We start from the raw sequence: 244,541 nt of genomic DNA on the forward strand, positions 1-244,541 counted from the left end.
TTGATGTCTGATTTGTGTCCATTTATTCTTTTACGTAGAGACTCTCCAGTTTGACCAATGTACATGGCAGAGGGGCATTGCTGGCACATGATGGCATATATCACATTGGTAGATGTGCAGGTGAACGAGCCTCTGATAGTGTGGCTGATGTGATTAGGCCCTATGATGGTGTCCCCTGAATAGATATGTGGACACGGTTGGCAATGGGCTTTGTCGCAAGGATAGGTTCCTGGGTTAGTGGTTCTGTTGTGCGGTGTGTGGTTGCTGGTGAGTATTTGCTTCAGGTTGGGGGGCTGTCTGTAAACAAGGACTGGCCTGTCTCCCAAGATCTGTGAGAGTGATGGGTCATCCTTCAAGATAGGTTATAGATCCTTGATGATGCGTTGGAGAGGTTTTAGTTGGGGGCTGAAGGTGACGGCTAGTGGCGTTCTGTTATTTTCTTTGTTGGGCCTGTCCTGTAGTAGGTAACTTCTGGGTACTCTTCTGGCTCTGTCAATCTGTTTCTTCACTTCAGCAGGTTGGTATTGTAGTTGTAAGAATGCTTGATAGAGATCTTGTAAGTGTTTGTCTCTGTCTGAGGGGTTGGAGCAAATGCAGTTGTATCTTAGAGCTTGGCTGTAGACAATGGATCGTGTGGTGTGGTGTGGTCTGGATGAAAGCTGGAGGCATATAGGTAGGAATAGTGGTCAGTAGGTTTCCGGTATAGGGTGGTGTTTATGTGACCATCGCTTATTAGCACTGTAGTGTCCAGGAAGTGGATCTCTTGTGTGGACTGGTCCAGGCTGAGGTTGATGGTGGGATGGAAATTGTTGAAATCATGGTGGAATTCCTCAAGGGCTTCTTTTCCATGGGTCCAGATGATGAAGTTGTCAACAATGTAGTGCGAGTAGGGGCGTTAGGGGACGAGAGCTGAGGAAGTGTTGTTCTAAGTTAGCCATAAAAATGTTGGCATACTGTGGGGCCATGCGGGTACCCACAGCAGTGCCGCTGACTTGAAGGTATACATTGTCCCCAAATGTAAAATAGTTATGGGTGAAGACAAAGTCACAAAGTTCAGCCACCAGGTTAGCCGTGACATTATCGGGGATAGTGTTCTTGACGGCTTGTAGTCCATCTTTGTGTGGAATGTTGGTGTAGAGGGCTTCTACATCCATAGTGACCAGGATGGTGTTTTTTGGAAGATCACCGATGGATTGTAGTTCCCTCAGGAAGTCAGTGGTGTCTCGAAGATAGCTGGGAGTGCTTGTAGCGTAGGGCCTGAGGAGGGAGTCTACATAGCCAGACAATCCTGCTGTCAGGGTGCCAATGCCTCAGATGATGGGGCATCCAGGATTTCCAGGTTTATGAATCTTGGGTACCAGATAGAATATCCCTGATTGGGGTTCTAGGGGTGTCTGTGCAGATTTGTTCTTGTGCTTTTTCAGGAAGTTTCTTGAGCAGATGTTGTAGGTTTTTTTGGTAACCCTCAGTGGGATGAGGATCGCCTCTGATCTCTTTAAAAAAAAAAATCATCATACATTAGCTATCCTCCAGTCATCAATACAGAGGTTGATTTAAGCAATAGGTTACATACCAGAGTTAGTAGATCTGTAATTTCATATTTGAGTTCCTTCAGAACTCTTGGGTGAATACCATCTGGTCCTGGTGACATATTACTGTTTAATTTAGTGATTTGTTCCAAAACCTCCTCTACTGACACCTCAATCTGGGACAGTTCCTCAGATCTGTCACCTAAAGTGAAAGGCTCAGGTGTGTGAATCTCCCTCACATCCTCTGCAGTGAAGACTGATGCAAATAATTCATTTAGCTTCTCTGCAATGGCCTTGTCTTCCTTGAGTGCTCTTTTAGCACGTTGATGTCCAGTGGTCCCACTGATTGTTTGGCAGGCTTCCTGCTTCTGATGTCCTTTAAAAAATGCTGTTACTTTTTGTGTCTTTTGCTAGCTGCTCTTCAAATTCTTTTTTGGCCTGGCTAATTATACTTTTACACGTGACTTGCCAGAGTTTATGTTCCTTTATGATTCTATTTTCCTCAGTAACATATAAACCTCTCTAAAGTATTGTCAGCAAAAGATGTACTGTTGGTGAGACAAAGTAATCGCTTGCTCATTTACATGTTTGGTAAGGCTGACTTGGAAATATAAACTGTTTGAACTGGCTGACTCTCAACTTGCACGATAGAAGTTTAACTTGCTTGATAGCCTATTGAATTTGCAATTTTCCTTTCCTCTAAATCAAAAGTGGACTGAGGGTGTATAATGGAGCCACAAAAACTTAGGAGGACACAGCTGCTGATTTGATCTTTTTCAGGACTTTAGAGTTCTAAATGCCTGAAACAAGACTAGATAATTATGCTTGATGTAGTATTAGAAACGGATAATTTGCTTCAAGCTGTTCAAAGCTAGACCTGATCTTTCAGTTTAGTTGTGTCTTGCCACCAGATGAATTGTATGAATAGGAGGGCCAATTACTGTACAAATTATTGCCCTATACATCTAATTTGTTTAGACCAATGCATGAAATGCTCAGTACAGTTAGTGCATTATTTACAAAAGAATTATGTTATTCCCTGAAAGGGAGACTGCAACATAAGAGATAATCTATTCACTACTCTTGTTACAAAAAAAGAGTAAATCACTCTAAAAACACCTCTATATTTCATACATATCTATTAGAACATAGAGAAAATAATTAATTAAAAGAATAAGCTGCCATCTTGAATCTGGATGACACTGGAAAATGATGCGTGAGACACAGGAAATTCTGCTCAGCATCTGAACGCATGGGAGAGAAGCCAGCGAATTTCTGGGCTAAATGTTCCCAAGTGCCAAACTGTACGTGCCTGCAAGGTGCAGCGATGGCAAGGAATGCAGGGACACAGAGAAGGGCTATCACCTGTCAAAAGGAAAAGTGCAGGAACAAAAGTGTTGAAAATCAGAAGTTGTGGGAGCCAGAATGTGTGACGTACGTGCTGGGGTGGGTGTGAAAGGAATGGTGCAGCTGCTTTTCTGTCCTGTGCAACTGCTGGCATCAGTCCACTTTCACTATACAAATTAGGCACTGATGTCCATTTCTATTGTCTTAAGAGAATCATGTTTGTTCAATGTGCCTCCTTCTCTCTTTCAAATGCATAATACAAAACACAAAACACCGTATTGCACGTATATCAAAGATTATGTAACTCCTCTGCTAAATTATACTGCAAGTCATGCTTAATGATGGTTGGGATCCTAAAGAAAGTGGTCTGGACTGCAGTACTGGCATGCGCCAAGTTGCATTACGTCAACACTCTTGCTTTATAGCTCTTTCATTTCTACACTACAATGCAATGTGCCACAGTCCTCTCTGACATTGCGTGTGCATTTTCTATTTTGTTTTTTTCATGCACAAGGAGTATTCGGCATCTGTTACTACAGTGCACATTTTGCTCATCCCTTATGTCTAACAGGGCCAAAACTATGGACTAATTCCTGAATTCTTCTGATGTGGCTCAGATTTGCTTCTGCTAGGCGGTGTTTTTTGTCTTTGAAGATTTATTAGCCTCACTCATGCTGGTATAGCATGACACTTGGCAGTGCTGGTATAAAAGTAGCATATGTTCCTCTTCATAAACCAGATTAATAAAGGATTCAATTCTGCCCCCTGCCATATACAGGAGTAAGTAGGGTGTGGCCCTCATACTCCCACAAAGCAGGACATCGTACTGATCTTACTGGTCCTCCAGTCTTCAAACAGGTGCAGGAGGGGTTCAGAGCAACTTCTCTGCAGTCAGAATGGAGAGAGTTAAATTACTTACTCAAGGCCACAGATGGAAACAGTATCAGTGCCAGGACTAGAAATCACCACTTTCGGAAGCTCCACCATCTGAGCTGTGGTATATGTACAGATCAGGAACTAAGTGTGTTTGGCCGTGTCACCATTTCAGGGTAACTGCACCTCCATGGTCCAGTCCAGGAATGCCCAGTCAGGTCTCAGGTCTTTAGCCATCACCTGTCTCAGCAGGGACCATTTTCCCACTCCTTTCTGACTGGGGTTTTAAGGCTTCACAGTTCCCAGAGTTACACTGTGATATCCCCCCTGTGATAGGGTGCACTCCCCAACCAGTTCTGAGAGAATTGAATTAGGCCAGGTGAGCCCAATCAGCCAATTAAGCTGCAGACAGGGGAGATTTAGGCTGTGTGGAGTGCACTGATAAGAAGGAGGCTTACGTGTGAGAGAACATAAAGTCTGGAGGTTGGCAAAAGTATAGGGGAGGCTACAGGAAGGAAGCTAGCAGAGTGGCTCCCTGAGGTAAGGAAAAAGTAAGGAAGTGGTGGAAATTACCCCCTAAGAAAGAGTTTACCAAGCAGGCCTAAGAGGGGTCTGATTACAAATACTAGAGAATGAAAAGCTTGGGGAAGCATGGTAGGAAGTAGTCCAGGGAAGAGAGCAGTAAGGTACATATAGCCACATACCTTAACTGCTCATTGTAGGGCCCTGGATTAGAACCAGGAGTAGAGGGTGAACCTGGGTACCCCTACCATCCACTTCTGTGTGGCATTGCTAAGGGCAGCGAATAGGAAGCCAGCTGGAATGACATGTTCAGGGCAGCAGGCATGAGGACTGCCTGATGCTGCTGGTGCAGTAGGACTTTGAAAGACTGCCCCAGCAGGGAAAATTACAGTGTGAGCTGCCTTGAGGGTTGAGTCACAAAGTAGCCATACTGTGGCTCCATGAGAGGGAGAAGAACTGCATGTCAGAAGACCAGAAAGGAGGCACTGAACTGGACAGAGCTAATCACCAAAAGGAGGCACCACTCAGCGGTGAGCAGCGCAGTATCGTGACACCCTCCCTGAAGCCAGTCTGCCTAAAGCCAGTGGCGGTACTTTGCTTTCCCTCCAAGGGCTCTGAACGGTGTAGCACCAGCAGTTACGAATGCCCATGCAACGCTCTCTAAGCAAGCACACTTATTCTTCAGGTAAAAGCATTCAAAAGAAAATACATAAAACACTACACAGATATAAACCTACACTAAACATACCAGGACTCTCCCATCGGTCTTATAGGGCCCTAGCAGGCTAAGTCTTTCCAACCCTTCCGCAAGGGTTGGGAGTGGACTGTCCTGGACAGAACATCCTGTCCATTTGCTGGAGCAGAAAGAAGACCCCTGTTAGAATATAGATATTCAAGCCTGCCTGTAAAGGCCTATACTTTAAGAACTTAGGTGTATTTTTATCATTTAGCTAGTTACAGAGGTATAAAACAAAGAATCAAAATCACAAGTCTGCCTGTGTATGGGCCTTTTCTGACTAAAATAGTCTGAGGCCTTGTTCTTAGGCTAAGGCCTTTGGCTAAGCAGAAGGGGCAGCCATAAGCTGGGAAGTGTATGGTCACATCCTCACATCCCAAACCAGTTACATTGAAATAAAGTGGTATTGGGCTGTTAGGAAGACGGTCCTGTCCTGGTAGTGCCCATCACCACCAGATAAAGAAACAGATCTTAAGATGGTTAAAGAAAACTTAGTTTGATAGCATCCTGTCTGGCAAGAAATCACTTATCAGTGGTTGCGGTTGTGAAACCATCATTTTGGTACTGTTTTATCTTTATGGCCCCACTTCTCTACTGTTAATCTGTCTGGTTCTCTAATTGTTTCTGTCTGTTGTATAATTAATTTTTCTAGGTGTAAGTTAATTAGGGTAGCGGGACATAATTGGTTAGAGAATTATGTTACAATATGTTAAGATTGGTTAGTTAAATTTCAGTAAAATGATTGGTTAAGGTATAGTTGAGAATATTACTATATAAACTGGGGTCAAGCAGGAAGTGTGTGTGAGAGGGGAAACTGGAATCATTTTTGTTAAGCGGGGGGATGGGAACAGGGACACAGGCAAGGCTCTGCTGCGTCAGAGCTGGGAACGGAACCCTGGGAAACTGACTCTCTTGACATATAGAGATAAGCCCGACTGGTGTGAAGGGCTTTGAATATGCTTGCTTGGAAATTAACCCCAATAAACATTGCGTTGTTTGCACTTTGGACTTCTGGTCTTCTGCTTTCTGTCTACATGACAAGAACCAGAGAAGAGGGTGAAGGGAAAGCCCTCTAATAACCCCGAGTCACTTTAAATACAGCTTTTTATGCAAAAGCCATTTCTTTGTCTGTTGGTCTCTGGAAAACCCAGTTTGAACCAGTATATGCAAGCCTCCCAAGGGATGGTATTTCTCTGGAGGTGTTTACAAACTGAGTGAATCACCTTAATCACTCCCTACTGTTCTTAGTTCCTGGGGGAAGTGTGGAGGAGTTGCATACAAGCTCAGACCCACAGTGATACATAGACTATTCATATACTGAACACAATATGGTCCCCAGAGATATTACATGAGGTTGCTATATCTATCACAGGCAGCATCGGAGAATCTAACAGGAAAAACACTTGCACGTATAGCCCCAAAACAGACCTCACTTAAGTTTCTCTTCAGAGAGAACATGACAATAGAAATTTGCCCTAAAAATAAGACTTTTGGCGGGAGAGGTACTTGGGAGGGGAATAATAAAAAGGGAATGTTTATGCTGAATATCTGGGAAAACAGCCCAGAAAGGGAGATCTATCGAGCTGTGCAATAGTCTCCTAAAGGGATGTGTTCAAACTCCCATCGCCAGGAAATTCTAAAACCAGACTAGACTGAGCACTAGGCAATATTCCTTAGGAATGATCCTGCACCACCAGGAAGATGGACTGGATAATTTGATAGGTCTCTTCAACCTCTCCAGCTTATCTGGAGGTATATTTCACAGGACAATACAACTTTCTTATTTGACTGCATGGGGAGTTTTATGGTCTGTATGTTAAACTATTCATTTAATTTCTAGGACATGTTTAGGTATTGACATTACTCTGTTATGTCAATGATTGACTTTTGTGTATGAAAGTTGTACTTTTGTATAGGGTCCCCTGACTCATCACTTAATTTTTACCCAGTAAGTAAAGGATGAGTCTCAGACTTTTCCCAACCAATTAAAGAAATATTCCAAGAGAGACACTAAGCAGCTGGGGGAGAAGTGGAATAATAAACAATAAAGTGACAGTGCATTTATGGGAAATTCTAGCACTTTTCTAGCTCTGTAAGGCCCCAGGCCAAAGTTTAAATGATTTTAACCACACAAGTGATGCACTGATTGCATAGAAACTCCTGTCTGGAGCATCTGGCGTGACAGCACAGAATGGAATTCTATATAACAATAAGGCAGGCAGTGAGATCTCAGCATTTACTGGACAATAGCGACTGAGATGGAATAGAAGGCGCAGCCAGTCAGAAAGCTACTTCTGGGTCACCTGTACCGTATGTTTTCAGACGTTTAGCATGAGTGTAGCTCACAACGAACGAAGGAAGGAACAGTTTCTCTCGCTGTGAAGCGGATCAGCTCATTCAGCAACAAAAGACAAGCCCTTCTACCAAGCATGGGGTTTTCCTCCAGGCTTTTATTCTGGCCTCCATGTCCATAGGTTGCAACCATCAAAAACCTCAAATATAATGATCACATCAATGAGAAATAAACCCATGCCCCTACCAACTCATTCACAGAGGCAGCCACCACACTCTGTCTGATCACCTTCCAGCTGTTATAGCATATTGTATTCTTTCTGAGAGCCAAACTGGACTTTCTGCCCTCAGAGTTACCTTGTGGTCTCACCCTGTATACCTGTATGAGTAAATCTCTTGCTTTGTTCCTGGGTGAGGATGGTCTGTACCCTAGAGTGCCTGCCCATGTTTCAAGGAAATAAAGGACAAATAAATGTATGAAAAACACGGGACCAAAGCTTACTTGTAAGGGATGACACACACAATGTTTTATAAATGGCACAGAGTCATGCATCTTCACATGGTTATCATCAGTGCTTAAAAGGTCAGAGTTATATAAAAACCAAAGATAGATATTTGGGAAACAGACATTTTTAAATCTGACCAGATTGTATTAGTAGCTCCTTACTGAATATGGGATGGACACTATCAACCAAGCAAAAGATATCCCTTAAAACCCAAGACAGATGGTCACCCGGAGCATTGCCAATACATGCGATATTGGCTGTTTAAAATTTTTTTTTGAAACCCCAGGTTATGTGATCATGCAAGAACCTCAGCTTTCATTTTAAAATACAGTGATATTTCTAGCCCTTCTGGTTGCAGGAAAAAGCTGGAAAGCATGAACTCTAATGGCTCAGAAAACGGAAGAGAAATAGAAAGAACCCAACAACTATTACATGATTTTGGGGGCCTGCCCCGTGATTTTTGAACACTTGGAACTGGCAACATTGCTACTGCTGAGCCCAGCCTTCACCTATGGTACATGTGACCTATCCTTGGTGAAGGCAGATATTTTTCATTCAAGACTTAAAATAAATGTTCGTTTTGTATTTGCAGTATTGTGGGGCTTTCAGCAAATGGCTGCAATGTTATGAAACTCACTGGATTCCAGCAATGCTTGTCTATATGCTGTCTTGTGTGCTGAGACTATCTCTGGGAAGAGGAGGAAAACAAGCTTATCATTTATAACGCTATTGCTGGTTTTGTGGTTGTGAGGCTTTCTGCAAAGTACAAGAATAACTCATTTGTGACATAACACTTCTGCATCCAGAATATATTATCCTCATGCTTGGATACTTTAAGGAACAATACTAGGTTTTATGTTAAGGTCTGTCTCATGTCCTTTGAGAAACATGTGGTTAGAGCACAGGACTTGGTGTCAGGATACTGGAGTTCTGTTCCTGCATCTGCCACAAACCTGGGGCCAGATCCTGGCCTCCATTCCAGATACTTTGTTCCAATTTAACCAGACATCTTACACTTTCATAAGGGTAATCCCAAGGTGGAATAGAGACAGCATAGTGGCTCTGCTTATTCTATTCCCAGCACAAGGGGCATTCGCAGGGAATAGAAGATGTGAGCAAAGTACCTCTGCTCTCCGACTATTTCTGGCAGCTTGATTGGCCACTTGTGCAACTGAGCATAAGTCAAAGAAGCCTTCACCCAGCCCCAGAAGCAGGGATCATAAAGCCACCTTTTCTTAGCAGAACCAATGAGTTGGGTCCTTGATGTATAATTTGACATGTCACAACTTCTGTCATTTAATCGCTGCTTTCAGCATGAGCAGGATTAGGTTCTCCAAGCCTCATTTTCCTCATCTGTGAAATGTGGTAAATAATACTTGCCAAGTTCAAAACTAAATCTACTAACATTTGTTAAAAGAAAAGGAGGACTTGTGGCACATTAGAGACTATCAAATTTATTTGCGCACAAGCTTTCGTGAGCTACAGCTCATTTCATCGGAAGCTTATGCTCAAATAAATTTGTTAGTCTCTAAGGTGCCACAAGTTCTCCTTTTCTATTTGCGGATACAGACTAACACGGCTGCTACTCTGAAACCTAACATTTGTTAAGCACTTTGAAATCTTCAGACAGAAGGTGCAAACAAGCAATATATTAGTTTGTACCTGTACCTCTTGCTCACTTTCTACCCTTCCAGTTCCTAATCGTTTAATACCATCTTTCTCCAAGTGTCACAAGATGTTTTAAAAATAAATCTACTGGCAACTTCTGAAAACAATCACCAGTAACCACCCATACATCACCACAACCCTAAGGATCAGCATTCTTAGAAGAATGCCAAGTTGGCATTTGGCTAGCTGAGAAAATGGATTTAGCACATTGCGAGATCCCAGATCTCAATCAGTAAAATGCTCTCATGTAACAAATCGAGGTGACCTATTCTATTTGACATTGGTGAGGCCTCATCTGGAGTACTGTGTCCAGTTTTGGGCCCCACACTTCAAGAAGGATGTGGATAAATTGGAGAGAGTCCAGCGAAGGGCAACAAAAATGATTAGGGGTCTGGAACACATGAGTTATGAGCAGAGGCTGAGGGAGCTGGGATTGTTTAGCCTGCAGAAGAGAAGAATGAGGGGGGATTTGATAGCTGCTTTCAACTACCTGAAAGGGGGTTCCAAAGAGGATGGCTCTAGACTGTTCTCAATGGTAGCAGATGACAGAACGAAGAGTAATGGTCTCAAGTTGCAGTGGGGGAGGTTTAGATTGGATATTAGGAAAAACTTTTTCACTAAGAGGGTGGTGAAACACTGGAATGCGTTACCTAGGGAGGTGGTAGAATCTCCTTCCTTAGAGGCTTTTAAGGTCAGGCTTGACAAAGCCCTGGCTGGGATGATTTAACTGGGAATTGGTCCTGCTTCAAGCAGGGGGTTGGACTAGATGACCTTCTGGGGTCCCTTCCAACCCTGATATTCTATGATTCTATGACCATTGTTTCATATCATCGAGGAAAAACACTGGCAAGAAAAACATTTTGGAAAGTAAAAAGAAAAGGAGTACTTGTGGCACCTTAGAGACTAACCAATTTATTTGAGCATAAGCTTTCGTGAGCTACAGCTCACTTCATCGGATGCATCCGATGAAGTGACCAGTAGGTCACAAAAGCTTATGCTCAAATAAATTGGTTAGTCTCTAAGGTGCCACAAGTACTCCTTTTCTTTTTGCGAATACAGACTAACACGGCTGCTACTCTGAAACCTGTCATTTTGGAAAGTAACTCCCTACATGACTGAGATGAGGTTTAGTTGCTGAAAATACCAATACTTAGATAATGCTGGACTCCAAACAACCATCTGCAATGAACAAGCAGCTAGAAAGACCTAGCCAAGGAATTCAAGTTAATGCTGCCTTGTATCTAATTAAATTTCCTGTCACTTTAAGGCTCTTTTTCGCTAGCACAGAAATATTCATTGCTCCAGCATGGCAGAATTTTCATTCATAATTGACATCTTGGAAAAACTGAGCTATACTTTACAATTTAATATTTACATAGTATAAGGATCTGATTACAAAGATATTCTAGTTAATTCTAACTGGGTGTTGCTTACTGAAAGTTGGATTCTTCGTACAGGTTTCACTGTAACCCCAAAAATGCATTAGATATAGCAGCGAAGGATTATCCCATGGGCCAACTGCACAGCATCCAAGTCAGCAGAGGGAAACATGACCAAGTGAAATCAAAACCAGAAAGAAAACTTATTATAGAAAAAATTATTTTCCTCATTCTCTTTTGATCACTGAACAGTGCCATTGTTTATAATTTCCACAAGCCTTTGTCCATAGCTAATATACATCACTATGAAAAATGTCAGCAGAATCTGCTGTTTCTTACTACATCTATAAGGATCACTAATACCAGCTGAGATTGTGGTTAGCAGGTTTACAAATGTTAACTGTTCCTACACGTGAGCTTTAAATTACTGAAGTTAAGGACAGGGTGGACAGGCCATACAAACAATATCATTAGCAAAATCTAAAATTACAGTACATCTTGGAATTTAATTAGTACTTGAATACCATATACATGCAGAGCCAGGAAGCTGAAATTGCATCTACTGACTTGTGTGTTAGCACATATACTTCTAAGTGCTCTTCAATGAAAGTTGCTAATAAATGGTAAAGAATTCTCCAAAACACAGACAGAACAGAAAAGACCACCCGGTCGGCCTCCAAGAAGATGGGAAGATGACATTGTTAAAGGTTTCGGACGAACGTGGAGAAGAAAGGTAAGCGTGCGAGAAGAATGGCGGACGTGTTGTGATCGGGTCAGTCTTAACGACAGCTGAAGACCATTCGATCCAGGTGATTCAGGTGGCAGACAGGCCCTGCATGTATCTGAGTGATGAGAGGAATACTGGCAAATCTGGTTTTGCCGCATTTGTGCTTTTAGCATTTAGACGTACCCCAGCCTTTGATTACATTTTAAACAGTGGCACCACTCATACTACAAGCTCTAGGACATCAGATTAAAACTTTGATCAGAATTTGAAATCCTGGAAAAACCACTACTGGGCACTATCTGTTGATATTTTCAAACAAGTATAGAGTGAACTTGATGTCAGTGAAAGGGGCTGGTTTAATGGCCCTGGAGAAGGAAATCCTGCTCTTGCAAGGTACTGAATACCCTCACCTCATGTTGTTGTCAGTAGGAGTTGCAGAAGCTGAGCACATCTCAGGATTGGGCAGTGGTAATATAGACTTCTCTACATTGCCCTACCAAAGACCATCAGTGCTGACAGGGAGAAACCAGCTGGGCTGTCAAGTTCAAGTTCTCTGGCTCATTTAGTTTCTCAGGCTGACAACGAGGGGACAATTCAGGATAACCACGGTAGGTAGCTTCTGTACTGTACAGCCCTGTCCCTTAGAAATTGGGCAGAGGCTTACCACCTCCTTTCATGTAGATGTCATTAAGCAAGCTGCCAAGTGATAACTTCTTATAGCCTCCAACCTAGGCTGGGCTGAAACTAGAGATCTAAAGGCAAAGGGCTTTCTATCCCCTCCAGTCCCCGAGTGTTTTTCCAGAACATCCTAGAAACATGTCGAATGGGAAAGGTTGCCATCTGGCCAGTTTTTAACCCATCTGGCCAGATGTTGTGGTGCCTGGTTGGTTCCTGATTAAAAGATTTAGTATGCTGAGTTTGTTTTCACTTGGGACCAACATTCCCTGTAAAATGCAAACGCACACAGCTCTGCATCAAAATCTTTAACTGCCATATGCATCACACAGCGGGAGGCAGGGCCAATACCTGGTCCCACTCTCCATGCTGGGTTTTCAGCCTGCCAAAACTACAACAGACCCAAGGGTCATGGGGGGTGCACGGCCGGCTCCTGGTGGGATCCGTCAAGGGCTGAGGTGGGTGGGTGGCTTTTCTGTTCTCAAACAAGAAAAACCCTTTCCAGAGTCCAGAGTAGGTGGAAGCCAGGTAGGGAGACTCAAAACCAGCGCAGGTCAGATTCCACAGCTATGGGCGTGCTCCCTCCGAACCAGGCTGCTCAACACGCCCAAGTGAGGGCCACATGCCAGCAGCCTGGGGGCAAGGCTTCATTTGCAATAAAGCGGGGCAGACTGAGGCGGCATTCATTATGGAGGTGCAGCATGCTGGGCTTGCCTCTCACCTCCACCAGCAACCCCACAGACCGTGCCCCCTGCATACGACAGGCCCCAGGGCAGCACGAGGCTTCCCCATATGCCGTAGAACCACCAAGGCACCACAGTGCCCAGCATGCAGCGGGCTACCCGCCGGACTACAATTCCCAGCATGCAGTGGGCCACCACTGGCCTACAATTCCCAGCATGCGGTGCCCCCCCCCAAGAGACCAGGCTTCTCATTATGCAACGATGACAGAGCCGCGCACGGTGGGAGCTCTCGTTCTTTCGGGGCCACTGCGCTTGCGTTGATACCGCCAGCAAGACGGTGGATGTGCAGTGCGCATGCGTTTCAGCGCCGTGCGCCCGGGGTGAGGAGACGGCGGCGGGACCGTGAATTACGAGGTGACGAGAGGACGCTGCCTACGCGGGAGGCGTCCCGTCCTGACGCGCTGCCGCACGGGTCCGGGCAGGTTGAAGGCGGCCCGCTCAGGCCCTGGCAACGCGGGGGCGGGTCAGCCTCCGCCGGCAGCTTCTCTGGGGCCCGCCTCAGCGCCGCGCAGGCAGCCGCCCGCCGCCGCCGCCATGCCTGAGGGCAAGTCCGTCTTCCGGGAGGTGCTGCCCAAGCAAGGTAACCGCTGCGCCCCGCAGCGCTCCCTCCGCCGGGCCCGCCCAGCCGCTCTCGGGCCGCCTCCCCCATCACCCGCTTCTGTGCCCCGGCGCTCCCCGCCCACAACGAGCCGCCCCCGCCTCGTGCCCGGGCAGCGCGCCGCCCTACTCCTCCCCCCCCTCCCCACCCCCAACCGCCGCCTCCGCCTCCCCCCCTTCCGGGGGGCGTCACGCCGCCGGCCAGCTGGAGGAAAGCGAGGCTGCCTGCCTCTGACCACAGCCGCGAGGGGTAAGGGGCGCGTGCCTGGGGCAGCTAGCCCAGGGTTGCCCACGCGAGCTCGATGAGGTTAGCAGAGGCGTGCCTGCCCGCACAGCTGCCCGACCTTCCTCTCTGGGGTGGACGGACACCCCCTCCCGTTGGTAAGATCTTCGGAGTAGAGACCTTGCCTTGGTTTTCTCTTCAGCACCGTGCACAGGTATGGTGTTGTATGTAAATGAGATTTATCTAGGCGGGGGTAGTCCCTCCGTCGCTTAGGCAGGGGTTCTCAAACTGGGGGTTGTGACCCCCTCGGGGCACAAGGTTACTATATGGGGGGGGATTGTAAAGGGTCAGCCTCCCAAAAAAACCCCACTTCGCCTCCAGCATTTATAATAGTGTGAAATATTTTTAAGTGTTTTTAATTTTCAAGGGGGGTTGCTCTCAGAGGCTTGGTGTGTGAAAGGGGTCACCCATACAAAAGTTTGAGAACCACTGCCTTACAGCAACTAGAACATCCAGCAAACCAAACGCCAGCTACGCCTGAACCTTCCTGATCTAGGCAAGACCAATTAAGTGTGTGTAGGCATATTCTCAATAAAAGCAGGAATCCTGTTTTTACTTTGATTACTCTTCCCCTTACTGGTCAGGGTATTTGAAAGCGCATACAGTAGTTTATAAACACTAAGGGGTAAGCCATGACAGAAAACAATAGAAAGGAAGTTCATATTATGATTACCATTTTACTTACCTTCCCCATAACCCACCCCCATCTTAATCATTAAATGGGTTTGACAGCTTCATTCAAATCCTTAGTTCTAGCAATATAGTTTGAAAGTTGGGATTGCAGGGCTGCTTTCATATGGTGTAAAGCACTGAGTTCTAGCAGCTGTGCTGGTAAAAATGTAAGAACTGAAAGGCAAGAAAGCTGTCACATGAGGAAATAAGGCATATTACATAAGCACTCTGCTTGGCTACTGTTGGAAAGCTGAGAATCCTAGTCATTAACTTGATTTTTAGGAGCTAGTCTAAATGTCTTTTTTGCACAGATCTGAATAAAGATCCCAACTCTCAGCTATGTGACTTCAGTTCCTGAAAAAATATTTTTTTTTCCTGTGGTTCAAAAATCAGACAAAAGATCTACTTCTGAAAAGCAAGCCAGTTTCTTTATCAGTTGAGGTTAATGACTTGTGCTTTTGCAAACCTTTTTCTCCAAAGAACAGTATATTCTTTCTGAAAACTAATGCTGTCTTGTCCAAAATTCTTGTATTTATACACTAGGTTTTTCACGAACATTTGGTGCTATTTGAGATTTATACTTTGTTGTAAAATTCATGCCAATTATATGAAATTTACATATTCTTATTTTTCCTTCTACACTTCAGGGCAGTTGTCAGTGGAGGATGTGGCTACCATGGTGTTATGTAAGCCAAAACTATTGCCTTTAAAATCTGTTACCCTAGAAAAGCTAGAGAAAATGCAGCGAGCAGCACAGGAGACAATTCGCCAGCAAGAAGTGGCACAGAAGGAGCAGCAGCAACAAAGTGAACAATAGTGTGCATGATGGCTCACCCCCTTTAAGAAATATTTCACCTAAATATTGTACTTTAGTTTGTGTATATTAATCTAGTGATGTTTGCTGTACAGTTATTAAAAAGGAGTTCAGGAATAGTAGAAGTCCATACTAAACTTTCTTAGCTCATGTCTTCTTATATTGTACATATTATAAAAGTCTGTAGATTTTGCTTAAGAGGAGTCTTTTGTTAGTATGCTTATTACCTTCTCTGTAGCTGGGGCTTTCAGCTTCGTAGCTTGATTTCTTTTTTAAAAAGCTTCATAATTGTGCTGGCTTAAAAAAAATAAGCCCCATGAAGAGTTTGTCCCCCTCAACTTACTTTTTTTTCCTCTGTAAACTATTTACTTTAGTTCGTTACTTGAGGCTGGAGATGTATAGTTAACATTTCTGAAATGTTACAAATCTTGCCTGGCCGTTCTGGTCTAGGTATTATATTAGAGCAGCAGCTCTGCTAGAGGTTAAGCATTGTTTACTGTTTAAAGCATTACATAAGTGCTTTACAATCCACATGCTTATGGGAATTGTCTTGAAATTTACTGTGCCCAATGAGTATTGAATGAGGTGGATGATCCAGATTTGGGGGATGACTGGGGATCTCACCCTCCAACTGATCTCACTCTTTCAGGATTTATTTTAGCTAAGTCATTGCCCCCTTTTAGTGGGTAAAATTTGCTCCTACACAATGGGTTGATTCAAATCGCTGGACCAAAGAGTGAAATGTGCATGTGCAGTAAGACTGCTGCTCTGGTGCAAACCAGAGTGTTTATAGGCTGTCTGCCATAGTAACTGGGTGCCACAAGCGGACATGCTGCAACTGTTGAACTGAATTCAAGCTCTATCCACAGCAGTTTTCTGAGAATGTGTTGTGCAGATGTTGCTTTGCCCCCCCTTGGGCAGGAGGCACCTTTTAGAACTCTTGCCCTAAAACCACAATTTCTAATTTTATTTTAGTTTTACTTCTAATTTGTCAAAGTTCTTAGTATTAATTTAATAGGGGGAAGATGACAGACTAATAAGCAGCTACCATAATGTAATCATGCTTCATACTCTAACCTTGTTCTGAACAATGGGAGTAAGATGCTGGGTCATTTGGTCAAATGGCTAACTGATGTACCCATTTTCAGGGAAGTCTGGGGTAAAATGTCCCTTTCAGTTTAGTTATTCATTAATTCTCTACAAAGTGCTATGCGAAAGGGTACTTTTTAGATATGTATTTTATTGGCACCTGGTTCAAAGATTATCTGCAGAGGACTTAAAAGAGCTTTCCAAAACTGCTTATATAAAAACAAAGGAAAAGGATAGCTTTACAAAAATTTATTTTGTAATACATTCTATCAGAACTGTTCATTTTTTCCAGTTTTGTAGAGAAATAGATGTTCCAGCCACCTTTTACTGCACTGGTCTTTAAGACTAATCAGTGTGTTCCCCTGGAAAAGACGAATACATCTTATGACCAATCCATTTTTTAGATTCTTTAAAGAAATAACCATTTTTCCTCCCGAAGCACAGCATTTCGACAGCAGCAGCCAAAATGAGGTTACAGCAGCTTAACTTGACCCCTCTATAATAAAGCTTTGTTTAAACCAGTGATTTTACTACAAAAACACTGTCCTTGAAGGAAAGGAGTGGCAGTCAGACATCAATGCAGAACATGGAATGATTAGGTCATAAACATATGGCACTTACAGAAGGGTAGCTTATTTGAAGGCACCACCACTGAAATGTGGTTACTTGTTCTGTTCTACTATATGCCCAGAGAAAGAAATTTCCTTCCTGAATATAAATTTACAAAACTATTTCAGAATGATTTGTACCCCAAACAAGTGCTTTTAAAAAAATATGAACTGTGCTAAGCAACTCTTACAATTTAGAGAAAGAATATATTTTTTCCCTTTAAACATCTAAGGCTGCAAGAGTTGGTTCCTGTACTCAGTAGCTCTCTAGTTTAAGACGACCGCCATCTCCTTCACTTACAAAGCGCTTCCTTCCCCTGTAAGGAAAAACAAAATACAAAATTATAATTTTACATTGTCAATAGTCCTTCCTTATTTACCATAGTTTAGAGTGATCCCTGCACCACTTCACAGGTCCTGGGAGTAACATGGAGGTGGCTGGTGATCAGCAATATTACCTGTCAAATTCTTGATCATCTGAAAAGGCCACATAATCAATCTGAATATTCTACACAGAACACCATTTGTGTATTTATACTAGGCTTTTCAAAACTTGACACTCAAGTTTCTTAGCAGGCAGGAATTCTCCCCTTCTTAGAATTCCATGTAGTGTTAGAACCTGAGAAAGGTGCTAGTTTGACAGCCAAGATACTGCACCTCTATTTAGCCAAAGAGCAGGAGAAGTACAAAGTCATGCAAAGCATCCTTCCCTATGCTGCCCTGTCATTGGGCCTCAAACCCAAGTGGGAGGAATAATCTCTAGGACAGAAAGTTATATTCCTTTGCACATTTTATAGGGCCTTCCAATTACAAAGCTCAAAGTGTTTTGCAAACATTAAATCGGGGGAGGAGAGAGGTTTAATTAAAGGTTACAAAAAGTTATTTTGATAGTGCTTCTACATATAGTCACTAGAACTGAAGTATAATGCAGCTTTAATTTTAAATGATGATGATTTAAAAAAACTATACCAGGGAATATGTCAGTATAAAACCTAATGGATTTAATTCCTCAAAGAACAGAACAAGGAACAATTTTTAAGTCCCTCGTTTATGTTGGCTCTCTCTGGGATGAGAATAAACTCATTAAAATTTTACAAACTCACTTTGCCATCAGGAAGATAATTTCTGTATAAGAAACCTAATTTTTTGCAGATCAAATAAAAAAGGACCTTTAAAAATACAGTATATAACCTAACCCACAGTAACAATGACTTGTGAATAGGTAGCAATTTGCAAAACTCACTTTTAAAAAAGTGAAAAATGAGTACAGTGTTAAGAGCTCAATGCCCCAGAGTGCAGGAAATAAGACATGGGGCCACCTACTGAACAATGAGCATAAAACAAAATATTGAATAGTTGCTCATTACATGAGCATTATCTATCTTGTGCACTAACTGAGGCAGGGGTCCTGTGGAAAAAACAGTAAACAAGACCATGTAATAAAGACTGCATCATAATGCATATGTTCAAGGGGCCAAATTAAGGTTGCACATTTCCTGGCATTTCTTAACTTTTGTGTGCTTGACTTCACATCCTTAATAATGTTCTTTTAATGTAGTTGTGTGTAAATTCCTAGGTTTTAAAAAAGAACACTTAAAACAGATTCCATCATGTGGCATCATAACACCTTTATGGTTAATCAGCAGGGTGAAACCTTTAGATGCACCACAGAGCTTGGCCCCTTGAGATAACAGAGTAACTGATAGCACTAGTAGATTGTTATCTGCATAACAAAGCTATTGGACACTTTGTCACTGGGTTTCCCGAATACTTTCTGACAGCACAGAAAGGGCGAGACTCAGGAATTCTCAAGTTTCCATTCCAGTTTCTGGAAGGGAGTCTGATCAAGTGGGCAGAGGCTCTTCTACCTCTGTTTCCCACTCCCTTCCCCCACCTCCCATGTTTGACCCTTCTATCCATCTCCTCCAACCTCTCCCTATCCCAGTCCTGTCTCTTCCCCACAGCTTCACAACCCAGTCCTCTTGCCTAGCAGGTCCTACGCTTACCCCTCCGGACTCCCAGTCTTAATCTCCTTGCCCAGCCAGTTCCAGTTCCTCCAACTCCCAGCTTCTCATCCAATCTGTCTCTCCCTGTAACCCTGGCCTCCAGTTGCTGCCCCTCCCCCATATTACTCATCCCTAACCTCCCTCCCCAATTCATCACCCAATCTCAGTGTCATCATTCCCCACCCCCAATTCCTTGTCCAAATCTCTTCACACAGCTATTTCCAGTTCTCCTTCTAACGCTGCTGTCCCATCTGCATTCAAATCAGGCAACTTCATGCTACCAAAAAGGGGGTCTCCTTGAGAACACAGATGAGACTGTCTCCCTGCTCTCAGTTCAGGCATGGCCAGCAGCAGGCTGGAACTGCAATTACAGGGAAAGTCCTGGAGCGGCATATGCCAAGTGCAGATGGAATCTTTGGGGAATGTAGCGGTTAAAATCTAAGACGTATAAGAGCATGTGTGAACTGAGTTTTCAAAGGCTTATAAATTGACCAAATTTGCCATCCCTATGAAAATTTGCCCAAAAGACACATCCCTGACAACGGCCACCTCCTGCCAAATTTCAAATTCCTGGTCCAAAGCATGGGAGCTCTAGAGCTTTCCAAAGAAAAAGGTGGCACGATTTTTTAAACAGTGACCAAACAATGTATTATTTCCTAGGTTCATTCTCAGCAACTGCTCTACCCTTTTGGCCGATATTTTCCAAAAGAAGTCAGCCTCAGGCAGGTACCCAGCATGGAAAGTTTCAGTCTAAATGCTTAAAGTTTGGCAAAGTTCTAAGCAACTGAAGACAGGGTCTTAGAATGGGAAAATGTCAAGCAAACTTAATATAACAGCTCTGTTTATAATTAAATGAAAAAGTACCTTGAAGGACAGAGGTCTCTCAGTGGTTTGGAAATGATTCCAGCCTGAAAGCATTCCTCTACAAACCGCTCAAGCATAGAGTATGAATGTGGCACATCCAGGTTAATATCTGGGATTTCACGGTAAACTCGTTCATAACCCTGCAATATCGGACTTAGTGTAATGAAGTCACATTTTGCTACAAGAAAGATTACCCCTTTTATACTCTGAAGGGATAATAATCCAAGTAATTTATTTATCTTTAAAAAGTATTAAAAATAATTTCAAGGAATCTATACCATCTCAGGTGCAAGTTAACACCACACTATAGAATACAGTATTACCTAGACGTATCTACTTACCTAGGTAGATGAACTGAATTTTAAGAGTCCCAAAAATCAGAGGACCTGACTGTCACCAGCCTAACTTGCCTGTACATTACAGTCGCATGGGTAGTGACATCAGAGAGGGAGCAGTTTCTGGAGTTTTTACTATTCCTCTGATCATTAAGCAAAGAATGGGCCATCTCCCTAACACACCAGCTCGGACAGCTGAAAAATCCGTGCCTGACACAAATCACTTCCCCCAGAGCAAGGGAAGCGGCGCAGACGGTATGGCGGAGATGGAAACTAAATTGTGAATGTGTCACAGAGTGGTTTCCAGTGTATGGGACAACACAGCTATATGCGGTCACTTGTTCAGGACTTATGGCAGAACCACAATTTAATTCAGATATAGCTAAATGATTTTGTTTTTATACGCTAAGTAATTTTTTTTAAAAAATCAAGTAAATCCAAATAAGGTACTTCAGTAAGTATGGCTGGTCAAACTCCATAAAAACATCCCTATTTTATATTGCAACATTATGAAAGATTTAAATTTTTAGTAATTAAAGCACATAATTCAGTAAGACACCTCAAAGTTTCCTTGTTATTAGAACATATTTTAAATTATTCTCAACTCTGAAGCGCCACAAGACAACACTGTTAAAATGCATTTTTACCGCCTTGATTCCAAAATAAAGCAATAAATGTGTAACATCAGCTAAAGCCTATTTGTACAAGTCACCGGAGGGCAAACAGAACCATAGCAGTACCATTGATAACAATGGATCACCATCTACAGTTTAAGGAAAGATGTAAAACAGGAATGACATTTGAAAACACACAATTTTTTGTGAATTACTATTCCAATTCTATTTTGGAAAAATACACTTACTCTTTTCATTTGGTCCAGAGTAATGACAGTAGACGTCCAGAGGGATTTCAACAAATCAAGCATCATTTTAAAGGTTGTTTCTCCAGTTGATTCTAAAACCATCACAATTGCCTAAAATAAAGCAAGACTAAGTGTTTAACTAAAAGACCGTGCAAAAGTACATCTTACAAGAAATGAAAAGTGAATGCTGCAAACAGAGTTGTAAAATTTCCACATGGAGAAATGTATATTTATCACGTGCATACAATGCTAGTATACTACAATATAACAAAAAAGTATGTGGTGGAAAAATTATTTGAGTAAGGATAGGAAGCATAAAAACAAGGAAGATATTACCATAGGAATACAAACCACCAGTGAAGAGGAGAGAAAAAACAAAAGCTTTCTGGACTATTTCTAGAGGTACTCTAAATCACATGACCCTGTACTTGGGCATCAGTTAGCAGCAGTGTGGATGGCTCTACTTTCTGATTTCATGTGTTTGCATCAAACAGACACCACAACGGAGAATTAAAATTTACACACATTTGAAGGGTGTAAACACCACGACAGAAAGAGCTTCTTGAGAACAAAGAAGCAAATTTATAAAAAAGGAAAAATTTAGGTTCAGTATCAGCAAAAATGTACTGACAGAAGGCAGTATTAGACTGTGGAATAGTCTCTCCTCCCTCTCTCAGGGCATTTAAAATAGATTAGACAGTATACCACAGGGAGCAATCCTCCACTGGTGAAGGATTGACTGTATAACTTAACAGAAGTGGTAAAAGACCTATTAAAAAGAGCAATCCATCTGCTTGAAACCTGCTGTAATAAATAGCTCACAGCACTACCAACAAGATGATCTCGGTTTAACAAAACAAGCATGGGTTTTTTCTCGCCATTATTCCACAGCAGACAACTGTGAAATGGCTCTTTCAGTACAACATATCCAGTAACTGTCCTGTTCAGGTAATAAATACAGTTTAATTTTACACCTTCCTGAAGGCACCAACAGTTTACCCAAGCACAAGTAGCATGCACTATACTTAGAGAATTTAGATATATCTGATAACGTTAATAGTTGGGAGCAGAACTTCAGATTCCACTAACATTACTTGCACATCCACCCTGAAATTAAACCTAGAGTCTGCTCATTTATCCACAATTTAAAAAAGTTATAAAAAGGAGTCCGATTTCTGTCTTACTTCATATACAAGTTCATGGTGAAAATGAGGCACTTCTAGTTCCTGAAGGCAACGCTCAGCTTCTGATACATCTCCAGAAAGTAGGTACTCCTTCAGCAACATATCAATCTATTTGGTTTGTTAAAAAACAAACAAAAAAAACACACTAGGTATAATTTACAATCTGACAATCTGACAAATCCACTGCTCAGCTGAGCAACAAGCTAGTGACATGCATTTTAAAAAAAACTTGTATCCCAAACCGCAACTAGTGTTTTAATAAACACACATCTTAAATTGAGAAGTTATGTCTAACTATACAGATAGTATGAAGCTGAACACTTATCTAGACACCATTTCAAAAGATGCAGCGTCTGCATACACATGTTTAACATGCAGCCCATAATTAGAAATAATGCTTGATAAAATGCACATGGGACAATCAAGCTTAATATGGCTAAGATCAAACTCATTCTCTTTTCTCCAAATCTTCTCCCATTTTTTGTTACTTATGGTGGCATGATCATTCTCCAACTAAGCCAGATTTGCAACCTCAAAGTCACAGACTCCTTCCTTTAAATTTTCTACTAGTATCTGGAATGTATCCCAAGCTTGCTGCTGCTTCTTCCCTATCCTAATTGGAGTCTCTGAAAAAGCTACCCTCCAGCCATGAGGCCAAAAGGGAGACTAATTAAATACAATCATCCCCACATCTGGATTTCTCAGGCTTCTTATCTTTTTTAAGATCATAAACTCTTAATTGCAGGTATTATCTTTAGGGTGTTCATTGTACAAAACAAAGTACTACACAAGCCTACAGAGGACAAACATCCTTTTCAGTCAATGTAACGGTCAACATCTTTAATTCATGATAAATACACATTTCAAAACAGCAGAATACGATTTAGGTGCAGGGGTAATACATCTCTTTCCTCCCTCCTAGTCAATCTGCATGAGCGTTGATACACACACACACCCACCCCCACAAGACAGGTATTGTAAAAATTAGCTACCTCTTTAACAAGATGTTTTACAGATTGCTGTCCACCGCCTGATCCCCATACACTGTCTATACGCTTTCCACCTTTTTTCATACTCAACAGCACAGTAGCTCGGTCCAATGCAGCTCTATAAAGCAAAGGTTGTATTACAAAATTATTTACATAAATTCACTACAGAGGAGGGAAGAAAGAAAACAAGGAGTTTCCCTTATGTCAAGACTTGGTTCTGTGAGACAGGATATGTTCCAAATTTCATCATCATCATCAACTATCCTTCCCTCATTTGACACAAGATGACAGAACACCTACTTGCTTCTACTCAACTAGTAATAACTTCCCACAATAAGAGACTAGGGAGATCCAACTCCAAGAAAGTTTACCCCTTATTTCAAGGCAACCCAACAAATATACATCACAAATGCCATCCTCTTCACATGATGTGCTCACACTTCATCACAGATAGTTCAGAAGACACGGTCTGTTCAGCAATGCAAGGTCCACACTGACAACCTGGAACTGACAGCCATCAGGTGAGCTTCCTGAAGATCTCTTCCCCACCAACTTTTCCCTTCAGCTACATTTTGATAGGGACATAGTAGTAGTAGCCTACCTGAACTGTCAAGGCAGGACCTCAGACATTCCTCTACCCAGTGGAAAAGCGTATTGGATTCCCTCTAGAGTAAAATCTGGGGTCTCTCAAGGCCCTGCATTTGCTTAGTAATCTAAGTCTCCAAACACGGGGCTAAACCTAAAGTGCCTTTACCTTGGAGAATGGTTAGTCCCTTTGGGTTCAAAGAGTTCTGGGACGCCCGAGGTCTGGAGACAAAACGGTGCTTCAGCAGAGGAACACCATACACAGAGTTTCTAAAGAGGCAGGGGAACTAGGGAAGCTTGCCACCTCACTGGGAAGAGGAACTGGGTGTGAAAAATCTTAGATCCAGATTGTCTACCATATACCTGAACAGGGAGGAATACTCAGCCATTTATTCAGGCTGATCGTAGCCATATTATGGAGAACTGTACTCACTATTTGGGAGTGGCTAGGTGAGGTGAGAAGTAACTGTCTCAAAAGTGGAGGTGGCCATGCTAAATGTATGAATATACTTAATTCCTGGGACCAAAAATCCTTCGACCACAGTAAAATGATTTTCATAATTGAATGACAAAGTTTTCACACTTGGGTGCCCAAAGATAGGTAACCTAAACAGTAGCCTAGTTTTCAGAGGTCTGAAGTACCAACAGCACTAACTTATGTCAATGGAAGTTATGAGTGCTCAACACCTCCAAAAACCAAGCCTGAAAAATCAATACTACACACAAAAACTGATGTTTCCAAAATCTGAAGGTATTTTTCAAAAGTCTCTTTTCCTCCCCACCCCTTGCACATAGGCTGCTCCTTCAAACAGTTTTGACTCTGAAACTGAGTCCTCATATACATATAGGACAACAGAAAGTTTGAGAAAGTGCTGCACAGAATGTCAAACCTTCACAAGACAAGAAACAAAAAGGGTTTAATTGGTTATTTCACAAAATCCTTATGTTGCTTCTCCTGACGCTGTATTTACCTACTGGTCATATGAAGTCTTTTTCTAAAGCAAAACGCTCCCTAATAGTTTCTGATTTGATCAGAATTTTTCTTAAATATAAGTTAGTAAACTCTTTTTAAGTGGCTGAGGAAAGGTTAAACTGTAAGAATTCAGTTTGCAAAAATGCTAGTCAAATTTAGTTTACTGCCGAGTTAAATAGATTCAACTAGATACTAAGATCGAGTTTGCCAGAAACGTTTAGTATCTCTTGGTTTAAAAGTCTGGGGCGGTTGTGTGTGTGACAGGCTTCCTTTGAGGGTTTTTGTTGTTGTTCTTGACTTGTTTTTATAATAGAAGCGAGTGGCCACACCTACTTTATTTTAAAATACCAAATTACTGGTTTGCTTGCTCAGAATTAAAAAAAAAACAAAAAAAAACTGAACTATAAACGCTAACTACAAAGAGCAATCACTTACCGAGCCTGGACACAATCCACGGTGCCTTTGTAGCTGTCTATGTAAGTACTACATAAAATCCCATCTCCAACTGCTCTAGCAATAAATTGGCCCACTAACTGCAACAGAAGAGAAATATTTTTGAGACACTGAATTCCACAGGATTTCCGAACAGACATTTTAAACTTGCATAGTTATTTAGGTTTGGTTTTTAAAATGTGGAGGTTATTCACCTTGAGTAGTAGCTGGAATTACTCAAGACGTATGTCCCTATGGGTGCTCCACTTTGGGTGCACACAGACCCCATGCATCTTTGATTGGAGATTTTCAATAGCAGTGCCCATTTGATCTAGTCATGAGCTTGTCATCCTCATGCCCCATACCAAGGATATACACAGATGTACAGGCATGCCACCCTCAGCTCATTCTCTACCATGAAGTCACACAAGATAAAACTTTGAAGCACAGGGGAAGGAAGGCAGGTAGTGGAGTACCCATAGGGGCACACATCTAGAAGAACTCCAGTGACTGCACAAGATGGGTAACTTCTCTTTCTTTTAATATTGGCCTGTGGGGGCTTCACTTCAGGTGACTCCTGAGTGGTATCCCTTGAAGAAAGACAGGTCTTTGGAGCTGAATCCAATACTGAAGAAAGGACTGCCGTGACAACCACCACCAATCTAGAAGCATGTATCAACGTGTACTGCACGGAGAAAGTGTGCACTGATGCCCAGGTTGCTGCTTAGCAAATTGAACCATTGGTACATTTAACAGTGCCAGAGTTAGAGGATGGAGAGACAGACCAGTATCCTGAGACAGCAGACAGGAAATGGTCAGAAGCTGAAAAGATGGAAAAGAAGCAAGGCACATCAGGTAAGCGTACCAAACCAGCCTCAGTCAAGTTGGTGCAACTAGAGTAACTCTGGCTTTGTCTTGATTGATCTTGTGCAATACCTTCGGAATCAATGGTGTTGGAGGATATGCAGAGAAGGCCCCTCATTTCAACAAATGAGAGAGACATCTCCCAAAGACTGATGGCCCAGACTCTCGCACTTCGTTGGTGGCAGCTGCAAAGATGTCCACTTGCAGAAACCTCCAGGTCAGAAAAATCTGAGGGTTCAAGGGTCCAGCTCCCACTCAATCCTGGGAGAATTCAGAGCATCAGTCATGGTGTGCTGAGAGAATGTGATTGGCGATACACCAATTCCATAGCTTTATTGCTTCAGCACAAAAAAGGGGATCTCATCCCTTTCTGATGATTTAGGTAGAATGTTCAGGCTACATTGTCTCATGACTGACAGACTGGCTTCTGATTAAGGAAGGAAAGTGGATACAGGCATTTCTGATTGCCCATAATTCTCGGAGGTTGATGTGTAGGAGAGACTCGAGACAACCATTTGTTCTGGATAGTGTGTTCCCCCACCAAAGCAGAGCTCCCCATCCCACAACTGGTGCATCCAAAATTATGGTAGATGATAGGCAGAGGGTGGGTAAAGGAACTCCTGCACAGCCTTTGGATAGGTCGTTCTACCAAGTGAATCTAGCACCCAACCAGGGATAGACACCAACTTGCCTAGACCATGTTTGTTGGGGATATAAACAATTCTGGAGCAACCTGGACACAGCAAAGATGTAGCTGGCATGTTGTGTGACAAAAGTATAACCTGCCAAACAACCCAGCAGTTGGAGGCAATTTGTTGCCATTGGTATGGGGGTTTATTTTGAATTTTGGCAGTAAGTCTTGTCAGTGTCCTAAGTCTGTCCATAAGGAGGCACACTCTGAATGTTACAGCATCCAAAGAAGCTTCTATGAAATCTGCTGAAGTATAGTTAGAATGGATTTTTCTGTATCATTTTGAGGTTCTAGGTTGCAGAATAGGATCATGGCTGTCTGTATTGCAGAGAGAACTTCAAGTTCTGGTCATGCATCATACAGCCAATCGTCAAGGTAGGGGAAGAGTCTTCTTCTTCACTGATAAAGGTGAAGAGCTATTACTGTTAGGACTTTGGAAATACCCTGGCAGGCAGATGAAAGGCTGAAGCGGAGCACTCTATACTAGATACTTTTCACGTTGCCATTCACTCCTCTTACAAAAAGGTATGTGCTCTGGAGGTCGAGGCTGCAAAACAATCTCCGGAATTAATGACAGAAGTATATTTGCAAGAGTTACCATTCTGAATTTCTGTAATTTCATGAAGGTGTCTGGAAGTCAAGATCTAATATTGATCTCCATCCCCCCTTCTTTTTTGGGGACCAGAAATTACTTGGAGTAAAACCTCTTCCTTCTGTGGCAGACTAGAACAAGTTCCATGGCTCCTATGCATAGAAGGGAGGTGGTCTCCTGTCTCAGCAAATGTTCGTGAAAAAGAGAGTCCCTAAGGAGGGACAGGGAAATGGATTGAGTAACTTGAGGTTATAACCTCCAAAACCCATTTGTCAGATGTAATTTGCTCCTATACAGGTTGAAAACTGGAGAAACTATCTCCAAAGGAAGGGAAGCAGGTAGTATGTTGTAACTGAAGAATCCCAAGATAGAGTTGTTCTGAACCCTCAACTACACCACCAAATTTGAGGTTTAAATGACGACACAAGGCTGGCTGATATTAGTGGTCATAGCGGGAGGCCTCTTCTTTTGATATCCTGGTCTCCAAGGCAGTTTGGCTGGTCTATGAAAGCTGAAGAATTGGACCAGATGGGATTTCTCTGTCGTTTGGGCTCTGCTAAATTTTCTTTTATCTGCAGTTGCATATAAACACCGAAACCTGTGTGTGGCCCTTGAATCCAGTAAAGGTGTGCAAGGATTAGTTGGTGGACTCACTCAAGCATCAGTCCACCAAAGGGAAGGTCTTCTTCAGTAATCTAAACCTCCTTAGGCAATCCAACAGCTGCAGCCAAGATGCTTGACATGACAATAGCAGTTGAGATGGAACAAGCTGCAGTGTCAACTGCATGTAGGGAAGCTTGCAAGACGGTCCGTGCTGACAGATGACCCTTAGTTATGGTAGCCTAGAACTGTTCCCAGTGTTCTGAAGGAAAGATGATCATTTAAAAAAAGTATTGAGTTTGCAATATTTGGTGTGATCATAGTTTGCCATCAAAGTCTGATAATTCTCTTTTCTAAACTGGAGCGTTGCACAGGAGAAGTTTTTACACCCAAAGAGGTTGAGGTGCTTTTGGTCTTTACTGACCCAGTGTAGACTTAGTAGGATGTTGTCTACCATGCTCCATAACAACCCTCACAACTCTTTTAGTTGTGAGGAGGGTACGAGAATAAAAAAGTCCCAAATGGTCGATCTTGATGGTGACTGAAGCTCTTTTGACGTAGGCTCTATCTTAGGAGATCCAGAATGCTTGTTCTTGGAAGATCTAAGATTATGAAGACCTAGGTGGGGGTTGGGTAGTCAACACATCACCCTGATCACTCGGAGACGGATGTCCAGGGCAGTGGGGGTGGTATCTAGGCCTGGATTCAAGGCTGGTCAGAGGCAGTATTCCATCACGAGGAGCCAAAGTTTAATCTATTTTTTTCCCTAGATCTACTTTTAGAAACTGAGGTCTTGCACTTGGCTGAGATGTGGGTATCTCCCACACACCAGATATGGGATACACTTGAAACCCAGGGATACTGGAATACCTGGTCGACAATAACCCCTCAGGCAAACCCCTCAGAATTTGGGGGGCAGGGTATTAAATACAAACCCCCCAAATAAACTTAAAAGGTATTTGTGATGGTTCTCTGGGTACCCAGGATTGAGAGTCACCTTGTTACCCACCTGCCTGCAACACAATGAAGTCTTGCTTGTGGTAACTGGGTGTTTGCTTGAATGGCTAACAGGCTGGTGGTGTTAGGGAGCTCTCTCCTCTTGGCTGTTCAAGCCCTGTTTTTCCCTTGCAGATGAACAGGTGTACCCCAGCCCCAGAGTCCCTTTGAATCAACCCCTTGTGATATCCAGCCCCTGTCTCTGGCTAATCAAAGAAATCCCAGATCCTCTGCCCCCAAAGGAGCAGTGTACCCCAGTTCACTAGTTTTACCTTAAACTACTGTTCCTGTAAATAAATAAATAAATAATTTTTTTTTTTTTAAAATACACACATCACATGTGAGCACTTACAACAAAACAAAAGTAGGTTTACTTAAAAAAGAATACAGAGTTAACTAAGAACCGGAGAGTGGTGGAAATCAAAACCTACAAACCTGTCTACGCTTATTAACAGTTACCTTTCCTATTTAATAAAGTAGGTTTTCCCTGCCAAGTTCAGTCTGTTAAAGAGCTGGCCAGCTTCACAGGAACCAATTTTTCCATGAGAACATCCCTGCTCCCAAGATGTCTCCTCACTGAAAGGAGGAAGAGTGTCTTCCTCCTTTCTCTCCGATATTGAATCAGTCTTTTGTCTTTATTCAGACAGGCTGAGCCTTTGTAAGGTTTTGTCTGTTGTAATGTTCCTTTTTTACCCCCATTGACAGTTTTAGGATAGAGCAAGGCTAAACAACCTAGTCTTGCTTTACATCATAACAAACTAGGCTGATATGACAACTCCCTCCTGCTTGAATGGGACACCACAGAAACATATTGTCCCTGACTAACTTTTATATCAAGTCTATAAAGCATATTTTCTATATAAATATATTCTTTATATATTACATGTACGTACAGCTTGCAACAATTATGAACCTTGACAAGTTAAGAGCTTTCCGTAGATACCTTACCATGCTACTCTTGATGAATAATAAATACCCTGCAAGACATGCGTTTGTCAGGCTGAGATAAGAGTTGTTTGCAAAGAACAGGAGACCCTCTGTGCTACAGTACGATTATCAAAAGAACTAAAACTGAACTAAAGACTTGAGGCCAAGCTAGAGCAAAGCTGAAGTGTGCACAGTAGAAGCTCTGTCTCAAGCCATTAGGCAGCTGAGAAGGAACTGAGGGCAGTTTGCCTTCACAGCTTTATGTATCCTTGCAATGGGGCACAAGAATATCTGGAGTGCCAGCAAGGGCTAAAAACGAGCACTACTACAAACAAAAAAATCTCTGCTCAGAGGTAAGTGGGGCACCTCTAGGGAGACTACTTGAATAAGGGTTAGTTTTGCTACACAAATTTAAAAAAACAAAACGGGAAACTTCTCAAATTAAAACAACAATCTGGGAGTTAGGAAGGGGCGTGGTGAGACTGAAGGGAGCTATAGCATATAAGTGATAATGCCACTAAAATACATAAACTGCTTCATGAAATAAGGTGTAAATTGAACAACACTAGCCATGGAGGCCAAAAGTCAAAGATCTGGTGCAAAGGGCTGTCTGTAGGCATACCTGTGGCGCTCTGGGAGAATCCAACATCAATTCAGGTAGTTCTTTAAGTAGCCTATCAAACGATTTTTCCACATCACTTGTGCTCACTACTGTCCCACAAAGGTCAGAGAGGAGCTTAGATGTCATTTCTCTGTGACTAGCCTTCCCCTCTAATGACAATGATACGGCCAACACTGGCACACTGTATTTCATTTCACCAAGATTTAAATCCCTCAGCATCTCCTAAATAAGATTTGAAGAAAATATATTAACATTTTCATAAAAAAAAATATTAATAAAACAGTTTAAAGATTTAGTTTAAAAAAATTCAAATGATCACTACAAGGGCAGAGAGAAGGTTGTTTGGATGCTTTAACTGTGCATTTCCATATCAGCACCTCAATAATCTCGTTTGTAACTGGATGTGACTTCCCATGTTAAGTGTGATGTATTTTTAAAAATACAACTTATCAGACATACCGCAACTTCATTAGTATCTCCATGTTCAAAGTATTCCTGTAACATTGGTGTTAAAGTTTTATCAAATGCTCTTTCATCCAAAGGTGGAACTACAGTTTCATAGACACAATTCTCCTGTTTAAAAATAAATAAATAAAAGAAATCAGATACTGAATCTAAACAGCAACAGCATCTCCCTTGCTCTCTTTATTGCAGAGCTTAAATGCTTTTAAATCATCTTTGGTACTAGCAGCCAAGATTTCTATCAGCAATGACTGCATCATGCCTTTGTAATCAGTTTGTGGAAGCTGATCAGTTCTGGAACAAAGATTACATTTCCCTAAAATATAAAAGCTGTATTTACAAGTAAGTAACATTGTAACTTCCAACATTGTAAGCACCTAGGATTCTTCTGGCACCATACTGTTAGAAACAAAGTTGTCATGTACTATATATGGAAGGGAAGGAGACAAACTCATATCCAGCCCTGGAGGAAGGCAAAAGCTTAACCAGACACCTTGTATCTTTCCCCACAAGCTACTCTACCCTTCCCAATCAAGAAGCAGCCTGTTTTTCATAACAGCTACACGGCCGACAGCCAATAACATGTAAACAGTGTGAAGGAGGGAAAGGACTGGGCATTTAATTTTCAGGGTGTTTGGTAAAGTCAGTTAGAGGCACTCACAAGGGGGAAGAGTTCATGCAGCAATTGGCCACTGGGAAGCCTGACCTTGCAGGGCAATATAAGCCTAAGAACCAGAACTCCAGCACAGCCAATCTTGCTCCATATCCCTCACTTCCCCACTCCTCCTGGACTGACCTGCTAATATTCAGAGGTAAGCAGGCAGATAGGGATGTGTGTGTGTGGAAGGAATGGAATGGAAGGACAATTTGGTAACAGATTATGTCGAGTTGGGGGGGGACAGAAATAGATATATTACTGTCCTGGACCACCATGACAGAGTCTGTGCTGCACACTGCATATGGTATTAAGTTGTAGTTCAGAGGGGAACTGCAGTCTCCATGTACAAGAGAGCCATCACAGGGAAGAGTACAGCTTGGACAAAAGGTGTAACATGGTGCTGCCTAATGGGGAAGCTAAATAGGAAATCAATACTTAACATGGTCTGAACATAGCAGTTCGGCTTGATTTTTAAATTTTGAGAGTTTGTTTGTTTTTTTTAACTGGGTCTATAACTCCCTGTGATCCACTCAACTGTAAGCACTGGAAGGGAAAGCCACACTTGAGGGTGGACATTGACACACTTATCCTAGGCCCCAAATCCCCAAACTTTTCACACAGTCATGCCCCCTGCTTACCCCGTCTGCATCCCTGCCAGGAGCACACCTTCCCCACCCCCCCGGCCCCCAGGGTGGGCACAGACAGGAGCAAGGAGGCAAGGCTGGGGCCACAGCTGGGGGCAGGGCTAGGGCCAGGAACAAACCCACAGTTGGAGTAGGGCTAGGTGGTGCCTCCCGCCCCACCCACCGTGGGGGCTGGCCCAGGCCCCGCCATGCCCCCCCGAACATTCCTCAGCACCCCCTCTAGGGGATGCACCTCAGAGTTTGGGGACCTCTGTCCAAGGCTCTTTAAATATTGGCTGTAGCCTTAGATTCAGACTATCTATTCTCAGCCCTCAACAAGCTACTATACACTATTTGAGAGGGCCAAAATACAAGTGACTACTTTATGCATCTCTCTACTTAGCTGTCAAGATACACCCCCTTAAGCTGTGACACAGTGTGGGCAGCGGTGCCAACACCACCGTTAAAGAACCTTTTGACTTCAGCCATTAGATCTATATTTTACCTTCAAAGCAGAGCATCAAGCTGATTTCCTAGATTTGATGTGCACCATGGTATTAAAAAGCCACAGTATTCCACCTTGAAATTGATTTTATCTTGGTTCATACCCAAATACTGAAGATAAGGAACATATAAGCAGTTTTTCCCCCTCTACCAACTGCACAGAGTCTGTACAATGAGCGACTGCAGAAAGTTAAAAACAAAGCTGTCCTGGCTTTGAACTCCTTCAGAGACCTGAAGTATTTAGTGTTCATGTCTAATAATTTAAAACAAAGAAGAGAAAAAGCTACCACGCATACTTGCAGTTATACCTCTGTGTCTCTAGCATAAAGTAGATGCCAAGAACCTGATTTGTCTACTACTCTTTTTCTCCATATGCAATAGGCGCCTAAAAAATCAGTACCAACACTAGCAGTAATGAAATACTGAAAATGGAATTTGTTTTCACTTCTGTTGATACCAACTTAACATTGCAAAATATTATTATAGTAAGAGATCCTGATGGTTTACTACAAAACTAGCATTCACAAAACCAATACAAGAATGTAGGCATTTTTATAAAAAGATTAAATTGTAATTAAAATGTTTATTAATTTGGTAGTTTTTTCTTAGAGGACCGAGAAAAACATTTTTTCTTGAATTTTTAAATTTAAATACAGAATTAGAGCTTAATCCTGCAAGGTGCTAAGTACCATGGCCCTGATCCAGCAAAGCACTTTAAGCAAAATGTTTAATTTAAGCATGAGTAGTCCCACTAGACAAACCAAGACCACCTTAGTAGGCTACTCCAACCTCTTTGTAAGTGAATGGGCCTACTCATGCGCTTAAAAAGTTAAAGCATCCACTTTATCAGGGTCAGAGTGTTTAACATCTTTAGGATCAAGCCTTTACAAATGTCACATCAATTACAGTGAATAAAAAGGCTATTTCCATCTCAAACTTGCACTGTATATAATAAAACATTTGCTCACCTGGTCATCATCGTAGTTGGGATCTTTAATATCCACTTCCTCCACGTCATATACTTGCCCTGGTGTACCCCAAACACCTTTGCCGCCTGCACCACCTGGCAAAACATGCAAAAGTGAAAAAAGACAGCCAGCTTATGGTAAATGCTGGGTTGAGCTCAAAGTATCTCCATACTATCATGCCTCATTCGGGCACATGTGTGTAAGTCTCAGATTTTCCAGACTATGCAGAAATATTTGCAGAATATCTTTCCACTCCCAGCCATTTGGGCTTTGCACCACTTGAGTCAGGAAACTGTAAGCAACATGAGGCAGCATGAAGAGTGCTGAAGGTTGAAATAATTGTGCTTTAAGTTATTAAAGGGAGTATCCCTGATATAAATTCCATCGTAAGCCTCAAGATCTGTAGATTGTTATATCATAATGTACAATACAATGTAGTATCCTAAAGAAGTTGATTGTGCTTTATATAATGAATAATGCATGTGTGCATGCACACCACATCCATTATTGAAGATCGCTATCTGCTGTGGCCATCCCCATACAACCATTAAAAAAAGAACTACTGAATGGGAGGATAGACAGAAAATGTTGTTTCGGGAGAAGAGAATCCTAATGGAAAAACATGCCTTTAGACAAGAGCCCATAAGCAGAGACACTTCTTAGTAGGCTACACCAACCTTTCTTTGGTAGTCCCCTTCCTTTTCCAGACCGGGATCGTCTGTCCAGAAATTTTCCCTTTGGACTTGTTGGTGCAGTGACTCCACTTTTCAGTGCCTCTCCATTATCACTAACAGAGTCTCCTCTCCCAGAATCACGAGAAGAATTTTTCCTTAACCGCCTCTTTGCTCTAGCATTAATTTTAGCTTCATTAATGGAAGATGCAGCTATCCAATTTCCATTGATTTCTGTCTTTATTTCCTCACTTCCACCATTTTCTTCCTCACCAGAAAATGGAGTGTCACTTAGATGATCAAGTTCTCAAAAGAGAAAAGACACAAAGAAAAATCTAGTTACTGCTTTAAGCATATACAAAATATTCATCATGATTTTAAAAAATTACATGTTTAAAATGGAAACCTGTAATATAAAAGAAACATTAGATGTAAGGTTGCTGAACCAAAGTACCTGACCACATTCCAATTACTTTTATTTAAGGCAAATTTGTTGCTTTTCCATTGCCGGTGCAGTGGCATAATGGGAAATAAAGCTCTCCCTTTCTCCTCTGCCTAGGCTATATGCCAAAGAACATGTATGTGGGTGGGTGAAGAGCAACTGAATGAACAATTTACAAATAGATAAACCAAGTAAAGAGGTTCTGTAAACAAGCATGGAGCTACTTTGGTTTGTAATGTCCCTCGAACTCAGTAAAACATCCATTTTCCTTAAGTAAAATTCACAGAGTACCACTGGCTGCAATAGAAATAAGAGATAATAAAGTGCAAAAGTAAAAACTTGGAAGTTTCTCAGCATGCCACCAATTAAAAACTGGCTTATTGGTTGATAAGCAGTAAAACAACTTTTTTAAAAAATTGGAATCTTTACCTAGGTGCGACGGCATACAAATAGAAAGTGTTTCACTAAACTTTATTGGGCTGGTTCTGCAAACACTCCCGGACACAATGCTTACACCTGGGGTTTACTTACCCTCTTATCTCCCACAATGCCCTTCCCCAGCCCAGGTTTACAACTCAGCCACCAAAAAACTACTCTTCCTAGCGATCCCTGCTCTCTTGCTTCTCAGGAAGAGACTGGGTGAGAATTACCCTGAGCCAGCTTTGCCCTTACTACTGAAGAGAGAGTTGTGACTATATAAAAAAAAAAAAAAAAGACCCTCTATTATTGCGGCAACCACCATTATACAATGGCAATAAATCTTGCGCAAAGTATGCCTTGTTAGGTATCACTGGAAAAGTTGTGATCTGTTGAACAATGTTATCCTGTTTATATTCATGTATTATCACTGTATATGAAGTTATGAATCTTTGCTATGTGTTTGTATCTCAAACATGTGTTCCTGGGTAACATGCCCAAGACAAATTTAAATCAAAGCCAGCCAGTTATGGTTGATAGGCCATTAAAGAGAATCAACTCTTCCTGAGGATGCCTCAGAGCATGTAGACAACGAATGCCTCACGACTCAGCAAGGCACATAGAACATATGATCCCGGACTCCATGTCTGAGACAGTAACTTTCCATGCACATGGACTGAGGGATATAAATTGGAGAGTGTGACATTTCTTTGCCTCTTTCCTGTTCTACATTTCTGGACTGTGATTTCTAACAAAAAAAGTTTTGAACAATGGACTGAGGACCCCAATATTTGAGAGGCACCAGAGAAACTTTTTACAAACTGGCAGATTTAACATCAACCCTATTATCCTGATATACATTACAGCTAACTTCAGAATTTGTAGATGATTCACGTTAACCATTTAATACCTTCTTTTTTATTACTAAATCTTTAGTTAGGTTACTAAAGATTGGCTGCAGCGTGGTATTTGGTGAGATCCTGTAAGTACATGTTGATCTGGGGTGTGTGTGTCTGGCTCCTTGGAGTTGGAAGAACCTAATATATGCTATTTCTGGTTTTAATGGTCATTTATCACAGAAGTCTGGGTGGTGCAGGAGGGGCTAGAGTGCCTGAAGGGGACTGTCTCTGGCTTCATAATAACTAGTATAGTACTCTGAAAGCACACATTGTTTATTGGCTTGGTGATAGAATATACCACCAGTCTGCGATACATGCCCTGTATTTTGGCAATATGACCTGAGATTGGCACTCTTAGTTGTATACCAGGCAGCGTGACAAGAGTGAAGCTACAGTTAACCCTTGTCATTCAATTCTGGTCTCAGTCTCTAGATCAGTAATGTGGAAATCTTCCCAGAAGTACTCCTCAACCTGGAAGGGCCAACACATTGTTACAATGCTGAAACATTACATTCTTACAATTAACCCTAACATGACTATTTTAAAAAAAAAGAAATTTGAACAAAGGCTATTGAGAAGATACTTTTTCCCTTTCGTGCACAAACAGCTTACCTTTATAATTCTGTAAGCAACTAGACCACAGTGAGAATTAGTCACTTCATTAGACTAAGAATATGTTAAACAATTAAGCATTAGTTTTGGCACTGGGCCATACACAATTACCGGTATGTTTTAAGCTCTATAGTCTTGCCATCCACTACACAGCTGGGTAAATGCATTAAGTGCAGTTTGAGAAGAGTAACTAGAAGTTTCTCTCTAAAAAGTTTCAGAGTAGCAGCCGTCTGTATCCGCAAAAAGAAAAGGAGGACTTGTGGCACCTTAGAGACTAACAAATTTATTTGAGCATAAGCTTTCATGAAGTGATCTGTAGCTCACGAAAGCTTATGCTCAAATAGTCTCTAAAGTGCCACAACAAATTTAACAAATTTATTTGAGCATAAGCTTTCGTGAGCTACAGATCACTTCATGAAAGCTTATGCTCAAATAAATTTGTTAGTCTCTAAGGTGCCACAAGTCCTCCTTCTCTAAAAAGTGTTTAAAATTTAAATAAATAGTTTAAGTACAAATAGAAAAAAATATTTCCTTTTGAAGTTTCACTGCAATAAAAAGCATTCTACATCAGTAAGTCTTTACCCATAATGAAAAAGTGAACCAGTTTAGCGAAATGGATCTAGTTAAACTGATACAACCACTAATGTAGACACACTTAAAACCTTTAATCTTTGCTTATTATAAATTTATCTTAAAACTGATCATCTAAAGCAATTTAAACAAAAATTAATCTGCTTACAGTGCACCTACATTAGGTTTATCGCCAATAATTTAGTTAAGTCAGTCCAGTTTTCTAGTATAAAGAAAGCCTGAGACTCATTGTATTTACTGAGCAAGTACAACCAGTTCATCTTCTATTAACTTTATGATCAGGATGAGTTTAGCAATACAAAGGCTTTTGTAAAAGGAAATCATGCCTCTCCAGTCTAATAGAATTCTTTGAGAGGGTCAACAAGCATGTAGAGGACGAGGGTTATCCAGTGGATATAGTGTACTTGGACTTTCAGAAAGCCTTTGACAAAGTCCCTCACCAATGGCTCTTAAGCAAAGTAAGCAGTCATGGGATAAGAGGGAAGGTCCTCTCGTGGATCAGTAACTGTTTAAAAGATAGGAAACAAAGGGTAGGAATAAATGGTCATTTTTACAGTGGAAAGGCGTAAATAGCAAGGTCTCCTGAGGATTTGTACTGGGATCAGTGCTGTTCAATGTATTCATAAGTTATGTCGAAAACGGGGAGAACAGTTAGGTGGCAAAGTTTGCAGATGGTAGAAAATTACTCAAGATCGCAGTCAGCTTTGGGCTTAGCTAAGAGTTACCAAAGAATCTCACAAAACTAGGTCACCAGGCAACAAAATGGCAGATGAAATTCAATGTTGATAATGCAAAGTGCCGCACATTGGAAAACATACTCCCAACTATACATACAAAGTGATAGAATCTAAATCTGCTGTTACCACTCAAAGATCTTGGAATGATCGTGTATAATTCTCTGAAGACATCTGCTCAGTGGTAGTCAAAAAAGCTAATAGAATGCTAGGAACTATTAGGGAAGGGATAGATAATATGACAAAAAATACTGTTGCCACAATATAAATCCATGGTATGCCCACACCTTGAATACTGAGAACAGTTCTGGTAGCCCCATCTCAAATAAAGATATATTAGAAATGGAAAGGGTGCAGAGAAGGGCAACAATTAGAGGTATGGAACTGCTTCCATATGATACTCTTGGGGGAATTCTGCGCCACTGTACACATGCAGAATTCATGTCCCCTGCAGATTCCCTTCCCTCCCCCAACCCCCGCAGAAAATACATTTTGCCAGAGAGAGTCACTGCAATTACATCTTTCGCACACCAGGGGCTGCTGTGGCACCACAAGAGTGAAGCCAGCTCACAAGCCAAGCTAGCCAGCCACAGAGAGGGAGGAGGCAGAGGTCAGGTGGAGGTGGCACAGGACACGGGGGAGGGACAGACAGAGCAGGGCGCAAAGGGCTTCTGGGGGGTGAAGGGGAGTCATGCAATGGCATTCAGGAGGGCTAATGGGGGGGACAGACTGAGGTGGGGACACAGGAGCTAATGGGGTGACAGCACTGAGCCAGGGGGCTGAATGGGAGGGGGGTGCAAGGCCACATGGGGACAGAGGCACATGTGCCTGACTCAAATTTCTTTACTAATATGATTAGTAAGGAATCTATTTGTCAAAAAACATTTCCTGAATCTTTTTTGTTGTCTGTATTGTTACAGACATACTTACTGACATGTATTTTGAAATAAATTACCGAAATAACTGAAATTAGCGCAATTATATTGCGTTTCTTTGACAAAGAAAATATGCAGAATTTTAAAATATTGTGTGCAGAATTTAATTTTTTGGTGCAAAATTCCCTCAGGAATAATATGAGGAGAAATTAAAAAGACTGAGACTGTTCAGCTTGGGAAAGAGATGATTGAGGGGATATATGACAGAAGATTATAAAATCATGAATGATGTGGTGGAAGTGTTAGTTACCCCTTCACATAACACAAGACCGAGTGCTCACCCAAAGAAATTAATAAACAGCAGATTTTAAACAAACAAAAAGGAAGTATTTCTTCACACCAAACGGTCAACCTGTGGAACTCATTGCCAGGAGATGTTGTGAAGGCCAAAAGTATAATTGGGTTCACAAAAGACAGGCCCACCAATACTTATAAACCAATATGATCAGGAACGCAACCTCATGCTCTAGAGGTCCCTAAATCTCTGAATGCCAGAAGCCAGGACTGGATGACAGGGGATGGATTACTCAATAACTTGCTGTGTTCTGTTAATTCCCTCTGCAGCATCTGGCACTGGCCACTGTCAGAAGACAGGATACTGGACTAGCTGGACTACTGGTCTGACCCAGTACGGCCATTCTTATGCTATGTTCCTATTATGTTTCGTCTGCTTTTAATCCTAGGAACAGTTACGTGAGAGCAAAAAATATCTGCTTCAAAGGAGTTTATCTGCTCTTGTTTAATCTTGACCTGAAGTCATTCCTGTGTTTGTGACATCACAACTAGTTGCTGTGACAGTAATTATAAACATCAGATTATTATGACTTCAAAGTCCCTATCATCTACTATTCTAGTTAAGCAACCACTTGGGATGTTGCAAACAAAAAACAAACAGGAGGAAAAGAGGAAATCCTAAGGAACAGTCATTTTATTTGCATGCAATTATTCCAACTTTAAACGAAATACATCAGGCAGAAAATGCAATATAGTTAGAAGTGTTTCTAAATAGATTTCTCCAAGTTTGTCATGAAGATCTTTAAAGAAATATGTTGATTAAAAAAAGCCACCACACTGCAATTTACAAATAAAAGGAATTCCAGCGTCAATTAAACAGTACTTTCAATACAAAAACTAAGGTTATATACCTGTTGGGTTAACATTATATATCTGCTCATTTTCTACTTCCATAGTTGTTTAATTGCACTTCAACTGAACTGACTGTAAACAGAAATCTTAATGCTTTCCTTTCAGGCCTAACAAAAGAAAGAAAAAAGGAAAAAACAAACAAACAGTAAATGCAATTACATTGAATACAGAAATATATTTGATTTTTCTAGTGGACTAAAGTCTAACTAAATTAGAATATTAGGAGTCTTTCACCTAGTCAACATTCATTTTCACTCAAATTCAAGTATTAAGACTCATTTTTATTTTTTAATTAGCATTAACTTACTGGTACTGTAAAAATATTCATGGGATGATGAAAATGTAACAGAGAGAGCACTATTTATAAACAGCACAGATAAAGTACAGAACTGTAACACCAAAACTAAGGTCAAGTCTACACTTAAGTTTTACCAATATACGTTGGTTAACAAATAAAAAAAAAAAAACAAGAACAAAAACAATCCCCCCGCCACCCTAAAAAAAAAAACCCAACCCCTAACTGACCTATGAGGTTGGTGTACTGGTAAAAACCCTAGTGCAGGCACAGTTACACCAACGAAAAGGTGACTCATACCAGTATAGTTATTCCCCTTCCCACACATGACTATCTATATGGGTTTAAAGCATCCTTTGACACCAACTCCCCTACTGTGGATGCATATATGTACTGCTTCCACTATACCACTATAGTTAAAGCATAACAACTTTCTAGTCTAAACAAGCCCTTACCATGCATCCTAATTCATTGCCTGTCCTACACCCAAACATAGATCTGTAGGCCATATAAATTTATTCTACACAAGTACACACACCTGAGAAGCTCTCACCTCTGTATTCTCTCATGAATACTCTGCTCTCTCCTTCTCCTGTGTACATGTACTCTGTTAGCTGGGGGCCAAGGTGAACGAATTCTCTCTTTCTAAAGAGATTACTGTTATTTTCCTCTCCTCCCTTCCCATTCATCTCTATGAACAGCTGAATAATGAGATTTTGAAAGAGATGGCATCACCCATCTCCCCTTTTCTTAAAGAAGATTTCAGCCAATAAGACTACAATATGCAAGTGAATCAGATAGGCAGTACACAAAGACATACTGGCTATATCATTTATCAAAAACTTTTACCTGCAAAATTTTCATGAATCACTTTGTAGTATTGTGAATGTTACTGGTATGTGTAGTTCTCCCATAAGATTTCAGTGGCTCTTCTCTTCCCTTCCCACCTGTTGCAGTCCTGCAAACACTTTATTATTCAGTGGCGACCTTGTGACATTAGGTGACATCAACCCTCCCCATTTTCTCCTCTAGTTCACTTGCCTAGAACAGACTTATTGACTACAGTGATGAATAACCAGTGGTTAAAAGGTATAAAACTTGCCTTTTTACAGTAATTTCTGGGTATAATCCAATTTTCTCACATCACACCCCAATTTCAAACAATTAACCTTGAGTAAGGCAGTGTCCTCTCCCCCTTGCCATCCAATACTTCATTTAAAATAGCTTTCTTTCAGCATTACCTCAACCATCCAGTTCTGAAGCACTCTTATTATGCTAAAAGTGTTCTCTTGTACTGCTCACTCAGGAAGGGGAATCAAGATCGTCTATCTTAAAAGGTTAATTTTCTTCTTCCGAGTCGAATGTTCCATTACAGATGTGTTTCTCCTTTAAAACAAAAGGAAAATACAATTATATAGTAATAAAGAGACTTACAGAATACTAGAGCTAGGAAAAGTAATTTTAACATTTATTATAATAGCAACTACCAGCGAGGAGGACTTTTCTCCCCCCATTCAGGACCTCCCACAAATCTACTTGAGACAACCTTCAAATTTTCTAAACGGAAAGGACATCTGTCTGTAATATTCCTTGGGGGGTCATGACCCTCAGGTTCAGAACCCCATCTTAGACTACAAACACTTATAACATGGGTGCCAGCACACCTCAGCTTTACAGCCCACATGTTCACACTAATCGAGAGACTGCACTGTCAGTCTAGAGATGGATAAAATGTACACCTCCAGACTAAATATTAACTTTAATTCTTAGGTTCCAAGGCCAGAAGGGACCACTGTGACCATCTAATCTGACTTCCTGTAAAACACAGGCCACAGAACTTCTCCAAAACCATTCCTAGAACAGTATGTTTTAGTAAAACCTGCAGTCTTCATTTAAAAATTACCAGTGATGGAAATCCACCAGGACTCTTGGTAAACTACTCCAGTGGTTAATTACCCTCACTGCTGAATATTTAAACCTTATTTCCAGTCTGAGGACTTGTCTCCACTTACAGCACTACAGAAGCGAATGTAGACACAGTTAATCCACCTCCCCAAGAGGCGATAGCTATGTTGACACGAGAAGCCGTCCCATCGACATAGCGCTGTCTAGACAGGGAGTTATGTTGATAGAATTACATTGCTCAGCGGATTTTTCCACACCCCTGAGCAACAGCCATTATACTGATATAGGTCTATAGTGTAGTCCTGGCCTAAATTCCTTAACTTTCATTTCCAACCTCTGGATTGTGTTACACTTTTTTCTGTTATATTGAAGAATGCATCATCAAATATTTGTTCTACAAAGGTACTTACAGACTAATCAAGTCACCCATTAATTTCCTCTTCGTTAAACTGAACAGATTGAGCTCCTTCTATCTATCACTATAAGGCATATTTTCTAATCCTTTAGTCATTCTTTTGGTTCTTCTCTGCAGCCTCTCCAGTTTATCAACATCCCTCTCAATTGTGGGCACCATCCCTGGCCAGTAACGGTCACATCGGTGTCAAGTATAGAGGTAAAATAACCTCTTAAGTCCCCTGTTTATGTATCCCAGGATCACATTAGCTCTTTTGGCCACTGAGTCACACTGGGAGCTTACTTTCGGGTAATTATCCACCATATCTTTTTTACAATCACTACTTCCCAGGATAGAGTCCACCATCCCTGTAAATATGACCTGCATTCTTTGTTCCTAGATGTATACATTCACCAGTATTAAATTGCATATTGTTTGCTTGCACCAAGTTTAGCAAGAAATCCAGATCAATCAGAATCAGTGACCTGTCCTCTTCATTATTTAATGCTCTCCAAGTTTTGCAGACAGCTGCAAACTTTATCAGTGATGATTTTGTTTTCTTCCAGGTCACTGATATGTTAAATAGCATTGGGCCAAAAACTGATGCCAGCAGGGCCCCACTGGAAAAACCTGCTCAACGATGATCCCCCATTTACAATTACATTGAGACCTATCAGCCATTTTTTTAATCCAGTTAAGGTGTCCCATGTTAATTTTATACTGTTCTAGTTTTTTTAATCAAAATGTCACATGGCACCAAATCAAACACCTTATAGAAATCTAAATATGTCAACACTTATCTTTAATCAAACTTGTAATCTCATTAAAAAGATGATATCCACTTAAATCCTGTCAAACTATCTTCCATAAACCCATGTTGGTTTCTATTACCCTCCTTCAATTCTTGATTAATTGAATCCCTATCAACTGCTCTGTATCTTGCCGGAGACTGATGTCAGCTGACAGACTGGTAAGTTACCAGGGTTATCTGTTTACCATTTTTAAAAACTAGCACATTAGCTTTCTTAGAGTCTTCTGGAACTCCCCAGTGCTCCAAGACTTATTGAAAATTTACTAAATTACTAGTTTCCCCCTATTGTTACTCACACCTTCTTGTCAACTGTCTGAAATGGGTCACTCTCATTACCACTTCAAAAGTTTTTTTTCCCTCCCTTGGTATTCTGCTGTTAAGTGAATGGTCTCACTAGACTGACCTCACACTTGGTCAAGCAACTCCCATCCTTTCATGTATTTATACCTGCGCCTGTATTTTCCACTCCATGCATCTGACGAAGCGGGTTCTAGCCCATGAAAGCTTATGCCCAAATACATTTGTTAGTCTTCAAGGTGCCGCAAGGGCTCCTCGTTGTTTTTGATGAAAAATCTACATTAATGGTCCAGCAAGCTCCTCAGCCAGCTGTTAAAACTCTGGGATGCAAGTTATTTTATTTGGACCTGCTGATTTGAAAATGTCTAACTTTAGTAGCGTCTGTTTAATATCGTCCAGACATACTAGCGGAATGGAAAGAGTTATCATCACCATATGATGAGACTGCATCATCTGTTTTCTCCCCAATACAGAATACATATTTATTGAACACTTCTGCCTTTTCTGCATTGTTATTGCTAATTATAGCATTTCCACCTAGTAAAGGACCAATAAAATTGTCAGGATTCTTTTTGTTCTTAATAAAATCTAAATACTCTCTATAATTATTGTGCTTAACACTGCTAGCCATAGATTCTTCCTTGTGTCCCTTTGCATCTCTTATGAATTTTCTACAATTCCAGTCCAATTGCTATCAACTTCTCCTTTTCTTCCATTTGTTATATATTTCTATTTTTAATAGCTACCTTCACTACCCCCCTAAATTAGGTTGTTTTTTAAATCAGCATGATTAAAGGGGCTTGCTTAAACTTGGTAATGCTAGTATTCAACATCAGTTTTACGACTACCTCACATTTCCTAACTAAAACCCCTTATTATTCATCTACTACAGTATAAAATCTGAAAATCTGTACAAAGAGCATATTGGTATCATCGTGTCATAAATACAGGCAAGTCTAGACACAAGATGATGTGCTCCTATTTTGCTTAAACCAATTTTCTAAAGCTTCATATAGTGAAGAATAATTTGTCATGTACAAAAATTTTTCCAAGTTACACACACACATTCACAAGATAAGAGCTTTTGTGCCTCACAGCAAATCCAAAGCTTAAGTATATATCCTGTAGATATATACACTCAAACTTGGTGTTAATTTTTTTTTTAAGCAAATCTCAAAGGGCTTTGCAAAGGAGGTCAGTATCATTATCTTCATTTTACAGAGTGGGTGACTAAGGCACAGAGATGAAGTGACTTGCCCAAAGTCACCCAGCAGACCACTGGCAGAACCTGTATCTCCTGAATCCCAGTCCAGAGTTCTACCAACTAGACCAGTGGTTCTCAACCTGTTCTCTGCGTATCCTTGGGGTCCGCAGACTATGCTTAAGATTTCCAAAAGGGTCTGCACCTCCATTTGAAAATTTTTAGGGGCCTGCAAATGAATAAAGATCAAGAACCACTGAACTAGACTACACTGCCTCAGCAGAATACACAAGACAAACACATGGTAAAAGTTAGTATTATTTTCTCTATTTTAGAGATGGAGAATTGAGGCAGAGAGAGATTAAATTACTTGCCATAGAAGTCTGTGGCAGAGCTGGAAACTGAACCCACATCTTTCATATCTTAGTCCAATTACTTAATTGAAATACCCCCTCTGAGCTGACTCTGTATTTGCACTTTTACATGCAAGCTGTGCGAACATGCTTTGGAAAGTTACCAGCCCCCACTGATCAATGATAAAAATAACTTACTTGTTCTACCACTTCCCTCCACCATGCAAGCAGATACTTACTTTCTTTTTTAGTGAGGTTACAGCCACAAAATTGATTTTTTGGGGGTGACAGAAGGGAACCACATGGATCATACATCTGGGTAAGCCACAGTAATTGAAGAAGAATGTATACCATCATTGACTGTTGATGTGTTTAACAAAAACTTAAATATTTTTAGTATTATTGGCATTCAAACTCAGATACTTAAAGCTTGTTTCTCCCCCCCCCCTCCTTTTGTGTAATTCCCAATAACAAAAACTACTCTAGGATAAAAATAAGTAATTTTATTGATGTGAAATAAAATCCAGGTCCCAACTTTCACAGCTCTCTGTTCCATAGCAACGATACTTGGTTTTGATCAGTAGACTAAGCAGATATGTCTATTAAAGACAAAGATAGAGCAAACAGCAAGAGGTTATTTTTCCAGTGTCACTTTAATTACTGTAAACACACTTAAGAAAACAAAACAGATTGAACTTTAAATTGTTACACTCACGGACACTCCATAGGTTCATGGAGCCTTTAGAGACAAGATCTGTAGTGCAGAGTTGTTAATATGAACAAAGTAATGCATATCAACATTATGTAAGTTAATGACAGATTACTCAAAACTACTATGACAGGTTTCAGAGTAACAGCCATGTTAGTCTGTATTCGCAAAAAGAAAAGGAGTACTTGTGGCACCTTAGAGACTAACCAATTTATTTGAGCATGAGCTTTCGTGAGCTACAGCTCACTTCATCGGATGCATACCGTGGAAACTAGCTCACGAAAGCTCATGCTCAAATAAATTGGTTAGTCTCTAAGGTGCCACAAGTACTCCTTTTCTTTTTTCAAAACTACTATGTGGTTCAAGAGGTTTATTTCTGCATATTCATACTCCTGAGACTGATGCCACCTTAGCCCCGCAGAGTAAACTCTAAAATTCCAACATTTTAATTTATGTTTGAGGGCAGCCCCAAAACATTCTCAAAATGGAGATTTGCTCAAGGCTTAGGAGACTGCTGAAGACAGCCTTACAGCTTCTTACTGTGGTACTGACTTCCTTAGAGCCAAGAGTCATGCACTGAGAAAGTACCTACATTGGCTTGTTCCAGCAGAACAGAGGAGTATCCAACACCAATACATCAGCGAATTCCTGCTCGGTACCTTGTTTCTTGTTATATGGGTAACTTCCAATATTAACAAAGATAAGTTCCTTAAAAGGCCAAATCATCCTCAGCAAGAGTAACACTCCAACAATGGAAGAGATGAGGCCTCAGCACCCAGAGAAGATTTAGGTACTACAATCATGGACCTTGGATCCAAATGACACAAATTTGCTCACTGCCAGGGTCGTTCCTGATTGATGTATCTGAAGTCAAACTGGCTTATTCTGTGTCCCTTCCTCGGGCCAGATAGACAATTGTGTCAGTTGCCTTTCCAAGGAGGTTTTACAAGCCCAATCCTTGGGTCCACTAACATACTGGCTAGTTTTTTTATTATTATTATTATTAATATTATTTATATTATGGTAGCACCAATGAACTTCCATCAAGGACCAAGTATTCATTGTGCTTGGACTATGAAATAAAAAACAAAACAGTCTCTGCCACAGAGAGCTCGCAATCTACAGGTAGACAAGACAACAGGGGGACTTAAATTAAAAAAAAAAAAGTATCGAACTTAAGAATTTGAAGAACATTGCAGACTGCTGTAAAGACTCTAAAAACCATCAGATCCTGGGGGGCTTTGTTTTGGAGGGAGGTGGTGTCTTGGTTTTTTCTCAAGTCTATTTCTCTGGTCTCTGATGGACAAGGAGCTTTTCTGGATCATTCAGTTGTGAATATTTCAATAAGGCATTTCTATTTGTGTAGGTACTTAAACCGCACTCATCAGTCGGGTACATAACTCATGATCACCTGCATCCAAGCAGTCCCACTAGTAGGTTAACATAAGCAAATGTACACCAATGTGTCCCTGGCCAAGAATTTACAGTGAGGTTAGATAAGGAAAAAGGCTTCAGAAAACTCTAAAAATCTCTAGATTGAAAGTCATTTTTGAGTATGCTTGATATGGCAATCACTTCTAAAACTAGGTTTCAGAGTAACAGCCGTGTTAGTCTGTATTCGCAAAAAGAAAAGGAGTACTTGTGGCACCTTAGAGACTAACCAATTTATTTGAGCATAAGCTTTTGTGAGCTACAGCTCACTTCATCGGATGCACACTGTATGCATACAGTATGCATCCGATGAAGTGAGCTGTAGCTCACGAAAGCTTATGCTCAAATAAATTGGTTAGTCTCTTAAGGTGCCACAAGTACTCCTTTTCTTTTTACTTCTAAAACTGTATTTCCTCCTTCCCCAACATCAAGCAAAAGGTACTGATAATTAATGCTAGATCGTGTTTTTAAAACTTCAGCCATTTTGCTGCAGTCACATTTAAAAACAAACCAAAGAAGTGTTGCTTAAACTTCATAACATATTTTCCTCCCTTTGAGCAGAGACCAAGCATGAAAACCTCCAGCCTGAACTGTGAACATTTCAAGGTTGTGGACTTGTGAAAACATAGTGTTATAGCAAAAAAAATTTGTGGCCATGTGCTCATTGCTGTACTGTAAGAAGATCAGTTTCCATCTGATATTTACACATACATACACTTTTATAGCACAGAATACTCTATATAAACACTAGGTGCTAATTGTATAGGAAGGGGTGTTTAAACAGCCTAAAATATTACTTATTCAAAAAAGACCTCACACGTACAGTTAAACATACACCAATCCACCTCCAACACAAGTCTTAAAGCGCACATTTTAAAGTAGCAGGAATAACAGGGGAAGTGGTTTTCATACAGATGTGGCTAGTTAGTTTAGTTTCTAAAGGTGCCGCAGCCAGCTCAGCCTTTACAAGAAAAGAAAGTGACTTTACAGCGTGGCAGGCTCAAAATATAGATCCTTGCCAAGTTATCAACACTCTAAAGAGCTAAACCAGGCTCCCTCCTCCCCAGTAACCAATTCAATCCTAGTGCTGTTTTGGGGGGCAGCATGCCTGACACCGCATCCTTGCCCAGCCAGACTGGGCAGAGGGGCTGGGGGATGACCCCTTCCCCACAGATGCCAACGACTGTATCTTTGCGATGAAGACCACTGGCTCCATTCAGGGCACTGCTTCTTAGGAGGTGTTTTTAAGGGGGTGGGGGGGTTGAACCCTGGAATAAACAGGGTAGCAGAGGTGCCCCCTCACCACCATCATCGCCCCTGCTGACGACCCACTACCCCCTCCTTGCTGGGGGGACCCCACACCACCCCCACTATCCCTCCCTCCCGGGGGACAGAGCGGGGAAGGGGCGTGAAGACCCCACACCACCCTCTCCCTGCGGGGGGAGCAAGGCCCCCCCCCTCTCCCGCCTGGGGGGGGGGCGTGTCCTGAGCCGAAGCGGCGGGGAGGGTCTGTGAACAAGTCTGAGGAGAGCGGGGAAGGACCCCGCACGCCCACCCGGCCAGGAGGGGCGTGGAGCCCAGAACACGCCCCCGCCCCTCGCCTCAGAGACTTCCGGGGAAGGATCCCGAATTTCCCCGCCTGAGGAGGCTTCCGGAGAGGCGCGAGGACCCCCCAATCCCCGCCCCATCTGAGGGGGCTTCCCAATAGGAAGAGACCCCGCGTCCCCCCTCCCGGAGGGGGCGCTCCCTGGAGCCGCGAGCGGGAGGGCGGGGTTCCCATTACCGTAGGCGGCGGCGGCGGCGGTCCCCGGGGCTGCCCCGTCCCCGCCGCTCCCCACAGCCGCTGCCTGCCTCGCTCTGCAGCCCCGTGCGCTGCCCGGTTTGTTTTTGTTTTGTTCTGCCCAGCGACACGGCAGCGAGCGGCCGCCGCGGATTGGTCGGCGGGTTCCACCCGCCGCAGCCAATCAGAGGGCGAGGGGTTGGGAAAGGGGCGGAAGAGAAGGCGGGTACTCAACCGGCAAAGAGGGAGGGCGACACCATCTGCTCGGAAGGGGCGGGGGTGGGTGTGTCCAGCGGGGAACAGGAAGGAACCATTGTGTGTTGGGGTGGGGAGGGCAGGGGCGGTCCAGCCTAGTGGGAAGGGAGGGTGGGTCACACATCATTCTGTTGCCCCCAGGACATTGTCTGGGAAGGGGGAGGAGTGATCAAACTCCCCAGGCCTGTTAAGAGGAGACATATACAAGGCAGAAGGGGTCTTTGCCACCCCATAGGGTCCTATGCAGTTGTGGGGTGGGCTCCTCAGGTGCTAGAATGAGGAGGTTTTGGGACTCAAATTGCCTCCGCCAGTTCTATCGCCCGGCACCTTGTATGGGTCTGATCTAAATAAGCATAGGGTGGCAGGAACTTATGTTGCCAATGGCCAAAAGCCCACCAATCTACCACCCTCCTTTTGGAAGCGCATGCATCACCCCAATCAGCCAGCAATTGCTGGTTTATTCACCCATCCACTGCAAAACTAATGGGGGCCAGTGTACTCACCAGGGGTAGAGAGCAGGGCAGTTGCCTTCCCAAAGAACCTTATTAATAGCAGTTAAATACAGGGATCTCAAGCGGAGGAATAATTGTTATTGTTCAGTCCCATAAACGTTTATGGCCCATGGCACAGAGGCACTGCCATCTAATACACATAAGGATGCCACCTCTAAGGTACAAAAAAACAGGACATTTGGGATGATGCTGAGCCCAAAAACCTGGACAGCAGGCAGTGTTTATTGAGCACCCTCACAGATTTCACAGGACAGTTACCTCAAAAAAGGGACAATCCTGGGAAAACCTAGTTCGGTAACAATCCAAAATACATGCAAGAAAAAACATAAGTCAAGAGGGCAAAGAGAAGGTATTGGGGTCAATGGAGGTCATCAAATGCACGATTTCTCAGTATAAACTAGAGTATACATCTGATGAAGTGAGCTGTAGCTCACGAAAGCTCATGCTCAAATAAATTGGTTAGTCTCTAAGGTGCCACAAGTACTCCTTTTCTTTTTTAGAAAATGTAATGTAACACTTAGTGAAGAAGACTTAGGGAAAGGCCCCTGCTGTTAAGAAAGGAGCCAAAAAACAAAACAAAAACCCCAGCATGGCACTATGAATTTATATAATAAAATAACACATTGTCATAATGCATCCTATGCTCTTTTGCCCCATCCTCAGTTTAGCCCTGCAGAACACCAGACAGATCTGCTTGGTACAGGACGTTCTTACGCCGTAACTAAAATAAAGGTGGCTTTAAGGCAGTCTATGTGATCTATGCAGCTGCATAGTGCACTGCACTTCCAGTGGCTCTCTGTCACATACGCATACTCAACCCACTAGCCATAGCATGGGTTCCATGCGGGTTAAATCACTGATACCCATCCATCATCCCATTGAGGGCTGTGTGGCAGATACTCAGTTCGCTTGCTGCCCTCACCCACTTGTAATGTTGTGCTTTAGCATTATCTCCTGATTTCCCAGCCCATTTAAGAGGATTATTAAAGCCAACCTGATACTTTCAAGAAAGGCACATAGACCTCAAACAGGCAGACCAATTTAGATTAGGTTAGAGGTTGCTGAGTCCAAAGTGTGAGACAGGGTGAACACACCTCGAGCAGACAGGCAGGAAGTGGCTGGTGGAGGGAGAATGTTATATGTAAACAGGGTGTATAGGAACCCAGAAGTGGGGAGAGAGATGAATTGGTCCCATGCAGGTTAAATCATAAAACCTACCAAGTAAGGCTAGCCCTACAACAGCAGTACATTCCTGCTGTATTTGCCTACAGTGAGGAAATTGAAAAGCTTGAGCTTTTCTGGCTACCACGCAACACCCGACCGTCAAATTTTCTCTTTGGCAAATAACCAAAAATAATTTGAAATAAATGAAATACTTTTGGTTTTTTTAAATCAGGAAAATAATATATTTCTTATCTTTAAGTGACTCCAGATTAGACTAGGGCAAGAACTGTTCTTTTTGCAGTCTGCCTTTGTGGGATACATCTTCCTCATCCTCCCTTTTTTTGTTTTTGGTTGTTGTTTTTGTTGTTGTTTTCTCCTAGGGTGACCAGACAGCAAATGTGAAAAATCGGGACGGCGTTGGGGGATAATAGGAGCCTATATAAGAAAAAGACCCAAAAATAGGAACTGTCCCTATAAAATCGGGACATTTGGTCACCCTATTTTCTCCAGAGTTGCAGCGCTGAACATTTTGAGATTCTGGCACCAGGTCTGAGATATCACACCAAAGCCTGAGGCGAGACAGATATAACTCCTCTACTTGAGGGGAAGAAGGGACGCTGTGGAGTGGAAAGAAAAGGAGTACTTGTGGCACCTTAGAGACTAACCAATTTATTTGAGCATGAGCTTTCGTGAGCTACAGCTCACTTCATCCGATGAAGTGAGCTGTAGCTCACGAAAGCTCATGCTCAAATAAATTGGTTAGTCTCTAAGGTGCCACAAGTACTCCTTTTCTTTTTGCGAATACAGACTAACACGGCTGTTACTCTGAAACCTGTGGAGTGGAAGATAACCCAGCAGACTGATCCCGTCTAGTCCTGAAATGATGAATCTAGTACATACAACACATATTCAGGGTAGACAGCGAAAATGAAACCACTTTGTGCATTGGAATGCTATGAGACATCTCTAGCCAATTCAGATCTCTCTTGTGTTAGACATTTGCTACAAAGTCGATTTATTCAGTTACTGGCAGTTGTGTGCGCCTCAGTGAATACCATACAACTTTATTGTGTATAGCATTCCTTCTGGAGTCAATGGGAGTTTGGCTGAACTTAGGTGAGGAGGTTTGGACTCTAATAATAAGGAACTGCAGAGGAGGAGGATTTTGCCAAAGACACCCCAATAAACCTTTGCACCAATTCCCACTGCACCCTTTGAAGTGCTGTGTAAAATTGCAGAAGGGATTCTAAGAGGCTATTTAGGACTGGAGCACTTGCTAAAGGTAGGGTCGCTTGTCACAAGAGGATGAGAACTCTGATGTTGTCCTGGGTATTTCCATGAGATAAAAAGCATTTTTTCTTGTTGAATATCCCTACTCAGAGCATTTATATCAACCATCATAAATCTCAACTCAACTGGAGCACATACACTTACAGACACATAGATGCTGCAAATATATCCAAGATTTAGTAAACGCTGAATGCCTGCACAAATACTTAGTTTGCAACCAATTAGATATATTTCTCCCCATTTCTGTAACTACCAGGACTAATATTGCACAGGAAATATTCTAACAAATCAAAGGTAAAATAAACAGAATTTTCCTTTGCACCCAGTTTTTAATTCAGATGGAATTAAGTTATCCAAAGTCACTTGGAAATAATCCTTTCTAAATGGTTTCTGCTGGATCCTTGTTTCAGGTGCAAAGTGTCTGAGTTGAGTTGTCCTGTCCTGGAGTCTTTAAACTCTGGTGATTGCTGCCTGCTTTATTAACCTGGATTCTTGATAATGATGATGCCTCCAAGCATGGAACTGCGAGTTGGTACTCAAAGCAATTACTAGTCCCCACCCTTGCTTCTGCCCAGAATCTTGCTGATAATTCTGGTGCCAGATTCCCTTTGGAGCTTAAGCTCTGGCAAACAAGTCCCTTTCTAGTCTTTGCTTTTCACTACATTCTCATTCTCTCTCTCTGGTTGTTTTCAAAGAATCCACTACTTTTCTGGCATGTTCAACTTACTTGCTGGGCCCGCCCATAAACAGAAGAAAGAAACCTATTGGCCAGAATTCCTCCAAACAATTAGAAAAGCCCTTTCTCCAGCACTGGGAATGCCCTGTTATTCTGCCAGGGATCTGTAAGCAGTTTGTATAGATATAGTCCACTTTTAAAACTTATCTACAGATGCCAGTTTGAGGTTACCCTGATACAAGTGTGTTTCATCAAGTTGTCTTTTGAATGTTCTTGAACCCTATGTGCATCGTAGCTATTGTGATTCACCCACTTCCAGCAAGCTTCTAACACAGGGGTGGCCAATCTGTGACTCCGGAGCCACATGTGGCTCTTCAGAGGTTAATACGCTGCTCCTTGTCTAGGCACCGACTCCGGTGCTGGAGCTACAGGTGCCAACTTTCCAATGTGCCGGGGGGTGCTCACTGCTCAACCCCTGGCTCTGCCACAGCCCATCCCCCCCACTCCACCCCTTCCCAGCACCTCCCCTGAGCCTGCCCTGCCCTCCCTCCTCCCCCCCGGCCCCCAGAGCCTCCTGCACACCAGGAAACTGCTGAAGGGGAGAAAAGGAGAAGTGCTGATTGGCGGGGCTGCTGGTGGGTGGGAGGTGCTGGGAGTAGGGTGGGAGCTGATGCGGGGCTGCTGACGTATTACTGTGGCTCGTTGGCAATGTTCATTGGTAAATTCTGGCTCCTTCTCAGGCTCAGGTTGGCCACCCCTGATCGAACACAAGAGAGATCGATAAAAACAAAATTGAATTGGATAGAGATGTCCTATAACATTCCAATGCACACAGTGGTTTCATCTTCTCAACAATTTTTTTATTCATTAAACCATTTCAAAAAGCAGCATGTGTGATCCAGACACCTCAGTGGTTCTGTTTGACCATAATATAGCCTGTGGAGACTGGAGTCTATGTTAGAGTATCAATTAATCAATCGAGGCAGCAAAAAAACAGGATCTGCCAAACACAATCCCATTTATCTTGTGGTTTTATTTTCTTATATACATATTTATTCTGCCTCCTTTGTGTTGGCATTTGGGTGCCGTAATAAAATCAGATGCAAACATAGCAATGCTACTTGGGTAACAAACAATCTAATCCCACTTTGGCCAGTGATGGCTACAGGTTGAAAGGTTTAGTTGAGGTGCTAAGATGCCTGAGCTTTGTTTGTGCTAATTAATTACGGTCATGTTTAAAATTTCCCCATGGTCCTTTGTAATGGCTGCCAAACAGGAAACGCTGTTGCTGCTTGTTTGAAGCTTTACTAGAATGTGCACATTAGTAGAGTGCATCTGAGCTAGATTGTAAATTACGGGTTCCGATGGTGAGGAGCTGTGGATATTATTCTCAGCTCTGTCACTGACTGTCTGTGTGACTTTGGAGGAATGATTTAACCTTTCCATACCTCAGTTTCCCCATCTATAAAATGGTTTCTCTGTTTTCTCATCTACCTACTTCTTATGGCTTAGAACAGCCTTCCATGTCCCATATTCTAGATTGCACCTCTATGGCATACTACACTCTTAAAACTGGTGTTTCGTTGTTGTTTGTTTTTTTATTTTCCCAGAATTTTCCTACTTTGATTTACTCGAAAAGAATTTCAACACTGTGTCTTGTATCTGAACAAAAGAAGAGTCTGACTCAAAACCCCAGACACAGGACAAATTTGAGATCTTTGAAATACAGACCCAGATCAAAGTTTTTCATTTCAGGCCCATCTCTAATTAGAGCTTTCTTCCTGTGTACGGTGTTTGTTTAAATTAGCTCATAAGCTCTTTGCAGCAAAGACCCAGCCTCTGTGTTTTGTACAGTATGAGAAACAAATAATATACAGGGCTACATAAATACAATAATCATAATACATCCAATGTTCAGCCAACTGGATTTGTAGGTTGGTGGCACCACATTTCAGAGTATCTGGTGAAATGGAAACACTTATACTGTTCCACTGCTGGCGGAGAGGAGTTTATTTAAAATATAAGTAAATTTTTTAATTGAAAAGAAATCTTAGCTAAAGCTCTGGGCATGCTTTGTAATACAGTAATAACAATTCCAGACATGTCTCTTTTGTATTATAGTTGTCACCTTATCTGTTCCTTCTTGCCCTAACAGCAGCAGCACTCATCTGAAAAGGCCTTCTTTGCAGAGGGCTCCACACATTATAGGCTATATAGGAAAAATCAAAAAGAAAAGGAGTACTTGTGGCACCTTAGAGACTAACCAATTTATTTGAGCATGAGCTTTCGTGAGCTACAGCTCACTTCATCAGATGTATACCGTGGAAACTGCAGCAGACTTTATATACACACAGAGAATATGAAACAATACCTCCTCCCACCCCACTGTCCTGCTGGTAATAGCTTATCTAAAGTGATCATCAGGTGGGCCATTTCCAGCACAAATCCAGGTTTTCTCACCCTCCACCCCCCCACACAAATTCACTCTCCTGCTGGTGCTAGCTCATCCAAAGTGACAACTCTTTACATAATCAAGTCGGGCTATTTCCTGCATAAATCCAGGTTTTCTCACATCCCCCCACCCCCATACACACACAAACTCACTCTCCTGCTGGTAATAGCTCATCTAAACTGACCACTCTCCCAAGTTTAAATCCAAGTTAAACCAGAACATCTGGGGGGAGGGGGGGTAGGAAAAAACAAGAGGAAACAGGCTACCTTGCATAATGACTTAGCCACTCCCAGTCTCTATTTAAGCCTAAATTAATAGTATCCAATTTGCAAATGAATTCCAATTCAGCAGTTTCTCGCTGGAGTCTGGATTTGAAGTTTTTTTGTTTTAAGATAGCGACCTTCATGTCTGTGATTGCGTGACCAGAGAGATTGAAGTGTTCTCCGACTGGTTTATGAATGTTATAATTCTTGACATCTGATTTGTGTCCATTTATTCTTTTACGTAGAGACTGTCCAGTTTGACCAATGTACATGGCAGAGGGGCATTGCTGGCACATGATGGCATATATCACATTGGTGGATGTGCAGGTGAACGAGCCTCTGATAGTGTGGCTGATGTTATTAGGCCCTGTGATGGTGTCCCCTGAATAGATATGTGGGCACAATTGGCAACGGGCTTTGTTGCAAGGATAAGTTCCTGGGTTAGTGGTTCTGTTGTGTGGTATGTGGTTGTTGGTGAGTATTTGCTTCAGGTTGCGGGGCTGTCTGTAGGCAAGGACTGGCCTGTCTCCCAAGACTTGTGAGAGTGTTGGGTCATCCTTTAGGATAGGTTGTAGATCCTTAATAATGCGTTGGAGGGGTTTTAGTTGGGGGCTGAAGGTGACCGCTAGTGGCGTTCTGTTATTTTCTTTGTTAGGCCTGTCCTGTAGTAGGTAACTTCTGGGAACTCTTCTGGCTCTATCAATCTGTTTCTTTACTGAGAGTTACCAAAATCATAAACATTCTCAGTGATAGCCTGGCAATGGGGAAACATTCTTTAAAACAATATTTATAGCAGAAATCCTAGGCGTGCCAAACAACCCTAAGAGCTTGTGACTGTTATCTGGAACACCCAGATCAGGAACTAAAAAGCTTTTGGTAGTCAAGACAGCAGCATTACCCACTCCAGGATTCAAGAAATCATGAGGCCAGCTCATTTTAAAAAATCATAATATATTTCAGGGTTTTTTATTTACCACCTGGATTATTAATCTTTAGGATGCACTCTGTTCATGATTTCAAGCTTTTCTCCGCAACCACAGGATCTAGAAACTTACTTTTTTTTTTTTAATGAAAGCTGAGATTCCTCTGCCATTACTTGATTCCAGAAGCTGAGGTTTTAAGAATAACACCAAGTATTGTGAGACTTGCATTAAACTCATGAAAGTTGCTAACACTGAGATTTATTGTCAATGCCGATATCTCAAAACAAATGTCTCAGTGAATTTTCCAGGTGAATTCCTGGAGACATAACAGAGATTGTGTTCTGGGATTCTTATAACATTCTCACTCACCATAGAACCAACAATCATCATCTTACACAGATAATTTTTTTTTAATACACTTGATTTTCCCCTGGCCTTGAATCCCCGTGCTCTCTGAGTAATGATTCTTGCTGATTGGCAAGGCAGCACTTTGAACTTTTAGGATGGAGATCAGAATATATGACCCTTTCAAACCAAGCATTCATTTTTTCCACAAGGCTGTGACCTTGATTTCTTTTCTATGATTGTAGGTATATATAACACAGTATTATACTAAAAAAAAAGGGGAGAGAGAGATGAAGGGGTAGGTTTTCCTTTTTGCTTTTTGCATTACTTTAGAAATTTAGACTTTGTTTACATTGGAAGACTCTGTGGTGAACTAGTGAAATCATGACATAACCCGCTGATGAGTGTCAGTTACATGCCCCACTGTGTGCCTGATCTACAAAGGCAATGGGTCTTTTACAGCTCTCAACTTGAAAGCTTGGCGCTTTATCTCAGTTGTTTTATGATGCATCTGATGAAGTGAGCTGTAGCTCACAAAAGCTTATGCTCAAATATATTGGTTAGTCTCTAAGGTGCCACAAGTACTCCTTTTCTTTTTGCATATTTGAATTGATGCTTTCAGGTCTGGAAGTCACCAATTTATTTCCCAAGATGGCAGCCATCACAATGACAGGAGATGGGAGCCTGGAAGTTGAACAACTAAGATGGAGAGGGATTTTGGAGACAAAATGTTTAAAATGTGAGTGTGTTTGATTTTAACAGGTATCTCACCCCAATATCTAATGAACATATGGCAGAAAGAAGGCCAGTGGTAAAATTCAGCACACACATACACAACTTAATTTAAGCAGAAAGAAAACGCCTATTATGCATCTGAGACCTCCCGAGTCCTCCTGCAAAGCTGGGCAGGCCAAAACTTGACATTCCTGATATGTCTAAAGCAAAACCAAACAGACAAACACAGCTTTAATGTGGGAAAAATAAATTTCTATCCCTTTTAGAATACATCGTTATATTTTCAAAATATCTTTGCAGGTCACCTTTAAAGTTGCTTCATAGTTCACCCATAAGATCATTTTATACCAGCATGGTCCACTGACATTCTGAGACCTGTAGACCGTAGAAGAGCCTGGTCTATCTTATAGCTATTTGCATGTCTTCCTGTCTCTCTTTTTTCCCCTTCTCTCTCTTTTGCTCTCCCCCATCTCTTCCTCGTCAATCTCTCCTTACATCGCTCCTCCTTCCCCCAACCTTATCTCTCTCTGTTCAGCATCCCAAACTTGTATTGACAATTTGCAGGTGAGACAATGTAATGAAAGGCACTGAATTTATCAGCTTATGCATGGTTGAATTCTCAAACTTAGTGTCGCAACCACTTGGGTTTTGGCAGCTAACACAGCCCCCTACAGCCCAGCTGGCTCAGACAGCAACCTCGTTTAACATTTAGAATTGCATTTCTAAGCTCCTGGCAAGCCCAGACTAGTGTGCCTGTCACCCCAGCGACAGCAATTCCAGAAAAGCAGCACTTTGAAGCGTACTGTAAGGGGATGGAGGAGACAGTGAAGGAGGAGTGGGAAATGAGTGAAACAGGATTTTTTGTCTACAAAAGCTACTTTTGAGGTTGTTCTTCCAGCTAGGCCAACATCATTCCATCCGTTTTAAAGCAGAAAGCCGCACTGAAACCCAGTAGTTCTACCAGGGGTAGAGAAAACTGGTAGAGGATAAAGGTATCCAGGTGACACCTTTGCCCAGGAAACTGGACAAAGACTGGAGGAGGAGTTGGGGGGAGGCTGGTTGGGATGCTGGAGGGTTTTTCTTTCAGTTTGGAGTGGGCTAGAGAAAAGGGGAGAGCCCCAGAGCGGGGGGGGGTCTAAGCTCTCTACCCCCCTGAAGGACCTGACTAAGGGGTCCTGTTCATGCCTACAAGCTCTGGGTTGGATTGTGTTCCTGTCATCGCTAATAAACCTGCTGTTCTACTGGTTGGCTGAGAGTCACAGTGAATGTGAATCGCAGGAAACAAGGGTACAGGACCCTGACTCCTGCACGCTTCGTAACAACTGGATACCGACAGCCAGATGCATCTTGAGCACGCTGTTACAATATTTCTGTGGACACATTTGGGCCAGATTCTGGCACCAGCTGTGGCCCCTTTATACCACTTCAGTGGCATAGGGAGGTTGTAAAGGAACTGGCCTGGCTCGCCGGAGAATTTCCCAGCCTACAACACCTGTCGTTCCCCCTCCCAGCAGCCTCCGGATGAGGAGTATAGCCAAGGTTTGGAGTGGGGTGTGTGCTCTGCTCTCCAGTCATTCTGAGCTGAGCGGCCCATAGACAATGCAAGGCTGCTGCTGGAAGTGAGAGCAATTCTTGGGGCTGTGCTGACCCTCAGAATAGAATCTGCACTGTCTGTGCTGCACTGCTAAAAAGGCAGAGTACCTAATCTGGCCCTGCACTCCAGTCACACAGCACAAATACAAAAAATAAACCAGCTGTATTATTTTAAGGGGTGTGGTCTAGGATTCAGGGTTTGGGACTTGGAGTCAGCAGTTCTGGGCTTTGTTCAAACATCTCCCAGGGACTGTGTGACCTCAGGCAAGTCACTTCGCCTCTTTCCTCTCCTTGCCCCATGCTGCTAAATGGGGATGATGATAATACACCTTGTATGATGTCATGGGGCTAAATTAGCTGATGCTTGCAACATGCTTTGAAATCCGTGGATGAAAAGATGCTAGATAATTGCAACATAGTATTAATAATGCCAATAGTGTACTCCATTATACATTGCTTTTCATCCCCAAAGATCCTGGAGTGCTGCAGAAGCTACATACATACAACACCACTAATCCTTGCTGGGTTTTCATTCTTCCCAAGTCCAGGTTAGGAATCTTAAGCTGTGCTTGAGACATGGCAAAAGGCAGCATATAGGCAAACACAGAGTAGTCTGGTCAGTGCAGTGGAGTTTTTTTTTTTGGGGGGGGGGGGCGTGTTTCTGAGGGACTGTTCTTGCAGCACTAGGAATATGCTTCTCTCACAAGGGGCTGCGTGAAAGGCAGCATGAAGCTGATAATGGGAGGAGGGAATAAAAGCAGCAGTTAGGGGCTAGGGGGACAGTGCATAAGGAGGGGGTGTAATGTACTAGGTTTGCAATCAGACCCAGGCGCAAGAGGCACCGCACCTGAATCCACCCAGCTGCACAGCATGGGGTGGGCTACCAGTAGGACCATTAAAGGTACCGTCCACTAGCTGGGGTGTAAGGTGGAACTGAGAGCAGAATGTTTGCTGGGTCAAAGATGAGCACCTTGAGGTTATGTAGAAGGCAGGCAGGGAGGAGTTGGTCTCCTTATTTAGGCCCCAAGCCCTCGTACTGAACAACTATATTATTTGTATTTAAACATTATGAGCTGGTCTACTCTAGGAACTTACATTGGTATAGCTATGTGTCTCGGGGATGTGAAAAATCCACACCCTCTGAGAGAAGTAGCTACACAGACCTAACTCCTCGTGTAGACAGTGCCAGGTTGATGGAAGAATTCTTCTGTCAACCTAGCTGCCACCTCTCGAGTAGCTGGATTACCGATGCCAACGGGAGAACATATCGGGTCAGGCTGGGGTTTCGAAGGCTAGGAAACAAAGAAAAGGCTTTTGTATACAAGGATGAGTTGGAACTGACCCATGGCCTTCAACTGGCTTGCTGGGGATACTACAGTACATGTTGGGGGCTCTGCAGACTTAAACCCCCTGGTCTGAAGGGAATGGGAGACAGGTCCCGACCCAGAGACAGGTGACAACTGGAGATCTGAGACCTGACTGGGCACGGGAGAGAGAATACAGGTGCAGTTACCCCTGAAGCTGCGACAGACAGCAGCCTGAAGCTCCCTGCAGTCCAGAGCTCCCACCTTCCAAAATAGAAGACGATCTTTGTAGTGTTGACAACTCTCGTGATTTTTAGTGTATTTCTTAAACTCCAGCTTCTTGAATCAAGAGAGTGCAAGAGAACCTCGGCTTTCATTTAAAAGCAAAGTAAATTCCGAGCCCTCAAGGTTGTGGATGAAAACATGCAAACATGCATGCTGAGGGCTCCAAAATTGGAAGGCCAGTAAAAAGAACCCCACATTTGTTAATTTTTAAAAAATCTCATGATTTTTAAGCCAATCTTATGATTTGGGGGGGCCTGACTCATTTTTAAATGCTTGAGGGTGGCCTTTGATCTTTGCAGCTGTACTCACATCCTTACATAACAATGGCAGCTGCTCTATACAGGGCATTCTAGACAGGAGTGACATGCTGAAAGCTATGGGAGGAGATTATATTAGAAGCCTATTATGGCCTCACATTTCAGTGCTAATCTTTAAAGTATAAAGGCCTGGAGTCTTAACATCCCACACACCCTGCTGGGAGGGACTGTCTTTTGGTTACAGTAACTCAATGTTCTTCAGGGGCACTCATCCTAAATAGTAGGAAATCTCCCGTAGGAAGGAAGGGATTCAAAAGTTCCAAGAGCTCTTATAAGGTTATTGAATGAGTCTGACTACATGGCAAATCTGACTACACTGCCCTGTCTTTTGTATTTGAGATTCGTTTTTGTTTCAAGGTAGCCTCTGTTGAAGATATACAGGCCCAAAATCAGCGCTGGTGTAAGCTTGAAAGAGCTGCGTCTGCTTGCATCATTTCGCCCTTAGGTTATGTCTACACCGCAGGCTTGCTGCATGCTGTGCTAAGCTTTTGTTCCCAACCTCCCCCATCAGCCATCCTCAAAGCCCTTAGATACATGTATTGAACCTAAGCAGGTGTGCTCATCTGGGGCACGTGGCAGAGTGTAGGTTGAGCTGTGACCCCCTCTCCCCCCCCACCCGCTGGCCCACAGTGTAGAGCAGTAAGGGCCTGGGGGCCGGGTTTAGGGTCTAGATAGTCCTCCACTGCCATTCCCACAATTGCCTGTACCTGGATCTTCTGCTTTCATGAGCTATGGCAGGAGAAGATAGGCAAAGACCCCCAAAATAACACGATACACCAACACCCCTTGATAACACTGTTATTAGCAGGGAATAATGTCCCTGGCTTGTCTCACCAGGAAAACACAAGCTCTCCTCAACATCCTGGTGTCATGCACCTCTCCTGTAAATCTGACATTAAATATTCATTAACAAGCCTCTGTGGTTGACCACGGCCTGCAGAGCAAGGAAGTAAGTAACCTTTGCTTGAGCTAAATGTGTTGGTGGGCTAAAACCACTTCCACCCAAGTGTTTGGGGAGGAGAGACAAGTTCTCCCAGCATACACCAGGATGGAACCAATTCCTGGAGTGGCTCCAGTTGGTCAGGCACTAAGAGCCCTGGGGTGCGCCCCAGAAATCCTAGCTGCGGCTTTACAGGAGATGGTGTGTGTGGAACAATGTGGATTCTTGGAAATGGGCTTGGGCTAGCATATACCCACATACACGCAAGCCAGGGTGTAGATACATATCCAACGTAGACATAGCCTTAGAGTAAGGTGAAGTAGTAGCTATGGTGGACTATTATCTGGATGATGTTTTCATATGTTCACTGCTTTTTTCTGTCACTTTTTTTTTTCTTTGCTCAGTGTGCAAAGTTCTTCTATTCCCACTTCATTCATCATGTCCTGGCAAAGCTCAGGACTCTCCTTTCCAACAGATGTTGGTAAGATTTGGTGACATTTTGAACAGGAGCTTAAATTTTTTTGGGGGGGTGTGGTGTGGGGGGGAGAGGGCAGGTTATAAGGGCCTGATCCAAAGCCCATTGAATTTAACATGAGTCTTTCCATGGATTTCCTTGGGCTTTGGATCAGGCCCTGAATAGGTTTTGCCGCTATAGGCTTCAACAGCTGAAATTCAGATGTTTGAGCAGAAGCAGCTCACAAATCAGAGGCCCTTCAGCACTGGAAGGAAGAGGATGCAGCATGAACAGTGTAAGTATAGACAGCAGCGGAAACATCAGATGTGTCTGCTCATGTATGGAAAATGGCCCTTAATAAGTGCCCTGCAGATCACTTTCAGACTTCTTGTGCTCCCAGAATGCACTTTTCTGTGCTGATCACAGCAGCAGCTCTTCTCAAGGCACTCAGATTAGACTTTAACTCTTTGCCTGGCAAATCTGGATTGTGCTGTCAACGGGCCAAATAAAGCCACGGAGACAAAGTACAGCTTCACCTCCTCACTTGTTTCAGTGCAAGTCACTTGCAGGCTTCTCAATCCACCACTGCTGCTTTCCTCAGTTAGGTGAGTGCAACCAGGTGCAAGTGGTGGGGAAAGTTGGAAGATTCCTACTGAAAGCAGGAGCATGTGGTGAAGGGCTGGAGATGAGGTACTGCACATGAATGGGTGTGCCCACTAGCTCTTCTGAAAATCAGAAACACCAAAGTAAAAGTCAGGACTAAATAAAGTCTTTAAACACCTTATTTTGGGGAGCAAAGGGACAGGAAAGAAGGACAGGCCTCTGTGGCCCTTGGCTTCATCACTGATCTGTGGCCAGCTTAATATCCAGTATATCCTCTCCCAGGGGCCCAAACCATGAACTGGATAATTAGTTAATATTTCCCATCTCTACTTCTCTGACTGATGTGAGTAGCTGGAAATAGACATTGGAATTGCCTGTTCAAGACAGTGCCGATCTCCTTAAACTGGAAGATAGGCCTGCGTTTTGTTTGCTGTTTTTCATCCTATGTTCCATGTACTTTCTCTTATACATGTCTAATTCCCTCTCTACCTCCAGCCATGCCTGCTTTGGGATGAGGTTTCCTTCTGGTTACCCCACTCCTTCTGCGGTCAGAAAGCACAGACACCAGTTCCTGGTGCCCTCTCCTTGTGCAGCCAGACAACAGCAGCCACAGTCCAGTCCAATGAGTTTGGCACTATGCTTGGGTTACCATATTTGAACATTTAAAAAAAGAGGACACTCCACGGGGGGGTGGGGGAGGGAGGATTTGCTCATGCCCCCCCGCCCCTGGCCCCATCCCCATTCCAGTCTCTTCCCCGACGTCCCCACCCCAACTCTGCCCCCTCTCTGCCCCATTGGACCCCTTCCCCAAATCCCTGCCCTGGCCCCGCCTCCTCCCGTGAGCACGCCGCGTTCCCCCTCCTCCCCCTCCCTCCCAGCCGTGCGAAACAGCTGTTTCATGGTGCAAGCACTGGGAGCCAGGGGGAAAAAGTGGCACTCTCTCGCGTGATCAACATTCATTTTCTTTCTCAAATGATCAACATTCACTCTCTTTCTTGAACGATCAACTCTTCTTTGGGGAAAAATAATAATGGCAAAATCCCGGACATTTTTAGATATTTAAAAATTCCTCCTGGATGGCGATTTAAGAACCAAAAAGCCGGACATGTCTGGGAAAATACGGACGTATGGTAACCCTACACTATGCAGTGTATCTATGGGTACAGAACTGGGGGCCAGAGGGAGACCAGGCAGATTCAGAGGTTAGAAACTCAGCCAGTGCACGTTTCTTTCTTTTCCAACAGAGAGAGTGAATTGAGTCCTGGTGAGAGGCAGTAGACTGGCAAGCCCTCGAAGACTAAACGCCCTCTCCTTATCCACAAGGCAGTGCGTGTTTTCCACCCACCCACGCTGACCTGCCAACATGCCCAGAGGGGCTGGTTCCTGGGGCTGAGAGTATCTAGTGAATATTCCATCTACAGCTTGGGGGAGGCTGATTTGAACGTTTCAGCAATTATCTGGTTTCCTTATTTCCCGTCACAGGTGTGCAGAGCACCGTTTTGCAACACCCCATGGTTCAAGGTGAAAGTTTGCTGCCATCAGGGTGTTGCTATCTGCCAAAGATAAACTGGAGCAGTCCAAACACCACCCAGCCAAGAAGAAAGCTGTAAACAAAGCATGCTTCCTGTGCCCTCTAAAGACACACAGGCACTGTTTGCAGATGGTGGAACAAAAGAGAGATGTGTTAAAACAAGTCGGAGGAAAGAAGGGGAGAGCTCTTCTAATTAGGAATCAAGGTCTCCAAGGCTTTGGGAGTAAATCAGTTAGATAAGCACCTTACCAATTAAAGGTCATGCTGTTGTTACTACAATCCCATCTAAAGGAAAACTGGCCCCGGAATGCTCCTGGCAATTATTTAAAGGTTTAATGAGATGAGCTTTGTAGAGATCCCGCATGCATGAAAAGCTTCTGAATGTGCTCACTACAGCCATGTCTACATACAAGTTTGCAGAAGTTTAGTTAAACCAATTTAGTTAAATGGGTGTAAACAGGTGGGTAAAAACTAGCCATGAATAAATTTAGGCTGGAATTTAGAGGAAGGTTGCTAGCCATCAGAGGAATGAGAGTCTGGAACAGCCTCTGGATAGGAGTAGTGGAGGCAAGACTCCTAACTGGTTTTAACACAGACCTTGATAAATTTATGAATGGGAATATATGTCGGGGTTGCCTGTGACAGCAGTGGACTGGACTCAGTGACCCAGGAGGTCCTTTCCAGTCCTATATCCCTATCATGAAACTCTTATTTCAGTTAAAAGTCGCTTATTTCAGGTTGGCTAAAACTTGTTCCTAATGGATTTAAGGACAACCAAAATAAACCTGGTTTAAGCTGCAATAATAGTGTCCATACAGCTTTTTGCATCAGTGTAATTCACTACAAATCACACCCTACATTAAACTAGAGCACTTCTGTGTGCAGACAAGCTCGAACATGAGCCTCTTTATACTGTGTACAGGGCCTTGTTTGTCCAGTTCAGCTCAGCTCCTTTCCCCTCCTAATCACCCACATACTCTGATAATGCAATTCCACTCCTTAGTGAGCCATTTATAGGGGAGAAAGCAGAGGAGGAGGAGGAAGACAGACAGGGAGAATGGTGGGGGAAGCTACCTCTCTTGGGTTAAGTTTCATAACCTATGAGTATTTTAGGGTGCCAGCTAATGTAAAATGTTTCATAATGGCTAGGAGTCAGATCCCTACTGGTGTGAATCAGCATAGCACCACTGAAGTCATGCAGCTTATGCCATGCCCAGTGGATAAGATCACCCATTTAAAGAAGAGGGGGCAAATCCTGGCCCGACAGACGTGAATGGATGCTTTGCCGTTCACTTCTATAGGGCTAGGATTTCGTCTGAGATTTTTTTTCACCTCTTAGGGCTGCACTACACTATTGCAGCTCCACCACTCCCAGCAATAGTGGCCAACTATTAGTTGTGGGCAAGTGGTCAGACATTTTCTGACCACTATGTCATCTAGTTCCACTGAGAGCAGCTGTAGACAGCACGAGAATGCCTGCACCCTGCCGACTTTATGGCTCCCGCCATTCTTATCACTGATGGGAATTTTCCTAAACAAATACTAATATACACAAGGTTTAAACTAAGACTTTATCAGTATGTGACTCGTGGCATTGCAGACTGCTCTGGTTCCTGGGGCTGATTGAAGTACTTGGAAATATGCCACACCTATGCCGTGCATTTTGTATAAGAGGATCCCAAAGGATAATACACTGGGCCAGGGCATTTGAGCATGCCCCCCTCTTGTAGCATGCCCCAATGACTGTAACACCTACTAGCTCTGAGCTAAAGAAAATGTATTTTAGCTCAGTTGGTAGAGGCCTGTGATTTTGGTCTTGAAGAACCTTGGGTCAATCCATAATGACGACTGTAGGTTTTGCATCCGATGAAGTGAGCTGTAGCTCACGAAAGCTTATGCTCAAATAAATTGGTTAGTCTCTAAGGTGCCACAAGTACTCCTTTTCTTTTTGCGAATACAGACTAACACGGCTGCTACTCTGAAACCTGTAGCTTTTGTGTGAATGCAGCCATGGTTTACAAGCAGCTATAAAACTTATGCATATACTTATACATACACAGAGAGAAATACTTAACCCACAAAGCCACACCCGGCTGATTTCTCAGCCTGAACCTCCATACTCCTGAATGACACAATGAAGAGCATCCTTGAGGTACTGTGTCTATTCAGTAATATTGGTATTATACACGTTTATGATGTCATGATATATAGTTCCAAAGGATTTACACAGCATGCCTTTTAAGGTGTACTTATGTTCTACAAAGCTACTCCGGAACCAAGACAATGGGGTATTCCGGACATATCCACAAGAAATCTGGCTGCTACACAAAGTGAGTTTGTATTTCAAAAAGGCAAGCTGTATGCTCTGTACGTCGTCAACTTTTGCCACCATCACCCCAATCATACAGAATCTGCAATCACAACTTTGTGTAATAATTTACTGTACAGCAGGGGGCAAACCTGTCTCATCTTAGCTTCCCTCTTTTTGTCTTCTTCCTAGCCCACCCCTTTGTCCTGTTTTTTCCAAGTCAATTCTTTCAACAGCACAGAAAGTCTTATAGATTTCCCCACTGCTTTTGTCCTTACAGCTTTCTTTAACTATTTATAGTGATAATAGTAAAGAATGGTTACTTACCCTTAAACTAACTATGAGTCTTCATTGAGCATTTTTCCATGTGGATCCCATTTCTGGTGGGTGAGGTTACTCAGAGAGCGGGTTTCGTGAGAGAAGAGGGTGGGACCATGGGATTTAGGATAGAGCCTTGTGGAACCAATAGGGAAAATGGGAGAGGGGAGTATGATCAACCAAAGAGACACAGCAGGAGAGCCAGGGAGAAGACCATGTCATGAAAGCTGAGGAAGGAGATATCAAGCAGGCAAGTGTAATCAACACAGCAGATGGGACAAGAAGGATGTAGGTGGAGTAGATGCCTTGCAAGTTGGCTAGAAAGAGATCAGAACAGTTTCAAAAAGTGTGGAAGAGAATCCAGGATGGAGGTGGAAGAGGGGCATTCAAAAGGCAACAGCTGTAGATAGCTCACTCAGTAAGGGTGGAGGTGAAGTGTAGGAAGAGAGATGGAGGGGCAGTAGATGGGTAAGGAACGGCTTCAATCATAATTACAAAGAACCAAATTCTGAGAGGCGCCAATCTCCCTACAAGTTATTGTGAAAACATTGGCACAACTACTAACCATTATTTATGCTCTAAAATTCTCTTTATTAAAATCCTTTTTAAGAAACACAATCTGAAACACTTTGCAATCAGTTGCACAGATCAGTTAATACTGGTGACACCACCTACATAACTCAACAAGTTCTAACAAATTCCCATTGTTTACAAGGCAAAACTTAAATTAACAAGATTCTATAAGCTCAATAAATAGTATGTCTGGTCCAGTTCAAGTATAATTAAACAAATCACAGCCTTAATAGAGAATAGAAAAACCCTGAATATAACCAGCCTGACACTAAGTTAGTGTTCAAGCCAATATTAAAATGTGTTAAGTCTTATGGGGCTAATGTTTAGATTTTTTTTTTTTTAATTTTTACCTTGAAGAAAGCAAGTTGCACTGTGACATTAAAGACTATTTGAGATCAGCAGATATAAAACATGTTCACTGTTCAGAAAGGCTGCAGCCTTTGTGAAATCTTTGGTTGAGACATGTTGAAATGATTCATAAATATCATGGAAGCTCTTCTTTAAATAATAATAAATAATTTTTGGCTCGACTTGAGACTGTCTGGCGCTATCCATATATTAATCAGAAATGTAAATTGTTGAAGAACTATGCTGACTAGAAAAATACTACAACTTAGATTTTAAATATAGCAAGTCAAAAGAGAAACAACACATTTTACAGCAGCTGAAAGAGGCAAATAGCTACTTGTACAGGTGTGTTGCCTCTCAGCAGAATAGGTATTAGAGTGATGTCTTGGAGTTAAATGCCTGCCAGCACTGCTGCTATGGGCTGTTTTGATGGAAAGACATTATATAGCCCAAATGTGTTGGGCTGAAAGTTGATTGCACAGACTGTTAGACTGAATGCTAAGACTTGGAGGTTCTTTTCAACTGCTTTTGAATGTAGGGATTTTGCAGAATAAAATAAAATTCTCAGGACTACAGCTCTCTTTTTGGCCACATTCATGTGCTCTTTTGTCAGTAGTTAGTCCTTAGGGGCCTGATTTTCAAATCCCCTCTGAAAATGCCTGAATTTGATGTGCAAGCATCGTGAATGCCTTTCTGGAGGCTCTAAACATTTGGCCCTGCACCCCAAATACAGTAATTAGGCCAGAATAACCCCTTGGGTTCTGCCAGTGGAACCCAGATTTGCAGGCTATCAGAGGAGGAAACTCCACATGGAAAGGGTGCCCCCCATTTTTCAGGGGGGATTAGGACCAGCCAGCACAGGCAAGGAGATCCTGGCTGAGAGTTGTGCTGACTCAGCATGGCTCTTGGGCTGCCCGTCAAGCCCCCAGCCTTTGGAGCCCTGGCTGGAAACTGAAGCACTCTTCCTCAGGCAAGATCTCTGGGGTGGTGGCTGCAGGATACCACTACCAACCCACGACTCAGACGGATCCTGCACTGCTGATGCAACTAGCCCTGGAAGTACAAGGTGAAATATATATGGGGTGCAACACAGGAGTGAATCTGGGCCTTAGCGTTTAATATTTGGGGGGTAATAAGCTGAATCGCTCATATAAGTCTGACAATGAGCCCATGGGCAAACACAGAAGCTAGTTTTAGTAGTTCTACTTCTTCTGACCAGAATGGTTTCGCTGTCACCTTCTACTTCCCCCATTTGTTTGCATCCACCTTTGTTTCTCACCTTGAACTTTGATTGTAAGCTCTTTGGGGTTTGGGAAAGTTTTTGTTACAGTGCTTTGAACAATGGGGCTGGAGCCTGTCGGTGATACTGCAATACAAATGAATAATAAATAATAATACTCCTCTTTATACTGGAGTTTGGCTGGAGGTAAGTTGCTAGAGGCGTGGGGATTTGGGGCACTATCAATCCTACCTCCCATCCACTTTTAGCGGAACTATGTGATCTAAAAATCTACCACCACTCTGGTGAGTGCACCAGGTCAGGAAGAGTCTGGGATATAAAAATCAGTTGCTTGCATCTGGGGTGATTTCTGCCCACCCCCCACATCGTATAAGGCAACGAGAGTAATTCTTCACATTCAGTCTATGCATCACTGCCCTAACCACTATGCCTTGGACAGTAACTACAGAATATTTACTTCCTTTTTCATGATTTTACACCTTGCAATAATATTTTTGCCCAACAAATCTCATCAAAATGTAATAAGAAATCTTGTAGCAAGAAGAATTTGCTTTTCAAGATTTTTTTGTTTCAATTAAGTGAGGAATAAAAGCCAGGTTTTAAATAAAAGATGGGCCCAAGTCCTGTCACACCTGAAATCTGGTGAAGCTTAGATTTATGCCTAAATATTGTCTCTTCCTTTCTTTCTCTCTGATGCACCAAGCCCAAACCTGGAATCCACAGAATCCCTGAACTTTGGAGAAAAATGAATCCAAGATTTGCAGCTTGCACTCAACTCTGATTGACATAAATGGAATGCCTGCACCATCTAATTGAAAGGGAACTTGCCAAACAACAAAATGCAGCCAGGAGATATAGGATACTGAGCAGAAACAATTTTCAGAGAAAGAAGAATATGGCTGCTGCTGCAGGTGATATGGAACAGCTTTTTTGGAGGGAGCAGTTTTGGCAGATTGGCCATTTTGCATTATTTTGCTATTAATGTTATTAATATTAATGTTGCTCTCTGTGATGGATAAGCCATTCTGGGGGGAAATTATTTACTGTACACAAAGTCCTATTGCATTACGTAAAACATCTAATGCCAGAGGTTTCAGTGGCCCTTAATATGGTCAACATCAGAGCTGGGCAAAGTATGGTGGTGGGGGGGGGAAATCTGCAAATTCTCCCATTCTCCATTTTTCATCTGAATTTCAAAAATTTTCCTACCACTTGCCTGGAGACATGGTTTGCGGTGCATTTTGTAAAAGCATAATCCCAGGATCAAATCTGGCAGCAGTTTTAGTACATATTCACTTTTGCTACACAAAGCCCATTGAAATTAACCAGAAATCTAAATAGTGCATTTCAATGGGACCTTGCATTACATTAAGCAACAACTCTGAGTATAAACAATGCCATATAATAATATTTATAGTGGCTGGTGCATCCTGTGTTCTCACTGCAGCATTCTGTGAACAGTTGTTACACTAGCCATAAAAATTCAGGGGAATGAATACAAAACCTGTTAAAACAACATTAAGAGTCTGGCTTATTTCCATAAAGACCAGGAAATTCAAGATTGCCAAGATTAGAAAAACATGTTTTAACCCCCCCCCCCATGAGAATGGATAAAGAATTCTACAAGTTACATAAACTAAACGTGTAGCAGTTATAAAGCTTGTTGTGTGAATTTAATCTAAGACACAAAGTGGACACACTTTTAGAATTTTCCCAAGGAATATTTCCAAACACAGAAACGACCAAAGAGAATCCAGCTCACAGGATATAAAGCACTGAAGAATGGAAGCAATTAACTTTTAGCCTGAACTGTTCTGCCTGTATTGGATTTCAATTGTATGCTCCTAGAGATAGGGACTGTGACTTCTTCTATCTTTGTACAACATCGAGTACACGGACAACCCTCGAAAATTAAAAAACGATGATGATCATCATCACCAAGCTCTCGGTGCACATAGCCTGTTGCCACTGGGGTTTACCTTATGCCATTTAACAGTTAGTAGTAGCACAATGGCTTTAGGTCTCTTAAACAAGGCCTATTGTTCACTATACTAATGAGTGAAGTGACTTAAAATATATTAATGTTAAAAGCTTAATTCTGGACATCTCCTTTCAGATCATTTCCACTGGAGGATGCTAAATTCTTCTAAATAGTCAGCCCGACCTACTGTGTGGCATCTGCGAACCCCTGAGAATTCTGAGTTAGTATAGGAAGCCGCTCCCAACACACAGAGTCTGAGAAAGAATAGCTGCAGATACGCCAGCACGGCTTCCCCATGGGAAACTATTCAGGCATTATGGTTTTTAATGACCCCTGGGTATAGATGCATGGAACATGCTGTTTATTGTGCTTTCCTTCCTCCTGCACAGTGCAAACTGATCACCACATCATGTAGATCAACAATGAAATGTCAGCATTCACTCATTTACAACTCTTCTAGTTCAGTGACATCATAGCTTTTTCTTCTCAAAGTGGGGAACAATCCCGGCATCGTCCTGTGGCAGAGTGCTGTCTTCTTTGTTCATTTTCAGACTCTCTTCTGCAAGTTGGGATAGATACTTCTGTGACCAAAGGAAAACCAGAGTTGGCATTAGCAAGGTTGATAATACTCAGCACAGAGTGCTTTATAGCTTCAAAGCAGTCACTAGCCCTCAACAACCCTGGGAGGTAGAACCCACAGACAGTCTGTCTACACTAAGGAAATGTAAACTGGTGTATCTGTATTAATGTAGATCCCCTACAGCAAATTCCCTTAATGCTGACAAGGCCAGGGAGGTTAAGTGACTTGCTCAATGCCACCCAGGAAGTCAGTGGCAGACCCAGGAGGACTACAGTTCAGGATATCCTGGCTTCCAGTCCCATGCTCAATCTACTAGATCTTTTCTCCTGGCAAATAGAAGCTGATTGCTCGATTCTGATCTCACATTGGGGTAAATCAGCAGTAATGCCACAGAAGTGAACAGAATTACACCGGTATCGAAGTGGTGTGATTGAGAGCAGACGCCGTTCCTGAGATATGATTTAAAACATACATTACATTTGCAAAGCATCTGACTTAGATACATACCTTTTGATGTATATAAATCTATGTATTTTAAGTGGAAGGAAAAGTGAAGCCAACAATCATCACTGATAGAATTTAACAATCTGGCTGGAGTATTTGCCTGTACGGAGTTGTTTTATTATGATGGTGTTCAAGTGCCCTAAATATCAACTGTATAGTGCGATCCCAAAATCTATTAGCAGCCAGTAAAGCTGCTGGCAATACCTTTGGGTGGCAGAGGTGCACACAAAATGGAAGGTGGAATGACATGGGCATGAGAGTGGCATGCACAAATTTTATACTCAGATTCAACCAAGGTGAATGGCATGAGGGGCAGAAGGGAACAAAAATTCCTCATCACAAGTAAATTTGGTCAGAATCATGGGAGATATCTCTATAATCACACAGATGGAGTCTTATTAAAGATTTATGTCTATATATAAAATCACACTTGTGTGCATGAGTAACTGATCTGAGTGTTATTAGAGACCATAAATCCAACAAATGGAAAAATGTTCCGCTCTGTGAAGCCTGGCCACGCAAATGCCAATTACTCAAACTTTTGAAACATAGTCTGACGGTGCTAATGAATATGTACAGCTGTGATGAGAAATCACATACATCTCTAGCTACGAACAACTGCTCTGGTCCAGGACTGGTCATTTAAAAACACAGCTCCAGGGGGGGAAACAGAATCCTCATGGCATCTCTGCAGCACGCACATTATCATCAGCTCTGTGTCTCTCCTTTCGGTGGTGCTTGTGTGTTGCACTATCTATACCAGGGGTAGGCGAACTTTTTGGGCCGAGGGCCACATCTGGGTGGGGAAATTGTATGCAGGGCCGGGGCAGGGGGTTGGGGTGCGGTGTGCGGGAATGGGCTCAGGGCAAGGGATTGGGGCAGAGGAGGGGTTCGGGGTGTATGAGGGGGCTCAGGGAATAGGGTTGGGGTGCAGGAGGGGTGCGGAGTGTAGAAGGGAGCTCAGGGCAGGGGTGCAGACTGCGGGAGGAAGCTCAGGGCAGGGAATGGGGTGCAGGAGGGGTGCAGGGTGCAACAGGGGGCTCAGGGCAGGGAGTTGGGGGGTGGGATGCAGGAGGGGTTCGGGCTCCCATGCAGTGCCGCTCCGGGAAGCGGCCGGCACCACTTCCCTGCGCGGCCCCTGGGGGAGTGGGGGCACAGGGCTTCGTGCGCTACCCTTGCCATGCCTCCAGGTACCTCCCCCGAAGCTCCCATTGGCCATGATTCCCCGTTCCCGGCCAATGGGAGCTGCAGGGGGCGGTGCCTGGAGGCAAGGGCAACATGCAGAGCCCTCTGCACCCCGCGGGGCCCCAGGGACGTGGTGCCGGCTGCTTCTGAGAGCAGCGCAGGGCCTGCAGCACCATGGGGGGCAATCCTGCGGGTCGGATCCAAAGCCCTGAGGGGCCGAATCCGGCTCACGGGCTGTAGTTTGCCCAACCCTGATCTATACAGTACACCGCACAAACTCACAATGTGCAGGGCCGGATTAACTTTTTGTGGGCCCTGGCGCCCGCCCCTGCACTCCACCCATGCTCTGCTCCGAGGTCCCACCCCTGCTTGGCCTCTTCCCTGCCTGCCGCTCACATGGGGGTGTGTGGAGAGGGGTGAGGCATGGAGAAGGTGGAGAGGAGCGAGCGGGGGAGGGGGAAGGGGAGCAGAGGAGTGATTGGGGGTGGAGATTCAGGGCGAAGAGGCCAAGTGGGGGCGGGGCCTTGTGGAGTGCCCACAGTCCAGGCGACGGGGCCTCTTCTGAGCATGGGCCCGGCCCTATTGTAAACCCAGTACTGACCATGTGGCCTTCATTTTCTAGAGAAAGGGCAAAAAAAACTCTTTATGTTTCATGTGTGCAGCTTAGCAGGAGGTGACTCAAAACTATTCTTCAGCTTCCAGAGGCAACCTTCCCCCTACTTTTTTTTTTTTTTGAGGGGAAGGGGCAGTGGCTGGTCCATTTTTAAACCCCAAACTTGGCCTGCCAAGATCGTTCGAGCTGCTCTTAGATTGTATACCATGATGATTGCCACTGCTGTAATTTTGAATAGAGAGGTGTGGCCTGGGGAAACGCCGCACACAACACTCTGTCTTGATCTAACTGGACAAAATTCCACATGGCTGCAGGCAAGAGTAAATACTACAACAGCCTTTGGACGGACATGGAATTCATTAAGGTCGGTTTAATTTATCTTTAAAACCATAAACTACATTTAATTACTAGCACACATAGATGGAACATATAACCCAATGCTGATTTTTTTAAACTAATGCCTACCCAACGATGGTTGAAATTTTCAAAGCTGACTCTGGGTTTTGCCACACCCCCTTGCTGATTTCAATACCGCCTCATACACATAAAGCCCTTCTCAGCTTTGAAAATCTCAATCTAAAACCCCAGCTGCTATTTATCACAGAACTGCAGCAAGAGGGAGAAGATACTTTTTTGGTTTAAATAGAAATTCACTACAAAACCTGTACAGAAGGCAGTCAGGCATTACAATGGATTCCATAAAACCTCTCGACATTTATATGTAAACCAGAATGAAAGTGGCTTCGAAAACTGTGTGGCATTAATCTAATTCAGCGGTTTTCAAACTTCATCGCATGTGGACCCCCTTCTGACCACAGAAATTACTACACGACCCCAGGAGAGGGGACCGAAGCCTGAGCCCTCCTGAGCCTGGCAGAGGGACCCAAGAGAAGCCCAAGGACGGGGAGGCCTGTCATCTGAGCCCCACCACCCAGGACTGAAGCTGAAGCGTGAGCCCTGCTGCCCAACGCCGAAGCCCTCGGGCTTCGGCTTTGGCCCCAGGTGGTGGGGCTTGGGCTTCATCCCTGGCCCCCAGCAAGTCTCATGCTGGCCCTGGTGACCCCATTAAAACAGGCTCGCAACCCACTTTGCGGTCCTGACCCACAGTTTGAGAACAACTAATCTAATCTAAAGTACAATCTATCTGCTTTATTTACTTATTCAGCCCCCATCACTGTAATCTTTAATGTGTTTAATGTGAGGGGGAGCAGTGTACACACTATGCTATTATCTTCAGTTGGGGAACTGAGACACAGAAAGGCTAAGTGACTTGCCCAAGGTCACACAGGAAGTTGGTACCAAAGCAGGTATGCTAGTGCCCTAGACCATCCTTCTTCTTCTATATCCACTTACCTCAATCCTTAATCACTAACCCCTGGACCGTCCTGTCCTCCCTCTCTAATCACAGTTTAACAAGCAGACTGGGCCTTTTCTGTGAGTGATCTTCAAAACTGGAACTTGATTACCCCCCTTGGTGGGCCTGAATATGTTCCAGACAAGCCTCACCGCCCCATCTTTTCTTCCAGGTACTTGGGGTGGGGGTGCACCAAGCGGGGGGGGGGGGGGTGAAGAATGCACAAAGGTATGGTTAATATTGATGCTGTTATGAACAGGGATTGCTGATATTCTCAGGTTGATATCTAAAAAGTGACCAAGGTAGGGTTGGGTTTAGTTTATTTTTGGATATGCCAATGATCTAAGTGTGATATTGTCTACTGTATGCTTTTATATTTGGAAAAATACCCAGAGCAATGGGTTGGGATTTAAAAGTAAATCTAAATAAATACATAGGACATGGCATTCTTCTTCATTGCCTTCTAGCAATTGTTATGTAGCATTGCACAGCACTGTTGGACAGCTGCCATGTTCCACAGCAGAGATGGCTGCATTTCAGTGGCATATGAAGCCATCCTCAGATCATTTCTGTATCATACACATAATGCTTTGAAATTCCACAAGTTGAAACTTACCATGGAAACTTAAGTTGGCACAGAAATAAAATTATACACATTCTGAAAGAGTAACAAATTTAGCTGCCATGAAATTAAGAAATCAGTAATGGTGGCAGGCTCTGTGCTATCTGTTCCAGAAAGAACTGCCAATGTACTTCAGTCCTGACCTGAAAACACCCCTACTGTTCCCTAATTTTGGGACTCTTAGAGGAGAGACTCAACTGGGCCAAATTGTGTGCTAATATTTTTGTGATGTGGACTTCTCACCTCATTTCATTTGTGAGCCATGATTTGAGCACAGGGATCCAGAGGTGATAGGCTAGTGTGTTGGCCAGCAGCACCGCACAAACCATTTCATTTCTATACATTTGTCAGCTTAAAAGATTTTAAACTGTCCATTTCCATGCCACTGAATTCTGTGCGCACCATGGATGTCCGTTTTATAGCACCAGAAAGTTTTACTCAGTCTGATCCATTAATTAGTAGAAGCAGGACTAACACTAATTACACATGTTTTACCTGAAGATTTTTGTAGTGAACAGTACTTCTGCAGTGGCTCGTCTTAGCTGTCTCTTCATTCGTGTAGAAGAGTCCACAAAGCTTGCAGTAAAACCCAGTTCTGGGCACCACAAATTCCACACCTACCAAACGATTTTGAATCACGTTAACATGACAAATGTTGCCTGATAAAAACAGGTTTACTTTCAAAGAGAAAAAAATATAATTTAGCTAAATGATAAAGATACAAAGGCTAATCCCAGATCTACTACTTTCAAGTTCTCATGAAAGGACATCAAATTCTGTAACACTGACGAATGACGGCGAAAAATGACAATTTAAAACGTGTACTGCAAATACACACTGTATACATTCTCTTAGGTATTATATGTATTTATACATTCTCAGATAATATATGCATGTATATTTATTGAGAATACATGATCGTATAGCACAAAGGGTTGGGATAGCCACAGAACTTACTTAGGGTAAAAGTCACAACTGAGTTATATAGGTCATTCCTAGCAAGTGCCAATAATATCCTTATATTAGATCACACCACAGTGTATTCTGTATGGTTTCAGAGTAACAGCCGTGTTAGTCTGTATTCGCAAAAAGAAAAGTAGTACTTGTGGCACCTTAGAGACTAACCAATTTATTTGAGCATAAGCTTTCGATGAAGTGAGCTGTAGCTCACGAAAGCTTATGCTCAAATAAATTGGTTAGTCTCTAAGGTGCCACGAGTACACCTTTTCTTTTTGTGTATTCTGTATGTTCATGATCTATGGTTGTGAAGTGTAATCAATCCATTCAGGGGCTAAATCACTCTAATATTTCACGTCACATGCTTGGAAGCTCCTTACTATACAGAGAACTCACTTGAGACATCTCTCTGCCCTCAGGATTTCCTTGGCACTGAGCAATGCTGCTACCAAAACCCAGATAATTTGTTTATGAATGTGTCAGTCCCCCTATGTTTTAGATCTTGGAATCCAATGGCAGATATTTCAGCTATTCAGTGTCATTAACGAATGCATAGTCAATTTATCTGGAATAATAATAAATAATCTGGAATAAAAATCTCAGTTCTTTCAACATTTAACCATGTGTTATTTACTGTTTCTTTTGATTCTCCTTGCATTCGTTTTGAGAAACAAATACAGTAAGTAGCCTTAAAGTGACACCTTTTGTACAGTCAAGGTATTGCAATGGACAGTGTCTCTTGCAGAGAGAGACCTAAATGTTTAGACATACCTAGAGGAATGCTAAGTTCAGTGAAAACATCCTCTTGTTCCCAGGATGGTGAAGAATGGGTTCTTTTAGATTTCACCTCTGATAATTCAGGAGATTTCATTTCCAGGTACCTAGAATTTACTTAACAAAGAAATAAAACAGTTGAATGAAAACAGTTTAATGAAGTACGACAACTTCTATAATCCCCTTTCAAACTTTTTCTGAATGAGGCCAGAAGTTAAACATGACCTGGAAATGGAATATTTCCACCCAATCTGGATGTCTAATACCGTACAGCTGACAATAGCTAACCAATAAAAAACACCACACATGAACTAAATTTTCTTCTAGAGACAATTTCATGTTCATTACTGCTCTTCTGTTTATATTTTAAACTTTTCCATTTTGGAAATTGACCACTTTCATTAGAGAGAGTGTGTTAAAACTGGAGCTATGCTTTACACATGCCTCAGTATTACAGGACACTGACAAACACTATTATTCTGTATGTAGATGTTAAATCTGTGCAGGCAGCAGACTTAATGCATGGGAAATATTGTGTTGATTTATTGGGAGGGATTAAGGCTGGTAAGAAAGGTATCCTTCCTCCCCGTTCCAGACATGTGAATTGCTTATATATTATAGATAAAGTACAGAGCCATTCAAGATCCCAGATCACTGCAGCATTACAACAGAGGTGCAGGATTAAGAATAAAGGGCTTGATTCGGATTCTGCAGTTCTTCCAGACACTGCTGTCCTTACTCAGATATTTTTCCTGATAGTTAAAAGTTTTTAATAGGCAGGTATGATTAATCTTACCCTCTTAAAATATTTTCTGGCTTTGTGTTACCATGTGCCTTGCCACATCAGGTTATATTCGAGGGAATGTATAAGAAATAACAGTACTTGGTTAGTACCCACCCAAGTCCCCACACAAAGTCACGTGCTTGCATGAACAAGGACAGAGAAATAACAACCTACAAACTATTTTCATCTTTTTGCACGGTGGGTAAGAAACACCCATCCTGAGTTTCTTATATGGGTGGGAGCTAGACATATATAAAAGATCCCTCTGTTATTTGTTGACCTGCAGGAACTGTAGTTCTTCTCATTGACAATTCAAAGTACTTAGCAGGGGGCTGCAAGAGTTCAGCTCAACTCACGTGAACCCAGATGTGACCGTTACAGCTGACTATTGCAAGTTGCTTATCGTATTTCCTTTACACCATTTGACTAAAAGCCTTTAAAGGATTAACATGGCTCTCATGGCAGCCGGGCTCTTTTACTGAGCTGCTCCTAGGACAATCTTGACACTATTAGCAACATTTATTCTCATTAGCAGGAGATTAAAATCTAATGCATCTTGCACAGATAAAAGCTCTCCACCAGCAGAAAAGAAAACACAGAAGTAGTTACCCCCCGTCTCTTGACACTCTTGGCTTCCACGGGTTGTTTCTTCACTGGAGTTTTTCACAAGCATGTCCAAGACTTCTCTATTCTCCGTTTCTTGTGATCCCATCTGCTTGTAATGATCCATAAAAGTGCCAGAGAGCTGGAGAGTCTCTCCTTTCATTTGATCAGAAAGTATCTGTCCATCCTCCAGCTTTATGTGAATATCAGAGATCTCCTCTATTTTTCCTTCCTTTTTGTGATAATTAGAATCCCTAAGAGCTCTGTCTTCTTGTGATTCATCTGGCTTCTGTTCAGTGTCCAGATTTAGGCTTGATGCTTCGGTAACTGCATCATCATCATCATCATCTTTTGGACAGCCACCGGAAGCAGCTCTGCTTTCCTTTGCTGATCTGAAGCTCGTTTCTGGAGCTTCCTGGGCAGATTCGCCTTCACTCCTGTTTATCTGGCTGTGGTCATTTTCCAGTTCTAACGTGCTAGTTACATACTGATGCATTTCTGAGCATGCTTTGTCTTTTGGATCAACTGGAACAATTTCTTCAAGTTCGGTTATATCTGGCTCCATAATAAAGTCGTCTTCTCCCACTTCGTCCACTGTGACCAGTTCTTCCATGTTAGCTGGATACCAGGCCTCGCCTTCCATCTCACTTCCACTCTCCCAGTCTCGCTCCTGCAGCAAAGGGAGAAACAGGTTGGGAAAGATGTCAGTTATATATCATCAATATTAGGGAATGGGCTTTGGCCTAGTGATCACAAGTGATGCTTTGGACTGGCCATCCCTCATGTCCTACCATGTCCACAATTCCTAGGAACTGTGCACTGTGGTATCAGGTTTGATTTACTCTGTGTATGTGTCGGGGGGTGTATATGTAATCCACGTGCTAATAGGGAGAGATTTCTTTAGAGAGAAGCGGGAGAGAGGAGTGAGTGAGTTGTGTCTGGGTCACTTTTGCTAGGCAGTTGCACAATTAGCACTCCACACCCAGAAGTTTCTGGAAATGGGTGTGGAAGCTGGACTCAGACTCCACTGAGGACAAGTAATCAGGGCAGCTGCTTTACAAAAGGACCTGTGACCTGTTGGGAGAAGCTTAGCCATGGAAGCAGAAAGCAGGCCTGTTTCCCTTAACTCTGAAGCACTGTACAGCAGGTTAGGGGTATTGTTAACTTTCCAACACAGGGAAGCCCTGGCAATCTTAAAAAGAGGAAACTGGGCAGGGAAACAAATGTCTTTCATTTTAGTTACACACCTTGAATGTGATTTGATTTTAGCCAAATGGTTTTAGTTCAATTGTCTTTACCAGTTTGGTTCAGCAACTTTTTCCTTATTTAAATGGGATGATGGGGAAAGTCACCTATATCTGGCTAGTCTAAGTTTTGTATTTTTCTTGTAACAGGGTTATTGTTTTATATACTTAATACTGATTGGCTGGTTAATTAGTTAGCTGACTATCTGAGTGATTCCACAGTCCAGTAGAGGAGAAGAAAGGCTGCCTGGGTTCGAGTTGGAGATTTCTACAAGCAAGCAGAGGGATGATATTGTTGCAGAGCTTTTGACTCACAGACTGTACAGAGCCGATGAACAAAGACTCCAGCTGAGACAGGTAAACTCAACCTAAGCTGTTGGAATTCTGAGTTACTTCTCACTGTGTGTTTGTGGGGACTGACCTGTTCAGAGCTAATTCGTTTCTTTTGTTTATATTTATGTATAATTGTGAAGACAGCGTATGTGTATTCTGAACTAGCCTTATTAGGTAGTAGAAATTAAGCTATTATTATTTCTTCATTATTATAGGATTGTATGAAGTTGGTACTTAAGAATTAAGTTCACAGAGTATCAGGGTTGGAAGGGACCTCAGGAGGTCATCTAGTCCAACCCCTTGCTCAAAGCAGGGCCAATTCCCAATTTTTCCCCCCAGATCCCTAAATGGCCCCCTCAAGGATTGAACTCACAACCCTAGGTTTAGCAGATTAATGCTCAAACCACTGAGCTATCCCTCCACCCAAGTTCATTCCCTTTGTTCTTTTTGGACTTGACTGTGGTGAATCCTTGCTGAAAGTCCTCCATGCCTGAACTCTGGGTCTCCATGTGCTTTTCTATAGGAGTTTTGTTTAAGCACTAGGAGAGCTCCCCCACAGTTACATATACACAGATCCCTTTACCATAGCCCATATAAATGCTTCTAGCATTGCACTTCTTTGGGGATATTTTATAACTCTCTGGGTAGCTGAAATCTCCCCGTCTCAGACTTGTGTTAATTACCACAATGTGAGCAGTGCCGCAACTGCCCAGAAAGCCACAACCTGTTGTACCTAATTCTTTGAATACATCTTTCTTCACCCCAGAGGAAATTCACTTGCCTACACCTCTGGGGATATAGGAGCCTTGCCAGCACAGACTGCAGGGGGAATGTGCTGAATTTGTCCACTCCCCATCATCACCATGGCCAACCTCTCCCCAACCAACAGAGTCATTTTTTGGCCTGGCTGCACACTACCTCAAGCTCCTACAGAGACAGGAAACTTGTGGCTACCTACTGCAGTCACTTCCTTCCACATGGACCCTCTGACAGAGACTCGGCTGGAAGAAGCTGGCTTAGACCTTGAAGGAAATTAGCCTTTAGAGTTACGCTAAGATAAATGCCAGATAAAAATCGCAGGATGGTACTAATTATAAAGTCAGTATCCGACAGTGGACCTTCATTCCAAAACATTAGCACTGGCTTTCTGAAGTGCACATATTAATTACAACGCCTGCTTACTTTTAATACATACTTAGAATAAGTTAGATTTCAACTCTCAGAATCATTTTATGTACATAAGAGATAAAAAATCTGTATCTCTCTCCTCTTTGGTCATTTCATATGAAGCCTGGCAGTGTCCTAAGGTAGACAGACTGTTCTGGATCAGGAGATCAATTTTCTACTGCAACAGATATTGATAGCTTCCACATTTGACCATCAGCTCGTAACTGTAAAGGTATGAAGCTGGAGAATTGCCAAGGATAAGTCTCTGTGCTACTGCAACAGGAGGTTTGTAGTGAAATTATTTAAAGCCCTATTTAAAGACAAAGCCTTGGCTGGGATGATTTAGTTGGGATTGGTCCTGCTTTGAGCAGGGGGTTGGACTAGATGACCTCCTGAGGTCCCTTCCAACCCTGATATTCTATGATTCTATGAATTAAAGAGAAATATTTAAAAAGAGGTTGTCTATACTACATCTAACTCCATCATTCTGGAAAGGCTTCATCTCCTGTCCCTTCCTTTGCTGTAGCTCCAAAATGACTGCCTCTTCTATTTTTGGACACACTTGACAGTTATGTAGTCTTTTTAGGCATACGTTCCTTCACATGCATAGCACTTGGCAGCAGCAATTAAAAGTAATCTATATGGGCATACAGCAACTAAAAAAAGAGCCTCTCAGAACCCTGTCAGGCAAAAGCTATCCATAGAAGCAGAGTTCAATACGAGGTAAGATAATTTAGACATCCCCTCAGAGTGTCTGAGAAATGGCATTCAACGGGGGTGTAATATTTCAGTCTGCAAAATTTGCTGATAAATTCATGTGTTGCTTCGTTTTATAATAGAGACTAAACCCAGTTAACACACAGCTTACCTTCTCTTTTCTTGCGCTTTCCACAGAATCTGCTGAATCTTTTCCCTGTTTATTCACTGAAGGTGAGGTCTTCTCTGTAATATGCGCCTCTTTACCAAGCTAAAACAAATACAACATGTATATCTGTAGTGACACTCAGCAGTAATCCTAAACAGAGAGATTTCCATTATGGTTCTATTCTGAGTCTTCGTGAGCAAAGGCATTCAACACGGTCCCATTCCTTATTCATCAAATTTGTACAAGTGAATTCTGCGGAAACACCCAGAGATTGGAGACTTCTATCTAGCAAAGCTGGACAGAAAATGTAAAAAAAAAGAAAAGAAATTAAAAAAAAAATGGAAATGATTGGAAATTCATGAATTTCCAATCTTCCTTCTTTGGTTTTCCAACCAACCCTGGTTTATAATGATTGAATGCAGTGTAAGCAGGGGGCCCCAACCCATTGATCTGTTCTTGTAGGACTGCTCAGGAATGCAGTTCCTTGCATGGCTTATATTTTGGAAAAACAAACTACAACATTATATGGTGTTTAAAAAAAAACATTAGATGGGCTGGAAGTTGAGGTCTTCTAAGCTTGAGGGCGTCCCTTTAACAGTATGAGTGACCTTAACCAAAGATTCTCAGAAGGTCTATTGCTAACTCTGTTAGTTTAAGATGACTATGTACATGTGTGCAACTAGCATTGCAGCTTCTCTCCAAGGAAGCACAAAGCGATCACAAAAAAGACAATCAAGCCACATCATCTTGATTGTCACCAGGGACTGAACCCAAGACCTCCAGAGTTAAAAGTAGGAGCCCCTGCAGCTTCTGCAAAAGGATTAAGATCCACACCAAGCAGCTGCAGCCGACTCACATGCTCAGTGGATCAGGACCAGAGGTATGCCTAACACACAGGAATGACAGCTTTGATGTGGGCTCCTCCCGCTCTACTCCTCCGAGACTCCAGCTGCATGAGCCAGAAGTGCCTAGATCAAAGCGTCTGTCGTTAGCAGTCCCTGCAGACTGCCACAAAAGGAGTGCCACAGGGCCAGTCAGGAGGGTGCCTGGCTCCATAGGGCTACACCTTAAAGAGAGCCCTGCTCCGAGGTATTATTCAGCCATGCTGAAATACATAGTAAAAGAAAAAGGGGACAAAAATCTGGTGCAGACAAACAGATTGATTGGACGTAGCAGAGCCATTGCCTGCTACAGAGACTCCTGAGCTACAACCCAGAAACCTGGAGACTTCCACCATGTTTTCCCTGCATGAGGAAGGAGAGCAAGATCAACTAAGGCTTGCTCTGAGCTGACTACAGATTTTGAAGTTCAGCAGGATCAACTCAAGTCATTGCATCGGGGGAACCACAAACAGGATATCCAGCAGCTTCTTCAAGTAAACGCTCCCCAGCGAGAGACACCAACCACCTACCCATATTAAAGACTATTGGCTGTAAATGTATTTAAATAACCTGTTTCCATTCTGTGCAGCACTACACTTACACACCCGTGCTGTAATGTTACCAACCACTATACACCATGTGGTCATCAGACTTAGTGTCAAAGTAACAAAAAGAGTTAAGGCTGGAACTTTTCAGAAGAGCTCAAATAAATTATGTGCCCAAATCCCACTGATGTCCCATGGGAGGTGGGCACCTAACTCCCTTAGGCTTCTTTTAGTCAGTGATTTTTGGGGGAGAAAGCTGCAAGGTACTGGAGTGAACAATGGAGCTCTTCATAATGGCATTTCTGTTGATGTGGCAAGTTACAGAATGTTCAAGTGGATTTTTCTCCCCACTTGGTGCTAATAATGAGAGTTCAAAACTGGCTCGGTGTACGTTGCACCCCTAAAAGTGCAACTGCTCCCCAAGAGAGGTCTCCAGGTGCATGAATAAGGGAAAACAAACTTTTGCTCACAAAGTTGCCTACTGAATTCTTGAGCTACGGTATGAAAGGGTTGTTCTGTGGAGGGCTGGTGCCATGAGAAAGGTAGCCCATCCCCTGTTGAAATACACCTTGGACAGGTTTACCTGTCACTTCTATTAAACCCGATGATCTGGATTTTCTGGTCTGAAGCAGCACAAAGTGACCTTACACCAGCCAGAGATAGCCCCTGGAGAATCCCCTCTATGCAGGGGAATGCGCTGCTGGCAGAAATCTGGTAGTGGCAGCTCGGCTGTCTCCTGTGCCAGCCGGGTACATTCCGTAAAGGATCTTACGCCAGTGACATATGTAGGGGCCCTGCCAATTTCACGGCTGTGAAAACCATGTCATGGGCCGTGAAATAAGTCCTTCCCGATGAAATCTGATCTCCCCAAAATCAACTGGGCTGGGGAGGGACAAAACTTTCTCTTCCCCTGCAGAGTTGTTAATGGGCGGAGATCAGACCCACCTCCACAGGCAGTGCAGAAGGGAAGGTGGTACACTCTCACTTCTGCACTGCAGCAGCCCCAGAGCTGGGCTCTGCACTGCCACCCCCCACAGCTCTTGCCAGGGCTCGGGGCACGCGGGCTTGGGGCTGCTGTTCCCCCGCAGCTCCTGCTGTGGCTCAGGGGCACCCTACTTCCAGGGCTTCCGCCCTCCCCCCTGCATCTCCTGCCCAGGTTTGGGCTCTGAAGGCAGCGCAGAGTATTGCAATCTTGCAGCCCCCCTTCAACAGCTTTGGGGACCCCCACCCCACAATCATCAGTTGGATCAGGACCCCCACGGTTACAACACCTGAAATTTCAGATGTAAAGATCTGAAATTGTGAAATTGACCAATTTTAAGACCCCTGTGGCCACGAAACTGACCAAAGTGAATAGTGAATTTAGTAGGGCCCTGGGCATAGGTTAGGGCAGCCTGGAGCATGGGCTGTGAATTTGGAGGCTGCTACGGGGTCCCTGAAGCTTTTCCTTTCTATTCCATCCAAGCGGAGAATCAAGCCCACAGAGATTGTAACTTTACCTACCAGCGAAATTTGCTAAGGAATTTAAACCTATGAAGTAATGTGCATACCGATTCATTGCTTCGGCCTAGAGTGGATAACGAGTCCCTGCCTGGCCATTACATGGAGTGAGAAATTAGTAATATTCATTGTCACAGTCAAGAGCAGGGAATTACAAATATAAGTTACCAATTGCTGTGCCTACAACACCACGAAAATGGTGTCATGAGAGTAAAAAGTCATTCCCATGCTGACTGCTCGATAAATCACAGATCGATAGAAAAAAAGAAAAAAAGTTTCTAGTGAGCTGAAAGGGGAGCAAAACAAAACATTTTGTATGCATCCCTTTTACCTGCAAACATCACTGCATCAATGCAGTTCCATTGCAAACAGAGGACACATTTGGACTAGTTCCACAACAGTCACAGTAGTTCTGCGCCCGTTAGAAAAGTCATTACTCCAGCATTACAACTTTTCACATAAAAATGAAAAGTTGTAATGTAGTAGTGTCCCCTATTCTAACCAAAGAAGCTCCATGTTACCTCGTTCTCAGGTGCATTGCCTTCCTTCGCGTCACTGCTTTCAGCCACAGCGGCAGCATCTTCAACTGGGTCTTTGTCCGCTTTCTTGATTTTATATCTATCACTTTGCTTTTGCCTGCAGCCTTCAAATACCTTGTTGGGCCTTTGTTCTAAAGCTTCCTCCTTATCTAGGTTCTCACAGTGAGAGTGTTTGCTCTCTCTTAACCTGGCCTCTTCTTTTCTTTTAGACTTCACGGGTGCATCCTGCAGCTGCTTTTGGTATCGATCAGATTTTGACTTATATGCTTTTCTGTAATAGTCATCTTCCCTGCTCTTATAACCAGGTAAAGCATGAAGGGCATTGGGTGAACCACCCCTTAAGTACTTTTCTCTGTGCCCTCTGGCTCCTTCGATCCGTCCATCTAAGTCTAGCTTATCCAGCTGCCGTATATAGTGTTTTCTCTCGTGAACCCATGTGTCAGTCCTATCCCTTTTCTCCTCCCCGTTCTCTCTCCAGAGTGCTGCATCTCTTTCTTCCTCTCTTCGGGAGTAAGGGGACTGATCCCACGACTCTCTTCCATTTCCCCAGTCTGTCCTGCTGGCACCCAATGGACTGCGAGGTGAGCTGCAGGAAGTAAAGCTTGGGGTATGGGACCTTGGTGACAGAGAGCGGCTTATGGGGCTGCGAGATCGGGGCCTCTCAGTCCCATACCTGCAGCAGAACGAAAGCACACAATTAATCATCTCTGTCTGGAGGAAATCTAGGGAATCGTTACCCTGTTTGTATCCAGCCATACTGAATACTGGGTTTGTACACTGGGGCCAAATCAAACAAACCTTTAAAACTGCACCCACAGATTTTGCACACGTGCCCATTTGCACATGTATTGCTCCCTTGCATTTGCTGGAGCCTGGTTAGGACTGTATGAACGGTCACAGCGTTTTCAAAAAATCCACATAGAATTTGTTATGAGAGGAACATGCGTGTTTTTCCTTAAGAGTGTCACAAGGTGTCAGTTTCTATAAGCCTATGACATGTTTAATACAGGCCATTTATGCATCCATGACATCACTAAGGTGATTAAAAGGGGCACATCCACCCTGAGTTTTCATGTATTAAAAGTGGTTTCACTTTGTGACTATCTCTCCTACAGAACCACTCATAGCGCATGGCCCATAAATGCACACAGTAGAAAAGAGACACATGGAAAGTATGCAAAATAAATAAAAATAAATGTTTATTTAATGTGACTCCTTCCTCTGGGTCTTCCAGTGCATCTAGCCTGTCTGTCTTTAGATGATAGGAGAATGTCTTCTAATTTGTGTTTTGTACATCATGCCAAGCATGTCGTCAATGCTCAGAATAATAAGTAATTAATAATAAAAACATCATTTTCTTTCATAACAATCAATCCATCTGTCATTGTGTTTCATTACCCAGGCTCTATGATTTACCACAGTATCCATTTGTATTTTTTCCAAGCAGTAGAAATGAAATATAAGAGACTTCCAAAACATGAGAGATTGAGAATTAAAAAAGAAAAGTAAATAGACATGCAGTGATTATCCTGCTTGCCAGTCAGCAGTGCTATTTAAACCCCCATTTCCAAACCATCCAGGAACCCTCTAAATCATCAAGGGTAATGGCTCAGTATTCGGAATGTACAGAATTTGCTTTCTATATTGCTCTGAATCAAAACAGAGTACTCTCAGCTGACATCATGATGAGTTACCTGTCGGCTTCACGGTACATATCTCTTTCCTTTTGAGAATGGATGTCCTGGATGATTGCTGCCACATTTTTACCTGGTTTCTAAGCAAAACAAAAGATACCTGTTTAGAATCCAATATGTCTCCAAGCTATATTACGTGCAACATCATCTATGAAATGACATTCCATGTAGCATTTCGTGACACTACTTGTGAAAAATATTCGGATAGTGTGTTTCCTACAGTCCTCTCTAAAGTTGGTAACATGGTGACTGATGCAGTAAAATTGTACTGATAGAAAACAGTGATCTGTTACACTACATCATTGTATCTTTATATTTGTTGGCTTATATATGATATGAACTGAACACTAGACAGTCTCTTTTTGCTGGGCATTCACTATAGAATATTTGCTAGGAATCTGCATGTAACAGGAGTCAAATCAGGCCACTAGCCTAAAACATGGATTAAACAGATGTGTCATTCATGCTTCTGCCTCCCTAGGAATAGACTGGTGTGGTATTTAATTTCACTGCTTAGCCCATTCAGGAGCATGGCCACACAACAACATGTGTAGCCATGGGAGCGTCAAATAAAACATGCAAGGAAAGCTTGTAAGTGAAATTTCAACAGGTGATATTTTTTCAAGACCATTTATAAAAAATGTATTACAGCAGATCGAAGTGTGGATACCTCTTCAAACACAAACAACAACAATAGCTGAACAATATAGTCAGGTGGGCACTGAAAGCAGTTCATAGCAATAGAAGCCACCCTTTCCTGGATTAAAAAAATCCCTTTTACTACCTCTGAAGGAAAGGGTCAGGAACCTCTGAGCCATAAGGCTGCATGCAATTGGAACTGCTGAAAATTTTTAGAGTTTTCTGAACAGTTCACGTTCAACATCTACCTACCTTAGATGCTTACCAGGCCCCCATTACCATAGTAGCTGAGCACCTCACAAGCTTCAATGTATATATCCCCACAACACCCTGTGAGGTAGGGAGGAACTATTCTTCCCATTTTACAGATGGGGAACTGAGGCACACAGAGACTGGCGCATCTTTGGTAGAACAGGGAAATGGAATCCAGGTCATGTGAGTTCCAGGCTTGTGCCCTAACTACTGGACCCTCATTATTCCCTGGTCTACCCCCACACCAATGCTACAGCATACACGCAACTCAGCCTATATATCGTGAAATAAAACCACACACTATGTGGCTCAGGGGAGTGGGTAATGAGCTGTGGAGCCTTTCACCTCTATAGTTCCTTCCCAGGTTAGTCACCGTGAAAGTAATTATTCCCTTAATATTGGTGGCATATAGGGTGACCACATGTCCCGATTTTATAGGCACAGTCCCGATTTTGGGGTCTTTTTCTTATATAGGCTTTATTGTCCCCTACCCCCCTCCCGATTTTTCACATTTGCTGTCTGGTCACCCTAGTGGCATATGTAAAATGCATTAGGTTTTCTCAGTCCAGTTCTTAGTGTACAGGAATCAGTACAGTGACACTCTCAATAGAGAGGCCAAAGACTGAACGATCGTTCAGCATTCTGATCCCCCATGACAAATTCTGTGCTTCAGTTAGATCATCCGCAGAGAGAGAAAACAAGCTGTTGATGAAAATGTTTAAGGCAGTGCTGCCACCATCATTATACATGGAAATTGTACCATGGCTCCAGGGCACAATTAGTGAAGCCATATTTACTAAATCATAGCTGAAGAATGATGGAAAGAACAGTAGCCTCTTATTTTTGCCACCACACGGAGTCTGCAACGTTTCGTGCACGGCTGGATATTAGGCTTTCGTTAGACTGAGCAATACCAATGTCTGGCCATAATAAGACAGCTGGGGAAGGAGTTTAGAATTAATGGTGTGACAATCAGATTCGCAGAGACTCTACTTAATAACTCAAATACAAGAAGAAAGCCAACGGTCAAGTAAACATGGCTTCTTAGCATATGTTGGTTAACTTATTTGCCATCATTTCATTTTAAAATTCTTACTATGGTAAGTAAAAATCAGTGATTAGCAGAGGATTTTAGATGGGTTTCTGAGGGTGTGCCAATAACTCCAGAGTTATAGTACGCTGTTTATAGTTTACCTTCAGCTGAAGCTCCTTGTATCTTTTAGACATTCTAATGAGTAACTTGTCTTCATTTATCATAGCAGGTTTCTCTTGGTAGTACTGCACCATGGCTTGTGCAGCCTCAGTGTAAGCCATTTCGAGAAAGGCCTATCACAAAAAAGAAGAAGCTGGTAGATGCTAGACAATATGCAATGAAAGAGAAAAATGTGGCACACCAACTTTAGTTCATAATATTTTTAAGAGAAATTTGTGATAGTAAATTGTAAAACACAGGAGTTTAGAATAGCCTGCTCAATGAAACAAGATTTCCTTAGGCCCAACTTAATGATCACTTTAGATAAGCTATTACCAGCAGGACAGTGGGGTGGAAGGAGGTATTGTTTCATGATCTCTGTGTGTATATAAAGTCTGCTGCAGTTTCCACGGTATGCATCCGATGAAGTGAGCTGTAGCTCACGAAAGCTCATGCTCAAATAAATTGGTTAGTCTCTAAGGTGCCACAAGTACTTCTTTTCTTAGAGCCACGTAGCTTTTCAGCTTTGGAACTGAAATTGTGACCGTGAGTATTTTGATCAGTCTCCATTTATTTAAAAGAAAATGAATTGTCAATTACAAAAGATGAGACCCTACTAAAACCAGAGACGAACAAACCACCTTTAGCAAAAAAATAAAAATGACTTTAACTAAATCTTTCTTGGTATATGAAAGACTTAATTCACTTTCTTCCCCTTTTCTCAGTCATCTTCGATCTTCGTGGTTAGTTGGTGAAAGGAGGCAAATACTGTGAGAGGTGCTGCTTTTGAGATTTCCAACTGAATTTTGCAGACTCAGTAAGGATCCAGACTTTGGTTTGCAAGACAAATCAAATGTCGATAAGTTAGGAGACGTGTCCGTCACCATCAAAAGCCAGAAAGAATTAAAAATCAGAGTGATGTTAACAAGCAGGTTTATAACAATTTCAATAAAAATATATTCTGATGTGACTTTAGCTTAAGTGGCCAGTGTAAACCCATGAATGTAAATTTACTGGATTTTAAAGTATGGTTATGAGAAGACTATAAAAATCAGACATATCCCACTTCAGTGATTTATTTCCATACAGTTTTGATCAGTTTTCCATTTAAATACAACATGAGATTTTGCTGACAGCCAGCATGAGGAGCTCAACCTGTGATCTAAAAATCCAGGTTGTGCTTTGCTTTCTGCATCACCAAAAATGAAGATTCTGTGGCCAGTGCTCAGCTAGCAGTGGGTGATGAATGAAGCAGAATAGAATACAACTCATTCTTCCCACAGCTAAATCAGCTCTGCAGTGATGAGTAGAAAAAATAAATAGCGCTATGAAAATACAGAGGGAACTACTAAGGGTAATAGAACAAGTCAAAACTATTCCAATTTCTGAAATGATAAAGAAGCATTTTTGCAAAAATGTTTCACTTAATACAACGTTTTCACCTATTTTCGCCAGTTAACAGGCAATCAATGACAGCCACAGCTGGAACCCTGATCACATTTTAAAAACAGCCCTTTGTACCTTAATAGCACGCTTTGCATATTCAAGCTTCTATTACGAAGAAACAGCCTTACACAAAGATTAATACATCTCAATTAACGGCACAAAAGGCAACATACCTGATTAGTAGATTTCATGAGGATATAATTAGTGACTTTCCCAAAGGGAAGTCCAAGATTAATGACATCATTCTCTGTGCAGCTTCCTTCAGGGAGATTGCAGATGTGTACTACTCGGCCTTCGGTGGATTTCCTTTGTGGGAACTAAGAGGAATAAACGTGTGTACAGAAGGTTTGATAATACAGCAACTAGGTAGGTTTTTGCACAAATGAGATTTCCTAATCAGCACTAAAATAATTAAAACCATACTTCCTTCCTTTTAAATGTTCTCAACCTTATAGTTTTACATCAGACCCAACACGTCTCAGTACATTATACAGCGATAGAAATAAGTTCAGATGAGGAGACTACAAATGGGATAATCATGGGCTGCATTTAAATCCTTCTGCCTCTAACTTAGACTGAATCACACAGGGAGTAAAATGAGCCCTGTTTAACTTTTAGGGGAGTCACATGTATTTCATTTTGCAGAACCTACAACCTTCCCCCTTCCACCATGACAATGAAACATACTGCGGAGTTTCCTCTTGGGGCCCCTTTTGAACACAGACACCGAACAGAATTCCCTAATTGGGCTGGCACAGATTTCAAGCTGACAGCATGGTAATCGCTTCGAGATAGTGGAAATCTATTCTGAAATGCAGAGGCAGTTTCCAAAGCAGTCTCCTGTTGCCCATACGTGGAAAAGAGGCTTTACGCTCCCTGTTCAAAGAGGCATCGAGATATGTTGAGAGATGTAAGTAATGTAACCTAGCTAATGCTACTCGGAAGACCTCTCACTCAGGAGATAACTGGGGATGTACTCTGGAGTACATCTTTTGCTATGTGGTGAGGGCAGGTTTTTCCCAGAGAAGTAACTCTGCCTTCAGTTAGAATGCGCAGTTCAAAGAAAGGTGCAAAGCAATTGAGCTAGTAGGATCAAGTTCACTGGAGCCACCACAGATGTTGGGCTTGTCACCTGAGTTTACAATTTAGAAAGTCAATGTTGCCCAATTTGCTCCTCTGATCCATTACCTTGCATCCATGCTTTAACCGATTACCATTGGTTTGTTTTTGTTTTCCATTACAATGAAATATAAGAGTAACTGTACAGTGCACTACTTATTATTTAGTTGTATTTTAGGTTGCCTAGACACTAGGAAATGAGTGTTATTGTGATTCTATACCTCACCACTAGTGCTGGTCAAACACCACTATTGAATTATTGAACACATTGTGACCTTTTTGAATAAATCAACTATTTTTTTCCAATGGATCTCCAGAATGGAGAGCTCCTTTAATCTGTTCATTGTCACTCATTGCTTTGTCTTTAGAACAGAAAAGAAAATCAAGACGTTTTACAAACGCACTCGCTTTGCAATACCTGGCTTTTCTAGGCAGATCCTTTTGCATTATGAAAGCTGAACTATTGTCAAGTTCCAAATATTCTCTCCAGCAAACAGAGAACTAAAGGCCTGATCCTGCAAGGTACTAAGCACTCTCAGCTCCCACTGAAGGAAACAGAAATTGAGTATGCTCAGCATATTGTAGAAGCATGCCCAAGGGACCAAAACTGCTATGAGAAGTATTCATTTTTAAATATCTAAATATATTTCCCCTTAAATTTTCAGGGATAATCCAATGTTGTTTAACCTAATATGGATGTCAAGTGCCTGTATCCTAGCTTTTTCGAAAGCTTGAGGTCTTATGCATTATTTGTATGAAACATATTGATAAAAAAGACTTGCATCATATCGATCAGCCAGAAATTTGTCTTGGAATCTTAGACATGTTAAAGGTATGGTGTATTGCCTTCTATGTATTGCACTAGTGCCTAGAGGCCCTAATCTGCATCCATTCTGCTAGATGCTCTATGCACACACATGCACGTATATAGTAAGAAACAGTCCCTTCCCCAAAGAGCTTACAATCTTCTCTCAGCATGGTCCAGTTCAAGATCAGCAATTCTGATTTACCAGAGAGTTTTAGGGAAAGCTCAAGTCTCATTCCTGATTGAGGGCATATCTACACTGCAATCCTGGGGCATGGTTGCAGTTTGAGCAGACATACCCAAGCTAGTTTTAATCCAGCTAGCTCTGGTTACAGACTAGTGAAGCCACATAGGCTTCAGCATGAACTGTACAAGCCCACCCGGGACCCTGGATAATTACTCAGATGGTTAGCCTGTGCTGCCAGGGCTTCACTGCTCTAGGACCTGAACTAGGCAGATTAAAGCTAGTTTAGGTATGTCTACTCGAGCTGAAATCACACTCCATGGTGGCAGTCTAGACATTCCCTGAGTGACAGGATCTCCCTTTGAAACTGACATTGGAACAAAGGAGAATCTTGCACTTTGGTGGCAGGACAGAGCTGGGGCTGTGTTGCTGTGATATTTTGGTTTCATGAGCCCCTCTCTACCCCTTGATAATTGTTTTGTTTTGTTAAAAGCCAATGATCAGGTTGTCACTGCCAACATTTCAGGATAATATGATGCTGTATATTCCTTTTAGCAGGCACAGTCACTATAGAGATATACTAAAATAGCCCTGTTTGTGATGCTTTTGGAAAGTTGCAACTTGAAACCATGCAAAACTCAGAAGGGTTTGGGTCTGGTCATGAATGCAGACTGTGTTAATTGAAAAGTTATGAAGGTTCATGAACTTGTCGAGCAAACGTGGGCAGATGGATAGCTTTGTATTCTACATTCCTGTGAACTCTGTAGTTGTGTGTGGTTGGGACTAGAAATGGGTCCACCTGAGCTTTGATGGGGCTCAGAACCCGAACTCAGTATCAGAACCCAAACTCTGTATCTAAAATCCACAACTTGGTAAAAAACTTTCTACCAATTCAAACATTCAGGCAACAATCACTGTTTTAAAACTTCAATAGTCAGCATTCAGATAAACAAAGATATTATTGTGAAATTCTTTTTTTTCTTACTGTTAGCAGATGGTATACTGAGAATGTACAGGGCTTGAAGGATTTCCCTCTCCTACTAGTTTGAGGATAAATTCAGCCAATGAGGATGAAAAATACCTGTTCTGTCATGCATGCCAAATCCATACCCTACAATTTAAAGAAACAGCTGTGTACTGTTGATTAGGTATGGTTTTCAGCAGCATTTTCAATCAACTTTCTTTACAATCCATTTCTACATGTAATTAACCTATAGATCTGGTCAAATACCATGACAAATTTGTTGAATAAATTATTTGATGCATACCTGTGAAATTCAAACAGTACTAGCCAAATGCTATTTCACCATCATTAAACACTTCTCCTGTATGTTTATTATATCTCTTTTCATTTCTTAGCTTCACTCTATACTTTCTCTATCCTTCCTATAATTGATCATGAGGACTTTCCCACTGGAATTTTTTCAGCACTGCTTTCCTGTCTCTGACAGCTGATCAGAAATAGAAATTTCTGTCCCAAGGGAAATTTTGATATTTCATTTTTCCCCCATCTCAAATCAGGACAAAAAAGGACAAAATGCCAAAACTCTTCACCAAAATTTTTTTTTGAAATGCCAAAATGTTTTGTTTCATATCTGTTTGATGTTGAACTGCATCCACCTGCCCTACCACAGTGCCTCCTGGAAATTGTAGTTTGGGTACTTCGTTCCCCCATTGTCCTCATTGGGCCGGTCTTCCCAGCCAGATGACATCTCGCATGATGCACAGCTGCAGCTTGTTGGGGGCTGGGGGTGGAAGATCACAATGCATCATGGAAAAGTAATCTGGCCAAGAAGCCCAACACATAAGGGAGAACCTGAAATATAGCTCTCAAGACATACTGTGGGAGCTCAGGCCAAAACATTTTATTTCAATATTGAAATTTCAGCAAAATAGACATGTTCCTGTAGGAAATGTCGATTTTGTGCATCATGAAAACATGAAAGAAAATTTTGGACTAGTTCTACTCCTTCTACTCTAGTTTTCCTTTCCCCCTCCATCTTATCTTTCTTTCCTTTTCCCTACATTGTAAGTGCAAGTTCCTACCTTATGCTATATTCATCTCTCCTTTCTTCCTCTCAAATCTCTCTCATCATTGTATTTCTCTTCTTTTTAAATTTATCCCATCAATATCTCTCACCCAACCCACCCACACAAAGACATCCACATACCCATGCTTGTATCTCTATTTATATTTCCAAGTCCTAGCAGCCAACAGGCTACATCTATGAGCTATGGACTAATATGTACATTCCTCACTGATTGGGGCAATTCTCAGGTAAGAAGCCAACCCTTGTCCCCAGCTCCTGGAAAAGGGAAAGATTCTTAGTAGGGTGCTGTCCTTGGACTTTGCTCAGGGCTGGGTGAAATGTTGTCATGGTTGGATTAAAACCCCATGGAGGTTGATAGGTGTGAATGTATCCTTCAGTTAACATAACCATACGTGCTGACTCCATGGGTGCTCCGGGGCTGGAGTGCAAATGTACCCGCAGCTCAAATAATGCTAAAGGGAAAAAACTCTCTGGGAGGCTTATTTGGCTCAAGTCAACATTACAGCTCAAACGAATGGCTTGGAAGAAAGAGAGAAAGGGGGCTTACAAGCAGCCAACTTGGGTGACCTCTGATGGTGCTGCAGAATTTACTCTCCGAAAAGAGATGGAGTTATCCAGACCTAATACAGGTCTTTGACATGCGGTTTGGAGCTAGCCATTAATTTAAGCTGGCCACGGCACAGCTACAGAGCTAGAAGGAGAGGGGAAAGAAGAAACCCCATCTGAACTGGCAGAGAACCTGTATTCCTGACCTATCTGGATACTGCCAAGGCCTTCCAGGATAGACTGGCAATGAGCCAATCTACAGCTGCTCAGCTGGACTTATAGATCAAGATCAGCAAAAGGAGGCCAAAGACACTCCGAGAGGCTGTGGAAATTGCTACAGAACTTGAATTTTTTTCAGGTAGCAATTCACCAGAAGAGGAAGCAGCTGCTGGTGAGGAAGACGGAAGCTGAGCATCATGAGCCCTGTAAATTACAGTTCTGTGTCTGATACGTATGATGAAAGAAAGGATTCAAACCTGTCTTGTGACCGTATGGAACGACTGGAACAAATGATAAATTTGGTTTGTAAAAGAGGGAGATGGGCAATAATAATGCAAAAATGAATGGGAAACAGTTCAGTTAAATGCTGGGACTGTGACAAAACTGGATTGCTATAAATGTAAGGTGGGCCAAGACGGCCTACTGCAAATAGTGAAAGCCTCTCTCCCAGTTCAGAAAACAGGGGGACGCCAAATTGACGAGGCAGAGCTTGGAGGTACAAGGATCAGCCCCCTAGCTTTTGTTTATATTTGGGCAGTTAAACAACACTAATGAGCGTTTGGCTATTGAGCGTGTAATAGGATCTGTGATGTGTGCAGAGATAACTGACATGGACTAGATGATCACAGTGGGACCTTCTGGCCTTAGAGTCTATGAATCTATAAAACTCAAAGCTTGCTAATGTTGTGCCAATATTTTAAAAAGGTAAACAGGGTGAGCTGGGTAATTATAGGCCTGTCAGCTTGACATCAATCCCAGGAAAAATAATGAACAGTTGACTCAAGAAAAAAAGTGATAAAGAAGGGCAATATAGTTAATGCCACTCAACATAGGTTTATGGAAACTAGATCCTGTCAGATTAACTTGATATATCTTTTTTTGATGAGATTACAAATTTGGTTGATTAAAAAACATAGTGCTGATGTAATATACTCAGACTCCTGAAAGGCATTTGACTTGGTACCACATGGCATTTTGATTAAAAAAAACTAGAATGATACAAAATTACTATGGCACACATTAAATGGATTAAAAACTTGCTAATTGACAGATCTCAAAATGTAATTATAAATTGGGAATCTTCATCATCAAGAGAGTGTGTTTCTAGTGGGATCCTTCAGGGATTAGTTCTTGGCCCTACACTATTTTAACATTTTTATCAGTGACCTGGAAGAAAACAAAACCACCACCAATAAAGTCTGCAGATGGCACAAGGATTGGGGGCATGATAAATAATGAAGAGGACAGGTCACTCATACAGAGTGACCTGGATGGCTTAGTAAGCCAGGTGCAAGCAAACAATATACATTCTAATAGGGCCAAACGTGAAGTTGTACGTCTATGCTCAAAGAAAGTAGGCCATACTTACAGGAAGGGTGGGGGTTCTATTCTAGTAAGGAGTGATTCACTTGTGGGTTATGTTAGATAATCAGCTGAACATGAGCTTGCAGTGCAATGCTGTGGCCAAAAGGACTCACACGATACTTGGATGCATAAACAGAGGAATCTTGAGTAGTAATAGGAAGGTGATACTACCTTTGTATTTGGCACTGGTGTGATTTCTACTGGAACACTGTGTTCAATTCTGGTGTTTACAATTCAAGAAGGATGTTGATAATTGGAGAGGGGTAAGGGAATAGCCATGAGAATGATTAAAAGAAAACATGGGATGAGTGAAACACTCTGAATAAGGTAGGAACTAACTCAAATCTTCATCCCGGACTCAAAGAGGACTTAAGGAAGTTTAGAGACGGTTAAAGGATGACTTGATCAGAGTCTATAAGTACCTACAGACAGAACAAAAATTTGAAAGTGGCCTTTTCTATCTAGTAGACAATGGTATAACACGATTCAATGGATAGAAGCTGAAGCTAGACAAAACCAGACTGGAAATAAGGCACAAATTTAACAGTGAGAGTAATTAACCATTGGGACAACTTACCCAGGTTTGTGGTGGATTCTCCATCACTGATAACTTTTAAATCATGATTGGAAGTTTTTTCTAAAAGATATGCTCTAGTTCAAACAGGTATTAATTCAGGGCAGTCCTATGGCCTGTGTTATACAGGAGGTCAGACAAGATGATCACAGTGGTCCCTTCTAGTTTTATCATCTGTGAATCTCTGAACATCCCTGGCATGAGCAAAACGAGAGCACAGAAGAATGACCATATTAAAACAAACAGGGTGACGTTTCTGAAGGTGATAACTCAAAGCAAATAGGAATGAGATGGGAACAGAATCAGCTTGGGTTTCCAAGATGCTTTTGACACGAGCTCAGTAGACTAGTGCATAACAAGCTGCACATAAAAACACATTTGGATATTATTTATATTATAGCAGCACTCAAAGTGAATCTTTGACTTCCCTATTTTTCACCCTACCTTTTCTATGTTTCAACTTTAACTCCCATCTCTTTATATTTTTATTATTATTGTTAGCCCTTTTAAATTTAAGAATCAATTTTAACCGTAGCTTTTATTTGTATTTAACATTTGCAATTTTCTAACCACTTGGATAAAAGTTGAGGTGACCCGGGTGAGACTGTAATAGGGGAATATTTTTGGCATGTGAGAGGAACGATGAATGCAGGGAAGAGTTACAGTGTGAAATCATGGAAGGGTGAACAGGGATGTGAACTTGCTGAAACATTACTAATGGCACTAGCTCAAGCAAGTAGCACAGAAAGTTTAACTAACAGAAAACTAGTCCTATAGAGCACATGTTCTCAAACTGGGGGCTGTGACCATTGTTTGGGGGGGGGGGAGGGGAAGTGAACAGGTGTCAGGGACTTGCACCCATCCTGCCCATCCCATACTCCTAACTAAGGGAGTGTCCCAGTGTGGGGAGGATTGAACACCACTGCTAGAAAGTACTGTATCAAAAGGATTAGATGTTGCTCGTAGGGATGGGTGAAACATTTTGAATAAGGTAAGAATTAACTCAGATCTTCATCCCAAACTCAAACTGGACCTGAACCTCTTTGGGGTTTGAAAACATTCAGAAAACCATTCTCCTGATTCATCCACTCCAGGCTTCAACTGGAGCACACAACAAAAATAACCATAGTTGTGTAAGAAAGTCCAACTCAACCAATACCAGAAACATGTAGGAGGTACAGGTGAATTTGAATAAAGATCTGAAATTGTAGTTGCTTATCCAAAAGGGACCTTAAAATTAGTTCATTGTTGATTTGAGTAAGTATAGTCTGTTTCTACAATTAAATCAAGGAAGAAGAGATTTGGCTTATTATACTCACTTTTACTCCAGATGTAGGAGAAGAAAATGTAGGACCTGGCTGACCAAAGGATCTTGTTGACACAGTGGCATAAGATGAGCCAGCATTCGATGGGTAATCTAAATAATGGATTATACACACACACAGAGTGAAAACCTTGACTTGTATTAACTGTATGTATGTGTCTAATTAAAAAAGACCACTTCTAAATAAATCAGAATTATTCACGCTTTACACAGAACTACAGATTGCTCGATACTACAGCAAAAAACACTAATGAAAAGAAAAACAAATTCATACTTTAAAGGTACAATCTTGCTTTCTTGGCTTTAGTTCTTCCATAAACTCCTAGCACAGAAAGCTTAAAAAGGGACCACTTAGGATGAAATTTTACCAAAAAAAAAAAGTGTTCATTATAAAATTACTTTCTTTTTCATTTTAATTTGCATACTCATTATTAATGAATATTTAAACAACTCACCTTCGATGCCAGAAGGGTTGAAAACTGATGTGCTATTTGGAGATGAATGCAACGCTGCCTCTGCTGAACTTAACGTGCATTGGATGCCAGTGCTGAAAAGGGAAAACAGAGCTTTACTTCAAGAAGCAGGAATATAACAAAACACAATATGTCAAAATTTCAGAGGCCCAGATTCAATCCTCATATAAATCTATTGAAGTTAGTGATGTTACACCAGCATGAATTTGGCCCAAGATCTCTGAAACAGTACTTACTTTTCTGAGAAAACCATACATTTTTGGATGTGAAGATTTCCTTTAATGTGCTGATCCCAGTCCTATGTTGAAATAAACAGGACATGACAGATAAATGTATAATAGAGGCTGTTTTTGAAATCAGCTTATTTCATATACTAGTATATGAAATAATTTAACTTTATAGTTTAACTTTATAGTTTAACTATATTTAACTTTATAGTTCATGGAAAAAACTTGGCAAGAGAATCTGAGGTGTGATTCATGAGGTAAGGAAGAATACAAAGGCTTACTGTATAAGAAGGGTACTAAATGGAATGATTCTAGTTCTACGTGGATTTTCATTCCATACTGACATCAATTCACAACTTGTAAGTAAAATACTATAAATGGATGTTAAAAAGACTCCAGCTCCCGAAAATCTTCTATGCATGACTTTTCTCAAACAATTAAGTTTATGAGTATTAAATCAGTTAAGTTAATGTAGCTGAAGGCCTCATCCTGCCAGATGTTCAGTACCATCAAATTCCATTAGTGTCCATAACATTTGAAGGTTCTCAGCACCTTGGGCAACTGCGACCCTGCTCATAAAAATGTTCTGGTTTTGTTCCAGTGTGAAGCAAAAGCAAATGTCAAGACCTCAAAAAGTTGGCTCAAAACAGAACTGTTGTCCTCCAGGCAGTCCTACAAAATTATGTCCTCAGTAACACCCAGGTAACTCCACTCAAGGTCGAAGGGGGTTACACAGCTAGCATACGTTTGCTTGCAGCATCTGTATTACTAGTGATGATGCACAAGGAGGAAAGGACCCAGCTTGACTTTCAGAGACTAGTTAGAGTTTGCGGGACTGGTATTTAAAAGCCAACATAGTCAATTTTACTTGTAAAGCAAGCAAGTTTGATATGATATTAGTGAGACAATCTGTACAGAGAACTCCACAAGATGAATTTAATTGAATCACTTTGCAGAGTAGAATCACCTCTTAACGCATTAGAATCACTTACCTTTAGATCAAAGATTTTTCTGTCACACATTGTGCAGATGTGTGGGAAGTGAAGAGGGGCTATGCCATGAAAGTCATTTAGCTCATGAGGCTGAAGAGATCTCGTTGACAAGTCAGATGTGTTTGCAGTCAACTCCTCATTCTGCCTCATTCGGGAACTACTGAAACTTGGTTTACTATTGTTAAGTCTGTGGAAAGGAAGTGTAGTCCCAGCACCAAACTTTGTGTCAGGTGTCGGTTCCTCAGGGTTGTAGAGTTCATTTCTTATTTCATACTGCTGACCCGTGGACGGCCACAAGTTGCCACTGACCATGAGATCAGGCTTGTTCTGGCTGGAGAAATTAGAAGCATTTTCCCACTGGCTATTTGCACCTGCATTATGTACCCCAGGGCCTGCTTCTCCTTTCTGACTCACAGTTTGATGAGCACTCATCTGTGGCTCACCAGAAAAACCCAAAGATTGTATTCCCGTTGGATGTTGTCCTTTAGAATTGGGACCATAGAAGTCTTTCTGAAATCCAGGCTGACTGTCGTGTTTTAGTTGGCCGGAAGGACCAAAATGACCCTCATAGGGTACCCCTCCTGAGGAGGAGGAGACTGAGTGAGACCCACTGGTCATGAAGCTGTGCTGACTGCCCTGGCCTACGTCAGCTGTGTATACTTGAGGGGCAGAGACATTTTGTTTATTGTAGTCATAAAATCCTCCTGCAGCAGACGAGTGGCCTGCCTTATTTAGACTCATAACTACAGCTGGTTGGCTGGACGTCTGAGACATTACACCTCCAAAGGGGTGCATGACAATAGCATTTGTGTTTTGATTCTGCATGTTCCCAACTGGCCCCATGCTTCCTCCTGGTACCGCTAAAGCTGGATTCTGTGCTGGAAAAGGTATTCCACTAGATGGAAATCTAGTATTGGCGATCACAGGTCCTTGCTGAGGTCCTCCGGCATGGCCCTGGGGCGTGTTAATCATGGACGGATGTCTTAATTGATTAAACAGCGGCTGAGACATGGCCACTTTGGAGAGAACTTGATTCAGAACCGTTGCAGCTGCTGTGTTGCTGGTGACTGCTGTCTGAGCCAATTTTAGCCTGTGCAGGGTTAGCTGGGCTTGTAGCTGAGCGAGCTGAAGACTTGTGGGAGAAGGAAGCAGCGGATTTGGAGTGCTGACAGAGAATGGATTTTTGTCCAGAAGCTTGGCCGCACTGAAAAGGAACAGGAGACGGTTTTGTTAAATTAATCTAAAAGTTAACAGCAGCCCCTTCTTACCATAATGGGACCTGAGCTAAGAAGCTACATTTTCTAAACTTGTGGCGGGCGAGATGGTGGTTTATGACACAGTTTAATGGTGGTTTAAGCCATCTCTCTTAAGTGTCTAGTGCCATATTCATTTCAATTAAAATATCATTAGGGAGATCAGTGGTGCAAAGATGGAAAAAAACGCCACGTTTATCTAGAGTCTGATCTACTAGGGTTGCCAACTTTCTGACTGCAGAAAACCGAACACCCTTGCCCCGCCCACTACCCCACCCTCTCTGAGGCCCCACCCCCACTCACTCCATCCCCCTTCTTTCCATCACTCGCTCTCACCCACCCTCACTCACTTGCTCATTTTCACTGGATGGGTGAGGGAGGGGGTGAGGGCTCTGGCTGGGGGTGCAGGCTCGGGCTCCAGGCTGGGGCAGATCGTTGGGGTGCAGGGGGTGGGGTGAGGGCTCCATCTGGGAGTGTTTGCTCTGGGGCGGGGCCAGGGATGAGGGGTTTGGAGTGTGTGGGGGGGCTCAAGGCTGAGGCAGGGAGTTGGGGTGCGGGAGGGGGTGTGGGGTGCAGGCTCTGGGAGCGAGTTAGGGTGCAGGAGGAAGCTCTGGGCTGGGGCAGGGGGTTCTGGGTGGGCTCCGGATGGCGCTTACCTGAGGCGGCTCCCGGAAGCAGTGACATGTCCTCTGGCCCCTAGGTGCAGGGGCGGCCAGGGAGGCTTTGTGCACTGCCCTTGCCCGCAGGCAGCTTGGTTCCCAGCCAATGAGAGCTGCAGAGCTGGCGCTCAGGGCAGGGGAAGTGCGCAGAGCCTCTCTGGTCTAGGGGCCAGAGGACATGTTGCTGCTTCCCAGAAGCCATGTGGAGCCGGCGCCAGCAGGGAGCCCGCATTAGTCCCAGGAGCCCCATTGCACCGCCGACCAGACTTTTGACAGCCCGGTCAGCTGTGCTGACCGGATCCGCCAGGGTCCCTTTTCGACTGGGCGTTCCGGTCAAAAACCAGACACCTGGCAACCCTAATCTGATCTGAAGCCCACTAAACTCAATAGAAAGACTCTCATTGACTTCAGTGGGTTTTAGATCGGGCCCTTCGTTCATTTAAAGTATTTGTAGGACTCGTGACTGGATTTATATCTGACACACAAGGTGGGTGAGGTAATATCTTTTACTGGACCAACCTGTATTGCATTTATATTCACAGCAGCAGTGCAAGCTTTCCCAGACTGTACCAAAAATTTGCATCCATCTCAACCTCAAAAAAAAAAAATCTGCCCGGGTTGAGACAAAATAATTTCCTCACCATAACCCATTCAATCCTTGCCCTCTCTGCTGAGGCAGCACCATTTATGATGGTTTTTTTGTGACCTGGGCATGTGTTCATTAGGAGGTGGACCAAGACTACTAACTCAGTCTATCTCAAGCCCCCAAGAGCCCCAAGGTAAGAGCTTTTGGCCATGAGTACAGTTAGGCTGTAAGTTAGAAGAAGGTTTCTACCTATCAGAGGAGGGAGCCTCCCCAATAGGAGTTGTGGGGGCAAGACACCTAACTGGCTTTAAGATAGAGCTTGATAAATGTATGGTTGGGATTATATGACATGGTTCCCACAATAACAATGGAGTGGACTTGATGACCCAGAAGGTCCCTTCCAATCCTATGTTCTTATGGTCACCAATGAGCCTAGATTCAACCCAGTATTCTAGCAGGGACATTATTGTCCCCATCACTACCCCCCGAGCCACCTATTCTTCCCGTACTGGTTACAAAAAATAGTTTAAAAAAACCCCTTGAAACAACCAAAACCCATTGAGACAAACCCTGTTCAAGAGGTACCATCATGGTTTACAGACCCCAAATGAAACCACCCTGTCCCCAAAATGGCATCCTCTGGCAATGGCAATTGTCCCTCGGAGAGATCCACTTGGAAGCTGGGAAAGCAGAGATTTAACACGAGGAGGTGAATAGTTCCCCATGACTGCACTGTGGAGGAGAATGAGAAAGACAGTGCCTGCAATCTTCCCCAAAGTCAGTCTAAAAGGGCTTCACCCACAACAAAGCTGTGGAAGTGAAAGCAGACAACAGTTCACACTTATATAGATTTCCTGTATAAACTGCTTTACAAACAGACTATCTGGTGGGTAAGGATTGTCCCTATTTTACAGATGGGAAAACTGGGGCAGGAAAGTCAAGTGGCCTGCCAAAGTCAGGAGGGGAAGCTACAGTCAGAGCCAGGATGAACAGATGCTCAGACAACCCCTCTCCCTTGAAATAGCTGTGCGGTCCTAGGGAGACGGTCAGTCACTCTCTCTCTCTCTCTCACACACACACACAATTTTGTAAAGTCTGCACATTTTAATCGCAAGGTATCAAATAATTCTACAATCTCACCAGATCAAAATCAAGGTCTACGTGATTTTCACCCCAGCTAATGTTCAACATATACCCCTGTTTAAATAACTTGAATGGGACTCCTAATGTGAGTACACTTATGCATGTGCTTAACAGCTTTCAGGACTAGGGCTACAGTGGAGTGTGTTATTCAGAGCTGGAATGCTTCACGGTCCAAGGGAGCCTTCAGGAGAGTTGCGAGGGTGGGAAAGAAGGGTACTTGATGAACTTGAATTGGAGGCTCATCCAAATGTAAGGGCAGTATGAAAAAAAAAAAAGCATAAAGGGAACAGCCCGGAGAGAAGGTTGGAGGGAGAATATGTAGAGGAATGTTATGTTCCCACACAGATTAGCTACACATAATAAAAAAAAAGCTAAATACCACACTGAACAAAGGGCAATACGGTGTTAATTGAATAACTGAGTAAGGATATAAATTACACACACAAAAACCTACATTAAAATAATGTTAAGGTTGAATAGTCAAGCACTCAAAAGTTAGGAAAGGTCAGAATTAAGATTGCTTGTAGAACGTTAATTCTGCCCCATTGTACATATGCATTGTGATGCACTTTAGCTACACAATCACTAGTTTTATAAAGACACCACACTGCCTGGGATCAAGCAGCGGGAGACCTGAGAGTACAGGACAGTCTCACTGCTTTCAGTTCTTGTGCCCAGCTCCAGAATGGCTCCCAACAGGGAGAAGAAGCTATTGCAGGAAAAGTTCTGCTCAGCTCCCACAGTGGAGCATGCTCAGGATTTTCATGGGTGCAGCATAAGGCTTCTCTCTGACCCCAAGGTAACCCACCTGCTACATTTCACATCCTTGCTCTGAAACACGGAAGCACTAGACAGACAGTTGTGCGAATTTTAAAACACTGGCCAAACAATGCATTTTCCCCTAAGTTTCTTCTTGGAAAGAGCTGAACTGTTTTTGCAGACGCTTAAAAACAAAACCACAAACCATCACCTCTGCCTATAACGACCATCCTGTGTCCTTCCAGGAGATATGCACAATCTCTGGAGGAGACTGCTCAGTGGATGTGCATAAGATGGTATCCTCTGGCCACACTCCCTCTATAAGCAGTGCAAGCCCCGGTCTGGACAGAGCTTAGCCCTTAGGATCCTTAGAGTCAACAGACTTGGGCTGGCAGAGCTCACAGTGGCTCTCTAAAAATTGTTATCTAGACAACGCTTTGACGTGGCAGCTTGGGTTCTGAAGCCTAGGCATAGGGGTGGGCTTCCAAGCCTCAGCCCCAGCCCAAGCCGCAATTTCAAAGTGCTGTCTCCACAGCTATTTTTAGAGAGCTAGCTCTGATCCCGCTAACCCATGCCTGTTGACCTGAGCTGGGATGCTTGCTGAGGACTAGACTTCCCCTTACAGGCCCACAGCAGAGCAGTGGTTGCATCTATTTTCCACCTCTGTCATGTCACCCTCTTTTCCTTGCCAGAGGCTTCTGCTATCAAACACCACAGATAATCCAGGTGGGTGAGGTAATATCTTTTATTGGACCAACTTCTGTGGGTGAGAGGGACAAGCTTCCGAGATAAAAAATACTACGTCACTGACTTTGCCTCTCTAATATCCTGGGACTGACAGGGAAACAACCACCCTGCATACCACAGATAATCAACACATTTCAAATGGCTGCTCATCCTTTCAACTATTACGCACGATGCTAAGCTGTTGAATAAGAGGAATCCTGTCCAAGACTCATTTTATCTGTCCTATAAAAATATATTAAGTTTCAATTTCAAAGCAAGAACTAACCATCAACTACAATGCAACATTTGCTGTTAATAATTGGCTGATTTATAAAGATGTAATTAATTTTGATGGCTTGTCAGTATGTGACATTGTAAAAACACAAATTAATAAAATATCTGGTTCAATCTAAAGTACAACTAAAAGAAAATGAATGGGTTTCATATTTAACGTTAAATGTCCATTAGCAACTGCAGGGCACATCTGTCTCCAGGGATATCAAACAGAGGTTGGACAAGTATTTTATTATGCAACAGAATTCCCTGCCAGTAGAATAAACGCATATCAGCAGACTTCAGATTTGTAGTGCCTTTTATTTTATCTTATGGTGGTTTTACTTTCTATTGCTCATTATCTGACCTGATTTTATGGTAGTGTTTACTCCAGATTCGTTTGCAAAAGGAAGTTACTTTGCAAGCATGGTCAAAATATTACATGTGCATACAAACAAACCCAATCCCGTGAGAGGCTAAGCACCCACAAATCCCAAGCGGATGTCAACAGGATATGAGGTTGCTCATTACATTACAAAAATCAAGGCCACAATTAGCAAAACTGTATTGCTTTAACATGCAGTGAAGTGGTAGAAAACTAGCAAACATTGTTATTACCACCTGAAAATTAGACACACTATTACGCCTAATTACATACTATGAAAGATACATTATGTAGCTGGCATCTGGAATATTCTTATGTTATGCTACGTGGGATTCACTAAAATCAGAACAGTGTCATTTCTTAGCTGCTAGTCCATCCTGTATACTGTCAAAGCAATAAAACCCTTTTTAAAACTGCTTTATGAGCATAAAGACGCATTGCCTAGTAGTCTTAAAATAAAAACTTGAAGGGCTTGTAGTTCCACTTATAATTCTTTGAGATTTTGGAGATCCAGATGAATGCTGTTTCTAACGGTTTAATCCCCGGTGCTGAAAGGACGTACAATAGCACATACACATCAGAGCATTACCGCAGCTGCCATGGCTTTGTAACAGCTCCTGTTAGACACCTGGAACCAGTTCTCAGGGGAGATGGTACAACCATTTGCCTCACATGTTCTCAAACCAGGCCCCAAAAGCAACGGGTACTCGATGTGCCATAACTATAGCAGTTACTTTGGGACCGCTGCTAACACTGCCCTACAGAATATTCTACACCATAATGCCCTGTTATAGTGATTCTCTATCAGTGGGCCACGCAACACTCAACGTACTCTGTGGAGCTTGCTTTTGTCACAACAGTGAAGCATTTGTCCATTTTAAAGCAGGACAGGAGGGGAGACAAAAGTGGACAGCAGAGATCTGTGCAACGTCCTCTCTCCCTCCCCTTGCGGGGCCACACATCGGGGGAGGGTCCCAGAGCCGAGGCTACTGCCTGAGCCCAAATGTCTACACTGCCATTTTACAGCCCTGCAGCCTGAGCCATATAAGCTCGAGGCTGCTGACCTGAGCCAGCCATGGGTGTTTTATTGTAGTGTAGACATACCTTCTGTGTCTGTCTGCAGAGCTGGAGCAAAGAGGAGCTGTGAGATTAAGTCACCAGTCATCAGCAGCTGCTGCCATCCCTGCCTAACACTGTTTAGCAAGTGAAATCATGAAGGAAGGTGCAGGGGAGGGACATGGGTTGCAAGTTGATTCTGAACATTGGCATTTCCAGACTTTGGAATGCTTCATGTTACAACCTTAAAGTTCTTTTAACACAGTTCCCTCCTCCCCTCTGTCCTGCTGAGTTCCCACCCCCTCATCTTCCTTAATGGGATATTTTTAAATGCAGCCAATCACTGTAGTTAGGACTGGGAAGGTGAGGCACTGGCATCCAGGTTGGGAGGAGGCTGTAGATTAGGAGGCTGAGAGCAGCTGTGTCTAGGACAGGATCTTTGTATTTAAAAAGCAGTGCATGATAGGAAAAAGTTTGAGAACTTGTGCTCCCCTATGTAATATGGGACATAGGAGTGGTTATGGGACCTGAAAAAGAATATTTTATATATATATATATATATATAATCATTTTATATTTTGTTTCTCTGTTTCTACAATCTGAGCAAAATGTTTACATTTATGACTAGTTCTTGGCAGCACAATTTTGCAATCAACTCCGAGACACAGATTTAACCAAATATTAAAGATTTTATAAATTGTATTAAGATTCTGCTCAGCAAAGATGTTTTAGATTAGTAATGCACCCTACTTACACAGAGAAAGAGAGAGAGAGACAAAATAATCCATTTCCTATACATTTGTTGCTGACAGTATTGCCAAACCTAATTGTTCAAAAATCATGAGATTGGAGATTAAAAACTAATAGTTTGGGGGATTCTTTTTATTTCCCTTCTGGTTTTTAACATCTGGGATATGTGGGTCACATTTTCCATTTTTTCCCCTACAACCATGAGGTCTAGAAACCTTTAAGGAAAAAAAACCCCAAACAATCCCAAAACCAAAAAACGAAAGTTGTGATTCTCACATACACATTCATATGACTCCAGGAGCTGAGGCTTTAAGAAACACATCAAATATCATGAGATTCACAATAAAATTGCAAAAGCCGGCACAACTGTATTGCTACTATTTAGTTCAGCCAATCTGTTATCTCTGTAACCTTTAGCATCCAGGAACAGACAGTAACAGAGTTGTCTGTAGTTAGTATCTGGACACCTAGATTAGTTGAATAACCCTATCTATGAGAGCGATGAAAAGGCTAAATAGAAAACATGTCCATTAGAAGACTCAAAGAATATGTTGATTGCTTATTCAAAGCCAAAATTGCTCATAAAGTGCAGTTTGGTAAATTATCCTTCTATTCTATTTTGAATTACACTTGTGGAGTGATTGATTTAAATTATGCTTGCTCATGCATGTATTTGGACTGTTGCACCTGGTGTGAGTTTAAATAGATTAGGCAAAGGTACTGTGCTTCAAAGGTGTGCAAAATTTAATCTGTTTTGTGGAATTCTGTATGAAAATTTTACATCTTCTGTGATTATGCATATGAATCTGGCATTACATGTAAGTTTGTTGAGATGACATTTTTTCCAATCGGAACATTGAGAAAACATGAATTTGTGAAAATTTCCAAGGTAAAACTTGTTTTCACTTTAACAATATAATTAAAAAATGAGCATATTTCAGTAAAGTTTTCTGAAAATAATGATCCATTTAGTGCATTTAGTGCATAAAAATAAACCAAAACGACTTAATATACAGGAGTACTCTAAAACGATTTCTATTTTGCACTACTCTTTAGTTATGATAATTTATGACAGCTGTGTATGTCAGAGTATGCTATTTTTGGTAAATTACAAGTCTTGTCTGAATCAATTTTTCTAACATAGCAAGCAAACTTGTAATTCTTCATTCAGGACTATGTACATGGTGAGTTTGAGGACTTTAAAAAAGCCATTTTTGAGTTATCTGAACACAAAACATTATATTCTGTTAAAAGTAGGAAACATATCTTCTCCCCAATGCTTCATTAGTTCCAGAACAGCTGGACTAATGTTTCTAAACTTTTTTAAAAAAAATATTCACCATTTGGCGGAAAGAGAAAAAAAAAATCCAACCCCATATTATCTACGAGGAGCTAACAAAAATCAATAAGGTCTTAGGGCCAAACCTTGCCTTCAGACAAATGTGCACAACTTCAGCAATCTTCCGTGAGCGTCTTTGGGCACACGAGGGCAAAACCTGTCCCCTAGAATTCAAAGAGCTCCACAACCATACCTATAACAGTGCTGCAATTAGGGTCACAAGTAGAGCGATGATAAACCCCAGTAATATAAAACAGATTAACTAGTAAAATCAAGGTTTATATTCTTTTGTTCTTCTAACCCCCAGAAAATGTAGGGTTACAATTAATTGTTAAATAAGCTCACCCCTTTCATCACTGAGGAGGCGTACTTTGGTGAAAAGGTGTATGGGGAAACATTTGTCTTTTGTCTGAATTATACTCCAGGATCCTTTTTTCCTCAGAGCTCTATGATGAATATTTTCTTTGGTTTTTGCAGGAGGATTTGCTGGGTCAGACGATGTTTGGACATTTGCAGAAGGGAGGGGCGGGAACTCCACCTTGATTATTTAGGTTCTGAAATCCTGTGCACCAGAGGTTTTCTTGCTGAGCTTTGGTCAGAACAGATAAAAGACTTAGATGACGTTTCACAGTAAAATCAGTTGATTACAGGGGCACTGAAAATCTGACCTGCTTTAATGCATTTAAACAATGGGGGCATAAATCCTTCATAATCCAAATTCTACATTAAAAGCCCACCATTATGTTACTGAGAACTTAAAAGAAAACATTAGCAAATGCTTATTTGGGACCTAGACAGAACAGTCGTGTATGTTTGGCACTGGGGGTTATACCCTTATTCAGCCTATTACACAAAGCTAACCATTCGGTGGAGGATAGAATGCAAATACTCACTATTTATTGCACAGCTGTAAAGGCTGGGATTTTCAAAGCTGTCTAAGGAACTGAGATGCCCGATTCCCACTGCAAGTCCTTTAGCCTCCTAGGTGCTATTCCCCCATGGGTTCTGTTTATATGCATCAACAGTTCTTTACACTTGCAGTTGTTAGACAAAAAGTTGCATCTCATCTAATGCTGCTGAGACATTTCTTATTAATCAGTCCAACCTATGTTGCACAGGTCTGGGAGTGCCTCATCTGGGACAACAGACCTTGCAGAAATCAACTAAATGTTTTGTTTTCTTTACAGAGAGTTTTGTTCAATTTGACCAGCTCAAACCATGAAACCACTGTCATGGATCACAAGCCAGGGCAATTGCATAAAAACAACACAGCTAGGATTGTGGCATTCAGAGTGCTTCACTATTTTGCTACCTCATATTTGATTTACATTCACACTGATGCCAGCACCTTCAGTTTTGCTCAGAGAATGTTCTGTGTTATTATACGTCCGTATTTTCCCGGCCATGTCCGGCTTTTTGGTTCTTAAATTGCCATCTGGGAGGAATTTTTAAATATTTAAAAATGACTGGGATTTTGCCATTATTATTTTTCTCCAAAGAAGAGTCGATCATTCAAGAAAGAAAGTGAATGTTGATCACTCGAGAGAGTGCCCACTTTTTCCTCCTAGCTCCCAGCGCTTGTGCCGCAAAACAGCTGTTTTGCACAGCTCGGAGGGACGGGGGAGGAGGGGGAACGCTGTGTGCTCAGGGGAGGAGGCGGGGCTGGGGCAGGGATTTGTGGAAAGGGTCCAATGGGGCAGGGAGGGGGTGGAGTTGGGGTGGGGACTTTGGGGAAGGGATTGGAATGGGGGTGGGGAAGGGGTGGAGTTGGGGCAGGGTGTGAGCAAATACCCGCCCTGTGGATTGTCCTCTTTTTTGAATGTTCAAATATGGTAACCCTAGTGTTATATGGCATCTGTTTGCTGTGCAATTTCCAGGTACTGTAATAACTGGCTTTTCTTTACAACTCTCTCATGTAATGCCCTCTTTCCATATGAGTCAGAGAAGTTAGAGATGGAAAAGATACTACTTAGGCAAAGCCGGCCCCTTGTAAGTACAGGATATAGTGTCTCTGATAGTGAATGTGTCAGATATAAAACTCCATTTACTCTTGAATTCTGTAGTGATGCTCACTGGTTTCAAGATTTCTTTTGTACCACTTTGTACCATTTTTCTCGAAGCAGTGTTGTATGTACAGTCATAGTGTTTGAGGACTATTTTGTAAATACGACTATAGCTTTATAAATTAATAATATGTCAATCATACCAATTCCCCTTATTTTTAGAGATATGCGCTCATCTGTCTTCCAACAGTGGCCAAAGCCAGGTACTTCAGAGGGAATGGACAGAACAGGCAATCATCGAATGATCCATCCCCTGTCCTCCACTCCCAGCTTCTGACAGTCAGAGGTTTAGGGACACCCATAGCATGGGGCTGCATCCCTGACCATCTTGGCTAATAGCCATTGATGGACCTATCCTCCATGAACTGATCTAATTCTTTTTTGAACCCCGTTATAGTTTTGGCCTTCACAACATCGCCTGGCAAAGAGTTCCACAGGTTGACTTTGTGTTGTGTGAAGAAGTACTTCCTTTGTTGGCAGTGGTAATTGTGTCCTAGACAGCGAGAGAGACCATTCAGAGTTGCACTGCAGAGAGCGGAACACTTCTCTGAGTACATAGTTTTGTTTTACAAGACAAGGCCGATACAGAAGATGGAGGGGCTGAAGCCTCCAGGGACAGTAAACCTGGAAGCTAAGAATTTAGCTCAGGCATGGAAGAACTGGAAAGAGGAATTTAATCTCTATGTACGTATCGCTATGGCGGATAAAGAGGAGGCTTTCAAAATAAAACTGTTCTGTTACCTCATTAGAGAAAGGGGGAGAGGGATAAGTGAGATTCTGTGTGCAGAATTTCCCCGAGCTCAATGCACCTTAGAAGCAATAATGGGCTGGTTTTGATAGTCACCATACCCCCTGTAAAAATGAAATGATGGAAAGATACAATTTCTTTAGTTGGGATCAAGCAGTTGGGGAGAGTACAGATAAGCACAGCAGCAGTTTAAAAGTGCTTGCAGTCTGCTGTAACTTTGGAAATATTAAAGACTCGTTGATAAGAGATCGGATAGTGTGTGGGATACAAAATTCACAAGTATGAGAGCGGTTGCAGAGGGAAGCTGACTTAACTGTAGAGAAAAGTTTGGAGATATGCAGGGCTGAAGAGCTGTCCAAGGAGAGGATTAGAACCCTGGAAGGACAGTCAGCAGACACTGCCCATGCAGTACATAAGAAACAGAAATCAAAATCAGATACAACATCAATAGATGACAATGGTACAGACACATGCAAGTATTGTGGGAGAAAACATGTAAGAGAGAGAGAAGTGCCTGGCTTATGGGAAAAAATGCCATATCTGTGACAAATGTAATAATTTTGTAGCCAAGTGTTTGTCCAGAGAGAGGAAAAACAAATCCATGCTACACACAGTAACTGAAGAGAGCAACAGTGAGCATGAGGACATTATGTGGTTGACCAAACAGCTGGTAAACACAGTGCAGGAGGGCCCTAGTGAGCATTAGAAACAGTTATATGCAGCCATGTTATTTGGGAGAAAAGCGATACTGTTTCAAAATTGCAGAGCAAGTTGTAACATTATCCCAACCAGTCTGGTGAACCCAGACATATGGTTGGAAGGAGACTAACCAGCTGTTAACAATGTACAACCTTACCACTTTAAAGCCCATGGAGAAACGTAAAATTAAGAAATCCAAGGAACACAAAGTAATACAGACTGGACTTTGTGGTCAAAGATGACACAGCAGTACTGCTTCTGGACAGCAGGGCCACCCAAGCCATGGACCGGATAAAAGTACAGCTCCAGAACAAAGGAAGTGCATAGTGGGGTGACTGAAGATACCTCGGATGGTATTACCTGGGACCGGGAGATGATACAGAGGGAGTATAGACATGTGTTTCAGGGAGGCGGATGGCTAGATGGTGTTTATAAAATAGAGACGGACATCAGTGTGAAGCCAGTTAAATTGCCAAAAAGAAGAGTACCGGTCGCATTACTACAGCCACTGAAAGACAAACTGCAGAACCTGCAGAACTGTGGAATTATACAGCCTGTAGGGAAGGGCACAGGCAGGATAGGCAGTTTTATGGTGGTAAGACAGACATACAGAAGACTGAGAACATGCAAAGACCAAAGCCTTTAAACCAAACTTTAGAACGGAACCATTTGCCTCTGACTACAATTGAGGCCATATTACCAGATCTGTCTAAAGTGAGACTTTTTCCAAGCATGTGATGTAAAAACGTATTCTGGCACACTGAACTGGATGAAGAATCAAGTTACTTGACAACCTTCGCAGCTCAGCTGGGGAGATACCAATGATTAATGATGCTACCAGGGCATCCTGAAAGCAATGGCAAAGTGGAATCAGCAGTAAAAAGTGCTAAGAAACTGTTGGAAAAAAATTAAAACTGCAGAGGCTGACCCATATGTAGCACTACTAGATCACAGAAATACTCCCTCGCAAGGCCTAAATTGTAGTCCAGCCCCAAAGACTGATGCACTGTAGAATGAAGACACTCTTGCTGAGGAGCGAAAGGTTGTTAGTACCAGGGTACTCAGGTGCTTCGCTTGCTGAACTGCACAGAAACCAACCAAAAAGACCAGCGTTTTACCACAGCAGATCTGCAAGAGATCAGCCAGATCTGGAGCCAGGTGACTGAGTGGTGGGGTTCCGGGAAGGCTGAAGAGCAACAGAGTGCTATTTGTAGGGGTGGGGCAGAGCTAAAAAGTGTGGGGAGAGACACCTCAGAAAGTGGGAATGGAGCTTCCGAAGGAGAGAGGACTATGGAAAAGCCTACCACAAGGTGGAGAGAGGAGGTCACCCGAGGCCCCAAAGGGAGGGGGAAAGGAGAGGAGGACCCAATGTGAGAGAGACATGGAAAGAGATAGACGGAGAAACCAGGGAAAGAAGGGCCCAGGGATGAATATGAAAGGAAGGGGGAACAGCTAGGAGAGGAAAAGAGAGAGAATTGGAGATGCCTATGGGATGAGGAGAGGGACCCCAGGAAGGAGAGTGGTGCAGACCTGGAAAATGCAAGAAGGATCAAAGAGGGAAGAAGGCCCCCCCAGACAGAGATGAAGTGAGAGGGGAGAGACAGAGGAGGAGAGAAGATAATTGGTTAACTACCTGCAATGCCTACTGGACGCTTGCAAGAATGGATGCCAATGTCCAAGTCAGCATCCCCATCTTTAAGCCTCAGTGAGTATTCACAGTGCATGTCCTAGACCCCCATCCCACCTCAACTAGTAAAATTAAAGAAAGAAGAGTAGGCTTGACACTCCCGATCTAGCCATAGCGAAAAAACAAGCAGTGGCCTTTTAACAGAACACAACAAAAACTCTAATTAAAAAATCCCTTCAAGCCTCCTTTATACCCCATAATGAAGCAAAAAATGGCAAAAACCCAATTTAAAAACATGTCTTTGTGACATAAATTTGAAAGAATATGTGCCAACTAGAACAACAGGATAGGTCTATTTTTTGATATCTGAATTTCCAGTTTTCTTAACCAATGTTCGTATTACATTAATTGCATATTTTAAGTATTCCTTCTATGTTGTATATTTTAAAAATAGATACATGTTTATATACTTATTACTGTTATATTCACACACATTATTTATACACATATATTAATCATGATAATCACAGAACAGATCTGGCTGCAACTGAAGTCAATTGCAAAGCTCTTTGTGAATTCAGTGAGAACAGAATCAACCCTCTTATGTCTCCTTTTGGTTATGTTTACTTTAAAAACATAATAGTGGGTTGAAGAATAGTCTTCTTTAAAGGTTTCTCAATGCAAATTTGATTATTAAGATATGATATCAATATGATTTCCTGGGGGTAAAAGGAGGCCCAATTTGGCCAAAAGGTTTCAATCTCGGTTTTGTAGTTGTCTGTTATTCAATTTTCTTAAAAAGGATCCAAATAGCAAAGATAATGCCATCTTATATATGTCTTTTGATATATATTTAACGTGCCTCTATTTTTAAAGAGCAGTAGTTCATGTGAATCACAGCAGAGTTTAGAGAATATATTCCTTCATGCGGAAAATGCATTATATCAAGCGATAATTATCAGAACTCTTTGGCATACAGAATATTAATTTATTGTCTTGAATAATAAAAAACAAATGTTATTCAATCAATTTCCAAAACTAAACATTAAATAGACGAGTGTTTAAATGCTTTAATCTTGAACACACACACCAAAAGCATTTTCGACAAAGGAGGCAATTTAATCTAAACTCTGTATTAGAAATTTTATATAATTTACCTTAAGATTTTCCTTTATTTCTGCCTTCAGTGTTAGTTAAGAGTAACTGACAGGTAACGTATTCAGAGCTCGCCATGGTAAAAGCAATTAGCGTGTTATGTTGGAAAATCAGAAACAGTTTTATTGAAAATATCTGATTCCACAGAATTGGATGGAGCAGCTGCAGAGCGAAAGAAAAAAAAAACGTGATGATATCAGTGCTCAATTTGTACCAGGGCTGAGCCCCGGCATCTTTAGGCTTGGCAGTTCATATCCCTGGCACCTCTGGCTTGCCACGTCGGTTATCAAAGCAAAACAACTTCTTGAGCCCTGGCACCTAATTGCTCAAGCGCTGGCGCCTTGGCTTTCATTACAAATTAAGCCCGGTACGATATCAACCATTTCCTCCACCTTCACCTAATGATTTTACTACATTACCCTCTCTCAGAAAAACAAAAACCAAACCAACAACCCCCCAAAAGATATTTACTGAAACGCTAAATCAACATGATAAAATTGTAAATTGAAAAGACACTGCTTTTTGTTTAAAACATATTCTTATTTCCCGTGCACTATTTTTTTGGGTCTGTTTTTCATATTTTTTCTTGAAAATGCACTCCTCAATAGCTTTATGTTCCTGAAAAAGGCCAGGTCTTATTTAGTTCTGTTGGTTACAGCATTAGATTATTCTACTTAATTCATTATATATTTGATACATCTTTTAATCACAAAATGTTTCTCAGGCCACAGATTGTGCTCGCTTTCCTGTTTTGAAAGCACTTTCCCTACTGTGTGAACTACTGGAAATCAACGACAACGAAACGCTTTTCTATAATATTGTATGCTACTTATGTGTCTGGATTTTTCTCTGAACATTAAAAGCCTTCTTCAAAAGTAACTTCACATCCAGTACTAGTTGTAAAACAATGTATCATCCTTAATGTAATAGCTTTGATATTTCTCGATTCTGAAGAATTCTATTCACAAACATGACGCTTGATCTACATTTTATGAAAAAAAGTGTCAGTTCTTTAGCAAATAAGAAGATTTCTCAATTCAGCAACTTGGAAATGGTTTTGATGTTCTGATTCATTTTAGGGTTTTTTAAATGGCTCTGGGCATAATGGTTGTCAATAATATTAACAGAATTCTGCCTTTCATTTATTCACATAGTTTAAAATGCTCATCAAAGAGTAATTAAATAGGGAAAATCAATAGCGTATGGAATCGCAAATATGGAATCTGCGAATACAGACTAACACGGCTGCTACTCTGAAGCGTATGGAATGTTTCTTAAAGTATAAAAACCCTGGTTCACAAAACCACAACCACAGCCGCGACCTGCCATGGACTGAATAGCTGGTTTAAAATAAAAGTTAACTGTTACAAGTAGATCTACACATTTTTCACTTTTTCTTTTGTAATGGAAATATTTGGGTTTTAAAATTAAACTTTAAAAAGACCACAAGAAACTACTAAAATACACCATCATACTTAGGAGATTAAAATACGGCCAGTGTTTTGGAGAGGACAGAAACCAGTGTCACTTCCACATTAGGAAGAGACAGGATGACATTATGCAATCTTACCTTTTTGTAACATTTAAGGGTGCCAGGAGGAGGTGCAGCCAGTAGCTGTTTTTGGTGTCACGCACACACCTCCCTAAAACATCCCATTGACATTCTAACTGCTTTCTGCATGCTGACTATTTACAAGCTTCCTCTTACAAAGTCATTACTTTAGGAGTGGAAAAACAAAACGAAACATCAGATCCAGGACTGGAGGACAGGTCACAAGGTCTCTTGCATTACACAAATGGAGTGTAAATGGCAAATAATATCAGCTGATGTTTATGCCATATGTTCTCGGTCTCTTCACATACCAGCACCACAGAGCCAGATCCATACCGATTCACTCCAAGGAACCCTACAAAGGAGGAGGTCCCAATCCAATTAGGCAAATTGTGCAAAAAAAAAAAAATTGATATACATCGACGAAATATCAGAATTGTTAATTTTACAATAGAACAATAGGAAATTGTACTTTGGTCTAAAAGGTCAAAAAGTAATCTCCAAATAATCAGTGTCGTCAAACTCAAAACATAGAGACTCACATAATGTATTTCATTTAATATTTCTGTTCCTGGTCCAATCATACATTTTCAGAAGATTTGGAACCTCCCAGCAATTCAATTATTGAGAAAAAAATTAATTACTGTAAAAATAATTACTGCTATGTCGTTAAATGGAATTGCATTAAACAATGTTAATATATTATTCATTAAATATATGAACAGTATTTAGCATGAGACACGGAACAGTGATTCTGATCCAATGGCATAAGGAAACAGAAAGCTCTGCATTTTTACACCATATTTAGAAATTTGTCACATCAATCTTTCCTCTTGGCCATTCCATGCTCATAGGAATCACTCCTAAAAACAAGCCTTTCCTCTTTATCCACGGGATAGAACTTTGGTTACTCTTCTCTGGATGTTCAAATTACTGGCTCTCTCATATTTTATGTTGTTCCAAGATTCAGCCATGAAAAATATGCTATTGTCCTTCCCCCATCCCAGAACGGCAAACTGCACTTTGATAGAGTAATAAAGGAGCTGCTGTCCTCATCCAAAGATCAACATAACCCAGTTCTGCCTGTGCTCTCTAAGGTGCAGAGAACTCTGGAGTCAATTGGCTCACTCCCTTTACAACTAATTTACAGCTGTCCAGCTCGCCCGCCCCTTTAAGCTCCTGGGAAAAGCAAGTTATTTTTTAGCCTTATTTAGTAACAAGTTGTTGGGAGCCCATAAACCTTCCACAACGTGGCCGGCATTTTGAAGCTTACAAGGTTTTATTTCCGAAGATGCCAGTTCCAAAATTATGATTTATTAAAGATATAAAAGCAGATCCTGTGCTAAAACTGGCGTAGGAGTTTACATGATTGACTGTTCGTGAACCATAGTTCCGTAATGCATAAAGTTTACACCAAGCTGAGTACCAAAGTGTCTATCTTTTGTACCTTTCTTTCTCCTGCCTCCTCTTTTTTTGTTTTAAGTGTCACTTATTGCAAAACACCTCACCTGATATCTCTCCAAAGAAGAAAACTATTCACCTAATTTAGGACTTTACTCCCACAAAGGAGTCATATCTTTAGAAGTTGGATGGGAGTGTTATTAAAAAGGTGGAGCGCCCAACAGATGGTCCAGAGTGTTTCTCTACATTCACACAACTTCATCGGTGGAAAATAGCCTAACACTCTACGGCAGGAAAGGCAATTAGCAAGTCCTAAAGCACTTTTCTAAAGTTCCACTGTGTCTCTCCACTCAATCTAACTAAATTCTCCCCACTTTATCCTCTGTATAGATATTGTACTAAGTGGGACAAGGGGATGCAAGTCAGCTTTTGTTTAAATTTGAATGATCTTGATCAAAAATCAAAGCAACCATGAATCGGTTTCATGTAAAGCTCTCTAGAAACATGGGAAACACCTACAGCGAGCTTAGCCAGAAACTAGGGTCAAGGTCTTTATGTCCAGCAACAAAACCAATCCCCCCCCCACTGCCTGTCTATGACTTGCAACTGAATACCGCGCAGGCTCCTTCTTGCTTCCAGCTGGCCAACCTGTCTGTAGCATGGGTGAGTCCAGCGATGTGTTTAGTACATCAACACTGGTTGTGTTTCTCCTACCAAGCCAAAATGGGCGGATGACAGAGTAAAGCAACACAAGTAATGTAAGCAATTTGATTGCAGAAAATGTTATCCAGTATGAAGGCTGTGCCTGGTGTAGTTAGTCTAGCACAGGCAAAGATTCAACTGTTCAGCTGTATAGATGTCCTCAACCATTGTCCAGATTTTCACCTATTGTAAACCATTTCCATTTCACTCAGCACCTAGGGTAAAAAATGGCCCCAAATCTAGGGTTGCCAACTGTCTAATCATGCAAACCCAAAGACCTTTGCCCTGCCCCTGCCCCACCCCTTCCATGAGGCCACACCCCTGCCCCACCCCTTATGTGAGGCTCCACCCCTACTCACTCGATCCCCCCTCCCTACATCACTTGCTCTCCCCCACCTTCACTCACTTTCACCAGGCTGGGGCAGGGGTGCGGGAGGGGGTGCAGGGTCAGGCTCTGGGAGGGAGTTTGGGTGTGGGATGTGGGCTGGGGCAGGGGTGCGGGAGGGGGTGAGGGCTCTGGGAGGGAGTTTGGGTGCAGGCTCTGGGCTTGGGCAGGGGTGTGGGCTCTGGTAGGGATTTTGGGTGTGGGAGGAGGCTCTGGGATGAGCCTGGGGCAGGGGGTTGGGGTGCAGGAGGGGGTGCAGAGTGTGGGTTTAGGCTGGGGCAGGAGGTTGGAGTACAGGGGGTTGGGGTGCAGTTCCCAGCCAACGGGAGCTGTGGAGTCAGCACTCGGGGTGGGGGTAGCGTCTGGAGACCCCCTACCCCCAGGGGCTGCAGGGATGGTGCCCTTCTGAGAATGGCGTGGAGCCAAGGCAGGTAAGGGAGCCCACCTTAGCTTCGTGGCTGCAACAGACTGTTCGCACCCCAAATCTCCCAGTTTGGATGAAGTAGCCTCCGGGAGATAGAGCCTGATTCCAGGAGACTACTGGTGAAAGCAGGAGGGTTGGCAACCCTCGCCAAATCACAGCGTTTCAGATAATTTGGCAAACTTCACTGTTGTGGAATGTTGTGTCTTTGCCTAGCTACTGAATGCAAACAAATCTGTGCTGAACTACAGAGACTGGTTTTATCCCATTATAGAGCGATCTGGGACTCAGAATAAAACAGTGTAAAACTTCATTACAATGCATCTTTCCATTCCCCTCACAGCCTCACTTTAAAAGGATGAAAAAATAACCCTGCAAGGGCTCCCTGCTTTGTTTTATTTTTGAAAGTTAATCAAGTTGAGAGATGGATTAGTGACGGTTCAGCCCCATAATCCTTGCTGTGTAAAGTTAGGCCTGGGAGCCATTTCAATGTTTTCAGATGGGAATTGTAAGGTCTAGTCTCAACAACATCTACACACATGCTCTTCCAGCTGCCTGCCTGCATGCATGCCCTTCTGTTAGGGCAATATGGCGCCTGCAGAAGTTGGTTAGACTCTGGCCCAAGGGAATTCACAGGATCTTCTTCAATTGCAGTGGATGTAAGAGAAAGTCATTAAGACTACCCGCAGTGTGAACAAAATGGAAGACGAAGTAATGCAGTACAGGGCAAACTGAATCCGGCAGAGCAGAAGCAACAAATGGAGAAGTCAGTCAAAGGCAGTACAACCAGACGGTGAAGAGCCATGGTTGTATGTGGGACACCACACTATTCCCTGTGTAACACTCAGAAAACAAGAAACTTTGCCCTTCTTGTTCTGTCTTCTCTTCCACACCCTCCTGAGTTAAACTGCATGCAAGGCACAGGTAGAATAACATCAAAGCTGACTGATTCACTGCTGGACCAGAGGAAAATTGAAGCAATATCAGGAAATTTTGCTGAATATATTTTGCATGATTTTCCAGTTTGGAGGGATAGTATTATGCTGTATATTCTCTTGCAAACCCAAAGTCTGGAGGAAATATAAGACCTTATGCTTCAAGGCATAAGGCACCCTTTGAATAATACGAGTTAGGATGAAATTTCCCTATTGGCATGCAATACCATGCCTACTTCAAAGTTTATTTCACCTTCTTCTGAAGCATCTGGTACCGGCCACTGTCAGAGAGAGGCTAGTGGGCTGGACAGAATGATGGTATGATCCACTATAGGAATTCCTATGTTCCTATTGTACTTATAAGCTTGGAAGAATTTGTTTTTATTTATAACTTTGATGCATAATGTCAATGTTTATTTTTCAGCTTTTTTCAATTTTTATCAATTTAAATTTTCACAGGGGTAGGAAATTATGGGGGGTTAGACAATTATTTAATGACAGATTGAGTTTCAAAAAGTTAAAGCTTTATAACAATTAAACCAAACTGTCATCGTATGTCAAAATATACAAAATAAACAGCCTTAAATCAAACTCTAATAAGGTCTTAAGCAGCATTTTTCTTACTTTGCCTATTGGAAAATTTTGATGGTTATTAATGGAAATATTTTGTCAGTTTGTGTGTGTACAGTGAAATCAATGTTTATCTATATTTACTGATAAAAATCTATAATTCCATGCAGGGGTATATATATTGTATGCAGTTCCTTTGGGGAAAAAAAATTCACAGTAAAAATGTACTAGTCTTCAGGCTGTAATTGGGTTTGATACAAAGTGAGCCCAGTTCCACTTTTAACCTCAGCACAAAATCATACTCTCATTGAGTTGTTATTCTCGAGGCTCTTATAGTAAGAGACTCAAACAGATCATTTAAAAATATTAACAGCCTTTCTAGGGTCAGTATTGTACCCTAGGCTGGTCTGTCCATGGGACAGCAACCCAGTTGCCTTAAATAAACCTCAGACAGACTAATTCCTCATCCAACTTGCTTATGACATACAAGAAAGCAAGACGGGCTCTCTTATGCATCAATACCCTGCATCATAAATAGCAAACTAGAAATACCATCTAGAGGATTGATGGTGTAACAGACATTGTTACATATGTAAACAGGGCCCTTACCTGCCCTCAGGGACATAGGCCTAAATCATATTTAAGTAGTCTGTCAAATTTGCATGAAGAAGAAATCGGAGATGGAAAATACCATTCAGATCCATTTAGACCATCCACAGGCAAAACTATGGACTGCAGCAGTTACAACCACTGCAAGTTCTCAGGGCCACACATTCTGTCTCCTCTGAGCTAAGAGGTTGGGAGAGTATATAATGTAATAGTAATAATACCTAGCTCTTACATAAATAACTCTATTCATTGGTAGATAACATGCTTTACAAAGCAGGTCAGTATTATTATCCCCATTTCACAGATGGGAAAACTGAGGCACAAAGCAGTAAAATGACTTGCCCAAGGTCACTCAGCAGGCCAGTGGCAAACCAGGAATAGAAATTGAGAGCTCTATCCACTAAGCCATACTGCCTCCAGGTAATCTACAGGGGAAAATTGGTGATATTCTGTAGCTTGTGTTATACTGGAAGTCAGAAAAGATGATGATCTAATGGACCCTTCTAGCCTTAAAAATCTATGAATTATTTAGTTATGTTTATACAAACTGAAACAGAAGTCTTAAACTAGTAATTCACCAACAGGCAATTAAGCAGATCTGAAAGATTCCTTCTGCTGACCAGACCCCCCCACCCCACCATATGCTGTTCCTGTGGCTACTACAACTCTTAGTAACAATAATTAATATTAGGAAAATATTTAATGTATTTTAGTGTGATTTAGCAACTGAAAATGAGTTAACACCACATGACCAATCAGCTCTCCATGGACCACGAGCAAGTGCTCCAAGGATCACAAGTGGAGACCTGTTACTTTGGAGAAACTAAGGACCTCACCAATTCTCTAAACTTTCCTATTAACTATCTGTTTCCCATCTAAGGCCAGGAGGTGGTCATCAACAAGTGACATCACGGCACTGTCTTTACCATGGCCCAGTGTGAAATCAGATTTTGCAGTAATCAAGACATTGGCAGAAGGCAGGGGCTGCTGGAGCTTGCCATCATCACCTGCTTAATAAACTTTCCAAGAAAAACAAGACTGGAAACTGGTAGTTGGCTAGGCAGGATTAAACACAAGCTTTTCCAAGATTCAGGGTGTTGGTAGTTTGCAATTTTGGCAGGAAGATGGAAGCACAGATAAACTCAATTATCATGGAACCAAATGTTCACTAGCCATGAAATGCAAGGGTCTGTTTCCTAGGTAGCCGGATGGACAGTTCTCAGATCTTCTGATTGGATGACTGGCCCAAATTCCATCAAGGTTGGACATTCTTCCTAATTCTGATTCTGTTTGCCTTTATCTCAGTGAGACTCTCTCGTTCCATCAGTTTTGTCCCTGAAGTAGGATGAGAGGTCTTTCCTGCAGGACTGGGGAGTGTTTAGTCTCCCGTTCACTGCACAAAACATTTCTAGTGATCATGATCTGTACTAAGTAATTGTGTCTGAAAAGAAAAAAATAGCTTCCTTTTGACTGCAGGTGATATCTGTAAATAGGATGGATTGAGATTGAGCGTCACAGGGAATCTATGCCTTCTTGCTTCATTTTACATAGTTTGCTGGAGAACCATGGCAAATTGTAGGGTTAAGGGATCATTTGGGGGCTACCTTAACAATGGTTTAAATCAGCAGATGGATGATGCATGATGTCTGGAGTGGTTCACGACTGAGTGCCAACCTCAAGGCAGACTGTCATGAAGCAAGGCAGACAACCCAAAATGGTGGTATGTTCTATCATTAGATTTCACCAACTCAGTAACAAATGTGAACTCCTGAAGCACTGTAACAGTCTTATCATGAAGACACAGACAGTCCCCTTGGGCATTCCAGCCTATCTTGCCACCCAAACAAGCTGGACTTAGTGATAGTTGGTTGCTATACACCAAAGATCACAAAAGATTCAGGTTGCTTCCAGTCCCAAGAGACCAGTCACTTTTCCCAGGTCAATTTTTACCTCAGATCTCACACCAAATACAACGCTTGTAGCCAATTCTATAACAAATTAATTAAGGATTTATTAACTAGGAAAAAGAAATGAGAGTTATTTACTGGTTAAAGCAGGCAAACATATATATGCAAATGATTGCAGTCTTCGGTTCCAAAAGGTGACAGATTATTTCAACTCTGTCAGCACTCAATGTTTTTTAGGGCTAACCCAGGTTGACCCTGGGGATCTCTGCTTCTGTTTTGTAGCTCCAGCCCTGTGAGAGTCCAAACAGCAAAAGAGATTAAAAGCTTTCCTCTCTGCTATCTTTATTTCCTTATTCCAGAATTCAAGCTGGTGGGATGCGAAAGAGCATGTACAATAGCCGCTTCATGGATGTGAAGGGGCAGTTAGCAAGGTCTTTGTATTGTGATGTCCCACAATGGCCCTTTTAGTTTTGACAGCCTTCTTCACGAGCAGAAGACAATCCCTCCTGACCAGATCAGCGTTCCAGAGCAAACATTTTTTCCAGTTATAAAGCAAAAATGTACACATTCCCTTATCGCATGTGATAAAGGTATTATAAGTGAGATTAGTACATGCAGCAACTTTCAAGAATTCCATGAAATCTAAACACTAAACACAATACCCATCTTAACACAAATGTGAAACACTCTGGTTTCCAGCAATACATTTGTCAGTGCTTGGCTGAGGCCTAAAGCCAACAGCTGGCACCTGATTGACCAGCGCCACAGATGTAGCATGTCATTAGTTCACTGTGTTCTATTGGGAAGATAGGATTTGCCCTCTGAAGTCCAATGGGACCAAGGGCTTCTGGAAATGAACTAGTTTAGATGATTCATTGAAACAGTGACAGCAGGTCCCTCAGAACTCTGTTTTTGAGGAGGGAATGGTCTGTTCAGGCATGTGGAATGCTGTGTACGCTTCTGGTGCTCAATCTCAAGCTGAAGAGGTGGTCTATGTTGTGTGCGTCAGGCTGCATGGCACAAAGTGGAGATAACTTAGAAGAAGTCCATGGGCATAGGCAGTGCATGAGTCTTCTGTTTGGGGAGGCTTACCCATGAATGCCAGAAGCTCCCTAGCGCCTGGACCATGGCCCTGCCCTGAGGCCCCGCTCCCACTCCGCCTCTTTCCCCAAAGCCCCATTCTTGCTTTGCGTCTTCCTGCCCCTCCGCCCCCGCCCACTCCTCTCTGCCTCTTCCCCATGTTCTCCTTTGATGCTCCCAGTATTTGGTTGCTTTTTTGTCATTCTCAACACTAGCTCCATTGCAGCCTGTGGCGAATGCTGCGGTGCCGGATGCCAAGGAGGAAAGACACTACTATCTGCCTGCTCTGGAGTGACTCCATCATTCTTGCACACTCCACCCAGGTGGTGGACAGGAGGATGACAGAGACAGACTGGCATCATGTGACTCCCTTCTTCAGGACACTTCACATTTTCTTCTGATGAAGAGTGGTGATCTGGAACTGTGAATAAGGGGAAGCATAGTGGAGGGCTTTTCAGCCACCCAAATCTCAGAGGAAGAGAGGGTAAGAGAAAAAGCAACAAACCATGTATGGGGTTTTACACCTGAGTCTGCAGTTGGAAAGTTTGAGAGGTTTGAAAGGAGGGCTAGAGGCAGATTTAGAGCTGCCATAAGAAGATAACACGGGGCTAAACAGAAGATGGAAATATCAAGGCATATGTGAGCAAGGCAATTCAGGCTTGACAAAGCCCTAGCTGGGATGATTTAATTGAGGATCGGTCCTGCTTTGAGCAGGGGGTTGGACTAGATGACCTCCTGAGGTCCCTTCCAACCTTGATATTCTATGACAAAACATTGTGTTTTTTAAAAAACTCATCTTAAGAAAACTTTGTGGAAGTATCTTAGCAGGCTTTGTTATCAGGGCTACCAGTTGAAACTAAAGATGAACTGCTGATAGTTTACTACAAGAAACCTTGGTTTTCAGTGGAGAAGTGGATTTTTAGGTCAGGCTTATAAAACTGCAAGAGCAGGGCTAGAAACTTAGAAAATGAAACCAAACCAAAGCTAACCTATGCCCCTCTGTGACAGGGTTGGGACTCACCACTGCAGCACCTCCTGCTGTTCACGCTGGGAATTAGCTCAGTTCATGCAGAGCCCCCTCTACCGGTGGTATCCCATCCATCTCTCGCCCTAGATTGGCATCTCAACCTATGTTGCTCCCAGCTCGCGGTGTCCTCTTCAGGACACTGCCCTCCAGCAGTGCCCACTGCTCTGGTCTCACCCCCTTCTGGGGGTTTGGTGTTATCAGCAGTCCTTCTCTTTGCCCCAGCCACAATGGCCAACCATACCCCAAAGTTTAACCCCTTTTGGCAGGGGTCTGGTGCAGTCTGTGATGGCCACTCCAAACGGCCAGGTGGAAGTGCAAGTGGGAAGGGGGTGGACGACCAAGGCCCACCCTCTACTCTGGGTCCCAACCCAGGGACCCTTTGGTGGCAGCCTTCCTGCCTGCCCTCCTTCTCTCCCTTCATCCATCTCTCTCCCTGGGCCATTTCCCCTTTGGCCCTTTTTCACCAGCTAGGCCCTTTTTCTCAGGGCCTGCAGCCCAGCAGGTACCAGGCGGGAGTTCACTTCTGCTCCCCATGCCCATGCCGGGGCTCCTCACGCAGGAGACAGACCTTCACCCTCTGAAGGCCTAGGAGAGACTGCCTGCTCCCTTCCTGGGCAGCCTTTATATAGGGCCTAGCCTAGCCCTGATTGGCTGGCTGTAATACTGGCCCTGATTGGCTCTCTAACAGGCCCTCCCTGATTGGCTGCCACTTGCGCAGCTGCTCTAGCCTGTTGTAGCCCAATCTGGCATGGGGGTGCAGCACCGCCCCACCACACCATCATTTTAATAACCGTTATACGGTGATTGTTCCAGGGGACACTTATGCTGATAAAGACTGCAAAATCTGAGGAGCAACTCATGCAATGTGTAATTCTCACATTTTCCCACCTGTTGCTAAAGTCATTTAAGAATTTATTATCTGGGATCACACATATTCAACCAAGGAATCTTCTCCAAAAAAATCAGAAGACGGGTAGGGATAGCTTGCTCAGCCATAGCCTCCCTTATGAAAGTTTAGAAGATCTGTGGCATCTCACAATGTAAGAAGGTTTGATTGGTGAAAAGCTTGGTTTTTTCCATAGACACTTATGGATGTGAATTCTGGGAAACGAATGCTGCTGATAAAAAGAAAATTGAAGCCTTGGAGATGAGGTGCTGGCAAACACTCTTGTGTATCTTGTGGATGGGAAAAATGACAAATGCGTACGTTAGAAATATTATTGGAGGGAAGCAGACTCTGCTGTCAGAAATCAACAGGCACAAACGTGTGTGATTTGGTCACATCAGGTGTAGAGACAGAAATAACCTTGAGAAAGTTATAATGGAGAGAATGGTGTCAGGTCAGCATAGCAGGGAACGACCAGCAAGAAGATGGATGGATGGTGTGCAGCAGATCACTGAGAGGTCAACTGCTGAGTATGTGAAGTTATTGATGGATCAAGAAGACTTCTGAAAATTCTGCTCTGATGTCAGCACTATTCAGCCATGACTTATTTACTTAGCTAAAGTCAAACCAAACTGCATTATCTTCTTTATTTAAAAGAAAAAAATGGACAAGGTATTCATGATTTTTGTTAGTACTGTGCAAAACTGAGGAGTTTTTAATGGAAGGGACTATGAGCAAATTAAAGTTTAGCTGCATTCTTTGTAATCCAGCCAGACTGAACTGAGATGAATTAACAGAGAATTGACAAAGTGAACCGATATGCTCTATGAAAACATAAAAGGATCAACTGACTCCTCTGCACTTCAAAAACAACAGAAGATGACTATGTTTATTCAGTATTACATAAGACATAACTGAGGAAAAATTATTTTATCAATTTGTTTTATTATCTTTTCTCCTTCGTGCTTACTACTTAATTGAGTGAATTAGAAAGAAAAAAAAAGCCCCTCACATTCATTCCATAGTATCGAGCATCAAATCATTTCCTTTTTCCCAGGCTGTCAATCAATTTATTAGGACGTATATTTCAATTCGATCTATTCACATTTATGATTGCTTCTTATTATTCATGTTTGTGAATGTGAAACTGAAAAGTCATGTTATTGTCTCCTATAATGTGATTGTAAATAAGCTGGATGCTCTAGTTACTACTGTTTATAGAATAAGAGATGGTTTGGAATTGGATGATACATGATGTATTACAAACAGCATTTTGCATGTGCAAAGTTGAAAGGATAAATGAACTTTGTGCTAACAGGCGTGAATAAAAGCAGGGTTTCCTTAAAAAAAACACTTGTGATGTAAGGACCTGATCCTATAACCCTTATTTGTGGGAGCAGTCCCACTGAAGTCAATGAGATCAACCTGGGAATATGGGGTTCTCTTGGTAGTAGCTGTTGGAGGATTATTCCCTAAGACTACAATCTGAAAGTCACACATATCTTCCCATTTTGCATTCCCTTTCTCTCAAAAAGGAATAATAAAATATCCAAAAGTCCTTGGATTGTCATTTCTCTCCCTGTTCTAATGCCATTTTTACCTCATTCATACCACAGAGTTTTAATTTATTTTGTGTGGTATCTTTGTTTTTAAGCCACCTTGCAATTTGATTAAAAGGGACAACATGAAAATAAAAATACAGGTCAGATCCCAGCCATTAAACATCAGCTTAGATCCAATGATATTAATGAGGCAATGTTAATTTACACCAGCTGAGGTGTTGGGGTCATCTGCTTCTTTTTATTCTCCTCTTGGTAACTCTCTATTCAGCAACACCTCGGAGGGGCAAGAAGAGTCACATGCCCCTCCCCAGATATCTGTGTATGGGGGGCACATTTCTGCCACTTGAAGTCGGAGCGACTGCAGACATGTGTGCATGGAAAAGGCACCACATCCCGCAGATCCTAGAGCAGGGAAGGAAGACTGGGCTGTCAGCCCAGCTCTCTGCCAGAGGGGGCATGGGGAAGCTTTTCTGTGTGTCCCTTCTGGTCCCGTTACCTGCTGCTCAGGTACACTGAGTGCCACTACCTGGGGTGAGCAAAGGGAACTTGGGGAGTCGGGGCAATAGGAGGGAAGGAAGGGGATCCAGCGGAGGTCAGGACCCATGGGGGATGGGGGGATTATGTGGGGGGGGAGTCCTGGGGGAGCAGCGGGGAGCAGTAGCCATGTGGTCTGGGGGAAGGAGTGGGAGCCAGGAAGGGTGGGTTTCTGCAGTAGGAGCCATGAATCATGGGGGTTGGGGGTCTCATGGGGGTGGGAAGCCTGGGAAGGCAGTGGGGGTGAGAGGGGACATGTAGGAGAGAGGCAGCAGGGACCAGGAGCCATCGGGGGGATGTTAGAATCTTTGGGGGACTCTTTAACCATACGTTTCTGAATAATGCAAATGGGTTTATTTTAGGTAGATAGGTGACGTTTTTCAGGTGGTGTGAGGGAAGGATTGGGGAGAGAGGTTCTTATTTTTTCCCTGATTTGTTTGTCCATCCCTTAGTACACTATTGGAGCACAATGAATCTCATTGGGTGGAGCAGATGAAAAGAATAACTCATATTTATTGCGTAGTACACGGTGCTCTTAAATAGTGAAAAATACTGTCCCAGCTTCTTATAGATCAGCGGGGGAGGAGCCACCGGGGAGGTCACGTGTCCTCCCCTTTACTTGGTGTTCCTCCAGTACGTCCCCCCCTCTCTCCTCACCAGGCGCCTCGAGAGGATTTCTGAGTGCTGGTCTTTCAACATTGTCTCTGGCCTGGCGCAGACATGACACAATCCTGCTAGCTCATGGTGGATCCACATACATACACGTTTTCCATGACACAGTAATTTCATGATACAATTTCATAAAATCATCCAAAATTCAGAAGGATTATAGACCCCCACTTTGTCAGTGGCCCCAAATTCTTAAAATAACCTGACTTGGTTTAGCAGTAACATCTTACTGAACCTGAAATAATTTGAAATCTGATTTATTTTTTCACTGTTTGTTTTGGGGGCAGTTTGTGCTTCATGAAGTTTGGCCCATGAAACTCAGAGGGGTCAGTTTTGTTTTCTAGTTTTCCTGTATGAAGTATAAGGCTATTTGTGTTGGAGTTTGTAGGAGGTGGAGGTTTAATTCCAAATTCCAACCTATTTTAATGTAATGTAATTTAAATTCATGACATTTCTCATAATGAGTTTGTGTAAAAAAATTGTACAAAGATTGTATTTTGGGCTGAAGTTACTTTTTGTTCCTTTAAATGTCACATTAATAAACGCTATGCCTTGTAAAGAAACTTGTTCCTTAAAATAATAATTCTACTTCACACAATTGCTTTTAGTTCAACACTTCACTTACGTGCCAATCGGCTGATATTGCCATCCAGTGCTTTTATGGTGATTAACAGCTTAAGAAAGGAGACACTGAAGTATTGGAGAATCAGTTCAGCTTTTGCTAAGGGGATACAGGTAATGAGCTTTCATTAGAAAACAAGTTCAATTAACGAGACGACATGATCAAAAATAACCAGCTAAGGAGGGAAGAAATTAAATGAGCTCTTAGGAGTTTATTTGAATATTCTTGCTGATACAAAGGCTTCCCAAATCACCTCTGGACTCCCAGTCGCTGAAACCAATTCATCTGGACGATATATCATAAAGAAGTGCAGACGCCAATTTGCCAAGTCCAAAGAAGGACTTCATGAGAAGTGTCCCTCATTGCAAATGAGGAAAGGACTGACAGCGACCCTCTCACCTACCCTACCTTTGAAGCACTGGTAGTAACGGGGCTGACTCCAGGCAATATTTTGTTTCCCCAGCCATTTAGGAACTAACAAGGATTGACAGACTGAGGGCTACCGAGTTTAGTTTAATAGCAAAACCATAATTATTTTCAGATGTTGTAATATGTTCAGTATATTGTACACAGAAAGCAGCATGATTAATATAGGTCACGAAAGCTTTGCAAGCATCTGTAAGTCTGACTAAAATTTTGGTCATTACCTGATACAAAGCAAATAAGGGATGGGAGAATGATCAAACAAATTATGAAAATGCACCTATGCAGACAAACAGAAAGGAGTTCAGAGAAGAACAACAAAAATGACCAAAGGGCTAGGTAGACAGAGAATAAATGTAAACCTTTAGCCCCACTCCTGTAATCAAATCCACCTGGGCAGAGCCCTTCTGACTTCACATGGAAACTGATAATTTGAAAAAGATTCAGACGAGAAAGGCCTCAAAGGTTTTATAGAGAAGTCAGGAAAGTTAGATTTGTATTCACCAGATGGGGACTAAAATTGGACACATCTGAGGTGTAGGAAGAAGGTGGATACCCCAAAAATATTTCTGAGGTTAATAAGCTCCAACGAAGGACGACACAGCTAAAACTAAGAAAGGACCAGGTGCTAAGGGAGTCAGGAGAAACTTCTCTATGCAGAAGCTGATGAATGTGTGAGACACTGTCAAATTTAACAGTAGAACTTCGAGGGATGAATGCACTTGTAAAAGTGTAAGACATAAAGCGTTAAGGCAAACACCTGGTCTTATAAAGTAAAAATGCTACGGAGATGTGAATGGGCATATATGTCTGCACAGCATCATTCGTCCCCAAAACAGGACTATGTTAATGAAGACCTAGTCACCACTAGATGGGGATGTCTGACTGAAGTAAGTAGCAAATGCATAAGGTTGTTAGCCACTTAAAACAATTACCCTCTTCAATAAGATCTGTGTACACAAGTAAGAAAAATATGGAAAGAGATTTCCTCTGTATGCTACTCCTGATTATTCCGAAAAAGAGGTTAAGTATCTGAAATGCTGCAAAGCATGGATACAGTTAAATAGTACAGTATGTTAGTAGACAGAGATAGAATATATCAAAAAGAAAAGGAGGACTTGTGGCACCTTAGAGACTAACCAATTTATTTGAGCATGAGCTTTCGTGAGCTACAGCTCACTTCATCGGATGCATTCAGTGGAAGTGATGAAGTGAGCTGTAGCTCACGAAAGCTTATGCTTAAATAAATTGGTTAGTCTCTAAGGTGCCACAAGTACTCCTTTTCTTTTTGCGAATACAGACTAACACGGCTGCTGCTCTGAAACCAGAATATATCAAGTTACTCCGCCTGTAAGGAGAGCAGAAAATAGTCCCCGGAGAGATGGCCTATCAGACGACAACAAACAACTACTACACGGTCATTCTTCTTGAGCTCCCTAATGCTTTGCACAATCATGATCATACCCTCTCCTCTCCTTCGACAGTTTGTCCTCCCTTGCCTTTTGTGACTCCATCTTCTCCTGGTTTTCCTCCAATCTGTTGTCATTCCATCAGTATCTCTCTCAGCTGGTTCTCCTCCTGCTCTTTAGGAGTCCCCCCATGCTTCTCCCGTAATCCCCTCCCCTCCTCCATCCCAAGTCCAAATGTTGCTACTTCTTCCTCCATAACATAATTCAGATACATCTTTTCTTTCTAGCCCTACAGCTAGGACTTGTCCAAGTGCTTATCTTCTGTCTTAATTACAGCAACCTCATTTCCGCTCACATCCCCAACACCCATAACACCCGCCCCCAATCCATTCAAAATGTGGCTGCTAAGATCCTTGTCTACTGCTCTGACTATAGCACCTTCCTTTTTGAATCTCTAATGGCTTCATACTTACCACTATATCAAGTCCATGCTTTTTATCCCCACTTTCAGTGCCCTTCACAGCTTCTTATCCACTCTTGCCTCTTCTCGCATCACCCTCATCTTTTCTACCTCATCAGTGATGCTATCCTATTTGTCCACTTCTCTTATAATCATCTTCATAATAAACTTCTTCCACCCTGCTCCTTCTGTATGGAAGGCGCACTCTGAACTTACACATAAGGCCACTCCCTTCCTCAGGTCCCTCCTCATGATTTATTTCTTCCACAGTGACTACAACAAACTGGATAACAAACTGGATAAATTGAGGAGCAGAGCAGTCAGGTACAGCTGACGTGTATTTATTAGATTTTTAAAACACTGCATGAAATATATATTAAAGAAGTGTATGAATAGACATTTTGGGTATATTCTTTACTCTCTGCCCCTCCCCCTTTGTATGTTGCTTGTCTTCTTAGACTGTAAATTCTTCAGTGTGAGACTGTATCTTCCTGTTTGTGTAGACAGCGTCTATCATGTTGCGGATACTATCAAAACATGAAGACATTTGATCTCAGGCAGGAGCATGAGAACGTATTTTATCAGTAGAAGTCTGCTGCGGTGCACAAATCTAAGTATAATGGTTTGGGAATTTTATTCATTAATAGAAATGCCGACCGATTTCCATGTTTTTGCAAGCAAACTGGATGTTCATGCTTTGTCAGTTGAAAATTATTTACATCACACATGTTGAAAAGTTACAGCAAATGTTAATGGATAGTCTAAAAAATGGAAGTACGATAATTTTACTATTCAGTTTGAATTCTTTGTCCCATTTTTAGATGCTGGTAGACCAAAGGGGTCTGCTCACTAAAGTAATAAAAGCCAATAATATTACTGCACTTAAAGAACTATGGGTATCTTCATTAATAAAACACCCCATTTCTAATTTGTGGGTGACCAAATCCTGAAATGTTTATTCAGACCATAGCGAGGCAAAACGACTATGAAATCTGAGTTAAAACCTAATGAAGGACCTCTAAAGTTGGCATATAACCTTTTTTATCCTCCCAGTCATATGACGTGCAGAATAGAACTTGTGCAAAGTTCCTGTGGCTCTGAATACTGGTTTATTGATGAATTATTTTTTATTATTATTATTCTTAGCCAGGCCTTTGATCAGCATGCTCATTCAGTTCAGTTTACCGCACTGTCAATTAAACTGTGGAATTTCTTCACATGAGGCACAAAGAAAATAATTCAGTGCACAACATTCAGAATGTAGTGTATCTGAATGTGTATGGGGTCCACACAGATCCATTACATGAATAAATAAATGTGAGCACCTGAAAAGGCTTCAATTTAGAGTACCATGGAAGAGCCTACTCATAGATCTCCAGAGGAATTGCGAATAACCAGAGTCCCAAAAGGAAACCTGAGACCATCCTCAGAATTATAACAGCACCCAACACAGCAAGGAGGCATAAAATAGTCCACTAGCAGCCCTATCAAGTACGGGAACATAATGCCAACTCCAGAGTGGTCACACCTGCCTGTCTGTAGCGCCTGCCAAATTTTCACCGGGAAAAGAACCCTTTTCACATTTCTACATCTGGATGCTGCAATGTTGAAAGAATCCCACCCCCCTTGTGCCATAGGTGTGGGAACTAGGGGTGCAGGGGGTGCTTGCAGCACCCCTAGATTTTAGGTGGTGCTGAGCTCCTGGCCCCGCACGCGGGCTCCCGGTCCAGGGTCCCCGCTGCCAGCTCCGCACCTGAGACTCTGTTCCTGGCCCCGCCCCCACCCCCAGCTGTGGCCCCAGCCTCGGCCCCCTTACCCCTGTCTGGGTGTCCCCCTCCCGGAGACACGGCCCTGCTCCCGGCCCCAGCTCTGACAGGGATAAAGGGGCTGACTTTCAGCACCCACACTATTAAAAATGTTCTAGCCCCACTGCTGTGTGCTGCAGGTTTTACAGCTGAAGAACAAACAGCTAGGAAAGAGAGGCACGAGCAGCAGTAAAGGACACGTCCACTGGGGAAGGCGGACACGAGATAAGTTTTAAAATGTCCTGCTGTAAGCGAGAAAATGTAGAATATGATTCCAGGTTTTTAAACTTTAAACAAATACCAGGAGGCAGTATTAGTCCATCTTACACTGCATCCTAGTAGATGCAGGCACCTCTCAGGCACATGCCGTCCACGGAACTCTGCTGTCTCGCACGTATGTTTTTCAATGAAGTAGTTGCACGATCACATCCTATGATTTCTGCAAGATTCCTACCTGATTCAGTATGAAATTCTCACTTGTGAAGAGGCTTGTGCAGTAGCTAATCCCACTTAAACCAACAAGCGCGTGCAGTAGATACACAGGCATGGGTGCATAATTATAAATACAGTAGGACCTTCTAATAGTCCACCCTGCTACTATTTATAGTGCAACAGGCATCCTAACCTGTCCCTTTGCATGGCAATATGCAAATTGTTAACAGGTGATAAGTGAACACAATAGCTAGTTTAGGATTTCATCACTGCTAAACTCCAGTGCCACCCAACCAAGCCGTAAGTCTGACAGAACTGAGCAGAAATTTCACAGGTGTGTCAGAAGCGACGGTTTGTTGATAATATAGAATAGTTATTTGCTTCATGAGGCATTAAAAGTCCTGCATGTCTCCCAGACATTCTATTTTGTAGGAAAGAAGAGTGATTCTGGCGAAAAATGGGTATGAGGGAGTGGTCTTTGTAAAAAGGTAGTGATAAGACAGCGAACGCTGAACCAAATTCTACCCTATTTAACATCCATCCAACCTGGACCTGTCCACATGTAACGGAGGGCAGAACCGCAGCCCAGTGTCCATAAGGATTTTAGCGTGGTTTGATTTTCCTAGGCTATGAATAATGCAGCCATACATATGATATGGGGGGTGGGAATGGATGTGGACTTACAACAGAAACAGAAATACTCACACTTATAAAGAGAAAAGGAGTACTTGTGGCACCTTAGAGACTATTTTGTTCGTCTCTAAGGTGCTACAAGTCCTCCTTTTCTTTTTGTGGATACAGACTAACACGGCTGCTACTCTGAAACCACTCACGCTTATGGGAGTTATGCCTAACTGAGGGGGACAGAGCGGCAAAATGAGGACAGACACAAGCATGGAATTAAGCGGCAGAATGCAACTTATATTAAACTTTTAGCTCAAGAGTGGGGCACTACTCTCCCATCCCCCACACTCTCCTATCCTAGGGGTTACAGGGCTCCTTACCATATAACCCATAACGTGGAGTAGGCTCTCCTCAGTCCCTGAGTCCTTGCACCCTCCCTCACCTTCTCCTCTCCCCCCGCCCCACTGCAAGGGGGACGGAGAGTGCAACACGGTGGAGACCTCGGCCCGTGAGGGCCACATGATCTGACCTCAGCCTGCAAAAGCCACAAGGTCTCACCATATCACATAAGCCCATCACCAAAATCCCAGTCTTTTACCTCTGGGAACCGTTCATTTCATTCTCTTAACTGCACGCGTAGGGTTGCCAACTTTCTAATTGCACAAAACCAAATACCCCTGCCCCATCCCCGAGGCCCCGCCCCTTCTCCAAGGCCCTGCCCCTGGTCGCTCCATCCCCCCTCCCTCCGCCGCTTGCTCTCCCCCACCCTCACTCACTTTCAGCAGGCTGGGGCAAGGGGTTGGGGTGCAGGAGGGGGGTGAGGGGTTTGGGGTGCAGGAGAGGGGTCCAGGCTGGGGCAGGGGGTTGGGGTGTGTATGGGGTGGTATGGCCTCTGGGCTGGGATTGTGGGCTCTGGGTGGGGCCAGAAATGAGGGGTTCAGGGTACAAGTGATGGCTCCAGGCTGCGGCAGGGGGTGGGGGTGCAAAAACTCCAGATGGGGATGCAGGCTCTGGGGTGGGGCCGGGGATGAGGGGGCTCCGGGCTGGGGCTGAGAGGTTCAGAGTGCATGAGTAGATAAGGGCTATGGCTGGGGGTGTGGACTCTGGGGTGGGGCTGGGAATGAGGGGTTTTGGGTGCAGCGGGGGGCTCCAGGCTGGGGCCAAAGGGTTCAGAGTGCAGGAGGGGGTGCGGGCTAGGGATGAGTGGTTTGGGGTGCAGGAGGGGGCTGGGGCAGGAGGTTGGGGGTGCAGGCTCCAGGAGGGAGTTTGGGTGTGGGAGGGGACTCTGGCCTTTGACATAATTAAGGGATATTAAGGAAGACTGATGACATTTCAAAGAGAAAAGGCTGGAATATTTTTGGATTATCTCCACTCCCCCAAGCCATTTTCCCAGCCCCACTAGACACAAACTAAACTTGGTCTCAGAATATGAAACAACCTTGCTTTCAAGTGGGCTGGAATGTCTTGCAGGAAGGGCTAGAAGGAAATCATGCTCTGGAGAGAGGGGGTTTCTTGATAAGAGGTTGACCTCTTTGCACTTTCCATTAGCCTCCATTGGCCTTAAAGCCACCTGTGTAGTCTGTAGGCCTAAAGGAAAGACGTATTAATAGCTGAGGCTCCTTTCACATCTGCCTTAGACAGTGCAGGACCTGCCAATCAGAAGTTTAAAAATAATAAAGGAGCCCCTAATGAAGGGCTGCAGGGCGGCCCAGCATCTGTGTTTGCTTCTCTCTTTCTGTCAGCCATGCCAATGAACTAGTATGAATCCAACATTTGGCCCGGAAATCCTAACTGCATCCTCCAAATTTTAGAACAAGTCTGCATTGATAGGAGGCAAACCAGAGACGGAAGCAGATTTAGGGTGGGAGGGAGGCAGCTGGGCTAGCAGTGACATAAGAATTCAATCATTTGAATGGTTGTGTTTGTCGCCGTATGGAATGACCTATTGTCCAGATTGGCAGATTGAAGCTCACACAAGCCTTGTCAGTACGTAAGTACAGGTTTATATACTGCAGTAGCAAATCACGTATCATGACAAATCTGTGCAAGAGAGAAAGGCTTGAGACCCTTTAGGTTACATCTAGGAGGGCAGTAGTCAACCAGAGATGTACTGTCTAGGCGTCCTCTCCCTGCAATGCCATTCTTCTTGGTTGAAAGGTAGATTTTCTAGCCATTTTCTTTCCAATATCTTCCCTAGTCAACATTTCAGGCAGCCAATCACACTGAACTTTCAGGGACTTCATTTTGCCAGATTTCATTTCAGAATAACTATAGCAAGAAATTCACTAAAAAAAAAGATAAAAAAAAAAAGATACCAGATACCAACAAACTTTTATAAGGATCAGGTCAGGATCTGTATTATGAAGAAGTTAAACTCTCTGGCTATTGCAGGATTTTCTACTGTTTTAGACCAAAATGGTGTATCCCAATTCTACTTCTCTAACGCAGAAGCCCCTTACTAGAAATATTTTACACGCCCTATTAAGCCACACTGACAAACATCCAACAAGTTAATGCACTAGTTTCTGGTTTCTAAAAACCAGTGTACTGTAACCACTGTATCAGAACTTCAAATCCACTTTATTATTTTGCAAGAAGAGGACTCTAGATGTTTATCTACATCTTCCTTTAAAAAAATCAAATCATATGTTTTCAGTGTGTGATCTATAATAAATGTTCGGCTACGGAGTAGTTGCGGTAAATCTTCTAAAAGAACCTTCTCCCTTTTGCTAGAATTGAAGGAACCTTTTAATGCATTTACGCACGCTCCAAAGTATAAGAACAGAATTTCAGCTCAGGCAACACCCATCTCTCTTTTTCCCACCTGTATTTTTCCCTTAGTCACGTACATGTAGGAGTTTATTTCACATGCGGTATATGCTCAAAGCATTTTGGTTGCTCTTGGTCTTATAATAGGGACAAGCATTTCCACGTCTATGCAGTTTAAAAAATACCAGATGAAGACCAGCTTCTTTCAGTGTAACATAATCCAAAAATGTATGAAATTTAAAACAGAAAGATTGTTTATCCCAGCTGTAAATGTGTTGACACACACACCGTGCAAGGAGAAAAAACTTGCTCGGGTGCTGGTGACAGTGTGTCAAACAACATTACAAAAAGAGAGAGGCAAGTTACAGTTGTGTGTGACTTAGACAGCAATTGGAACAGAGAATTTCAAACTGCCTTGATGTTTCTGCTACAAAAAACGTGCCTCCCACTCCTCCCAAGCTTTTGCAAAGTTGTGAATTTTGCATACTTAAGGTCTCAAGTGCATGCTACTTAGCATTTGCTGCCAAAAGATTGAGTTTCCAACTCTCAAAATACTCAGCGTCAGGGATTTTACAAATATACACAGTATCTGTGCTCTCAGTTGTTAAGAGTTTGACATGGCCAGAGACTTTAGACCTCTATTAATTTGTAGATCACATGCAATGTGGTACAACATTATTAGGGGTTTTCTTACTCTCTCATTTTGCTCTTGACATTGAATTGAGAAACTATAACCTTCTTTAAGGGCCTGATCCAGAACCCTGAAAAGTGGAGGGGCATATTTCCACTGACTTCAAGGGGCTTTGGATCAGGCCCAGAATGAGCAAGGGTTTGCTAGCCCAGATGTTCGGCCAAATTCACTGTTAGTGAAAATGGCCACAACTTCAATGGAGTTACACCTTTTATGCCAGTGGTAAAGTTGATCTCTTGTTTCTGGTTAAGTCATCGGCAACTATAGACAGCCTTGATTAAATATATTCATGGACATGCTTTCTGCATTGCAACTTGCTTTGCTGCAGAGACGAGCATAAAATCAATGATGAACCACCAGAAAAAATAAATGTGTTACTGAGTTAAAAAAATGGGAGAGAGAAATTAAAAGGAACCATTTATAAGCAAAAGAGACGTAGGTTTTTCAGAGATGTTTTGAAGGCAGTAAATTAGGTGCTGCTGCAGTGTAGAAGCTTCTAGCAACAAGAGATCCGTGCAAAGAGGCAGGAGAGAGACAGGAGTCCACCCCAGAAGTTAATTTAAACAAGAAGGAATACATACAGAGACAGTGAACTTTAGCATTTTTCTGTCCAGAATATATTTAGTTGATGTACAGTTACTTTAAAAAAAATGTTTTTCTTGATAAATTTCAATGCACACAAAAACAAGCAACTGAAATGATGACAGGCACCATCGTAGGAGTTCTAGAAAGACAATGAGTTATCGGCAAAAGGAGGAAGATATGGGAAGCTACCTCTCCATTATATTCCTGTCACCAATACTACCATATGATTGAACAAAATGTCCCTGGGAAGAATAATTTTTGGAATAAAAACTACACACGCACACACACATATATAGGCAGACAGGTATGCAGCTATATCTATCTATCCCTGTATGTAATGTACACAAATGCCTATTATACACATTTTTAAAACTATTTTCATATGTGTAGAATGGATGGTGTGTTATGTTCTAAAGGACTCTATTCATACCAATCTGAGATTATTTATATTACTCCTATGGGGCTTTGCCCGTTCTAAGGTCATATGGACAAACCATTATACCTTGGCACACCGCGTATTCCTTACTTATGCAGTTTGTCACATGGTTAACACCTGAAGATATATTATGTTTATAATTACACATCCACACGGAACATGTTATAGAGAACAGAAAATGTGACATGTATGTGCACACACATTATAACATACATAGTGTGTGAACAGTGTGTATACATTTTACACCCTATATGTGAAGGTATTAACCATGTGATAAACTGCAGTGTTCCATAAGTAAGGAATACATGATGGTGTGGCATGGTATAAAGGTTTATCAGTAGATGTTTAGAGTAGGTGAAACCACTTATGAGCAATATGAATCATTTAAATTAGTGCTAATATGGGTATTTTTTACACACACATATAGGGCTCAATCCTGTTCCCCTAAAAGTCTATGATTTAAGCAGGAGCAAGCCCATAAACAAGTCCTTTTTAGGACCCATGATGGATCAGCTGATTTCACTGACCATGCTTTAATGGGTTTAGGAAGAGTAACACCTTCAGCAGCCTAAGCCTTCATGATACATGCTCTACTCCTATCATTATTAATGTTTTAGATACTTCTTTCCCTTTTAAGTGGCGGGGGTGAAAAAGTTTTTTTTTTTCCAAGAAGACTTTTGTTCTTTGAACATCAAGCTCATGACTTCGCCTGTTCCTTCAACTGTTTATGATCTTGTCACAAGAAATAATGAAGGGGGCCACTGTTAGGGCAATCAAGTCTAAAGACTAAGACCATATTGGCTAGTGAGGTATGGAGAAGATTTTTACCTTAAGTTTCCAAAGCATCCTAATAAGAATGTGGAGAGTGTCTCTGTGGAGGTAAAAGGATCCTCTTAGGGTCCTGAACTAGAACTTTGAATTTCTCAGTCAACCTGTAGGCATCGGTGATAGAACCAGTGGTGCTGGGGGTGCTGCCGCACCCCCTGGGTGAAAGTGGTTTCCATCATGTACAGGGTTTACAGTTAGGTTCAATGGCTCTCAGCACCCCCACAATACAAATTGTCCCAGCACCTCTGCCTGTAGGGAACGCTTCACCCCCAGTCCCCATGAACCAAACGCTACAGGGTTCACACTATTCCACAACACTTTCATGTTTTGCCTGAAATATAAATTCTCTTGCTTAAACATTTTACTATAGCAACTGAAAGCCTAGGCTCCCATTGCATTCAATGCCACCTGCTTTAACCAAAGGACAGCAGAACCTCGCTAGCATGCACTTTGCTGATCATACGCTCTCATACAAGTCACTGGTCAGCAAATGGTTAATCGAGTGCTGCAGTTAAGACTTCATTGCAAAGCTTTTACAAAACATCACAGAATATTTACTCCATATATTACAAGTGTTGTTATAAATAATTAAAACTTGTCCACAAAATGCCTGAGGGAAAGTCTAATTATAACAAAACCTACACCCACTGTGTTAACTTGCTAATTTGTTAATCCTCTCAGGCCTTCAGCCAGCACATCAGTAGTCCCACTGAAGTCAGGGAGACTTCTCAAGGGCTTAACTTTAAGCAATACTTAAATTCTGTGCTGGGCTGAGGTCTCAGTCAGGAGGAGTTAATGAGGTTCTACTCTACAGTATTCAAGAGAGAGATGTTTACTTTGTATCAGAATTCACTCCAGTGTTTGAACTTACTCTGAGAAAAAGTGTTTGGGAAAGGCAAAAATGTTGGTGGTGACATGTCCACACCCTCAGTTTAGAGGAGATAATCTTGCAGAATAAGATAAGGATCTCTTCATGCTCCATTAAGCTATGGACCTCCTCAATATCAAGTGCAGCAGGGAACAGCTGAGTCGCATACAATGTCGATATGACGTTCACTTGTCCAATGCAGTTAATCTGAAAGCACCTAAAGATTTTAGACCTGATATGAAATTACAGACAAGGGTCCAATACTTAGAAGTAAGTGAATTCTCATGACCCACAGACACCGTGACCTTTATTATTATGCCCAATGCCATGGTATTAGCTGGTGTGTGAGAGTAATTCTATTCATAGTAACAACAAATCATTGCATCTTAGTCGCTGTCTCAGAGTTTGGAGATCAGTTAACATGAATCTTGTCATATATCTCAACATTCCCGACCCAATGTTTGCTTTTGTTTGAAAGATAAAACAACCCCAATCTATCTGTCTTGACTTTTATCCTGACATAGTTCTTCAGAACAGGTATCGTATGATGCAAAGAAATGTTAAGTAAATATTTAATTCCATAAAAGACCACTGGTGATCAAGTAAGTGTGGTGAAGGGTGCAAAAAAAGGTACAGCACCAAGACACTGGAGTAAACCTGTAAGCATAAGGTTGGACAGAGTAGCGTACAAGGAAAAGCGACTGGGAATAGGGAGTGACTTTTCTTCCTTGCCCTTTAGTTTGATCAAGTAATTCCCCTTTTTGAATCCCTTTATTGGCTTCCTAGCCAATATCATGCCAAATTTAAGTTTCTTACCATCTTCAAAGATTTACAGAACTCTGCCCCTCCATGCTTTGCCTCCCTTGTCAAGTTTCATATTAACCCCTGTCACTGTCACCCATCTGTGAGATTTTCACACAAAAATAGATTCATAGAGTTTCAGGCCAGAAGGAACTATTAGATCATCTAGTCTGACCTCCTGTATATCACAGACCATTAAATTTCACCCAGTTACCCTGATATTGAGCTTAATAACTTGTATTTGGCTAAAACATATCTTTCAGGGAAGTATCCAGTCTTGATATGAAGACAGCAAAAAGACGGAGATTCCACCACTTCCCTTGATAACTTGTGCCAGTGGTTAATCACCCTCACTGTTAAAAATGTGTGCCCTATTTCTAATTTGAATTAACCTGGCTTCCACTTCCAGCAACTGATTCTTGCTATGCCTTTCTTTAGATTAAAGAGCCCTTTACTACACAGTATTTTCTCTCCAATGAGGTATTTACACACTCCGATCTAGTCACCTGACAATCATAGAATCATAGAATATCAGGGTTGGAAGGGACCCCTGAAGGTCATCTAGTCCAACCCCCTGCTCAAAGCAGGACCAATTCCCAGTTACATCATCCCAGCCAGGGCTTTGTCAAGCCTGACCTTAAAAACCTCTAAGGAAGGAGATTCTACCACCTCCCTAGGTAACGCATTCCAGTGTTTCACCACCCTCTTAGTGAAAAAGTTTTTCCTAATATCCAATCTAAACCTCCCCCACTGCAACTTGAGACCATTACTCCTCGTTCTGTCATCTGCTACCATTGAGAACAGTCTAGAGCCATCCTCTTTGGAACCCCCTTTCAGGTAGTTGAAAGCAGCTATCAAATCCCCCCTCATTCTTCTCTTCTGCAGGCTAAACAATCCCAGCTCCCTCAGCCTCTCCTCATAACTCATAACTCCTCATAACTCATAACTCCTCATAACTCCTCATAACAATCTTCTTTTTGATAAACTAAACAGATTGAGCTCTAAGTCTTTCTCTCTAGGGCATTTTCTCTAGCCTTCCATTAAAGTTTTTGGCTTTTTCTGGCACCCTCTCCATTTTTTCCAATATATTTTTTAAAATATGGGCACCAGAAGTGGGCACCAGAAGTGGAAGCAGTATTCCAGTGTCGCTTCCACCCATGCCATACACAGCCTACTCACTACTCTCCTGTTTATACACATTAGCCATTGTAACTACAGTATTGGACTCTGAGCTCATGTTGAGTTGCTTGTCTACTGTGAACCCTAAATCGTTTCCTGCATCACTGCTTTCCTGGACCCCATTCTGTAGCTGTGGCCTGCCTTCCTTGCTTGTAGATATATAACTTAGCATTTGGGTGTATTAAAATGTATTTTCTTTGATTGTGACCAGCTTACTGAGTGATCCAGAGCTCACTATATGATTGCCCTCTCCTCATCGCAACACCAATCTTTATGTCATCCACATAGTTTAGCAGCAGTGATTTTATATTTACTTCCAGGTCATTGATGAAAATGTTGAATAACATCAGGGCTAGTACTGACCCTTTGGAATTCCATTAGAAACATCCCCATTTGATGATGATTTCCCGTTGATAACTACTTTTTGAGATCTATCTGTCAGCCATTTAATGGGTACGTTATTGATAATATAGAGTGCAATTTCGTAGGCAAAATGCCGTGCAGCGCTACATCAGACATCTTACCAAATCTAAAAATACTGTATCTATGCAACTACCTTTATCAACAAAATTTGTGATCTCCTCAAAGAATGAAATGAGGTTTGTTTGACAAGACCTATTTTCCATAAAAACCATGCTGACCAGCATCTCCCAATTAATTTTCTTCACAATTTTCCTCGGCTCTGGGAAATTAACTGTTACGAAACACCAAGTATATATTACTGGTTGGGATTGCCATCTGTTTGCCCATATCAATGCTATCAGGTTACAATCACTGGTCCTGAGGCAACCACCAACTACTAGCCCAGTGATTAATTCTTCTTTATCTATTATAATGAAGTCTAAACTAGAGTTACCTCCTGGGTGCAATACCTTTTGTGTGAAAACATTATCTGTAATTTTTAAAAATTTTACTGACGTTTTACTATTGGCTTCATAAGATCGCCAGCACACATCTCCCAAACGGAAGTTCCCCATATCCATACATTTTTCTTTCCATACCTTACAGACAGTGCTTACACAGTAACTCATCCTGTTCTCTGGTTTGATCTGGTGCTCTATAAACAGACCACCATGAGTACCCTCGACTGGGTTTTGTTAGTTAGCACACTGATCCATGTGCATTCAAGATCTTGTTATTCTGAGTTACCAATAACTCTAAAACAGGCAACAGTGTCTTAAACATTGAGTGCCCTACCCATCCCTCTTCCACCCTCCCTCCCACAACCCTCTTGTGAAGCGGCATTGGCAGTATTACACTACAGGTGGGCAACATCAAGGAGCTACACCTAGTATCTTGGAGCCACATTAGAGCAAATTAAATAGGAGAAAGCAGCGTGGAGTAGGGGGGAAAGTATGGTACAGGTATAGGTCAACACTTCACCAATGCTTTGGTTCTAGCCAGAGTCAGTAATGATTTACAGTAGTGTTCATCTGCAGGTTATCTTGTGGCCTGTGAAAAATGAGTTGGTGGTTTCAGCTCAGATGCTAGCAGAAAAGAGTCCACAACACACAAAAAGTTACCCCCCCTCGGCTGGCACCCATGCTGGAGGTTGCAGCTAGGAGCCCAGGCCTGAACAGCCATGGAAAACGGCCATTGCTAGCCTGTCCAGGTCAAGGGGGAGGCTAGGGAGAAGCTTGCTATATCATTGGCCATATTGTACCTAGTCTGTGGATAAGTAGAGTGGAAGTGTGGTTGCATAGTTAATAACACTTAGTACTTTATATATCCAAAGCAATGTACAAACATTAACTATTTAAACCACACAACATCCCTTTGAGGCAGGTGGTATGTATCATTATTCCCATTTTACAGATTAACAGAACAGCTTTCCCATTTAAAGCACAGGACTGGGATGCAGAAACTTTGGGTTCTATTCCTGGCTCTGCATACAGGTCATTCTATACAGAAGTAAGTAAGGGAGACAGGAAGGATCAGCAAAACTAATTTGAGTGAATAGAGAAGAACTATTAAGTGGCAAAAAGCAGGTTAACAAAGCTAGCAAGGAGGAAAAAAATGAGAAATGGAGTAATGTAATGAAGTCACTTAGAAAACTCTGTAACATCGGCTATGATAGAAAAATAAGGGGATTGGACTGGCATTTTCCTATCAGAGACATACAACATTTTGGTTTTAACTGAAAGTTGGTGGAAAAGCGGTAAAAACTTGGGAAAGAGTTATTCAGAATGTAAAGGAGCAGAGAAACCTTATCTGTAAAGGAAGATTTGGAATTAATAGAGAAATCTTTGGTGGAATAGCAAGTGGGAAAGACTAATTATTGCCTGAAATTAAAAATAATATAGGGAATACATTGAAAGAAATTTGCAGGAGTAGTGTGGCTTTCTGCTGGCAGCAGCCAAAGGAATCCAAGAAGTGCATTAAGCCCTTTCTACATCTCTCTGCTGCCCATCCCACCCAACTAGCATCTGGCTCCCCTCTTTCCTTTAGGCATAATCTCTCCATGGTTGGTCAGAGAGTCTCCAGTGCTAGCCTTCCAAATTCCTCTCTCTCTCTGCCTGATTGATTCAATCCCACTTTTCATATCTGAGCGGGGGGGGGGGGAAAGTAATTTATGCATATACATCTTCAAATAAAAAACAAAGGGATGGAGATGCTAATCCCATAACTGTGTTTAAACTCCCCAAAGCATTCTGGGATACGGTCTGTATGGGATACTACGACCTGGCCTATACTAAAATTTAGGTCTACCTAGCTACGTTGCTCAGGGATGTGAAAAATTCACACCCCCGAGCAATGTAGTTAATCTGAGCTAAACCCTGGTTTACACATTGCTAGATAGATGGAAGAATTCTTCTGTTGATTTAGCTCCCACTTCTTGAGGGGGTGGATTTACTATAGTGATGGAAATACCCCTTCTGCTGTTGTAGCAAGTTGTAACCCACGCATCTCCTGGGTGTGGTGTTCTGTCCCATCTAGTGGCACCGAGACCACTTAGAGAGAGATTAATGAGTCTGCTCTACAGCCTTAGCTAAGGGTCAGATGGCTTTTAGCTCATGCAGTAGAGGCTCATGCATTTAGCTCCAGAGGTCCCAGGTTCGATTCCGCCCACCAACGACTGGGGTCTGTCGATGTTACATGTAGACTCAGCAGGGTACCCGCAGCTGTGCCGCTGTAGCACTTGTAGGGTAGCCAGACCCTGTGCTAAATAAAGCTGTATTGTAACCCATTCACATGGCTCAGATTTGAGTAGTGACAAATCTTGCAAGACCTTTTTTAAAAAATAATCTTGAGATGACCACAGTGTTTGTTGTAATGACTGGAAATCCAGTTTGATTTATCTACGAGAAAACAGCCGAGTCAGGAACTACTTCGCAACTCCAAGCCATGGTGAGTTGTTGAAATGTATGTTGCATATGTGTTTACCAAGCTTTAAGCAATCACTCGTGTGACGAAGATTTTGCTTCATACACTATTTCAGGTAAATGATCATATATTTGTGAATGATGAGTTTGTGCCAAGAACACTGGCATTCTCAAGATAACGAAAAGCAGTCGAAATAATCAACACCATTGCACCAGAATTTCAGATTCTGTGCTCAGTTACTAGGACACTGGCCGGTCTTGAGATACTTTAGGTCTGCAGAACCAACCAGCTTCCTGGGCTAGGTGGAACTGTGTAGGGCAGTGGCTCTCAACCTTTCCAGACAACTGTACCCCTTTTTTAGGAGTCTGTTTGTCTTGTGTACCCCCAAGTTTCACCTCACCTAAAAACTATTTGCTTATAAAATCAGACATAAAAATACACAAGTGTCACAGTGCACTACTACTGAAAAATTACTTACTTTTTCATTTTTACCATATAATTATAAAATAAATCAATAGGAATATAAATATCATACTTACATTTCAGTGCATAGTATATAGAGCAGTATAAACAAGTCATTGCCACTATGAAACTTTAGTTTGTACTGACTTCACTAGTGCTTTTTATGTAGCCTGTTGTAAAACCAGGCAAATATCTAGATGAGCTGATGTACCTCTTGGAAGACCTCTGCATACCCCAAGAGTTGAAAACCAATGGTGTAGGGGGTATCGTGTCGGGGAAGATGGTAGATCTGTGGATCCTGGGAGGTGGAATCAAGTCACAATTCCTATGACCCTCACATGCCAGGACATACTGCAACTGAACTAGCCCGTCCATTTGCCCCTGATTCTGGGTCCACATCATCTCCCATGAGGAGATAACAGGGGTCTCGGAAAAGCAACAGCAGGAGGGACAGGGATTTACTGACCCCCCCCCCCCCCTTAGAAGTGGGTCTTTGCTGAAGAGGCAGCCAGCAGGGAATGTAAAGTGGATGAGTAGGAGGCCTGCCACCCACTGAGAACAAGGGGCATTGTACGGGTTTCATTCAAGAGGGGAAGAGCAAGTGAGAAAGAAGAGAGAGTATCAAGCCCCAGGCCTCACCTCGGAATTCTACTGATCCACATACTCATTTTTATGTAACAGATCATAGCAAATCAGCCATCTCTGGTGCAATAATCTGCTATAACAAGCTTTTAGGGAAGCATGTACTCATTCTTCTGAATCTCAACAGGGCCAGTGACTGGGCATTTGCCTTACAGACACAACTTTGCGCTGCAAATGGTGTTCACATTGCTGCAGCCTTAAAACCTGCAGGGTGTGAGCGCCTGCAGATACAGCAGATTTCCATCTGTTGTCGTGATCAAGCTGTGGCTGTCAATCCCCCGGGCTTCACGGGAAAGCCTGGTGTTACCAATCAGCTTGGCCTGCTGCACACACGCCACACAGCAGTAAACCATAACATGATGTTTTTTACAAGGGCAGTGGATTTAAAATTGCCCTCCTTAATTCAAACAACACAGGGCCATTAGACCCCCGCCAAAAAATGGATGAGGGGGGATGTATTTATTGCTCATGGGAGATGTGTGTAGCTAAGATAAAGATACTTTGTATTTCTGAAAACTTGATGCACATTGGCCAAGTGTAGTAACAATTAATTAGCCATGTACACTAAAAATCACTGCATATGGGCACAGAAGGGCGACAGGTGGGAGAGGCAGGCAGACAGTTATCTTTTAGAGTGTGAAGTTTGTATTTCATTCATGCTATTTGTGAAACAGAATAACATTAGCAACTAGTCATGAGGCCACAGTTTAGGAAATTACATCACATATTTGGCGATAAGTGCAGGATATAAATAACCCGGCATAGCAAACCTTTCATAGAAACAGACGTAAAAGGGGATTCACTTGCCCCTGTGCAATTCACGCTGCAAAAGTTACACATCTCTCCTTGTTAGTTTCCCAAGAATCAAGGAGGAGTGAGCAAGATTTGGAATGTAAGCGAACACACAAGAAGCATAGCAGAGGACAGCAACAAGCTGTAGAGCGTATTGGGGAAGGTTAATCCGGTGCATTATAAAAGCACATACCCAAGATTGTACAAACACAAATAATTTGTTCCCATTCACACCATTCCACTATTTAAAGCAGTTAAAGGAATAGAAAACATGCATGTTAATCTGTAGCATTACATTTGTGATGAGGATGAAGTACAAGTGACCCCCTGATGAAAAAGCACCCACTGTCAAGCACTACAATAGAAACATAATTTGTTTTCCCTCCTACTTTAGTTAGGAGCCATCCATTTACAGTTCAATACTTGGGGCCCAGTTCTGCAAACACCTACACACATGAGTAATTTTTCCTCAAGCAAAATAGTCCCACTGACCTTAATGGGACTACACCTGTGTGTAGCTGCTTTCAGGATAGGGCCCGTGAAGTGAAAAACATTCAAAACAACCTCTGCACAAAGAAACATTTGTTGTGTCTCGTGACTTTCTAATCTAGTGGCTCAGGAGTTGCAGACACAGGCATGTGTAGATTGCTGCAAGACACAGGGCACTGGCCCACATACCTGTCAACAACTATTGCCCATGTGTATCACATGATCATTCATTAAAGGGGACTATGTGGCTGAGAAGTTTTCACCAGCTGCTGACATAAAGCTGGTATAATTCTATCAGCAATTGAACCTTTAAGCTAAGGACATCATGGCTACAGAGCCCCATGTACGTTGAGCGTATCGACTCATAACCAAAAATTCCACATGAGAAGAAATATTGTTGGGAAATACATTTTTTCCCAGATGGGGTTTTGGAACTTTTTCTTCTTTCGCTGCCCTTACACACCTAAGTGTGGCTGTTTGCACCCTCAGTGGTGTTCCTGAAGACTGCCACAAATTACTCCCGCCCTCCTGGAAACATGATCATAACTCTTTTCAAAGAGACAAATAAATTACCAATAAAAATACTTTGCACCTCTCTAACACATAACATGAAAGGCTCATAAAGCAAAGTTGGGGGCTCTTGTTAAGGAACATGATATTTTGAAGCATTCCCATCCTCGTGCTGTCCAGTTCATGAGAACTGAGCTTTCAATTTGAAATTAGCTTTCCCACATAACACAGTCTGCATGGCTGGTGCTACCCTCCCAGAACTGAGCCTGTGCTATTTCAGACTTCTCTAGGGCCTTCTTTCTTTCCAAGAATTGCAAAAATACTTTGATAATAATCCTTAATTTTGTTTTATAGGACAGCTCTGTGTTGGTAGGTATTATAATCCAGTATTATAATATACATTTTACAGGTGAGAAAAATTGATGCACATAGAAATTAACTGACTCACCACAGGAACAGAACCCAGGGATCTTGACTCTAGCCACTAGACCATGATTTTTCCCTACATAAATCTGTTCAGCACACTAATGCCTATCTACCCACAGATTTTGCTATCTATCTTACAGCAGGCCTTCTTCAAGTAAACAAAGATGGCTATAAAATGGCAATAAAAATGATAAAAGGTTTAGAAAACCTGACCTATGACTTGGCCAAGGACTAAAATTATTTGTCTTTTTATTTTATGTCTTTGGATATAAAAAACAATGAAAAAACCCATATGCATTAGTTTAGGCATTGTAACAGCTAATTAAATAGCGCGATCACATAACAATAACCCCCCCCAACCAGCAGCATAAGACTAATTCATATGCAAGAAACAAATTAACCAAGCAGAAACCCAGTATTAGAGATTTTGCAGGTGCTATATGTAACCAATATGATGTTTTCCTGCAATATCTTTGACAAACCTGACTGAACTAATTTAAACTTCACTGAATTAAGTTTAAGTATCTTTAGAGCCCACTGAATTAAAAATGCAAAGTTTATTTATTATTGGGGGATTGTATGTAACATCTCTGGAGAGGAGACTTGGCCAATGTAAATCTTGGGAAGGGTCATGAGCTTCAAAGGACTATTTTAAACAATGTGTCAGACAAACAAAGTTAAGTAGGGTTCCTAGGAGATACCTGGGGGAGGTGAATGCAAATTACCATCTCTGATTATGCAAAGACCCAACTTTTGGAAGCTTTGCCCTGAGAAAATCAGAGGGCTGATTATTCACAGTCTCTGCGGATCAAAGACCCAAACTGTAGGAAAGACACAAATTCATGGGTGTGCTTGTTCTAAGCTAGCAGCTGTTACGGACTTGTGACCACAGAAACCCCTTGGGGTGTTGGCAAGAGCCCTTGTTGGGGCTGGGGTGATCTCTGGTAAGCTTATTAGCATGTGTGTAGGTTCTTTTATTGTTTTAATGTGTTTTTCTTGGTCATGCTTTCACCTTACGAATAAATGTGCTTGCTCAGAAAGGGCTGCGTGTTAACTTATACCTGTGGGCGATTACATTGTTTATAGCCTCTGGGGAGAAAAGCAAAGCAGACCTGCTTAGGCACTTTGACTGGCTGGGAAATTCACAGTGTGGGCAAGGAACCATGCATCTTGGAACTACCCCAGTCAGAAGGGAGTGACACACGTGTCTTCACCCAAGACAGGTGACTACTGGGGAGCTGGAAGCCTGAGAGTGGATGCCCTCATTGGACCATGGAGGGGGAATACTGATGCAGTTGCCCTGAACTGTGATACTACAGTGGAGGGAAATAATTGTTTCTTTGCTTTGTGCATTGCACAGCCAGAATTTTAGCATGTGATCTAAAAAATTTTATACGGCAACCTATCAGCTTTGGCATCAACTTCTGCCATTGGTGCACTACCTGTCCTCCTTCATGCTTCATATTAATTTTGTCTGTTTTGCTGTTTGCACTTCTCTTGTGCTCTAGTAGTCGCATTGCAGAAAGTAACATACAATTTTTACTCAAATACAAAAGAAATCCAAAAAAAGAAATCTTTAAAGTAGACTTCATCAGGGTTGCTGCCTATTTTTAGACAATATGGCACAGAGATGCACTGAAGTGTTCACTAGCTTGGACATAGGTCACATTAAGTGTCATACAGCCAGTATTTTGTCAGTACCACAGACCACCTGCAGTCTGGATAATTTATTGCCAGAGACAACTGTTTATTACAGCCCAGCAGACGTGCATTTAACACTTTCCTCTCACTTCTAAAGCTTCCTAACAAATATTACACCAATGACCTCCAGGGTGTGTCTCAGCTATGAATTTTAATCCTTATGCCCACAGAAATGTACAACTGAAGTGCTGACTGAAGAGATTTACAAGCTTTCCATTGCCACTCAAATCCTCAAGCTGAAAGTACCAGTTATGCAAACTGTGCCAAAACAGCAAGGGAAATTTCCTGATGACAGTGGATAAGTTATCCACAAAATGAAACAAACCCATCTGCAGAATCACTTGCAAGTTCAAGGCTGGGTTTGACCTGCTGAGTGCTGATTTTGTGTGCTGTTGAACAGGGGCTGCCTTTCACCCCAGAGGGAGCCACACTTCATTGTCAGCTAGACATTTCAATCCCATAATAATAATTAATTATTTGAGGTCAATTCCTTCCTCCACCCCTTTGTGTAATGCATATTTAGAATATGACATGTGACCGATCCGATTTTAAATCTGTATTGTGCCTAGCAATTCTTGGCAATATCCAAATATCAGTGTTTGCAGTACCTGTTTCAAGACAAAATAAGTCTGTGTGGGGATCATTTTAGTAAATAAAAAGGGGATTGGGATTTCTTTGTTGGTTGGTTTGTTTTTAAAATCTGAGCAGACACACTGATTCCTACCAACTTTTAAAGAAATTGTTTAGTGAAGAGCACTGCACTTTAAGCTTTTACTGACATGACTCACTGCAAATCAGCTTCCATCATCTGAGGGCATAATGTAGTAAAATCTCATTCTGTCAGCAAGTTAGTGGCAGAACGGTCAGGGAGGTGTCATTTCATTTGTAAAAATCTACACAATCGTAATTTCAACTGTCACCCCCTCTGCAGCATGGCTAGGGAAACTCACTGCCCTCCCCCAGTTCCAGGTTCTCCGGTTGGTGGAGATGTTGATAATACGTCACTGGAAATGGGTTGAGTTGGAGATCATTCAAAAACCTGCAAACACAATGGTATCAAACATGACAAACCTAGAACAATTATGTAGATACGTATTCAAGAAAATGTTTAAAAATCAACTTTTTAAAATTATGCCTTAACACAGGGATGCATCACTTACATTCAAAAAAAAAAAAAGACATTGAGCATTGGTAATGCTAGGGAAGTTAGCTTTGACGTGTAGGGTGGAAAACATTTATTCATCAAAGTCATCATCAGCGTCATCTCCATCTAGGGCACCACGGCTAGACCCATCACACTGATGCTCATCCATACTGTACTTACACATCTCTGCGACAAGGCAGGTTGCTGGCTGCACATTTGCAGGGTAGTGAGCACCTGGTCTTTGCACACAAGCATTTGATTAGCTGGAGGATTGATTCAGGAGCGTATGGTATATCATACATAACTGGTGTGATCAGTTCTTGCTCCAAGACCCATCCATGCCTGATAAGGGAGTGTAGTTCTGGATGTGCTTGATTATCCTGGAGCCACTCCACTGCTTGATAATTTGCCCTCCTGATAGCAGGTGTAAATGTACCCCTTGTCGGTGGCAATTCTTCTCCCATTTGTCTGCTTTTTAGAAGACATCCACCAATGTAGCTCTGCAAATGTCATAATGTTGGTCTTCAAATGGTAAATTCAGTATATGAATGCCTCTAGCATATTTATGACCTCATTAGTGACCATCTTGGCTGTTCCAAGCATGTTCAGAGTGAGGAGAGAGTTTTTGGAGGCTGAATCAAACACCTTCATGTAAAATAATTTGGTCTTTCCAGCCAACCTTCCAGTAGTTGCACATCCTGAATGGGCGTGGAAACTTGGCAGCTTGGCAGCTTTTCATGGTCCAAAAGATAGGAATATATCTCTGAGGGATATACAGTGATTCTCTTCCCTAGCAGTAGGCACAAAAGCAAAATCTTGTGGCAGTCTCAGGTAGCATCTCAAGGAGATCACTAGAACATCTGTGTCTTGTGCAAAAACCCGGAGTTTAGCAGCACCTCTCCCTGTGGCTTTGATGGCATTCAAGATAATTTTAGTGCCAGCCTCCTCATGGGAACTACAAAGAAACCCCACTGAACAGTACGAAGCAGCAGCTTTGTTATGCCATGCAACGATGAAATTCTTCAAGCAATTCTCCGCATGCTGACGTGCTTTTCCTGCAAGGTTAACTCATCCTTTGTGCGAGTTTGAGACAGCAGCTTCTTCATTGTGACATTGGCAACGTTCATGGAGTCAGCGATTTCATATTGAACAGGTGCAATACCCTGGAGTCTTTTATTTCTGGCACTGGTTTTAATTGATTCCTCCGCATGTGTGTCAAACATGAGGAGGACTTCATTATAGGTCCGGTATTAGATATAGACTAGTATTAGTAGAGATTACACGTACACTGCACAGATCTCATGTATATGTTGGAAATCTGTCTCTCAGGCAAGGACTCGCACACAAGGCTTTGTGATAAAATCAGAGCTTTGTGCACCACTTGCTTCCGGTAAGTGCTGATGTCACTGCGATCACCAAGCACTTCTTAAAGTAGCAGTACAGGTCTCGTGCTATTATTTTTTGAGGTCCAGCATCAGCTATGGATCCCTGGAAACTCCCACATCCTGAAGGACACAAAGTGTTTACATCAAAATTTAGCAGCTGCTAACAGTCTTCATAGTACCGTTGACATCAGCATTTTCTTCAGTGCCACATCTCTGCAGCTTTTAAGGAAACGTGCTCTCTTTCATTTCTGTGAATAGGACTGCTAAAAAAAACCCCACTATAGCCATATCCCAAAGCTCGTCTTCAATAAGTGCTTTAAGGGCCTTTCTGCTAAGCATTTGTTCTTCTTCAATCCTTTTCAAAGCACACACTTCTCTGGACGTAGCCTTTGCACTGGCCATCACTACCATTCTCCCATCCACTAGAACCTCTGTGAGGCAACTTATGAACTCCAGCTGAGTCACACCCTTGTAACAGTAAAATCAGTATTTCTTTCTGTTGCTTTTGCATTCTGATGCAACACATTACATACATTCTTGGTGCAGCACACAATATGATATGCAATATTGTATTCATGGGCATCTTTTGGGTCAATGCACCCACTTAACTTTACCTTCCAGTGACTGCTTCATACAGTTTCCCATCTGTCTCATGTGATTTTACTCATGTAACTGTGCTTTACAGATGCCTTCGGGATTCTGGCTTACCACAGAAGAAGCAGGTGTCATTCTCGAAACGGAGGCCATGGGACCTAGCATAAGGTGAGTCTCACCCACAGCTGCCTCTTGTCCCAGCATCTTCAATCTTTTCTTGATGCTTGATGAACTTTTTCACCAGTCTTGCCAAGTTCAGTTTATGGGTGCACTTCTTATGGCAAGTAAGGTGCTGCCAGGCATTGTATTTAACCAGGTCCTCCGCAGTGACATTCTCCAAAGATTCAGCAATTAGTCAGTTCTCTATGTCTCTCCATTGATGCCTAAAAATGATCAAGACCAAAGTACAAACAAGGATTTTGTAATAAATTACTTTGGGCTTTGAATTACTTGTGTTATGTTTATTGTGAAAAGGCATGGCCGCACATGCAGAAGGAAGGCCAGGATCAGAGAAGAATGGAAGACCTGTTGTGATCGGCGCAATCTACATGCGGGCTGAAGGACCAACTGATAGAGGTGATGTACTGTATGTCATGTAACGATGTGCATACCATTTGCAGAGGGATTCCAGTAATTTTTGGCTGGATGCTGACATCTTAATCAGTGCCTCATTGCAACTCTTTTGTAATAATAAACAAAGCTAATAATACCACTGAACTGCTTCTTTTTTTTTTGCCCAAGATTGCAAATCAGCCTGAAGCACTCCTTCCATTTATAGTCATCTGTAACATTAAAAAAAATCAATCAGGTATCATATTCTGAGCATTAACCAATGCCACAGGATGGTCAGTCAAGAGTCATGATTTAACTTTGTGAAGGCTGCATGTTGGACCTATGTTTGACCATGATTCAATACTTGTATTAAACTATAATTAAAAATACAATGATTTTTAAACCTTTTCTCGAATATATATCTATATAATTGTTCTCAGTTTGTCATGTTTGGTATCATTGTGTTTGTGGGTGAAAGGGCTTTCTAATGATACCCAACTCAACCCATTTCCAAAGACACTGTATGATCGAAATTGCCACTATCCAGAGGACCTGGGAGTTGGTGGGGGGTGGAGAGGCATTGAGTGTCCCGTCCCTCACACTCCCACCACGCTGCAGAAGGTGACACCACTGAAATTGTGATTCTGTAGATTTTTACAAATCAAATCACTGAATTACACATGTTCCCAGACCAACAGCTCTACCCACTTCTGCCTGGATGTGGTCATTAGAGAACAACATGAGCACATCTGGAGAGTGGGGGACACATGTCCTCACACCTTCCATAAACAGGTTACTATACAGCAGTGTGGATCAGCTTTAGGGTCAGGAAAGTGGGTGCTACCTGGAGTAACAATTCCCGGGGGCCAGTAAAACTGATCTGAGGCACAGGAATCATTATTAAGCTCTACAGGTGATGAAACTTTGAATTCTGCAGTGCAGTGTGACTTTAGAGCCTGCCACCAAAGAAATTCCAAAGAGAGGACTCGTTTTCTTGCGTTAGCAAAGCATCACTGTGACACAGGAAATAAGCAAGAAACTTTAGCAAACTGCTTAGAGGCTGGAACATGATTGTACGTATCAAAACAAAAGTAACTTTAATTTTCAGTCTTACCAAGTAATACAAATAATGAGTAAATTGCAGCAGGAAGGGCAATACCAACATAACTCTGTTTCTATGTGTTATGAGAGACTGCTGTAGGAAATAAAACAGTGAATTTGCAAAAAGAAAAGGAGTATTTGTGGCACCCCAGAGACTAACCAATTTATCTGAGAATAAGCTTTCGTGAGCTACAGCTCACTTCATCGGATGCATACTGTGGAAAATACAGAAGATGTTTTTATACACACAAACCATGAAAAAATGGGTGATAAATTTTTTCATGGTTTGTGTGTATAAAAACATCTTCTGTATTTTCCACAGTATGCATCCGATGAAGTGAGCTGTAGCTCACGAAAGCTTATGCTCAGATAAATTGGTTAGTCTCTAAGGTGCCACAAGTACTCCTTTTCTTTTTGCAAATACAGACTAACATGGCTGAAACAGTGAATTTGGTTTCCCTTCAGTTAGCAGAATTTGTTCAGTTGTAGATTGTTAATAATTAGATTGCCTGCCTCCATTTCCAGAACCTTTCCTGCTTTCTCTCTCTATAATTGATCTCCATAATAGTGAAATCAGATATCATCCTGAATCCAAATCAGATACACAGTTTAGCCTGGAATTCACTCAACCCAAACAATCTCTTAACAACAACAACAACAAACCCTGGAAGTTTTGTACAAATGCTCTATACTTGAACTGACAAAAAAAGGAAACATCATTACTAGCAAGATCTAATCCAAAACACTTACTGAAGATCACAACCATTTCAACAGTATTTCTCACTGAAATGCAATTTGTTAAACATGTTCTGCACAAAGGAAAGTGCTAGATGGGCCATATTTGAAATTATTTTAAATATATAAAGCAATTTTTTCAGCTATTTCTTTTTAGCCACAAGAGTCCATTATGTATATTTTACATAATATATCCATTATAGTTCACCAGTGACACCATTTCCCATTAAGTTTTATTTAAATTAATTCTGCCATAACATTTAAGAGCTGTAATTTGTCATCATTCCACATCCAGACCACCCACTCAAGTCAACAAGAGTTTTGTTTTAAAACTTGCAGCAGAGTAGGACCCATTTTAAGTGTTTATGGCAGTTATGCTGAATAACTTTCTAGTGGTAAGATTCACTGTTGTAACTGGCTTGTAATTTTATTATCTGAAGACCAAATTTACCATTATATATACATATAGAGCTTATTATAGAATCATAGAAGATTAGGGTTGGAAGAGACCTCAGGAGGTCATCTAGTCCAAACCCCTGCTCAGAGCAGGACCAACCCCAACTAAATCATCCCAGCCAGGGCTTTGTCACACCAGGCCTTAAAAACCTCTGTCATAAATATAAAGGGACGGCTAACCACCTTTAAATCCCTCCTGGACAGAGGAAAAACCCTTTCACCTGTAAAGGGTTAAGAAGCTAAGATAACCTCGCTGGCACTTGACCAAAATGATCAACGAGAAAACGAGATACTTTCAAAGCTGGAGTAGGGGGGAACAAAGGGTCCTCTCTGTCTGTGTGATGTTTCTGCCAGGACCAGAGCAGGAATGCAGGTGAGAACTCCTATAAAGAGTCAGTAAGCAATCTAGTTAGATATGCGTTAGATTCTGTTTTGTTTAAATGGCTGATAAAATAAGTTGTGCTGAATGGAATGTATATTCCTGTTTTTGTGTCTTTTTGTAACTTAAGGTTTTGCCTAGAGGGATTCTCTATGTTTTGAATCTGATTACCCTGTAAGGTATTTACCATCCTGATTTTACTTTTTCTTTAATTAAAATTCTTCTTTTAAGAAGCTGATTGCTTTTTTCATAGTTCTTAAGATCCAAGTGTTTGGGTCTGTGTTCACCTATGCAAATTGGTGAGGATTTTTATCAAGTCTTTCCCAGGAAAGGGGGTGTCGTGCTTGGGAGGTATTTGGGGGGGGGGGAGATGTTTCCAAGTGAGCACTTTCCCTGTTCTTTGTGTAACACTTTGGAGGTGGCAGCTTTTAACCTAAGCGGGTAAGAATAAGCTTAGGGGGTCTTTCATGCAGGTCCCCACATCTGTACCCTAGAGTTCAGAGTGGGGAAGGAACCTTGACAACATCTGAGGAAGAAGATTCCACCACCTCCCTAGGTAACCCATTCCAGTGCTTCACCACCCTCCTAGTGAAATAGTGTTTCCTAATATCCGACCTAGACCTCCCCCACTGCAACTCAAGACTATTGCTCCTTGTTATGTCATCTACCACCACTGAGAACAGCCTAGCTCCATCCTCTTTGGAACCCCCCTTCAGGTAGTTGAAGGCTGCTATCAAATCCCCCCTCACTCTTCCCCTCTGCAGACTAAATAATCCCAGTCCCCTCAGTGTCATCTTGTAAGTCATGTGCCCCAGGCCCCTAATAATTTTTATTGCCCTCTTCTGGACTCTCTCCGATTTGTCCACGTCCCTTCTGTAGTTGGGGGACCAAAACTGGACACAATATTCCAGATGTGGCCTCACCAGTGCCAAATATAGGGGAATAATCACCTCCCTCAATCTGCTGGCAATGCTCCTACTAATGCAGCCCAATAAACCGTTAGCCTTCCTTGCAACAAGAGCACACTATTGACTCATATCCAGCTTCTCATCCACTGTAATCCCCAGGTCCTTCTCTGCAGAACTGTCACTTAGCCAGTCAGTCCCCAGCCTGTAGCAGTGCATGGGATTCTTCCGTCCTAAGTGCAGGACTCTGCACTTCTCCTTGTTGAACCTCATCAGATTTCTTTTGGCCCAATCCTCCAATTTGTCTAGGTTACGCTGGACCCTATCCCTACCCTCCAGTGTATCTACCTCTCCCCGCAGCTTAGTGTCATCCGCAAACTTGCTGAGGGTGCAATCCATCCCATCATCCAGATCATTAATGAAGATGTTGAACAAAACCAGCCCCAGGACTGACCCCTGGGACACTCTGCTCGATACCGGTTGCCAACTAGACATCGAGCCATTGATCACTACCCGTTGAGCCTGACAATCTAGCCTGCTTTCTATCCACCGTATAGTCCATTCTTCCAGCCCATACTTCTTTGACTTGCTGGCAAGAATACCATGGGAGACCATGTCAAAAGCTTTGCTAAAGTCAAGGTTATGCTGACTTCAGTAGGTGTGTGCATGTGCACACATGCGCAAAGGAGAGTATTTGATCCACAAAAAGTAATGGGTTGGTCACAAAGCACTGGTGAGGTGTTTTATCAAACAGTCTTACTAGGGGAAATGCTCTTGTTTAAGACTAAAATGAACTTAAAACTTTATCTTGATGCATATTTTAAATATAAAATGGTGTGTCATAAGTCTGCAGCAGAACATACTGTGGTTAACAGACTCAAAACCACTCTTTCCAATCCTTTATTTTCAGATATAAAGACCACATTCTTGTCAGTATCAGATCCTCAGTCTCCTCTTCATTAACCTAATCCTGCAGGCACCTGGGATTCAAGGATGATGACAGTTTCTCAGTGTGTACCAGGATGATCAGGTGCTGTATTCACACTTAATCACAGCAGATACTCACAGGTGTTCCACACCTGGACAATGAGGCCCATTCTACTACCTTATGTTGTCAGAACTCACATCTGCAGTAAAACATGGCTTTTCTTTAAGTACAATAGACAATTTTACTAAAGTAACTGGAGAAAGAAGAAAAAAATTAATGAAGTTCTGCAATTGCCTTGTAATACTCATTTCAACAATTTTCTAATACAAATTTATTTGTCAAGCAAACTGTAGATAAGTTGTTTTAATTTTATATTAAATAAATGATAAAAATAAAGACTAGAGACCCATTTGTTACATGGAAACATGCAGAGACTTACATACAGTAAATATTTACACTTTATAAGTTTTGGTTTGTAACACAGAGGAGTCTTTAAAAATATATATTAATTCTCAGTAACTAAAAAATAAGAGGAAAGCAGGTTGCACAGGTTTGATCAATGATAAACATCAATGTTATAAAGACTATCTGAGTGGCAAAGATGCTTGAACATAGCAAATACATTGTGTTAAATTTCTCAGTTTGCCTTTAAAAATGCTTCCATCAGCAGGTAAACACCAGGGAATGCAAATCTCTGCACATGGTCAAAGATGATCAGTTTTTGTTTCATAAACCAATGTTACTATGCACAAAGATAATCACAAAGGTACAGCTTGCAAACAGTTTTAAACAAATTTCTACGTTTAGCATGTTTAGCATTAGCTGAGTAGCATATAAGAATATAATGGTGCTTGCACATGGAGATAAGGAGTGCCAAAAATTCTTGGTTGGCTGTAATAAATGTCTCCCAAAGGACAACCATATAATGAATGCATAGATACAATTCTTCATCAGTTATCAATGTCCAGAGTACCCAGGCTTAGTAAGTGTGATTTGTTATGCTTAAATGATCACTAGTTTCTAAATAACTACCATGATCATCCATTTCTTATGGTAGACTCGTGGCAATTAAAAACAGCTTATCCAAAGTCAGTGGAAAGATTTTCAATGAGTTCAATGGGATTTGGGTCAGACCCTTTAATCTTAGATAACTTCTTTAGTGACGGGTTTCCCTGGGATGCAACCTGGAACTCGGGTACGACTGAAACCTCTGGCATACCAACCTGGGCTCCATTAATCACTGTGATGCTGTGACAAGCTGCAGACCGCTCCCAGTCTTGCACTCCCACAAACCTTTACACAGACAGGGACTCATCTAGCTGCAGATATATGAAAGCTATTCCCACAGGTCCACAGCCTAGGACCCCAGGGCTGTACCATCTTGCCCTGCTCAAATGCCTGACCAGTAAGTTAATTTTCCAGTCCACCCCTCCCTCAATGTGGAGAGGACAGTGCACCAATTTTTGTTCCTGAGCAGATTCCTCAAGCACTTCAAGCAAAACACACTGTTTTAGGTAAAAAATATAAAACAAATGTGTTAACTACAGAAAGATAGATTTTAAGTGATTGTAAGTAGTGAGGTACAGATCAAAGCAAATTACCTAAGAAATAAAGAAAAACAAAATCTAAGCAGCTTCTTACCCTGTTAACTAGTACAAGCAGGTTACAGCTTTTGCATACACAGGCAGGAATTCTTCTGTCCCGCCTGGGTCCCCCCCTTCCCTAGTTCAGTCTTTGTTCCTCAGCTGATTTCAGATGTTGTGTTGTGTTGTAGGGGAGAGAGGCACTATGATGATGTCACTTCCCCCTTTTACAGGTTATTCCTATAAGGTCAGGCTTGACAAAGCCCTGGCTGGCATGATTTAGTTGGGGATTGGTCCTGCTTTGAGCAGGGAGTTGGACTAGATGACCTCCTGAGATCCCTTCCAACCCTGATATTCCTTGATTTTATGATTCCATGTGGAGGGAACTTCGTTGTCCCAAACAAAGCCCCCAGCACAGTTTCTGGAAAAGTACAGGCACCAAAATAGAGTCCAATATCCCATGATTTAGTAAATGCCCTTGCATGCTTCAATGAATCATGGCCACCATTACCCATATTTTGGCTGAAGCATCCACAGGAAAGCTTATCAAGTGAGGCTAAGATTTTTCCCATAGCCGATTGTTCTTGTTGATGGGCCACTACCTGGAACAGCCCCTTCACAATGTGCTGGCTAGACTGGATGTAGACTAATATGTGGGTGTTACCCAGGAGCAAACCCATTTGAAATATAGGTGCATAGTCAATATTTATAACTCCAGATATAAAAATGATACATGCATATAAATAGGATAATCATATTCAGCAAACCATAACTTTTTCATTGACACCTCACATGACTTATTTTGTACAAGATGCATCATAATTATATTATAACCATATTATAATCATATCACTATGGGGAATATGGGGTGCAAAATGTCACAACTTTAAAAAGTGTCATCCAGCACCTTTGAGTCCTCAACTCTTTAAAAATCGAATTGCATATATTAATGGATTTATTTGCATTTATAAAAGGACAAAAGGCACCTATCTTGCACTCTAGGTAAAAACACAACAAATCAATAATCCATATTAAAAGAACACAAACAGCACCCACACAAAGCCCAACTGAATAGCCATACAGCCCAAATCAAATTATTTTTCCCTACACAGCACTCTTCAAGCAATATTCACATCTTCCACAGCTCTCCTACAATATGTGTGGAAGGTCTACACAGACCAGGGCCTTTGGACCAAAGAGGAGGGACCGATTCCAAAGGAAAGGGACCCTCACTGAGTATATTCTGCCAGCAGCTCCCTCATTTACACCAAAGAGGGTTTAGCTCCAGCACCTTTGCAGATCTCAACTGCAGCTGTTAGTAAGGCATGGAGACAGGCGCTCTCTCTTTCAGAATCATAGAATCATAGAATATCAGGGTTGGGAGGGACCTCAGGAGGTCATCTAGTCCAACCCCCTGCTCAAAAGCAGGACCCATACCCAATTAAATCATCCCAGCCAGGGCTTTGTCAAGCCTGACCTTAAAAACTTCTAAGGAAGGAGATTCCACCACCTCCCTAGGCAACGCATTCCAGTGTTTCACCACCCTCCTAGTGAAAAAGTTTTTCCTAATATCCAACCTAAACCTCCCCACTGCAACTTGAGACCATTACTCCTTGTCCTGTCCTCTTCCACCACTGAGAATAGTCTAGAACCATCCTCTCTGGGACTACCTCTCAGGTAGTTGAAAGCAGCTATCAAATCCCCCCTCATTCTTCTTTTCTGCAGACTAAACAATCCCAGTTCCCTCAGCCTCTCCTCATAACTCATGTGTTCCAGACCCCTAATCATTAGGTAGAAAGCTCCTAAACCATTTAGGAATTAGCAGATCAATACCTTCAATTCCACCTGGAAACCAGAAGGCAGCCAGTGCAGACTGGTTGGATATGTTCATAACAGAACACTATTTAAAAAACAGGTTGCCACGTTCTGCACGAGCTTTAGCTTCCAAATGACATAAGGTGCAGCCCCAAGTTCAGCACATCACTATAATCTAGTCTTGAGATGGAATATAGGAGAATTTAAAGAATTTATATATTAACACACACATGCTACTCAAAGTGACCTGATGCTTATTTCTTCAACACACCTGGTCTTTCATTGGAAGTTACACGGCTACGCAATCTTTTGATCAATAACAAATACTTGCATCTCATTATTTTATGCTTCTCTGTACATTGCAGCTTTCTATACTTTTGCAGGCTCTTCAGTTGTAAGAAATAAAACATTCGTGCATCGTATTCACTTACTGCTGGCCTGATACTGCAAAGCCTCTGTGCAAAGACTTTCCCATGACTCAAACAAATTCAGACCCCAAGCTTGTGACTTTAAAAAAAAAAAGTTTTTAACAAGTCACAGGTGAATAAATGGTTTGTGTATCACATTCAACTCCCTGTTACAAGTGATGTTAAAACACCCAAGCAACCTTATGATGCAGGCACAGCGGCATGAACTGTAGGATACTCGGGAGAGGCGGAGGGGACCACTGTTGTTTTTTTTTTTGTAATTTCAAATTTTCCCTCATTGATTTAACTTGCACTTTTAAGCCACACTAGACAGAAACCAGATATGCAGATTTTCAGCCTGGTGCAAACATTAATTTTTTTTAATATTTAAAAAAAAATTAAATTCATGATGCCAGATGTGCTGATGAGATAAACTGCTGCAACGCTACTGATCTCCATATGATTAATTAAGAGTTAAGGCCATTTAACACTCTAATATGCCCCAATAACTGGGTGAAGAACAGTAGTACAGTCTCATAACAAACTGTGAGTGCTGCCCAGAACGCAGAGGCGGGCGGTGGCCGGGGGGAGAGGGGGGCGGGAAGAGGTGTTTAGCATTAATAAACATTCTGGAATCAGGTTCATCAGGAGAAAAGGCACAGCACTTATTAACTTTGCCAGAACTTAGCTAGGTCTGAGTCTGCTAAAATAATCAGCAATGAAATAGTTAGCAGTGTTGACATTTATCTACTGATCTGCCTAGATATTTCTATTGCTGTTCTCAGCCCCTTTCAAGAAAATAAAGAGGTGGTTCATTGCTGTGGGGTTCTCTCTGCCCACCACCTCAGGATAGTGACGGGCAATTTGTGAGTTAAAAAATACAAGCTGCCATCAGAACCCTTCAGAATCAAAAAAAGTATGGCACTCCTAAGAGTTACTGCCTCTCCGCAGATTCCGACATCCAGAACGACCTTCTTCACAATCTCTAGGTTTTGTGGGTTTTTAAAATTTAAAAGCTTAAAATCTCCCAAAACTGATTCAGCTGCCAGAAAAGTGATGGCATGTTGTACCACTGCATGGCAGTGCAACCAACCCCTGGGAGAAATAGATATAAAGGCATATATTTGCATGGTCAGCTCTCTCCTTTCCTCCACAGCCAAAAGAAAGCAGCTTAAGCGAAAAATGATAAAAAAAAAAAATACTTGAGCCATGAGGAGTTGAAAGACTGAGTTCAAAATCTTCAAAAGAAAATCTCTCTCCATCATGGGCTATTATTATTATTAATAATAATCACATAGAAGAGATATCTGCAAGTGGCCAGACACCACTTGTCTTTTGACTCTCCACTAACTTTTGCTAAGGGGGAAAATGTATATTTATATAGAAAGAGTGGACAGTGGATTTTTTGATACTCTTCCTAATGAAAGAAATGCCATGTGAGATTGGCTGTAAAAGGAAATCTTCGTCTAAATTAATCAGGTCATGACTGATTCAGCTCCACTTACCCTACCCACCCATATCCTTTTGCAGTATAATTAGCAACTTTCTGAGCTCTTGGGATGGCCTCCCGTTAGATTCTTCACTTATTGTTTTCAACCCAAAGAGGCTCGTTGTATAAACTTGTTGGCTAATGTATCCACCAGGGAATGACCCACAGAAATTATCTGGCACTCCAGTGTTGCAGGCATGGAGCAAGGCAATCCAGCACAGAAGATTTTTAGATTATCAGGAAGGGATAACAGGAATGTCACAGCCTCTGTTACTCAACATAGGGACATTTATCAAAAAGACAGCTGCAATGAATTTACCATCTCCTTTTCCTCCTGGAGCAACAGAGAGCTTTATTTTACTTATTTATTTTAACATACTTTTAAGCTTATTTTCTAAGATTCAACACTAAATGAGAAAAGAATTTTTTTCTCCCTCCTGACCAGAAAATTGATTCTCTGCTCATTCAGTTGAACCAGTCTTTGGACTGTGGTTACCATCCTCTCACTCTCCCACTGAGTTCAATGAATAGACACTCCTGGCAGGTATACAGGTCACAAAATATTTTTACAAATGGCCAAGGTTCAGAGTGAAGTGTCCTTTTGAAACATCAGATTGGAATGAGCTCCTCCTTGAGGAAACATAAGAATGGCCATACTGGGTCAGACCAAAGGTCCATCTAGCCCAGTATCCTGTCTTCCGACAGTGGCCAATGCCAGGTGCCCCAGAGGGAATGAACAGAACAGGTAATCATCAAGTGATCCATCCCCTGTCGCCCATTCCCAGCTTCTGGCAAACAGAGGCTAGGGACACCATCCCTGCTCATCCTGGCTAATAGCCATTAGTGGATCTATCCTCCAAGAACTTATCTAGGTTTTTTTTAATCCTGTTATAGTCTTGGCCTTCACAACATCCTCTGCCAAGGAGTTCCACAGGTTGACTGTGCATTGTGTGAAAAAAATACTTCCTTTTGTTTGTTTTAAACCTACTGCCTATTAACTTCATGTGGTGACGCCTAGTTTTTTGTTATGAGAAGAACACTTCCTTATTTACTTTCTTCACACCAGTCATAATTTTATTGACCTCTATCATATCCACCCTTAGTCATCTTTTTTCCAAGCTGAAAAGTCCCAGTCTTATTAATCTCTCCTCATACGGAAGCTGTTCCATACCCCTAATCATTTTTGTTGCCCTTTCCTGAACCTTTTCCGATATGTCTTTTTTGAGATGGAACGATGATATCTGCACACAGTATTCAAGATGTGGGCATACCATGGATTTATATAGAGGCAATATGATATTTTCTATCTTATTATCTATCCCTTTCTTAATGATTCCCAACATTCTGTTCCCTTTTTTGACTGCTGCCCATTGAGTAGAAGTTTTCAGAGAACTATCCACAATGATTCTAAGATCTCTTTTTTGAGTAGTAATAGCTAATTTAGATCCCATCATTTTATATGTATAGTTGGGATTATGTTTTCCAAGGTGCATTACTTTGCATTTATCCACATTGCATTTCATCTGCCATTTTGTTGCCCAGTCACCCAGTTTTGTGAGATCCCTTTGTAGCTCTTCTCAGTCTGCTTGGGACTTAATTATCTTGAGTAGTTTTGTATCGTCTGTAAATTTTGCCACCTCACTGTTTACCCCTTTTTCCAGATCATTTACAAATACGTTGAATAGGACTCGTCCCAGCACAGACCCCTGGGGGACACCACTATTTACCGCACTCCATTCTGAAAACTGACCATTTATTCCTACCCTTTGTTTCCTATCTTTTAACTGCTGAGTTTAAGATCTGGACCACCTGACCTTTACAACCAGGAGAGCAGTCAATATGATGGGTCTCAGTTCTCCTACGTATATGTGGAGCCCAAGATCTTCACATTTTGTGCCTGAAGATGCACCTAAGCCTGCACCGGGAGAAGTCAGTAACCCAGCTAGGATACACCTTAATTCTTTACCAGATGAGAGATTGAGGCCAACAGCAATTAAACACCTGCAGCTGGCAAATGTCAGCTGGCTCAGGCTCGTGGGACTCAGGCTAAGGAGCTATTTAATTGAAGTGCAGACAGTTGGGCTCATGCTGGTGTCCGAGCTCTAGTAACCTCCACCCTCGCAGGGGAGGGTCCCCCAAGGGCTCAAAAATGTCAGACTGTAGACCTCTATGAAGGAACTTCCATTTCAAATCTAGCAAAAAAAAAAGATAAACTAGTAGCAATATTGACTAGAAAACACAATGCAAGAGAAACTCGCACTTACACCCTCATTAATAAAATACTCAGATACTTGACTAATTATGGGTCCTCTGGGGCACGCACCAAAAAGGAAAGTGAAGGAACAAGGTGTCTGGCTGATTTCTTGTGTAGATGCATTTTTGGAATTCTGCAACTGGTGTTTTAAGGCATTAGATCCCTGCTGAACCCCTTTTAACAAGTTCCAGGCCCATGGTGGATAGTGCACGTCCAATAATGGGATATCTGAGGAGATAATTTTAGCAAGGAAATCTTGTTTTTTCTCCCCACTTGACCTTTTATTCTCTTCTGTGCCTGTTGTTCTTTCAGTGATGATATCTTATGCAATTTCTCTTTTTCGTATGAAAAACAAAAACATTTTCATTCCCCCTCAGCACTATAGCTAGGTCCAACTCTAGGATGCCTGCTCCTGAGAGCAAGAATTGTCCGGGGGAACAGGACTTGAAGTTGTTCTGCTCTTAAAGCACTACAGCGATATAAAAACTGCCAGCACTTCTATCATTCTTCTATCAGAGAATTTAATTTATTATGGCTTCAGCTGTGCTTTTTGATATGTTTAATAAATTAGGTGAACCACTAGACTATGAATAAAACTATTTATATTTAAATATGATCTAACACCATCAATCTGACAAAAATAACATTCTATCAATGTAGCTCAGGGACCAGGCCCATGTAGGATAACTGTGTACACTGATTTATTGACTTCACTGTGTGTGACATTGCTGTATAACACATATTCCACATCAGCCTTCATCCTGACTTGGTATCAAACTCCTTGAATAAAGAGCAAGCAGTTCTTAGGAGCATTTCATTTAGTCTATGTCTTTTTGACAGCGCTCTTTTCCTAAAGGATGGGTGCTTCTGAGGTGCTCCAGAGGAATAAGTGGCCCCCATAAAATAAATATTTTAATTAGGGCTGTCGATTAATCGCAGTTAACTCACACGATTAACTCAAAAAAATTAATCGTAATTAAAAAAATTAATTGCGATTAATCGCACTGTTAAACAATAGAATTCCAATTGCAATTTATTAAATATTTTGGATGTTTTTCTACATTTTCAAATATATTGATTTCTATTACAACACAGAATTTGAAGTGTACAGCGCTCACTTTATATTATTTTTATTACAAATATTTGATCATAAAAATGATAAACAAAAGAAATAATATTTTTCAATTCACATCATACAAGTACCATAGTGAAATCTCTTTATCGTGAAAGTGTAACTTACAAATATAGATTTTTTTTGTTACATAACTGCACTCAAAAACAAAACAATGTAAAACTTCAGAGCCTACAAGTCCACTCAGTCCTACTTCTTGTTCAGACAATAGCTAAGAGCAGTGTTTCCCAAACTTGGATGCAGCAGGTAAACAAACTGGCCCGGTCCACCAGGGGCTTTCCCTGAACAAGTGGCGTCCCAAGTTTGGGAAACATTGGCTAAGAGAAACAAATTTGTTTACATTTATAGGAGATAATGCTGCCTGCTTCTTACTTACAATGTCAGCTGAAAGTGATAACAGGCATTCGCATGGCACTTTTGTAGCCGGCGGTGCAAGGTTTTTATGTGTCACATATGCTAAACATTCGTATGCCCCTTCATGCTTTGGCCACCATTCCAGAGGACATGCTTCCATGCTGATGATGCTTATTATAAAAATAATGCATTAATTAAATTTGTGACTGATCTCCTTGGGGGAGAATTGTATGTCTCCTGTTCTGTTTTGTCTGCATTCTCCGATATATTTCATGTTATAGCAGTCTCAGATGATGACCCAGCAAATGTTCTTTTTAAGAGCACTTTCACTGCAGATTTGACAAAATACAAAGAAGGTACCAATGTGAAATTCTTAAAAATAGCTACAGCACTCAACCCAAGCTTTAAGAATCTGAAGTGCTATTCAAAATCTGAGAGGGATGAGGTGTGGAGCTTGCTTTCAGAAGTCTTAAAAGAGCAACATTCCGATGCAGAAATTACAGAACCTGAACCACCAAAAAAGAAAATCAACCTTCTGCTGGTGGCATCTGACTCAGATGATGAAAATGAACATGCATTGGTCTGCTCTGCTTTGGATCATTATCCAACAGAACCCATCATCAGCATGGACACTTGTCCTCTGGAATGGTGTTGAAGCATGAAAGGACATATGAATCATTACCGCATCTGGCATGCAAATATCTTGTGACATCTGCTACAACAGTGCCATACAAATGCCTGTTCTCACTTTGAGGGGACATAAACAAGAAGTGGGCAGCATTATCTCCTGCAAATTGTAATGAAACTTGTTTTGTCTGAGCAATTGGCTGAACAAGAAGTAGGACTGAGTGGACTTGTAGTCTGTAAAGTTTTACATTGTTTTGCTTTTGAATGCAGGGTTTTTTTGTACATAATTCTACATTTGGAAATTCAGCTTTCATGATAAAGAGATTGCACTACAGTACTTGTATTAGATGAATTGAAAAATACTATTTCTTTTGTTTTTTACAATGCAAATATTTTATATCAAAAATAAAGTGAGCACTGTACACTTTGTATTCTGTGTTATAATTGAAACCAATATATTTGAAAATGTAGAAAACATCCAAAAATATTTAAATGAATGGTATTCTATTATTGTTTAATTTAAATGATTAATCACGATACATTTTTTTAATCGCTTGACAGCCCTCATTTTAATTAAGACTCAACAATAGTATGGCTACAATTTCATGCTATATAATCTGATTTTGTGGTATTTACAAGGATAGGTATTTTTTCTTGGTAGGAATCCATGTGACAGAGAGGTATACTGCAAGCAGTGCCACGGAAATGTCCAGACCTCAGTCTGGAGTGAAAGCATGTTAAATGGAGGATGTACGTGAGTGCAGATTTCAGACCTGGGTAAGAACTCCCTTGCCTGTCTGAAACTTACAGAACATGAGCAGGCCTAAGCACAAACCAAAGCTTACTGTGCCCGGCATATTAAGAGATTATGCGACCACATAAATTGCTACATGATTGTGGAATTTTTTTTAAAATACTGTACTACAATTATTTTTAAAAGCTTAGATTGGGGAGTATGATTAATTCTCAAACCTCTGTGGTTTAAGAGATAGTGGAAAAGGCTCCAAAAACTGAACTGATGGTAGCACTGCTGGACTTCTGCCCAACCCCCTAAAATCCTCTATATCCAGATTTGGTGTTAAATTGCAGTACGTCATGTAGTTAAACTAAAGGCTTCTTTTCCCTCCCCATCCACCTCTGCCATGTTTTAAAAAAAAGTATTCCTTTATGCTGTGAAAAGCTTAGCTGAGGAACACAGTCTTTGTGAACATTAATGGTGACCTGGAAATGGGGGGGAAATATGAGCTTATGCCCTTTTTCACTTCCTTAAAATTCTGAAAGTGGCTTGAAAGTTTGCTGGGTTTTTTTTTCTTTCAAAAGAAGGAAATGTTCTACTTATTCTTTAAATATTGAGGTCCTGTCTGAGGTGGAAGATTATAATGACTGCAGAACTAGTGAAATGGTGACATCAAAAGAGAATGACTGAGCAGCTGAGAAGGGGAAGGGGTTTTTAGTCCAACTTTTTGTTTTTGTTTATATCTTTTAAATTTCAATGCCAAATTAACATTTTGGATAAAGAAAGCCTTTTTAAAGTATTCAGTATCCTCTTCATTTTAGCTAGGGAGAGTTCACACTGACCATCCCTCAGACCTCCCAGAGGTCTAGCAGGGAAGACCAGACTTGAAACTCCTGATACATCCATTATTTAAAAAAAAAAAAAAGGCAGAAAAGAAAAGTACAAGACAAAGCAAACAAAACCTTCCAGGACTTTTTAGATATGATATAATACCAACAAAAAGGCAAAAGACCAGTTTTTTAGGATCCTTTGTAGGTCACCTTTAAACAATACTTTCTAATTCAGTCCTCTTCTCAAGTCTAGTTCTTTCCAGATGTAGGGTTCCATGTCTCCATCTTTTTCCCCACCACCACCTCCAAAAAACATCCAAACAAATGACACACAGGTTTTCCTGACACACTGAAGTTTGCTCATGGGAAAGATCACAAGGGGGAGGAGTTCACAAGAGAGGAGTATGACCCGATTTATATTTTTTTTCAATTGCCTCTAGACTTTAATACTTTTTTATGCTTCAGCTCAATTTCCATTCTCTTCTCTCCTTCCGGTCAAAAAAAGGAAACCACAAGTAGAAGAGAAGTCAAGGAAAAACTTGCAATTTATTGCACAGGCTTACTTTAAAAAAACAACAACACAGCCACAGTAGATTAATGTTTCGTTTCCCACAGCGTCTTCACTTCAACCATAACTGTGTATATGTACTGCAATTTTTCCAGCTGCCATTGGCATTGTGCTGCCACATTCAAGTCCAGAGGCCGTGTGAACCTGAGGCGGTTAGACTATACTCAGTACCACTGCTCTGCTGGGTAAGTAAATATGATTTGAATGAGACAAATTTAGCCATGTTCTGTTTTTGTCAACCATCGAAAGATGATGTCAAGAATTATAACATTCATAAACCAGTCGGAGAACACTTCAATCTCTCTGATCACTCAATTTCTGATCTAAAAGTGACTATTCTTCAACAAAAAAACGTTGAAAACAGACTCCAACGAGAGACTGCTGAATTGGAATTAATTTGCAAATTGGATACAATTAACTTAGGCTTGAATAGAGACTGGGAGTGGTTGAGTCATTTTACTAAGTAAAACTATTTCCCCTTGTTTATTCCTCCCCCCCCCCCCACTGTTCCTCAGACGTTCTTGTTAACTCCTGGAAATGTGCTGGAAATGGCCCATCTTGATTATCACTTCAAAAGGTTTTCTCTCCCCCTACCCCACTCTCCTGCTGGTAATAGCTCATCTTAAGTGATCACTCTCCTTACAATGTGTATTTTTTCATGGTCTGTGTGTATATAAATCTCCTCACTGTATTTTCCACTTTATGCATCCGATGAAGTGAGCTGTAGCTCACAAAAGCTTATGCTCAAATAAATTGGTTAGTCTCTAAGGTGCCACAAGTCCTCCTGTTCTTTTTGCAAATACGGACTAACACGGCTGCTACTCTGAAACCTGTCAAAAAAAGCCTGTTATTCTTATAATTTATTCTTCTCATGAGACCTCCAACAGCTGATTCTTTAATGAAACAATGTACAAACATGACTGCTGGAAAATTAATAAGTTTATTAAGGTCTACTGTGACTCAGTTTCCACACAAACATTCCTTTATTAGTCTCAAAGGCCACTTGTCATTAGTTCCATCCAAAATACAAATATAAGCACATACACCAGTAGTCTATATCCTCACAACAATACAGTCATAAGCATTGGCCAAAATACTTGCAAAAGGCTCATGCCTTGGAGACATCTGCCCATCATAGCATGACTCCAGAGAGGTAAAGAAAAGCTCTGACAAAGTACCGCTAGAAGACCTTGACTTTATTCAATAGGACAAACAAGTGATGTCACTGCTGGTTATTGGACTTTAGCCAAAGACTGAAAAAGGAGATTTAGTGCTAAACCATACAGCTGGTGCCCAACGAACCAGGTTTTCTATATTTCTCTTACTTCAGCCCAGTAATAAGATGTGTCAATAAGATAACATGAGCATTTCCAGGGTCACTACAAATTTAACACAAACAACTTTGCTTTCTCATGATCTTTTTTTTTTTTTTGCGGGGGGGTGTCACACCCTTTAAGCCTATGCCCATGCCAATATTCAAATGCAATTTAAAACCATTGTTTACTTACTTACAGTGTAGGCCCATAATCCTACAAGAACCAGAAACTAAAACCAGATCAGTAGTTTGCTGTCAATATTTTAAGCAAGGGGCTACCATAAAATTCACTCCATTAGCCTGTGATAAACCCCATGTATGCCCAGTTGGCATGCACTCATGTAAATGGAAGGGAAGGACTGGGGAACATTTTCATTTGTTTTCCCATTTATGTACAAATACTTCCTTGTAAGAGTAACCAAAGAACGAGGCATCACTCTGGACAAAGTTAGATTAAATACATTATACTGGAAGCTTTACATTATGTTCCTGAAAAACATACAGCATACATTGATAGGATAAGCTCAGCATCTCAACTTGTATAGTTTGAAGTTGGGGATAAGGTGAAGACTTGGTAAGGGCTGTATGGGGACATCATCCTCTGGGATTCCCCCCGCCCCTTAAAATACCTGCCATTTGATGTATTTCAAAGGCCAAAAAAAAATTGCTCTTTAAAGGCATTCTTGTGAGTCCAGAGATTTCTGGAAGGGATAAATTAACAATATCCAGAAGGAGCAACTCCATGGGAGGCTGAGGATACCACCCCAGGCCTCCTCCTGTCTGTTTGGTGGCAGACGTTTTACAAGAACTTCCTGCAAACATTACTGAACCAGATAACACAAACAACAAAAATATGGATCAAGCACTGTACCACACTAAAAGTGCAAAATAAAAATCTTATTTTTGAAAGAACAGTGACATATATATTGATCCTCCAGTGTGGTGGGGGGGACCACCCAAAAGACAAACAACTAAGTCTGGTGTCTTGTGGCTTCAATTTTTTGGGATAGGTCTACTTTTTACATTCTAGCACTTCTTTTCTTTAGTAAGTATCTTGGGCGAAACTCTAGACTTATTGAAGTAAATGGCAAAACTTTCATTGCCTTCAGTAGAACCAGGATTTCCCTCTGGGGTGGATAGGATTGTCGGTCTCAAGAAAGCTTTGACAATGGAAATCAATGAAGGGGCAAAAACAAGGTAAAGCAAACTTTCAGTCTAATGTGCTTTTCTGTTTTGGTATTTTACACTCCATACAGGGAGCATAAAATACTCCAACCTGATTCGTGGCTTGATGTCATTCACCTAGTGTGAATGCTACTGAGCATCACTGCATGCTCAGCCTAGTCCTCTAATATTACAAGTGATTCCTATATTGTATACACATTCAGATGCATTGATATTTAAGTACCTGAACTTATGATCCCACTTGTTAGAACTACCTGCTGGTATGCCAAAGGATGTGCCAGCTGTTTTGATGGTCTGGACATTAGCCCCTTCCGTCATATCACATATAGATTAGCCCCTTTGTTTTCAGTTTAAAAACAGAATTTTTACTAAAAAAAATCCTGGATTTTACAAAAAGCGTTATTCTTTTTTTCTGAATTTTACCCTACTTTTGAATTATTCAAATATATATATATTAAAAACTCATTTTATTAGGAAAATACAATACATTGCATGAGATATATGCATTATGATAATACATCAATCTGTGTGTATATGCAAAGTTGCCTGTTGAAGTAAGGCTATGTATTAGTGCAGAAGATACATACAATAATCAAAGAGGTACGCATGCAAGCTCTGAAGTGCGTGCGCATCTGAATGTACTGATGAATCTCACACCCACCACGGACATGTTCCAAGCTGTTAGCAGATAACTGTTTAAAGATCTGACACATTAAAATGGAAAGAAAATGAAACCCTGTATCAGAATATTTTTCAGAGTAGCAGCCGTGTTAGTCTGTATTCGCAAAAAGAAAAGGAGTATTTGTGGCACCTTAGAGACTAACCAATTTATCTGAGCATAAGCTGTAGCTCATGAAAGCTTATGCTCAAATAAACTGATTAGTCTCTAATGTTCCACAAATACTCCTTTTATTTTTGTATCAGAATATGTTTCAGAACACAAGGAAGTATTCAAAAGTTTTAAAAACACAAATATCAGGAGAAAAGGATGAAGTTGAGCATATGCAAGACAAATGGTGTGGCCCAGTTATTAAATGTAAATATTTATAGGCTAATAGTTCTAACTCTGCAGGAAAAGTTTTATGTGGGGATTACAGGTGTATTATTTTCTTAAACTCAGAGGTGGCATTGTGTTTTGAGTTCTGTTTTAATTTTGCAGCAAACCACATCAAATTCCATTAATCTACTGAATACTTCCCCCCTGTATTAGGGTGACCAGGTGTCCCCATTTTATAGGGACAGTCCCGATATTTGGGGCTTTGTCTTATATAGGGTCCTATTACCCCCCACTCCAATCCCGATTTTTCACATTTGCTGTCTGGTCACCCTACCCGGTGTCTGTCCATCCACCAAAATAAACCCCGATATTTACCCAGAAAAATTAACATTTTTTTCAACCAATTTTCACCTGTTTTTGTTGTTGTAGTAATAAACATCGATAAATTGCTGGGGAAAATTAAATAAAATAAAAACTAAAAACGAGGGGCCCTGCATGCACATTATCAAAACACTGAGGTTTGTAACTGTACCAAATTTCTTTTCTCTTTACATGCCTTCCAAGCTTCTTATGTTGGCTTTCCAAAAGAGCATGACTTGGGCTGAGATGGGCAAAGTCAGAATAAAACGTGAACAATTTTAATTCTTCACAAGTCTATTGAAATGTGTGCCTAAACTCTGACTGTTCTGGAAGGTGGAAGACAATAGTTCTTGAGCCTGCTCAGACACGTGACAGCCCTGGAGACTAGAATCCAGCTTACATTTAGAATAGTTAGCAACTGTTAAAGCACCCCCAAACTTCCACACCACTCATCTGAGAAACTGCTTCTTGAGTTGGGAGGTAATTCAGTCTCCCCTCCATCTTTGTCCTTTCTGCTGATACCACCATCCAGGTTGTGAATTACAATGTGAGAGACACCTCTATTCACTAGGAACCAAATTCAGATCTACCACATCATTTTGTACAGCCCACCAAACAAATGCCCCATGATACACACCTTCAGTCACTACCAATCTGGCCTAAACTCAGATCTCTGGCCTGAACGTGAAAGACTCTTTATCCTGTTACCAGCCACCTGAGGCATCCAGTCAGCTACCATTTCCTTATAAGTTTCCATTACCACTGCTTCAGGACCTTCTTTGTTCATTTAAAAAGAGCGGGGCCATTTTAATGACAGAAAGAGTCTGCTATAAAACCTACTTATTACAATATCTTCTCCAGCACGGAAAAGATTCCAGTTTACAGTAAACAGGTCTCATCTGTCAGTGTGTCGTCAAAAAGTCTGTGGCTCTCGACAGGCACAGAAGTAAGAAAGTGGCTTCTGGTGAAGGGAGTCACGTGTATGATATGTGAAACTCATCAAGGAATCTCATACAAAATATCACCCACTGCTCTTCATAAACAAGAGCCCAGTTTGGATATATTCAGTTACAAGCTGAGAAGCAGTATAGTTAACCAGTTCATGATATGGAATGACTAAGGCATGTGCAATCTTATTTATGTTCTCTGCACCTGTGCTTTCTTTGGTGTAAATTATAATACTGATCTTTTAAACTGCACACAGGGAGTATCCCATTTCATCCACGTGAGAGACAGTAATATATTCTATTTCTATTCAATATGCAAATGTGCAGGGATGCACGATACTGTAGCATGTTATCAATAAGCTAGTAATAATTTGCCAACGAGTATAATTGTGTACTAATATTTCTTGCCGTCTCAGAGCACATCAGTGTGAACACATCAATGTGAACACATAGCTGCTATATGTTATCATCTATTCTGATTACTGATCCCCTAATCCTTCTGAATCCTATCCCATACTTCTCTAATATTTGTCCCAGCACCCTTATGTTCCCAGGATGAAATAACTGAAAAAGTTGAGGAAACCCATTGTGGCTACGCTTTCTTTCAAACTAGATGTTAAGCTCTTCCCCGTTTAAGCAGGGACTGCGTTTTCCAACACTTTGAATAATGGAGACACAATCCTTATAGAGGTCTTTTAATCCTTGCAAAGGTCTGTGGAGGAAGGGACAGTCTTTTTGTTGTTTGTATAGCGCCCAGCGCAATCCAAATTAACAACATTGTTAAACATTAGAGCCCCTTCTGCACAAGGACCTCAAGTATCTTACAAAAATAATGCATTGGGCCTCACCATATGCCTACAACACAGATAATATTATTACCCACTGTGGCGACTTCCCCAAGGCACCCAGAACCGTGAGCCACTATGTTACCCTTCTGCCTCAGCAAGTGAGAGCTTCACTGCTGTTAAGCAATGGGTCAGCTCCCTGACATTCCAGTCCATCTGCCTTGCCAGCAAACCCTTCCAGACGCTGGGAGCCCCAGTTCCCCAGAGACGTCTCCCTGCCGCGTCCAGTCCGCCTCATTGGACATTCATGTAAACTATTGGGTTTGCTTGTCTCCAAAGAGACAGAACCCAGGTCAACCAGTTAGGTGAGCTAAAGACTCACACTTCGCTGTAACACACAACACTGGGATGGCTTTTACTAAAACAAGGATAAGTTTATTAACGAAGAACACAGATTTAAGTGATTTTAAGCAAGGGAAAAAAAGACAAGTATGGTTACAACCCAACCAAAACACAACACGTTATCTAGTGACTAAATTTAATATTAGCAAGTTACAATCTTTGCCTTAGCAGTTTCTTACTCACATCAAGTTACCACCATCTCCAGGTCTCCAGGCAGGAGGACCCAAAGTTCACTGAATCCAACAGTACGGTCTTCTTTGTTCCCTATGTGACAAGTAACCACTTATATTACCCAAAGTCCATTGTCTCTGCTTCACAAGCCAGGAAGGATTTCTAGAGTGCACAATCCTTCCCCAAGTATGCTCACTAAGCTGCTGCTTGTTAGCTTGTAGTTTTGTTTACCGTGTATGTAAATGTACTTTCACTGTCTTCTGCCTGTAACCAAGCCAACCAGATAGGTAAATACACATTCCTTTGTCTTGGGCAGGCTGGGTTTATCCACCACCTCCCAAACACATTTTAAGAACATATTTCCAGCACACATCTGGAAACGATAACTCTTTGTACACAACCTGTACATACATCACACCAATGATTCTGGGGACCAGCGAGTCACCAAGTTTAGACATGATACCATATACGACACCTTGTAGATACATATTATGACAAGTGTTTTGGGAGTAATGAATTGATCTGGGTAACAGTATGGTGGGCCCTCTGCTAGATGGCACTGATGGGCTCCCAAGTCATAGCTACCCTCCCAATCTCTTTCACAGGTAAAGAAACTGAGGCATGGTTAGATTATGTATCTTGCTGCAGGTCACCCAGCAAGTCAATGCCAAAATGGGGAATATAGCATGAGTCTTCAGACTGCCAGGCCCAGGTTGTAGTCACACAACTGTTGTTCTCCTCAACCTAGGGGAGTAGGGGAAAGAATATCATCCACAGCCACAAACTTTTAGTTTTTTACTGCATATAGTGTATTAATCCAATTACCCAGCATTTCGGTTTCTCTCTGTGTTCCAATTATTAAACTGTTTTAAACATTTTACAAATTGAGGCTCTAAATTATACAGTTATTTTGTTTTAATGGTTCTTTAAAAACATGCCAGTTAAAACAAAGGATGGTAAAGTAGTCTGGATAAAATCAGAATTGATCCAAAGCAACGTTATTTTTGAGCTCATCATCCAGGCACAAGCCTGTTAAGCTCATTCTATAAAATCCTTTTATAGGGAAGAGAGATAATTATATATGTATGTGTGTGTATGGGGGGGTGGGAATGAGAGAAGGAGGGGATTTCTGGGATTGGTGGTAGTGGTGTTTTTCTATTCCATTTTAAAGAATATGTAACATAATATCATCTATTTTTTTAAGAGGAGGTTCCTCCTCATTTATAGGAAAAACTGTTTACCCCAGGTTAAAAGTAGTGGGATTGTGGAACAATAATGTAACAGAGCCTCAGTTTTACACTAAAAATAAAATATCTTCATAGGTCCAAAGAAATGAAACAACCTTCCCTCTGTGAAAAGTATTTTACAATTATAAATAAGATTCCAATAATCAAAGTTTTGACTTGATAAGGCAAAGGCACAGCATTGCAAGTGCTATCTATAAGAGCTAGTTATCATTATTAGGGTCAATTTTCATGTTCTTTTGTTACTCTCCGTAAGAGTTTATATTAAGCAATTATTTCAATGTACTCAAAAGGAAATCCACTTGTGGGATGTAAACGCATCAGATAAGGATTATATGAACTATTTAAAAGTATCACATTTTACAGTTGTACCAGCATACTGAAATGTAACGGCCACATCCCATAATAACATATTTTCAAGTAACTTGGTTCCCCCCGCCATTTTTGTAGCCTTGTCTGACACACAATATTTTACAGTAAAACAAGAATATTAAGATTTCAAGGAAATACACTTCATTGTCAAAACTAATTTTAATACACTTTAAGAAAAACAGAAACAATATAATCTTTGCATTATTTACTAATGGACAAAATATCTTACATTAGCAACTCACCATCATTCCTGACCTTCCTGGTTTACCTACCATGGTTCCTCTGCAGCTATACTAAAGCTTGTCTCTACTCTACCTCTCTTAAAGGACAGAAATATATATTAAAAGTTATTAAAACAACAAATAGAAAAATCTTAATTTTTACTTTGAAAATATTTAATTGAAAATGATTAAAGGGAAGCTGCCAATTAAAGTTTGGCCCAAAATTTAGGAATTTTTTTCAAAAAAGCAAACTTTTAACATAGCCTATTTGTTTTAATTTTTTACTTCCTGGGGTACGCTCGCCTGCACAATGTGTGAGGCACCTCTCAAACAGTAGCCCCTTGTCCCTCAGAGCCGAGACCAAGAGAAATATTTTAATTCATTTTTTTATACCAGTGGTGACAATTGTTATCTATAACAGACTTTTCTACAGATAAACATTCTCCAGGGATGTCTGTAACCCAAATGTCCCAGCACAGAGAATCTGGAAATAAAATTGATTATATGCAAAAGGGAAGCTGACTTTAGTAATTTTCCTTCTTCTAGTCAGGAAAATGTAAGTAAAGAAACAGCATATATTAAATGGATTTGTACATTTTTTCAGCTCCAGTAAACTTTAATAATATATTGCTAATAATACAAGAACATTTGTTTAAAAAATATTTTAAGTTGACATTATCCCCTAAGTAACTAGAAGTGTTTCATATTGTACATGGGTGTCTTTTTGTTCCTGGTTTTTCTCTTCCAGTTTATTTATTTCTCAGATAAAAACACACATATGAAAACATTCCTTGAAGGAATGGCCATTCAAAGGCTTGTCCTTATTTTAATTTGCATCTACTAAGTTGCAATAATTACAATAGTTAGGGCTACAATTCCAATCAGTTTGGTGTTTACAAGGATACAATCAAATCAGGCTGGGGCAATATTTCCATTTTAGTCGATGATTTGGAGAAATTCATCCTCTAAACAACTTGGAAGGGAAGGGACTTATACAAGGGATAGATCTGAACCTTTATTTTTAACAGTGTTTGAGAACTTTCAAAATGATCAAACAACGTGATGAAAATATACTTAACACCTGAATTTTATCGAAGTACAATAAAAACCCCCCATTGTCTGAAAAAACCATACAGCAATGTTTGCTAACACAAAAAGTTGTCCCCGGTACATTTCAAGAACTTATTGGACATTTTATGTTTTGCAATATTACTTTTCCAACAGATGTCTGGGTAGTTAATGTCCCCCATTACTACCCAGTCTCGAGTTCTGGATATTTCTGTTATTTGTTCAAGAAATGCCTCACCCACGCCTCCTGATTTGGTAGTCTGTAGTAGTCTCCTACCTAGATTACCACCTGGCCAATATTTGACTGGCCTGACCAGGTTTTTTTATGGATTTGCCAGTTGCCAGAAAAATAAGTTAATCTGCCAGGTTGTTGGGCTTTTTTATGTGGGTCTAAAGCAGGGGAGGGCAAACTACGGCCTGGATCTGGCCCGTGGGATTGGCACCCCCATGGTGCCACTGCTGGAAGTGGCTGGCACCACGTCCCTGTGGCCCCTGGGGAAGGGGGGGCAGAGGGCTCCAACCGCTGCCCTCGCCTCCAGACTCCGCCCCTCGCAGCTCCCATTAGCCAGGAACGGGGAACCGTGGCCAATGGGAGCTTCAGGGGAGGTACCCGCGGGGGAGGGCAGCGTGAAGAGCCCTCTGCTCCCCCCTGCCCATCCTCCAGGGGCCGCAGGGACGTGGTGCCAGCCGTTTCCGGGAGCTGCGCGGTGCGGGGCCAGGGCAGGCAGGCGGGGAGCCTGTCTTGGCCCCGCTGCACACCGCTGCCACCCCAGAGCCGCTCCAGGTAAGTGGCACTGGGCCGAAGCCCGCACCCCGAACCCCTTCTGCACCGCACACCCAACCCCCTGCCCTGAGCCCCCTGCTGCACCCCAACTCCCTGACGTACCCTGCACCCCTCCTGCACCCTAACTCCCTGCCAAGCCCCCTCATACACTCTGCACCCCTCCTGCACCCCTGCCCTGAGCCCCTTCCTGCACACCACACACCACACACCCTCCCACACCCCGCACTCCCTCCCACACCCCAAGCCCCTGCCCCAGTCCTACATTCATGCCCCTGCATGCAATTTTCCCACCCAGATGTGGCCCTCAGCCCAAAAAGTTTGCCCACCCCGGTCTAAAGATTTGCATTATTACCACAATACACGGGGATAGCTAAATATTTAAAGTTTCTGTGTCCAGCTAAAGGTGGTAATCCTACCCCTACCATGACATGGCCCCTATTCACCCTTTTATCTTTACCCAGAGACTTTCAACTGGCCTGTCTCTAATCTCCTTCTGGACCTCGGATCAAGCGTATGCATCTTTGTTGTACAACGCAACTCCGCCTCCTTCTTTCCCACTCTCCCCGCCCCGCATGTCCTTCCTGAACAAGCTAAACCCCTCTACACCAGCCTTCCAGTCATGAGATTTATCCCACCAAGTCTCTGTGATGCCAGTGAAATCATAATGCAGCTTATGTACTAATACATCCAGTTCCTTCTGTTTATTCCCCAGGCTCCTTGAATGTCTGTACAGATAGTTGAGATGTTGAGTAGATTCCCACACTGATTTCCTCTCTTGTTGCTCCTGTGACTCTCTTGTAATTTTTCTTGCCCCCCTGCAACATTTAGCCCTATGTTAAGGTCACCTTGTTTTACACCTAACTGTGGACTTTCATCACCTGCCCCTTTAAACCTAGTTTAAAGCCTCCTTACTAAGCTGGCAAGTTGGTGAGCAAAAATGCTCTTCCCCTTCTTGGTCAGGTAGTCTCCACCTCTTCCCAGCAGTCCTTTTTCCTGGAACAGCATCCCATGGTTGAGGAAGCTGAAGCCCTCCTGTTGACACCATCTGTGTAGCCAGGCATTCATCTCCAGGACATGCATGTGTGTGCCTGGGCCCTTATCCTCAGCCAGAAAGACAGACAAGAAAACAACCCGCATCCCCAACTCCTTCATGCTTGCTCCCAAAGCCCTGTAGCCACGGCTGATGTGCTCATACCTAGTAGTATCATTACTGCCTCTGTGTATAAGCAGCATGGAGTAATGGTCAGAGGGATGGATGCACCTCGGCAACCTTTCTGTAACCTTTTGGATGAGGGCTCTAGGCAGGCAGCACGCCTCTCGGGACATCATCTAGGAAAGATAGGAAGTATGGCAAGAGACCACCCTGGCTTAACCAGGAGATCTTCCGTGATCTAAAAATAAAAAAAAAAGAGTCCTACAAAAAGTGGAAACTAGGTCAAATTACAAAGGATGAATATAAACAAACAATACAAGTATGTAGGGACAAAATTAGAAAGGCACAAAATGAGATAAAACTAGCTAGAGACATAAAGGGTAACAAGAAAATATTCTACAAATACATTAGAAGCAAGAGGAAGACCAAGGACAGGGTAGGCTTGTTACTCAGTGAGGGGGGGTGGGGGGAAGAATAACAACAGAAAATATGAAAATGGCAGAGGCGCTTAATGACTTCTTTGTTTCGGTTGTCACCAAGAAGGTTGGTGACGATTGGATGCCAAATGTAGTGAATGCCACTGAAAATGAGGTAGGATCAGAAGAGGCTAAAATAGGGAAAGAACAAGTTATAAATTACTTGGATAAATTAGATGTCTTCAAGTCACCAGGGCCTGATGAAATGCATCCTAGAATACTCAAGGAGCGAACTGAGGAGATATCTGAGCCATTAGTGATTATCTCTGAGAAGTCATGGAAGATGGTAGACATTCCAGAAGACTGGAAAAGGGCAAATATAGTGCCCATCTGTAAAAAGGGAAATAAGGACAGCCCAGGGAATTACAGACGAGTCTACTTAACCTCTGTACGCAGAAAGATAATAGAGCAAATAATTAAGCAATCAATCTGCAAACATCTGGAAGATGCGTGTCTGGAGGGGGCCCCACAGGTACAGGCAGAGGAAGAGCTAGCAGTGGTGTTGGCGACATGCCATTTTCCTCCCTTTGCGGGTTCTTCCTTGTAGAGAACCTTCAAGTTAAGGAGGAGGAAAAAAACTTCCCTACCTTCCTCCACTGGCTAACTGCCTTAGTCTGCCAGCTGCCTTCATCTGTAGGAGCCTGTGTACTTTTTAAAGTCTGGGCCGCACACACAGCTGGAATGGGTGACTCAACCCCTCTCACTCAGCTGTCACTGGCCAAATTCAATCAAACCCTGCACGGCTTTCAATTCAAAGAGCCCTGCTAGAAAGCAGAAACTAACTCACCTCGCTTCGTGGCAACCTAGCCCAGTCAGCAACCAAGCCTTGATTTCAAAACACAGAAAGCATCCGAGAGTCCTACCAAACCCAATGGCAAATTTCCAGCACAGAAAATGCCCCCTTTTTTTGGCATGCCAATCAGTAACAATAAGAGAGAAGTGCCCTCTGTTTTTTACTCTAATACCAGAAGTGTCAAAAACCTTCTAAATTTCAAGTTAAAAAAATAGTTGAACCATATAAACATAATAATATATATGAAGTTGTGTAAATAATATTAAATACATACATATTTATGAGAAGTATCTGTATTAAACATCCATGTCGAAGACAGCCATTTAATGGTCACAAACACACAATCGTAATTATGCCCTATCACACTTCCCATTTCAGAGTCCCTTATTGTGCTGTCTAAGAGCTCACCCTTTTCTAATATGGTTAGATTTTAAACACTTTTTTTTTTTAAACATGTAAAATGTTTTGAACCAGATCTTTCATTGCTTTAATAAGTGGAAAGAAGTAATATATAATGGTACTATTACAGAAAATCTACAGAAGCAGCCTTCTAACTGGATTTAAACTAACCATCTTTAGAATATGAAGCAGATATTTTACACATTAGCTAGACAGTCTCTGGTTACCGTACATGGAATTTATAGGTAGTAGATTAGCTACAGACTGATAGAACGACAATTAAGAAATACAAGTAAAAATACAGCACATATTGCAAAAGCAATAAAATTAAATAATGTTTTGCTTCTTGAACAAAAAACTTCATATGTGTTCAATAAATACTGATTTTTTAAAAAGGTATATAAATGTTAGAAACCTAATGAACTGTTTGGCACCGTAAACAGAGATTTGAGGAAATTCTAAAAAACCTACAGCATGCCAAGTGTTTGAAACATACGATTCACTAGACCACAGTGATTATATCAGAGCTGGGTGAATAATCTATATCAACTAAATTATTAAAAATTGCCTATTTTTTCATTCAGAAACTGACCGCTAAGATTTTGATTCTAAAATTTATTAGTTATTCAAAAATTACATGCTAATAAACTTCTCTGGATAATTCTTGATCTGCAATTTGTTCACAAGCAATTTGATGCAAGTATTAGATATTCAAAATTTGATGCTGTGATTGGATGCACTGGGTCACATGGTATGAGTTTCAGGTTCTACTGCATGTCCATAATTCTTAGAATCAAATTTTTTGTATGGATAACTCTTTAAAATTCAACGAGTACTTGTGGCACCTTAGTGTCTAAGGTACCACAAGTACTCCTTTTCTTTTTGCGGATACAGACTAACACGGCTTCTACTCTGAAACCTGTCTTTAAAATTCAGAATTCACTTTCCATAAATCTGCAATATTTGCTAGATATTTGAAAATTACTGCTAGTAAACTCATTATATATGTGAACATTACTGCTAGTAAACTCATTAAACTAAAATAAGCAGAAAACAAACACAAAGAGCATGTAGAAAGAACTGATGTGTATTAGTTCATGAAATTTTGAAGGACTATTTGCGCTATTCATCCTGCTCTAGTGACCATCTAGACGATACAAATTGTGCCTTTCCAGTGGATCTTTAAAAAACCAAATAAAGTTACAAAGATGTAACAAAGATAGTGCACAGTCCCTCTCCCCAAAAAATAAAGTGGAATTGTATTACTGATTTCTACAGGAGCAGGACTGGGCTTGGACCCTAGGAGCCAGGAGCTCAGCTGGTATAAGTTACCATAGCTCTGTTGACTTCAGTTGAGCTCTGACAATTCACATAGCTGAGGCTCTGACCCTACAAGGGTAGCTCTCACAGTTTAAACATCGAATTTAAGCTACCAAGAAAGGAGACAAACTTCCAACCTTGGGTCTGATATTAATAGGTATTCTCAAAACTGCCCTAGTACATAGATGTAGATAGTGGGTATCCTCCCCACACCCTGTCTCTAAGAGCAGGTGCTTGGGTCTGTAGGGTACTGACAGACAACTCTTTGTCCAAGCATGACTGGAGGAATTCCAAACATTCAGCCAGGGAGGATGTTTTTTCTAAGTCTTAATCCTGTGAACCATAATGTGAAAATTGCTAAACTCTTCTAGCTCTTTAGAGGCCACTTGTCTAACAGATTTAACAAGGTAACAAACGCCAGTCTATACTGGGAAGATTTTTTTCTTTTTAAGTTTCTCTCTGATGGCAGGCTAACAACTTGAGTAAACCCCCTGAGGTATAATGGTTGTAAGACCTGGGGTCCACATGTGTCAGCTCAATGACAGTTAATTAAGGATGGACAGGGACAGAAATTGTACCGGAACAACTATTTCAAATAGACCCATATTAATAACTGGTTGGACAAACTCAGCCTATTCTGCTCAGGGAACAATCATAAGTAAATCACAGTTTCCACACGTTTATTGTCTCTCTGGCAAATACATACATATTTGTTCTATGGCTCAATCACCAATGCTTAATAATGGGAATTCTGACTGTGTGGCTTAGTTTTGACTAACTGTCCAGGCTGTTAACTGTGAGCCCTTTACAGCTGAACAGGGGAGAGATCCCACTCTAGAGAGCATAGAGAGATGTGTCTTAGAGGGGGCTGCAGAGAGAGAGGAACTGGTGAAAGAATAGTGGGAATTCAGGAATATCTCCTCACTGGTCACTTGGGAGAGGATGCTCACGACAGAGTGGCTGATTCAACATCTGCGCACTGAAGCACTCAGCCTGTGACTCAGGTTTGGACAGAGAACTGTGCAACTGACCTTTCAGAGGGGAGCAGTCACACAACTGACCGCTTGGGGACAGAAAAAGAGGTGATGAAGGGTACCCCAATCCAGGTCCCAGTTTTTCAGGATGCTGTTCCTGATATGCTTGTGGAAATTAACAGTGTCTCTTTAAGATTCTGCTGAAGGAATGGTTGTCTGTGAGAATGCAGATAACCCAACTGGCAGAGGGAAGGTGTCTTTCCCCCGGGCTGGTAAGACTCAGAAAACAGGTAACGGAGAGCTGCTGGAAAAAGGTGCATGTGTCCAAAAAGTCAACACTCTTAGTCCAGAGAGCACAGATCACAACCCTCTATGGAAGCAGGGATCACAGGGTAACCCTAAGAGGGGACACAGATTTTTTTGCATGGGTGTAACCCTGGAGTTGTGAAACAGCTCCACAGAGGGTTAGCCAACATGCAGAATCCCCTTACATCCTTACCTCACCAGACCCCGGAGTACCAAAGATAAAAGACCCAAAAGGATTGCAGACTAACACTGAAGGGAACACTGAATGGAAAGAAAAACCAGTAATTGAACACATGAGAAGGTTCAGGAAAGAGTTGAAAGAGACAATGGGTACTGAACAAACCAAATCGTCTAAACAGACGGTATCATATGACTAAAATACTTGTAAATGTCTACCCATGATGAAAGATGTTCTGTTCTTGTTAAATCTCATGATAAAAAGTTTGGCTTTAATGGTAAACCTCATGATGAAGAATTTGGTACTGACGGCAAATCCTATGAAAAGGTGATTTTTGGGAAAAAGCTTTGGAACACGATAGGGGTGGTAAATAAGAACACACCCTGTGTTAAGAGGTCCTATGGTAATGCTGTTTCTCAGCTAATACCTGTAAAAGGCTTGAAGCTTGGCACAGCAGAGAAACCATAATAAAACTGTTCTCGCTGTATGGAAGGGGAAACTGAGGCACACCACCTCATGGCATGCATGGCTAAATGCCAAGATACCTACACTCTAGAAAACATTAATATCTGCATTGAGTTAACACCAGTTGGAAAAGCAGAAAGGTTAACAATGCTGCACAGATACAAAGAGGTTTTCTAGCAACCCAGAGAAGACACACTTGCTAACTTTTGAGATCACCAGACTGATCTACAAAGTGTTAAAAGGTATACAGAACTTTGCAAGAGCACGTGTGAATAACACTACAATGTTTAGGAACGCTTGGGAGTTGTACGGTCAAAACTTAAATAGGACCTTGGGCACACTGCCTCCGCATTAGTCAATGACTAATATTCCTGCGGTAAACTAAGGGGGAAGGTGTGACACAATGTACATCAAAGAAGCACCCTGGAACCCCCATATTCACCACTGTCATATAATTATGGTACGTTTTGTACAAAGTATGCTTTGTGATATATCTTTGTAAAAGTCTTGATCTGTTGAACATTAATATCCTGTTGGATTGTATGTGCTATCATTGTATGTGAGGTTAAAGTATTGCCGTAGATATTACTGAAATATGCTGTGAGATTGGGAACACCCACAACCAGCCTTTCAGGTACAACAATGGAGTAGCCAGATGTGCTGATGGCCCATTAAAGGGAACCACTCTCCCAGCAGCCATCCCAGAAGACTTCTCAGAAAGAGCATGTAGACAATGGACACTGCTTGACCAATGGGAACGGACCCCCATGTCACAAGCATAGATCTTTCCAGCAAGCTGCTGCCCCGCCCTGCACTCAACACCTGCAATAAGCATCTGGAGGACAAAGACTTTGAACTGGAACGGGTGGTCTCAGGCTGGAAAAGACTTCCAGCCTGTGTATTGAGGAACTGTAACCTGTTTGTACCATCTGTCAGGGTGAGAGACAGCTTGATTCAAACCCTGTTTAGTTTGTAGAACTCTGCAAATGTATTTGTTTCTTAGGTAACCAACTTAGATTGATTTTAAGTTATTATAAATAGCAAGCAGAGAGATCATTCTGTAGTTAATAAATCTATTTTATATTTTACCTAAGAGTGTCTTTTCCCTGAAGTGCTTGGGAAATCTCAGCTCAGTTTACAAAGTCTAGTGTGTGTCCTCTCCACATCGAGGGAGGGGCGGACTGGGTAAGGAATTTACACTGGTCAGGCTTCTGACCAGTGCAGGACAGTACAGTTCTGGGATGCAAGGCTGGGGAGTTGGGGGGAATTGGCTGGAGCCTCTCTATTGTTGATTCATGAGTGGCTGGCAAAGGGTGAGTCCCTGCCTGTAAATGTCTGTGTAAGTGCAGAACCTACCAGAGGTTTGTGGCTTAACAAAAGCATCACAGTGTGAAAAGGATACCCCAGGTTGGTGTGAAATGGCTCAGTGGTCCCACAGTCCAGGTTGCACCTTGGGAACCCTGTCACACTCCCTAAAGGATACAATCAGTAAATATTGGACCTTTCATTAAAGGATCTTAACGTGTTTTGCAAACATTAAGCAAACGTCACCAGACTCCTGTGAGGGAGGCAGATGGGGACTGAAGCACAAACAGGTTTAGTGGCTTCCATACAATCATTGAGCAAGTCAGGGCCAGAACTGGGATAGAACCCTGCAGTTAGCAGCCCTAGTTTTCTGACATAGCCACTAGACAACATTGAAAAACCCAAACCAAAACCCCAATACACCCCACCATCCCCCCTCCAACAATACCGAAATACATATTACACAGGGCTTGGTTATGGACTTTTAGCTAGAAAACTAAGTACTAGAAATGAAAGTGATTTCTAAGCTAAAGAACCCTAATGAACACCACCCACAGCAAAGGATAAAACTACAAGCTATATTTGGAGGAAACCATTAATTTGAAAAGTCAGCCACAAGGCTTCTTAAAAATGTAGTCAACAGAAAAGTGTTCCAGAGGCCAACCCATGTGTGATGACCCAAAGGGATTTTTTTTCAGCTGTTTAAACCCTGAAGATCAGTGGCTGAAAGGAGAAATACCAACACATTAACTGTAGTAATGCAAAGGGCTCTGTGTTGACAGAGGTACAAATATTTGGATTTGAGCAGTGCACGCACTCATGGGGCAAACCCACGTTTTTTGGGACGGTTGCATGACAGGTAGATTACACTGCTGGCAGGGGAACATTTTCATAGCTATCTAGTTATCATAGATCTAGCTATCTATGAGTCATGAGGAATAAAATTGTCCTTACATGCCAGGGAATTAGAGATTGCCTTGGGGCAACTGTCTTCTCTCGGACATTCTTCCCTAATTTGTATCCTTCTCTCCAATGATTTATAATGTCATGCCTCTGTACATGATCACTTAAACATGGTGAACTCTCTAGGGCAGTGACATCTGAGTTGTTCAGGTTTTTTGTACAGTACCTAATATAAATGAGTGTCTAATCAGGCTCTGAGGTCCACAGGTGCTACTGCAATAGAAACAATGTCAAGAAATATTTTTTTAAGCTGTAGTGACTTTTGCCATCCTGGGATCAATTGACAGAGCATCAGGTTTAGTGCTGCTCTGTGGCTTTTCATCAATAACCAGTTTATAACACTTAAGTATGATCTAGTCTAAGATAAATGTGAAGAACTACATCCACGGGTATCCAGTTTTACCTAATGCAGCTAAGCTTATTCATATTTGTTACAGAAATATTTTGGATGATTATTAAATGGCCATAATCTATTAATTGTGCAACTTCAGCACCTGCCATCTGACAGACTTAAAGAGCTTAACATACATTTACAAATTAGGAAAACTCAGGCATATGACTGTTAAGTGACTTTTCCAAGGTGAGACAACAAGTAGGTAACATAAGCTATGGAAGATGTAACTCCTAGTCCAATGCTTTAACTAGGAGACCATGCTTCATCTCACTAACAAATTATCTTAAGAGAAGAAAGAGATTCAATAATTTTTCTTTGCTCAGCCTAGTATTTTCTCCTCATAGAAAAAGTTATCCATTAACTGTAAGATCAAATTTACCCAAAGTATTAAATATTAGCTCCTGCTGGACTTCATATATGCAAGATAAAAATATGCATAATTTGGTACCTTATTTTCTGTTTTTTTCTGGCATGATTCAACCAGTTAACAGTCATAATATGGTGATGATTATATTTAGATAAGCATAATAAGTACAACTGAGTGTCAGAAAAAAAAATCTGCAATTGCAGAACTGAAAAGAAATTTCTTATTGCCGTATCAGGAAAAAGTGTTCATATAACATTTTTCAGCATGTTTTATTGACCATTGCCAGTGGAAGATTTTTAAATTGTTATTGAAACAGACTACCAATTAAAGACCCATATTTCTGACAGCACACCCTTTAAATAGCATGCCCTGGATTTTGTGGGGAAGGTTTCATATCATATTACCTTTTTAAAAATTAAGGGTTTTCCTATTCTGATATTTCATTTGTAAGGGTATTTTCAATAAGGCAGAAATTGACCAGCTAATTATCTATACTGAGGAATCAGTGGCCACACACAAATGTTGTCTAATGCACAAAGTAAACAAATTGAATGCACGGAAAAATGGTTATTTTCCTAGCTTCTTTCAGTTACAGTAATCTTAAATGTTATTTGTAATTTCAGTAAACTATGCTACATTTTCGACAAGATTTTAGAGTTGGTGGTGTCCTTTAAATTCTTCATCATCAAGCCTGTATATTTTATCACTGCAAAGATTTTAAAACATTAGTTGCATTTTACTGAAATGAAGTTTTTAAAATTCCAACTATAGTGAACCTGATTCAATGTATACATTTTGATGGTTATCTAGTTAAATTGTTATTAATCCATAAATCCATTAGTCACTATTTAAAACGTCACACTTAATTACTGGGTTATTTCATTTCTGTAAAGTCTGAGGATTTTAATTCCTATCATTCGAAACAATTAACGGTTAACAGTAAAATGTGGATATGCATTGCCACCAAATTTTGGCTATTACCACTCTCTAACATGTTAAATCGGTTCTGCTTATCCAAATTCTCCTTTGTGAGTTCTAGTGGGTTTCACAGGGTGTAAGACCTCACAGAACAGGATCCATTTTATTTATGCAAAACTCAGAAGCTTTTTTCCATGGCTTAGTTATGTAAGATTGTTTAACAAGTTTGTACTGGCTTATTTAGTTGTAAATACTATGAAACATACATTTAAATAACCCTTTTTCTTAACCTGAGTACCATGCAATGTCAGTGGGCCTCTTCAACAGTTAAAAAATGAAGAAGAAAATCTGATCAGAAACCCCCAGAATGATAGTCCATAAAATTTGCTTCTGCTGCAAGCATCTCTATTAAACTAAATTGATTATTAATTAAATACATGGAAAAGAGGATAAAAGTTTAATCTGTGCAGAGTGTCCAAGTTTATCCAACATTAAGCTATGCTATCGATACCTTTAGTTGCAGAAAAGTAGTTAGGATTTTTTTTTCTGTGACCTCCCAAAGTTGCTATTGATATTTTCACACACTCCCCCAACTCATTTCTCTGCCTCTGCAAATTACTTGGGTCTTGCTCGTATAATTGAAAATAGAAAAATAAATTCTGCTGCATTTCTTATCTAGGTGTTTAAATACCAAAGGTATCGACCCATCACCCTGTGACCCATCACCGATAACGACAGGCTGTCAACAAAATAAAAAGTGATAAGGCCTTCAGTTGCCACCAGTTGACCTGACAAAAGCCAGGGCTTGTTAATGGTCTCACTGTCAGAAATAGACCATCTCACTCTGAATGCAGCAGTGCACATTTCCACAGTTATCTCACAGTGAGTTGTTTTGTGAAATCCATTAAGCACTAGATATAATGGCATCTGGAGTTGATGCAATCTATTTGAAAATAGCTTTTTCCCAGACATGCCCTTGAAAACCCAGGATGGCCAAGGGCAATAAGAAACAATTAAAAAACCACCTATTTCTACAGTAATTAAAGTGATTTCACTAGTGCACTTTCAAGAGTCTTTCAAAAATAGAAAAGTAAAAAGTATATGAAGAAACCTCACCCTTTACAGTTACTACCACATACTTTACAACGAAGACTAAAAAAAACAGACCCTAATTTATCTGCATTTTGCTAATCTATAAGCTTTGTAATATACCAGATATACACATATAAAATAATTTCTTCCTCCTTCTGAAGAGAGATTTAATAGGCAGATGCAGTAGTAAAGTATCCTATTATTAATAGTTCACTGATTTATAGAACTATGACATATTATTCTAATGAATTAAAACTAAACTAAAATTGTCAAACTAAATGAACACGATACCTTTTGTGATGCATAATCTTTGGCTTTTTAAATTGAGTTTGTTCTCTTGCTCACAAAAATTCAGTAATTCTCCACGATCCTCCTGAACATTCACACAAGTTAGCAAGGCTCTACTGCATGCATTTTTCAGAAGTCAATATGGCTAAGTTAAGTCTTTGGCAGTCAGGAAACAAGTCAGATAACAAGTGTTGGCCTTTATTGGTTTATCTTGTGAAATGTAACCAGGGGCCTGAAACAGAATTTGAGGTCACAGTAAATCATTTTGGTGGCATAGTTTAAAGTCATCTTAAATTTTTAATGAGCTACAGAAGAGCATTTTGAATTGTTGACTTAATATATTTAGACAAATTCTAGTTTGTTGTGTTTCCACTAGATGCTATGATTCATTGATGAATCTTACTGGAGGCAGACGTGCTGGTTTTTAAAAGCTTGATTTTAGAAAACTCATATTCTCTACTGTACCTGCTTTTAAGTGATTTTTTTCCTGAAAACATATTAATACATTTAGGCATCTGATTTCTTCAAATTTTAACATATTCATAAGAATTGTTTATCCTGTTCAATGTGGACAGAGTTCTTTGCAAAACAATAACCATGCAAACCCTGATTTCACCCTCTTTAAGAGTGCTGAGTGAGTCCTATGTAAGAGGCTATTTTATATTTGCTTTTATTTAAAAATTGTAAATCCTGGGAATATCCAGGGTTAGCAAATGCAAGATAAAACTACTCACAACCATCAGGTATGCAATTACTTTTTTAAAAGAAACAAGAGATTAGGGACCAATTTTTTAAAGAGCCTCTAAATTTGAGGCAGCTTTAGGAAATCTTACCCATATCGTATATGAGAAAGAAAAAAATCTCTGAAAATGTGAAACTGAAATGCTATGTTCACTGCAACTAGAAATATACCATTCTATAAAGATGTTACCACCATCAAGTACAGTGTATCAGGATGAAATAATTTTAAAAAATTTCCCAAAGTAAAGGAAAAAATGGATTAATGCTTTAGTCAAGCTTTAGTTAACACTTTTGCTGTCTGTAAAATTCTGCCAAAAACTTTGACATTTAACAAGAAAATTTAAGAGAGAATTAAATGCTTGGTTCTCAGGGTATGTCTACACTGCAATCAGAGATGTGACAGCAGCTCATTTAATCATATCTGGCTAGCTTTCATGTAGTTAGTGCAACTTAAAAATTGCAGTGAAGAACATGGCAACTCAGGCTTCGGTGTGGTCTGTATAAATTCACCAGGTCCATGCTATTGTGTCTTCACCACTATTTTTAGCTGCACAAACTAGATTAAAGGCAGTGACACCTACATGAGCTGCAATCACCCCTCTGACTCCAGCGCAGAGATACTCTCAGATACTACAGTGTAATGCACACTATATGTCTGAAGATACTAGAAACTTTATAGCGAGAGTAGAAAATCATGATATCAAGAAAAAAGCAATACTCTGGAATCAGTCATTTGAAGCATAGGCAGTGGTGAGCTGGAGCCGGTTCGCACCGGTTCGCTAGAACCGGTTGTTAAATTTAGAAGCCCTTTTAGAACCGGTTGTTCCGCGAGGGAGAACCGGTTCTAAAAGGGCTTCTAAATTTAACTGGCCAAAAGTGGCATCTCAGGCGCCGACTCCACAGACCAGGAGCACCCAAGGGGAAAATCTGGTGGGTGCAGAGCACCCACCGGCAGCTCCCCACCCCACCCCCGGCCCCAGCTCACCTCCGCTCAGCCTCCGCCTCCTCCCCTGCATGCGCCGCCCCGCTCTGCTTCTCCGCCCACCCCACCCCCCCAGGCTTCCCGCGAATCAGCTGTTCGCGCGGGAAGCCGGGGCAGGCTGAGAAGCAGGCGGCGGCTTCCCGCTCAGGCCCAGGGAGGCGGAGGTGAGCTGGGGTGGGGGTGGGGGTGGGGCGCGAGGAGGGCGCCCGCGTCACAGCAGGTAACCCAGGGGAGGGGGGCACGCGCAGGGGAACCGCTCCCCGCCCCAGCTCACCTCCGCCACCCTCGGCCTGAGAGTGAAGCCGCCGCCTGCTTCTCTGCCCCCCCAGGCTTCCTGCCGAACAGCTGATTCGTGGGAAGCTGGCGGGGGGTGGGGGGCGGAGAAGCGGAGCGGGGCAGCGCGTTCAGCGGAGGAGGCAGAGCAGAGGTGAGGTGAGCTGGGGCCGGGGGTGGGGCGGGGAGCTGCCAGTGGGTGCTCTGCACCCACCAATTTTCCCCGTGGGGGAGTCAGCACCTAAGGCACCACTTTTGATGTGATCAGTGGGGGGAGCAGTCACTCCCCCTGCTCCCCTCCAGCTACGCTCCCCCGCCTCTAGGAGCCAGAGGGACCTGCCGGATGCTTCCTGGGAGCTGCCCTAGGTAAGCACCGCCGGGACTCCCCACCTCGCCCCCCGGCAGGTGCCTCTGGCTCTTAGGGGTTGGGTGGGCACCCACTACGGTGGCCCACAAGACCCTCCTGCCCAGTTCGGGGGGCAGTCAGGGGACAGGGGAGGGGGTGGATGGGGCAGGGGTTCTGGGGGGGGGCGTCAAGGAACGCGGGGGGGTGGATGGGGCAGGAGTCCCGGCAGGCAGGGGTGGGCAACAACCCCCTCGTGGGGTGAGGAGGGAACCCGTTGTTAAGATTTTGGCAGCTCACCACTGAGCATAGGTATTATTTGGCAATAATTCAGAACAAGATAACCAGTTAATCAGGTGAGATAAATCTGAGGATGTAAATGAGGGGTCAGTTCCTTATAGGGTGTGAACTGGCATAGTTCCATTGAATCTGGTCCTGCATCTGCATCTCTCCCATTGAACAGAGACTTGCCTTCAGAGCAGTTAGGAAATATGTGAATAATAAAGTCAGCAGTGAACACATACTCAGAAACCAGAGCAGTTCAACTTTAAAATGTAATCGTAAAGCAGGCTTTAAAATTTTCTCAGTGCAGATACACTCTGAAAAGCTATTCAAACTGGCATTGTGGAGTTTCATACTTGTCTAAATGACTTTCATATTACAAATGTTTAACTTGCAAGTAAAAAAAAATCTAAATTGTCAGCCCTCAGTCTGGGGTTTCAAAGCCAACTTAGGTTTTAGAGTCTGGGGTTTCAAAGCCAACTTAGGTTCTTTTGGGATCGCACGTCAAAAAGATTACATTTTGAAGACAGCTGAATAGTTCTTTTGATCATATGCAAACCTTCTGATGATGAGAAAGCTAGAACACAATCGAGTTCTCTCTCTTTGCTGTACTATCTACGCAGAACTAGTGTAACAGAAGTAAGCTAATTTCATAACAAGTAAGCAGCTATAACTTCAAATATTGTTATTAATTATTTGTGTTACAGTAGTGCCCACATATGGAGCAGATCTACTGAGTAAGACTGGAACATTTTTGCAGTTACTTTTTAAAGCACAATTACACAGAAAAATCCTAGGTTAAAATAATACAAGAGGGGAAAAGGGTAAGTTATATGCATACCTGTAATACATCATCTTGTTTAGCACGTATCAGTGTCTCCTCAGAGAAAATGCTCAACTACAATAAAATTATCTAAAATGGAGAAATATGCTTATTATATGGTTGACTTTCCATAAAGCTTTCACCACGATACACTGTTTTGTTTATTGTCTTTGCTATGCAGATGTCCCTAAACTAACGAATGAAGTGGGTATTTGTATAGATCATAATTTAAGTAAATAGCCCCAGTATTCCTGATCTTATCTATCGCCTCTGGAAAAAAAGTGATCATAGAATCATAGAATATCAGGGTTGGAAGGGACCTCAGGAGGTCATATAGTTCAACCCCCTGCTCAAAGCAGGACCAATCCCCAATTAAATCATCCCAGCCAGGGCTTTGTCAAGCCTGACCTTAAAAACTTCTAAGGAAGGAGATCCCACCACCTCATTACGTAACTCATTCCAGTGTTTCACCACCCTCCTAGTGAAAAAGTTTTTCCTAATATCCAACCTAAATCTCCCCCACTGCAACTTGAGACCATTACTCCTTGTTCTGTCATTTGCTACCACTGAGAACAGTCTAGAGCCATCCTCTTTGGAACCCCCTTTTAGGTAGTTGAAAGCAGCTATCAAATCCTCCCTCATTCTTCTCTTTTGTAGACTAAACATTGCCAGTTCCCTCAGCCTCTCCTCATAAGTCATGTGTTCCAGTCCCTTAATCATTTTTGTTGCCCTCCGCTGGACTCTTTCCAATTTTTCCACATCCTTCTTGGAGTGTGGGACCCAAAACTGGACACAATACTCCAGATGAGGCCTCACTAATGTCAAATAGAATCATAGAATCATAGAATATCAGGGTTGTAAGGGACCTCAGGAGGTCATCTAGTCCAACCCCCCGCTCAAAGCAGGACCAATCCCCAATTTTTGCCCCAGATCCCTAAATGGCCCCCTCAAGGATTGAACTCACAACCCTGGGTTTAGCAGGCCAATGCTCAAACCACTGAGCTATCCCTCCCCCTACAATAGGGAGGGATACGATCGAAGGGTGGTGAAACGATCGAGGGTGGTGAAACACTGGAATGAGTTACATAGGGAGGTGGTGGGATCTATTCCTTAGGGATACGATCACGTCCCTCGATCTGCTGGCAATGCCCCTACTTATACATCCCAAAATGCCATTGGCCTTCTTGGGCATACTGTTGACTCAGATCCAGCTTCTCGTCCACTGTAACCCCTAGGTCCTTTTCTGCAGAACTGCTGCCGAGCCATTCGGTCCCTAGTCTGTAGCGGTGCATGGGATTCTTCCGTCCTACATGCAGGACTCTGCACTTGTCCTTGTTGACCCTCATCTTTCTTTTGGCCCAATCCTCCAATTTGTCTTGGTCCCTCTGTATCCTATCCCTACCCTCCAGCGTTTCTACCTCTCCTCCCAGTTTAGTGTCATCTGCAAACTTGCTGAGGGTGCAATCCACACCATCCTCCAGATCATTTATGAAGATATTAAACAAAACCGGCCCCAGGACCGATCCTTGGGGCACTCCACTTGATACCGGCTGCCAACTAGACATGGAGCCATTGATCACTACCCGTTGAGCCCGACAATCTAGCCAACTTTCTACCCACCTTATAGTCCATTCATCCAGCCCATACTTCTTTAACTTGCTGGCAAGTGATGCATTTCTCTATTCTGCACAGTAGTTCCCGTGATAAGTAAATATCACATGAAATGCTAGTTACTATCGAGATTTATTATTTTATTTTTTCTATACATAGCACAGAAGATTAAAATAGTTTGGCAAGCTTTACTTATTAAAACTTTTTTTTAATAAATGTTTATATAGTACCAAGAGTGCACTAGGCACTTTACAGACAAGGTCTCTATCCAAAAAGCTTAGAACAAAATATAGACAATATGCAAGTGAAGGCAGGATGTAAAAAAGTAGCGAGAGTCAATATTAAAGTTTACCACACACTGTTTTCATGATGTTTTTAAGGTTATTTATTTTTTATTTATTTATTTTATTTTATTTCTTATTTTATTTATTTATTTAAGGCTATTTATTTTTTTTTATCTGCAGGAAGGAAGAGGATTTATAGACACCCACACAAAAATACACCACAGCACTTTGTGGGCTGACTGCTTTTTAAAAAGCAGTCTTGACCCATATGGTGGAAAAGGGTAAAAAGTGGCATCTGGAGGAGAGGAGAGACGTTCAGTGAATGACTGAAACAAGCGATTCATACAAGAAACCAGTTTTCATGCTTTTTCTGACGTTTTTTGTAAGAATTGTTTGGACACAGCTGGTTTGGAATAAATACAATTTTCCCTAGGAAACAACTGCTGAGTGCAGGACTGTTGCATTACTAGTCCTTAAGAATTCCTGTGCTTAAATAAATGTCTGGATTAAAATGTGTGATTACATGGTTTACAAAACACTGACAGTATTAGGACGAACTGGAAACTGGGGAAGGGAGGGGAACTGTAATGATTTAAATTGTTAAGGGACAACGCCAACATTAAAAAACAATCATACTTGGGCCTGATTTTTTTTCAACCTACTGCTGTTAAAAACAACACACTCAATGGCTATCACTGAAAGATTGCTGAAAATATATTGTGCGTTTGACTGTGCTTTCTGTATAGGCAGTTCTCTCCGTTATTGGAGTGGATTTTTCCCATTCAAAAAAAAAAAGAGGAAAAGATAATGAGGCTGTAAAACCATAAAATTGGCCAGGGGGCTGAAAGACATATATACACCTGAAACTACTTTTAAACGTGTTTTAAATCAAATAGACCTTTAAAACTGGTATGGAGTTTTTTTGTTTGTTTTATTTTTTTTTTTTAAAAGGACTCAAGTATGTAACAATCCTACATTAGCAGAAGCAGGAACAGAGTGTCCTAACAGATCTCTCCAATTTCTGTGATTTCCAATTTCTAAAAATATTATTATATCACACACAGTAACCTTAATTGTGACCTTTTCTGCTCAAGGACTGTCTAGCTTGGAAAGCTGTGGTATGCATGTCTGGCTAGCACAGCATCTGCTCCTTACGTTAGTGCTCTGACATGCCAGTCTGCTCCCTTCAGCCAGTATTTTGACCTCCTCTATATGGTATCTGGACAGTGCAGGGAAGGTTACTCTATACGACATTAACTCAATAGTCCCAAATTAAGGTTTATGTTATTTTTTATGCCCTCTGCCCCCTCCATGTCAACAAATTTGGTTATTTAAAAGCAGAGACAACTTAGTGCCAAAAAGTAGATGATAAATGGTTACTAGGCGAATACTAAGTTTTCATATGAATGTTATTTTTCTAGAAGAACCGTTCCGCATTTACATCAGCCTCTCACACACAAGCAAATTCTGAGCTGCATTTCCTGTGTCTCGAACTAAGCCAAAGGAGGTTTCCAGCTCAGAAACATCCATAGCTGCAAAATCCTTGGCAGCGTCAGGCGATACATTTCTTGCCAGCGAGCAAAAGTTGTTGATGTCCCTCCACTCAAGGGGAGCACTTCCTGAGGAGGCAGGAGCCTGTTCCTCCATGCACACCTGAGAAGTAAGGAGGCACGTGGGGAGGAGCTAGTGGGGACCAGGGTATTGGAGGGAGTGAATGGCTTCTGGAAGGGGTTGCTGTGGAAAAGAATTTGAAAGTGGGATTTTTCTCTTCCCCAGCTCCTGCCCCTGCCTTCCGGGGGTGGAGGGGGGGTCTATATTCCACAGGTGAATGCAGAGGGTGCAGAGAGAGGGAAGGAAGAGAGGCTGCCTGAAACTGAGTGCCACAGCATTCCCCGGCAGCTGGAAGGAATAACTGCAGCTGCTTGTCCACAGCCCAGCTGAGCGCGTGAGATCTCTCATCTGGAAAGCCCGCAGGCGTGACAGAGAAGCTTGATGCGCGAGTGTCACACGAAATGTGTTACATCTGACAGGACTGAACATCAGAATTATGGCCACTCACTGAGAAACACCAGCACCGTCCCCAGTTACAAGTACACAGATCACGGTACAGTGAATTTTGGTACAAGCCCATTTTGAATGTGAAGTCTACTGACTTAGACATAGAATCACCTGTGCCTACTAGCACCTGAGCAACCCATTCTTCCTATTGCTTTCTGTCCAGAGCAAGGTGTCCGAGTCTGTTATAAGTTGTCTCCATGATGGCAGCACCCTTTTCAACTATCCTGCGATAGGTCATTCTTTGTCCTCCATGCCGTCTCTTCCCTCCAAGTGCAAGCCAGTCTCAGACGTACCTTGTGCTTCTGCCACAGGGTAGCCGGATGACATGGGTGAACCACTGTAGCTATCTCTGTCTAATTATTGAGTCCACAGTTGGCTGACCCACATGGCACAACAGTTCCACATTGGTTACATGATCTCTCCAATGAATTTCCAAGATTCTTTTTAAACAATGCTGGTGAAATGCATTCGGCTTCCCGTTGAGTGCTCCCACTATGTGCCATGTTTCCAACATGAACAGTAGTGTTAGGAAGACAACAGTATCGTAGGTTTCAGAGTAACAGCCGTGTTAGTCTGTATTCGCAAAAAGAAAAGGAGTACTTGTGGCACCTTAGAGACTAACCAATTTATTTGAGCATAAGCTTTCGTGAGCTACAGCTCACTTCATCAGATGCATACTGTGGAAAGTGTAGATCTTTTTATACACACAAAGCATGAAAAAATACCTCCCCACACCCCACTCTCCTGCTGGTAATAGCTTATCTAAAGTGACCACTCTCCTTACAATGTGTATGATAATCAAGGTGGGCCATTTCCAGCACAAATCCAGGGTTTAACAAGAACGTCTGAGGAGGGGGCAAGTGTTCCGCACGGCTGAGGTTATGGGGCAAGTGATGCTGCTTTTCCACAATTTCAGCCCAATGCCATCCACAGCCTCAGAAACAACTCTGACATCATAATCAAAAAGGCTGACAAAATGCTGTTGTCATCATGAATAGGTCGGAATATGAACAAGAGGCTGCTCGGCAGCTCTCCAACACCACTTTCTAAAAGCCATTACCTTCTGATCCCACTGAGAGTTACCAAAAGAAACTATAGCATTTGCTCAAGAAACTCCCGGAAAAAGCACAAGATCAAATCCGCACAGACACACCCCTGGAACCCCGACCTGGGATATTCTATCTACTACCCAAGATGCATAAACCTGGAAATCCTGGGCGCCCCATCATCTCAGGCATTGGCACCCTGACAGCAGGATTGTCTGGCTATGTAGACTCCCTCCTCAGACCCTACGCTACCAGCACTCCCAGCTACCTTCGAGACACCACTGACTTCCTGAGGAAACTACAATCCATCGGTGATCTTCCTGATAACACCATCCTGGCCACTATGGATGCAGAAGCCCTCTACACCAACATTCCACACAAAGATGGACTACAAGCCGTCAAGAACACTATCCCCGATAATGTCACGGCTAACCTGGTGGCTGAACTTTGTGACTTTGTCCTTACCCATAACTATTTCACATTTGGGGACAATGTATACCTTCAGATCAGCGGCACTGCTATGGGTACCCGCATGGCCCCACAGTATGCCAACATTTTTATGGATGATTTAGAACAACGCTTCCTCAGCTCTCGTCCCCTAACGCCTCTACTCTACTTGCGCTATATTGATGACATCTTCATCATCTGGACCCATGGAAAAGAAGCCCTTGAGGAATTCCACCATGATTTCAACAATTTCCATCCCACCATCAACCTCAGCCTGGTCCAGTCCACACAAGACATCCACTTCCTGGACACTACAATGCTAATAAACAATGGTCACATAAACACCACCCTATACCGGAAACCTATTGACCGTTATTCCTACCTACATGCCTCCAGCTTTCACCCTGACCACACCACACAATCCATTGTCTACAGCCAAGCTCTGCGATACAACCGCATTTGCTCCAACCCCTCAGACAGAGACAAACACCTACAAGATCTCTATCAAGCATTCTTGCAACTACAATACCCACCTGTGGAAGTGAAGAAACAGATTGATAGAGCCAGAAGAGTTCCCAGAAGTCACCTACTACAGGACAGGCCTAACAAAGAAAATAACAGAACGCCACTAGCCATCACCTTCAGCCTCCAACTAAAACCCCTCCAACACATTATTAAGGATCTACAACCTATCCTGAAGCATGACCCAACACTCTCACAAATCTTGGGAGACAGGCCAGTCCTTGCCTACAGACAGCCCCCCAACCTGAAGCAAATACTCACCAGCAACCACATACCACACAACAGAACCACTAACCCAGGAACCTATCCTTGCAACAAAGCCCGTTGCCAACTGTGCCCACATATCTATTCAGGGGACACCACCACAGGGCCTAATAACATCAGCCACACTATCAGAGGCTCGTTCACCTGCACATCCACCAATGTGATATATGCCATCATGTGCCAGCAATGCCCCTCTGCCATGTACATTGGTCAAACTGGACAGTCTCTACGTAAAAGAATAAATGGACACAAATCAGATGTCAAGAATTATAACATTCATAAACCAGTCGGAGAACACTTCAATCTCTCTGGTCATGTGATTACAGACATGAAAGTTGCGATATTACAACAAAAAAACTTCAAATCCAGACTCCAGCGAGAGACTGTTGAATTGGAATTCATTTGCAAATTGGATACAATTAACTTAGGCTTGAATAGATACTGGGAGTGGCTAAGTCATTATGCAAGGTAACCTATTTCCCCTTGTTTTTTCCTACCCCCCCCCACAGACGTTCTTGTTAAATCCTGGATTTGTGCTGGAAATGGCCCACCTTGATTATCATACACATTGTAAGGAGAGTGGTCACTTTAGATAAGCTATTACCAACAGGAGAGTGGGTTTGGAGAGGGGGTGGGGGGGAGAAAACCTGAATTTGTGCTGGAAATGGCCCAACTTGATTACCATACACATTGTAAGGAGAGTGATCACTTTAGATAAGCTATTACCAGCAGAAGAGTGGGGTAGGGAGAGGTATTTTTTCATGCTTTGTGTGTATAAAAAGATCTTCTACTCTTTCCACAGTATGCATCCGATGAAGTGAGCTGTAGCTCACGAAAGCTTATGCTCAAATAAATTGGTTAGTCTCTAAGGTGCCACAAGTACTCCTTTTCTTTTAACAGTATTGTACAATTTCATTTTAGTGCGGAGATGTGTCTTCTTATTCTTCCAGATGTTTGACAGATGGGAGAACAATCCACTTGGCATTACCGATTCTTGCCTTTGCTTTGTTAGCTGGGCATTAGCAGATATTGTTCTTCCAAGGTAGATGAAGTCATCAACTCTTTCGTATTCTTCTCCACCATGCATACATCTGCCAGAGTTGGCAGCATTTTCTCCCCTATCTCAATCATCTTGGTCTTCTGCGTGTCCCATTTTGGCACTTCTGCTTTTATGCTCATAAAAACTCTTTTCTTTCTGTCTAAGCTGGTCTCTAATATGACTATAACATTTGCAAAATCAAGGTTTCACAGCTTATTTCTTGCCCAGACCATACCCGTGTCCATGGCAGCAAGCATCAGTCTTCTCACTGCAAAGTCTGTGACAATGCAGAAGAGAAGTAGGGAGAGTATTCAACGTTGCCTTACATCAGTAAGGAGTTTAAGCCATTCTGTATCTCCATTCTCCGTCCTGACATAGCACGCAGACCCGTCATACAACGCTTTTATCAAATTAACAATTTTTGTTGGAATTCCATAGGGTCTCAGGAGCTTCCAGAGGGCTTCTCCTGTCAAACCTTTTTGTAAAATCAATGATGTTATAAACCATCTTCTGCTGGTATGAAAAGTCTTTCTCAATAATTCTTCTCAAGGTGGAAATGTGATCTGAACACAACCTATTGGGTCAAAAACCAACCTGTTCTTCCCTGAATACTTTGTCAGCAACAGTTTTTGTCCTAATCACAATAATAATGCAAAACACTTTTCCAGGTACAGACAGAAGTGTCATCCTCTACAGTTGTCACAAGTAAGCTGGTCTCCCTTTTCAGAGATTTTATAGATGACACCTCTTCTCTAGACTTTAAGACAGATCTGCTTTTCCCAAACCATTCAGCACATGTAATTCACCATCTTTCCAGCTTTTGATATTATGGCATCTATCTTATCACAGCCTGATGCTTTGCCACTCTTCAGTTGGCTTATGGCCTTAGTTACTTCCTCATAGGTAACTACTTCTAACGATATAGGTAAGTCCAGTATTTGCTCACACTGCTCAATGTTTGGTCATGAGTCAAGTAAACACTTAGCTAATAATTTAAATTAATTTCTGAAGTTGTTCTTTAATTTCTGAAATCTCCTGGCATGTGTTTTGCTTCACAGGACAAGCAATACAAATTAAACTCCAAAGAATATTCAGCAGCAGCAGTGCTGAACTGGGCAGAGACAGCTTGATTCAATAAATGAGCCTGGATTGAATGTCTCAGAACAACAAAAAGCTTGTTACAATGAGTAAAGATGAGGAAAGATAATCACAGAGCTATACCATAAGACATGTATATCATATAAATCATCTTTTTCCCACCAAAGAGACATTTCCATACTGAGTTTTAGAATTCCCTAGGAACGTGGTAAAAGGGATAATAATATTTTACAGCCGGGTAATGCCACATATAATAAGAACCATATGAAAAATCCATAGGGTACAATCGTTACAATTAGATACAGCACAAAAGATATTTTAAAATATAAATTATGGTAGCAATTGCTTCATTTTTTAAGCAGTGCTCCAGAAAATCCACTCTGATTGCAAACCTTCTTTTTTTTGGTTAGGGAACACATTTCAATAACAGAGGAATTGCCCTGTTAGATCAGCCCAGTTCAGCTAGCCCAATATCCCGTCTGCAGTTGTGGCCAGTACCTGCTGCTTCAGAGGAAGGTGCAAGAAATTCTGAAGTGGGCAATTATGAAATAACATGACTATAGGGGAAGTTTCTTCCTAACTCCTCAGAGGTTGGCTAATGTCCTATGAAAGTTTGTACCTCTTCCAAACTCCCCCCACACACACTTTCATCCCTCCTGTACCTAACCTAAATAGATGGGCCAAGTGGAAGAGAGAGAAGGACTCTTTGAACAGAATTTCTGTGCTCCTGCTCCATTGGAGATGATGATCAGTGGGTCTGCAGACTCTGTGCCCCTACAGCTCTGCTCTATGGGGACTCGGATACGGAGCCCCCAAACAGCTGGGCTCCATGCTATGCAAGGGAACTTCACTCCACATGTGCTCCCCAAATTCTGCCCCTGCACAGGGACTCATATCTGTCCCACCGCAGCACATCTGAGGTCTACCATCATTGCTGAGAAGATGCAGGATTTACCCGTAAGAGTCTGTTAAAATTTGATGGGGTTTTTAACATTCAAATTGTGGTCCATTTTGAAAAACGTGTAAGTCTTATTTGTCAGCCTAATAAAAGCACCAATTAGTAAACAACATGCCTGCAATGACACCAGCAGAATGATGAGCAACAGCACATTTCGGTTAGCCTGATCTCAGACATTATACCCACTCTACTTCTGGTGCATTTTATTTCAAGCCAATGCAAAATACAGTTTGCCTAATAGTAGTCTTTTCAAGGAAAAATACCAAAACCACAAATATTGTTAAAATCTGATTGTTAACAAAACGCACAATGCAGTGGCTGTGAACTACTTAATGGTCCTTAGAAAAATGGAATTCATCAACTCGAGTACAGTTTGAACTAGTTCACCCTCGTTGGATCTCTAGTTATCTGAGAGATTTAAATGGTAATCAATCTTCCAGCTTTCACTGACCACTGACTTGTTAATCTGTGCAGACCCCGTAATAAAGACTGTTTGGATTAATCAGATATGGTTGTATTAGCATGATGAACTTCTACAAGGTTCTTAGCTACTTGTTAGGTATGGCTGAGCTTTCACTGAATGAAGCAAATGACACAGTATAGGTCATATCACATTCTGCCATCTGGAAAATGTTATGAGAAAACCACAAATACTGTGAAGTAATCTAAATCTTTTCCTCACTTACAACATAACTCATTTGAGCTCCAGCATAAACACATGAAGAGAGATTTTTTGAATATGCTACTGACTTACTAAGCAGACTATTGTTTTTGAACAAAAGTAACATATCGGTGTGAATTTAAATTCCAGGCTGCACCCTTATTAGATTATATAGATATAGACATATTCAAGCAATCCTCTTTTATATCTGAATTCACTGATGTGGTCTAGAAGTGGATTGGCTAGCTCAGGAGTATGGTTGTGAGATGCAGGATTTTTCATTAACCGGAAGCTGATCTGAAGTTTCCCTGGGTTGGTAGTGACTTTTATTTAATATTTTATGGCATTCACAAGCATGATAGGCTCTTCACAGCAAACACAGAAAGACATGGTCCCTGCTCCCAAGAGTTTATCATCTAAATTAATGACCATATGGTGGTGAAAACACAGGCCTGCGTATATTACAGTTTCCACTGTCACTAGTGAAGCTACACTGGGAGTGAACTGAACATCCCATTTGTCAGTGAAGATACAGCTGAAGAATGCACTAGTGTACAACATAGCAGCTAAGAGTGTTGACTGGTAAAGTAATTTTCATCGATGGAATTGTCTGCTTTCCAGTCTGGATAGTCATGTGTCTTATTTGGCTCTGATTTGGCAGAGCACTCTCTGGTCAACTCCAGAACTCCACGGGAACGAGTAAGGTAACTCGATGGGAGAGCATCTCTCATCAGTGCAGCGTGGTGTAGACACCGCAGTGAGTCAACCGAAGCTACATTGACTCCAGCTACTTTATTCACGTAGCTGGAGTAGCGTAATTTAGGTCGACTTACCGTGGTAGCGTAGACCAGGCCCAAGTCAGTGGAAAGACTCCCATTGACTCCTCAGGAAGGTACAATCATTGAAGACCTTCTTTACCCTTAAGCACAGTGGGGTAGAACTTAAGATCAAAAGAACATGAACCATGTAAGTGCACAAATTTAGAAAAATGTTGAATGAAAGTGAAAAATCTGAACAGATTTTCCTCTTTATAATAAGTGCAATTAAAATGGTTCGGGGGGGGGGGGAGTGACCTAATTTTAACATTAAAATAAATAAAACCATGTGTTCTGTGATGCCCTCTTTTAAGGTCTGTTAATGTTAAAAATGCTTTTCATAGGATTTGTCCCAAAAGTGGATCACTAATTTATTTTAAATGCAATGAATGAAAATCAGTGAATTTAAGGTAACCTTGTAGCACAATCCAAATTATCTGTAGCCACCAGCTGGTATGTTTCACATACTCATTGCTAAAAAATTACACATCTGCACACTCATTCAACTGTTCAAAATACTTGCTATAATCCTAACACTAAACTGACAGGTGAGCCAATGCATAGCACATAACTTGGGACAGAACATTATTTTTTAGGATTGCAACCAAAGAATAGAAGGGTTGATTCTAATCTCACCATAAACCCCAGGCTTTGCATCAGACTGAATAACTAAAAATCCTTCCTGTCAATATATAATAATATATATTATACAAAATAATTCTGCTTTACATTCAATTTTCCAGCCTAACACAAACTTCTGTTTAAATCAGTGCAGATTACTTTGGAAGGATTATTTTGGCGATAACAAGGGAGTTTTCACACCTTGGAAGAGTTATTAATATTAATTACTGTAAAACATCTTTTCTAAAATAATCTGAGTAAAATAAATACATATATATATAAATTGAGTTGAATAAATAAAGTAAACTGGGTATACATCTTCCTTTGCTTAATATAATGGGATTTTCTTTTTTATTTTATGGGTCCTATATACTTCATTTAATCATTGCTATATTTCACTGAATTGCTGCTGGTTCTTTGACTATTATACTAGTTCATGGAAGAAACACCTTTATATTGTTCTTATAAATCCCAGTAAATAAGAGCACTTGTGGATGGCTGTTTTGTTTTGTTACAAATTGCAAGTTTTATTTGATTCTGCAAAGTAATGAACTGTTCATGGTAACAAGTATCATCATTTTTGCTAAAAGAAAAAATAGATGGTTTCCTAAAATAAAGTCAGAGCTGTTTAAATTGAGTGTAATTTGATAATTTCTGACACATTTTTAAAATTTCGCAAGGGGATAATCTGCACTTCAGAATCAGGGGGCGGGGCATCTGTGCTGTGTTAAGTCAAACTTCAAGTCTCTAAAGGCTTGAACCATTTAAGTTAATAACTTTCCCACTGACTTCATTGGGAGCAGATGCTACATGCTGGTTTAGTTTTACAGCTTCGGGAAAGTATGCACCTTTTATTGTTTTATGGGTTATTTCTTTTTTTGTCTACCTTTAAATTATAACAAATTAAATTTTACAATTGGTCTCTGAAGTGAAATCTAAGATCCCAGTCCTGTAATGAGTTCCATGTGGTCTCATGACACTCTTAAGAAACAAAAATTGCACAACTAAGATGTTTAAATTAAACTAGCCACTAGGAGCACACAGCAAGTATTTCTTAAAAAGAAAACTCCAGTGCAAATGAATGGGAATAAGAGATACCATTCCCTTCAAGGGGCGAGAGCATAAGCACTTTTAAAAAATAATAATAGTGAACACATTGTGCAGTATAAAAATATTCTCTTATGCTCTTGCTGATTAAATAAAAGCACCATTTGCAAGTATGAAAAGTAACAACTACACAGTATGCTGAGATGTGAAATTCTGCTAAACCAGAGGAAAATTGTTAATTATTATTATTATTATTAGCATTAGCATTGATCTGTAGCTCTCTAAGTGCTTTTCGGAAGCAGGTAAGCAGCATTAGCCCCATTTTACAGTTAGGGAAATTGAGACAAAGAGGTGATAAAGTGACTTGCCAGAGGTCACATAGCAAATCATTAGCAGAGCCCAAAATAGAATCAACGGTTCCTGACTTGTGGAGTGTTAGTTCTATATCCTAATCCCTAACCTGTGCTGCCTCTTCCCATCGGTCACTGAAGGCAGCTGTAGAATAAAAGCTCAACCTTGATTTGCCTCAGCATTGCACCATAAAATCTGTTGTCAAGTGAGAGGGTTCTCAGACTCAAGGTCCATGTTAAATACCAAACTGACTGTATGATGCTAAAATTCCAAGATACAACCACAGCAAATTAAATATGCCACATATACAGCTTTAATTCAGAGCGATTGGTACGTAAAACACTAATGGCTCATAATAACAACTACTTTCAATGCTCCTATATGAAGAAAACGTCATTAGGATTTTTAATAGTCTTAGATTGAAAATAAAATGTTTTATTTGGCTAGTAAATCTGTTCATGTAAAAACGTATAGCAACCAAATAAATGGGTAACATTTTCAAGCTGTTAAATACTAGCTACAGTTTCTAATCCACTCCTCACTTAATTCAATATTCTATTGAAAGGCACAGTGCAGCATTTAAAGTGTCTGCTGCATACATGCTAAAGCCAGTAAGATTTTTTAAACCGACGGTGGTGACTGCTAAACAGTTCAGCTATCTAAAGAAACTCCTTTAATTTATTCTTTATAAATGCCCATTAACCTCTCTACCATAATCGCTCCAGCCCCATAAAATTTTCTTTCCACTTTCTGAGAGAGCTTATTGGTTATAAGCAATGTCAGTGTCAGCAGATTAATTTTAAATAGCAATTGCTATGCTAATCTATTTATCCTTAATAGAGGAGTATAAACCTTGCATTAGCAAAAGTAAAGTTGCCTGAGTTTCATATGATTGTTTAGAATACATAAGAACGGCCATACTGGGTCAGACCAAAGGTCCATCTAGCCCAGTATCCTGTCTTCCGACAGTGGCCAATGACAGGTGCCCCAGAAGGAATGAACAGAACAGGTAAGCCTCAAGTCATCCATTCCTGTCACCCATTCTTAGCTTCCTATCCCTGTCACCCATTCCCTGCCCATCCCGGCTAACAGCCACTGATGGGCCTGTCTGCCATGAACTGATCGAGTTCCTTTTTGAATCCTGTTATAGCTTTAAAGACACAATTTATGGCTTCAGAATACCTGCTCGTGAGAATGCGGCGGTGTCTCTATATTAAACACAATTAGTCACGGTCAGTAACAGGGAAACTCCATGGATGGGAACCTGATACAGAGCTACCACCCTGCCCTGGTGATGCTGCTGAAGTCCATGGACCAATGGGATGCTCCCAAAGGCACTGTGCCTCACTCAGGCTCCAGGCTTCCTAGAATTGTGGAAGCACTGATGCTCTGCTATCTGACCCTCCTTGGAAAGCGTGTAGCATATGGTCTCATCAGTTCTGGACATAAATGCCCAGTCCTTGAGCTCCGTGAGCCCACAGAACACTTGTGTTCCATTGTTCCTAGTGCAAATCTTCCTCCTTCCACACCTGCATTGGAGCTGAGCACAATCTTGTTTTAGAAAGGCCGAGATAGCATGGACAACAGCTGTGATCACAATGGACCACTTTTTTCACAATTACAGTAAGATGGAGAACTCAGAAAACCTACATTCTTTTGTATGTATTTGAAAACTTCGTCTCACAATTGCTGTGCACCAAAGGTTCAATTCTGAAAGATGCTGAGTACCCTTGACTCTCAGTGAAGTGAGTATGAGCAGAGGGCACTCGACACTTCAGAACTGCACTCTCTACTTCTTGCAAAATCGGCCTTATAAGAGGGAAGTGCTTTGATGATCTATCAAGATATTTCCTGTTCTTTTCAGTGGCTATGAAATTTGTGGCTAAATATGAAGATTGCAGTAAAACTAAGGAAAGAAATACAAATAAATGGTTAATTTGTAAAAGGGTTTATTTTCCAAAGTGAAAATAAGGATCCATGTGTAGACTCGTGCGTTTGGTTCTGCATTCGTTTTACAGTGTACACACACACACGCAAAGCATGCATACCGGAGAGTACCTTTAACACTTGTAAGGTGCTCAGATACCATGGTGTTGAGCACAGTGCAAGCACCTAGACAAGCAGATATTCCAGGCCCCAGTTCAGCAAGCCACCTGTGTTTGTGCTTTTCTTTAAGACTTTAATGAATGTTTAAGCATTTTCATGAATTCCTGAAACTTTATTTCCTTACTAGGGCCTCTGAATTAGCACTGTGGGTATTTTAATTCACAAAAATTAACACAGTCAATAGTTTAACAATACTTATAGACACTTTAAAATGCAGACAGTTTGGTGCCATCAGCTGTAACTCTGTATATTGAAAAGGAAAGTAGATTCCATGCACACTCAAGTTACACTTCCTGAATGAACAGCAATCTAAGAATTATAGAGTCTTTGAATAAATACAGCTAGAACATTTAACAGAACAGATGGTTTTCCAAGGGTGTTCCGAAGAAGGAATGGGGGATGGGGCACATATTAGTAGGCAGACTATTTTAAGCATAAAGGTTGGCATGGAAGGATATGACATTGTGGCTCCAGGTTTGTGTTACTTGGCATCACTGTCTAGCTATCTGGCCATACTACTGTCTATCACCATGAAGAGCAACATGATACTCTATCCAGCAACAGAAATGTGTTATCAGCTAACACCCAAGTACATGGAATCTCAGGTATTTCTGGTGGGCAGGAGAGACAGAGATAAGCAGAAAGATGCCGTGCAGATGGATAACAGGGGCCCAGGATCACTTGCATTACCAGCCCAAAAGATGGCACTCTCAGAACGCGTTTACTATTTTATTAGGCCCAAGGTAGACTTAAACATTCTGTAACAGGGTGGCTTGCCACTAAAGGGCTGACACTAGCCAATCTTGATTACAGAATGAGGCACACCTGGGTTGGATCAGGTAATTCCCTATAAAGAGCAACAAGGAGCAGCAGTTCAAGAAATTGTGGCAGAGTCTGCACAGAGTGAGGACAGGGTACTTCAGGGGTGACCCTGAGACCAAGGTAGTTGCTCACGCAAGGAGGCCTTGGAGAGACCTTGTCCAAGCAGTGAAGAGACTGCAAAGGCCCCAGGTAGGACAGCCTAGGAGGAGGAAGAGAAACCTTGTGTTGTGTGGATTTAGGAATGGACTTTGTTTGGGATTTTTAGTTTTATTTGCAGTTTATTTTCACCCAGTTCCCAAGGTGGTCTATTTTTACCAAGAAGAAGCCTGGGTGAAGTTTTATTTGAACACTCCAAGAGGGAACACTGAGGCAGGCTGTCTGTAACATGACCCTAGGCCACAAGGGGGCATGGGCACATAGGGGGCATTTGACCCTGCTACACATTCCCACTCTACACCATTCCAGGAGGCTTTGGACACTACAGGAAACGCCTTTCTAAACTTTCCTCCTCCTCCAACGTCAGTATCACTACCTAACTACAGCAAAACGACAGAGGGAGGCCTGACCACCACTTGAACAAGAATAATCAACAAAGGAATCCTAGCAGGGCACTGATGCAAACCCTAAAGCCTTGACTCCAATATGGGGTGGCAGAGGAAAGAGAGGTAAGAGGGGACCAAAGACATTATGCCTCGCTTACCCCTAGACCAAACCTTGATCAGGAGAAGCACTTCTGTTTCCTGTTGGAGACAAAGGAACTCGACAGAGTGAACATGGAAAACAACCAAGAAAGGTGGTGGCTTCTTCTCTGATGCATGAGTTCAAGATGAAACCTCTCAGATCCCTTACTTTTGAAAGCTCTTCTGATTAAATAATTTATTCAGTGTAGTAGTTTGGTCCCGAGGATGAGCCATGGTCTAAGACTCTTTGCTAAGATTCTCGAATCCTCAGCCAGCTCTGAACTTCAAAAGGAAAGAAATTGGGGAAGTCTTAAGAATGTGTGGCCATCTAAATTTTATACCATGCTCATCACCAAGGGTCTGCTTCCACATCCCAAAAGAATCAATGGAACAGAATCACAGAAATAATATATGCCCTCAAGAGTTTCCTTTTAAGTTTACCATTTATTTTACGGTAGTGTCCAGAGGCCCTAATCAGGATTAAGATTCCACACTGCTACACAAACACATAACACGGTCCACACTCCAAAGATCTTACAAGTTAAGGAGGCCTGTGCAGAGGAAAGATATACAATCTTTATATAGAGATACAATTTTCCCCCTGATAATGCTAAATATATTATATAAGTGCCACTGATTTCCATGGCTGATCTTTAACCCATCATTAACTGGCTAATGTCTGACAGGCATCGTGGCAGAGAAGAGATTTGAAGGAGGAAAGTCCACTCACTATGAGATTGATCCAACTTCCACTGAAGTCACTGGAAAGATTCCCACTGAGTTCAGCAGGAGTTGGATCAGGCCCTGTATTCCCTCGTTAATGTGATTGTCTGAAACTAAGGTAACACACATCAAGAATCTGGGAGCAATGATTTCTCCCTGTGTGAACACAATGCTTTCCTATTCGTTTTCATGGTGGCCACTAGAAACTCCTCATGGGATTACAATATCTCAGGGATCAGAAATCCCTGTGTTCCAAGAAATAGCAGGTCTCTCAACATGACAAAATGTCTTGAATGAAGAAATGTCTTGCTAATTTATATATATTAGAGGGAAATGTTGTTTGGCATTTTTCTTTCAGTTTTTCTATGAATGTTTCTAAACAAAACACATTTTCATTTAGTTATTATTTGTGATTTTCATTTTATTTTTCAAAATAATTCAAAATTTTGAATATTTGTTTTCCTCCTCTTCACCATTGATCGCAAAAAGTCCAGAGACAGGATGGGGAGGGAGGGTTGTTGGGTTCCCCCTCCCCCTTTTTTTTCTTTTTTCTCTTTTCTACTCTCTAATTTTGCAACTTTTCTAAAGCTGGAAAAGCTCTGAAGAATGACAAAAGGAAAAACAACACTAATTTTGCTACTCTCTAACTTTTCAAAAGGTTAAGAACAAAATGTAAAGTTACAGGGCGGGAAAGTTACCGTGTTTCATTTTTCCTTTTGTCACTTGCGACTTTTCCAAAGTTGAAAAGTTAGAGTGAAATAAAGGAAAAAGATGAAAAAATAAAGCCTAGACATTTTTCATTCTATTCAACAGAGTGGCAAAAAGAAAAAGGTACAAAGGTGAAAAACAAAGATCCAAAAATGTAAAATGTTTTTGTAAACCAAAATGGAACAAACATTTTAATTCAAATCAAAATAAAAATTTCAATTCTAATTAAATGAAATGAAAATTTCGTTCCCATCTGAAAATTTCCCATGAATAATTTCAAATGAAAATTTGCCACTTGAAAAAGAATTGGGGGTGGGAGAAGAGGAGTTTTCATCCAGCCTTAGCTGTAATGCTTCCTAGGAGGGAAGGAATTGTATAGATAATCTTTTTTATTTCTATTCACTCGGATTCTTGAAGATCAAGGCAGATTTTAAAGACACTCGCTGGCCTTCTATGGCGTCTCTTATCATCACTGGTTAGTGATTATATAACTACAAACTGACCATACAAAAAATGAAATAAATACAGGTAGCTAAAGAAAAGCATGTTACCTTGAGAGCCACACTGTCTAGCATGTACACAGAATATGTTAACACAGTTATAACCCAGTAATTTGAGGAGAGAATGTTTTGAATAAGTGGGTAATTGAGTTAACGGAGGCCTAAAGAAAGATTTCACACTCACATTCATATGCTAAAGCAATTTAAAAATAGAGTGCAAGAGCAGCCTTACTTCACTTTTTAATTTTAGCTGGGTGATGAGCGAGCCATAAAGACAGAGAGGCGCAGCAAAAATTTCTCTCAGCAAAGCGCTCTTTGTATTTTTGTACGAAGGAAATGCAGCAGATTCTATTAATAAACTGCTGTAGTCCTAGTTAAATCCGTACACCCTTTGAAGCAGGAAAAAGTTCTGGTTTACTTCCTTGGGCCACTCATGCTCAAAGGCACATAAATCAGTCAGAGAACTTTCAGAAATGATAGGCTGCTGAAAGGTTAACATTGCATGGGACAAGGGCAAATCTTTTTTTCAGTTTTTCACTGAACCATATATCAATTTCTAACAAAACCAAGTTTTAAAAAATGACCTCTTCACCTATTTTGAGGAAAAGAAAATTTCCTCATCCATAGACTCGGAGGTTTCAGGAACAAACATTGGTATTACATTCACATCCAATGATGCATGAAACTGTCATATTGTTGTGAATGTTGTGAACATGTTGCCTTGTCTTCCAAGTTACCTGTGCCAGACTGAATAGGATATGGACTCATTTTACTTATTGCAGACTGTCTCACTCATTATTTAAAATTGTGAGATTTTGATTAGCCCTCCCATAACGATAAAACCAATGCCCTCCATTTTTATCTGGGGAAAAAATTAGTTTTAGTCTAATTCTAAACAATAGGAGGAAAAGAAAACCTTTAAGCCAGAAAACACTTAATGATGTGAGCATAGGCGCTGACTCCGTGGGTGCTCTGGGGCTCAAGCACCCACCAAAAGAAAAAAGAAAAAAAGGGGGGTGCGCAGCACCCGGAAGGCTGAATTAATCTTTTGTGAGCCCCGGCACCTGGACCATGGCCCTGTCCCCTGCTCCACCCACGCTCTGTCGTGAAGCCTCGCCCCTCCTCAGCCTCTTCCTCCTGAGGCCCCGCCTGCTGCTCACACAGGGAGGTGGGGGGGAGAGGAGCACTGACCAGCAAAAACAAAAGAAGGCACCTGTGGACATTAGGGGGGAAAAGAAACCACAAAAAAACCCACAGGCTTGGTTTAATTTCTGTATAATACCTAGGGTTTCCCAAAGCCATAAAAAGCTGATGGACTCATTACTTCATCCATTGCCCTCTCTGATAGCCTTCACCCACCTTTAATTTAGGGCAAGATAATCATCAAAATAAATGATTTAAGATTCATTTTTCCTACTATAATTTTTTTCTTAAGTAGGGACTCATACCAAGCCAGATCCTGTAAACTCTATCCTCATGTAAGTGCTGGCATCCAAATCAATGGGACCACTTGGACCCACTGTTGCCATTCAGTGCCAGATTGTGAACCCCTTACTCAAGCTGGTGAGCACTTACTCAGTGAGTAATCCTGTCACTCCATGAGGAGTCTCACTATCTCAGTGAATAACTGCTCTCCAAGGGGTTCACAAGCTGGCCCATAATCACTTGCTTCCCACTCCTTCAACCCTAAGGGAAGAAACAGAGAGCTCATCGCTATATACTTCTTCCAGAGTTTGACAGCTGTATGTGCTCATATCCATCTTCTTCACATCGTTATTTTCTTATTCTAATACTGGTTTTGGCTGATATATTTGCTAGAGTCCTACCTCATTTCTATACAACACCATAAAGTTTCTTTGCTTTGCAAATTGTCCCATAAAAAATTTATGAGCTGAGGGATGTCTTCTTTCTTTCTGCCATCAGCATGGTTTCATCTGTCAGTGTAGTCCATACGAAAGCAATTAGTTTTGTTTCCTTTAAAACTGTGTTGATCTTAAAGATTTATCTAGTTTAAGTGTCTGATGTCATAACTAGCTCAGACATCCTTAGCATCACATTTCTGCCACAAGAGTGTGAAGTTCTACTGGAGAGCTCATTGCCACAAATGGAATGCAAAGCCACTTGAAAGCAAGGACTGATGATGATGATGACTAACCCTATTTCTTTTATAATGGATGTCTATCAATCAAAGATGCTTCCTAGCAAGGAAACATTTTAAACAGACTTATTTCTGTCCCTCCATCAAGAGCACACTTTCAATGCACATTTTATCATGGCTCACTGCATCACACAGGCTTTTTATTGACCTTGCAGCAAGACCATTAGGAACACAATTTCAGGTTCTCTTAATATATAAATTTTAATATGAGTTCATCACTGGACAATTTTTTCCCATCAAAAATTTCAAATTTGCCTGAGTTAACACCAGAGACCATTTTTCCTTCTTCCTTCCCCGTTGATAGAAAGTTTAGATATTGCCTTTCAAATTGCCTTCATGTGTAATGAAATACAGAAAAGGATTTACTGATTTATGTAAGAGCTGCTGATTTAGCTTCTGTAGAAAAGGCTGAAGGGATTCGGAAGACGGGATACTGGGCTAAATGGACCCTTGGTCTGACCCAGTATGGCCGTTCTTATGTTCTAAATTTGGATATAGTCAGTCAAAAATCATTTTGCATTACATTTAATTTCTCTTTGCCCAAGCCCAGGGAGGGAGGGGAGGAAATATTCCTTACCTTTGGCAGCGATCGCCTTCCTACCCCTTCCCCTACACTACTGAGCAATCACCGCTCATTCCCACAAGGAAGTGCACCAGATTACATCAAATGGCAAGTACAACGTTCACTCAGGATTTGTCAGGTGAGAAAGCAAAGCCACTTTTTATTCACTGCCTGAGCACTCAGCTCATTCTGAGTCTGCCCAGGCTTCTGGAACCAGTAGGTCATGATCCAAAGGCCAGTATAGTCAAAGGGAGTCTTTCCACTGACTTCACTAGATCCTGAATCAGGTCCCTAATTTACCTGGGGTGTTCTCAGAAGCTTGATATAGGCAACATCATAGCCACTCCGATACTAGTAGTAACTTGTCTGTTTCCAGCTGCATTGGTGTCCTGATGTCGATCTGAGCAATGGTTTTCAATTCCTGTCATACTAAAAGGCTTGTTTCATTTACCAGCCTTCCACTTGCATTTGCAAGTCTACCAGTGCTTTTGTTCTATGTTTGTACAGTGCCTGGCACAATGAGATCCTGGTCCATGTCTAGGGTCCAAGGTGCTACGGTAATACAAAGCACAAACAATAAAAGTAACTGAAGTCTTGCTGGAAGTGCCTGTTGATCCGCCTACTGGCACCTGTGCTAGGATGCCAGCCCTTCTCTTAGAGTTTAGTGGTCACCCATATACTTGGCAACCTTGCTGCAGATAAATAAGTTTATCTCAGTATTTGCCGTTTAAAATAACGTCAGGAAATTGTGTGTTTCTCAGTGTAACTGGACTAGATGTGGATCTTCATCACTTTTAACTTTAAGAATCTTTTCCCTGACTAACTAGCTCTCTCAGCCATCGTGTGTGTGTGTTGTCGGGGAGAAGGTGGGAAGTGGGAGGTGATGTGCTGCAATTCTCTATGGAAACTTGAGAACTGGGGTCCATTTGTTACTAATCAGATCCTCTGACATCCCATACCTTGCCCACTGCGAGTGAATATGGGTCAAAATTGCCATTCTACAGTTTGGTATGGACAGCAACTTCCAATTTAAAATTGACTGGCAAAAGATATGCAGATAACGTAATGGTATATTTGTAATGAGATAACTCTAACAGTGGTTAGTCACATTAGACTTCCAACTAGAGCAGAGAAAGCTAAATATAACAAACTTTAAACTACAATTATTATAGTAGTGCCTGCCAGGGTTACTGTCAAGCATCTAATGGTCCATCAGGGATTTGTAGATCAGCTGTGAAAATTTACTCAAAGCTAAAACTTGCCAATCAAGTACTCAGCCTTGGGACATTGTTACCAACTCTAAGTTAATGGTGCTTTAACTTGAAGAAATGGTAAAGCAAAAACTTTTGTTTTCAACTCCACAAATAAGAGTGGTGTTAAATTAAAACACATGGGGAAAAAAATCTCTTACACTGAGCACTATTAAGTCAACAAGCAATATGGGTGAAGTCTTCGCCCTACCTGTTAAAAACCCTTGTAAACAACTGTTCATATATGAGGACAGGTACAATGTTTCTTTACATCTGTAGCAGGAAGCCAGTCAAAAGCTCTACAACGAAGCAGAGTATACATTAGCTTTAAAGGAGAAAATTGTTCTTCCTTATTAGAATGGAGTTCCTTGTTTGAAGAAAGCAGCTGTCTCTTTGTCATGTGACCACAGTAGAGAACAATGTGAATTTTGCAACTCAGCCCCCAACCCCAGAGTAGTAGCCAGAGCCCCCAGTTAAGGTCACGGCCCCATGCGATTAGGCACTGCACACATGCACAGTAACAGACAATACCTGCCCCAAAGATCTTACAATCTATTTTAACACAAGATGCAAGAAGTGGATGGCGAGTAATCAAAAGGAACAGGAGGAGGAGAAGTGAAACAATAACAGGAGTGTTTGGTTTCAGAGGTTAATTGAGTGCACAGCTGGATGGTTCTCAAATCGTTAAAAGGTTGTTCTTGTTTTCAGTTAATAAATAAATGTGAATAGTCAGTGTGGACCCCTTGTTTCTAGCTATTCCATCCTACAATAGCTGTCACCCTTCCCCTCCCCGCAAATGGGGCTTTTGGATCACTGGATCTGTGTAAGCAGGGACCTTATGTCCTCCCTCCTGGACTGTCCTCAGTCAACTCCATGCTGGCCAAAACGGAGTCTGAGCGGAGACCCCATGCAGTCTGCCCATGTAGCCCCTACCATGGTACTTGAGAGATGTAGAGGGAAATGTATGGTCCTGATGCGTGTCACTCAGAGGGACACTTCCTTCATGCAGAATGAATTGGAGAAGAATTTTTTTAACGATCTCACACAGCAACACTGTGAAATCTTCATTAAATGATCAACATCCCACTCCAGTATTTGAAACCTCATCAATTCAAACTGCCACAGCTTTACCTTCTGCTAACTCCAAGTATTCACAAGTCATGAATCAGACGGCAAAAAACTCATGAGATACGCTTAAAATTATGAGGTTTTCAAAAATAAAGGTTGGGTTTTTCTTTGCCTTCTGGTTTTTTGAATCTGCAGGGTTCGCACTTTGTTCGCACTACAAGCATGAAGACCAAAAACTTACTTTTTATTTTTTCAAAAAAGAAACCTGACATTCTCAGGAGCTGAGGTTTTAAGCAAAACACCAAAAAAATTGCAAGATTTGTGATAAAACTGTGCAATGTTACCAACTGTATTTACTTTCTAATGCATAGGATGAGTTACAGGTATAATAGCCAGATAACGGATCAGGTGAGAAGTTTTAAATTCTGTAATTGCTTATTTTTATGTCTGAAATCAGATAGCTATCATCATTACTGTGGAGGACCTTGGGGTGTGGAAGTTTATTGAGACTGGACACCTGCCTCAGCCCATTCCTCACCTGTTTCAAAGGCAACATTGTATAGATCTCTATTTTAATTAATGTTGGATCCTGTGTAGAATCTCCTCCCAGATACCATGCTCCTTTAAAATAGGATGGCACATGGTTTAGATGTTTCTTTCTTTCTTTGGCCTCTATTGTATATTTATAAAGTCTTTGTTATTAATTATTATTGTGTTTTAAGTATTTTTGTACCGCAGCTCCAGTGCCTTCAGAGGCAAAGCTTAATGGTAATATTCAGGATGCTTTGTGAGGTTTGCTGAGAGGATTGGAGCCCATAAGTAACCCTCATGTGTGTGAATAAGGCTTTGCAAGATCAGACTCATAGTCTGTATACTATATCCAAAGAGGAAATAAAGTTGGACTGGCCACATAATGCAGGAATATGTAAATTACAAGAAAGCTGGTGTTTTATTCTGCATAAACTCATACTTTGATCATCTAAAATGCAACCATAAAATGAAATACAAAGAGTAAAATTATTCTATTTTACTTTCAAACAAGTTCAGTCCATTTTATTCTCTAAATAGAAATTTAGCTTGGACAATAATGAAGAATAGTCTTCTGGAACAAAGTTCAGTTTATTGAAGACATATTGTTCTATGGTTTGTAGAAGTTCCCCTCTTTACCTCCACTTATATTATTAAATATGAAATAGGTACATATTTGGCACATTAAGTATACATAGGTGATGAAATACACTAATATGTTCAAATGGTCTGCCAGTCCAAAGATTAGGCTATCAACTGAAAGTGTATAGTTTTTAATCACTATTGACTTTGAATCAAGAGCCATAGAATTTTTTTTTAATCTGTTCTATCTACAAACTTCTTTGTCCATTATGCTACTAAAACCCATCTTAGTGGGCCACGGTCTATTGCACTATTTGCAAATTTGTTCACCTCTAGACACACACCACGGATGCCCTTCATGGCCATAAAACAAAGACAAGTAACCAAGGGGAAAACGTGCAGCCGTTCCTGACCAATAAATGGTTCAGTAAAAAAATCCTTGCCAGGACATGATCATTAACATCAAGGGGGAAAATCACTGACGAAATAAGCAGTTCAAACGTAATAGAAGAGGTTAACTACATGGCTTTCTAAAATGTTTAGCCTCATGACACATTTCAAGAACAGCCAGCAATGGACATCAGCAGGAGGGTGGGCCTGTCCAAAAGACAGTAACGTAAACTGCAACGTAAAATAATGACCTTAAATAAAGTTGTAAACAGAGGAGAGAGCATGATGCTCAGTTACTGGCTGGCAGGAGGGTGGAAACCATGGCTGACCTTAAAAGAATGAACCAAGTGCCTGGGTGGCGAAAGAGTAGAGCACAAATGGATGGCTCACAGTACTTGCATAGCTACGGTGTGAATTTTAAAATGTGTTAATGGAAGAGTTTAGGTAGGTAAAAGAAGTCAAGAGCTGAGACATATGCTGCCTCATTTACTAATATTTCTCTCCTGTTGAAAGAAGAAAAAAGAAAAGAAAAGAAACCCTCTCATAACTTCAGCCCCAATCTGAGATGTGTGTAATCTTTAACACCAACAAACTTCTTATGTTGGGAAAATGCATTTTTTGAAAATATTTCTGAATTGGCATCCAACATCATCATCCATGCTGAGCAGGCTGAGTATGTAGTTGTGAGAATAAGGCTACTCATGTTTAATTTGTGGATAATGGAGGGAATTTCTCAAACAATTTCTCTATGCTCTAAGTTGCCAGCACTCAGTTTACTTCCAAGGAGAATAGGCAGTAGGGAGAAAGAGTATGCAGTATCCTGCATAGCATTAAAGAAATATACTGTATTTATTTGATATGCGTGCTCACAGATTTAAAAACAAAAGTTATGTTTTTAAAATGTAATGGTCTCACAACAACAAAGAAGAACAGGTTTCAGAGTAACAGCCGTGTTAGTCTGTATTCACAAAAAGAAAAGGAGTACTTGTGGCACCTTAGAGACTAACCAATTTATTTGAGCATAAGCTTTCGTGCATCCGATGAAGTGAGCTGTAGCTCACGAAAGCTTATGCTCAAAGAAGAACAGTCCATTTACAAATGATCAGTATAACGAATCATACACATATTACTGAACTAGAAAATAACGTCAATGCACTTTCCCCTAAAGAACACTACCTTTAAGCCGATACAGTTGCCTGTAAATAATGCTTCTTAGTGTGGAAAATAGATTCTGCTGTTTTCTCAGGTTACTGGTGCTCTGACATGTGGCATACAAAAACCCACACTGGGGCGGGGGGGGAGGGGGAGAGGCGATTTATTAGCTCAATAAAGGAAGACTCAACTGCCAAGTTACTCTTTAGACTTGCAAGTAGTTCAGTATTCCCCAAAATATGATACAAACGTTAAGAGAAAATGCATACGCATTATCAAGGCCCTATGTCCTAGAAGACATATTGGTCTTGAATTAAGTAGATCTGCCCCTGACTCCCACACCCCATCACAACATGCCTCCCCACTGCTCAGTAGAATCAAACCCAGGCATCCTCGGTGATGTTATATTCAGGGTATTTTACGCTGCTACCAAAGTTTCAATATGCTGCACATTTTTTGGACTGAAAACAAAAGGCTACAATGTGGGTATCTTGGGGAGAAGCCGGAGGTTTTGACAGAGAGATAGGGAACAGATGGGGTTTTGCATCTAGAATGCAATCAGAGTGAGGGGAAAGAGGGTTAAATTCCTCTTCTCACACCACTTCACTCATTCCCAGTATATGCAGGACATCCTAAACTGTGGAAGAAGTATGTAATCTGGGTATATCTATTAAAAAGGATCAGCAGTGAAAGAGTTATCCATATTACCATTTCAATTATCAATAGGCTGCAGAGTTAACACCACACTGATGAAAGTCAACCTTTCACTCCTCCTAGAGCTACAGATGCAAGCTGACTGCAGACTCAGGCAGACATCCCTGCAAGCTTTTACATTTTAGTGGCTATCCTCACAACCACCCATAAGGGCGAGAAGTTTTTATTTGTGTAAATTATAGCTTAGATTTTGGAGCACCGTTTTGTGGCAAATTCAGAAAGACTGTCAGTTATGCTGCAATTTATATGTCCACATAATATCACTAAACATTGCACCCATAGTCTTTGTCAACCTAGTTGGCCTAACAATATGCTTATGAAGGAAAACTAAATGACAAAGTTGGCCCCTTTGAAATCTTTTGACTATAAGAGATAAACGGATGTGGTCTGATTAATAGGTGTTGTTTAAAGATAAAATAACTTTTAATCTAATGGTCTGCATATGGTCTAAACTTCTTTATGCAATAAGTCTGCCATGAAAAAATAGCCTCTGTGCATTATAATTACATCGACCCCCTAATCAAATAATACACTACAAAAGCATTAAGCGGTTTCCCGCAGTACGATGCAAAATGTGCATAATTCGCATTTGTTCTAATCACAGGCAGGAGGAATTTGTGAAATAGACTGTGCTTGATGCCAGAACAAACAAACTATTAAAAGTTTCCACAATACAAGAGGACAGGATTGCTAGTTTTTACCACAGCATAAAGTGACAGCTTCCCATTGAGAGGTCATTAGTGTGATATAAAGAAAGCAGGGGCAGAGGCTAGATCAACTGTGTCCTTAAATCAAGTACAAAATGTTACAAAGAATGAGGTGGATGAAAGCAGGGGACATATACTCAGGAGGTGGGGGAGAAGAGCATGATAAAATGTCTAGCTGGAAAAGAGATGAAAAGAATTTGTTAGGATAAAAAAAAAATCAAGGTAATATTTGCAAAGTGCATAAAATGTTTCAGTCCAGTATAGTGATTGTTGCAAATAATGCCTCCATTCATTCCCCTCCCAAAACACATCTGTGTTGTCCTGTATACATACAAAGTGTAATATTAATTTTCTTTAAAGTAACTACTTCTAATTATTGTTTTGACAATTCCTTAGAAAGGATTCTTGCAATACTGAATCAAGGCTGAATTTGTCCACATACATTGGCTCTTTATACAGGAAAGAATGTCATATAGTTGTTTAGTGGTAGCGTCAATATGCAAGCTTATACATATCTACTGCTTTGAGCATTTGCATTCACAATGCCTGTAGCAAGAGCTGACTGCTTAACGAAGGCAAACATTTCCCATCTTCCTCACTGATGGGAACAGTAGTATTGAATTTCCAATAAAAAAAGAACTAGATCCACTCAATTTAGTAAGCGTAAGAAGGAATCCACTCCCATTTGTTGTGTTCCATAAAACACTAATTATTTTAATTATTTCCTTATCCTGCTCCTAAAACATGGATTCATTTCACTTTTCACTGAAGTCTTTAGCACTGTAACTGTGGGCACTGCCTGCTATCCAGGCCAGCTGCAGTTCAGCAGCATTAAAATCTACCAAACAACTTCCATATTTGCAGGGTCATCCAAAATTGGATAATGACCATAACTAATCATAAAAGTTAGGCTCAATGGGATATTTGTGCACAGGGGGATTTTTTCAGGCTTATTAAAAAGCATAGTTCTGCTTGGTGCTCCACTTCTGTCTCCATCTCAATGCTCCCTCCTCAAGTCCTAAAACCTGTTGAGCTCATCTCAGGACAAAACTCTGTTCAGTTTTATTATGTAGCCCACAGGAAAATTCCTGGATAAAAAAAAAATTCTGTAATCCTGGTTTCAGACAGTTATATTATTAAAATAATGCCACCGACTTAAAAAAAACCCCACACATTATGCCTGAAAATATGTTACCTACTATTGGCAGTAAACGTAAATTGACTAGAGTAGAGAAAAAGAAATCTATTTTTCAGTTTGCTTACTCTGTGCCTTTGGCAGCACCTCGTGCATAGTCAGTTTCTCTGTTTCCCATGTACAGTATTCCACACAGTCACAGGGGAGAGAAAAATATTTTCAGTAGGAAGTTATAACTAAGCCACAAGCACTGACAGGTGGACTCCAGGGCACCAGTAGTGCCTGAAAGGACTTTTAACTCATTTTGTTAAAAAAAAAAAAAAAATTAAAAAATCAGATTTCAAATTGAAGTGACTCTTGAAATAGTTTTCATTTTGCGCTTGAATACTAGGCATTGTCTGAGAAGGGACTCGTTGTTTATATAGTATCAGTAATGCACTAGAAACTTCACAGATAAATACAAGTTACCGGTCCTGCAGAATGTAAAAACACAACGTACAAACAGCAGATGGGAGGACTAAGATGATGTAGTTTAGTAAAGCTCTGCTTAACACCACAATGCCAGTTTTGCTTGATCTAGTTTTTATATTCCCTTTCCAGTTTTGTGTTAATATTTCTTGGTGAAGAAGGCTACGGTAATTTTTTTTCATTTGGGACTGAGGGAAAGAGCAAAGAAGATCACATTGTTATAAGTGGCATTAACTACATTGTGATGGTTTTGTTGGATAGGGGGAAAGAGAAATGTAAAGAATCAAATTAACTCCTTTTTTTGAAACTGTCATTTAAATCTGCATATAAATATGGAAAGTCTAGATCTATAAGAACAAAGACAATAAAAACAGTTTTTCCCCTAAAGTACCATTGTTAAATAGCAGCTAAGCATGCACTATATGTAAAAAGCTATTTGCCATGACTAATGGATATAATGACGTATGTTTAATATTTTCTCTCTCAAGCTAGTCCAAAGAGTCCTATAGTTGAAAAAAGTTACACTTATCAGCAAAAAAAACAAACCCCAGTAAGCAATATGAAAACTTGATGCTAACGTTTAATTTTTTAAAATAACAACTAAAAACAGATTAGTTAGATTTATCCTTTTCCTAATTTGGGAACAAGAGCTATTTTAGGATATAAGGCAAGGAAGCCTCTCTTAGATCTCTGAACACACTAATTCGTCTCACAGTATGTTTTCCTTCAGTGCTTGTTTTTCTCCCAACTAGATTCCTTATTTAAGATGTAGCGAGTCAAGGAAGGAATTCTGAAAATGTTCAGCACCAACATGTGTATCCCTAAAACTGGTCTAAATTGATGAGCACTTAGGCACAGATGTTGGAAATTTCATCTTCCTTCCAAAAAGTTCAAAACATGACAGTGAGGTAACATTTTCCCTTAGAAAAAAATATTTGCTTTGTTTTTGTCTCATTATTTTAGATGTCTTAGATTGCAAAACAGATGCAATGAGCCTATGTCAACAGTATCTACCGGAGGCTACAAAACCGCGCCATTTTTGCTAGATATTATTATATCCATGACAAATTATTAAAACTGCAAGTGTGCAACTAATCATTTAAAATTTTCAATGCATTCAGTTACAATTAATGCCCTCAACTGTGTATTTACTCACAGCTTTTTTTAACTATGATTTTTAATACAGAATTCAACCCGCATTTCATGAAGTCTCTTCATATTTAAGGTAATAATGCTAATCAGTCTTTTCTCAAAGTTATTTCTAGCTAGTAGTTCTATTTCACAGCAGTGAACCATGCATCTTGGAAGCCAAAGATTTACCAGTACAAGTGTTTGCTTCTTCTTGATTCTTAAGCATTCCCATACAACCCTAAGAGCAGATGATACAGTACAACACTGAACCAGGGGCTAAAATTGCTTTTGAATTGTGCAGTGCAACATCTAAAATATAAAACGTGTTTTGTAAAAGTGAACTTTTCTAGCAAAAAAGAAAAAAAGTTCAAACAGCTACTTAACATTAGTATCTACAGAATAGCTATTGTAGGTATTTTACAGGCTTCTAATATTTATTTGTTTGTACACTCCCTAGTATAATAGGCCATTAATCTCTGTTTGTGGTCCTGAGGCACTGTCACAGGTAGAAACAGAATACAATAAAATAATCATCATTAATAATTGCTAGTAATAGCAGAATGTTCCTTGCTTCCTTTCCTTAGCTAACATATTTATCATAAAATATCTGCATTTTTAAAATGAATCTTCAAAATAATATCAGTTAACCATACATTCCCCCCACAACACTGATCTCATAATCCGATGGCGTTGACCTCAAAGCCGTATTTTATTTCCATGGAATAAAAAGTCATTTCCCAATGCAACTAACTAAATCACGCTTATGTTTGCAATTTTAAGCTTTCTATAAATCTCTTTTCAGGTGCTTTATTAGTCAAGACCAATGATGTTTTCAGGACCTAGAATTATATAACCGAGTGTAGACAGCAAACTCTATAGTACTATGTATCTTATTTCATTAGTCAGTCTAATATCAGCAAGGAACCTGAAATAACTTAATTACATTTTATGAAAATATTATGAATTTAGGATGGAGAACCATTTTTAAAAATCCTTGGAAATAAGAAAGTTAGTTTATTATGTTCACATTGCAAGAGTTTAACAAAGATACTTTGTGTCAAAGTATCAAATTTCACTTCTATTAATTTTACTCAAAATTGCCGAACAGACTGTTTATAATAAATGGTTACCAAGTTACTCTTGTAAAGTGTTATTTTAAAATATTTTCAATAATCCCGTCTTTATTTCACTAAAGACTGCAATAGCTTCTAACACTTTTATGGGGACCAGGGGAGCCAGAGCACTTAAAATTAAATCTAATAAATAAAAGTAACAAAATGGAAACAGACCCCCAAAAACAGTAATAAAAATAAATATATTCTGCATTAGGCTAACTAGAAAGTTGGCTTTCTAGATTAGCTGCTAGTTTTTTTACTGTGGTTTGGAAAATAAAAACAAAAGCTAAGCAAGTGTTTTAAAAAGGCAACCAAGAAATGCAGAACTTGTTTGAGGAAAAGAAAAATTCCTATAAGCAGTGAACTTTTCTAGTTATGAATCAGCAAGTCACTTTCCTACAAAGAGTAACAAATGACCATTTTCTTGTTTTAAGGCATCTTGTTTTGAGGATCATAATATTTGTCCTAATTTACATTTCATTTCATTTACAATAAAAAGCTAATTTGATACAGCATTTTTAAGATGTACCATTATATTTGTTATCTTAAATAACCAACATGTGAATCAAATATTCGGGTTATAAAATTAATTTCCAAATATTCCTCATGGAACAAAATACAATTTGCCATTATTTCCTACTTAATATACTTCGTGTGGGAGTGCACCAACTAAAATGTAAAGATGGAAGCACAGATTAAATTATGGAGCACAGTTACAAAATAATACGATCAAGTTGCAGTGCCTTAGATAGAGATGTTCGACATTTGCCATTTTACGCCATGTTGCCTTGGTACAGAACAGTTGACGCACACCGCGTTCTTTAAATTGTCTTCTTAAAGATAGACTTGAAGGGAGACTCACATTTCAATTTTTACCCAGAATTTGCCGTCAGAAGCGATTATCAAAAATGTGATGGCATTGTACCATCACGTACTTCCTAGTATTAAACAAAAACCAGAAGGACAGTCATGAAACACCTTGACGTCTTCACCTCATTAACTTTTGTGTTATGTGCCATATAAAATCTTGATAAACAATAAGATATCAGGGCCATCTTTAGAGACTGTCATTTAAAAGTTCAGACAGACTTTGTGATGGTTTAGGAACAAAAAAGTGGTTTGTGGCAGGATTACAATTTATGTATATAGTAGCTCTTCCGTTACCCAGCTGAACTATATGATACTAATATTATATAAATACTATATTTCTGTATATTATACACACTAATATTTCAAACTGAAGTTCAGTTTCTATAAGAATAATTGGCGTGAACACATATACCAAATATGGGAAAGTTTCATATATAAAATTATGCAGCCTGCTTCAAAAAACACGGTTGACTTTTAGTACCACAAACTAAAGAGACATCTTGGAGAGACTGCTTTCATACACATTTTAAAATTCAATTAAATACACAGATGTTCATCTTAAAATAATGTTCCATATGTCTGTTTATAATAAACATTGTTCTGTTGAATATGTTGGGGAAGGAGGTTGAGAGTGTTTGCTCTGTAGACTTAATCTTGGCCATATAGTAATATTTAAAGAAAATTGATAACTTAAAGGAAATATGTTCACTTACTGATAAAGTTCTACAATTATCAAGTTTAACTAGTAGGCTAGTATTACTTTACAGTGACTCAGGCTTTGTTTGATCACACCAGAGATTTACTTGACAACTGAACACAAGAACTTAATACTTGTTGTGGCCTGGACCATTATGTCAAAATTGCTTAACACTCAACCTCTTTTCTAACCAACAAAGCAAACAGCAGATCTTAAAACAAGAGGGTACTAGTCTAACACTTCCCAAATTGATATTTACTAGTGTATTTTTTTACTGCCAAAATACGAGTCTGGATTTTTTTTTTTTAACATAAAGCTATGACCAGAGCAAAAAACCAAAAATTAGATACAGAACATGCAATTACCTTATATCAATACAGTATCCATTTTTATACAGTATTCATACTTCATGTACTAATTACAGTGCATTTAGTTAGTCTTTAACCCTCTGGTTTAACCCAACAGAAAATAGGTATCACTCTTAAGCAACTGTATGTGTCAGGGGTATTTCTTCCCCTTTTGGGTGGGAGAGTAAAAAAGTAAAATATCAATAGGGGTTTTTTATTACCATCATTACACCCATAAAGGCGAGGGAGAGTCTTTTATGCATGGGATTGGTAAATTTTCCTAACTATTCGTATTTCTTGTCTGTACCGGCACTATACTGACTCCGCTGATTGTAGGCCTGGTGACTATCCCTTTTACAACTCATGCGAAAACAACTTTTCCCTTTATGAATTGTGCTGAACGCAACAACAAATAACAACAGCCACAAAAGCAAAAACATTTCAGAAGCGTCCAAAGACAATCCGAAAATCTAGCACGAAGTGAAATGGATTATAACGGACCCAATACGCTGAACATATGTGGGCGCTGGAGCCCCTGTTTGAAAGGAAGCTCAGCCGAGCACCAGGAGTAAAACTTAACCTGGCTGTTAAATGGAGCGGTGCTGATCTTTGGCGGGATGACGGCATGTCAACCAGAGGAACAGAATTGAATATGGCTTGTCCTGGGGCTTTGCCTACGGCCCAGAGGGTGGCATTTGCTTCCTGCCGGTACCTAAATTAGGAGAGTGGAAAACAGCGATCGCCGTTGAAAACACTTAGCTACAGGACCCTTAAGGATTTGCAGGCGCCAGACCTGCCAAAGCAGCCGGGCTAGAAAGAGCAGTCAGTCGGGGAGGGAGAGGCTGCACACGGACCCCCCCAGTGCGCTTCGCTGTCCGTGCGAGCCGTCGGCGCGGCGCAGAGAGGGAAGGGGAAGGGGAAGGGGAAGGGGAGCGGCAGCGAAGAGCGAAGTTTGACCCCGCTCCGGCGCCCAGCCGGGGAGTCCCCGGCGCGCCTCTTACTTGTGGATGAGCCGGGGCAGACGGGGCGGCGGCGGCGGCATCCCTCTGCCGGAGGCCGGGTGGCTGGCGGCCGCGGGGCGGGCATCGCGGTCGGGCTGTTCGGAGCCGCTGGGGGCCGGGGCCTGGTTCATGGTGGCAGCGGGGACCATTCAGCCGGAGGCTTCCCCCCCCCCTGCAGCGATGGGGCCCCGCGGAACGCGCCGCGGAGCCAGCCCGGGGAGGGAGGGAGGGAGGGAGCAGAGCCTGGGGGCTGGACGGCCCGGCCCACAGGAGCCACCCACCCCCCGGCCGGCGAGGAGGCTGGCGGCGGCCCTAAGGGGGCGGCCGGTGGCGCCTGGGGACCAGCATTTATGACGATGCCTGGTGCAAAGGAGCCAATGGAAGGAGTCCCCCCCCCCCCAGCACCTGGGAGTCCCCTACTGCTGGGGGGCGCAGTGAGCCTGGACCCCCCCCTTCCATCCTCCTCCCGGCCCGGGGGGCGCAGGGAGCTGGGACCCCCCCACATCCCGTCCCTCTCCTGGCCTGGGGGGCGCAGGGAGCCGGTACCCCCCCTTTCCAGCCTGGGGGCCTGCAGTGAACCAGGGCACCCCCCCCTTTCCGTCCCCCTCCCGGCCTGGGGGGGTGCACCGCACCCACTCCTCCCTCCAGGGGTGCTGGAACAATTGTTATAGAGGGGGTGCTGGAAATGGAAACCATATATTTCGTTTCAGAGTAGCAGCCGTGTTAGTCTGTATTCGCAAAAAGAAAAGGAGGACGTGTGGCACCTTAGAGACTAACCAATTTATTTGAGCATGAGCTTTCGATGAAGTGAGCTGTAGCTCACCACAGCTTATGCGCAAATAAATTGGTTAGTCGCTAAGGTGCCACTAGTCCTCCTTTTCTTTTTGCATATATTTCGTTGTTATTACTACCTTCAAGCCAGGGGGTGTTCCCACACCCTCAGGTCCAGAACCCCTGTCTTCCTCCCTACTAGCCCTCCAATTCTCAAATCCTTTGGGGACAGTGAGTCAGGTCCAACCCTGCTCTATTTTTCCAGTTGTCCTCTCACTCCCCTCCCCATCATCTCCCCAGGTACAGGGGCAGGGGGAGCAATGCTGCACCCCAGGGGAGGTGCTGTCCGGAGCCCTGAGCTTCCTCCCCATCTCTTAGAGGAGATGCTGCCCTGTGCTCTGCCTCAGCAACAGCTGGAGCTCCTTGCAGCTCACCATCTTCCCTCTCCCTCTCCCTCTGCACAGCCCCAGAGAGCCTGCAGCCCACTACCTTTTCTCTGCTTTGTTCTCCTTCTTCACAGGTGCAGGAGGACACCCAATGGTGGCTTCTGCAGGGGAACTGATTGTGTCTCTGGGCCTCAGTGGTATCTCTGTCTGCCTCCTATTTAGGGTCCTGATGACCTGTAGCAAATTAAATATATATTTTTCATCTTTATTACAGTAGCACCTAACTGTTCTGGAAGTTGTACCTATATGTCTATACAAAGGGAATCATTGGCCCAAAGAAGCAATTTGACCCATATTTCTACAATAATCATACAAAGCATTCCAATGAAATTTTAAGGTTTTGCATTGCAAATTGGTTGCTCTCTGGGTCCTTTCTTGGACACTATTGGAGCTCTGAGCAGAGATTCCATTTCCTAATCCTTACAAGTTTGAAGGGTGCTGTGTTCTTGAAGTCTAATTGACCACAATCACATCTATCTCTCCCCTCACCTTTATTACTAGTGCCTTAGTTGTGGTTGGGTATGGAGGGAGGGAGAGGTTTCTGCTGCTGGCATACCACTGTTCCTTGTGCCCAAAGTATAGTGAGCTTCATAGTCCTCTCTTCTTTTTGTGATGGAGCATGAGAAAGGAAACCCAGCTTAATATTTTATCTAACATACCAGCACTTCCATAATCCTTTCTACCAAGGATCTAAAAGTGCTTTACAAACATTAAATTTCATAACACCTCTGGGAGGGAGGGAAGTGTTAATATCATTTTACCCTTTACCAATAATGTGTCCATTGTACACCTGGAAATAATAATCTGCTGCATGTGGCCCATGTCATTTGTTTATAAAATAGGAGAGGATGATTATGCACCAGCCAGCAATGTCACCACTCTCCTATGCCAGTCACGAGTTATGGAGTCATCCCTAAAAGAAACTCACGTTAGGGATCACCCAAAGAGTGTATTTTTACTGAGTGATTGTATAAGAAGTTATGGCCCCCAACCTTGCAAACACTTAAGCACATGTGTAAGTGTTTGCAGGATCAGGCCCTATATAGCAATAACTTTACCCACCTCTGCTTTACTGCAGGAATAACTGTTAGAGAAAGAGTTAAAGCATGCTAGTGTGATATGAGATATAGGTTTAATCTGCATAAAGTTTGGATAGACACATTATTGATGAGTGGGAAAGCTATGTGTGAATTATGCTGCTTATCCCAAATGAGTGCTATTAAAACCTTTAACATACCCCCATCTTCATGCTTTCTGATAAATACCACATATATTACAGAGAAACAGAAAAGAGGTACTAGTTAGGGACTCTTTCAAGGGTTGCTTTCTGAAAAAGTTTGCATAATATTACCACTGTGAGTGGAAAATTCTGATTTGCTTGTATTTTGTACTTACTTTGCACAGGTGTAAATATCTAAACCAGATGCAAGGTCATGGAGAATGAATTACACCAGCAGCATATATTTCAATGTGTACAATCCCTTTAATAGCAGCATAACACTAAAGAGACTTTCGAGAATGAAAAGCAACCTGTGCATCACATCCTTTTCCCTGCCAATGAAGAATCGTTCCTTGCACTGCATTCTCTAGTGCTTTGTTCAGTTTAGTATTAAAAGTCTCGAGCTTCCACCACTTTCTCATTTGGAAAAAGTGGCTCTGCATGGAATTCTTCGATGTTATTACAGCAGAGAAAGCTCCTGTGATTGTCATTCTTTATACAGAGAGACACTCTGATGCCTATAGTTAATCGGGGAAGTGAAAGAAATACGAGGTGATTGATTGCCTTCTGAAAGGAATAAGAGAATAACTGTGAAATAAATGGTTTCAGAGTAACAGCCGTGTTAGTCTGTATTCGCAAAAGAAAAGGAGTACCTGTGGCACCTTAGAGACTAACCAATTTATTTGAGCATAAGTTTTCGTGAGCTACAGCTCACTTCATCGGATGCATACTGTGGAAAATACAGAAGATGTTTTTATACACACAAACCATGAAAAAATAGGTGTTTATCACTACAAAAGGTTTTCTCTCCCCCCACCCCACTCTCCTGCTGGTAATAGCTTATCTAAAGTGATCACTCTCCTTACAATGCGTATAATAATCAAGGTGGGCCATTTCCAGCACAAATCCAGGGTTTAACAAGAACGTCTGAGGAAGGGGGGGGGAGTAGGAAAAAACAAGGGGAAATAGGTTACCTTGCATAATGACTTAGCCACTCCCGGTCTCTATTCAAGCCTAAGTTAATTGTATCCAATTTGCAAATGAATTCCAATTCAGCAGTCTCTCGCTGGAGTCTGGTTTTGAAGTTTTTCTGTTGTAATATTGCAACTTTCATGTCTGTAATCGCGTGACCAGAGAGATTGAAGTGTTCTCCGACTGGTTTATGAATGTTATAATTCTTGACATCTGATTTGTGTCCATTTATTCTTTTACGTAGAGACTGTCCAGTTTGACCAATGTACATGGCAGAGGGGCATTACTGGCACAAATAAATGTCTGCCTGTAGATTAGTATATAGTATTGAGGTTTGTGCATAAAAATATGAGCATGTTACATTTAATACACACACACAATTCTATTTACATCACTTGTGAAAGTGGATAAGGCAAAGAGCATGGATTTTATTGGTGCAAATAAATTGTACTCAGTATAATACCATATTGATGTTTCTCCCCAAAATATATATATGCGAGTGTGTTTTCAGACTCATCTTCTGATTTTTGAAACCCTCCATGAATGTGCAGCATCGTTTTTCTTTAAACTCACAACAGCCACATCCTCTCTTTTGCAGCCTTTTCTTCCCCTCTCTTCCTTTCCTCCAAGTATCTAAACAGTTGCATTGTTCCTGGGTTCTGTCTGTTGTTCCAGTGATATCTGGATGGAGAAGCTAAGGCCTAAAGCAGAAGCCTGTGATGCATGGGTAAGAGGAATATTACCACTGGAAAACTCTCCATATTTCATACATTTTCAGATTTTCCTGAGAATAAGATGAACCAGCATAGCTTTTTACCTGATCCTTTTAAATAGATGTTTCTACTGGATGTAAGTGGAACCAGGTGGCCACAGCTGCTAGATGCAAGAGTGACCTCACTAAACCTTTCTGCTGATGGCCCTCCATTGCAGTGGTTCTCAACCAGGGGGTTCCATGAGCAGGTTTCAGGGGGGGCTGCCTAGCAGGGCCAGCATTAGACTCGCTGTGGGCCAGGGCAGAAAGCCAAAGCCCCACTGCACAGGGCTGAAGCTCAGGGCCCTGAGCCCCGCCACCCAGGGCTGAAGCCAAAGCCTGAGCAATGCAACTCCATGGGGGGGCCTCAGTGGCATGGGGCCCCATGCAGTTGCCCTGCTTGCTACCCCCTAACGCTGGCCCTGGCTTTTACATGTAGAAAACCAGCTATTGTGGCACAGGTGGGCCATGGAGTTTTTATAACGTGTTGGGGGGGGGGGAGAGGGAGGGGTTGAGAAAGAGAAAGGTTGAGAACCCTTGCTGCATTGCACCTGTTGTCCCTTTACATTCCAATGGAATTCCGCAATGTTAGGACACACCTGATACATTCTACCTGGTCATACCTAAACATACAGCAGCAGGCACGTGACTAACTGGATGAGCAGGAGTTCAGATTACATACCTAAACGGAGGTCTCTCTTAAATCCAAAGCACAAAGAGAAAGTTTCCTGAAGAAACTGAAAGGAAAATACAGGGCAGAACCCTTGCTTGAAAAGGTACTGGTCTACCTAGCTGTAGGTGTTACAGGCAAATCACATCACTTTAAAAGTGCAAGACTCAGCAATTTAAAGATGGAAGCAGAACATTAACTCCATATACAGGCAGAGAATGACACTCCCAAATGACGCTTTGAGAAAAAGGACATTCTTCCAAATTAACAGAAGGAGAAAGAGAAAACTCAGAGCTGGACTGAAACCCAAATGTTGTGGACAAGTGCCATCAAAATTCTAGCAGATCAAGAATTACCAGGATGTAAAAAGTTGTGTGAAGTCAACGCTTTCAAGCACTCAGCCACAGATTCCTCATCTGTCCAGGTTACCAGCAGTATGTGATAGTTGAAACTTTCCAATACACTGGAGACTGAGTCAGCTGATGAAAGGCAAATATTGTAAAGATCTTGTCCCGTTGTAGAACAGTGTTCACTAACTTAATTTTTTGCATTTATTGTGAAATTATAATATCCTACCTCCACCCCACACCAGTGGCAGCATAATCCTCTGTCCACATACTGTACTGTACATTTCAAAAAGATTGGAGTGTGCCACTGATCATACCTCACATTTATGCATGCTGTTTGATCCCAGAATACTGAGTTATGTCATTAATGGCTTGTGTCATCCTCCTTTCCTGTTTCAGAAATGCCAAGTGTTCATCATCTTAGCTATATTAATCTATCGCTTAAAGAAAAAATGTAAAAGAACAAAGTAAAGCAGAGCAGGACATTGTAAAACCAGATTCAGGATGACTATAAAAGGGACAAAATAAAAACCATTTAAAAAAATTTTCCTTTTGTGTATTACTAATAAAAATACAAACAAAACTGATTATCATTGTTCAGTTTACATTTCACTCAATTTAGACAGTAGCTTATTTAAGCTAGTCTGTTTCTAATTATTTTCTCTTCTGGTTCTCATCAAACACTACTACAGAACTTGAGAATCTTTAAAATCTTATTTTTTTACGTTCATGTAATAAGCATTTCTATTTATAGTCAGATTTAGGTTTTTGGTATTGTTGCAAATTTATGCAACCTAAATTTGGGGTCTGACCGTGTCCCTTTCATTTTTATGTGAATTTAACTATAATTAAATTTTATATGTATGATTTTTGTTGTAATAGTAAGTTTGTAAATTTTTACATAATAGATGGCAATATTGTTCATTTAGGGCCAAATTCTGCCTTCAGATTGATTTCCACAACTGTTATTAATGCATGCATAACGGAGGGCACTGTTCAGTCTTCACTGATTTATTTCCACATGGGAAAATGCTGATTTTTGTGAAACAGCTAAGAGCTGTTAAAGAAGCTAATATTATTGACACTCTTGGACAGGTTGAGCAGAACACAGCTGGTAAAGCAGGCCTCTTAGATCTTTACACAAGGGGATCAGTTTTTTAAAAGTAATCAGTTTAAGTGACCACATCTGACAGCTAGGCAGAGAGATTTCATGGGCTTCTACAGCCACATTCTTATTTAGATTTAGATGACAAAACATTCACTTTATCGAAGATGTCCTGGCCAAATTTCAGCTCAGGTAATTTCATTCTCCAAGCCCAAATTCCCCCTTCCCTCCTCCCGCCTTCACTTTGAGGAGAATGCATTTTATTTACAAGAGACTTTAGGAAAGGTTTAGTGTTGCTGCATGGAACTTAAGAAATGGCTACGTTGATAAGGAGTCTGTAAAAGGCTTTGCTCTCAATTCAGGAAAGAATGGTTACTTACAATATAGTAACTGTGGTTCTTCAAAATGCGTTGTCCACATGGATTCCATTTATGGTGTGCATGTGCCCCATTCATGAGAGAGCAGATTCTTTTGGATAGTGCTCTAGATGTCCTCAGACCACTGCCCACTCAAGGGCATAAAGGCCCAACTATCCCTCAATTCTTTCCCCAATACAGAGGAGTTGGACTCTGTACTGGTAGGGAAGGATTGTGGGTTGTAAAATCCATGTGGACAACACATCATGAAGAACCATAGTTGATGTAAGGTAAATAACCATTCTGTCTTCTTGGAATGAGAGTCCACATGGATTCCACGCTGGGTAACTAACACGCAGTTATCTGTTCGCTTGGCGTGGGTAGCCAGAGTCCTAGTTAAGCACCAGTTGCAGAAGAGCCCTACCAAAATGGGCATTCAGTGTCTTGTACAGGCATGGACTGAGCTCCATGTAGCTGTTCTACAGATTTCAAAAATAGGGATATTCTTCATACAGGCAGTGGAGACTGTCTGAGTTCTAGTAGAATGTGTCTAGATAGATCTAATCCTAACTCAAAACATGTTCTTATACAGTTGGAGACCCACTTAAATAACCTCTGAGTAGATATTGCCTGACCCTTAATCCACTGTGCAAAGAACACAAAAAACCTAGGTATGTCCCTGCATGTTTTTTGTTATGTCAGGGTAAAGGGACAATGCCCTTGCCACATCAAGTGCGTGAAGTTTGACTTTTTCGCCCAAGGTTGAGTGAGGGTTGGAGAAGAAATATTGGGAGATGAATACACTGGTTTACAGGAATTCTGACGCAACCGTGGGGCAGAACTTGAGATGAGGCTTAAAAGCGCCCTGTCCTACTTTAACACTCTACAAGGGGGATTCACCATGAGTCTCAGGACACTGGCTAAAGTGGCATGGGTCGAGGTTGGGGCCTGGAATGAAGAGGGTTTGAGAATCTGGTCTGAGTTCAGTCCTGAGGGACAAGGCCAGAAGCAGCAGTCCATACCAGTGTCACATCAGTTTGGAGTCAGGGTCAATGAGCCACACTGAGGAGGAGCCAAGCAAGTCAGCTGAAAAAGGGTCTGTGGAACAGCAGGTGGGAGGAGTCAGGAGTGGAGCAAGGGAGTAGGATTGCCAACCCTCCCTGGTTCGCCAGGAGTCTCCCAGAATCGGGATCTATCTCCCGGAGGCTACTGAAGCCAATCTGGGAGATTTTAGGCCGCTAAAGGCCCCATGCCACTCCCAGAAGTGAGGGCGGTGCTTGCAGGCAGGGGCAGCACCCAGAACCTCCCCAGGGGTTGCAGGGACGTGCCAGCCACTTCCAGGAGCAGCACAAGGCCAGGGCAGGCAAGGTGCCTGCCTTAGCCCTGCTACACCATTGCCCAGGAGCCACCCTAGGTATGCGCCACCTGGCTGGAGACCACATCCCTCACCTCCCTCCTGCCTCAATGCCCCAGCCCTGAGCCCCCCTCCTGGAGCCAGCATCCCAAACCCCCTCCTGCACCCCTGCCCAAACTCCCTCCCAGAACCCGCACCCCCTCCTACACCCAAACCCCCTTCTAGAACCTGCACCCCCCGCCTCAGCACAGAGCCCCCTCCCACACCCAAACTCCCTCCCAGAGCCCGCACCCCTCCCTCCCACACTCCAATTCCCTGCCCCAGCCCGGAGCCCCCTGCTGCACCCAAACTCCCTCCCAGAGCTTGCACCTCACACCCCCTCCTGAACCCCAACCCCCTGTCCCAGACTCATTCTGGAGCCCCCTCCCACACTCCAAACCCTTCGGCCCCAGCCCAGAGCCCCTCCCACAACCAAACTCCCTACCCTAGCCTGGTGAGTGAGTGGGGGAGGGGGGGAGAGCGCGAGACAGAGGGAGGGGGGATGGAGTGAGTGGGGCGGGGCCTTGGAGAAGTGGCGGGGCCTTAGGGGAAGAGGGCAGGGCAAGGGTGTTTGGGTTTGTGTGATTAGACAGTTGGCAACCCTACTAGGGAACAGGGCCAGAAGAGAGGTTGGGGCAGTCACTTGATGCCCCCTGGAAGGGACCCCACAAAGAGGTATCCCTAGACTGAGACCAGGCTGAGACAGAAAGCAACATGAGTTTTTTTGGGGTAATGCTCAATGCAGGTCTCAGCCAGCTTCAGGACATAGTCCCCTCTGCGAGCTAACTGGATGCATTATAAAGAGGGGTTGAGCTACTGCTCTGGGATAAAGACAGGTGATTTCTTTCTAGAGTCATCACCAGGAGAAGGTATGGCTGAGTGACAGAGCATTCAGCAGTAACTTGTTATTCCACTGAGGAATCTGTTCCATTACTCCAGCTGATGATAAATTTATGCTTTGAAACATGAGGACTGATGACCCTTGAAATTTTATCACAGCCAGTGTTGCAGCAGATACTGTACTCATAATAATGTGTCTAATCCTTGCTTTTAAAATCTTATTAAATTCTCTAACATTCTATGGCAGAGCGCACCACAGGTTAAATAAAAGTGATGGGTAGTATGTTAACGACCAGTGACCCCAAACACGATCATAGCCCCGTTTGCGAGGCACTGTGAATATTCATTCCCTGTGCAGTTTACCCTCTATAAAATCTTGTAGATGGTTTATAGGGGATGTCTTTTATTTGATCAAATACTCCCTCATTCATCAGAAACAGGAAACAGAGTCTGCTCCCAACTGACTATCTGATCAAACTTAAAACACTTACATAGCACTGTACATATTGCAAACTACTTTACAAACAAGGATTTTCTGTTTAGATTATAAACCAGTTTGGACAGGGACTGTCTTTTTCTACATATAGTACCACTAAGCACACACTAGACACCTAACAAATCATACTACTATTTTATTTGCATTACAGTAGCACTTAGACGCCCCAACTGAGACTCAATCTGTTAGTTTATCAAAAAGAAGAGTGAGAGGTCACTTGATTAAGTGGTGTTTAAGTCAGCATTTCTGAAACTGGGGTCTGCGGACCTCTTCTCCTTCCCTCTCCCTCTGGGAGCCTCCTGCATGCCGTGGAACAGGCTTGCTACCTGCCCTGGCTCTGTGCTGCACCCAGAAGCAGGCAGCATGTCCCTGTGGCCCCTAGGGGGGGTTGGGCCAGCGGCTCTCTGAGCCATAGACACTGACTCTGTGGGTGTTCCAGGACTGGAGCACCCACAGGAAAAAAATGGTGGATGCTGAGCACCCCCCCAGCAACCCCCCATCAGTTCCCCTCCTCCCACCCCAGCACCTCCCACCCGCCAGCGAGCCCCGTGGATCAGTACCTCCCCCTCCCTCCCGCCGCAATCAGCTGTTTCATGGCATACAGGAGGCTTGTGGGGGAGAAGCAAGGATGCAGTGCTCAGGGGAGGGGGCGGAACTGGGTGGGAAGAGGGGGGGGTGCAGCAGGGGCAGGAAGAGGCGGGGCGGGGACAGGGCCTTGGGGGAAGGGGTCAAGTGGAGGCGGGACATGGGGCAGAGCTCGAGCATCCCCCAGCACTTAGGAAAGTCAGCGCCTGTGTTCCGTGCACTGCCCCCTCCCAAGCACCAACTCCGCAACTCCCATTGGCTGGGAACTGCGGCCAATGGGAGCTGCAAGGGTGATGCCTGCAGGCAGGGGCAGCACATAGAGATCCCCTGGCCCCTCCCCCCCCACCCCCCATATCTAGGAGCTGCTGCCAGAGGGATGTGCCAGTCACTTTCAGGAGCCGCCCGAGGTAAGTGCTGCCCGGCCAGAGCCCGCACCCCTTACCCCCTCCCGCACCGCAACCCCCTGCCCCAGGCCAGAGCCTGCACCCCACACACAAACTCCCTCCCAGAGCCCGCACCACAACCCCCTGCCCCAGCCTGGTGAAAGTAAGGGAGGGTTGGGGGAGAGCGAGCGATGGAGGGAGGGGGGATGGAGTGAACAGGGGCAGGGCCAACGAGAAGGGGCAGGGTAGGGACATGGCATCGGGGGAAGGGGCGGGCAAGGGGTGAGTGGGGGGGTTTGGGGGTCCCCCCAAAAAATTTAAATCAAAATGGGAGTGCTCGGGTTGCTAAAGTTTGAGAGCCACTGGTATAAGTACTTTCCTGGGCAGAAAATAGTGGTACGAGCCCTCTTTAATCCAGCTGAGAAGAGCATAATGACTGTAGTGGACACAGGCACGAGAAGAACCAAGGGCTGGGAACCGAAGCCCGACCAATTCAGATTAGAAATTAGGCAAAATTTAAAAAAAAAAAAAAAAAAGAGTGCGATTAACAATTGGAACAAGCTACCAAGCAAAGTGGTGGATTCTCTGTATCTTGAGGCCTTCAACTCAACACCAGATGCCTGACAGGAAGTTATACTTTAGCTAAACACAAGTTATGGGGTCAATACAGGGGTAACTGGGTTAAATGCAATGGCCTGTGATATGCAGGAGGTTGGACTAGATGATCTAATGGTTCCTTCTGACCTTAAACTCTATGAATCTAAGATTCAGGCAAATATTCTGGACAGCACTCAAGCACATACTTAAATTCTTTCCTGAATTGGTACTAAATATCCATACATTGTGCTACATGAAAAATCTCTGACTGCAAGAGCTTGTAATGTCAATAGACAAGACTGACAAAGGGTGGAAGAAAGGACGTATTTTATTTTATAGATTGATTCGAGTCTGGTAGAGCTGGGAACTGAATAGAGATTTCCTGGGCACTGATCCATGGCCCATTTAAGTCAATGGAAGTCTTCCCATTGATTTCAAATGACTTTGGGTTACGTTTCCGAGTTCCCAGGCAGTGCCTGAACCATGAGATCATGCTTCTCTATACCAGTCATTATCTTATAGATAATAGCTTTCCCTTCCCTCTTTTCCTTTCCACTTTAAATAGCTTAGGCTTTTAGGGGGAGATTTTTCAAAGATATAAAGGGCAGTTAGGTGCCCAATCGTGGTTCAAACTCAAGTGGTCCTGGATACCTAATTCCTATTTGTGCCTTTTAAAATCTTCCCATTAATTTTTCCTTGTGGCATCACAACAGCCCTCAGTCCCATGTTTGTAAAATCACTTTTACCGCTTTTCTCTGGATCAGGTCTGTGTTATGTCGTTTTGGAGATGTACTGGGAAAACAACTCTAGGGTGCTGAGCATCACTTGAGGATCAGTGAGGGCTGAAGGCACTCAGAACTTCTAAGGTGGGGTGTCCTTTGAAAAGCTGTCTTGTTAAAGTGGACAAAACTGGATGTTTTTACTTGAGCTGTGGACTTCCACTCATGTCTTTGGACATTTTATATTGCTCATTTCAAGGGCAACTTTCAGGTG

The 244,541-nt window shown here is 41.9% G+C and overlaps 3 protein-coding genes across 9 annotated transcripts; 1 reads left to right on the plus strand and 2 right to left on the minus strand.

The window, feature by feature from the left end:
- Positions 1 to 13,200: 13,200 nt before the first annotated feature.
- On the plus strand, positions 13,201 to 15,561 carry BBIP1 (BBSome interacting protein 1). Of its 2 annotated transcripts, none has more exons than XM_048856756.2 (2): positions 13,201 to 13,577; positions 15,197 to 15,561. In XM_048856756.2, exons 1-2 carry the CDS (start codon positions 13,532 to 13,534, stop codon positions 15,364 to 15,366), a joined length of 216 nt encoding a protein of 71 aa, XP_048712713.2. In that variant the 5' UTR covers positions 13,201 to 13,531; the 3' UTR covers positions 15,367 to 15,561. The 2 variants fall into 2 exon arrangements, with proteins under 2 accessions (XP_048712713.2, XP_048712712.2); XM_048856755.2 differs by lacking the exon at positions 13,201 to 13,577 and adding an exon at positions 13,754 to 13,975.
- Positions 15,562 to 16,686: 1,125 nt separating this feature from the next.
- PDCD4 (programmed cell death 4) lies at positions 16,687 to 49,572 on the minus strand. Of its 3 annotated transcripts, XM_048856751.2 has the most exons (14): positions 49,424 to 49,572; positions 41,781 to 41,925; positions 41,389 to 41,497; positions 40,244 to 40,351; positions 34,475 to 34,774; positions 33,798 to 33,892; positions 31,042 to 31,155; positions 30,583 to 30,804; positions 25,294 to 25,391; positions 23,304 to 23,418; positions 22,312 to 22,419; positions 21,128 to 21,238; positions 19,931 to 20,070; positions 16,687 to 17,377 (listed from the first exon to the last, which is right to left on the minus strand). In XM_048856751.2, exons 4-14 carry the CDS (start codon positions 40,284 to 40,286, stop codon positions 17,317 to 17,319), a joined length of 1,407 nt encoding a protein of 468 aa, XP_048712708.1. In that variant the 5' UTR covers positions 40,287 to 40,351; positions 41,389 to 41,497; positions 41,781 to 41,925; positions 49,424 to 49,572; the 3' UTR covers positions 16,687 to 17,316. The 3 variants fall into 3 exon arrangements, with proteins under 3 accessions (XP_048712708.1, XP_048712707.1, XP_048712710.1); XM_048856750.2 differs by lacking the exon at positions 41,389 to 41,497; XM_048856753.2 differs by lacking the exons at positions 30,583 to 30,804; positions 41,389 to 41,497.
- An 18,683-nt stretch (positions 49,573 to 68,255) lies between these two features.
- RBM20 (RNA binding motif protein 20) lies at positions 68,256 to 232,849 on the minus strand. Of its 4 annotated transcripts, XM_075131079.1 has the most exons (15): positions 117,206 to 117,365; positions 111,257 to 111,500; positions 101,983 to 103,186; positions 101,000 to 101,061; positions 100,746 to 100,837; positions 100,286 to 100,383; positions 92,277 to 92,420; positions 90,660 to 90,791; positions 88,575 to 88,654; positions 86,863 to 87,553; positions 83,419 to 83,517; positions 79,813 to 80,476; positions 78,417 to 78,536; positions 77,184 to 77,305; positions 68,256 to 72,411 (listed from the first exon to the last, which is right to left on the minus strand). In XM_075131079.1, exons 3-15 carry the CDS (start codon positions 102,991 to 102,993, stop codon positions 72,301 to 72,303), a joined length of 3,426 nt encoding a protein of 1,141 aa, XP_074987180.1. In that variant the 5' UTR covers positions 102,994 to 103,186; positions 111,257 to 111,500; positions 117,206 to 117,365; the 3' UTR covers positions 68,256 to 72,300. The 4 variants fall into 4 exon arrangements, with proteins under 4 accessions (XP_074987180.1, XP_048712228.2, XP_048712229.2 ...); XM_048856271.2 differs by lacking the exons at positions 111,257 to 111,500; positions 117,206 to 117,365 and adding an exon at positions 232,618 to 232,849; XM_048856272.2 differs by lacking the exons at positions 111,257 to 111,500; positions 117,206 to 117,365 and adding an exon at positions 194,941 to 195,078.
- Positions 232,850 to 244,541: the final 11,692 nt, after the last annotated feature.

The sequence above is a fragment of the Caretta caretta genome, chromosome 7, assembly GCF_965140235.1.
Source record: "Caretta caretta isolate rCarCar2 chromosome 7, rCarCar1.hap1, whole genome shotgun sequence".
Lineage (NCBI taxonomy): Eukaryota > Metazoa > Chordata > Testudines > Cheloniidae > Caretta > Caretta caretta.

Coding starts and splice junctions, on each gene's coding strand:
- BBIP1 (XM_048856755.2), top strand. CDS start 13,897: ATGAGGTTAGCAGAGGCGTGCCTGCCCGCACAGCTGCCCGACCTTCCT. Junction 13,976..15,196: donor ACGGACACCCCCTCCCGTTG/GTAAGATCTTCG, acceptor TCTACACTTCAG/GGCAGTTGTCAGTGGAGGAT.
- PDCD4 (XM_048856750.2), bottom strand. CDS start 40,286: ATGGAAGTAGAAAATGAGCAGATATATAATGTTAACCCAACAG. Junction 34,775..40,243: donor ATATAATGTTAACCCAACAG/GTATATAACCTT, acceptor TTCTCTTTTGAG/AACTTGATCATCTAAGTGAC. Junction 23,419..25,293: donor GTGGATTGTGTCCAGGCTCG/GTAAGTGATTGC, acceptor TTTGCTTTATAG/AGCTGCATTGGACCGAGCTA.
- RBM20 (XM_048856269.2), bottom strand. CDS start 155,329: ATGGGAGAAGAATTGCCACCGACAAGGGGTACATTTACACCTGCTATC. Junction 100,838..100,999: donor TGTATGGTTTTCTCAGAAAA/GTAAGTACTGTT, acceptor TTCCCTTTTCAG/CACTGGCATCCAATGCACGT. Junction 88,655..90,659: donor ACAAGGAGCTTCAGCTGAAG/GTAAACTATAAA, acceptor TGTTTTGCTTAG/AAACCAGGTAAAAATGTGGC.